Here is a 228,106-nt window from a genome sequence, read left to right as displayed (position 1 = left end):
AATAAAAGGTTCTTTAATTCCTCCTCACTTTCTGCCATCAAGGTTGTGTCATCTGCATATCTGAGGTTGTTGATATTTCTTCCGGCAATCTTAATTCCGGCTAGGGATTCATCCAGCCCAGCCTTTCGCATGATGAATTCTGCATATAAGTTAAATAAGCAGGGAGACAAAATGCAGCCTTGTCGTACTCCTTTCCCAATTTTGAACCAGTCAGTTGTTCCATATCCAGTTCTAACTGTAGCTTCTTGTCCCACATAGAGATTTCTCAGGAGACAGATGAGGTGATCAGGCACTCCCATTTCTTTAAGAACTTGCCATAGTTTGCCATGGTCGACACAGTCAAAGGCTTTTGCATAGTCAATGAAGCAGAAGTAAATGTCTTTCTGGAACTCTCTAGCTTTCTCCATAATCCAGCGCATGTTTGCAATTTGGTCTCTGGTTCCTCTGCCTCTTCTAAATCCAGTTTGCACTTCTGGGAGTTCTCGGTCCACATACTGCTTGAGCCTTCCATGTAGAATTTTAAGCATAACCTTGGTAGCGTGAGAAATTAGTGCAATTGTGCGATAGTTGGAGCATTCTTTGGCACTGCCCTTCTTTGGGATTGGGATGTAGACTGATCTTCTCCAATCCTCTGACCACTGCTGAGTTTTCCAGACTTGCTGGCATATTGAGTGTAGCACCTTAACAGCATCATCTTTTAAAATTTTAAATAGTTCAGCTGGAATACCATCACTTCCACTGGCCTTGTTATTTGCAGTGCTTTCTAAGGCCCATTTGACTTCACTCTCCAGGATGTCTGGCTCAAGGTCAGCAACCACACTACCTGGGGTATATGAGACATCCGTTTCTTTCTGGTATAATTCCTCTGTGTATTCTTGCCACCTCTTCTTGATGTCTTCTGCTTCTGTTAGGTCCTTTCCACTTTTGTCCTTTATTATGGAAATCTTTGTACGAAATGTTCCTTTCATATCTCCAATTTTCTTGAACAGATCTCTGGTTCTTCCCATTCTATTGCTTTCCTCTATTTCTTTGCATTGCTTGTTTAAGAAGGTCTTCTTGTCTCTCCTTGCTATTCTTTGGAAATCTGCATTCAGTTTCCTGTATGTTTCACGATCTCCCTTGCATTTTGCTTGCCTTCTCTCCCCCGCTATTTGTAAGGCCTCATTGGACAGCCACTTTGCTTTCTTGCATTTCCTTTTCATTGGGATGGTTTTCGTTGCTGCCTCCTGTATAATGTTACGAGCCTCCATCCATAGTTCTTCAGGCACTCTGTCCACCAAATCTAAATCCTTAAACCTGTTCCTCACTTCCACTGTGTATTCATAAGGGATTTGACTTAGATTGTATCTTACCGGCCCAGTGGTTTTTCCTACTTTCTTCAGTTTAAGCTTGAATTTTGCTATAAGAAGCTGATGATCTGAGCCACAGTCAGCTCCAGGTCTTGTTTTTGCTGACTGTATAGAGCTTCTCCATCTTTGGCTGCAGAGAATATAATCAATCTGATTTCGATGCTGCCCATCTGGTGATGTCCATGTGTAGAGTCGTCTCTTGTGTTGTTGGAAAAGCGTGTTTGTGATGACCAGCTTGTTCTCTTGACAGAACTCTATTAGCCTTTGCCCTGCTTCGTTTTGATCTCCAAGGCCAAACTTGCCAGTTGTTCCTTTTATCTCTTGACTCCCTACTTTAGCATTCCAATCCCCTATAATGAGAAGAACATCCTTCTTTGGTGTCACTTCTATAAGGTGTTGTAAGTCTTCATAGAATTGGTCAATTTCAGTTTCTTCAGCACCAGTAGTTGGTGCATAAACTTGGATTACTGTGATGTTAAAAGGTCTGCCTTGGATTCGTATCGAGATCATTCTATCATTTTTGAGATTGCATCCCAGTACAGCTTTTGCCACTCTTTTGTTGACTATGAGGGCCACTCCATTTCTTTTACGGGTTTCTTGCCCACAGTAGTAGATATGATGGTCATCCGAACTGAATTCACCCATTCCCGTCCATTTTAGTTCACTGATGCCCAGGATGTCAATATTTATTCTTGCCATCTCATTTTTGACCACCTCCAACTTACCTATGTTCATGGTTCTTACATTCCAGGTTCCTATGCAATATTTTTCTTTACAGCATTGGACTTTCCTTTCGCTTCTCGCTTCCAGGCATATCTGCAACTGAGCGTCCTTTCGGCTTTGCCCCAGCCGCTTCATCAGCTCTGGATCTACTTGTACTTGCCCTCCGCTCTTCCCCAGTAGCATGTTGGACGCCTTCCGACCTGAGGGGCTCATCTTCCAGCGTCATAACTTTTATATGTCTGTTGTCTTTGTCCATGGAGTTTTCTTGGCAGGGATACTGGAGTGGCTTGCCGGTTCCTCCTCCAGGTGGATCACGTTTGGTCAAAACTCTCCACTATGACCTGTTCATCTTGGGTGCCCTGCTCGGCATAGTTCATAGCTTCTCTGAGTTCTTCAAGCCCCTTCACCATGGCAAGGCAGTGATCCATGAAGGGGTCCGATGAAAATAGGGATGTCCTATTCCATATCATAACCACAACCATAATTTTATTATTTATATCCCTCATCTGATTGGGCTGTCCCAGCCACACTGGGCAGCTTCCAACATATATTAAAGCATACTCAAACATTAAAACCTTTTTTCCCAAAAAAGAAACCCTCCATATAGGGCTGTCTTCAGATGTCTTCTAAAAATTGTATACAGTGGTACCTCGGGTTAAGTACTTAATTCGTTCTGGAGGTCCGTACTTAACCTGAAACTGTTCTTAACCTGAAGACCACTTTAGCTAATGGGGCCTCCTGCTGCCGCTGCGCCACTGGAGCATGATTTCTGTTCTCATCCTGAAGCAAAGTTCTTAACCTGAAGCACTATTTCTGGGTTAGCGGAGTCTGTAACCTGAAGCATATGTAACCTGAGGTACCACTGCAGTTACTTTTCTCCTTGGCTCAAGGATCGCATAACTCCATACCATCCAACGTTTCTCCAGTGAAAATAGGGACGTCCTAAGGAAAAGCGGGACATTCTGGGATGAAATCAGAAACCAGGATGGCTTCTGTAAATCCGAGACTGTCCTTGGAAAATTGGGACACTTTGCAGGTTTGTCAGCATGCTTTTTAATTATGTTTTTATCACTGATGTTCCGCGATGTGTTTTTAATGTTGGAATATGTTTTTAATGGGCAGGGACTAAAGCTGGAGCTTCCATGTAGCTGTTGTGACATGTTCCTGTTTTCTAGCTTTGCCTCCTAGGAGGGCCCTGAAAAAATAGGGCACGTGCTCCCTGTGCCTCTTTTACTAACAGGGAAGCCATATTCAGTATGGAGCTCTATGGGGTAAGCATGAGCTTGGTCTCCCACTTCCTTTCAGACTGCTGTTAAAACCTTAAGAGGATGTGTCAGCTACATGGGCAAAGAAAAATCACTTTATATGCGTTGTTTATGCATTCTAACACTGTGACACCAGATGGCGCTGTGGAGTTCCGTTTTTGCCAACCTGGTTTCTCTTACAAATTTTGCAATACGAGTAACCTAAGGTGGCCAGACTTCCCCGTTTCCCAGGGACAGTCCTTGGATTTACAAATCAGTCCCCTGACAAAATCCATCTATTTATTAGGAAGTTGAAAAGTGTCCCCGGATTCATTGAAAAAAATCTGGTAACCTTAGATTAACTGAAACGCTTCTTTGATGTGTCTGGCATCCAGCCTGGGTTTATAAGAGCAGCAACCACCCTTCATAAGAGGAGATCTTGCGCATTGGGCCAGAACCCCATCTTGTTTCCCACGGCAGCAAACCAAAGCAAGAGCATAGCAGCTCTTTCCTCCTTTGGAGAATCCTGCACCTGCAGTCAAAGCAAGTGGGCTTGGGAGGGCAAGCCATTTTGTGCTCTGGAGGTCGAAACAAGCAGCGCTCATCTGTTTTCACGTCTTTTGTTCACATTAATCACTTGGCTTCCAAGCATCTGAGAGCAAGAGCTTAGCAGGCTTATGTCTTCGGAGTTCACGCAAGGGATTCAGCGCAATCCTGTCTGCAAAAGCCCTGCACTCTGCAAAAGGCTTGCAGGCATTTTTCTCTTGCTCCCACACACGTTGGTCCGCAGGGAGATAAAATACAGTTAATTATATTCCCCCACCTACCTAATAAAACCCACCATTAGCTTCAGCTGGAAATTTACCTGTTGGCTCTACTGCCTGTTGCGGCTGGCGGAAGCGGGTGGATAAGGTCAGGGAATAATAAGGTCATACCTGCATTTCTCTGGAGGTATGATATTGTCCTTCAGCATCCTGGCTCCATGTATGCTGAGGACTTCGGCACATCCTCATCTCTTCCACCCCAAGAGGGATGCTCCAAGGTTAATGGTTCATGTGCCAGCATCTTCTACAACAGGTGTGCAGAACTTTTTTCAGCCTGAGGACTGCATTCCTTTCTGATCAATCATCCATAGCAGCAATGGACTTTGCCAAAGGCAAAAATGGCACACATGTATATTTTACCTTTGGACAGTTGAATGGATGCTACATACTCCTCCCTATGCGCCATCCAGACAAGCCAGAGGAATGATCAGGGTTCAAGGATGTGCCGCAGCCAAGCAACAAAAATTGGGGGGGGGGGGGGGCTGGCAGGGCAGAGGTGGTTTAGGATCGGAGCTTTCCTTCTCCTAGATGGGCTCCCTTCCCAGGTGGACAAGCCCCATCTGCCCCTCATATTTATTTGGGGGCGGAGCCAAAGTTGTTCAGCTTTTCAGGGGGAGTTGTTGAACTTCTTTGGCGGAGATCATGTGCCTTGCGATGAGGAGGCTGTGTCAGGAGTGCATGCAGGAGGTGGGCCCTCGCAGGACTGGGGCTTTCCTAAGTTTGTTCTGAAGAGGCAAGGCGCGGCCACACAGGAGTGGCTGCTTGGTAACTCGCTGCACCTGGTGGCAAGAGCCGGGAAGGGATATAAGGTCAATGTTTCCCTTTGGCTCTTTGCCACAGCAGTATGTTCCCTGCCTTGCTGTATTTGACTCCTTGCTTCTTGATCCTTGGAGCCCGATCCCTGACTTTGTGACTCCTTGCTTCCTGGCCCTCGGACCCTTGACTCCTGGTTTCCTGACCCTTTGACCCTTGGCTTCTTGACTCCCGGCTCGCTGACCCTCGGGCTCTTGGCTTCCTGGCATCTGGACTCACCCCGCCATCTTGCCCCCAGTCCCGACGTCCTCCACCAGGACTTCGACTGCCTGTAAACTGGACCGTGACAGGATGCCTGCCAACCAAGAGCTGAGGGAGAGTTGGCAGGCTAACCGGTTTGACAGCAGGAAGGCTGTGCATGCTAAACCCACAGTGTCTCTTACAGACATTGACTGCCTCACAGCATTTTGCCACCCCCCTCAGAGGTGGCACCCAGGGAGGAGCACACCCATCCCACCCACCTTGCTCTAACCCTGCCCTCCCTTCCCTCTACAGCACATGCAGAAACTGCCTCTGTGACTGTTGGACCCACTCTGTCCCAGCTCCTGCCAAACTAGCAGTTCAAAAGCACGCCAGTGCAAGTAGATAAATAGGTACCACTGTGGCAGGAAGGTAAACGGTGTTCCCATGTGCTCTGGTTTCCTTCACAGTGCAATTGTGCCAGCAGCGGTTTAGTCCTGCTGGCCACATGACCCAGAAAGCTGTCTGCAGACAAATGCTGGCTCCCTCGGCCAGAAAACGAGATGAGCACCACAACCCCATAGTCTCCTTTGACTGGACTTTTTTACTATAATAATAATATATATTTTTATAATAATAATAATAATAAGTAGAAGAAGCAGCTAAAATGAATGCTCATGGCTTGCCCACTTTTGCCTCTGGAGCCACCCACTCCAGTGTGGCCCCTGTAAGATTACGTGGAAGGGAATGTGGCTATCAGACCAAAAAGCTCCCCCCATCCCGTGTATGGAATAGAAATTTCTGAGGGCACAGCCAGTTTTCATTGGCATATGCTTAGAAAAAGCAGACCAAAGTCAGCAAAGGTTTATGTCATGGGTAGGCAAACTAAGGCCCGGGGGCCGGATCTGGCCCAATCGCCTTCTCAATCTGGCCCATGGACGGTCCAGGAATCAGCGTGTTTTTACATGAGTAGAATGTGTCCTTTTATTTAAAATGCATCTCTGGGTGATTTGTGGGGCATAGGAATTCATTCATACTTTTTCCCAAAATATAGCCCGGCCCCCCACAAGGTCTGAGGGACAGTGGACTGGCCCCCTGCTGAGAAAGTTTGCTGACCCCTGGTTTAAAGGTAAAGGTACCCCTGCCCGTACGGGCCAGTCATGACCAACTCTAGGGTTGCACGCTCATCTCGCTCCAGAGGCCGGGAGCCGGCGCCGTCCGAAGACACTTCCGGGTCACGTGGCCAGCGTGACGAAGCTGCATCTGGCGAGCCAGCAACAGCGCTGCACACGGAAACGCCGTTTACCTTCCCACTATAAAGCGGTACCTATTTATCTACTTGCACTTAAGGGTGCTTTCGAACTGCTAGGTGGGCAGGAGCTGGGACTGAACGATGGGAGCTCACCCCGCCGCGGGGATTCGAACCGCCGACCTTACGATCAGCAAGTCCTAGGCACTGAGGTTTTACCCACAGCGCCACCCGCGTCCCATGACCCCTGGTTTATGTGGCGAAGGGGCTTGAAGAACTCAGAGAAGCTATGAACTATGCCGAGCAGGGCACCCAAGATGAACAGGTCATAGTGGAGAGTTTTGACCAAACGTGATCCACCTGGAGGAGGAACTGGCAAGCCACTCCAGTATCCCTGCCAAGAAAACTCCATGGACAAAGACAACAGGCATATAAAAGTTATGACGCTGGAAGATGAGCCCCTCAGGTCGGAAGGCGTCCAACATGCTACTGGGGAAGAGCGGAGGGCAAGTACAAGTAGATCCAGAGCTGATGAAGCGGCTGGGCCAAAGCCGAAACAACAAAATATGCTATTGAAAGGCCCACAAAACCTTTTCTTGTCCTTACTGATGTGTAAATCTAATGAATGAATAAAAGTTCCTGTTGTGGCATTGCACAGAGCAAGCCGCCTGAGGGCAGCATCTGTTTATACTGTGTTGTGTCTCTTATTTAAGAAGCTGTCTTCTTCAGTGCAAACGCATCTCACCGTTTTAGCTCCTTCTACTAAATCACGGCGAGCTCCCCAGGCCAACACATTTGCAGTCTCTTCTCCCTCAGCTACACGCTGCTGACCTTGTAAAAAACTAATCTGAATAAAAAGCCGTGTTTGAGCGTCTTTGCGCTGACCACCTCCATCGCAAGGATCCTTCATAAGGGAGTTGCTGCCAAGAGGGTAATGTGCAGGTGTATTTTGATGTGTTGAATAGAATGAAAGTTTATGAGTCATGGCGGAGCGGAGAACACCTGTACAAATTCTGCAGGGCTTTGTTTGTCTTGTTGCTATTTTGTTAATGTTGTTTCATAGATATGAATTCTGTCGTGCTTTGTGAATCCTACGAATTTTGGTGTAACTGTGATGTTTAGCTTATTTTTCAGTTGCTTTGTTAATAGTGTTACATAAATGGTAATTGTTTTATTTGGGATTTGGGATTGTTTTACCGATGATGTGTTAAGCATTCTATATGATTTGTGCTGTACAGTGGTACCTCTGGTTACGTACTTAATTCGTTCCCGAGGTCTGTTCTTAACCTGAAATTGTTCTTAACCTGAAGCACCACTTTAGCTAATGGGGCCTCCTGCTGCTGCCACAGCATGATTTCTGTTCTCATTCTGAAGCAAAGTTCTTAACCCGAGGTACTATTTCTGGGTTGGCAGAGTCTGTAACCTGAAGCGTATGTAACCTGAGGTACCACTGTGCAGTCATACCTCTGGTTAGAGACACTTCAGGCTGCGTTTTTTCAGGTTACAGACGCTCCGAAACCCGGAAGTGAACGTGTTACTTCCGGGTTTCGGAGGTTGCGCATGCGCAGAAGCACCAAATCGCAACCTGTGCATGTGCAGACGCGCATGGATCACGTTCGCGATCCGAGCGTCCACTGTATTTGTGGTGTTCCGTTATGTAATTTTTTTATCTTTTGTTTGTAAGCCGCTTTGGGATTTATCGGAATAAAAAGTGGCATAGAAATAGAATCGATCGATCGATTGCAGCTCGGATACTTCATGTTCGGTTGTAATAAACGACAGTCGAATGACAAGTGTCATATGGGAGGCATCTCTCGAGCATGTCTCGGGGAGTCCCTTTTATTGAATATTACAGCATTGCCACATATGTGCTTGTTGCTGATTGGTTAACACAAATACAATGCGAGGGTTGCATATAGGCATTAATCATCAATAGATTAAAGGTTGGGAAAGGGAACACAGAATTGGACAGGTATGAAAACCTCCTTATTAAACTATTACTAATGATTGATATAACAAGACTTAAAAGAACATAACTATCGCATTCCATAGATGTGGTTAACCATGCATTGAGAACAGGTCAGGGTACGATGTTTCATGAACTCAATGTGAACTAAACATTCTAGGGTGGGTGAGGAAGGAACGCTTCAGCTTAGAGCGGTTTGCCAGAGTCATGTGCAGAAGCAAAACTTCCCATCACTTCAAAAGGGGACGAGACGAATTTGTGGAGAACGCTCTCAATGCCTATTTGCCCGTGATGGTTAAGTTCTGCCTCCAAACAGAGGCACCATGCTTCTGAAGAACAGCTGCACAGGGGTGGAGATCTGCTTCTGCACTCAGGTCATGCCCGTGGGCTTCTCGTTGGGGCATCTGGTTGGCCACTGTGAGAACAGGGCTAGATGGGCCAGTGGTTGGATCCAGCAGGCCCATCTTCCCTTCTTATCCTACAAAAATGATGTTCTTGGAAGGTCCATTCCACATGATGCCAGAAATTGCCTTAACATTGCAGCACTTCCCTTCTGATGCAGTCAGGCCCTCTGTCTATTGCCTTTCCTTTTCCAACAAGCCTTTTAAGCAGAGGTGTTTTGTTTTGTTTTGTTTTATCCCCGCCGGTCTATTGGATTTGAAATGGTCCTCATATATGAAATTGTTCTATGCCAGTTAATAATAATACAGTGGTACCTCGGATTAAGTACTTAATTCGTTCCGGAGGTCTTTAGTTAACCTGAAGCACCACTTTAGCTAATGGGGCCTCCTGCTGCCGCCGCCGGAGCACGATTTCTGTTCTCACCCTGAAACAAAGTTCTTAACCTGAAGCACTATTTCTGGGTTAGCAGAGTCTGTAACCTGAAGCGTATGTAACCTGAAGCTGTATTGTTTTTAATACTTGATTGGGAGCCGCCCAGAGTGGCTGGGGAAACTCAGCCAGATGGGCAGGGTATAAATAATTAATTATTATTAGTATTATTATATAACCTGAAGCGTATGTAACCCGAGGTACCACTGTAATAATAATAATCATTTATTATTTGGCTGGTTTCCCCAGCCACTCTGGGCGGCTTCCAACAAAGTATTAAAATACAGTGGTCTGTTAAACATCCCTGTGGAATGCCCTCCCATCAGATGTCAAAGCAATAAACAACTACCTGACATTCAGAAGACATCTGAAGGCAGCCCTGTTCAGGGAAGTTTTTAATATGTGACATTTTAGTGTATTTTTCATCCTTGTTGGAAGCCGCCCAGAGTGGCTGGGGAAACCCAGCCAGATGGGCGGGGTACAAATAATAAATTATTATTATTATTATTATTATTATTATTATTAAAAGCTTCCCTAAACAGGGCTGCCTTCAGATGTCTTCTAAAAGTCTGGTAGTTGTTCTTCTCTTTGACATCTGCTGGAAGGGCGTTCCACAGGGCGGGCGCCACTACCGAGAAGGTCCTCTGTCTGGTTCCCTGTAACTTGGCTTCTCGCAGCGAGGGAACCACCAGAAGGCCCTCGGAGCTGGACCTCAGCGTCCGGGCAGAACGATGGGGGTGGAGACGCTCCTTCAAGTATACTGGGCCGAGACCGTTTAGGGCTTTAAAGGTCAGCACCAACACTTTGAATTGTGCTTGGAAACGTACTGGGAGACAATGTAGATCTTTCAAGACCAGAGTTATGTGGTCTCGGCGGCCACTCCCAGTCACCAGGTTTTCGATGTTGGTGAGTTTATTGTTCAATTGCTTTGAGGTGCTTCACAGGAAATGTTTTTTTTAAAAAAAATAATGGCACAATTTTTACGTGTAGCACCAAACACATCTGGAACAAGGCACAGTGAACACGCAAAAAGCCAGCTTTTTTTTTCTTGGTTACATTTATTTCTATAAATTTGTACAAAAATCTTTTGTTTTTTAATAATGTACAGTATTTCCACAAAATGCCCAAAGAATTGAGCATATTTGTCCTCTATACATGTTCAGGATCACAGGGGAACAAGAACTCAGGAACCGAAGCCCCCGTTTTCCACGTTACCCAAAGGCACATTTTAAGAGCTTCGATCGTTCTCAATGATTAAAACAAATGAAGGCGGCAGGTTACACATGCAATAGTGCAATACACTTAAATATATATATATATATTTAATATATATGTATGCAGACATTGGGCTCTGAATATATTTCTCTACGAAGCATCAGTCAACATCCATGTAAACATTTAAAAACAGTCAATACTTTGTGCATAAGAGCTACTTTATATACATTCATCACTGAATTGAATAATAACCATCACGTTCTTCAAAAGCCAGAGAAATCCTCAGAGTTTACAGGTGCGACGTTTTGCCAAAAACTGTTTCATCTTCGAGGGTTCCTGCTGGATTTAAACTCTTCTCTTTGCCGTTTCTGGGTCACCAACAGAATTCCTATGCTTTCAATGGGTGCACGGCTAGGGAGAAACTGCTTAAGTTATATACACACAGGCCCAACAATGTGAAAGGACCTTTGCAAAGGAACACGAGCCAAAGGAAAATGTTTTCTGCCTCAGAGAATTTTCCAAGTCCGCACATGGCTACCCTCAAAGAAACCTGGGAACTAGAGTTTGCTCAGCGTGCTGGAAATTGAGAAGGCTGTTGGGTCTGCTACTGTTTCCAGGATTCCCTGGGGGGGGGTGTAGAGCCGTAACTGTTAAAAGTGGCATAAATGTGCTTTAAATTGATATCTGGAAGAAGGTAAAAAACAAAAACCACAAGTAGTTAATTTGGGGGTTTGAGAACTTTCTGCTGTATATCTAGTTTTTGAATCTTACTCGTTTGATGACTGGCCCAACATTGGAAGTCATCTTTTGTAAATATGCATTTATCTCTCTCAAAAAGCACTTTTCTATCTTGGGGCAGTGGACCTTGGGGCAGTGGAGGAGACCCTAGGAAAAGAGGGAGGAGAAAGAGTGGGAGGCAGGGTGGGATGAGCAAATATATCTTTTTGTTTCAGCTGCGGAGGACTCTCCAAATCATGGGTAGGCAAACTAAGGCCCAGGGGCCGGATCCGGCCCAATCGCCTTCTAAATCTGGCCCATGGACACTCCGGGAATCAGCATGTTATTACACGAGTAGAATGTGTCCTTTTATTTAAAATGCATCTCTGGGTTATTTGTGGGGCATAGGAATTCGTTCATTTTTTTTCCTTTCCAAAATATAGTCTGGCCCCCCACAAGGTCTAAGGGACAGTGGACCGGCCCCCTGCTGAAAAAGTTTGCTGACCCCTGCTCCAAATGCTGCTGGACTGCAGTGCCCCCCCATCCCTGATTTTTGACAATGTTGGCTGGGGCCAATGAGAGATGAAGTCCAGCATTCAGGTCTCCCATCCCTGGTCTAAAGGATTCACAGAATAGGTGTGTTCTTGAGAGGGATTTTGAATGGGGTAGCCAGAGAGGAAGGGTGGAATAATTTAAGAGAGTAGAGAATCTTTGGGGAGTTGAGTCCTTGGAGGGGAAAGGAAAGCCTTTGGGTGATGAAATAAGGGTAGAAAGGACAGGGCGAGCTTGAAATCAGGGACTGGGGAACCTGTTTCACAGCCTGTGGAACTGGAGGGAGCTGCTCCCGTATTATGCCAGCGGTGGCCAGGGCCAGAGGCAACTGCAGACACAGCAACAAATCTGAATTTTACCTTTGCAGAGTAGGCTTGTTTCTAGACACACACACACACATTTCTCCATCCAGACAAGCAAGGGGTATTATCAGAGGTCAAGGATGTGGACTCCAGCCAGGCAACTGGAGGAGGGTGAAAGTAAGAGGTAGGGTTGCAGAGCAGCTACAGCTTGGGGGGAGTCTTAAGGGCCAAACAGAGGAGCCTTAATGGCCAAATGCACTTGACCCCTGGGATGGGGAACGGGCAAAGAGGTAGAAGGCGGATTTCCCCTTTTAGGCGCTCCAATAACAGGGAAAAGCTAAGCCTCGTGATTTTCTCCCACTCTTGCACCTGTTAAAACCACAGGAAGAAGAAGAGGTGTTTGGATTTGATATCCTGCTTTATCACTACCCGAATGAGTCTCAAAGCGGCTAACAATCTCCTTTCCCTTCCTCCCCCACAACAAACACTCTGTGAGGTGAGTGGGGCTGAGAGACTTCAGAGAAGCATGACTGGCCCAAGGTCACCCAGCAGCTGCAGGTGGAGGAGCGGAGACGCGAACCCGGATCCCCAGATTACGAGTCCCCTGCTCTTAACCTCTACACCATGCTGGCTCCCTGTAGCTTCACTGTAGAAAAGAAGTTCGCAACCCAGTTATTCTCTCATACACACATGCGCGCACACACACACACACACTAAGCGCAGCGTAATTGTGGCTCGTTACAAGCACAAAGGGACGCGGGTGGCGCTGTGGTCTAAATCACTGAGCCTCTTGGGCTTGCCAATCAGAAAGTCGGTGGTTCGAAGCCCCAAGATGGGGTGAGCTCCCGTTGCTCGGCCCCTACTCCTGCCAACCTAGCAGTTTGAAAGCACGTCAAAAAGTGCAAGTCGATAAATAGGTACCACTCTGGTGGGAAGGTAAACGGCGTTTCCGTGCGCTGCTCTGGTTTCGCCAGAAGCGGCTTAGTCATGCTGGCCACATGACCCGGAAAAACTGTTTGCAGACAAACGTCGGCTCCCTCTGCCAGTAAAGCGAAATGAGCGCTGCAACCCCAGAGTCGTTCGCGACTGGATTTAACTGTCAGGGGTCCCTTTACTTTTTTTACAAGCACAAAAGTTGCGCCTGCCAATTGCTGCTTCTTGATTTTGCTCGAAAATATCACTGGTTTTTCCAGCATTTCTTTGGGAGGCACACAAAGGAGTGTGCCCTCTTTAAAAAGGGCCAGATCTCCACAGAAAGACACCAGGAAAGTCAACACGAGAAGAGCCAAAGAGATGAGATTTGTGGGGACCAGCAAGGTCCTTTTTCAGAGAAGGTTTTTGGTTCCCAGCCTCATTTACACAACAAGGTATAAATGGAGGTGGGGGTGAAATGGGACGAAAGACTCAGAATTTGCATTGTTTGTGCTTTCAGGAGATGCATTTCTCAACCAGAAACCCCCTTGTGCTACAAAACATATGTTGAAAAAAAAGCAGTAATGTAGCAATAGTAGTTGCTACAGCACACGTGGCAAAGGGTACAAAAACCCAGTGTGGACAAAGAAATGAGTGTGATTTGCAGAACAAACAAATGTGGGCTATGGGGTTTACAAAACCGGGAATCAGAGGGAGCTGCCTATGCAATGTCCGTCTTTTCTATGGAATAATGAGGACTAGGCAACCTGCTTTCTCCAGCTGAAATAGCAAACCTTGCAATGGGCGAATCAGAATCCAGGAACGGCCCGTGCTTCCCAAAACACTCTTGCTCCCCCCCCCTTTGTTCCTACCCCCTTTGGTCCATCTTCCCGTCTGCTGTTAAAAATCAGCACGAAGGAAAAGATCGTGCAACGCACAGAGCTCCTTCGCGCTCCTGCTTTCCCCCAGGAGAAACCCTCCATTTACCACTGAATCAGGGCCAATCACTAGAGGGACGCGGGTGGCACTGTGGGTAAAACCTCAGCGCCTAGGACTTGCCGATCGCATGGTCGGCGGTTCAAATCCCCGCGGCGGGGTGAGCTCCCATCTTTCGGTCCCAGCTCCTGCCCACCTAGCAGTTCGAAAGCACCCTTAAGTGCAAGTAGATAAATAGGTACCGCTTTACAGCGGGAAGGTAAACGGCGTTTCCGTGTGCTGCGCTGGTGCTGGTTCGCCAGAACAGCTTCGTCACGCTGGCCACGTGACCCGGAAGTGTCTTCGGACAGCGCTGGCCCCCAGCCTCTTAAGCGAGATGAGCGCACAACCCTAGAGTCGGACACGACTGGCCCGTACAGGCAGCGGTACCTTTACCTTTACCTAAGGTCCAATGTCAACAATTTCTACAGATTACCGTTGGTTCTGATTCAGAGGCAAAGAAGGCTTTTCCAGGGGAAAGCCATGGGGCGAATGGAAAACGACTTGGGCCCACTTGCTTTCAACAGTGCAGCAGTTTGGACAAGCCCATCATCGGCTTGCACAAAATCACACACAGGGTGGGGGTTAAACGGGGGCACCGAGTCCTCGGCCTAGAGGGCCGATCTAGCTCCACAGACAACCCACATGGCTGCCGAAGGCAGCAATATTCTTTCAGCGTGCCAATGAGGCAGCGGTCAGTTCACACTTGCTACATTAGATGCGTAGCTCCGCTGGCAGCACATGAGTCTCTTAATCTCAAGGTCACGGGTTTGAGACCCCCATTGGGCAAAAGACTCTTGTGGTCCCAGCTCTACAGTTCTCTGATTCTTCTAATCCCCTGGGACGCTATACCTGCATTGTGCGGTGCCACCAGTAGGAGGCAGCGTTAGAATTCAGGGCCGGGGAAAACATCCACCCCAAAATAAGTGCTTTGCACCCGCCCTGTCTTTTGGTTTTGCGAGCAGCGAAACTTTGGAGGCAGCCAGGCTCTACAGCAGAGCACACACGCCTTGCTAACTCCTAACTTAAATCTCTGGTGATATGCAATTAATAAGGAATTCTCTGCCTTCAGAGACGTGTCAGCAAAGAGCAGTCGGGGCTGAGCTACATGGGCCCATAGCTTGAGTGGGGCAGCTTCCAATGTCCAAGTCTAACAAAAGGCAAAACAAGCGTCTTCCCTCGGGGGGAACTTAAAAACCGAGTCCCATTGCTGGAGCTGGGTGGATCTGTCCCAAAGAGAAAAATACAATGGTTTCTAGCGAGGTCTAAAGCTTCGATAGTTAGACAACTTTTTTTCCCCCTTTTATCCTTTTTAAAGCTCACGCGTGCATCCGCGCTCACCTCCCCGATTCGCAGACCAGAACACACACAGAAAACAACTTGGGCTCCGGCAGAGAATTGTCTTTTGAGGCCGCGTTTGCCAAGCGACTCGCTGCCAGAAAAAGAGCGCAGGAGCGAAAGCGCCCGGTTCCCTCCCCGTGGCGGTCAATTGACTTCCAAGATCTCTGTCTCCGGCAGGCCGAATTTCGTCTTGTACTTGTCAAAGAGTCTGATCAGAGAGCTGACGTAGAGGCTGTGATAAAAGTCTACTTCCTTCTGGCTCGGGTTATCGACTTTGGGGACGGTGATGGGCTCCCCGACTGAAATGGAAAAAGGGGAAACAAGATAAAGGTTAAGAAGCATTGTAAGGGGTTGAACTAGATCAGACTAATTTAGCCAGCTAGCACTGGTGATCATCTAATGTTTATTGGATGGATTTCCCCCCTAAATTGATTTTTGAATTCTGAATTTATTGTTATTATACTGTATTTTATGCTGTTTTTTGTTGCATCAGTTAAGAGTTTTAAATTTGTTGTTAGTCACCCTGAGTCTGGTTTTCTGAACCAGGAAGGGCGGGGTATAAATAAAAATTGCGTTGTGTACGTTTCCTTCCGTTGACTGCAATCCTTACCGACAGTGGTGATGGGCTTGGGATATGGCAGCAACCCCCAGCTGTTCGGGGAGAAAAGTCCTTGTCCGTGGAAAACGCAAGGGGCCACGCCAATGTACTTCTGGAATTTCTTCTGCACCCAGCGCCCCCACGATCCCTCCTCAAAGATCACCTGCTTGTAGACTTCGTTCTCGCCAAAGGAGTACACGGGAACCAAATCCGCTCTGGAAGAGAGGTGTGAAAATCAGGGTGGACTTGATTTAAATCAAACCGATTTAAATCACTAGTCAGTAAGACTTAATTTAATTTAATTTAATTTAATTTAATTTAATTTAATTTAATTTAATTTAATTTTTGTACAGAAAGACTCATTCCTCGCTGGTATAACCTTAATATTTACAAACCAGATGAAGGTTTCATTTTTGGAATAACAAATTTTCAGAGCAGTTTTCACAGTTATATCAAAAATTACTGATTTGGTTACACTGTTAGAAATACACAGAGACAGATAATTATGAAATTATGGTGAGGTTTAGTAAGTTAACTGTTTATTTTTGGACAACTTTTCTGCTGTTCTTTATTGGAAGGAGAAAAACAATCATTTCCTCAGTAACAATTTAAACAATTTACTTAACTAAAACAATAACATTATAGCATATGTATCCATGTTTGTTAACTGATGTGGTTAAACGATTAAAAAAAAATTAGACTGAGTTTCAGCACACATGAAAAACTTAAAACAAATCCTTATTTCCTGATGGATTGCCTTTGGAATATAATGTAACTTAAATAGAAAACTATCTTTAGAAAGATTTCCCCTCCAATAGCATTTTATTTTAAAAATCAAATTTAAATTTTAAAAATCCGATTTAAATTTTAAAACATCATTTAAAAAAAATATCATTGATTTTTATCCACCCTGGTGAAAATGAAATCCCTTTTTTGTTTTGTTTTTGCATGCTCTGTCAGCGGAATAAGCATTTCACGTCATTTCATTTCACTTTTAGTTTGCATACCTCCTTTCTATATTGCTATACTTGAGGTAAGCCGAAGAAACAGCAGAGATCGCACACCTTTTTAATAATCTGATCCAATACAAAAATGCCATAATAGGAACATAACTTTAAAACAAAGTACTGTTATAAGTTATCTAAGAGACCACTGTAAGCAGATGGAAACATTGGCAGGGTTTTGATTTCACATGTTGTTGTTGTTTAGTCGTTTAGTCGTGTCCGACTCTTTGTGACCCCCTGGACCAGAGCACACCAGGCACTCCTGTCTTCCACTGCCTCCCGCAGTTTGGTCAAACTCATGCTGGTAGCTTCAAGAACACTGTCCCACCATCTCGTCCTCTGTCGCCCCCTTCTCCTTGTGCCCTCCATCTTTCCCAGCATCAGGGTCTTTTCCAGGGAGTCTTCTCTTCTCATGAGGTGGCCAAAATACTGGAGCCTCAGCTTCAGGATCTGTCCTTCCAGTGAGCACTCAGGGCTGATTTCCTTCAGAATGGAGAGGTTTGATCTTCTTGCAGTCCATGGGACTCTCAAGAGTCTCCTCCAGACCAGAATTCAAAAGCATCAATTCTTTGGCGATCAGCCTTCTTTGAGGTCCAGCTCTCACTTCCATACATCACTACTGGGAAAACCATGGCTTTAACTATACGGACCTTTGTTGGCAAGGTGATGTCTCTGCTTGATTTCACATGTAGTGTAACAATTACCATGGATAATATGGACTGACATAAAAGTTAGAGTTTGGAAGAAGATGCAGTTTTAAATGCTTAAAATGGGACCCTATGGAGGGGGTGGGGGAAAGTCCTGATATTTGGAGAAATCTCTGTACGTATATGGATATATATTTGGATTTTTATAACTTTGTATTGGTAAGAGCAAATAAAAATGTTTTAAAAAAATAAATAAAAATAAAGTAATATTAAATAATCCATTCGGATATAATAGTACGCTTAAAACTTTAAGCCCTTTATTTATTTTTATTTAAGTGTCTATACGCTTATCACATTTATAAATTTTAAATTTATTGCTGTACATTGTTTTAAATGTTTGTTTTCCTTCTGGGATTGTATCCCCAAGTGTGTTTTATAAGCTGGTCTCCGACCATAATAAATTATCTCTATCTATAAGAGTACGCAATCAAATTCAATATTGGCAAATAATAATTAAATCCACTCTTCTAACAATTACAGTAAATGATTTCTAATCGATAAAAATAACAGGGCATAAAATAACACAATACGAATCGAGATCACAGTGAAAGATGAGGAAATGAAATCGGTAATGATACATTGGGCAAAAGACAGGCTGTAAAATTTATCCTTTCATTCCACAACCTTTCCCATTCTTCAAGCTGTATATTATATAGCCTGTAATGCTTTGAAAGAGAATATGATGAAAATGATGTATAGATTGTATATTACACCAGTGAAATTAGCTAAAATGTATAAGACAAATAATAAATGTTGGAAATGTAAAGAAAAAGAAGGAACATTTTATCATATGCGGTGGGAATGTAAAAAAAGTAAAGAACTTCTGGGAAATGATATATGATGAGATGAAAAAGATGTTGAAATATACATTTTTTAAAAAACCAGAAGCATTTTTACTTGGTATTCTAGGTCAGGACATTAATAGGCAAGATGTTAAATTGTTTTTATATGCAACAACTGCGGCAAGAGTTTTGTTATCCCAGAAATGGAAACAAGAAGAAATTCCGTTGAAAGAAGAATGGCAGACGAAATTAATGGACTATGCAGAATTGGACAAAATGACAGGAAGGATTCAAAACCTGCGGGACCAGAGATTTACAGAAGATTGGAAGAAGTATATGAATTATTTGAAGAGCAACTGTAATCAACAAATTACGCTAGTTTTGTAAGGAGAAATATACGAAGTGTTAAAAAGTAGAAAAAGAGAGAGATATTGGTTATGAGTTTGAAATGTAATAGGGAAGACAAGAAATGCATACTGAGAGATTAGACTGGAAAATTTCCAGACAGGATTGATGGAAGTCAAAAGTTTGAATAAGATGTAAAAGTATGTTTAACTACTGTTGAAAATGATATGTTAAAAAAAACTAATAAAAATTATATATGAAAGATTAAGATCGTTCTTTCTCCTGCTTACCCGTGGCGCAACGCCAGCTTCACAAAGCCCTTCCGATGCCTCAAGGTCACCGAGTTTTTGCCGGGGGCGCAGTTCAGGGACTCGGCAGCGCCCCCCACCACAATCACAATGGCGTTGCCACTCCCATTCTTGGAAAGGATGTAGTCTATGGTGTCCCGATTCACAGGGCAAATACCTGGACGTTCGGAGAGAGAAAAAAAATTCAGACAAATGGGAGAATCATAGAATTGTAGAATTGTAGAAGGGACCGTAGGGGTGGCGCTGTGGGTTAAACCACAGAGCCTAGGACTTGCCGATCAGAAGGTCGGCAGTTCGAATCCCCGTGACGGGGTGAGCTCCCGTTGCTCAGTCCCTGCTCCTGCCAACCTAGCAGTTCAAAAGCACATCAAAGTGCAAGTAGATAAATAGGTACCGCTCTGGTGGGAAGGTAAACGGCATTTTTACCTTACACTTCTATATACAGTGGTACCTCTGGTTACATACTTAATTCACTCTGGAGGTCTGTTCTTAACCTGAAACTGTTCTTAACCTGAAGCACCACTTTAGCTAATGGGGCTTCCCGCAGCCACCACGCCGCCGGAACACAATTTCTGTTCTCATCCTGAAGCAAAGTTCTTAATCTGAGGTACTATTTCTGAGTTAGCGGAGTCTGTAACCTGAAGCGTCTGTAACCCGAGGTACCACTGTAGCTTAACACTCCTCCTTCCACAAGGTTTATTTAACTTTTAACATTTTAATTGCCCCAAATGCTTCAGACCTACTCAAATAATTCAGTATCTTCTCAAACCAATCCTCCTCTCTCTCACTGACCAGACGGAGAAGCTCCTAAGGAGGTCTGTTTTTTGCTTGCTGGCTTTGCCTAGAGCAGTTGGCCGCTTGCTTAGGCCCTCGGCCTCTCCTCAAGCCACCAGATGGGGACCTTGGAGGACCCCTGGCCAGGATTAAGAAGCCTCTCGCCCACCCCCATTGCATGTTTCTTGCTTCCTCTCCCTCACCTTCGCTGGGGAGGCCAGTGGTGTGGAAAGATCTGGAGAATTGCCCAGTCTGTTTGCCCTTGGCTATTTGTATTAGCCAGGAAGGAAACTGACATTTTTTGGGGGGTGTTAGCATTAGGAAGCGTAGCAGCCTGCGGGACCTAAATATGCTGTCCAGATTAGCCACCCTCTCATAAAAACTGCTTCCTATTCCCCCAAACCGATGAAGTGACTTGGCTCGGTGAAAACCATTACAGTGGTACCTCTGGATGTGAACGGGATCCATTCCGGAGCCCTGTTCGCATCCTGAAACAAACGCAACCCACATCTGCGCGTGCACGGGTCGCAATTTGCCGCTTCCGCGCATGCGCATGACATCATTCTGAGCGTCTGTGCATGCGCAAGCGGCGAAACCCAGAAGTAATGCTCAACCCAAAGCTACTTTAACCGAGGTATGACTGTATTTACGGTTTTTAAATTTACCTGCTGCTTTTCTTTGGTTATTTTCTGTGGCGTTTTTGAACTGTTTCTATTGCATGTTGCACATCTCCTTTGGACGTGTGTGTGTGTAAGACAGTGGATAAATAGCGACAACGACCAACAATCTTGTTGCCGTTTCCTGCAACATCTGGATAGCTCAGTTGGTTAGAGCGTGGTGCCGATCAGTGCCAGATTTACTTAGAAGCTAAACAAGCTATAGCTTAGGACCCCACTCTCTTGGGGGGCCCCAAAACATTTAAAGGGGGATAAAACTTGATGTGCATTTCCAAAAATAAGATAAAAAACAAATAAAACCTACATACAGCAATAGTGTTTTGTGTTGTGTAGGCTCCTACGATGTAAGTCATGGGCCCCGCCTGCTAGCCTGCTCCCTCAAATATCACTGGTTTGCTCCTTCCTACATACAGGGTGCCCATATTCTGCATGGACAGGTTGCATGGTAACATGTGCAAATGGCTTTAGCTACCTATTAGGTCCAAAAATTACCATGTAGCATATATTCAGTGCAAAAAACAGCGAAAATTTGTTGTTGACAAAGGACAGCTGGACAAATAAAGGGCCCCTTCAGTAGCTTAGGGCAGGCATAGGCAAACTCGGCCCTCCAGCTGTTTTTGGCCTACAACTCCCGTGATCCCTAGCTAACAGGACCAGTGGTCAGGGATGATGGGAACTGTAGTCCCAAAAATATCTGGAGAGCCGAGTTTGGCCATGCCTGGCTTAGGGCCTTATTAAACCTAAATCTAGCCTTGGCCAGACTGTACAGCCTATTGAATTTGTACAGCCAGTATTTATGTGTAGGAGAGCATGAAAAGGCCTCTATGCACACCCTATGGAGGGGCTGCCATGTGGAAGCAGATCTGTCCCTTGCCCTCGGCTCTGTCATGTTCCTTTCTTCTGGGCTTCCAGTTTGGACACAGTGGTGTCCAAACTTTTTTCCAAGAGGGCCAGATTTGATGAAGTGAGGGCCAACCAAAGGGCTAGCCAGAGTTGTTTTTTGAGATTGAAGTAGTTGACCTTTTGTAGGATTTTACCCCAAAGTTGTTGAGCTTAATTTTTAGGGTTGAAATTCTTGTGCTTTTTTTAGGGTTGAAGTTGTTGAGGGTGGGGTTTTTTTAGGATTTTACCCCAGGAAATGAACTTCCACAGGCCGGATTAGACCCCCCAGAACAGACTTTGGACATACCTGACCTATTAGGTCCATAAATGACCATATAGCATATATTCAACACAAAAAAACAGCGACCATTTGTTGTTGACAAAGGATAGCTGGACATATAAAGGACCCCATTACCTTCAGTAGCTTATAAAGGTAAAGGGACCCCTGACTATTAGGTCCGGTCATGGCCCACTCTGGGGTTGCGGCGCTCATCTCGCTTTATTGGCCGAGGGAGCCAGCATACAGCTTCTGGGTCATGTGGCCAGCATGACTAAGCCGCTTCTGGCGAAACCAGAGCAGCGCACGGAAACGCCGTTTACCTTCCCGCCGGAGTGGTACCTATTTATCTACTTGCATTTTGATGTGCTTTCGAACTGCTAGGTTGGCAGGAGCAGGGACCGAGCAACGGGAGCTCGCTCCGTCACGGGGATTCGAACCGCCGACCTTCTGATTGGCAGGTCCTAGGCTCTGTGGTTTAACCCTCAGTGCCACCTGCATCCCATATAGAAGTGTACATATGCTTAATTTGAATATGTTATTATTGAATATTGTTGAATATATATATTATTGAAGCTTCCCTGTCTTACAGACACACACACACATCCAGCCCTCTTCTAAACCAGAAGGAGAAATACAAAACAACAACAACAGTGGCTTCAGTGCTCTTTTTCGCTGCAACCTGCTTGGATTATTTTTCCTTCTTTGGCCACATAGAAACGTTCTTATAAATAAATGTGTACACGTGAGCGGACCAATGTTTTATATATTGCTTTAAGCCACCCAGAGTGGCTGGAGAAACCCAGTCAGATAGGCAGGGTATAAATAATAAAGTGGTTGTTGTTGCTGCTGCTGCTTCTATTAACCCAGATAATGAGCATTTTCATTTAAATGTGCCAAGCAACAGGGATAAGAAGCTTGGGGTTCATCTACATCAATACTGTCTGCACTGACCGACAGCAGCTCTCCAGGGTTTCAGAGAGGGTACCCTCCCCAGCCCTATTGAACCTGGGACTTTTTGCATGCCAAGCAAATTGCTCTCCCACTGAGTCACATTCCATTGGTAAAAGGTAAAGGACCCCTCGATGGTTAAGTCCAGTCAAAGGTGACTATGGGGTTGCGGCACGCATCTCGCTTTCTGGCCAAGGGAGCCGGCGTTTGTCCGCAGACAGCTTTCTGGGCCATGTGGCCAGTAGGACTAAACCCCTTCCAGCGCAACGGAACACAGTGACAGAAACCAGAGCGCATGGAAACGCCGTTTACCTTCCCGCCGCAGTGGTACCTATTTATCTACTTGCACTAGTGTGCTTTCGAACTGCTAGGTTGGCAGAAGCTGGGACAGAGCAACAGAAGCTCACTCCGTCATGGGGATTCGAACCGCCGACCTTCCAATCGGCAAGCCCAAGAGGCTCAGGGGTTTAGACCACAGCGCCACCCGTGACTTATTGCCGTGTTGAAAATGCACCGTGTCGGCAGTTTTTCGAATCCTTACCCCCAGACATCAAGTAGTCCCTCAAAATGGGCATCCTGAAATTCCCGGCTAACGTCGCGAGGTACGGCCGAATCCCAGGAAACTTCTGGCTCACGCCCGTGGCTTCTGTGCTAAAGTTGCAGAAGGCGCCCAACCCCATGATGCCGTGCGGATGGTAACCGAAGATGTAATTCCTGTGCGTTGCCAAGTTGTGGGTTTTTACGAGCTGAGGAGGTAGGAGGAGAGACAGAGAGATAAAATGAATGTAAGATACTTCACCGGAACAGAAAAAATGCAAGCTACTTCCACTAAAATGGAGAGAAAAGTTGTTCCCTTGAGATGGAGGAGAGAGAGAGAGAGAGAGAGAGAGAGAGAGAGAGAGAGATATCTTGGCAGTTTGTCTAGCTCTGGAATGGCAACTTTATCTTGACCACAGCAGCTCAGTTTACGTGCCCTAAGAATTCATACGCCCCACGTTGCTGTTCCGTCTCCAGATAGCTAGGTAAGAACAAAAGCAGGAAAAAACCCGTCCGGTTGAACAGCCTTCTTTCCTTTGCTGTTGCATAAGAAAAACAAAAGGCTCTCCATCACAAGAAAAATACAATAAAGGTCTTCTCTCGCATTACAGGCTCAGAGACACACTCAAGACTGTTTCTTAAAAGGCGCAGCTGTTTGAAACCATACACACACGTGGGCATAGTTAGGGTCAGCTGTAGTTACCCGACAAGCAAAAACTGGGCAGCAGATTCATGTAATGCATGGGTAGGCCCAATCGCCTTCTAAATCTGGCCCGTGGACGGTCCAGGAATCAGCGTGTTTTTACATGAATGTGCCCTTTTATAATTATAATTATAAGTATTATTATTTATACCCCGCCCTCCCCAGCCAAGGCCGGGCTCAGGGCGGCTAACAAGCAATAATAAAAACAGGTTGAATGAATACAACTTAAAAACAAGATTAAAATACAACATTAAAAGATTGAAACATTAAAATGCAGCCTCATCACAGGAGGAAAAAGGGAAAAGAAAGAGGGGGAGGGAATCAAATTGGCTCCAAGCCAAAGGCCAGGTGGAACAACTCTGTCTTGCAGGCCCTGCAGAAAGAAATCAAATCCTGCAGGGCCCTGGTCTCATGAGACAGAGCATTCCACCAAGTCGGGGCCAGTACTGAAAAGGCCCTGGCCCTAGTTGAGACCAATCTAACCACCTTGCAACCTCCAAAGTGTTATTTGTGGACCTGAAGGTCCTCTGCGGGGCATACCAGGAGAGGCGGTCCCATAGGTACGAGGGTCCTAGGCCGCATAGGGTTTTAAAGGTCAAAACCAGCACCTTAAACCTGACCCTGTACTCCACCAGGAGCCGGTGCAGTTGGTAAAGCACTGGATGAATGTGATCCCGTGGCAAGGAAATGTTATCAGAGCCCCTTTTAGTGTGCATTTACAGGCAGAGAACGTGGGTCAGATGGTTTTACCGTGTCTGAAGAAAGCAAAAAAACCAGCCTGTCTTGTTCTGGGCCTTTTAACAGCCTTTTCTATCGAAATCGGCAAGTTAAGCGTAACACAACATAACTTGACGGATGCTCTGGTAACCTCGAGGTTAAATTATTGCAACACGTTAGGGCTGCCTCTAAAGGCTGTTTGGAAACTTCAGCTGGTGCAGAATTCTGAAGCCAAGCTTGGCAAGAAGGTTTGAGCATATTATAACCAATCCTGGCCTGACTGCACTGGCTGCCAATTAGTTTCCGGGTCCAATTCCAAATCAAATTACAGGAATTTGTGGAGACGACTCAATTGACTAGCAAACTCAGAGGAAACTCAAAGCAAAAATTTGCAGGAAAAATGGGATGGTTATAGAAGATATGTTCAAAAATACAATCATAGTTTTGACTATGTGCTAGCATTCTAGTGATAAAGGAATTAAAAGGAGGTGGACAACAATTAGGAATTTATTATGTTTTCAGAACGTATTGGAAAATATATATAGAAAGGTTTATTGTTTCGTGTTGTCAGGGACTCAGCGGGAGCGCAGGGAGGAGAGGAGATGGAAAGCGAGGGGGAGCAATCCGAGGGCAGCGTAGGAGAATATGACAGCAGCCCGATAGATTCCATGAGCCTCTCCAGCGAATCGGAAGATTCACAGAAGGGGGCGCCGATGGGCAGGGCAAGGGGCGACCCAAGGGGGACACCCCAGAAGCAAGGGGCCAGCGGGGACTCCCAGAGCAGCAGTTGCAAATCAGGACCAGCTTCCCCACCAGAGCGTAGTGGGGGGGAGGAGTCCCAGGTGTCAGAGCCCACATATGCACCACCAGCGAGAGAAGATGAGTCAGGGTGGACCACGCCTCCATCGGAGAGCGAGTTAACGGTTAAGAGGAAAGTTGCAGGCTGGGCGCGCGCGCCAAGTTCAAAGGTACAGGCGAGCGGCACAGAAGGTAGCCCGGATAGGGAACCAGGTCCTAAAGCCCGCCGGAAGGAGGGGCAAGAATCGTCAGGGTCAGCGTCAGAGGAGTCCAGGAAGGATGAGACCCTAGCGGGCAGGAGGGCCCAGAGGAGAAAGGAATTTAGGAAGAGGTGGAGCAAAGCGAGAGTCTTAAACTGGTGTGGAGGGGGAGGAGACTCAGACAGGACTTCGCCGGTCTAAGGTCGGGACGTAGAGCTGCACGCTGCGGCTTTAAAATGGAGACTGAATCTCAATAAAGACTTTTGTACATAACTACAGCCTAGCGTTGGTCCTCTGTGAGCTGGGACCTGGAGGCAGCTCTGACAGTAAGTCCTGTCACAAATTTCAAAGAACCTCGCAACGTGAGAGGACGCAGCGAGGGGCGAAGATTGGTGCTTCGCGAGCTCACAAAAGCAGCACAAGATGACTACAGAAGAACGACTGGCAGCTTTGCAAGAAGCCGTGGTACAACTTAACGCAGAAATACGAGCGGCAAGGAGGAGAGAAGAGGAATCAGATGCTGTCTGCAAGGATCTGCAAAACAGGTTGGAAATGTTGACTAAACAGGGGCCACCGGCAGCCAAATCAGAAGGGATCGGGCTCGGGAAGAGAGGGGGGAGCCTGGTGTCGCATTTCGATGGGAGTCTGCAGCAATATCCTAACTTCAGAGCAGACGTAGTTTTTGCGCTAAAGTTGCTGGAGAAGGACTTTAGAGATGAGCAGGAGAAAGTAGGCTTCATACTAACGCATCTCCATGGAGAAGCTAAAGCGTGGTTGCGCAATCTGTGGAGAGATAATGATCCAGCCCTCCAAAACGCAAAAGCCTTCATTAAGGCGATGGACGATTGTTTTTTATCGGAGATAGATGTGGATGTCGCTAGAAAAGAGATTCACGGTCTGAAACAAGGCAGAGCCACTGTAAGGCAATATCATTCCCGCTTTTTTGCATTGGTCAACGCGCTGGGATGGGAAAAGGACTCAGCGTCCGTCAGGGACCTGTTCTGGGAGGGGCTCAACGGGGCTGTGAAAGACGAAATCGCAAGGGGGGAGAGGCCACGGAGCACTCAAGAAGTGGTCCAGAAGGCGTTGACGATTGGTGTGCGGCTGGAAGAACGTCCCTGGAGCAAAGATGAAGGGCGTTGGGGACGCACGCCAGCAAGGGCACCTCCTTTCTTCCCCAGAGACTCAGCGCGCGCTCAATCCACGCCTCCACTGGGAGGGGGAGAGGAGCCGATGGAGATAGGTGGTGCCAAGGCTCAGTCAGCGACCAGAGCCCTCACACCAGGAGCAGCCAAGGTGAAGCCTCCTAGAGGGAACAGGAAGTGTTACATCTGCGAAAGTGCTCAGCATATGGCAAAAGAGTGCCCCCAGAGGCTCCACAAGCACAATGCAGCCTCAGCAAAAGTAACAGAAGCAGCTCAGCAGAGGGAACCGCAGCAGGGAAACGACGAAGTCTGGCTGGAAGCAGAGCCGCTGGGGCCCAGCCAGACGAATCAGTGAAGCAGTCCCCAGGAATCTTACAGCCCACAGACCCCTCCCGCCCAAACCAGTGGTGCAGCTCACCGCAACACTCCAGCTTCCCAATGGGCTCACCATGGAAGTGCCTATTACCATTGACTCTGGTAGCAATGCAGACTTTATGGGGGTGGATTTCATCAAGCAACATAGCATAGCGCTCCTGCCTGCCACGATGCCCCTGAAAGTAGTGACAGTCGATGGAAGAGAATTGCTGGGGGGACAGGTGGTACAGCAAACGCCGCCAATGGTGATGCGCATTGGAAATCACCGCGAAGTCATCAGCTTCAACGTCACCCAACTGTCAGACACGCCCATAGTGTTGGGCATGAGCTGGTTGGACAGGCACAGCCCGGCATTGGCATGGTACCAGCGTAAATTGACCTTCTGCTCCTCCTACTGCGCAGAACATTGCATCATGACTAACCAGGAGGACGAGGGGCAAGAGGATGACCCACAGCTACAACTGGGCATGCTGCAAGCTGTACCCGACAAATACAAGGCATTTTTGGAGGTCTTCTGCGAGAAGGAAGCGGACAAGCTGCCTCCCCACAGACCCTACGACTGCAAGATTGACCTCCTGCCGGGGGCAACGCTGCCGACCGGAAAACTGTACTCCATGTCTGAAGACGAACTGCAAGAGCTCAGGGAGTTCATAGATCACAATTTGAAGCGGGGATTCATCCGAGAATCCAAAGCAGTGGGGGGCAGTCCTGTGTTCTTTGTGAAGAAAAAAGACACGCCCCAGAAGAGGCTTGTAGTTGATTTCAGAATTTTAAATTCGAAAACCAAGCCCACGGCTTTCCCGATGCCCAAGATCGATGACTTGCTCGCGACTGTGAGGAAGGGACGCATCTTCACCAAGCTGGATCTACGAGGGGCGTACAATCTTATACGCATGCGAGAGGGCGATGAGTGGAAGACGGCCATGTTCACGCCCTTGGGCACCTATGAGTATAGGGTTATGCCTTTCGGTTTACAAAATGGCTCCCACTGCTTCCAAGCCTTCATGCATCACGTGTTAGCGGGGCTCCTCTACAAGAAGTGCGTCTGCTTCCTGGACGACATTCTGATCTTCTCGGAATCGCAGGAGGCTCACGAGAGAGATGTCAAGGAAGTCCTGCAAAGACTACGGGAGCACAGGCTTTACGCCAAGCTGGAGAAATGCCAGTTCGACATGACGGAGGTGGATTTCCTGGGCTACAAGCTGTCCGACAAGGGAATCGCCATGGACAGCGCCAAGGTACGATCAGTACTGGACTGGAAGAGCCCGCGCAATCGGAAGGAGGTCCAGAGGTTTGTCGGCTTTGCTAACTTTTATCGCAAGTTCATCAAGGGTTTCGCTATGCAGACGGCGGCCATCACGGACACCCTCAGCTCCAAGAAGAAGAAGTTCATCTGGACGGAGCAGGCGGAGCAGTCCTTTCAGAAACTCAAGCGTCTTTTCGCTTCCGAGGAACAACTGCTGCATGTGAACCCCAGCAAGCCCATGAGGGTGGAGACGGATGCCTCCGACAGAGCCGTGGGGGCAGTCCTGTTGCAGCGAGACCCGCAAGGGGATTGGAGGCCGTGTGCTTTCTACTCCAGGAAGCTCAGCAAGTCGGAGCAGAACTACACCATCTGGGACAGAGAGTTGCTGGCCATTCATGCAGCATTCAAGGCGTGGCGGCACTTCCTCATCGGAGCCAAACACACGGTGCAAGTTCGCACGGACCATAAGAACCTGGAGTACTGGCGCACTGCGCGGTTCCTGAACCAGAGACACATCCGCTGGGCGGAGTTCTTTGCGGATTTCGACTTCAGGATAGAATATATCCCCGGAGACAACAACGTCATGGCTGATGCGCTATCCAGGAAGCCGCAGTATCTGGAGGAAGCAGCACCGGTAGCGGCCAAACACATTTTCGCACCCAAGGCGTGGGCATGCGCTTCTGCCACAGTAGACCTGGAAGCGATACGGCGCGAGCTGCGAACAGATTCCTTCGCGCGCTCCAAGATGGAGGAGGTGCGCAGCGGCACGGCAAAGGATGACGAGTTCCAGATACGCGACGGACTGCTCCTCCGCAAGGGGGCCATCTACGTACCGGGAGATGAACTCCGCGCGACAGTACTGCAACAGCTACACGACGCACCCAGCGCCGGACATTTCGGCAAGGAAAAGACGGTGGAATTAGTAGCCAGAGACTTTTGGTGGCCCAAGATGCGGGGAGAAGTCGCGGAATACGTCACGAGGTGCGACACCTGCCAAAGGGCCAAGCCAGTACACAGACCGCCGGCGGGACTGTTAGAACCGCTACAGACCCCGTCCGAACCGTGGGAGAGGGTAGCCTTGGACTTTGTCACTGACCTGCCCAGCTCGAGGGGCAAAACAGCAGTACTCGTGGTAGTCGACATGTTCACCAAGATGGCGCACTTCATTCCTTGCGCGAAGGTGGCCACAGCGGAACAGACAGCCAAGCTGTTCATAGACCACGTGTTCAAGGTACACGGCCTGCCACGGTCTATCCTGTCCGACAGGGGGCGTCAGTTCATCTCGAGTTTCTGGCGGAAGCTGATGGGGATCCTGAACGTCAAGGTCAACCTAGCGTCGGCAAGACACCCGCAGACCAACGGACAAGCGGAGAGGTCAACGCCGTCATGCAGCAGTACCTGAGATGTTACGCCAACCAGCAGCCCTCGACCTGGGTGGACTATCTGCCCCTGGCCGAGTTTGCCTACAACAACACACAACACGTGTCCACGGGGGTGACACCGTTTTTTGCCAACCACGGGCGACATCCCAGGACCTTCCCGGGCTTAGAGAAGGAGGGGGAGGGGGAGCCACAGGGAGCAGAGGCATTGGCAGAGGAGTTACAGGAGGTCCATGAACAGCTCCGTAGACAGTTAGACCTAGCAAAACACGTATACAAGATGCAAGCAGACAAACACAGAAGAGTGGGGGAGGACATACGGGTAGGGGACTGGGTCTGGTTAGCGGCCCAGGCAGTGCCGGCCAGATCCTTAGCTAAGAAGAAGCTAGGACACAAGCAGTTGGGCCCTTACCTAGTCGAGGCACAGATCAACCCAGTGGCTTTCCGTTTGACACTACCGGAGGGTTCCAGAATGCACCTGGTCTTTCATAGATCGGTGCTAACGCCCTACAAGGCACCTCACAGGTTTCAGGAGCCAGGAACAGCTCCCAGTCCGCTTAGAGATGCACCCATGACAGGGGGGTCGCCGAGGGCGGGGCCACTCAACGAGGTGACGGAGATTTTGGACTCGAGATGGGGGGAAGAGGGAGTCGAATATCTCATCGCAAGGGAAGGTGCCCCGGCCAGCGCCAACAGCTGGGTGCCGTACTATGCGGTGGAGGAGCACTACCTCAAAGACGAGTTCCACGCACTCTTCCCACACAGGCCCATGCCGGAGGATTATTTTGACGAATATCTTTTCACCCCCACACTCTCAGCCAGTACGTTTCAGGGGTTCTCCTCGGCTGAGGAGACGGTTCCAGAGACTACCTCGCCGGAGGGGTCGGTCTCAGACTTGGGTGCGGAGCGCTCTTATTGGTGGGACACTCAACCCGAGGAGGAGTGGCGCAGGAGCCTGCTCAGAGGGCCCTGGCACGCAGACTACCCAGAGGAAATGGGGGAACAAGGGGGCATGGACGGGTTGGGGGAGGATCCTGGTTTCGAGCACGCCGGCAACGAGATGGAAGCGGAGGAGAGCGACGTCGATGTACCCGTCACGGACTGGCAGCATGCCAGGGGGGAAGACCGGTATCCGGCATGCACCCCCACAGCATTGGAGCACCCGGAACCCACGCCAGAAGAGGGGGAGGGGGGAAGGGGGGGCTTCAAGGGGGGGATGGATGTCAGGGACTCAGCGGGAGCGCAGGGAGGAGAGGAGATGGAAAGTGAGGGGGAGCAATCCGAGGGCAGCGTAGGAGAATATGACAGCAGCCCGATAGATTCCATGAGCCTCTCCAGCGAATCGGAAGATTCACAGAAGGGGGCGCCGATGGGCAGGGCAAGGGGCAACCCAAGGGGGACACCCCAGAAGCAAGGGGCCAGCGGGGACTCCCAGAGCAGCAGTTGCAAATCAGGACCAGCTTCCCCACCAGAGCGTAGTGGGGGGGAGGAGTCCCAGGTGTCAGAGCCCACATATGCACCACCAGCGAGAGAAGATGAGTCAGGGTGGACCACGCCTCCATCGGAGAGCGAGTTAACGGTTAAGAGGAAAGTTGCAGGCTGGGCGCGCGCGCCAAGTTCAAAGGTACAGGCGAGCGGCACAGAAGGTAGCCCGGATAGGGAACCAGGTCCTAAAGCCCGCCGGAAGGAGGGGCAAGAATCGTCAGGGTCAGCGTCAGAGGAGTCCAGGAAGGATGAGACCCTAGCGGGCAGGAGGGCCCAGAGGAGAAAGGAATTTAGGAAGAGGTGGAGCAAAGCGAGAGTCTTAAACTGGTGTGGAGGGGGAGGAGACTCAGACAGGACTTCGCCGGTCTAAGGTCGGGACGTAGAGCTGCACGCTGCGGCTTTAAAATGGAGACTGAATCTCAATAAAGACTTTTGTACATAACTACAGCCTAGCGTTGGTCCTCTGTGAGCTGGGACCTGGAGGCAGCTCTGACAGGTGTACATTCGATTGTAAGATAAAATAAACACAAAGGGACTTGATAGGAAGTCAAAGCTGAAGAAAAGATTTTGTAAAATAAAGGGGGGGGAATATTTACTTTCATTATTATCATTTTGTGTGTGTATGTCTGCACATATGTGTGTTTTTCTATGGAATATTTGGGAGGAAATAAGACGGTAAATAACAAATAAACTAAATATTGATGTCTGTAATTTTTATCTATCAATTATATTTAGTGGTAGTATGGTTGTAATGTTTTTTGTAACATAAAATCATTCAATAAAAATTATTTTTTAAAAAAAGAAAGAAAAAGTTTCCGGGTCCAATTCAATGTGCTGGTTCTGACCTATAAAATGGCTCAGGACCGCAATACCTTAAGGATCACCTCTCTCTATATGAACCTACCTGGACCCTGAGATTGTCATCTAAGACCCTTCTTCGTGCCTCCACCGCAAGAGGTTACACAAGAACAGGGGCTTCTCTGTGGTGGCTCCTCGTTTTTTTTTAATGCTCTCCCCCAGGCACCTTAGTTTCATATCTTCAGGCGCCAGACAAAAATTCTTCTCCTAGGCCTTTGGCTAATTAAACAATCTATAGCCTTTTATTTATTTATTTTTCATGGTAAATCTTTATTGGTTTAAAATACAGACGTAAATGATAATTTACAATGAAGGTTAGTATAGAAATATTCAGTACAGAAGCAAAAATATCACGACATAAGAATAAGAAAAAAAGTTAAAAAGACGAAAAAGAAAAGAAAAGACAAAGGAAAAAGGAAAAGGAACCCAAAAATATATACAAAATCATGTCCATCAAATAAAAATTTCTGCTTAAAATTTCCAATCATTCTCATTATACTATTTCTATTATCATGGTTTTGTCGCACAGCTTTGCGTTATATCCTTTTTCATATATTCCACTAAGGTATTCCACAATCGATGGCCTTTTAAACCAGGAGGGAATAATGTTTTCATTTGTTATTATGCTATGTGTTTTGGGGTTTTTTTAAAAAAATTGTAAACTGCCTTGTGATCCTCGGATGAAGGGTGCTCTAGAAATAATGTTGTTGTTGTTAATAAGATCTTTATTTCTTGCTTTTTGCAACATCAATGTTTAACTGGTTTTTAGTTGTATTTATCGGAAGCTCTTTCAGATGCTTTGCCCCGAAAATATTTTGAAATAAATTACATCACTTGGTACTTAGTTACTCATTTATAAGACATCTTGCCCTGTTCTTCACCTAAGCTGGAAGGGCAACTTACGGCAATATAATCACACAAGTAAAACCATTCCAAACAAGACTCCAAGGTTGCTGACTCAAGTTTACGAGAATATGGGAAATGGACCCATTTTTCAGACACCAGAAACAGCCCAATTTCTAGGGTAAAGTTTCAGGTTAACATTAGCAGCTGTCTGTCTTCTCTGTCGTTCATTTCCACACTCCAGGGTAAATTGATTCTACTTTTGTAAGCCATATCTCATTTTAGAAAGCAAAAGGCTTAGAGAACACAACCATTGGCTATTCCTCAGTGGCCCTTGTCAAAGCTACAGAACTCCAACTACGAAAGGCTGGCAACCAGGAGGAATCAAACTCACTCATTGCCTCATCCTCTTTTGAGATATTTTATCTGCACAACTTTTTCCCTCATTGCGAGAAGCAAAGCTACAGGGAACCAGGCAGAGGGCCTTCTTGGTGGTGGCACCCGCCCTGTGGAACGCCCTCCCATCAGATGTCAAAGAGATAAACAACTACCTGACATTCAGAAGACATCTTAAGGCAGCCCTGTTCAGGGAAGTTTTTAATGTATGACATATTAGTGTATTTTTGGTCTTTGTGGAAGCCGCCCAGAGTGGGCGGGGTACAAATAAATTATTATTATTATTATTATTGTTATTTTTTGGCTTTCCATCCAGCTCTTGCTGCAACTATGATACAAGGAGTTGCTGAACCCACACCTTTTAATTTCCTCAAAGCCACCCTGGGTGCATTTCACAAGATTATAACGCTCTGCATTATTCAGCCCAGACCCTGAGGTCCAGTTCCGAGGGCCTTCTGGCAGTTCCCTCACTGCAAGAAGCCAAGTTACAGGGAACCAGGCAGAGGGCCTTCTTGGTGGTGGTGCCCGCCCTGTGGAACACCTTCCCACCAGATATCAAGGAAATAAACAACTATCTGACTTTTAGAAGACATCTGAAGGTGGCCCTGTTTAGGGTTAGGGTTAGGGTTTTTAATGTCTGATTCTGTATTGTTTTTAATATTCAGTTGGAAGCCGCCCAGAGTGGTTGGGGAAACCCAGCCAGATGGGCGGGATATAAATAATAATAATAATTTATTATTCTTATTATTCTTATTATTATTCTCATTATATTTTATTTTATTTAAGTTATTTTTTTATTTTACTATTTTATTATTTTATTTAAGTTATTAAGTTATTATTATCATTTTATTTAAGAAGTGAGGGCAGAGGGCCTTCTTGGTGGTGGCGCCCGCCCTGTGGAACGCCCTCCCATCAGATGTCAAGGAAATAAACAACTATCTGACTTTTAGAAGACATCTGAAGGCAGCCCTGTTCAGGGAAGTTTTTAAAGGTTGATGTTTTTCTGTGGCTTTATATGTGCTATAAGTCTTCCAGAGTGCCTGAGGAAACCCAGGGTATAAACTATTATTATTATTATTATTATTATTATTATTATTATTATTATTAAGCACAGAGACGGAGGACCTCTGAGGCCTGAGATGTTAGGAACATCAGCCCCCTTCAGCCCCAGGGGAGAGGGGTTGTAGTCCTCCACAGCTAGAAGGCGCCAGTTTTCTATCCTGGCCTTAAGAGATGGCCAACAATGGCAAAACCACCACCCATCCACTAACGAACCCATAAAACAGGCTTTTCTGCAAGCCCAGCACGGCCAGAACGATAAGACAAGAAGCAACACAGACTGGCCTTTTCAAGGAAGGCTTCTTCCAATTAATTTATTTTTTAAAAAAAGGAAGCCAGAGAAAAACAGGTCGCAGCAGTACTTACTCGGATCGGGAAGTAGTCCCGGAAATATCTCCAGACAGCCCAGTTTCTGACCCACTGCGATCTTCTACCACCTTTTGGGATTAAAAATAATAATAATTAATGGAGCAGCTGTCAGTGGTTGATCAGAAAGAACTGATGAAAGAGACCAGGCATAGAATGTGCAGTTGTCAGTCCGGGTGGATGAAAAGGAAAGGTGGTGGGAAGCAGCTGGGGAACCCCCCATGGGAAGAAGACGCAGTGGGTTCTTTTAAAAAGAGACAAAAACCCAAGGAAGGCCCTGGATCACCTCCAGGGGTGCCAACTTAAATACTGGGGGGGGGGGGCAGGTAAGCCCCACCCCACAAAATCAATCACAAGACATGGCACACACAGACCATTGGAATGACATTGCCCATCAACTTTGGGGGCGCCCAGATCCCTGAAATATTTTATGGGACCTTGGACCCTATGATCGCCTCCATTTAAAGCAGGCATAGGCAAACTTGGCTCTCCAGATGTTCTGGGACTACAATTCCCATCATCCCTGACCCCTATCCCATTAGCTAGGGATGATGGGAGTTGTAGTCCCAAAACATCTGGACTACATCTGGAGTTTGCCTGTGCCTGGTTTAAAGATTTGCTGTAACCCTCCCTCCTTTTGAAGAAGGGTGGGTGATAAATAGAATATATAACTAACAATAACAATTCCCGCTGGTATCAACAGAGTATCAGCACAGCAAAAGAATGGGGTGAACTGGGGTTCAAATGGGTCCGTGCTCACTGTACTAAGCTCCTACTTGGAAAATGGGTGTGAATTCACCCACAGGGTTTCAACTTTGTTGTTGTTTAGTCGTGTCCGACTCTTTGTGACCCCCTGGACCAGAGCACGCCAGGCACTCCTGTCTTCCACTGCCTCCCGCAGTTTGGTCAAACTCATGCTGGGAGCTTCGAGAACACTGTCCCACCATCTTGCCCTCTGCCGTCCCCTTCTCCTTGTGCCCTCCATCTTTCCCAACATCAGGGTCTTTTCCAGGGAGTCTTCTCTTCTCATGAGGTGGCCAAAGTATTGGAGCCTCAGCTTCAGGATCTGTCCTTCCAGTGAGCACTCAGGGCTGATTTCCTTAGGAATGGATAGGTTTGATCTTCTGGCAGTCCATGGGACTCTCAAGAGTCTCCTCCAGCACCAGAATTCAAAAGCATCCATTCTTCGGCGATCAGCCTTCTTTATGGTCCAGCTCTCACTTCCATACATCACTACTGGGAAAACCATAGCTTTAACTATACGGACCTTTGTTGGCAAGGTGATGTCTCTGCTTTTTAAGATGCTTCAATGGCCCTCAAGCAGCTCATCACTGAACCCAGACCCTGGTCCATGCCCGATTCAGATGTTATGCAGAGCTAGAGCTGTGTGTCTTCAGCATACTGGAGACATTTTGCTTCAAATCCTCTAGTGCTGGCATGGCCAAACTTGGCCCTTCAGATGTTTTGGGACTACAACTCACATCATCCCTGACCACTGGTCCTTTTAGTTAGAGATGATGGGAGTTGTAGTCCCAAAACATCTGGAGGGCCGAGTTTGCCTATGCCTGGTTCAAAGGCTTGGAAAGCATGAAGATTTTCCCCTCTTAAAAAAATCTGCATGGATTTGGGATGAAGCAGGGATACGGACCATTGAGGCTGTTGCCTCCACCGCGATGCATAAAATCATAGAATTGTACAGTGGTAACTCTGGTTAAGAACTTAATTCGTTCTGGAGGTCCGTTCTTAACCTGAAACTGTTCTTATCCTGAGGTACCACTTTAGCTAATGGGGCCTCCTGCTGCTGCCGCGCCGCCAGAGCACGATTTCTGTTCTCATCCTGAAACAAAGTTCTTTACCCGAGGTAGTATTTCTGGGTTAGCAGAGTCAGTAACCTGAAGCGCCTGTATCCTGAAGCGTATGTAACCCAAGGTACCACTGTATTGTTGGAAGAGACCCTGAGGGCATAGCTGTCAACTTTCCCCTTTTCTTGCGAGGAATCCTATTCGGAATAAGGGGATTTCCCTTAAAAAAAGGGAGCTATGCCTGAGGGTCATCTAGTCCAACCCTCTACAATGCAGGAATCTTTTTGCCCAACGTGGGACTCGAACCCCCAGCCTTGCCGACTGAGCTATTCGCCTACCTTTCTTCGGAGTGTTCCAGTCAAACACGAGCCAGGCCAGGTACGCGGCTGCAATCAGCCAGCAGTCCGTACAGAGGATGTACATGAGGATAACAGTACAGGCCACACCTGGGGCAGAGATGAAGAGCAAGGAGAATTAACTCATTTTGCTAAGAAGGGATTAGTCCTGGCATACAAACACATACCCTCGCCTCTTGAACCCTTCTGCATCGCTCTTTGCCCGCCTCCCCTGCCCGGCCAAGCTAAATCGGATTGTGTTGTTTAAGGCTTAAGTGACATCACAGCCGACCGGCTAAGCCCTCTGCACAGATTCATCCAAAAAAAGCTTTCTCCAAAGCCACCTCAGGTTACTCCGAAGAGATATTACCAGCCGGCTTCAGAGTCTACCTGGGTCACATGCTCCCAGATGTTTTCAACTTTAGGATGTGCCAATATCGAATCAAATCAAATCAAATCCGTTTATTGTGAGGACCATGCCTGTGCACAAAAATCAACACTAAAATCAGTAGTTAAAAATATTAAAATTCATTACATACTATGCCAACAAAACCTTCTTCCCACAAAGTAGAAAAGGAGGGAAAACGAACAGCGAGTTAAACAGACGATGAAGGGGTCTTTACATTGTCGTTCATAAATCTTTCCCTGGCTTTCATGGCCTTCATCACAAAGACCGCTACCACATGGGTAATGCGTGGGTTTGCATCAACTAACAAAAATTTTACTCTATCTTCAGGACTGGTTATAGAGATGGGTATAATTTGCAGCAATGCGTCTCTAAAGCCCGAGTAAATGGGGCAATAGAGAAAATAATGTGTAAGATCCTCTTTAATTTTCATAAGGCAAGGACATAAACGATGTTCAACTGGGGTTTTTGTGTATCTACCGGTCAGATAAGCAGTTGGCAATGTTTGAAACCGTGCCAATATCAAATTCTTATGTTTCAATGCTTACATTTGTGCCAAGAATGTGCCAATGTCAGATTCTCATTTTTCAAAGCTTCAGTTTAATAATAATAATACAGTGGTACCTCAGGTTAAGTACTTAATTCGTTCCGGAGGTCCGTACTTAACCTGAAACTGTTCTTAACCTGAAGCACCACTTTAGCTAATGGGACCTCCTGCTGCCGCCACGCCGCCGGAGCACGATTTCTGTTCTCATCCTGAAGCAAAGTTCTTAACCCAAGGTAATATTTCTGGGTTAGCGGAGTCTGTAACCTGAAGCATATGTAACCTGAAGCATACGTAACCCAAGGTACCACTGTAATTATTATTATTAATTATTATTATTATATTATTATTATTTATACCCCGCCCATCTGGCTGGGTTTCCCCAGCCACTCTGGGCGGCTTCCAAATGAATATTAAAAACAATAGTCATACCTTGGGTTGAATGTGCTTTGGGTTGAGCGCGTATGAGTTGCGCTCTGTGGCAACCCGGAAGTAATGGAGCGTGTTACTTCCGGGTTTTGCTGCTTGCGCAGATGCAGCGAAAAGCGACGCGCATGTGCGCAGACATGCCATCACTAGTTACGTTTGCTTCTAGGTACGAACGGGGCTCCGGAACGGATCCCATTCGTATCCAGAGGTACCACTGTACAGCATCAGACATTCTTGTTTCAGAAAGTGGGACTTAGGTAGGCTTGCATTTGAATAAGAACCAATTTGAATTTCTCCGTCACCCCAAACTACAACTCCCAATCAGCCGCAGGAAGTGCAGCTCAGGCTAACAGGCTGGTGTGGAAACCATGTGCAGCCAACATACCAATTTCTCCAAGATCGCTGCTTCAAAAAATTCATTTGAGGTAGACACAAAGTAAAATCCATACTCACAATGTTAGAAACGCAGATATATAAGCTAATTGCCAAGTGGCACCTTAAACCCAGGTTATGGTCACCGCAATGGAATGACTAAGCGCCTTTTTTTCCTTTTCTTTTTTTTTTTAGCAATGAGGTTTTTTATACAGGACAATACCTCAAGGACCGCCTCTTTCCATATGAACCTACTCGGTCCCTGAGATTATCTTCTGAGGCCCTTCTATGTGTGCCTCCTCCTCGAGAGGTCCGGAGGGTGGCAACATGAGAACAGAGCCTTCTCTGCAGTGGCTCCCCGTCTGTGGAATGCTCTGCCCAGGGAACTGATTTACATCCTATGCCCTTTTAAAATGTGTGTTTTTTGGAGGAAGAGGGGGCTATTGAGGTGTTGTTTTTATTTTTATTATGTATTTTGTGGTTTTATATCTTGATTTTGTTCTGTGAACCGCCCTGAGACCCCTGGGTACAAGGCGGTATATAAATTAAATTAAAATAAATAAATATTAATTTCACTTTTATGCTGCTTTTAAAGGGGGGGGGGAATCTCAAAGTGGTTTACAACACATTGAAACATCGAATAAAACAATCCTGAATAAAACAAACTCAAGTTTCAAGGGAAATATTTCAGATCCTTCTCTAAGGGACATTTTGCTTTCCCCATATTTATTTACCAGCTTAATTTATAGAGCTCTCCACGTAGTTGCAATCGGACCCATGCCAGTTGCAAAACGTGCTTGGCTAATTTCTAACACTGACCAAGTCTGAGGGCTCATCCAGATTTCCTGTTGCACCATCTTTAAAGCTCCGTGTCCCAGGAAACCCCGCTCTTTAACGCTGTATCGGAACAAACAGCGGTTCGGATTTCCCACAGATTGCTGTTTGTTCCGACTCAGTGCTAAAGAGCGGGGTTTTACGGGGATAGCGCCGGGGCAAAAAGAAAACATAATGTTCAGACATGAAGCTTTAAACTGTGCCTAGAAACGCAGGACAAAAGGCAGTCTGGGTGAGCCCTGTTCTCTTGCACTTTGCACACTAATAAGAAAACAACAACATGTTTATATGCGAGAGGAGCAAGAGGGAGGGACCGGTGCCTGTGAGGAACGTTCAGCTCCTGCTATGCTCAAAACGCAAGTAAAGTGCCAACTGGGTACAGGTTGTTTTGCCCCACAGGGCAAAGTTCAGACGAACATAAGCACTCTGCTGGATCAAGCCAAAGGACCATTTACCGTATTTTTTACTCCACAGGGTGCACCGGACTACAGGGCGCACCTAGTTTTTAGGGGGGGGGGGGAAATAAAGAAAAAAAAATTTATTCTCCCCCCAGCCTCAAAGAGCAAAGAAGCCAAGATAGCGAGTGGGGGTCTGGGGCGGGGGAAGCCCGAGCTTCCCCCGACCCCAGCCCCCAAAACAGGTCCAGGAGCGGCAGTAAAATTGCGTGCAACCTCGCCGCCGCTCCCAGAGCTTGCAGGGCTGGGGGCGGGGGAAGCCCCCAGAACAGACTGCTATCTGCACTGCGCTCCCCGGGCTTCAGGCTGCAGGCTGCTATCTGCAAGCCTTCGGAGCGCTCCGAAGGCTTGTGGATAGCTGCCTGAAGCCTGGAGAGCGAGAGGGGTCGGTGCGCACCGACCCCTCTCGCTCTCCAGGCTTCAGCGAAAGCCTGCATTCACCCCATAGGACGCACACACATTTCCCCTTCCTCTTTGGAGGGGGAAAAGTGCGTCCTCTAGAGTGAAAAATACGGTAGTTCAACATCCTGTTTACCAAATGCCAGCAGGAAACTCACAAGCAGGATACGGCCACAAGAGTCTTCTCCTGTTGCTCTTCCAGAGCAAGTGTTCTGATCCCGGAGGCAGCCATTACCATTAGGACCCCAAGCCATCAATTGCTTCGTCTCCCATGAATCTGTGGCGGTGGTTGTTAAAATCTGCATACCACCCTATTCCCGCAGGCCTCGCAGCAGTTCGCAAGATAAAATCACAAAATACATAATAAAACAACCCAATTATCCACTCTCCCTAACACATTTTGAAAGGGCACCTGTCAGACTAAGGCCTGCTTAAAGAGGAACGTTTTTGCCTGATTCCTAAATGTGTATAGTGAAGGTGCCAGGTGGTTCTCCCTGGGGAGAACATTCCACAAGTGGAGAGCCACTGCAGAAAAGGCCCCGTTCTTGTGTTGCTACCCTCTGGACCTCACATGGAGGAGGCAAAGAAAGAAAGGCCTCAGAGGGTCCGGGGTCAGGAGAGAGACAATTATTGAGCTATTGTGGTCCTGTTCTGCCGTTCTCTACCTCAGGCATTACCCCATTCATACCTAAACCAATCACATTCAGCAATATGACAACCTACATAAAAAGGGCCATTTGCCAAGCATGCACTTATACGATACACTCCTAATATCTGGAGCGCTAATAACTTGACTCCTCCTTGGGCCATCTCCTGCTCCTCTCCCATCTCTAACCTGAGAGGGGCCCAGATCCATACGGCAGCGGGCTCTCACCCTCAAGGGTGCAGAACTACTTCCATCCACTCAGTTCTGCATAGGAAAACCATCCTCTGCAGAGTTGCTAAGCAACCACTGTCAGGATACAGCTTTTTTGCAACCACCTGCGAAAGGGATGCCTTAGCACCGGAGAGACGGTGGGGCAGCTGTTGCATTGCCCATGGTGGCAAAAACAAGAGCCATATTCCCCTCAAAGCCACAGGGCAGGGTTGGGTGGGGCCAGGAGCAGAGGTGGCCAGAGCAATGGGGGCAAATGTTGCCTTTGTACTGTAACCCAATTTCTACATGCCCGCAAACACACACACACTTCTTTCCATCGAGGCCAGGGGTCAGCAAACTTTTCAAGCAGGGGGCCGGTCCACTGTCCCTCAGACCTCGTGGGGGGCCGGACTATATTTTGAAGGGGGGGGGGATGAACGAATTCCTATGCCCCACAAATAACCCAGAGATGCCAAAAAATCCTCCGGAAAAATAATCTCTCAAAGGACCTGTTGATGGCATTTTACCATTGTACTGTGGAGAGTGTATTAACTTGTGGTCTGTGTGTGTGGTTTGGGAGCTGCACAGTCAGGGAAAAAACAATGCTGTCCAGGGTTGTAAAAACAATAAAAAAATTCCTTCCAGTAGCACCTTAAAGACCAACTAAGTTAGTTCTTGGTATGAGCTTTCGTGTGCATGCACACTTCTTCAGATACCTCTTCTTTCTTCAGATACTTCTTCTTTCGTGTGCATGCACACTTCTTTGGTATCATACCAAGAACTAACTTAGTTGGTCTTTAAGGTGCTACTGGAAGGAATTTTTTTATTTTGTTTTGACTATGGCAGACCAACACGGCTACCTATCTGTAACAGGGTTGTAAAGACTGCGGAGAGAATAATTGGGTGCACTCTTCCCACCTTGGATCAAATCTATGCTTCCAGGTGTCATAAGAAAGCTGCAGAGATAGCGCAGGATAGTGCGCACCCCGGAAATGATCTCTTTCAGCTTCTGCCTTCTGGAAGAAGGTACAGTGCTGCCTCGCAAGATGAAAAGAATCCGTTCCGCGAGTCTCTTCGTCTTGCGGTTTTTTCATCTTGCGAAGCACCCCTATTAGCGGCTTAGCGGCTATTAGCGGCTTAGCGGCTATTAGCGGCTATTAGCGGCTTAGCGGCTATTAGCGGCTTAGCGGCTTAGAAAAAGGAAGAAAAAAGCGAAAAAAATCGCAAGACTCGCAAGACGTTTTCGTCTTGCAAAGCAAGCCCATAGGGAAATTCGTCTAGCGAAGCGCCTTGAAAAACGGAAAACCCTTTTGTCTAGCGGGTTTTTCGTCTTGCGAGGCGTTCGTCTTGCGGGGCACCACTGTATAGGGTTATAAAGACCAGGACTAGCCGCCCGAGAAATAGTTTCTACGCAAATGCAATTCTGGTTCTAAATGCAGCATAAGGAGTCTCTATAGTATATTGTATTTTAAAATGGGGTTTCAGAGTTTTTAGGGGTTTTTGAATGTTTTATGTAGATTTTCAATTTCATTGTTCTGTATGGGACAATGACAATAAAGATATTGTATCATATATCATATATATCGTATATGCATTTTAAATAAAAGGACACATTCTACTCAGGTAAAAACACCAGGCAGGCCCTACAAATAACCTAGCGATGCATTTTAAATAAAAGGACACATTCTGCTCATATAAAAACATGCTCATTCCCAGACCGTCCGCGGGCTAGATTTAGGAGACGATTGTGCCGCATCCGGCCCCTGGGCCTTAGTTTGCCTACCCCTGATGTAGGCAAATAAGAAGCATCATCAGAGTTGAGGGACACAGTCCAACCAAGAAAAAACATTTGGGGCACAATGAGGGTCTGGCTTGAGAAGGGGGTGCATGGCTTGGGGAGATATCAGAGGGTCAGGTGAAGCTTGTGGGGGCTGCATTGTCCCCCCATACCTGAAATAGTGCAATAGGTGTTAGTGCAAATCTGTTTAGCTTCCACGTGCGCCATGTTAGAGAGAGCCAGTTCTCCACAACGACAAACCCCTCCTGGCTCAGAAAAGACGTCCACCTTTCTGTTTTTCGATAGCAATGACCCAAAGTTTCAGGCCACCCCCTGTTACCAATTTAACCATGGCGGACCCTCCCTTCATTCATTTATCTGCGCTAGGGACCCTTTAAGGAACGCGGGTGGCGCTGTGGGTTAAACCACAGAGCCTTGGGCTTGCCGATCAGAAGGTCGGCGGTTCGAATCCCCATGATGGGGTGAGCTCCCGTTGCTCTGTCCCTGCTCCTGCCAACCTAGCAGTTCGAAAGCACGCCAGTGCAAGTAGATAAATAGGTACCACTCCGGCGGGAAGGTAAATGGCGTTTCCGTGCGCTGCTCTGGTTCGCCAGAAGCGGCTTAGTCATGCTGGCCCCATGACCCGGAAGCTGTATGCCAGCTCCCTCGGCCAATAAAGCGAGATAAGCGCCGAAACCCGAGAGTCGGCCACGACTGGACCTAATGGTTGGGGTCCCTTTACCTTTACCTTTAGGGACCCTTTGAGGGAAGCCATAATCTTCTGTGAATCCCGAGTCTACCACGAATCAGGTCTGCTGGGGCTGCCTCACATTCTAAGAATATATGAAACGCCCATATTTGTCCTCTGATGTTTGAGGAACATCCTGTTATTTACTCAGCACTATCCGTTTAAGGCATGTTAGAACGCTTCCGAAAAACAGAGGAACATGAGCATCCCTGGGCACGCTCCGCCTCATGCCGCCCCGGCCCAAGAACACGGCACTCCAAAGCTTATCAGCAGGGAGACGGAGAACGAAATGTAACAAGAGGACTGCCAACAAATGCGGGCCACTTTTGGACATCATCTTGGCACTGGGTGTGTTTTCTTCACATGCAATATTCAGCATTCCGAAGGTCCTGGGAATGAGGATGCCATCGAACCACCATTTAACGCAGGGGTCGGCAAGGCTTACCAGGCACGGCACGGTGCGGGGACTCTCTTCCGCGGCTCCGGAAATGGCTTCTGTGCAGCGCAACGCAGGAAATCGCATCTGCGCATGTCTGTGGCGCCGGAAATCACTTCTGCGCATTCCCAGATGCTGAAAATCGCGCAGACGCAATTTCCGGCGTCTGGGCATGCACAGAAGCGATTTCCAGAGCCGTGGAGGAGAGTCCCCACGCCACTCTGTGCTGGTTTAGGGACAGCTCATGGGCCGGTTAAGCAACCCTCACGGGCTACTTCCGGCCCATGGGCCTTAGGTTGCTGACCTCTGATTTATCGCTTGCCACTTGAAGGAGGCTACATTTTGAAGTGAGGCCTGCAGCAATATGTCCCCATCACCCACATTCAGTTAGATTTTTTTTTTTATCCACCGAGCACTGGGCTGTTTTGGGGTTTGTGAAGGTCTCCCTAGCTTGTCAGCACTTCCAGGATTCCAGCAAAACCTGCTCCCTCTCATGCAAAGATGGTGTTGTTTTGGCAGTCGGGGAGCTGAAGAAGACTGGAAATATGAAACGGGGATGGTACTTAGATCTTGTTGCTGTTGAGGGTGAAAATTTGGCGACGGAGGTGTCTGGGTTCCCAGGAGTCTACCAGGAATTGGCTGCTTGGTTCAAACCAATGCAGAACTCACCCCTAGCTCCAACAAAATAAAAAAATTCCTTCCAGTAGCACCTTAGAGACCAACTAAGTTTGTTATTTGTATGAGCTTTCATGTGCATGCATAATGATAATGATAATTTATTATTTATACCCCACCCCAGCCACTTCTATCTGGCTAGAATGTGTCCTTCAACTCTTCTAAGGCTTCTCGGTTGGTCAGATGGAGTGAGAAGGGTGATTTGAGTGTGTCTAGAAACTAGCCTTCTGTACACAGGTAGAGTCATGGAATGGTAGAGTCAGAAGGAACCCCAAGGTTCATCTAGTCTAGCCCCCTCAGGGTCCCTTTCCAATTCTTCAGTCCTATGAGTCTACGATCCCCTTGGCTGGAGATGCACAGACTGTTAGAATTCCTGCTCCATGGTTGCAGTCATGGGATTGTTGTCTTTCACATGACAGTATATGTTTTGACTCCACAGAGTGGGAAGTGACGGAGACAGGATGTTTATGTTACTGTGTTCCATGAAGTGGGACTATTGTCCTTTGTTTTTTCTCTCTTTGCTGTCTGATGCTAGAGAGAGAGGGAGCCATGTTGCAGTGCTCCCTGGGTAAAGGTAAAGGTAAAGGGACCCCTGACCATTAGGTCCAGTCGTGGCCGACTCTGGGGTTGCGGCGCTCATCTCGCTTTATTGGCCGAGGGAGCCGGCGTACCGCTTCCGGGTCATGTGGCCAGCATGACTAAGCCGCTTCTGGCGAACCAGAGCAGCGCACGGAAACACCGTTTACCTTCCCGCCGGAGCGGTACCTATTTATCTACTTGCACTTTGATGTGCTTTCGAGCTGCTAGGTTGGCAGGAGCAGGGACCGAGCAACGGGAGCTCACCCCGTCGCGGGGATTCGAACCGCCGACCTTCTGATCGGCAAGTCCTAGGCTCTGTGGTTTAACCCACAGCTCCACCCATGTCCCGCTCCCTGTGTGTTTATATGTAAATAAAGTAGATTAGCGAAAATGCTGAGCTGCTGAGGTCTGTCACGCATGATGCACAAACTCGGCGGATCCCTAAGTGTGCCGGTGTCGGTTGGCATCAGTCGCTGGGATGTTTGGGCAGAAGAAAGCTTTTGAAGCTCCTGAACGATCGACCAGGAAGAAGGAATCATGCCAGTCTGGCATGTGTCTCTGCCAGGGTCCTACTCGAGTGTAGGCCAAGCTCCTGACACAGACATGGTTTAAAAACAGACCTGCCAACCAATCGCTGACAAAAAGCAGAAAGGCTTACCCATGATGAGGAAACTCAGCACCCATTGTAGTACTGAGATGATCTGCAGTTGCTTCTCTACTTTAGACTTAGACAGCCAGGACAGATCCTGAAATGCGGAGAGGATACCGGACCCCGTGCCTGGAGAGAGAAGGGGGGTGGAGAGAAAAGGAGAAGAACTTAGTCGGCAGGTCCTTAGCAGAAACAAAAAACAGAAAATTATGCAACAGAGTCTCAAAATTCCAGTTGTAGGAATTAACACATGTAAACCATGGTCCTATTTACTCGTTGGTCCTCTGCGTGAAAGGGAAACTGGGCTACACATCCTGGCATTAATAATAATAATAATGTATTATTTATACCTCGCCCATCTGGCTGGGCCTCCCCAGCCACTCTGGGCGGCTTCCAACAAAACACTAAAATGCAATAACCTATTAAACATTAAAAGCTTCCCTAAACAGGGCTGCCTTCAGATGTCTTCTAAAACTCTGGTAGTTGTTTTTCTCTTTGACATCTGCTGGGAGGGCATTCCACAAGGTGGGCGCCACCACAGAGAAGGCCCTCTGCCTGGTTTCCTGTAACTTGGCTTCTCACAGGGAGGGAACCACCAGAAGGCCCTCAGAGCTGGACCTCAGTGTCCGGGCAGAACAATTGGGATCCAAATGGTCCTCTTCTTTCAGGCGTGCTCATAAGCCCCACCCACCACCCCATAACCTCCAGAGAAGGAGGAAACTGACAAAGGATTTTATATGATGGTTAAAGCTAGGTAACTTCCCTAACTTCCCTGAGCTGCCAAGTCGAAAGGATATATTTATGCATAATATCTGTAACATTTAACAACTTTAAAGATGTGGCCCCTCCCGTAATTTCTGTAACAAGCTTTACACAAGAACAAGCTGCCATGTCTAAGCTTGGTCCCATGTGAGAAAGTCATACATATGGCAGACCGAGACGGGGGTGGTGCAGGAATCCCAGCAAGTAAGTAATTTGCAGAGGAGCCACAAGGACGCAATTCCATCGCTGTGGCATTCCTTGCCCATGTGGACAGGAGGCCTGCCAGTTATGGGGAGAAAACAGCAGCGCCAAAAGTCAACGACCTTTCAAATAGCCTTGGTCCCAAAGATCAGCAAAACAGAAGGCCTGAGATTGAGCCACGAGACCCCTGCCAGCTTTTTGTTTCCTTACATTGCAAAATCCCACAGGCGCTTGAACTTTTCGGCAGATGGACTATGGAAAGGGGAGGATTCGGCTAACACGCCCCCCTTCAAACCAAAACAAAACAACCCACGCTCCTTGTTTGCAAGCAGCTTCCGTCGATCCGCAAATGGGCACAGAGAAAGTTACACATTGATGGATCCCCGAGAGACAGGAAATCCCAAGATGGCTCTTAGAGACCAGAATTTGCTTTTCAGTTTAACCTTTCACAAAGCCAGGAACAAGGCAATTGTGACTATTTTCATCACCAGCTGGGGGGGGGGGGAGAGAGAGAGAGACTTGATTTACACAAACGTAACACAGCCATGGGGACGCAGGTGGCGCTGTGGGTTAAAGCCTCAGCGCCTAGGACTTGCCGATCGAAAGGTCGGCAGTTCGAATCCCTGCGGCGGGGTGCGCTCCCGCTGCTCGGTCCCAGCGCCTGCCAACCTAGCAGTTCGAAAGCACCTCCGGGTGCAAGTAGATAAATAGGGACCGCTTACCAGCGGGAAGGTAAACGGCGTTTCCGTGTGCGGCTCTGGCTCTGGCCAGAGCAGCGATGTCACGCTGGCCACGTGACCCGGAAGTGTCTCCGGACAGCGCTGGCCCCTGGCCTCTTGAGTGAGATGGGCGCACAACCCCAGAGTCTGTCAAGACTGGCCCGTACCGGCAGGGGTACCTTTACCTTTTTAACACAGCCATGTAAATTGAAAAATGTGTTTCAATGTTTTATTTCACAATATGCATTTTTTAAAAACAAGTTAACCTCACGTTTTTCAAAACGTAAACAAAAGCAGGGGTTTTTTTAATTGGAAATTTTATTTACAACATAAACACACACACCCAATAAAGTGGTACCTCGGGTTAAGTACTTAATTCGTTCTGGAGGCCCGTTCTTAACCTGAAACTGTTCTTACCCTGAAGCGCCACTTTAGCTAATGGGGCCTCCTGCTGCCACTGTGCCGCCAGAGCACGATTTCTGTTCTCATCCTGAAGCAAAGTTCTTAACCTGAAGCACTATTTCTGTAGCGGAGTCTGTAACCTGAAGCGTATGTAACCTGAAGCTTATGTAACCCGAGGTACCACTGTACAGAAATCCACTCTCATTAAACGTGAACATAACATATAATAAGCATAACATACAACAATACAAACAACCAAATAAAATACTTCCTTAATCCTGTATCTGGCCTCCTTATTTACTTCTTATAAGCCGTTTCTTTTATGAATAATTATTGAGATTTTTCTAATTACATCTTAAATATCCACAAAGTCTCTTGCAGACGTTAATCAAAACAAGTCCAGGTATGTGTTTTAGGGTACCGTTTTGTGAAGTATTCTCTGCATTTTCCCCATGCAGTTTTTTTTAAACATCTAACTTCATCGGTAATTTTAATGTGCATTTTACAGTGTTACTCAGAGGTTATAATTAAGCGATATAAAAACCCTGTTAAATAAATAAATGCACCAGGTTTCAAATGACAGGAGGTTCCTCTCTCTCTTGGCTTGCACCTGGAGATTTATTTTGGGGAGAATTTTGAGTCGGTAAGAACCCCTGGGCAAGAGGGATGATAATGTTCCCCATCTCCCTCTTCCCTCAACAGTGGTAAATTCTCCAAAGGCTGCTTTTACTGGGTTTGTCTCCTTAAGTCAGCATATCTGGATGCTTAAATGGCTTTTTCATTCATTTTTAATCGGTTTGTTTAGCGATATTGTAAGTCAAGCAGCAGGAGAGGGAACAAGGAAGCAGGCGCACAGATGGGCTTTTGATCTTCGGATGAAGGGTGGTATTATACAAAATTAATAATAATGTGCCACAAACATTATTATCCAAGAACGTAATTGCCCCCTCCATCTGTGCAAAAGACTTCAGCACCCTTCAATGGCTACATTTCAGAGCTTTGGTGTTTGTCTTGCTACTTAGATACCTTGATACCTAGAGCAGGTATCTAGATATCAATGTCCTGTCCTGGTTAAAGTGTCAGAATAAGGGCAGGGAGACTCAGCTTCATAATACACTCATCCCTAAATCTTACTGGATTACCTTGAGTTAGTCAGCATCTCTCAGCTTTACACGGGGTCATAGGAAAGCAGGGTGGATAAAAATCAATGGTGTTTTTATTTAAAAAAAATCAGTTTTTTTATATTTAAATTGGATTTTTAAAATAAGATGCTTTTGGAGGAAAAAATATTTCTAAAGATTTTCTCTTTAAGCTGTGGGATCCCACAGCTAATTCTCCCCTGGTCTCCTCGCTGGCCCAAATAGGACTAATTTAGCCAGCTAGCCCTGGTGATCATCTAATGTCTATTGGATGGATTTCCCCCCTAAATTGATTTTTGAATTCTGAATTTATTGTTATCTACGTTTTATACTGTATTTTATGCTGTTTTTTGTTGCATCAATTTTTTTAAATTTGTTGTTAGCCGTCCTGAGCCCAGTTTTCTGAACCGGGAAGGGCGGGGTATAAATAAAATATTATTATTATTATTATCATCATTATCCCATGGAAGGGACATTGGCAATAAAGAAGCCAGGAGGTAGATCTTCCTCGAGTGCCATAAAAATAACATTGTGCGCCAGTGTGGTGTAGTGGTTAAGAGCGGTAGTCTTGTAATCTGGTGAACCGGGTTCACGTCTCCGCTCCTCCACATGCAGCTGCTGGGTGACCTTGGGCCAGTCACACTTCTCTGAAGTCTCTCAGCCCCACTCACCTCACAGAGTGTTTGTTGTGGGGGAGGAAGGGAAAGGAGAATGTTAGCCGCTTTGAGACTCCTTAAAGGGAGTGAAAGGCGGGATATCAAATCCAAACTCTTCTTCTTCTTAGCTGCATTGCATTGGTGACAGCAGCCATGAAATTAAAAGGCGCCTGCTTCTTGGGAGAAAAGCAATGACAAACCTAGACAGCATCTTAAAACGTAGAGACATCACCTTGCCAACAAAGGTCCATATAGTAAAAGCTATGGTTTTCCCAGTAGTGATGTATGGAAGTGAGAGCTGGACCATAAAGAAGGTTGATTGCCAAAGAATGGATGCTTTTGAATTCTGGTGCTGGAGCAGACTCTTGAGAGTCCCATGGACTGCAAGAAGAACAAACCTATCCATTCTGAAGGAAATCAGCCCTGAGTGCTCACTGGAAGGACAGATCCTGAAGCTGAGGCTCCAATACTTTGGCCACCTCATGAGTAGAGAAGACTCCCTGGAAAAGACCCTGATGTTGGGAAAGATGGAGGGCCCAAGGAGAAGGGGACGACAGAGGACGAGATGGTGGGACAGTGTTCTTGAAGCTACCAGCATGAGTTTGACCAAACTGCGGGAGGCAGTGGAAGACAGAAGTGCCTGGCGTGCTCTGGTCCAGGGGGTCACGAAGAGTCGGACACGACTAAACGACAACAACAGCTGCATTGCATAAGCTCCTTTGAGCTTTTATATAAAAGGTGTAGGGTTCGGTGTTCAAAGGATTAAAATCCTTGGCACCTGATCACTGGTAGCCCAGCTTGGACCTGAGCTGAGCTCCCGTGGGGTCTGGGCTAGGTGGGACCAAAGTAGGATGTCCTGGACTTAGAGGGTTTGGAGGTCTGGATCATGTTCCATCAGGACACCAGCATCCAAATTGACTCTGAAGTCACATCAATAATTTCAGGGGGGACTTACTCCCAGGTGTACAGGTAAGCTTGAAGGCACAAGAAAGCAAACAAAAAAGGTGTACTTTTCTTCTTCTTCATAGAGCTCTTAATGGCAAAAGCAGCCACACCTGAAATAATACTCCAATCCCGCTTTAAAACATTCCTTTAAAATGATCAGAAGTGTCTTTCAATTCTTCTAGTATATTGGAGTTCCAATATATGTATTTTTTATCATAAAATTTATACACCGCTCGATTGTAAAAAAAACAAACACACATATACCTCAAAGTGGTTTACAAAAAGATAAAACAAGGAAATCAGGAAAAATTAAACGCACAGAAAGTTAACATACTAAAACAGATTAAAAATAGTAATTCCACACCAGCAATTCCTAAGCTTTCTAAGCCTCTGAGTATATTATTATTATTATTATGAATCTTATGACGTTTTTATATTTTATAATCTTTGTTGGTTGCTCTGAGATTTTTGGTTAAAAGTGATGATGACATGCAATAAATAATAAATAATAAAAACCATCAATATACCATACTTTTCTGTCTATAAGGCGCCCCCATGGATAAAACGCCCCCTATTTTGGGGGACTCAAATTTCAGAAAATGGGGGGAGATTACACAGGGTTGTTGAACTTTTTTTGGGGGGGGGGTTGCCGTAAATCACTCACCCGCATGCATCACAAAATCCGCCTCCTGTCTGTCCCCTCGCCGGCAGAAGCCGCCAATCGCGTGCCCAATAGCCACAGCGTCAGCCAATCAACACCACCCATTGGCGCAGCAACCAATAACACGCGCAATAGCCGCTGACAGCCATGACAGCAACCAATCAAACATCCACCCTAGGCACTACCCATGTATAAGACAACCCCAATTTTTTAGCATGGTTTTTCAAGAATAAATATAGCCTTATAGACGGAAAAGTACGGTAACTGCCTTCCCCCAGGATGGTGCCCTGCAGATGTTTTGAACCCCATGCCAGTTGGGCTAGAAATGGTCTGGAGATGATGTGGAGTGGGAGGCTGTAATTTCCATCCCCACACGCCCCCAAATGTGGCTGGCAGAAACCGCACAACCTGGGCAGAGGAGTCCACAACAGATGGATTACAAAGAGAATCCCTTTGTTTGGAGAACTTGTCACCTTTCATTTGCAGAGACCTGATAAAGATCCATTAGTCTGGATTCCAGGTCAGGTATGGCAACAACGGCTACATAAACCATGGGTAGGCAAACTAAGGCCCAGGGGCCGGATCCGGCCCAATTGCCTTCTAAATCCGGCCTGCGGACGGTCCGGGAATGAGCGTTTTTTTACATGAGTAGTATGTGTCCTTTTATTTAAAATGCATCTCTGGGTTATCTGTGAGGCATAGGAATTCATTCCTTCCTCCCCCCCCCCCCCAAAAAAATGGTACTTCAGGTTAAGTAATTAATTCGTTCCAGAGGTCTGTATTTAACCTGAAGCTGTTCTTAACCTGAAGATCACTTTAGCTAATGGGGCCTCCTGCTGCTGCCGCACCACCGTCGCGCGATTTCTGTTCTCATCCTGAAGCAAAGTTCTTAACCCGAGGTACTATTTCTGGGTTAGCAGAGTCTGTAACCTGAAGCGTTCTGTAACCCGAGGTACCACTGTACAGTAAAAGGTAAAGGTAAGGTAAAGGACACCTGGACAGTTAAGTCCAGTCAAAGGCAACTATGGGGTTGCGGCGCTCATCTCACTTTCAGGCTGAGGGAGCTGGCATTTGTCCACAGACAGCTTTCCAGGTCATGTGGCCAGCAGGACTAAACCACTTCTGGCGCAACGGGACTCTCTGATGGAAACCAGAGTGCACAGAAACACCATTTACCTTCCCACCACAGCAGTACCTATTTATCTACTTGCACTGGCGTGCTATCGAACTGCTAGGTTGGCAGGAGCTGGGACCAAGCAACAGGGGCTCACTCTGTTGCGGGGATTTGAACCGCTGACCTTCTGATCGTCAAGCTCAAGAGACTCAGTGGTTTTGACCAGTGTTTCCCAACCTTGGGCCTCCAGCTGTTTTTGGACTACAACTCCCATCATCCCTAGCTAGCAAGACCAGTGGTCAGGGATGATGGGAATTGTAGTTCAAAACAGCTGGAGGCCCAAGGTTGGGAAACACTGGTTTAGACCACAGCGCCACCCCTGTGGGACTGTTTTCTACCCAGAATAGGCTTATTCATCCATGCAAGTCACCACCTGGTTTCTATACAGTGGTACCTTGGGTTACAGACGCTTCAGGTTACAGACGCTTCAGGTTACAGACTCCGCTAACCCAGAAATAGTGCCTTGGGTTAAGAACTTCAGGATGAGAACAGAAATTGTGCAGCGGCGGCAGTGGGAGGCCCCATTAGCTAAAGTGGTGCTTCAGGTTAAGAACAGTTTTGGGTTAAGAACAGACCTCCAGAACGAATTAAGTTCTTAACCCGAGGTACCACTGTATAGCCAAGGAAAGAAATGACATACATTTGAGAACCGGCCCTGGACGGGTCACCTGTCCCTGTGGATAAGCAGCTAATTCTGCTCTTGCTGTCGCAACACTTTTTCTGGCACTCGCTAACAGCAGGTGGGGTGGCGGAGAATCAAAAATAGTCCAATCCAGAAGTCACCTTAAAAATGTTGGGAGCTCCTCTCGCCCCCGGAATGAAAGCCAAAGGAGTCGTGCATCTTCCACGCTCGGGCTGCTCCTGCGAATTGCCGCATTTAAAATAGGCAGCTGAATCCGATGGAAGAAACTCAGCATCTCCTCAAGGACACAGCAGGGCAATTAGGCTCATCCCATGCAAAGGATGCAGGACTGCTGTCAATGCCCATAGTTTTTGTGTGTCAAAGACGAAATCTCAGCAAAGATAGCTTCCTGGCCCTACACTTGCCAAAATCCTTGCCTTGACAACATTATTTAAAAGACGCAGAATACCTCTGTACCGAGTGCTACTGTGAGTTTAAGTAAGAATATCGGGAGCTTACGGTATTTCTCAAACTTGGGTCTGCAGCCATTTTCGGACTACAGTTCCCATCGTCCCTGGTCTTGCTAGCTAGGGATGATGGGAGTTGTAGTCCCAAAACAGCTGAGGACCCAAGTTTGGGAAACACTGGCAAGGTAAGGGCGCACGTGAAAGAGGTATGTCTGTTTATCCGCTTTTTTGGAAACATTTTTTCCCCCTCCTGTTCTATGAGACCTCCAGGAGAAGCAGCAGATTGGCGACCTCTGGCCAAGAGCGCAAGGCATGAAAATGTGATGCGTCCACCAGTTGGCAGGTGGCATGGAGTCTCGACCTCAGATGGAGACCAAAGCCCATAAAAAGGGCACACCACAGCCATCGCAACTGCCCAATGGCCCACAAGATGGGTGGAAGTCATTTGGGCAGAGCTGGCATTGCATGTCGCTGATGTCGCTAGAAGTTCCTTCCAATTCTATGATTCTATAATACTCCGTCAAAAGTAGACCGTCCATCAACCGACAAGCAGTTGATGCCCCCACCTGGGGCAAGGAAGGACACCATTAAAAACGACGCCACTTTTGGAAAACGAGCGAGGTCCCAACCAAAGAAGAACGGCAAATTTAAACTGATGGAATATGTGCAGCTTGCAGATTTAACATACAGAATAAGAGAACAAGAAGAACCAACGTTTAGAGAAGATTGCAAACATCTACTGAATAAATGGGAAATAACTGTTGGGTACAGCTGAAAACGCTGGCAGCATTAAGATAAATTCAACAGAGTAGATGAGTTTTGAGAGATGTAATAATGGAATACTGAACGGTTGAGCTTATGTAAAATATGTGGGGATTTGTGGTATGCAAACTGAACCACGGAAAGAGAAGAAGTGGATATTTAAGATGTAATTAGAAAAATCTCAATAATTATTCATAAAAGAAACGGCTTATAAGAAGTAAATAAGGAGGCCAGATACAGGATTAAGGAAGTATTTTATTTGGTTGTTTGTATAAGGGGAAGAAATGGAGGCAGTGAGAGATTTTACTTTCTTGGGCTCCATGATCACTGCAGATGGTGACAGCAGCCACAAAATTAAAAGACGCCTGCTTCTTGGGAGAAAAGCAATGACAAACCTAGACAGCATCTTAAAAAGCAGAGACATCACCTTGCCAACAAAGGTCCGTATAGTTGAAGCTCTGGTTTTCCCAGTAGTGATGTATGGAAGTGAGAGCTGGACCATCAAGAAGGCTGATCGCCGAAGAATGGATGCTTTTGAATTATGGTGCTGGAGGAGACTCTTGAGAGTCCCATGGACTGCAAGAAGATCCAACCTCTCCATTCTGAAGGAAATCAGCCCTGAGTGCTCACTGGAAGGACAGATCCTGAAGCTGAGGCTCCAGTACTTTGGCCACCTCATGAGAAGAGAAGACTCCCTGGAGAAGACCCTGATGCTGGGAAAGATGGAGGGCACAAGGAGAAGGGGACGACAGAGGACGAGATACTGGGACAGTGTTATCGAGGCTACCAGCATGAGATTGACCAAACTGCGGGAGGCAGTGGAAGACAGGAGTGCCTGGTGTGCTCTGGTTCAGGGGGTCACGAAGAGGCAGACACGACTAAACAACTAAACAACAACAAATATATGTTTAAAAAAACGATGGCAATCAACCAGCTGGCACGCACGCTAAAATACAACAGAGCAATCCAGCGTCACACAAGTAGGTCCCTAGCGCTTTAATAAACAGACCCAAGTGCGATGGCCAAAAGGCCATCAAGCACGTCACAGAACTTCTTCAAGTCTCTTGGCAAGACTCGCCTTTCATTTTCACAGCTGCACGACCCCTTAACGTGAACATTCGCGTTGCACAATTCCATCTTGTGGCTTTCAACGTCTTTCCCACCATCACGACCCCATTCGTCCCTGCGTCAACCTTTCTGCACAGTCCGTTCCAAGGCAGAACAAAAGCCACTAGATAGATGTTGCAAGGCAGCCACAAGGAAATCCATTCTCCAATTACTGGGATTTCTCAAGACGGTGACAAATTCCTTGCCGCAGGCACGTCAAGGAGGAAGAGAAGGAAGGAAAACATACTGGTAACAATAGAAAAGAACTTCACCTACAACGCAGCCAGATTACTTAAGAGTATTAAAAGGTGAGTACTCTTATCGCTGTACCAGAACAAACTTCTTAATGGCTAACTATTGCTGTTTGGTTTTACTTTGAGTTACTTCAAGCAGGCAAATGTAAGGGAGATCACAGTGGGCTGCCAAAAACTGCATGTGCTATTACAGTGGTACCTCGGGTTACATACGCTTCAGGTTACACACTCCGCTAACCCAGAAATAGTGCTTCAGGTTAAGAACTTTGCTTCAGGATGAGAACAGAAATCGTGCAGCGGCGGCACAGCGGCAGCAGGAGGCCCCATTAGCTAAAGTGGTGCTTCAGGTTAAGAACAGTTTCAGGTTAAGTACGGACTTCCGGAACAAATTAAGTACTTAACCCGAGGTACCACTGTATTTCTCCCGCAGCCGCACACCATCTTCGTAGGCCATAAAATGATTTTTAAAATGATTTTTAATTTTATACATTTCAATAATTTTACAGTCATCTTAACACCTGGAAACTCAACTTCCTTCCCCCTCTTTCTGCAGTTCCTTAAATTCATTTCTTTATATTTTCTGCATATTCCAAATTAACTTACTCATTTATTCATCTACTTTAAATATATACTCTTATAAAACTGCAGGTTATTACAATAACCCTGCCAATGTTCTTATCTATTTACAGTTTATTTGCAAATATTCAATAAACCACTTCTATTCTTTTATTAAAAGTTTGTTGTCTTGATTCCTTATTTTTCCAGTAAGTTTCGCCATTTCTGCATATTTTTGGATCCATTCTTCTTTCACTGGAACTTCTTTCCATTTTGGGGGCAAGTAACATTCTTGCCGCTGTAGCCGCATATGTGAATAAATTTCTATACAGCTCGGGTAGTTCTACCCCTATAATTCCCAAAAGGAAACTGAATTTTGAGACAAGAGTCTCAGGATGAAAACTAAGTGGCCTACTCGACTCTTCTAATCCACCTTTGCTTTTAGAAAAAGACTTATCTGAGAAAATGGCAGCTCAAGAAACCAACCCATGGTTAAGGCACCACACCATAGTTTAAACCAACTGCCCACCAACATGGTGCCCTTCAGATCTTTTGGCCCACAACCTCCCACCACGGCTGGAGCTTAAAGGAGTTGTAGACCCAAACATGTTGAGGGCACCACGTTGGGGAAGGCTACAATGCCCAAGTTGACCAAACCCAAATTCAGGAAATAGTGTTTGTTATAAATGCATCTCGGCACATTGTCTAGACCAGCCTTTCCCAACCTGTGGGTCCCCAGTTGTTGTTAAACTACCACACTCATCACCCCTAGCTAGCAAGGCCAGAGCTTAGGGATGATGGGAGTTGTAGTCCAACAACATCTGGGGACCCCCAGGTTGAGAACTGCTGGTCTAGACTGACCCACCTGGTCAGTTGGTATGATGAGGCTCATCATCTCAGGGTTGTGAGTTTGAGTACCACATTGGGAAAAAGATTCCTACATTGGCTTCATGGTCTCTTCCAGCTCTACAATTCTATGATTCTATGACCCAAAGAGAGATACACACTAACCTTTCATATGTGGTGGACTTGTAAAAGGGTACTGGGGAATGATCCATAATGAATTGAAAAAAATGTTTTAAAGTACAGTCAAACCTCATTTTACGTTTACTTCAGGTTGAGTGTTTTCAGGTTGCGTCCCACGGCGACCCAAAAGTACCGGAAAGGGTTACTTCCGGGTTTCACCGCTCGCACATGCGCAGACGCTCAAAATGACGTCATGCTCATGTGCAGAAGTGGTGAATTGCGACCCACGGAGACACGGGTTGCGTTCTGCTCATGTTGCGAACGGGGCTCCAGAACGGATCCCGTTCACAACCAAAGGTACCACTGTACTTTCCCAAAAACCCCAAAGTCCTTTCTGTTGGGGATAACTCAGACTGAAATTCCCAGAGGTCCGAAAAAGTTATTTATGTATTCCACTACTGTGGCCCATGTTTCATTAGCCCAAAAATGGAAAACGAGCAAGGTCCCAACTAACGAAGAATAGCAACTGAAACTGATGGGATACGCGCAGCTTGCAGACCTAACATATAGAATAAGAGAACAAAAAGAACATATGTTTAGAGAAGATTGGAAAACGTTAATTGAATATATGGGGGGTGTACACTTGAAAACGTTGGCAGCATTCAATTCAACAGTGTAAATAAGTTTTGATGGGTGTAATAATGGAATACTGAATGGGTAGCTCATGGGTAGGCAAAATAAGGCCCGGGGGCTGGATCCGGCCCAATCACCTTCTAAATCTGGTCAGCGGACGGTCCGGGAATCAGTGTGTTTTTACATGAGTAGAATGTGTCCTTTTATTTAAAATGCATCTCCGGGTTATTTGTGGGGCCTGCCTGGTGTTTTTACATGAGTAGAATGTGTCCTTTTATTTAAAATGCATCTCTGGGTCATTTGTGGGGCGTGCCTGGTGTTTTTACATGAGTAGAATGTGTCCTTTTATTTAAAATGCATCTCTGGGTCATTTGTGGGGCCTGCCTGGTGTTTTTACATGAGTAGAATGTGTCCTTTTATTTAAAATGCATCTCTGGGTTACTTGTGGGGCATAGGAATAATTCATTCATCCCCCCCCCCCCATATAGTCCAGCCCCCCACAAGGTCTGAGGGACAGTGGACCGGCCTCCTGCTGAAAAAGTTTGCTGACCCCTGGTTTAGCTTATCTAAAATAGGCAGGGATTTAAGGTATGCAAATGAACCATGGAAAGAGAAGAAAGGAAGTCATTGATATTTTAAGGATGTTTAAATGAGTATTCAAAAGGGTAAAAGAGAAAATTTAATAAAAATTATATACAGTGGTGCCTTGCAAGACGAAATTAATCCGTTCCGCGAGTCTCTTCGTCTAACGGTTTTTTCGTCTTGCGAAGCAAGCCCATTGACGGCTTAGCGGATTAGCGCTATTAGCGCTATTAGTGGCTTTTAGCAGCTTATTGGCTTAGCGGATAAGCAGATAAGCAGATAAGCGGCTTAGCGGCTTAGAAAAAGAGGGGGGAGGGGGGGAAAAACCGCAGGAACTTGCAAGACATTTTCATCTTGCGAAGCAAGCCCATAGGAAATTCGTTTTGCGAAGCACCTCCAAAACGTAAAACCCTTTCGTCTAGCGGGTTTTCCGTCTTGCGAGGCATTCGTCTTGCGGGGCACCACTGTACGCACTAACCCTGCAGATAGGCAGCACTCCTGTTGGACACAAAGGCCAGTTATGTTACTCAGTCGTTGCCTATAAAATACCAGATATGCTGGCACCACAATGTGTTTTTTTCTGCCCTACAGATTAGGCCCGACCTATTAGGAGCCCTCCATTAAGCAGGCAGCGCGCTTTGTTTCCAAGCCAACACTTCCAGCCCTGCGTTATCAACTTCCAAAGTGCAGAATTCATGCAGAGAAAAAGAGCGAAACGGCAAACGAAGCAGGAGCACTGAATCTGTGCTGGGACGGAGAGGGCAGGCGGAAAGCCATGAGATCTGCGGCATTTAAAACAACTTTCCAGTTTATCCAAAAAGTTAAAGAACAAACCAAGGAAAGATTTCATTTCAAAATGGGAAGTATTTAAAATATATTTGAAAATTAGTAATGCTGACCTAAAATTCGTAGCGGCATTTGAATAACTCCAGCAATATTGTTCACTTGTTATACAATTTAACAAATTTTGAACGTGATGTGAGATGACAGTAACAACAGGTATGGGCAGTAATTTGATTTATGGAGCAGATGGGAAGTGGGGTTTATAAAGAAGAGACCATGACAGTTTATTGATTATGAAACTTATATTAACTCTCTAGGTAAGGCGAGACTGATGGTACCTTCACTATGGTTCATTTTGTCTTTTTTTGTTGTGTGTTGAGCAAATAGAAACAAAACAAAACAACTTTCCAGTTCTATATACTGGGGAGAATACCCAGATACCCTGATGGGATGTGGTTCCTGGAAAGCTTAATAAGAGTTACCTGCAAAAGGAGGTTCAGCCCAGACATGGAGGTCCAGCTCCGAGGGCCTTCAGGCGGTTCCCTCCCTGCAAGAAGTGAGGTTACAGAGAACCAGGCAGAGGGCCTTCTCGGTGGTGGCGCCTGCCCTGTGGAACGCCCTCCCAGCAGTTGTCAAGGCAGTGAACAACTATTCTACTTTTAAAAGACAACCAAAGGCGCCCCTGTTTAGGGAGGTTTTTAATGTCTGATGCTGCATTGTTTTTAATATTTTGTTGGAAGCTGCCCAGAGTGGCTGGGGAAACCCAGCCAGATGGGCGGGGTATAAATAATAAATTATTATTATTACTTGGCTTGCTCCCTAATGAGTCTTCACATTCACACTCCTTCTAGACAGTTTGCTGAGTGAGGCTCTGGACTCCTGCCCTGCCCTGGGGCCAAGACCACTGACCCTCCAGCACTCCTAATGATCCCATTGCAACCCCATTATTTACACACACAAATCTCTTCACCTCGGGCCATTTACGACCCGTAAACACTCTTGTTCTGGAGAGCCAATATTTACTTTCTGCGGGAAGTTTTATTACTTCCCCATCCTTCCGTGCCTCCTTGCAGACAGGTCAGACGGCAGCATCTGGAAAGGATGGGCCATCGTGCCCTGGGATGGCCTCCAACCCAGACCCAAAGGCTTCCTCCCACCTCAAACGATTGCAAGACACTTGCATCACGTCAAACTCCAAGGTAGCTCTAAGCCCTGTGTCTGGGCTGGTACCACTCCAGATCCCTTGTGGTTGGAGGGAGGGTGGAATCTCCCTTGCATGCACAAAGCTAATATGTCTGGGAGCCAGGTAATAAATAATAATAATAATAATAATAATAATAATAATAATAATAATAATAATAATTTATTTATACCCCGCCCATGTGGTTGGGTTTCCCCAGCCACTCTGGGTGGCTCCCAACAGAGGACAAAAAACAGAATAAAACTTCAAACATTAAAAACTCTCCTAAACAGTGAATTAAACGGGTTTGCTAAACTATAGGATGCTGAACGAAATGAATTCATTTGTTGTTGTTGTTGTTTATACCCCAACACAACTGGCTGGGTTTTCCCAGCCACTCTGGGCAGCTCCCAACAGAATATTATCGATGATAATAATAATAAAGTGATAAAACATCAAACATTAAAAACTTCCCTGAACAGGGCTGCCTTCAGATGTCTTCTAAAAGTCAGGTAGTTGTTTATTTCCTTGACATCTGATGGGAGGGCGTTCCGCAGGGCGGGTGCCACCACCGAGAAGGCCCTCTGCCTGGTTCCCTGTAACCTCATTTCTCGCAGGCAGGGAACCGCCAGAAGGCCCTCAGTGCTGGACCTCAGTGTCCGGGCTGAACAATGGGGGTGGAGACACTCCTTCAGGCATCCTGGGCTGAGGCCATTTAGCACTTTAAAGGTCAGCACCAACACTTTGAATTGTGCTCGGAAACATACTGGGAACCAATGTTGCTTCGCTTTGCAACCTCTCGTTTCTAATTTGCAGGGGAATTTTTGTAGGGCGGGACATTCCATCCTAAGTAGGGATGGAAGTAGTGTCCCCGTTTCTCCCCATTTCTCATTTTTCCAATTGGCCATGTCCCCCACTGTTACTGTACAGTGGTACCTCAGGTTACAGACGCTTCAGGTTACAGACTCCACCAACCCAGAAATAGTACCTCGGCTTAAGAACTTTGCTGCAGGATGAGAACAGAAATCGTGCTCTGGCGGCGGCAGCTGGAGGGCCCATTAGCTAAAGTGGTGCTTCAGGTTAAGAACAGTTTCAGGTTAAGAACGGACCTCCGGAACAAATTAAGTACGTAACCAGAGGTACCACTGTATTGGCCATCCAGAGGGGGCACTCTTGCCCCGTGGCAGAACAAAAACAACAACTCTGGAACGTTTACGCTATAAAAAGCTGAAGGATTTCAGCAGGAAACTATGTGACAAGCATGGATCAAAAACAAAGCGGTACATCTGCCCCAAAACCTTTGCAGGTGCGAAAGGCAAAGAACCGAAATTGGGATTGTCATGAGCGCAAATCACGAATGCACGATAAAAGGGGCACTTTGAGGTTCCCCAAGTCGTATAAGCACAATCTGTGTGATTGTAAAAATGTGCTTACAAGGCACAGGGGTTAAGCCCAGGTTCCTTAGCTTGCAATTTCCATGCTTTTCAGCGCACAAGCGAGTTTGTAAGTGGCTTAGCTCCCCCCTCGTAAGCCAAAGGTTTAATATCAGGATAAAGAATTACCCAGCTGGAATAAAGAGCTAATTGTGCTTATCGTGCAATTCTACATTAGCATACTGGTCTTGCATTGCCTTATGTCTGTTACTGCAGGGGAGGGCGGACTTTCAGGGTTGAGGGTTTGGTAAATTTTAAAAAAAATATGGAACTCCTAGATCAATAAACTGAAGTCAGGTGCAAAAGAGATGCACTTAAATTAAGCCCGATGTAACCCCTAAAACATTATTATTATTATCATCATCATCATCATCATCATTATTATTATTATTTTGTACCCCACCCATCTGACAGGGTTGCCCCAGCCACTCTACTCCAGAGTAATCCCCATTCTATGCAGCAGGACTTACTTCTGAGTAACGCTGAGTAACTTGCACTGGTGTGCATTTGTGTAAAAGAGTCACCTGGTTTAGTAGCCAACATTACTTATTAATAATATTAATATGAACAATAATTAATCAGTATACGGCTCAATGCCAAACTAGACTTCTAAGGGCTCTCAAGCAATCTCCATCCACTGGAGAGACACCGTTTTTACACGCGGCCCAGAGGTGAAAGGAAGTCTTAGCCATTAAATCACCCTGCCCTGGATAAAGACCTATTTTTAAAACTTAATCTTTAAGATGTTCCTGTTTGGAGTGGGGAGGAGAGATAACGATATCAATCATTTTCTTGCCGATTCCTTCCCCTGGCACTAGGTGCTGAAGGTCATGTTTAACAACGGCGAAGTCAAGCTCGCTCGGCTGGTTTCTCCCAGTCAGTCGTGCGCGGCGGCGCAAAGAGCAAGAACCAGCGAACAGAGTTCTGCTTGTTCCCGGTTCCTTGAGGAGCTGTGGCGCCAGGCCAAGAAAAGCTTTCAAGTTTTAGAGCCGATTCGGTACACCAGCTTAGGCAGCGTGCATAGGTCTGAGCCGACCTTCTCTCGGAATCACTATTTTTACTTTATTTTTTAAATCATTTATACTTTTCAGATATATACATTTCACTGATTTTACATTCATTTTGATATTTTAAAACTTGACCTCCTTCCCCCTCTTTCTGCATTCCCTTTACAGTCATACCTCGGGTTACAGACGCTTCAAGTTGCGCGTTTTCGGGTTATGGATGCGCCGAATCCTGGAAGTATCGGAACGGGTTACTTCCGGGTTTTGGCGCTCGCGCATGTGCATAACTGCTAACTTGAGCTTTGCGCATGCGCAGAAGCACCAAATCGCAATCCACGCATGCGCAGACATGGCGCTGCGGGTTGCGGACGTGCCTCCCGCACGGATCACGTTCGCAACCCGAGCGTCCACTGTATTTTTACTATCTTCTGCATATCAAAATTACCGTACTTTTCTATGTACAGTGGTAACTCTGGATGAGAACGGGATCCGTTCCAGAGCCTCGTTCGCATCCTGAAGCAAACGTAAGACCTGACTGCACATCTGCGCATGTCGCGCTTTGCTGCTTCCGCGCATGCGCATGACGTCATTTTGAGCATCTGCGCATGCGGCGAAACCCGGAAGTAACGCGCTCCATTACTTCCGGGTTGCCACGAAGCGCAACCCGAAAATATTTAAGCTGAAGCGTATTCCTCCTGAGCTATGACTCTGTAAGACTAGGTTTTTCTTTTAAAATTATGCTAAAAAGTGGGGGTTCTGCCAGCAATGGTACAGACAAGGCGGATTGTTCGATTTTTGGCAACTCTCCCCCCCAAAAAAGCTCAACAACTCTGAGCAATCCTCCCCATTTTCTTAAATTTGAGTCCCCCCAAAATTTGAGTCCCCCGTCTTATACACGAAAAAGTACGATAACTTAACTTATTTACGGTGTTTCTCTGAGATTGTTTCTCAGAATCACTATTATGTAGCACTTCCTTTCCGGGAGACAAAGTTGGGGGAACTCACCACGAAGTTTGTTTGTTGTGGGCCCAGTCGCAGTGCCACAAACACACACACACCAGGCAGCGGCTAAATGTGATTAAAAAACTGAAGCAGACAATGATCTGGATTAGAAAGGGTCACAACTTTATTGATTACCTGTGGAATGATCTCCCGTCAGATGTCAAGGAGATGAGTAACTATATACCCTTCAGAAGATGCCTTAAGGTAGCCCTGTATCGGGATGTTTTTAATGTTTGGTGTTTTATGGTATCTAGGGACATGGGTGGCGCTGTGGGTTAAACCACAGAGCCTAGGGCTTGCCGATCAGAAGGTCGGTGGTTCGAATCCCCGCGACGGGGTAAGCTCCCGTTCCTCAGTCTGTCCTCCTGCCAACCTAGTGGTTCAAAAGCACACCAGTGCAAGTAGATAAATAGATACCACTCCAATGGGAAGGTAAACGGCGTTTCCGTGCGCTGCTCTGGTTTGCCAGAAGTGGCTTAGTCATGCTGGCCACATGACCCGGAAGCTGTACGCCGGCTCCCTCGGCCAGTAAAGCAAGATGAGGGCCGCAACCCCAGAGTCGGCCACGACTGGACCTAACGGACAGGGGTCCCTTTACCTTTACCTGTTAAAGATGCAATAGGGACAATGCTTCTCTAAAACATATGTGTGTTTTTCTTTGTCCTATATTGAATGATTTTCAGCAGAAGGTAACTGAAACCATCAGCAGAACTGCACGGAATGACCTTACATTTACAGAGCAAAAGATCGTCTTGAATTATATAGCCAGCACATGGAACCTTACAAAACGACATTACGGGTGAACTCTCTGTGCCCTGACCATGGCAAAAAGACTGATCCTGGTGAATTGGAAAAATAAAAACGTGGCTCCCTTCTATAATCGGATTGAAGACGTATACAAACATGCAACATATGAACTACTTGCATATAAACGAAGACTGTGCCATGGACAAATTCAATGATATTTGGAATCTGTTCTTACAAATACTGTAAAGGTTAAGATCTGGTGAAGGACAACAACCTCCTTGTATAATATACAGTTTTGGGTCGTCGTCCCCTTTGTTTTCCCTTCTGCGCAGGTTCTGTTTCTGTTTCTCTTTTTCTTGTTTGTGTCTCACCATGTCTAACTACACCACATAGTTATGCACTTTTTGAACTTTCAATAAAGATGTCAATTTAAACAAACAAACAAAATGTTTGGTGCTTTATTAGGTTTTTATGTGTGTTGGAAGCCGCCCAGAGTGGATGGGGCAGCCCAGCCAGATGGATGGAGTATAAATAATAAAATTATTTTATTATTATTATTATTATTATTATTATTATTATTAGGTGGAACCAGAGCTGATGACCAGCGGAGGCAGAGACAATGACAAGTAAAGCTCACAGATCCTCGCTTCAACCCCAGCCTCCTCTCTGCTGCGCTATGCAAGCAGAAAAGCTGAGATAACTATTTTACTTTTAAAAGACAACTGAAGGGAAGTTTAGGGAAGTTTTTAACGTCTGAAGCTGTATTGTTTTTAATATTCGGTTGGAAGCTGCCCAGAGTGGCTGGGGAAACCCAGCCAAATGGGCGGGGTAAAAATAATAAGTTATTATTGTTATTATTGTTGTTGTTATTATTATTATTACTACTACTACTACTGAGGAAGGAGCTGAATGCAAATAAGAAGGCAGAATGATGCTGGAGAGAAAGGGCATCATTTGCCCTAACAAACTGGCCTCCACTGGCTTGTAATGTCTCTGCCACCGACAGAGTATACCATAAGCGGAGCACGGTTAACAAGGAGTAGATAAAAAGGTAGCGGGACCTATTTATCTACTTGCACTTTGTGCTTTCGAACTGCTAGGTTGGCAGGAGCTGGGACCGAGCAACGGGAGCTCACCCTGTTGAAGGGATTCGAACTACCGACCTTCCGATCGGCAAGTCCTAGGCTCTGTGGTTTAACCCACAGCGCCACCTGCTAAATGCCAGTGTGTGCATCTCTACGGATTGGGTTTCCCAGGAAAGGTAAAGGCTAAGAAAAGCAGAAAGGGACACAGAATCTCAGGGTTGGAAGGGACCCTGAGGATTATCAGGTCCAACCCCCTGAAACGCTGAAATATGTTGGGAAACGATATATAATGAAGTGAAAAGGATGTTCAAAATAACTTTTGTAAAAAAACAACAACAAAAAACTACAATCCAGAAGCTTTTCTTTTGGGAAATTGATGGACAGAACTACCTAAATTGTATAGAAAGTTATTTATTTATACAGTGGTGCCTCGCAAGACGAAAAGAATCCGTTCCGCGAGTTTCTTCGTCTAGCGGTTTTTTCGTCTTGCGAAGCAAGCCCATTGATGGCTTAGCGGATTAGCGCTATTAACGGCTTGGCGGCTTAGAAAAAGGGGGGGGGGAAACCCACAGGAACTCGCAAGACATTTTCGTCTTGCGAAGCAAGCCCATAGGAAATTTGTTTTGCGAAGCACCTCCAAAACGGAAAACTCTTTCGTCTAGTGAGTTTTCTGTCTTGCGAGGCATTCGTCTTGCGGGGCACCACTGTACTACTACAGCAGCAAGAACGTTACTCGCCCAAAAGCGGAAAAAAGCAGAAGTCCCGGAAAAGGAAGAACAGATACAAAAACTCATGGGATATGCAGAAATGGGGAAACTCACCAGGAGAATAAGAAATCAAGAAAAAAACTTTTTATAAAAGAACAGAAATGGTTTATTGAATACTTACAGACAAATTGCAAACAGATAAAAACATTGGCAAGGTTGTTGTAATAACCTGCAGTTTTATAAGAGTATATGCTTAAAGTACATGAATAAATGAGCAAAAGATATTAAAAAATAAATTTAAGGAACTGAAGAAAGAGGGGGAAGGAAGTCAGACTTTGAAATGCTAAATTGATTGTAAAGCTAATGAAAGGTATAAACCTGAAAAGTACAAATAAAAAATTTTAAAAAAGAAAGAAAGAAAGACACGCAGGACGTTTATCTGCGTAGTTGCTTATCTGGTGGGAGGGTGTTCCATAGGACAGGTGCCACCACCGAGAAGGCCTTCTGCCTGGTTCCCTCACTTCTCGCAGGGAGGGAACTGCCAGAAGACCCTCGGAGCTGGATCTCAGTGTCTGGGCTGAACGATGGGGATGGAGACGCTACTTCAGGTCTACTGATCCGAGTCCATTTAGGGCTTTCAAGGTCAGCACCAACACTTTGAATTGTGCTCGGAAACGTACTGGGAGCCAATGTAGGTCATTCAAGACCGGTGTTATATGGTCCCAAAGACGTGTTGTGTAGCTATTGGAGAACAGCCTTTCCCAAAGGTGCCATGGGCTTTGAAGATACTCGAACTCAGGACGCAAGGGAGAAACGTGCTGAGAGGAAAGCACGCTTGGCAAATCCACACCGTGATCAACTCCTGCCCGGAAACCAATGTCCCCAGTGTGGAAGGACGTATGGATCCAGAATTGGCCTTCACAGTCACTTACAGACTCATTGTTAAAACCATGTTTATGGAAGACAATCTTACTCGGCTACGAGGGATTGCCAGAGAAGAAGAAGCAGGGATAGGGAAACTGCAGCTCGCTCGCTCTACATGTTGCTAGACTCTAACTCCCATCAGCCCCAGCCAGGGTGTGCAATGGTCATGGATGATGGGGTGGAAAGGGGGGGTGGAATATACACACTCAGCCGTCATGCGGGATGACCTGGAACGCAACCCCTGTGCAAGTGAGGGGTTCATAGAATTGCAAAGTTGGAAAAGACCCCGTGAGTTATCTAGTGCAACCCCCTGCAATGCGGGAATATGTAGGTGACCCATATGAGAATTGAACCCATGACATTATCAGCTCCAGGCTCTAACCAACTGAGCTACCAGGGAGAGCAGTTCAGGTTATTTCCAAAAAACGAATTTGAGGATGCAGACAGATGTCACTTATAAAATAGAATTGTAGAGTCAGAAGGTAAACTGTACCTAAGCAGTTTACAAATTATAAATACAGTAGGGCTTTATACCTGTGGCAAAAACATGTAAAAAATTAAGGGGGGCAGAAAGGGGGTGAATTTGCAGGGGGAAATGCCCAGGGCAATCCCACCCACCATTAAAGCAAACTATACGTGGTTTTGCCTTTTGGCACGACCCCTAGAACACAAGCCGTATGTTGCGGGCCTGTTGTGTGAAACTGAGAGACGACGACAACACAACAAAACAGTAAAGGAAACCTAACAAACGAAAAGGTAGTGGCACATTTTGAAACATCCTCCCAAGGATTTTTGCCCTTCTAACGCAGCTTTGCCTATTTTGCGCCAGCCTGCCAAGTGTGCATTTGGAACCCAATATAAATAATAAATATTATTATTATTATTATTTGTTGTTGTTGTTTAGTCGGTCACGAAGAGTCAGACATGACTAAACAACATCTAATAATTTAAATATAATATAATATAATGTAATATAACATAATATAATATAAATAATAATAATAGTAATAATAAAAATAATAAAAATAAATTATACCCTGCTCATCAGGCTGGGTTTCCCCAGCCACTCTGGGCGGCTCCCAACATAATATCAAAAACATGATAAAACATCAAACAGGTGGAGAAACAGCAGCCCAGATGTTCCTGGAATACAACTCCCATCGTATCTCAGCAATGGCCAACAGGATGGATGGGTGTTGGAGTCCGGCGACCTCTGCAGGGCCCCGCAGGTCCCCCGTCTCTAAGATCCTGAGTCCCGCATGAATGACACGCCATCGCAGAGGGAAGCCCAACATGACAGAGCCGAGGGCAAGGGACAGATCTGCTTCCACATGGCAGCCCCTCCATAGGGTGCGCATAGAGGCCTTTTCATGCCCTCCTACACATAAATACTGGCTGTACAAATTCAATAGGCTGTACAGTCTGGCCAAGGCTGGATTTAGGTTTGATGAGGCTCTAAGCCAGGCATGGCCAAACTTGGCTCTCCAGGTGTTTTGGGACTACAATTCCCATCATCCCTGACCACTGGACCTGTTAGCTAGGGATCATGGGAGTTGTAGTCCCAAAATATCTGGAGGGCCGAGTTTGCCTATGCCTGCCCTAAGCTACTGAAGGTCATGGGGCCCTTTATATGTCCAGCTTTCCTTTGTCAACAACATATTGTCGCTGTTTTTTGTGTTGAATATATGCTAAATGGTAATTTATGGACCTAATAGGTATCTGAAGCCATTTGCGCATAACAAAATAACCAGTCCATGCAGAATGTAGGAACCCTATATATAGAAATCATCAAACCAGTGATATTTTAGGGCACAGGCGGGGCCCATGACTTACATCTCAAGAGCCTACACAACACAAAACACTGTTGCTGCATGTAGGTTTTATTTTATTTGCTTTTTATCTTATATTTCGGAAATGTACATAAAGTCTTTTTCTTCCCTTTAAATTTTTTTGGGGGCCCCCAAGAGAGTGGGGCCCTAAGCTATAGCTTGTTTAGCTTATACGTAAATCTGGCACTGGGTCCGGCCATTTGCATGTGCTTCCCCACTAAGGCTAGCAAGAGGGATTCGGGGTTGGACTAAATGACCGCTGGAGTCCCTTTCCAACGCTACAATTCTATGATTTCCAGCGAGGGAAAAGGACTGGAGGAGGGCCAGGGAGGGGTGATGCCGGGGTGTGTGTGTGTGTGTGGAATGGCCTGGGGAGTGAGCGGTTGCCTTTAAAAGAGGATTAGGCAAATTCGTGGCGGTAAATGCTATCCGTGGCTAGCAGCCACGATGGATGTGCTCTACCTGCACGGTTGCCGGAAAGAATGGTCTTGCGTTCAAATCCTGCTTATAGGGTGGTCTGATCCAGCAGGCTCGTCTTACGTTCAGATGAAGAGGTCTAGAGCAGGGGTCAGCAAACTTTTTCAGCAGGGGGCTGGTCCACTGTCCCTCAGACCTTGTGGGGGGCCGGACTATATTTTGAAGGGAAAAAAATGAACCAATTCCTATGCCCCACAAATAACCCAGAGATGCATTTTAAATACAGTGGTACCTCGGGTTACGTACTTAATTCGTTCCGGAGGTCCGTTCTTAACCTGAAACTATTCTTAACCTGAAGCACCACTTTAGCCTCCTGCTGCCACTGTGCTGCCAGAGCATGATTTCTGTTCTCATCCTGAAGCAAAGTTCTTAACCTGAAGCACTATTTCTGGGTTAGCGGAGCCTGTAACCTGAAGCATATGTAACCCGAGGTACCACTGTAAAAGCACACATTCTACTCATGTAAAAACACCAGGCAGGCCCCACAAATAACCCAGAGATGCAGTTTAAATAAAAGGGCAAATTCTACACATGTAAAAACACGCTGATTCCCGGACCGTCCGCGGGCTGGATTTGCAAGGCGTTTGGGCCGGATCCAGCCCCCAGGCCTTAGTTTGCCTACCCATGGCCTAGAGGGTCCTATTTGGCCCTAAGCCTGAGGCTCTCCAATATAAGGACTTTACTTTGCACCAGTGTAGTTACTTGGCTTGTACATGCGACATACATTTAAAATACATTTCACACACATATACCCATCACCCAGGAATCCTGGGAGCTGTAGCTTGTTGGGAAATGATATATAATGTAATGAAAAGGCTTTTTAAAATAACCTTTGTAAAACAAAACAAAAAACAGAAGCTTTCCTTTTGGGAATTTTAGGGACAGAACTACCTAAAATATCAAGAAACCTATTCATGTATACGACCGCAGCAGGAAGAATGTTACTTGCCCAAAAATGGAAGGATGCAGAAGTCCCAGTGAAAGAAGAATGGATACAAAGACTTACGGAGTATGCAGAAATGGTGAAACTTACAAGAAGAATACGAAATCAAGATAACAATTTTTTAAATAAAAGAATAGAAATGGTTTATTGAATATTTACAGATAAATTGCAAACAGATAAGAACATTGGCAAGATTACTGTAATAACCTGCAGTTTTTATAAGAGTACATATTTAAAGAAGATGAATAAATGAGCAAATTAAGTTAATTTCGATATGCAGAAGATATTAGAAATAAATGTAAGGAACCGCAGAAAGAGGGGGAGGGAAGTCAAGTTTTTAAATGTCAAAATAATTGTAAAATTAGTGATATGTATAAAATTAGTGAAATGTGTGAACTTGAAAGGTACTAAATTAAAATACATGAAAGCCCCCCCCCCCCGCCCCCAAATCCTGGGAGCTGTACTGTGTTAAGTGTTCTGGGAAGTATATCTCTGCGCAGGATAAACTACAGTTCCCAAAATTCATTGGAGGCAGTTGTGAACTTTAAAATGCAGGGAGTTTATGCAGGTCAAGATGAGCTGCGAGGTCTCAGCTCTGCCGTCAACACACCAGGTGGCATTCAGCTGGGAGGCTAAAGCCCCAAACTTTGAGGATTAAATATTTTAATTCATTAAAAAAAAAAAACACACCCTCAAATTGTGTTTTGCACTCTTTCTATAATTATGTGTAACTCATTATGACTTTGGGGGTCTGGCCTTTTCATTCTGAATCGGGGCAAACCCCAAACAACTCTTTACACACACACCCCAAATGCACACCTTAATCCGCTATCTGGAGGTAATATTGACCAATCTCACAATGCTTGTTCCTATACTTAAAAGTGCTGTTAACTTTTTAAAAAATCCCTGAAGGAACTACAGACATCTATTCAATGAATGCAAGCATCTTATAAATGTGAAGTTACAGATCCTCCACAATTAAGCTGACCATTTTTTAAAAAAAAACCCACAAGAATAAAAAGTGGACTGGAAATACATAAATTTCAATACAGTGGTACCTTGGTTCTCAAACTTAATCCATTCTGGAAGTCTGTTCTAAAACCAAAGCATTCCAAAAGCAAGGCACGCTTTCCCATAGAAGTAACGCAAAACGGATTAATCCGTTCCAGACTTTTAAAAACAACCCCTAAAACAGCAATTTAACATGAGTTTTACCATCTAAGAAGACCACTGATCCATAAAATGAAAGCAATAAATGATGTACTGCAGTCACACAATCAATCAATCAGTAGCTGAACTGGGTTCCACACAGTCACAAAAACAAAACAAAAAGCCACAAAAATGCAAAATAAATAGCAAAACCAGACAGACCTCAGAGTAACACTCAAATCGGAAGTGTAACAGTCAAAACGGAGCACGTTTGGCTTCCGAAAAAAGTTCGCAAACCAGAACACTTACTTCTGGGTTTGCAATGTTTGGGTTCCAAGTTGTTTGAGTACCAAGGCGTTTGAGAACCAAGATAAAGGGGGAGGACCCCTGACCATTAGATCCAGTCGTGGACAACTCTGACGTGCTTTTGAACTGCTAGGTTGGCAGAAGCAGGGACCGAGCAATAGGAGCTCATCCCATTGCAGGGATTCGAACCGCCGACCTTCTGATCGGCAAGCTCTAGGCTCTTTGGCATTTGAGAACCAAGGTAAGGTAAAGGTAAAGATACCCCTGCCCGTACGGGCCAGTCTTGACAGACTCTGGGGTTGTGCGCCCATCTCACTCAAGAGGCCAGGGGCCAGCGCTGTCCGGAGACACTTCCGGGTCACGTGGCCAGCGTGACATCGCTGCTCTGGCCAGAGCCAGAGCCGCACACGGAAACGCCGTTTACCTTCCCGCTGGTAAGCGGTCCCTATTTATCTACTTGCACCCGGAGGTGCTTTCGAACTGCTAGGTTGGCAGGCGCTGGGACCGAGCAGCGGGAGCGCACCCCGCCGCAGGGATTCGAACCGCCGACCTTTCGATCGGCAAGCCCTAGGCGCTGAGGCTTTAACCCACAGCGCCACCTGCGTCCCGAGAACCAAGGTACCACTGTACTATTGTTTTCACACAGGCTCATAGCCAATGCTTTTAATGTACAGTGTTACCTCAGGTTACATACGCTTCAGGTTACATATGCTTCAGGTTACAGACACCGCTAACCCAGAAATAGTACCTCAGGTTAGGAACTTTGCTTTAGGATGAGAACAGAAATCGTGCTCTGGCGGTGAGGCGACAGCAGGAGGCCCCATTAGCTAAAGTGGTGCTTCAGGTTAAGAACAGTTTCAGATTAAGAACGGACCTCCAGAACGAATTAAGATCTTAACCCGAGGTACCACTGTACATGCTTTCTGAGCTAATACTTTAACAGGCAAAAGAAGCATTTCAAGAAAGGTCAGTCTTTGGTTTCCCCTAGGCTGTGATTTCCGTACACTTCCGTACACTTTTCTGGGAAGGAATCCCTCCTGAATTCGGTTAAGAGGGAGAGATCAGGTTGCAACAGCACAAACAGGGCAAGTCTTATAAGAAGCCAGGTCTTTAACAAAACTTACTCCCAGGAAAGTGGGGGGAATGGGACAGCGCAGCTCTGGAGAAAGCCCCCCAGACAAGGAGCCACCATGAAGCAGAAGGGCCACAGCAGTCCAGGTTGCATCCCAGAGAATTTCGGATCGGCAGAGAGCACCTGCAACACAGCCTTTCTCGCAAAAGGGCCAAAGAACGCTGGAATTGTTTGCATAATTTTCCCTGTTTGCTTTTGGTCCTGCCTATTCAATGGCGAGGCCGCGAATGGCCTTGAGCCCCCTCGCAGAAAGCCAACAGCACACAAGCCAAGTAAATAAGTAAAGATTGCCAATGTGGAAAGCCCTTTGATGAGCGCTACGAAGAATTCAGGCTATTGCTCCGAAACATGGAAGGTGCTTCCAGCCACATGCCAAGTCCACATGGAGCCCTGGCTGCAAGCAGAAGCTGCTCTGCTGCCGCAACATAGCACAGAACCATAGAATCTTAAAGTTGGAACCTCTATTGCAACCCCCTGAAATGCAGGATTCTCAACTAAAGCATCCAGGACCATCAAAACTCAGCTTAAACACAAAAACGTGTGCAGAAATGGCAAAACTCTCCGGAAGAATAAGAAATCAATGTAACAAACTTTTTATAAAAGAATGGAAATGGTTTATTGAATATTTACAGATAAATTGCAAACAGATAAGAACGTTGGCAGGATTATTGCAATAACCTGCAGTTTCGTAAGAGTATATACTTAAAGGAGATGAATAAAAGAGCAACATAAGTTAATTTGGATACGCAGAAGATATCAGAAATAAATTTAAGGAACCGCAGAAAGAGGGGGAAGGAAGTCAAGTTTTGAAGTGTTAAAATGACTGTAAAAATAGTGAAATGTATAAACATGAAAAACAACAACAACAACAACAACAACAACAACAATAATATCAGCTTAAACACCTCCAATGTAGGAGATTCCAGCATCTCCTTAGGGACTCTGTTCCACCATCAAACAACTCTTAAGGTCAGAAGGTTCTTCCTGATATCAGGCTGGTTAGCTCAGCTGCTTAAAGCATGGTTTTGATAGCGCCAAAGTTGCTGGTTCGAGCCCTGTATGGGACAGCTGTGTTTTCCTGCCTTCTGGGGGGGGGGGGAGTGGACTAGATGATGCTAGGGGTCCCTTCCAACTCTACAGTTCTATGATTCTATGCTTAGTCGGAGTCTCTTTTTCTGTAACTTGAATCCATCGGTTCGGGTGCTGACCTCCAGAGCAAGAGAAAATAAGCTTGCAAGAATGCTTAGTATACACCCAATACTTGCAGATCTCCAGATCTCTGTAGAAACCTTGTGGTTTTTATAGCAGCATTTTGATGGCTGCATCTGTGGTCGCCATTGCATTTACGGGTTTAGCGTTTCAAATGCTTACAGTCTCATTGGCCCATTCAGGCTTCACCTTACAGGATCAGGCCAAAAGTTCAAGTCTGCTTTTCTTCCATAGCGGCAAACCTGACTCCTCCGAGAAGCCTGACAGCCAAGAAGGGCACAAAGGAAACAGCTCTCCTCTGTTTGCCCACCAGCACCCAGTTTTCCAAGGTAGACTGCACCAGCAGATGGAAGTTCTATTCCACTCGTACAGACCCCTCCATGAATGGTTAACTTTCTGCTTTTTGTTTCGTATTTAAGCAGCTGTAATAACAACAGAGGAAAACTCCACACCAACCCCTTGTTGGACCTCACAGGTAAAATAGGTAAAGGTCCAGTCGCTGACGACTCTGGGGTTGCGGCGCTCATCTCGCTTTATTGGCCGAGGGAGCCAGCGTACAGCTTCCGAGGTCATGTGGCCAGCATGACTAAGCCACTTCTGGCGAACCAGAGCAGCACACGGAAACACCGTTTACCTTCCCACCGGAGCGGTACCTATTTATCTACTTGCACTTTGATGTGCTTTCGAACTGCTAGGTTGGCAGGAGCAGGGACCGAGCAACGGGAGCTCACCCCTTCGTGGGGATTCGAACCACCGACCTTCTGATCGGCAAGTCCTAGGCTCTGTGGTTTAACCCATAGCGCCACCCGCGTCCCCACAGGTAAAATACCTGGGGGTAAATAAACCTGAAGGGCCAACAGAGGCACGCAGTGTTAAAGAGCTATCAATGTGAGTTCTAGGGAACATAGGAAGAAAGGTGCATTGTACCATATGGCAACCGTAGAGCCAAAAAGTCCATCAAAAAGGGGTTCAGCTATTCCAGAATAAGAAGGTAGGAAAACAACTGAGAAGCAACTTGGAAGAGGCTACAGTAGTGGGGTGTTGATAAAATGGATCAGGCGGCATTGCTTACAGCAGGCAACGGTGCCCTCAGCAGTTAAGGTTGCCTTTTAAGACAGCTACAGACATTCCTGATCAGGATACTTTGACCACAGTTATCTGTGCATCAGTACCCGAACGGCTGGATTACTACAGTGTGCTCTTTCTGGGACTGCCCTTGGGGGTTGGTCTGATAGCTGCAACTGGTGCAGAAGAAAATGGCTAGGCTGCTCATTTGGGGGCAAAACCACGGCCAACATGCAAACACCTTGCTTGCAGTGTTTGCAATGGCTATGCATCTGCTGATGGGGCAAGGCATTTGCCGCCACAGATAACATGGGAAGACAGGCGAACTAATGCCAGTGTACTGGAAGAAGCAAAGATCACCCGTGTCGAAGCGATGATTCTTCAACATCAACTTCGTAGGACTGGTCATGCTGGCGGATGCCTGATGATCATCTGCCAAAGTAACTATTCATAACTTAAAAATGGAAAGCGTAATGCCGGTGGTCAACAAAAGAGGTTTAAAGACTCTCTCAAAAATACAGTATAAACACCGACAAATGGGAAACACTGGCCTGCAAGCGCTCCAGTTGGAGAACAGCCTTTACCAAAGGTGTCATGGGCTTTGAAGACACTCGAACTCCGGACAAAAGGGAGAAACATGCTAAAAGGAAGGCATGCTTGGCAAACCCACACCGTGATCAAACTCCTGCCCAGAAACCTGTGTCCCTACTGTGGAAGGACGTGTGGGTCCAGAATTGGCCTCCACAGGCACTTATGGACTCACTGCTAAAACCGTGTTTACGGAAGTCAATCTTACTTGGCTATGAGGGATCGCCAAAGAAGATCCTTGAAGGATCTTGAAGGCTGCCCCCGCTCTGTGGAACAGCATTCCTGTCCAGATACGAGAGGCACCCATTATCTGCACTTTCCACAAACAACCGAGGACACCTGCGGTCCGACTTGCCTTTTCCATGTCTCTTTGAAACAGTTTTAGCTTCTTTTGAAAGGCATGGCCGGCTTTTTCTTGCGGATCTTTCAATGTTTCAAACTTAGCTCCCCTTTTGCCACTGTTATGGCGCACCTCCTTGAGACACTAATAAGGAAGCTGCCTAAAAGATTGCAGATAACCGTTCTCCCTTCCCCTCTTGCACATGGGATCACACCTCAACCCAACAACATTCTTCCCGGCACCAAAGTGTGCACACACCCACACCTGGGGGCTTCCACCTTTGCAATCTGCCCCGCTGTATTTCATAGGAGCCAACTCCTAGGCACCGAGGCCCTTCAGTCTCCCCACAATAAAATATTCCCCCCCCCCAAGTTGATTGACATTGCCATTCATATGGCATATGTGTGTCATCTCTTCTGATATCAATTTTGTGGGACAGGGCTTACCTCCCCCCCATTTGTATAAAAGTTGGCACCCTTGCTGGACGCTATCCCTTGGCAAATTGTTACTTACTTCAGCTGCTTCCCCCCCCCCTTAAAACTGCAAGGTGGGGAGGGGCAGAAAGGCGGGAAACTGGAAATGCCATTTATGATATGATAGCCATCTTCACATATCTCAAGGGCTGTCAAACAGAAGATGGATCAAGCTTGCTTTCTCCTGCTCTGGGTGGTAGGACTCGAACCCATGGCTTCAGGTTACAATAATGGAGATTCTATGAAGGAGATGTGGGTGAGTGTGGGATAGAGATCCTGCCTGACATTCAGAGATTACATGCAGAGTATAGAATATAAAATTGAATATCCTTTCTTCCCATGGGTGTTGCCAGGATTTGGGGGGCAGTTAAATTTTTTTCTTTTTAGGAGATCACTCCCTAAAGTTGTCGAATCAGAAGAATCTTTATGTGCATCAGCCACGGGCCATAGCAATAAAAGAAAATGTACTGTAGAGGTAAAAACTTAACTATAGAAAATACATTGGGGGGAAGGGTTTGACATCAACATGCAAATAACAGATCTTACGCCAATCGCCCCAGCTACAAAAACCTTGCTGTTTTCAGTGGCACCTGATCATCTTGATCTGCCAAAAGGAAGGACGCAGTAAAAGTCGAGTTTATGGGGGGGGGATCACGGGTAAAAATACCCCCCAAAAAAGACATTATGGGGGGGCAGCCTTGCAGGATTCTACTGGGGGGGGTGAGCAAAACCTGCGTTCATTTCAATGCTTGTCAATAATTTTGGTGGATCTACGCCCATGCTTCTTCCCCCCCCCCAAAAAAAAATTCCTCCTCCGACCCCAACCATCCTTCTCCCCCTTCCTTGGGTACCACCACCCGTACCTCGCAAGACGCCGGAGTAGGCAGCGATGAGGGTCTTCATGGCTTCAGCGTTGCAACCTGAGCGGCCTCGGGCCCCGATCCATCCCTCGCCGGGAGGCAGCGGCACTCCTCCTGCTCGCGAGCCGGGGACAGCGCAGCTTCGCTCGGGGGGGACGCGCAGCAAAGCCAGCGGCGGCGGAGGCGGCTGCGTCTCCTTCTCCCGGCGGCAGCAGCAGCAGCAGCAGCAGCAGACGGACGAGGGCGCGCGGCGCGTCCTTTTATAGCACCTGGCCGGGGGCGGGGCCACGGGGGATTGTGACGAGGCGGGCCGGGACATTCACGGGGCTGGAAGGGGGGGGCGGGCGATGGAGTGGGGGGGCGGGGGCAGAGCCAAAGGGACGTCGCTTGTTGGAAATGGCCAATTGGAGAGGCGTCGCGAAGCCTCTCTCCAGCTCCCCCGCTTGCCATCAATTCTTCCCTTTCCACCTCCACGCCCCCCCCCCCGCACGGGGTGAAGGATGGAGCATTCCGGTGGGATGCTGATACAGTGGTACCTCAGGTTACAGACAGGGGACGCGGGTGGCGCTGTGGGTTAAAGCCTCAGCGCCTAGGACTTGCCGATCGAAAGGTCGGCGGTTCGAATCCCTGCGGCGGGGTGCGCTCCCGCTGCTCGGTCCCAGCGCCTGCCAACCTAGCAGTTCGAAAGCACCTCCGGGTGCAAGTAGATAAATAGGGACCGCTTACCAGCGGGAAGGTAAACGGCGTTTCCGTGTGCGGCTCTGGCTCGCCAGAGCAGCGATGTCACGCTGGCCACGTGACCCGGAAGTGTCTCCGGACAGCGCTGGCCCCTGGCCTCTTAAGTGAGATGGGCGCACAACCCCAGAGTCTGTCAAGACTGGCCCGTACGGGCAGGGGTACCTTTACCTTTACCTTTACCAGGTTACAGACGCTTCAGATTAAAGACTCCCCTAACCAGTGACGTAGCGTGGGGGTGCAGGGGGGGCCGGCCGCACCGGGCGCAACATCTGGGGGTTAGGGTTAAAGGTAAAGGTAAAGGTACCCCTGCCCGTACGGGCCAGTCTTGACAGACTCTGGGGTTGTGCGCCCATCTCACTTAAGAGGCCAGGGGCCAGCGCTGTCCGGAGACACTTCCGGGTCACGTGGCCAGCGTGACATCGCTGCTCTGGCCAGAGCCAGAGCCAGAGCCGCACATGGAAACGCCGTTTACCTTCCCGCTGGTAAGCGGTCCCTATTTATCTACTTGCACCCGGAGGTGCTTTCGAACTGCTAGGTTGGCAGGCGCTGGGACCGAGCAGCGGGAGTGCACCCCGCCGCAGGGATTCGAACCGCCGACCTTTCGATCGGCAAGCCCTAGGCGCTGAGGCTTTAACCCACAGCGCCACCTGCGTCCCTGGGGTTAGGGTTAGGGGGCGCAAATCCACGGGTTAGGGGGCACAAATTACTTGCCTTGCCCCGGGTGCTGACAACCCACGCTACGCCACTGCCCCTAACCCAGAAATAGTATCTCAGGTTAAGAACTTTGCTTCAGGATGAGAAGGGAAATTGCACAGTGGCGGTGCAGCTGCAGCAGGAGACCCCCATTAGCTAAAATGGTGCTTCATGCTAAGAACAGTTTCAGGTTAAGAACGGACCTCCAGAATGAATTCTTAACCCAAGGTACCATAGAATCATAGAATCATAGAGATGGAAGAGACCACAAGGGCCATCGAGTCCAACCTCCTGCCAAGCAGGAAACTGTAATTATAATTATAATTTTATATATATACTTTATTTATACCCCACCCATCTGGCTGGGCTTCCCCCAGCCACTCTGGGCAGCTTCCAACAAAATATTAAAATACAGTAATGCATCAAACATTAAAAAATACAGTAATGCATCAAACATTAAAAGCTTCCCTAAACAGGGCTGCCTTCGGATGATGATGATTACAACAATAATTGATTTATACCCTGCCTATCTGGCTGGGTTTCCCCAGCCACGCTGGGCAGCTCCCAACAGGATATTAAAAATACAATAAAACATCAAACATCAAAATCTTCCCTAAACAGGGCTGCCTTCAGGTTTCTGGATGAAACATCGGCTCTGGATCCATTCCAGTCCGGCTTCCGCGCTGGTCATGGGACCGAGACGGCTCTGGTCGCCCTAACAGATGATCTCCGCAGGCAGCTGGATCGAGGCAGGTCGGGGCTGCTGATTCTTCTAGACCTGTCAGCAGCCTTCGACATGGTCGATCACGAACTCCTGGACCCCCGCCTTGCCGACGTGGGGATCCAGGGCACAGTCCTTCAATGGCTGCGCTCGTTTCTCTCTGGTCGGGGACAGAGGGTGGCGCTTGGGGGGGAATTGTCATCCCGCCACTCCTTGGTGTGTGGTGTGCCCCAGGGTGCAATACTCTCCCCGATGCTTTTTAACATCTTTATGCGCCCCCTCGCCCAGCTTGTCCGGAGTTTTGGGCTGGGCTGCCATCAGTATGCTGATGACACCCAACTCTATCTGTTGATGGACGGCCACCCTGACTTGGCCCCAGACACACTGATCAGATGCTTGGAGGCTGTGGCTGGATGGTTACGTGGGAGCCGGTTGAAGTTAAATCCTTCGAAGACAGAGATCCTCTGGCTGGGACGGGACGACATGGGACTGAGGGGGCAACTCCCATCTCTTGCGGGGGTGCAATTAGTGCCAGCACCGTCCGTTAAGAGTTTGGGTGTAATCTTCGATACCTCCCTCTCCATGGAGGCGCAGATTGCAGCTATAACAAAGGCGGCATTTTTTCATCTCTGCCAAGCTAAGCAGTTGGCTCCTTACCTCTCTCGCCCTGACCTAGCCACTGTGATCCACGCGACGGTCACCTCCAGACTGGATTATTGTAACTTGCTCTACGTGGGGCTGCCCTTGAGACTGACCCAGAAACTCCAGCGGGTGCAGAATGCCGCAGCGAGACTCCTTACGGGGTCTTCGCTTAGAGATCACATTCATCCGGTGCTATACCAGCTGCACTGGCTCCCGGTGGAGTACAGGATCAGGTTTAAGGTGCTGGTTTTAACCTTCAAAGCCCTATACGGCCTAGGGCCCTCGTACCTACGGGACCGCCTCTCCTGGTATGCCCCACAGAGGAACTTACGGTCTTCAAATAAAAACACCTTGAAGGTCCCAGGCCACAGAGAGGTTAGGCTGGCCTCAACTAGAGCCAGGGCTTTTTCAGCTGCGGCTCCAACCTGGTGGAACGCTCTGTCACAAGAGACAAGGGCCCTGCAGGACTTGACATCTTTCCGCAGGGCCTGCAAGACAGAGCTGTTCCACCTGGCCTTTGGTCAGGGCGCAGCCTGACCCCCTCCTTTGGCAATCTTTACAAAACTTTAGTTTATGGTTGCCATCAATTTTGATTTTAATTAATTTTTATAATGTTTTTATAATGTTGTACTGTTTTAGTGTTGTTAGCCGCCCTGAGCCCGGCTTCGGCTGGGGAGGGCGGGATATAAATAAAATTTATTATTATTCTTATTATTATTATTCAGATGTCTTCTAAAAGTCATGTAGTTGTCCTTGACATCTGCTGGGAGGGCGTTCCACAGGGCGGGCGCCACCACCGAGAAGGCCCTCTGCCTGGTTCCCTGTAACTTTGCTTGAGGGAACCACCAGAAGGCCCTCGGTGCTGGACCTCAGTGTCCGGGCAGAACAATGGGGGTGGAGATGCTCCTTCAGGTCTACTGGGCTGAGAGCATTTAGGGCTTTCAAGGTCAGCACCAACACTTTGAATTGTGCCCAGAAACGTACTGAGAGCCAATGTAGGTCTTTCAGGACCGGTGTTATGTAGTTTCGGCAGCCGCTCCCAGTCACCAGTCTAGCTGCCGCATTCTGGATTAGTTTCCAGGTCACCTTCAAGTTAGCCCCACAGAGACTGCATTGCAGTAGTGTTATGTGGTCTTGGCTTGACTAGCTTTTAACACTTGCCGGATCCAGGGCTCAGAAGGGTATGGCACACAGTTGAACACCCAAAACTCACAGCAATACTGCGCCACCATCTCTGTCATATGTCACATGTCTTATGACGTCAAGTGGCCTTGTTTGTCAATGGGTAATAAAAAGATGTGTGTCTTCGCTATACATGGCAAATATGTGTGTCCCTTTGGAAAGGCGAGTCGTATCCTGCAATACTGCATGTCATTGATGCAATAATAATGCAATACCGGTGAATTTATAACCATGTTCTTCTGCTTTATTAGCTGTTCTGCAATGCTTGCCCAAACATTGACGCTGTCTGGAGGGGGCACTTGCAGTCCATTACAACAATATTTTTTGGGGGGTGCACTGATAATAATAATAATAATAATAATAATAATACCTTTATTGTCATTGTACAACCTTTGTTGTACAAAGGGACGCAGGTGGCGCTGTGAGTTAAACCACAGTGCCTAGGACTTGCCGATCAGAATGTCGGCGGTTCGAATCCCTGCAATGGGGTGAGCTCCCGTTGCTCAGTCCCTGCTCCTGCCAACCTAGCAGTTCGAAAGTGCAAGTAGATAAATAGGTACCGCTCCGGCGGGAAGGTAAACGGCGTTTCCATGCGCTGCTCTGGTTCGCCAGAAGCGGCTTAGTCATGCTGGCCACATGACCCGGAAGCTGTACGCCAGCTCCCTCGGCCAATAAAGCAAGATGAGTGCCACAACCCCAGAGTAGGTCACGATTGGACCTAATGGTCAGGGGTCCCTTTACCTTTACAACCTGTGTACAATGAAATTAAACGAGCCTCCTCTCCCAAAAAAACCACTCAATCTCTTATTGAACAACACACCACCTCGCAAGTCAGTTTTGCTATGTTACTAGGGTTATAACTTTTCTACAACCTCATGTTCCTGTAGCTTAGTTAGATGAACTTTTGCCTAATAACAAAGAAATGAACTGTCATTTCCAAATCTTTTGAAAAAAGGTCACCCCAAAATCAATATATCGATTTTTGTATATGTAACTGTATAATGTATTACGTAATATGCATAGCATAAACAGAGCTTGCAGTTTTTTCCTAACACTTGTATAATGTTTTGTACAATGTACATCACTTCTTATGGCTTTGAATAAATTGGGTTTGCAGATTGTCTTTGTTTCTGCTGCAATAAATTTCCCGCATCACTTCAATTCTGTGTTCTTTGTATATAGACCAATATTTGGATTCTTCTAGAATGCTCCGCGCAGATTAGGAAGTTCCAGACAGCTGCAAAAGTTCTAAACAGTTCCCTAAAGTTTTTTTTAAGTGCTAATACTTACGAGTAGTAGCATTACGTACACGGTGATTCCAATTTTTCATTTTGGGGTGACCTTTGTTCACAACTCAGAAGAATAGAACCCTTTTTCAGTGCATCTAAGCAAAAGTGCATGGCTTTATGATACTGGAAATCGGTTTTTTTGTGGGAGGGAAGGAAGTCAAAAAGTTATAGCGCTAGTGTGCGCACATGGGAACATTTGCAGTATGACGTTGCAAGATTTGGGCAGGAAACTTGATACACGCGCTGGTTGGAAATAAAACAGCAGGGTACCGCTGAATAGCCTCTCCAGTGCCAATCTGCAAACTGACCAGTGCAGATCGTTGTAGCAGCCCAATCCTATCCACATAGGGCAGAGGTCAGCAAACTATTCCAGCAGGGGGCCGGTCGACTGTCCCTCAGACCTTGTGGGGGGCCGGACTAAAAGGTAAAGGTAAAGGTAAAGGTACCCCTGCCCGTACGGGCCAGTCTTGACAGACTCTGGGGTTGTGCGCCCATCTCACTTAAGAGGCCAGGGGCCAGCGCTGTCCGGAGACACTTCCGGGTCACGTGGCCAGCGTGACATCGCTGCTCTGGCCAGAGCCAGAGCCAGAGCCGCACACGGAAACGCCGTTTACCTTCCCTCTGGTAAGCGGTCCCTATTTATCTACTTGCACCCGGAGGTGCTTTCGAACTGCTAGGTTGGCAGGCGCTGGGACCGAGCAGCGGGAGCGCACCCCGCCGCAGGGATTCGAACCGCCGACCTTTCGATCGGCAAGCCCTAGGCGCTGAGGCTTTAACCCACAGCGCCACCTGCGTCCCCATGGGGGGCCGGACTAGGATGAACAAATTCCTATGCCCCACAAATAACCCAGAGATGCATTTTAAATAAAAGCACACATTCTACTCATGTAAAAACGCGCTGATTCCTGGACCATCTGCAGGCCAGATTTAGAAGACGATTGGGCCGGATCTGGCCCCTGGGCCTTAATTTGCCTACCCATGATGTAGGGTTTGGCTTCAAGAGAAAGCTCCTCCAGATAGGATTGCAATGCTGGATATCTGTATCGCAGCCACCACAATCTTTACATCCGTCAATGGCCTTAGGGCAGGCACCCCCAAACTCGGCCCTTCAGCTGTTTTGGGACTACAACTCCCATCATCCTTGACCACCTGGTCCTGTTAGCTAGGGATAATGGGGGTTGTAGTCCCAAACAGCTGGAGGACTGAGTTTGGGGGTGCCTGCCTTAGGGAAATGCATTTGGGACCTTTGCAGGGTGATCAAGGTCTGATCCAAGTTTGGAAACTCCCCCCCCCCATTTTGTTTTTTTAACTTTAGAAAGTATTTGTTGTACCTTTTTCGAAATAAGTTTCCTGGCATCGACCCAACTGCAAGCAGACTGGCTCCAGGTCAAAGTACCATTCCCGGCTGCCTTGTTGTCTATGAAATATTACACACACACACACACACACACACATATATATATATATATATATATATATTTCCAGACAGCCTCTGTGCCGATGGGGGAATGGCTGAAGCCACAGTTTTAGAAGTCCACATGCACACAAATGCTTTTTTTAAAAAATAATAATTATTATTTGATTTTACAAGCGTAGAGTACCCCTGCCCGTACGGGCCAGTCGTGTCCGACTCTAGGGTTGTGCGCTCATCTCACTTAAGAGGCCGGGGTACAGCGCTGTCCAGAGACACTTCCGGGTCACGTGGCCAGCGTGACGAAGCTGCTCTGGAGAGCCGGCACCAGCGCAGCACACGGAAACGCCATTTACCTTCCCGCTGTAAAGCGGTACCTATTTATCTACTTGCACTTAGGGGTGCTTTCGAACTGCTAGCTGGGCAGGAGCTGGGACCGAAAGACGGGAGTTCACCCCGCCGCGGGGATTCGAACCGCCGACCATACGATCGGCAAGTCCTAGGCACTGAGGTTTTACCCACAGCGCCACCCGCGTCCCGTTAAAACAATACCAAGCAAATATCCACATTTAGAGATTTCTCTGATTCTCTAGACTTATTGTCAACATTTTCAACTGCATATTATTTCATGATCCATATTTCATATCTGTCCATATTGTCCATAATAATAATTGTTACATTACAAGTGTTATTCAAATCCTGCTAATGTTTTCATCGGCTTACAGTGGTCTCCGAAATAAATTATAAATTTCTCCCATCCTTTCTTAAAAGTTTTTGTCTTCTTGGTTCCTGAGCTTCCCGGTCAGTTTTGCCATTTCGGCATAGTCCATCAGCTTGGTTTGCCATTCCTCTCTTTCCATCTCTGGGCTAGCAGCATCCGTGCGGCTGTTGTCACATAGACACATGCACACAAATGAGACTGACAGGTAGGTGGTGTATTGCAGGATAAAAAGCAATTCATAGATAAACTGAAACAGAGTCTTCTCCCTGTCACCCATTTTGCCCACCCCAACCCTGGTGACCTTCACACCATGTGAGAACACTTGACACAGGCTCCTCTCATTCATGGATTGAAATATACTCAGAGTCGCAAAGTGATTTCATGCTCTTTATTCAGCTCATAGTGGTGAGGAGGAATGAATGAAAGTCCCCTCAAGGTATCTGCTTTATATACATTATTTACACAATGGGCTGCACATGATTGGCTAATTCCGGAATTCTACTGTAAGCCAATCAGGTTGTGGATTCACTTCTATCTGGAGCATGATTGGGTAGTTCCTGCCAACCAATCATACTGCTGCATTGTTCTAGGACCAGTCAGACTGCTGCATTCTGAATCCTATTGTTCTAGGACCAATCAGGCTGCTGCCTTTTGGATCCTATTGTTCTAGGGCCAATCAGACTGCTGCAGTTTGGATCCTATTCAACCCAGTACATAACATGGATCGAAGCCCGTTGACCATACTGTGATGACTGCATGGAAACCAAATTCTGTGAGGAATGGCTGAAGGAGAGTCCGTAAGGTAAAGGACCCCTGGACAGTTAAGTCCAGTCAAAGGCAACTGTGGGGTTGCAGTGCTCAACTTGCTTTCAGGCTGAGGGAGCCAATGTTTGTCCACAGATAGTTTTCCGGGTCATGTGGCCAGCAGGACTAAACCGCTTCTGGCACAACGGGACACCGTGACAGAAACCAGAGTGCACAAAAACGCTGTTTACCTTCCCGCCACAGTGATACCTATTTGTCTACTTGCACTGGCGTGCTTTGGAACTGCTGGGTTGGCAGGAGCTGGGACAGAGCAATGGGAGCTCACCCCGTCGCGAGGATTCGAACCGCCAACCTTCTGATCAGCAAGCCCAAGAGGCTCAGTGGTTTCGACCACAGTGCCACCTGCAAGACAAAGAGAAGATGGTCTGAAGGTACTGACTGTCCATGCTGTAGAGGGGCAGATGTGGGGCAGATGGAGCTCTCAAGCTGGGTTGGCAGATGGAGCTCTCCTTCCAGCAACTCTGGCAGTGAAGCTGGTGCCAAACGTCTTGTTATGCTTTCCTTTTGACCACGTCAGTGAGGCCGAGAAGGGGGTCTTGTCGTCTGGGTAGCCCAGGACCTCCAGACACACTGCCCAGGCTTGCACTCCAGAGAGGTCACTTTGGTGCTGCTTCGACTTCACCCCTAGAGGTGCACTCCATTGTCTTTTGTGACAGAGACATGCCAACAACCTGACTGTTTCAGAAGGTAGAATTAAAATTCTTTGGTTTTCCGAAAGCAGATTTTGTGCTTCTTCATTAAATGTAGGTTGACTGAGCTAAACGTTGCCCTATCGCAAAAATAATAGCAGATTTGAATTCTTCACACCCCAAAAAAACCTATTTTTAATACTTCCTCACTGAAGAAACGTGCAAAAAATTAAGTTTCGCTCCCTAAAATGGCACACCCTATTACTGTAAAAAGGTAAAGGTAAAGGTACCCCTGCCCGTACGGGCCAGTCTTGACAGACTCTGGGGTTGTGCGCCCATCTCACTTAAGAGGCCAGGGGCCAGCGCTGTCCAGAGACACTTCCGGGTCACGTGGCCAGCGTGACATTGCTGCTCTGGCGAGCCAGAGCCGCACACGGAAACGCCGTTTACCTTCCCGCTGGTAAGCGGTCCCTATTTATCTACTTGCACCCGGAGGTGCTTTCGAACTGCTAGGTTGGCAGGCGCTGGGACCGAGCAGCGGGAGCGCACCCCGCCGCAGGGATTCGAACCGCCGACCTTTCGATCGGCAAGCCCTAGGCGCTGAGGCTTTAACCCACAGCGCCACCTGCGTCCTATTACTGTAGCATTGCTTAAATGCCTCTAATATCTTTACAATGGAGAAGAAGGAGGGGAGGGAGAACAAAGTGGTCCCACTGAACCTTGGCCCCCCCACCAGCTTTGGCAGTTACCAGCCATAACTGAGGATGACTCCTGGCGTAGTTTTCACAATGGTGTGTACGTGTCACGGAAGCGCATCATGCACGGGTGCCCGCTGCCCCAATTTTCGGCATCTTACATCATGTCATTGCGTGACTCCTGCCACAGAATTGGCCCCAGGAGACACGGTTGCAATCTGTTGCTTCAGCAAAGAGCCCTGGAGAGCCCTGCCCCACTTTTGGAATGTGGTTAAATCCAGCCCTGGAAAGGGAGAGCAAAGGCAGGCTGCTTTTTTCATCCTAAGTCCCTGCCAGTGCTCAGAATCTGTGATTTTCCCCCAAAGGGTCAGCAAAGAGTCAGCAAAGGTAAAGGTAAAGGGACCCCTGACCATTAGGTCCAGTCGTGGCCGACTCTGGGGTTGCGGCGCTCATCTCGCTTTATTGGCTGAGCTTCCGGGTCATGTGGCCAGCATGACAAAGCCGCTTCTAGCGAACCAGAGCAGTGCACGGAAATGCCATTTACCTTCCCGCCGGAGTGGTACCTATTTATCTACTTGCATTTTGACGTGCTTTCGAACTGCTAGGTTGGCAGGAGCAGGGACCGAGCAACGGGAGCTCACCCCATCACGGGGATTCGAACCGCCAACCTTCTGATTGGCAGGTCCTAGGCTCTGTGGTTTAACCCACAGTGCCACCTGTGTCCCAAAGATCAACACAGTTTGAGCTTATTACATGGTCTGCTGTATTCTTTTCTTTCTTTTTTTGCAGTGGCTCATTTCTCCACTGTACAAACTTAACGTGGCACAAAAAACGGGGTTTGCACCAAAATCTGGAGTGCGGCTCTGTTGCAATGCATACAAAAGGCCAAAGTTACAAAAGGATGTTGAAGAGAGTTTGATTTGTTGCCAGTTCAGTTTTAAATGCTGGGGGAGTTCAACGAGGGACAGTGTCCCCCAGACTTCAGGGAACTAATGAATCTGAAACTTACATCACTCTTCCCACCTGAAAAAAAGTTTAATTTGCAGAGTGCAGGAGTGCAATCGCTTGTTTGGGAATGCAATCTTCACGGGAGGGAGGAAGACAAGTCCATAGCAATTTGGGCCATCTCCCATGAAATCGGTTAAGTTTGCTGCATAGCTGCACTGGAAGCAAGTTATCCAAACACAGTTGGAACAGCATTGCGGCATGAGGGACACTTCAGAGCTGTCCCAGAATTGTCTACAATTCTACGATTCTGTAAAAAGCATATGGGGATAACAACAACTCAGATCCCTTTTACCTCTGAGCTGTTTACATGTCAGAGGTAAGAGGGAGGGAGAGGAGACTCATGGCAATATCCTATATCCCAGTGCCGGTTTTCCATATAAATCAAACAAGCTATAGCTTAGGATTCCACTCTCTTGGGGGGCCCCCCAAAACAATTAAAGGGGGGAAAACTGGATGTACATTTTCAAAATATAAGATAAAAAACAAATAAAATAAAACTTACGCACAGCAACAGTGTTTTGTGTTGTATCAGCTCCTACAACATAAGAAATGGGCCCCCAATCATTTTAAAAGGTAAAGGTAAAGGTACCCCTGCCCGTACGGGCCAGTCTTGACAGACTCTGGGGTTGTGCGCCCATCTCACTTAAGAGGCCAGGGGCCAGCGCTGTCCGGAGACACTTCCAGGTCACGTGGCCAGCGTGACATCGCTGCTCTGGCGAGCCAGAGCCGCACACGGAAACGCCGTTTACCTTCCCGCTGGTAAGCGGTCCCTATTTATCTACTTGCACCCAGAGGTGCTTTCGAACTGCTAGGTTGGCAGGCGCTGGGACCGAGCAGCGGGAGCGCACCCCGCCGCAGGGATTCGAACCGCCGACCTTTCGATCGGCAAGCCCTAGGCGCTGAGGCTTTAACCCACAGCGCCACCTGCGTCCCCCCAATCATTTTAAGTTAGAGCTTAATAATTATTTCACTATTAATATGTTGTTATTGTTTGTTGTTGTTGTTGTTTAGTCGTTTAGTCGTGTCTGACTCTTCGTGACCCCATGGAACAGAGCATGCCAGGCACTCCTGTCTATTTATTATTATTATTATTAGCTTTTTAAAAAGTCTCATAGGGAAAATTGAGGGTGGACAGTGGACTTTTTTTGTCTCCAGGCCTTTATTTCACTGCTGGAAGATGAGTCTACAATCAAGTACAGTTCCATTAGTGACGATAAAATAAAACATTAGGTTGACAACTGCTGGTTTCAAAAGTGCCATTCCACAGGTTCCTATATGCCTCGGGTAGTTTATGCGCATGTTCTTTGCAAGTGAAATAAAAGTGGACCGTGTTTTGACAAAGTTTTGCAGATTTGAATCATAGAATTGTAGAATCATGGAAGGGACCCCAGGGGTCATCTAGTCCAGCCCCTTGCAAAGCAGGAATCTCAACTAAAGCATCCATGACAGATGGCCATCCAACCTCTGCCGAAAAACCTCCAAGGAAGGTTATGTTTTCCACTTTCTCGTACCTTTTCCGTCCTGATGAATTTCCTTGAGAATTCTCTTTTGAACAACAACGATCACAACACAGTCTGGAAAAATGAGAAACAGAAAGAAATCCAAAAGGACAGGCTTACCCATGCCTACCTCCAGCTGTTTTGGGCTACAACTCCCATCAGACCCAGCAACATTTGGCGATGCTGGCTGAGGCTGATGGGAACTGTAGTCCAAAAGGTTGGTGTAAGGCTTTCAAAGGCCTTGAAAATCATGACAGGATCTGCTTTCCATGGCCGGTGGTCACAAAGTGAGGCGGGAGCCCATAATTCACATAGCACAACTTAGACGGCCTTCAGATCCAGCTCAGTTTTGTGAATTATTATTTTTTAATGCCAATTATCCACTGCCTTGCTGAGCCTTTGAATTGCCTCATACTCGCCAGCAGTTACATAACATGACACAGATAAGATGAAGGAGACAGAAGTGGGGAATGGGAATGAAGGCCGGGGCCTGTGAAGCCTTTTCTGTTGCCATGGAGACAGAGAGGAGAAAGGGTCCTGAGGCAGCTCTTGGAAGATGCTCTTTTTTCCTCCTGTCCAGCCGACATCTGTGTGTTGATTTTGTAGGAAATGGAGGGAGGGAACAGAGATCTGGCTTGCTAGAGAAGCAGGGCCCTAGCCACTCATTTTGGGGGGATGGTGGGGACCTCAGGGTGTGGGCGATAACGCGAAGAGCAACTGCAAGTTTGTGCAGCCACCAAGCTGGAGGCATCAGTCATGGATGTTTTAGCTGAGATTCCTGCACTGCAGGGGGTTGGACTAGATGACCCTGGGGTACCTTCCAGATCTACAATTCTATGATTCCAACATCCATAGCCTTTAACTATCTGTGGCCTTCTAGAAGTGGGTGGTATGTTTTTAAGGTATTCCCCCTTGGTTTTTCCTCAAACTATTCCATCAACGGTGTCTCCGAAAAATGTTACACGTCACTTGAGAAGACAGGCGAACTAATGCCAGTGTACTGGAAGAAGCAAAGATCACTAGTGTCAAAGCAATGATTTGTCAACTTTGTTGGACTGGTCATGTTGTTCGGATGCCTGATGATCGTCTTCCAAAGCAACTACTCTATTCCAAACTTAAAAATGGAAAGTGTAATGCTGGTGGTCAACAAAAGTGGTTCAAAGACTGTCTCAAGGCAAATCTAAAAAAAAATGTAGTATAAACACCGACAACTGGGAAACACTGGATTGTGAGCGCTCCAGTTGGAGAACAGCCTTTATACCAAAGGTGTCCTGGGCTTTGAAGACACTCGAACTTGGGACACAAGGGAGAAATGTGCTAGGAGGAAGGCACGCTTGGCAAATCCTCGCCGTGATCAACTTCCGCCCGGAAATCAAGCTAATCCAAATTATGTTGAGGAAAGCTGGGTTCTGCTGTGTACAAAGCATAATGGAATGTTTGTAACTAGGAATTAGCCCCAGAGTTTGCTCTCCCCAATTCCTCCTTGCCCCCAATTCCACGGTGCCAATGAAACCACCTTGGCCCCCTGTGCCTGCTGGCATAGTCCTAAGGAGGCATTGAGCATATCATGTAGTTTGGCTCACAAACAGGAGGTGCCAAAGTGCAAAGTTTTGGGCCAGGTTGGTATGGGGCAAGACAAACCCGCCATGTCTAGACATGCTGGCTTTCAGGGTCAGTAGTTGGTCTCTTGCAGTGTTTTTGCTGCAAGACTTTGACTGAAAGACTGGTGTAGAAATAGTTCGCGTTCTGCCACTGCTTCTATTTTTATCCGAAAAGGAAAACGGTGGAATGTTGCCAGGGGAGGGAGGGAGATACTTCTGTGTCGCAAAGCACAATGAACATTTTTCAGCTGCTCCCCAGAGGTGCTCTTTGTTAATGGAATCAAAGGTCCTACTGGCAACCCCCTTAAGAAATGAACCAAGGGCAAGATTTGTGCAAGCTCCAGGTTTGGCTTTGATATCTCCCAGAACAGCCTGCAGGATCAGGCCAAAGGCTGTTCTCACAGTGGCCAACCAGATACCGTACCTCCAGATACCTGGAAGGTGTGCAGAAGAGGGCAACCAAGATGATCAAGGATCTGGAAACGAAGCCTTATGAGGAATGGTTGAAGGAGCAGAACATGTTTAGCCTGGGGCAGAGGAGACTGGGAGGAGATAGGATGTTTTGTTTGGTTGGTTGTTTAGTCGTGTCCGACTCTTCGTGACCTCACGGACCAGAGCACACCAGGCACTCCTGTCTTCCACTGCCTCCCACAGTTTGGTCAAACTCACACTGGTAGCTTCGAGAACACTGCCCAACCATCTCATCCTCTGTTGTCCCCTTCTCCTTGTGCCCTCCATCTTTCCCAACACCAGGGTTTTTTAAAGGAAGTCTTCTGATGAGGTAGCCAAAGTACTGGAACCTCAGCTTCAGGATCTGTCCTTCCAGTGAGCACTCAGGGCTGATTTCCTTCAGAATGGATAGTTTGATCTTCTTGCAGCCCATGGGACTCTCACGAGTCTCCTCCAGCACCTTAATCCGAAAGTATCAATTCTTTGGCGATCAGCCTTCTTTATGGTCCAGCTCTCACTTCCATACATCACTACTGGGAAAACCATAGCTTTAACGATACGGACCTTTGTCGGCAAGGTGATGTCTGCTTTTTAAGATGCTGTCTAGGGTAAAGGTAAAGGTAAAGGGACCCCTGACCATTAGGTCCAGTCACGGACGACTCTGCGGTTGTGGCGCTCATCTCGCTTTGGTGGCTGAGGGAGCCAACATACAGCTTCTGGGTCATGTGGCCAGCATGACTAACCAGAGCAGTGCATGGAAACACTGTTTACCTTCCCGCCAGAGCAGTACCTATTTATCTACTTGTACTTTGACGTACTTTCGAACTGCTAGGTTGGCAGGAGCAGGGACCGAGCAACGGGAGCTCACCCCGTTGCAGGGATTCGAACCGCCGACCTTCTGATCAGCAAGCCCTAGACTCTGTGGTATAACCCACAGCGCCACCTGAAGCCATCTTCAACTATCTCAAGGGCTGTCCCATGGAAGAGGGACCAAACGTGTTTTCTCCTGCTCTAGTGAGGGTAGGACTCGAACCCATGGCTTCCAGTTAGAAGAAAGGAGATTCCGACGAAACATCAGGAAGAACCTTCTGACAGTCAGAGCTTTTCCACAGTAGAACGGATTCCATTGGGAGGTGGTGGACTTTCCTTCCTTGGAGGTTTTTAAGCAGAGGTTGGATGGCCATCTGTCATGGATGCTTTAGCTGAGATTCCTGAATTGCAAAGGGTTGGACTAGATGATCCTTGGGTAGGGTTGGCATATTTCGAGCAGTGAAAATCCAGACAGAAAAGTGGTTGTCATGAATGATCCAGCTCCCAGGGAAGGTTTACAGCCAGCTCCCAGGGAAGGGTTGCTGCCAACTGAAGAAAGCCTTGGACCCTTGGAGTCCCTCCCACCTGTATGCTTCTGTGAGTCTTCTGGGAACCCCACAAGCAGCACAAGCACAAGAACACTCTTCCCTTCTGTGGTTTTTAGAGCCCGGCATTCGGGAGCATTGCTGTCCCCAATGGTGGAGGCAAAGCATAGCCATTGTGACTAGTAGAAACTGATAGCCCACTGCTCCATGAATTTGTCCAATCCTCTTTTAAAGCCACCCATGTTTAGGGAAGCTTTTAATATTTGATGCATTACTGAATTTTAATATTTTGTTGGAAGCCGCACAGAGTGGCTGGGGAAGCCCAGCCAGATGGGCGGGGTATAAATAATATATTATTATTATTATTATTATTATTATTATTATTATTATTATTCAGTACTTTGGCCACCTCATGAGAAGAGAAGACTCCCTGGAAAAGACCCTGATGTTGGGAAAGATGGAGGGCACAAGGAGAAGGGGACGGCAGAGGACGAGATGGTTGGACAGTGTTCTCGAAGCTACCAGCATGAGTTTGACCAAACTGCGGGAGGCAGTGGAAGACAGGAGTGCCTGGTGTGCTCTGGTCCAGGGGGTCATGAAGAGTCGGACACGACTAAACGACTAAACAACAACAACATTATTATTATTATTACAGTGGTACCTCTGGTTGCGAACAGGATCCATTCCAGAGCCCCGTTCGCAACCTGAGCAGAACGCAACCCGCATCTGTGCGCGTGCGCGCGGGTCGCTATTCACTGCTTCTGCGCATGCGCAAGCAGCAAAACCCAGAAATAACCCTTTCCGATACTTCCAGGTCACTGTGGGACACAACCTGAAAACACACTCAACCTAAAGCAAACGCAACACGAGGTATGACTGTATTATTATTATTATTATTATTATTATTATTATTATTATTATTATCATCCAAGTTAGCGGCCCTCACCACCTCCTGTGGCAGTGTGTTCCATAGTATAACTATGGTAGTTTTCTTTTCTTTTCTTTTCCCTGTCCTGAATCTTCTCTTATCATCATATGCAAGATAACAAGTTGTTACCCTCTCTGCAAGAAATGGTCTAACAGCAGCACGTCAGAGAAGACCGTTCTGTATTCCAAGCCCAGAGCCCAGGCCATGCATGCAGATGTCCCCAGTGAAACGCAGGAGATCCAAATTGTACCTGTTACCTGTTTTGCTCTATAGGGCAAAGAGCAACTTTGGCGGACGAGGATTCCAATCAGGAAAAGGGTATTAGGCAAAGGGTCACAACCCAGCTTTTTCATACACAAGACACTGCTTTGGTCTTTTGAAGCATACACACGATCCTGCGCCCCCTGTCTAGACATCTGCCTGACATCCCAAAGAGCCTCTGTGATCGATTGAAGCCGACAGCTAGACAACCAGCTTGATCAGTGGTCTGATTCTGCGTAATGCGATTCCACCTGAAGGATTTCCATAGACCAGCGTCCGTTTGCTGTTTCACTGTGGCTCAGAGATCCATCAACAGTTTCAAGAAAAACTGTAACCATCACTGACATCGCTGTTACTTTAAGAAATGTAACCGTAAGGACTTGGACTTGCTTTCTCCTCTACCCTCCCATTCCTGTTTTCCTCGTGTGTCGTGTCTTTGTAGGTGGTGAGACCGAGGGCAAGGAGCTGTGTTAATGCAGTAGTACCTCAGGTTACAGATGCTTTAGGTTACAGACACTGCTAACCCAGAAATAGTACCTCAGGTTAAGAACTTTGCTTCAGGATGAGAACAGAAATCGCGAGGCGGCGGCGGGAGGCCCCATTAGCTAAAAGGGTACCTCAGCTTAAGAACATTCAGGTTAAGAACAGACCTCCAGAACGAATTAAGTTCTTAACCTGAGGTACCACTGTACTGATATTTGTAAGCTGCTCCGAGGTCCTTTTTTCGGCTAGAACTTATGTAAATAAATTTTACTCTCTGGCTGCTACCTTCCTACATTTCAAGTAGATAACAACACAGGTTCCTTTCACAAAGCATCCGATTGCTTTGACTACTGGAGGAAAGGACAGGAAATAGATAGATATCCATCCCAGAGCTGCCATATGGAAGTCTTGCCCAAATGAGGGAAGAGCCAAAGGAAAGCTCTCTGCTTAAACAAATGTCGGATGGCTATCAGTCAGAGATTTTTTAGCTGTGATTCCTGTTACCTCAGGGGTTCGGACCAAATGACCTTCGAGGTCCCTTCCAGCTCAACAAATCTCTTCCCTCTACAGTGGTACCTCAGGTTAAGTACTTAATTCGTTCCGGATGTCCGTTCTTAACCTGAAACTGTTCTTAACCTGAAGCACCACTTTAGCTAATGGGGCCTCCCGCTGCCACCGAGCCGCCAGAGCACGATTTCTGTTCTCATCCTGAAGCAAATTTCTTAACCCGAGGTACTATTTCTGGGTTAGTGGAGTCTGTAACCTGAAGCGTATGTAACCCGAGGTACCACTGTATTGTGAGGAGGATGTTTCTTAGTGTATTTTAATGAACCGGATGTGTTTCTATATGAATGTGTTCCTGCGTAATTGTGCTTACGTTACAAAGTAACTTTTAAATTACTTATGTTTTAAACGTCTTGTAAGTTGCTTGGAAAACCTTTTGTGCAATGAGCAACTGGCTTGTAATTTGTTAATTTTTTAAATCTGTATCATTGCCATCTTCATCATCATTGAGAGAGGGAGCAACCATCAGTCCTTGCTTTGCAGACATGGCCAGTCACCCTCTGCCTCCTATAACACTTCTCTCGCCATCTGCCATCTGGCCCCTGCTTATCTCTTGGGAGAATGGAAGCTTCTTATGCAAAGTTTCGGCTGCCAACTGTGTTGAAATTGAGAGTTGTAACATATTGCTCCGATGGGCTGGCAGTGGTTTAATGCTAGTTTAACTCTGTGTGCAGAGTGACCCCTTTCCCCCATGTGAACCTTGTAGGAAAGAAGGGGAGACTTTTCATCAAGGCCAGATTATTGCAATTCAAGACTTCTCGTCTTTTTGTACCTACCTCTCTCTCTCTCTCTCTCTCTCTCTCTCTCTCACACACACACACACACACACACCCCACCTGGAGTTGCCACCCCTTCACCTAGAAAAAAGAACTGGGCAACCCCGAAGACAAACAGCCACACTATGTGCTTCAGTAGGCTTTGAGGCCGTCTAATTAACCCCAAAACAATTCCTCTTCCGAGCAAATGTTGCCTTCTTCAAAGGAATATAATTTAGCCATGGATTCCATCCATTCTATTTGCAGCCAGCACAGTAGATACTGACATAGATGCCAATTCTATGGGATGGTAAGTAAGTTGGGACAGGGCTGAGCTGCCCAATCTTGAGGGGCCGGGCCTCTCTGGGCCTCCCCGCAATGGCAGCTGGCCTCACCAGACCTCGTGAAGGCGGGCGTTGTTGGGTCTCGTGGGCTCCTCCTGATCTGTGTGATGTGAGGTGCATATCGTACGCATGATTTTACACACATGTGATGTGCTCCCCACCCCCAGCGTTGGGCAGAACATGGTATGCCTGGATACTGACAAGAGCAAATTTACTGATTTTGGATACAGATAGTGTCTTCTTCTTCTTCTTCTTCTTCTTCTTCTTCTTCTTCTTCTTCTTCTTCGGACAAGATACTGGAGCCTGTGGTGGCATCAATACCAGCATCCATTGTGTCCTTACTGGGATAGTCCCTTCCAACTCTACAATTCAATATTCTAATGCTTCATTGTTTTTCAATGATTGGTTTCTTTCTACATTAATGGTTCTTGTGTTTACCGGTAAGCTGCCTTGAGTCCCATCAAGAGAATAGGTGGGGTATAATATATTATAATAATATATTATAATCTATCATCTATCTATCTATCATCTATCTATCTATCATCTATCTATCTATCTATCATCTATCTATCTATCTATCTATCTATCTATCTATCTATCTATCATCTATCTATCTATCTATCTATCTATCTATCTATCTATCTATCATCTATCTATCTATCTGTCTGTCTGTCTATCATCTATTTATCTATCTATCTATTGTCTATCTATCTATCTATCTATCTATCTATCTATCTATCTATCATCTATCATCTATCTATCATCTATGTATATATCTATATCTATCTATCTATCTATCTATCTATCTATCTATCTAGGGATGCAGGTGGCGCTGTGGGTTAAACCACAGAGCCTAGGACTTGCCGATCAGAAGGTCAGCGGTTCGAATCCCCGCGACGGGGTGAGCTCCTATTGCTCGGTCCAAGCTCCTGCCAACCTAGCAGTTCGAAAGCACGTCAAAGTGCAAGTAGATAAATAGGTACCGCTCCGGCGGGAAGGTAAACGGTGTTTCTGTTCGCTGCTCTGGTTTGCCAGAAGCGGCTTAGTCATGCTGGCCACATGACCCAGAAGCTGTACGCCGGCTCCTTCGGCCAGTAAAGCGAGATGAGCGCCGCAACCCCAGAGTCATCCGCAACTGGACCTAATTGTCAGGGGTCCCTTTACCTTTTATTTATTTATCCATCTAATATAATATTTAATAATAATAAATCCTATAACCCAAGAATAGAGAATCTACGGCCCTCCAGTTGTTTCCAGACTACAACTCCCATCAGCCCTTGCAGGCCAGGGCTGAAGGAAATCCATCATCATCTGCAGGGGGTCACAGATTCCCCATCCCTGCTCTGACTCAGCCCTGTGGTGCACAGCACTGGTCTGCAATGAATGCACAAGGGCTATCTAAAATTACATGAGTTTCTTTTTTCCCCGATGCTAGATTTCATGCTCTGTTTTTAAAATAACCACCGCCCTGTACAGCTGCTGCTTGTGAAACAAGACCTTCCTTTGTGCAGCCATCAGCTGGACTCCCCCAGTCATGTTCAGACCACTTTGATGGACATTCTGGGTGTCCATATTGGTTTCAAGAATGTTGCCTGGACATGCCGAACCTCTTGCTTGAAGGTTCTTTTCTCCGCGGCTGCGGCTGTGTGAAATCCTTCAAAGGAGCCCCAGACATTTTCTCAAGAGCTGTACAAAGCTGGGTCTTCTTCTTCTAACCCAAACAGAGTCAAATGAATTGAACCAGCGTTGTGGAGTGCCCAGAACACAAAATGTGGCCTTTTGCTAAGGCTTTTTCTGCACTGTACAGTGGTACCTCAGGTTACATATGCTTCAGGTTACATACGCTTCAGGTTACATACTCTTCAGGTTACAGACTCCGCTAACCCATAAATAGTGCTTCAGGTTAAGAACTTTGCTTCAGGATGAGAACAGAAATCGTGCTCGGCGGCGCGGCGACAGCAGGAGGCCCCATTAGCTAAAGTGGTGCTTCAGGTTAAGAACAGTTTCAGGTTAAAGGAGGCTGGAATGAAGTTATGTGGCTTTAGCGGAAATATTATAAAGGATTAAGTAAAAATAGATTGTTAATGGATGAAAGGAGGAAAGGTAAAGTTACATTATATTAAGATAAATTATAGGATAAAAATTGGGAAAGATGGAAAGGATTTGCTGAAATAGCTAACCGAACTAGAATACAAAAAAAAGGGAGGTGTGAGGAGGTCAAGGAAACAAGTAAATGAAAGATAAGTTATGGGAAGGTTCGCTGTGTTTTTTAAGAAGTTTCTATTTTTCTGTTTTTCTGTTTTTTATAAAAAAAATTCTTTCTTTTTTCCTTTTTTTTCTATTCTCTTCTTTCTTTATTGTGATGTGTTGTTAAGTTTTTGTTTAACTTGGAATTATCTATTTTTCTTTTTGTAACATTTAAAACTTTAATAAATATTATTAAAAAAAAAAAAAGAACAGTTTCAGGTTAAGAACGGACCTCCGGAACGAATTACCGGTAAGCACTTAACCCGAGGTACCACTGTACATATAAAACACCCTCACACCACTTTCAACCGTTGTGGCTTCCCAGCAAAAGATCCTGGAAACTGTAGTTCGTAAAGGGTGTTGAAAGTTGTTAGAAGGACCTCCTTCCCCCTGTCCCACTATTCCCCTCACAGAGCTGCAATACCCAGAGTTATTGCGTATGGTGTCTCCGAAAAAATTTCACATCACTTGGGAAGACAGGCGAACTAAAGCCAGTGTACTGGAAGAAGCAAAGATCCCCAGTGTCAAAGCAAAGATTCTTCAACACCAACTTCGTAGGACTGGTCATGTTGTGTGGATGCCTGATTATCGTCTTCCAAAGCAACCCTCTCTTCCGAACTTAGAAATGGAAAGCGTAATGCTGGTGGTCAACAAAAGAGTTAAACCTGTCTCAAGGCAAATTTTAAAAAATTGATATAAACAACAACAACTGGGAAACACTGGCCTGTGAGCGCTCCAGTTGGAGAACAGCCTTTACCAAAGGTGTCATGGGCTTTGAAGACATTCGAACTCAAGACGAAAGGGAGAAATGTGCTAAGAGGAAGGCATGCTTGGCAAATCCACCCCGTAATCAACTCCTGCCCAGAAACCTATGTCCCCACTGTGGAAGGACGTGTGGATCCAGAATTGGCCTCCACAGGCACTTACGGACTCATTGTTAATACCGTGTTTATGGAAGACAATCTTACTCGGCTACGAGGGATCACCACACTGAGAGCCAGTGTGGTGTAGTGGTTAAGAGTGGTAGTCTCGTAATCTGGGGAACCGGGTTCGCTTCCCCGCTCCTCCACATGCAGCTGCTGGGTGACCTTGGGCCAGTCACACTTCTCTGAAGTCTCTCAGCCTCACTCACCTCACAGAGTGTTTGTTGTGGGGGAGGAAGGGAAAGGAGATTGGTAGCCGCTTTGAGACTCCTTCGGGTAGTGATAAAGCGGGATATCAAATCCAAACTCTTCTTCTTCTTCTTCTTCAAAGAAGAAGAATCAATATTGTGTTGCATGAAGCAACTGGACGCATAAAAGCTGGCTCCTTTGGGAATAAAAATTGTCCAACCCCATCATGATGATTCAAAGCTTTACTAACCACAACCTCTTCAGAAAAGGTGCAAAAAAACATCCTGATACATCAAGATAATTCCACAAAGCATGTGCTTATATAAGCACAGGTTCTTCTTCTTAAATATATGACATCATTATGGGCAGCTGAATCTTACTTCAATGCTGCTGATGGGATGGTATCCTGCCCCACACCTGAGACTGCAGGCCAAGTTTGGGGTCCCAGAAGAGGCCACGTGGCACCATAGGAGGGTGGCTGGGGGTTAGGAAGACAGGGGGTGCTGTTCTTGCATATCTGCCGTCTGAGGCCATTACTTCACTCTACCTAGGGCTGCTCCTGGCCAAAGGTAAAGGTAAAGGTAAAGGTAAAGGGACCCCTGACCATTAGGTCCAGTCGTGGCTGACTCTGGGGGTTGCGGCGCTCATCTCACTTTATTGGCCGAGGGAGCCGGCGTACAGCTTCTGGGTCATGTGGCCAGCATGACTAAGCCACTTCTGGTGAACCAGAGCAGCGCATGGAAATGCCGTTTACCTTCCCGCTGGATAGGTACCTATTTATCTACTTGCACTTTGATGTGCTTTCGAACTGCTAGGTTGGCAGGAGCAGGGACTGAGCAATGGGAGCTCACCCCGTTGCAGGGATTCGAACCACCGACCTTCTGATCGGCAAGCCCTAGGCTCTGTGGTTTAACCCACAGTGCCACCCGCACCCCCCCTGGCCAAAGGACCCAATGCCAAAAGATTTAAGTGAGTGGAACAGAAGCCACTTGTACCGCACTGTTTCAACAACCAGAGAACATCCAAAACGCCCTGCAGAGGCAGCCCAAATGTGGTCCGTCTTCTGTTGTTCTCAAGAGCTCTGGAGCCAGCCAGCCCCTGAAGATGGTGGATTTCTTCCTTTTTCTCCTCCCCCCACTCCCGCAATAAATCTGCTTGCTTGCTTTAAGCACCTCCCAGTCTTATTTAATTTAAAGCTCAAGCCACACAGCTAATAATAGCTGCCCAGCAAAGAGTGATGCTCTGCCATGCTGCGTTCGGTGGGATTACGGCTAAGACGACTCAAGGAATGTGTCGAAGTGTTTGTGACATTCCATGGGATCCTCTTTGCCATTCTGAAAAGGGGGAATCACTTCTGTTGGGAAACGGATCCTAGGCAGGCCAAATCACTGGATCTCTTTCGACCCCTGCTGAAAACCTTTCTGTTTCAGTAGCTCTCTCAAGTCCAGGCTCGTGGTTTAGTTTCTTACATTTCTTTTGCAAAGCTTTGGTTGGTTTTATCTCTGCTTTTTAATTACGAAGATGTTATGCATATTAGTTTTTAATTGGTTTGGTTTATTTAGCTGGGTTTTTATCTATGCTTTTATTCGCACCCTCTTTGGAGAAGTGTGTGATCGAGCAGCTTACAGATTTTCTAAATAAAATAAGCCCCATTAGCTAAAGTGGTGCTTCAGGTTAAGAACTGTTTCAGGTTAAGAACAGACCTCCAGAACAAATTAAGTACTTGACCCGAGGTACCACTGTACTTATCCTAGCATGTCACAAATCCTCAGGGCAACGGGTTTGCAAAACAGTGTCAGTGGCTGCTTTCTACTTCTTTGGAGGCGACCCAAAATGTTGGTAAGGGAATGGGTGTGGGATGTGATACATAGATAGCAGTCAAGTACAACATTCCTTGTTTTCCTAGAGTGGACTTGTGCAAGGGGATGTTTGCTCCAGCCAGTCGGAACTTCCTGTTTCCTCCTGGGCTGGGACATACTTCCTCTTGCATGTGACTAGAGGTGGGCGTGAACTTACCTGTCCAGGTAACGAAAAGGACAAGGCACGCAGCCATCTCTCTTCGACTTCCTCCTTCGTAGGACCAGCAGTTTTATCATAATAAATTTTATTTATACCCTGTCCTTCCCAGTTTAAAAACCGGGCTCACGGAGGCTAACAGCAAATGTAAAACTTTGGTTAAAATGCGACTTAAAAACAGCATAAAATACAACATAAATGCAGCATCAGTGTCAATATACTTCAAAAATTCAGAGGTCATTTGGGGGGGGGGACTCCAGGGCTAACTGGCCAAGTTGGTCCTACAAGGGCCAGCAAGGAGACCAGGGAAGAGTTTAAATGTGGGGTCCCAGAAAGGGTTTATTCATAGAAAAGGAAAGGGAACAGGGGATAGAGGATCAGGCTAATTTGATCAATTTGAAGGCCAGGTGGAATAGCTCTGTCTTACAGGCCCTGCGGAAAGAGATCAAGTCCTGCAGGGCCCTAGTCTCGTGGGACAGAGCATTCCACCAGGTTGGAGCCATAACTAAAAAGGCCCTGGCCCTGGTAAGAATAGTCTGGCTTCTTTAGGGCCCGGGATCTTTAAGCTATTATTATTCATGGACCTTAGGGTCCTCTGCAGGACATACCAGGAGAGGCGGTCTCCTAAGTACGAGGGTCCTTTGTTTAGCTAGAGATGCTCTGTTGGCTTCCAGCCAGCAGAGGACAAAGGAACTATCTCCATATGGGATAGATTCCACATGTCTATACTTTTGTAACTAAGTCTGCCTTCAGGGATCCATCTGTGAACTGAATGTGTGAGTAAACTTCTTTTATTGACTTTAAATAAGATTGTCATGTGCTTATTCTTTTAAGAGGGGTATCAGGGAACTTACCACGAACCTAATATTAAGAGGCTGAAGCAAGCTTGCAACCGACTACCCGCTGTGTGACCAGGTTGATGGACTAGATAGAATGGACAGTAAGGACTGACATAACCCGAGACCAGGAAGAAGAGACGCTGGAGTAAGATTGGGAGAATTTTTTTTTAAAAAAAAAATATTTTGGGAATTAGTGTAAAATTAATGAGCATTAGGAAAAATGTTGGAATGAAAATATTTGGCTTTAGTAATGATATAAGGAATTATGTACAAATAAATATTAAGTTTTAAGCTTTAAGGTATTTTATGGTAAGATAAGGTTAAAATAAATTTAAGGTAAATTGAATGACAGAATATAGCGAAAGATGGAAAGGATTTGCTGAGTTAACTGATAGGTTAGACTGTTAAGACAAATTACTCAATAAAAATTGAGAAAGATGGAAAGAATTTGCTGAAACAAATAACTAAACTAGAATACAAAAAGGGAGGTGTGAGGAGGTCGATGAAACAAGTAAATGAAGGATGGAGATATGGAATATTGGATGTGTGGTTTTTTTTATTGTTATTGGTGTATTGGTTTTTATGTGGCTTTTTTTCTTTTTCTTTCTTCCTTTTCTGATGTACTGTTATGTATGTTTTGTTAATTTTTTGTTGCTCTTTCTTTTGTTTTTCCTGTAATTTTTGAAACTTCTAATAAATATCATTAAAAAAAACAAAACTACCCGCTGTGTGTTTAAAAAGAAATGTGAAAACTCTGCTAAGTTATGGAACTTGCTAGCACAAGTTAGGAAGGATATTATTAAACAGTATATCCTCTCCTGCCTCCCTGAACATTCCCACAATGCTTAGAAAAGAATGGAAATGGTTTATTGAATATTGACTGATAAATTGTAAACAGATAAGAACTTTGGCATGATTACTGTAATAACCTGCAGTTTTATAAGAGTACAGTGGTACCTTGGTTTATGAACTTAATCCATTCCGGAAGTCCGTTCTTAAACCAAAACTGTTCTTAAACTGAGGCGCGCTTTCCCTAATGAGGCCTCCCGCCGCCGGTGCCCTTCCACCGTTCAAATTCCGTTCTTAGACTGAGGTAAAGTTCTCAAACCAAGACACTATTTCTGGTTTTGTGGAGTTTGCAAACCAAACCGTTCTTAAACCGGACTGTTCTTAAACCAAGGTACCCCTGTATATATTTAAAGTAGATAAATACATGAGCAAATGAAGTTACAGTGGTGCCCCGCAAGACGAATGCCTCGCAAGACAGAAAACCCGCTAGACGAAAGAGTTTTCCGTTTTGGAAGTGCTTCACAAAACGAATTTCCTATGGGCTTGCTTCGCAAGATGAAAATGTCTTGCGAGTTCCTGCGGGTTTCCCCCCCCTTTCCCCCCCTTTTTCTAAGCCGCTAAGCCGCTTATCCGCTAAGCCGCTAAGCCGCTAAGCCGCTAAAAGCCGCTAAGCCGCTAATAGCGCTAATCCGCTAATGGGCTTGCTTCGCAAGACGAAAAAACCGCTAGACGAAGAGAATCGCGGAACGGATTAATTTCGTCTTGCGAGGCACCGCTGTAATTTGGATATGCAGAAGATATTAAAAATAAGGAATCGCAGAAAGAGGGGGAAGGAAGTCAAGTTTTGAAACCTTAAAACGACTGTGAAATTAATGAAATGTATAAACCTGAAAAGCATAAATATTTTATTTTTATTTATTTTTTTAAACGTGGGCAAGGGAATGGGAAGGGCGGCTTCCTTGTTTCAAATGAAAGAAAGGTGCTTATCCTCTGGGACGCCGTACTTCAACTTGTGCTCTTCAAAGAGCTTGCAGAGTTCCTCCATGTAGACCTCGTGCAACTTATCCACGTCCTCTTGGCTGGGGTTGGGGCACTTCTCAACTGGGATGGGTTTTCCAACTGTGGGCGAGTGGGGAGGGAAAGACAGCAAAGCGTGGTTAAGAAAACTCAGGCGATAAGGTAAAAAAGGAATGGGGTTGCTTTAAAAACTACCTGACAAAATATGGTTCCAAAAAATAATACTGGGTTGTGCTTAGATTAATTTCACTGATATAATGGGGGGAAACGGATACTATTAAATGAATGCAGTATATTTGTCACTTAAGAGAAGTGTTGAAGCCGCAAAGAGATAGAGGGAAATCAACTAATATAATAATAATAATAATAATAATAATAATAATAATAATTTATTTACACCCTGCCCTTCCCGGTTCAAAAACTGGGCTCAGAGCGGCTAACAACAAATTTAAAACACTTTAAAACACTTAATTATAAAAGCAGCATAAAATACAGTATAAAAACATGAATAACAATAAAAATTCAAAAATCAATTAGATAATCCCCAGGGCTAGCTGGCTGAATTGGTCCTACTTGGGCCAGCGAGGAGGCCAGGGGAGAATTAGCTGTGGGGTTTCAGAGCGGGTGATCTTTATAAAATGGGAGCGGGAGGGAAGAGAAGGGAAATAAAAGATCAGGCTGAATTCAAATAATATAGCAGGGATTCAGACTACTTTTCCGGATCAGAAAGAAAGTGACTGGAAAGAAAGAAAGAAAGAAAGAAAGAAAGAAAGAAAGAAAGAAAGAAAGAAAGAAAAGGAGGATTACAAATGTATTTCTTTCGTAGAACCTGGCGTATAGAATATTCAAAGTACTGTTTGTATCCTGTGAATGATTTTGTGCACTTGACTAATTATTTTTCGTGTTTTATTATTTATCATTTTCTTTTTTTCTTTTCCTTTCTTTCTTCTCCTCTCTTTTCTTTTTATTTTCTTTTTATATATTTTCCTTTTATGTATTTCTTCTTCCTATTTTTGAATATTTTGATGTAATGTTTAATTTATACTTTTTGGTATTTTTATTTAAATGCAGTAAAGATAATCAGCCAGAGCTGTTGAGCTTTTTTGAGGGGAGGATGAGCCAAAGTTGTCTGGGTTTGGGGTTTGGCCCCAGGAAGTGGCGCAGCTGGGAATCCAGCAGTGACCTGCCTGCCTTCCCTCTGAAAGGCTGTGCTAATTGTGTTTGTCAGACAACAATGGGCTAACGCGGTATCCGACCAACATCCCATTAAGTGTCTCCTCCGATGCCGAAATGGCGAAAGTCCGTCTAACCACGGAGAAGGTCCAAACAAGCTGTCAAACAATTATGGGCAACCACTGCCTGTCAAATCCTATCAGAGAGGATGGTGTTACCTGTACAAAACTGTCTTTTTGAATTAACTTGATGTTATTGTGGCCGGCTCCGGCAATAATTACCGCGCCACGGTGAATTCAGTCCTAGAAACATTCTCTCGGTGTTTGGCATCAGGCAGGAGAATCATTACTAGTATTAAACGACCTTGTGCTTGGTTGCTGTAATGGTATAGTGTGGTTACTGGTGCGTAAACTGCCTCCACTTCAATTAGATGGTTTGCTCAAACATGTTTAGGGTTAGAGCTCGCCCTCCGTGACCTGTTAGTCACTTGCAGAATCTGCCAGTGGGCGTTTCTAGAATCTCTTCCAGCATAAAAGCTGCTTGACCCCAAGTCTCCGCCTATGTTCCCTGCGCGGAACGCGTCTGCGCAAGTAAGGGGATGGCAAGGGCGTGCCAGTGCTCTCTCCACTGGTTTCGGTTGAAGGGTCTTGGAGCCCTGACACCGATTCCTCCATCTCCTCTCTATTGGTGTCACGCTGAATTCCTTCCCCCCGACTGGTTCCCTCTCCGGCATCGCTCTGGAGCCCTGCCTCCGCTTTTCGCTCTGATGTCAGTTCCCTGACAGTTGCAGAAGTAGGATCCCCAATTGTTGGAGAACATAGCTGTCAACCGTCCCTTATTTGGCGGGATACTCCCTTATCCCAGCGCCGTGTCCTGCTGCTGTCCCTTATTGATGATGTCCCTTAAATTTCCCAGGTTTCAAAGGAATCACTACTCTTCCTCCCTCCCTGCCGGCCAGGGAGGAGGGAGGCTCCAACTGTGTTGCTTGGCTGTGTTGCTCACCCAATAAGGAGTCTAAGAATGACTGGGGGGGTGGAGCTTGCATGCCTTGTGCTGATCAAATTAGCCACGTTGCCTGGGGACTCGCCTTTGCTCAGCGCTTCCCAGCAGAGAGGTGACAGTGGTTTTCCTCGAGGCTTCATTTGGCTGCTGGCTGGGCTTTCTGCCTTTGGCTCAGAGGGGCTCAGAAGTTGAACATACCTGTGCTGAGTGCTCAGATCAGAATCGGATGGATACGTCATTGACGGCCCACTCACCCTTGCCGGGGAAAAGGTCTGTCTGGAGCGGTGGCACATGGTGGGGGAAAAGGAAAGGAGATCTCGTGGGAGGGAGGGAGGCTGTGTGTGTGTGGCTAGTTAATGCAAGCTGAGAGGGGTTTTGAATGCTGGACGCCATTTTGTTGCATGTGTTGCTGCAAACTTTGCAGTGCAAAGCCAGGCCGGGGAGCCATCTTAAGTTGAGGCTGCATAGGCCTTGTGGTGCATGTGATTCAGATTCTATTCAGTTGAACCTCTGGTTACAAAGTTGGCTGGACAGTGTTCTCGAAGCTACCCAGCATGAGTTTGACCAGACTGCAGGAGGACAGGAAGACTGGAGTGCCTGGAACAGGTGAGGCTGCAGGTCCCTTATTTTGGCTGCTGATCCCTTATTTTCAAGGCTGTTGGTCCCCTGTTTTCAAATCTGTAAGTTGACAGCTATGGTTGGAAAAGGGGGTCTTTAAGCTAATGAATGCTTTCGTCTCTCACTTTTCCAATCTTAAGTTTCGCACATTCCGCTATTTTCATTTAATGTCCTCGTGAAAATTCAGCATTTTGGTGCAAATTACTCCAAATATACTATACACACTTTTCTTTAGGTAATTTTGCCCAATGCACATGTTTTTGCAAAGCCAATGCCTTTATATCAGGCATAGGCAAACTCGGCCCTCCTGATGTTTTGGGACTATAATTCCCATCATCCCTGACCACTGGTCCTGTTAGCTAGGGATGATGGGAGTTGTAGTCCCAAAACATCTGGAGGGCTGAGTTTGCCTATGCCTGCTTTATATAATGCATTTTGTCTGCTATTTTCATAAATATCTACATTTCTACTTGCATTTATTGTGCACATTACTTGGCTGAAGAACTGCACAGAAAAAAATGGAGGTGTGTGGATTTTGAAGAATGGCCGTTTTGGTTTGCCCATTGTTTTGGAAAGTGTGACTTGGGTAAACACCTTTTGCACACTTCCTCTCGTCTTGAGGCTCTTGCCCACGGAAAACTGCTTTCTAGTGCTCAATCAGAGCAAATGGCGATTGGGGTTTTTACCGGATTGACATTTGCTCCAATGTAACACTAAAAAAAGCAGAGACATCACTTGGCCAACAAAGGTCCGTCTAGTTAAAGCCATGGTTTTCCCAGTAGTGATGTATGGAAGTGAGAGCTGGACCATCAAGAAGGCTGATCGCCAAAGAATGGATGCTTTTGAATTCTGGTGCTGGAGGAGACTCTGGAGAGTCCCATGGACTGCAAGAAGAACAAACCTATCCATTCTGAAGGAAATCAGCCCTGAGTGCTCACTGGAAGGACAGATCCTGAAGCTGAGGCTCCAAGACTTTGGCCACCTCAGGAGAAGAGAAGACTCCCTGGAAAAGACCCTGATGTTGGCAAAGATGGAGGGCACAAGGAGAAGGAGACGACAGAGGATGAGATGGTTGGATAGTATTCTCGAAGCTACCAGCATGAGTTTGACCAAACTGCAGGAGGCAGTGGAAGACAGGAGTGCCTGGTGTGCTCTGGTCCAGGGGGTCATGAAGAGTTGGAAACGACTAAACGGCTAAACAACAACAACAACAACAACAACACTAAAGAGCGAGTTTTCCCTAGGGAAGGAACGAGGCAAGGGGAAAACACTTAGAAAGTGTGGGTGAAGTGGAAAACCGCTCAGACCCAGGCTTTCTAGGCATGAACAGACTTTGCTTAAGTGGTTTTAATTTACTGAAATTGAGAATGCTTAAATCCCTTGTTGTGTGTTTCATCCTGGAATGTTCCCCAGTAACTCTCATGAGATTGGTTAACTCTGGTCACATGAGAGGTGTCTTATTACATTCTCCATTTGGCTTTGTGTGAGTGACTTCATGGCTGCATCTCCATGAACACTGAAGAAGAGGCCGTGTTAGATTGCTCTCTCTCTCTAAACGCAATAAAGGAGAGGTCTGACAATGTTTCTGTGCGAATGTATGTGACGGAAAGAAGGGCAGAAGTTGATGTTCTCCCAAAGAAGCAGTAAGGAGAGGTTGGCTGGAAGGAGAAAGTGGAAACATCACAGAAGGAACTGCATGGCTAAGCTGGATATTCCTCAGAAGGCTGAGTGGAAAGAGAGAAAGAAACAGTTTGGTTGAATGTTTACAGAAGAATCAGTAATCTAGGGCTTCCATATGTCCTGAATTTCTTGGACATATCTGGGATTCGTCCGTCGGAAATAGCATTTTGGGCGGAAATTCCGAACATCGTTTAAAATGTCTGTGGAAACCTGGGCAGCCCATGTTGGACGTGTTGATTTTTTGGCGAATTTCCCCCAAAACAGCTCAAAAGCTTTTTCTTCTTTTTTGAAAAATTGCATAAAAAACCCTCATCAACTGGCCCCTCCCTATCCAAAAAAGCTCAACAGTTTTTGTGTCTGGATTTTCACTTTTTGAAATATGGGAACCCTATGTAATCTTCAACTAAGAAAAACTAGCCCCATGCTTGAATAACTATGTGAATGTAAATACTTTGCATACGTTCTTCTTTCTCTATATGTTCTGCAAGCGAAAGCTTTTTTGAATATTTTAACAAGTGTTTGAATCAGGGGTTAGCTAACTTTTTAAGCAGGGGGCCGGTCCACTGTCCCTCAGACCTTGTGGGGGGCCGGACTATATTTTGAAGAAAAAGAATGAACAAATTCCTATGCCCCACAAATAACCCAGAATGCATTTTAAATAAAAGGACACATTCTACTCATGTGAAAACATGCTGATTCCCAGACAGCCGGATTTCGAAGAGGATTGGGATGGATCCGGCCCCCAGGCCTTAGTTTGCCTACCCATGGTTTGGACACTGCTTTAATTTCCAGAAAATAGTAATCCTCGCACAGGATTTGGCTTCCCAGCTGCAGTTTAGCTACTCTCCCAACCAGACTTACCCACAGTGTGGATCGGTCGCCGATACGGAATGAGCCCAAAACTGTACTGAAAGATCCCGCGGGCATGGAAGAGGGGGAGAGAGATCCCCATGATCTTTTGCAAACGCTCTTGGATCCACCGCAGCCAGCCGCCCTTGGGGTTTTCGACTTGATCAAAGAGCTCGTTCTCACCGAAGGAAAACACGGGGACAAGAGGGGTGCTGGGGGAGGGGGCAGAGGAATGGAAAAGAAAGTGTTGCATCATCATCATCATAATGCCAGAAGCACACCCAGTGTTTATACAAGGGGTAAGGAGCCCCACCCCGACTTGAACCACAGTCTAGGAGTGGATCTTGGATTTGATGCAGCCCCACTATGGGTTAAACCACAGAGCCTAGGACTCGCCGATAAGAAGGTCAGCGGTTCGAATCCCCGCGACGGGGTGAGCTCCTGTTGCTCGGTCCCTGCTCCTGCCAACCTAGCAGTGCAAGTAGATAAATAGGTACCACTCCGGCGGGAAGGTAAACGGCGTTTCCATGAGCTGCTCTGGTTTGCCAGAAGCGGCTTAGTCATGCTGGCCACATGACCCGGAAGCTGTACGCCGGCTCCCTCGGCCAGTAAAGCGAGATGAGCGCCGCAACTCCAGAGTCGGCCACGACTGGACCTAACAGTCAGGGGTCCCTTTAGCTTTACCTATAAGCCCCAAAAAGCAAGGTCCAATGTCAGCACTGCTTTTGCAATCCAAGGCAGTAAGCAAAAGCAGGAGATTTTCCTGGATCCCTGATGAGCTGTGCTTGACCTGATGGCTCACCGGTTGTATAAAGTTACAGAGCATAGGCATCACGAATAGGAGCCATCAATAGCTCTCTCCTCCTCTGTGAATTTCTCTCGCCCTCTTTCAAAGCCCTCCAAGTTGGGGGCCATCACTGCCTCCTGCACTTGCAGGTAGCCGTGCCACCAGAGTTAGTATTTTGTACGGGATTTGCACAACGCGGTCCTTCGCCCGAGAGCGCGCCACGACTCACCCATGATGTATAGCTAGCCGAACAAACCCCTTCCGGTTTGCCAACAACAGAGTAAAAGCCCCTGGACGGGCGTCCAGAGCTTCTTGGGCTCCTCCCACAGCGATGATGAGGACATTCCCTCCTCCTGACCTCCGTAGGACGTTGGCAGCCGTTTCCTTGTCAGATGGGACTAAACCTGGGTATGAAATGCAGGAGATGTGAGGGTAAGCTCCCTGAAAACCATCAGCAGTGTTATTAATAATACTATTATTTTGCCACTGCCCGCTGCCTTGTGGGACATCAGGAGAGGAAGAGGCTAAAGACTACACAAACCTAGAGTTGGGACCTGTCAGGAATGAGCCAGCTCCAAGCAAAGGTTTGCAGCCAACTGCAGAAAGCAGCCAAGAGCAAAGAGGCTTTGATGTTAGTTAGGCAGGGGAGAGCCGGCAGCTGCAGACTTCGGCCCTTCCTGGCCTTGACGGGCAGGCTGATAAGGCAGTAGCTGAGAGCAGGCTAGAATACAGCTAAAGCTCACAGGAAGCAGAAAAGGGCGCGAATGAACTCAGAGACAGCGTCTCAGAATAGGAAGAGGTTGGAGCGGATCCACTAAGTCTGAAGAGTTGGCAAATGGGAGGGCTGCTAGAAGCAAAACAAGAGATGTAAGGCTTGGAAGTTCATACCTTCTGTTGACGCCGGAAGGAGTCTTCAGAAGGGTCATCTTGAGTAATGACAAAGGAGGCTTTGTCACAGCCTTCTGGAGCTATCTGTTTGTTTTTGCAATAAATCCTCCTTTTTAATTATCTACGCTTACAGTTATCAAGCTGGGAACCTGGACTCCTGACAGGGCCATTAGATGGTTGGATGGCGTCTTGTATGCCTCCTTCCGGCAACTCCTGCAGCCAAGCTGCTGCCAAACATCTTGCTCTGCTTTCCTTTGGGCAATATCAGTGAGACCACGAGGGGGCTCTTGTCATCTGAGCAGCCCAGGATCTCCAGACACACTGCCCAGGCTTGCACCCCAGGGTAGGCACTTCAGTGCTGCATACACAGCACTTCATCGCTGGAAACACACTCCATTGTCTCTCAAGGCAGATGGATGCCAACACTCTTTTGCAAAACGCTTTGTGCGTTAAACGTGTAAGGCCTTGTGGTGCCTTAGTTTACCAAATGGAAAGCCTCCAGATACTGGTGGACTACAGTTCCCATCTTTGCTGGTTGGAGCTTGGGGATGATGGGAGTTGGAGTCCAATGACAACTCATAATAATAATAATAATAATAATAATAATAATAATAATAATATTTATACCCCACCCATCTGGCTGAGTTTCCACAGCCACTCTGGGCTGCTCCCAATCAAGTGTTAAAAACAATACAGCATTAAATAGTAAAAACTTCCCTAAACAGGGCTGCCTTCAGATGTCTTTTAAATATAAGATAGCTGCTTATTTCCTTCAGATCTGATGGAAGGGCTTTCCACGGGGCGGGCGCCCCTACTGAGAAGGCCCTCTGTCTGGTTCTCTGTAACCTCACTTCTCACAGGGAGGGAACCGCCAGAAGGCCCTTGGAGCTGGACCTCAGTGTCCGGGCAGAACAATGGAGGTGGAGACGCTCCTTCAGGTATACAGGACCAAGGCCCTTTAGGGCTTTCAAGGTCAGCACCAATACTTCAAATTGTGCTTCGAAACGTACTGGGAGCCAATGTAGGTCTTTCAGGACTGGTGTTATGTGGTCTTGGTGGCCACTCCCAGTCACCTGTCTAGCTGTTGCATTCTGGATTAGTTGTAGTTTCCGAGTCACCTTCAAACGTAGCCCCACGTAGAGCGCATTGCAGTAGTCCGAGTGGGAGATAACCAGAGCATGCACCAGTCTGGTGAGACAGTCTGTGGGCAGGTAGGGTCTCAGCCTCCATACCAGATGGAGCTGGTAGACAGTTGTCCCGCACACAGAATTAACCTGCGCCTCCATGGACAGCTGTTATCAAACCTTTTATTGGCATCACATACAAACACCAATGACATCTGAAAGGCATCTGTGTTTTACTGGGTACAGGGAGCTTACAAAAGCACAGACTCTTTTTATTATTATTATTATTTGCACCAGCCAGTATCAGCCACCCTGTGCACCACAGCTCTTCTTACCTCCACTCATCAGATAGTCGCGGAAAAAGGGGAATCTGAACCAGAGGTTCAGCATCATCAAATGAGGGGTCAGTCCTGGAAAGATCTTGGAAAACCCAGTTGCCTCTGTGCAGAAATTGAGGAAGGCCCCAGCCACCAGAACTCCATGGGGATGGAAGCCAAAGATGTAGTTCTTGGTGGGGTCCAGTTCCACTGTCTTCACCAGCTGTAAGAAGACCAAAGTCATTTAGGGCTCCTGCAGGACTCACCTTCTGAACTGGGAGAATGAGAGAATGGAGCAAGAATATTTACCGTATTTTCTTTTTCTTTTTTCTCAGTAAAAGCACATTACTTCCCCAAACGCATCATGGGAACTGTAGTTTCCCTCACACAGAGCTATAATTCTCAGCAACAAACTGCAGTTCCTAGGATTCTTTGTGGTGTGTCATGTGAGAGATACATACATACATACATATATGTATATATATATATGTTCTAATCCACATTTCAAAATATTCATTTAAACAACTTTAAATCAATGACATCCCTTCTTCTCTTTCCATGGTTCATTTTGCACGCCATACAACCCTGCATATTTTACATGAACTAAACCATTCAGTATTCCATTGTTACGTCCCATCAAAACTTATTTACACTGCTGAATTCATCTTAATGCTACTAGCATTTTTAAATGAACACAATTTTCACCCATATATTCAGTAAACATTTCCCAGCCTTCTTTAAACGTACATTCTTCTTGTTCTCTTATTCTATACGTTAAATCTGCAAGCTGCACATATTCCGTCAGCTTAAGTTGCCATTCTTCTTCTTTTTTTCGCCGTGTGCTGCTCTGGTTCGCCAGAAGCGGCTTAGTCCTGCTGGCCACATGACCCGGAAGCTGTACGCCAGCTCCCTCGGCCAGTAAAGCGAAATGAGCGCCGCACTCCAGAGCCGGCCATGGCTGGACCTAATGGTCAGGGGTCCCTTTACCTTTACCTTTTAAATATGCTCACACAACTTCTCCTGCTACTTCTGTTGTGTAGCATTTACTCTGCTAAGTAGTGTGCCCCAGCTTCTGAAGCTCGGGTCGCAGATGTTGCACCGAGGACTGGAGATCGCCCGGCACACCGGCCGGTGGGCTGGAGCCAGCTGGGGGCCTGCCAATTGCCCCCGTTTCCTTGGTTGCATGCCCACACAACCATCTGGTTAATAGCCAATGCACTGCCCCATTGTGCCACAACCGCCATTCAGAGAACTCACCCCGGAGATTGTTTAATGGTGTTTCTCTGTTTTCTGGTCGTAGGGGGACAGCTCCTCTCCGCCCCAAATTAAAATCAGATGCACACTTTGCTCTAACCACAGAAAAGGTTGGTGTTTAGATAGTGTGGGAGTTTGAGCTGCCCGCTTGCTGTAAGAAAACTTCCTTTTCCTGGAAAGAAAGGGGACCATTGGCTTCCGAGCCAGAAACGAAAAGGATGCTTAAAATAACCTTTGTAGACATCAGAAAGGACTTGTTGACTTGCCATTTATAAACTCTATTTTTGGAATGAAGCCCAGTGCCTTTAATGAGAACTTGACGAACAAAGGAGAGATAAGAGGATGAATTATATCCAATTATATCCAATATAATTGGATAGAATATATAAAAAATAGAAAATTGTCCAGTAGCACCTTAAAGGTAAAGGTAAAGGGACCCCTGACCATTAGGTCCAGTCGTGGCCGACTCTGGGGTTGTGGCGCTCATCTCGCTTTATTGGCTGAGGGAGCCAGCATACAGCTTCCAGGTCATGTGGCCAGCAGGACAAAGCCGCTTCTGGCGAACCAGAGCAGCGCACGGAAACACCGTTTACCTTCCCACTGGAGCGGTACCTATTGATCTACTTGCATTTTGACATGCTTTCGAACTGCTAGGTTGGCAGGAGCAGGGACTGAGCAACGGGAGCTCACCCCGTTGCAGGGATTCGAACCACCAACCTTCTGATCGGCAAGCCCTAGGCTCTGTGGTTCAACCCACAGCACCACCCGCGTCCGCGTAGCACCTTAGAGACCAACTAGGTTTCTTCAGATTTTTTAAATATATTTCGACTGTGTCAGACCAACACGGCTACCTACCAGACAGACAATATGGGGGGATGGGACGCCTCCTGTGTGTTAACAATATAAAAACTTTGCTACAGAAGATGTGAGCCACAGAAACAACGACTGATCAGTCTGAGAATAAGGATGGATAATATTAGTTTTGAATTGGAAAAATAGCCAAAAATGCAGAGACATGAATGAGGATGATCATCTCTAGACATCCGGAACATGGGAAGTCCCTCCCAAAAATCTTTATTATTGGAATATACAATTGGTGGTATTGTTATTATTGTAATTTGGACTGATTTAATTTGTCATTAATTGGAAGATTGTTAAAACAAAAAAAATTCCTTCCAGTAGCACCTTAAAGACCAACTAAGTTAGTTCTTGGTATGAGCTTTCGTGTGCATGCACACTTCTTCAGATGCATGCACACGAAAGCTCATACCAAGAACTAACTTAGTTGGTCTTTAAGGTGCTACTGGAAGGAATTTTTTTTGTTTTGACTATGGCAGACCAACACGGCTACCTATCTGTAACTGGAAGATTGTTGTTGAAAATGAATAAAATTTTAACAAAAAAATAACCTTTGTAAAACAACAACACCATCTATCATAAAGACACTGCAGTCTCCCTTGTGCCTCATTCCTGAAAGTAAACATGGACCCTGGGCAAGCGTCAGGAACCCCAGAATTCTCGCACCGCTCAAAAATTGGGGTGGCAATAGGAGACGGCCTTTTACCCAGTCAAACTATTGGATCTTTTGTGCTCAGTCAAGACTTATTGGCAATGGCTCTCCAGGGTTTCAGAGCAGGATCAGAATCTTGCTGATCCGTTGCAAACCACCCTGAGATCTGCTCAGGGATCGCATTCCCCCATCTATGCTCGCTCAATCTCTTCCATCTATAGAACTGGCATTGTGACAGATGCCACCGTTCCACAACCGTGTTGTTGTTGTTGTTTAGTTGTTTAGTTGTGTCTGACTCTTTGTGACCCCCTGGGCCAGAGCACGCCAGGCACTCCTGTCTTCCACTGCCTACCGCAGTTTGGTCAGACTCATGTTCGTAACTTCGAGAACACTGTCCAACCACCTCGTCCTCTGTCGCCCCCTTCTCCTTGTGCCCTCCATCTTTCCCAACATCAGGGTCTTTTCCAGGGAGTCTTCTCTTCTTATGAGGTGGCCAAAGTACTGGAGCCTCAGCTTCAGGATCTGTCCTTCCAGTGAGCACTCAGGGCTGATTTCTTTCAGAATGGATCGGTTTGATCTTTTTGCAGTCCATGGGACTCTCAAGAGTCTCCTCCAGCACCATAATTCAAAAGCATCAATTCTTCGGCGACCAGCCTTCTTTATGGTCCAGCTCTCACTTCCAATACATCACTAATGGGAAAACCATGGCTTTAACTATACGGACCTTTGTTGGCAAGGTGATGTCTCTGCTTTTTAAGATGCTGTCCAGGTTTGCCATCGCCTTTCTCCCAAGGAGCAGGCGTCTTTTAATTTCGTGACTGCTGTCACCATCTGCAGTGATCCACAACGGTAGGAAACAAATCTTTTAGCATTGCAGCGGCTAAACTTTGGAACTCCCTGCCTTTTGAAATCAAGCAGGTATAATCTTCCTGTTGCGAGCTAAAAACATTTTGGCTTAAGCAAGCCTGACCACACATGTAGCAGTTGCAGGTGTTGCTAATTCGTTTTTAGTTTATTGTAATTGTAACGTTTTCAACTGTGTTTTATTGACAATTCCCAAGTTTTGCTTTGCAAAACCGCTCCGGGGTTTTATGACAACTGAGCAGTGTATAAATGTTGTTGAATCAATCAACTTTAAAACCAATAAATGTCATCGTGTCCTGACTTACATTTTGCCCAACTCCAGGGTTAGATGGAGAGACTCTCCTTTATTTCCCATTAAGACATTTCCCTTTAGGGCACTGATTTCTTGGAACAAGCTAGTGGGGAGGGTGGCCGAGTTAGATAACCTAACAACCTCCCCTTGTCTCATTTCTAAGAATCTCCCTCTGCCTGGAGCTCATTTATCCGCAACAACATCAGGCGCTCTCAGATCTCAGTGGCTGATGACTGGCTTCCCTTGCCCATCTTCCTGATTAATGGGACTTTTACAGATCAATGAGACTTTTACAGAGCCCAGGCTGTGAGCCTTCGTGCCTCAGCCATCACCACGGCTGTTTGCTTTTCCTTACAGAGTCATTTCAGTGAGAGCAGGATATGGAGGGAATTTTCTCTGGTTTTGCAATGTCCCCAGCCTGGAACATCTGGTTTCATGGCTTGGATTCCCTTCCTGTCCACCAATGTCTCCAGTGGAGTCTGGTCCAGTCAGCAAATGGGACTCAGCCTTCCCTCCACCAACTGAATTGTATAATTGTTGAGTCGGATGGGAACCCCAAGCGTCATCCAGCCCAACCCCCCACACAGTGCAGGAGTCCCAGCTAAGGAATCCCCTGAGCATCTAACCTCTGTTCAGAAAGCTGCAAGGAAGGAGAACCATAGCTGTCAACCGTCCCTTATTTGGCGGGAAAGTCCCTTATCCCAGCACTGTGTCCCGCTGCTGTCCCTTATTGATGATGTCCCTTAAATTTCCCAGGTTTCAAAGGAAGCAGCTCCTCTCCCTCCCTCCCTGCCGGCCAGGGAGGAGGGAGGCTCCAGCTGTGTTGCTTGGCTGCGTTGCTCACCCAATAAGGAGTCTAAGAACGACTGGGGGCTGGAGCTTGCATGCCTTGTGCTGATCAAATCGGCCACGTTGTCTGGGGACTCGCCTTTGCTCAGCGCTTCCCAGCGGAGAGGTGATGGTGGTTTTCCTTGCTGCATCCCCTTTGCCGGGTTGCTGTGCTGTGGGAACCACCGCTTGAGGCTTCGTTTGGCTGCTGGCTGGGCTTTCTGCCTTTGGCTCGGAGGGGCTCAGAAGTTGAACATACCGGTGCCCGGAAAATCCCTTATTTTGGCTGCTGATCCCTTGTTTTTGAGGCTGCTGGTCCCTTATTTTCAAACCTGTAAGTTGACAGCTATGAGGAGAACCCATCACTTAGGCTAAAGGGCTGGAAAAATCAACAACTAAATCACCTGAAAAGAACACTCCCAGTACAGAGGCAGATGGGGAACGAGAACTACTTAAGAGACCGGTTGGAAGAGGAAGGCTTTCATCAGGCCCCAAAAAGAAAACACACAGATGGCACCTGCCTAATATTCATGGGGAGGGGAGGTCCAAAGGGTAGATGCCACTGTCAGGAGCTCAGCCTACACTCGAGTAGGACCCTGGCAGAGACACATGCCCGACTGGGATGTTCCCTCCCTCCTGGTCGATTGTTCGGGAGCTTCAAAAGCTTTCTTCAGCCCGAACATCACAGCGACCGATGCCAACAGACACCGGCACACTTAGGGATCCGCAGAGTCTGTGCTGTTCGCGTGACAGAACTCAGCATTTTGGCTAATCTACTTTATTCACATATAAACAAACACGGAACACTGCAACATGGCTCCCTCTCTCTCTAGCATCAGACAGCAAAGAGAAAGGACAAAGAACAGTAGTCCCACTTCACGGAGCACAGTAACACAAACATCCTGTCTCCGTCACTTCCCACTCTGTGGAGTCAAAACATATACCGTCATGTGAAAGACAACAATCCCATGACTGCAACCATGGAGCAGGAATTCTAACAGCCACTACACCAAAGGCCTGGTTCCTATATTGTGTGGAACTAGGGCTGGGTTAACCATTAACCATTCAGCAAAATAAGGACGTGCTTAGGGCATCAAGGGAAGGGGGGCATCACAAAAAAAAAATCCATTTCCAGATTTACCATGGACCACAAAAGCAAGCATTATTACAGCCCTTATAGAAGAAAGAAGCCTCCACCAAAGAAGTAAACAAGATTGGTGAAATATATTATTGAACTATGCAGCATAATTCAGTTATTTGAAACCCAAGAAAGAAAGAGCACTTTTGTTTTAATGAAACAGGGGAAAATGTTAAAAATGTTAAAAAACCAGAAGCTTTTCTATTAGGAATTATAGGTAACGACATTCCAAAGGAACAGAAGAGACTTGTTATGTATGCGACAACAGCTGCACGGATGCTACTAGCCCAGAGATGGAAATAAGAAAGAGTCCATACCAGGAAGGAATGGCAAGTGAATCTGATGGACTAGGCTGAAATGGCAAAGCTGACTGGAAACCTCAGAAATCAAGAGGACAATTTTTTAAAAAAAGAATGGGAAAATTTATAACCTACTTAGGAGACCACTGCAAGCTGATAAAAACATTAGCAGGATTTTAATCACACTTGTAACAAATACCGTGGATGATATAGATGGGTACACAATATAGATTATGGAATAATGTTGTTGTTGTTTTTGTTGTTTAATCGTTTAGTCGTGTCTGACTCTTCATGACCCCATGGACCAGAGCACGCCAGGCACTCCTGTCTTCCACTGCTTCCCGCAGTTTGGTCAGACTCATGCTGGTAGCTTCAAGAACACTGTCCCACCATCTCGTCCTCTGTCGTCCCCTTCTCCTTGTGCCCTCCATCTTTCCCAACATCAGGGTCTTTTCCAGGGAGTCTTCTCTTCTCCTGAGGTGGCCAAAGTCTTGGAGCCTCAGCTTCAGGATCTGTCCTTCCAGTGAGCACTCAGGGCTGATTTCCTTCAGAATGGAGAGGCTTGATCTTCTTGCAGTCCATGGGACTCTCAAGAGTCTCCTCCAGCACCTTTGTTGGGAAGGTGATGTCTCTGCTTTTGAAGATGCTGTCTAGGTTTGTCATTGCTTTTCTCCCAAGAAGCAGGCGTCTTTTAATTTTGTGTCTGCTGTCACCATCTGCAGTGATCATGGAGCGAAGAAAGTAAAATCTCTCACTGCCTCCATTTCTTCCCCTTCTATTTGCCAGGAGGTGATGGGACCGGTGGCCATTATCTTCGTTTTTTTTTATGTTGAGCTTCAGACCATATTTTGCGCTCTCCTCCTTCACCCTCATTAAAAGGTTCTTTAATTCCTCCTCACTTTCTGCCATCACTGGAATAATACACAGTTGTAAATGTTGACCATAGGACCCACGGAGCGGATGGTGGGAAGTCTTGAGATTTGGAGAAATCTGAATTTGGGTTGTTATAAATTGATATTTGTAAAATCAAATAAAAACGATTTCTTTAAAAAAGAACGTCAGTTGTTGGAAACCACAGAAGGGGAGGGTGCGCTTGTGTTTGAATCCTGCTTGGCGTCTTCCCAAAGGCATCTGGTCATTAACCTGATCCAACAGGGATCTTCATGTTCTACTTGGGAGTAGGCCTTCCCAACACAAACAACAACTGTGGAGTAAGCATCATCGCAGGAGCACATCCATTAAACAGTGGACGTTTCTCTTTAATGATTAGCCTGCCCTGTTTACCCTCCTTTGCCAGAGAGGAGGTCTCCCATCCCACTCCCAACTCCTGGTTGCCATGGTACCGGCCCTCGCATCCTAAGAAGAGCCTGGAGGCCTTACATAATGCTCTCCAGGTTGTTATACAAGGTAATCTTGCTTAATGGCTATTCGGAGTGTGTTGTTTGACTAAGGCAACAGGGCACTGGAGGTGAGAAGGCAGCAGGATCCCGGGCATTGGACAGCAAGTTTGTTTGTATGCCGCCCCCCTCTGCTGTTGGCCAGAGGTTACTCTTGAGCCACTGAAATTGGGAAAGTGCACCGACACCTGAGGTCCCTCTAACTGTAACTATTTTCCAGGGACAGTCCTGGATTTAGAATCATAGAATCATAGAATCATAGAGTTGGAAGAGACCACAAGGGCCATCGAGTCCAACCCCCTGCCAAGCAGGAAACACCATCAGAGCACTCCTGACATATGGTTGTCAAGCCTCTGCTTAAAGACCTCCAAAGAAGGAGACTCCACCACACTCCTTGGCGGCAAATTCCACTGTCGAACAGCTCTTACTATCAGGAAGTTCTTCCTAATGTTTAGGTGGAATCTTCTTTCTTGTACTTTGGATCCATTGCTCCGTGTCCGCTTCTCTGGAGCAGCAGAAAACAGCCTTTCTCCCTCCTCTATGTGACATCCTTTTATATATTTGAACATGGCTATCATATCACCCCTTAACCTCCTCTTCTCCAGGCTAAACATGCCCAGCTCCCTTAGCCATTCCTCATAAGGCATCGTTTCCAGGCCTTTGACCATTTTGGTTGCCCTCCTCTGGACACGTTCCAGTTTGTCAGTGTCCTTCTTGAACTGTGGTGCCCAGAACTGGACACAGTACTCCAGGTGAGGTCTGACCAGAGCAGAATACAGTGGCACTATTACTATTTACTATTTACAGAAACCGTGCTGGTTTCTGATTTGATCCCCAAATGTCCTGCTTTTCCTGAGGACAGTGGTTTTGAACCAGTGTGCCATGGGACCCTGAGGAGTCTTGAAGGATGGTCAGGGGTGCCGTGGGCAAGTCTGGCCCATAGCTGTCAACTTACAGATTTGAAAATAAGGGACCAGCAGCCTCGAAAACAAGGGATCAGCAGCCAAAATAAGGGATTTTCCAAGCACAGGTATGTTCAACTTCTGAGCCCCTCTGAGTCAAAGGCAGAAAGCCCAGCCAGCAGCCAAATGAAGCTTCAAGCGGTGGTTCCCACAGCGCAGCAACCCGGCAAAGGGGATGCAGCAAGGGAAACCACCGTCACCTCTCCGCTGGGAAGCGCTGAGCAAAGGCGAGTCCCCAGGCAACGCGCCCGATTTGATCAGCACAAGGCATGCAAGCTCCACCCCCCAGTCGTTCTCAGACTCCTTATTGGGTGAGCAACGCAACCAAGCAACACAGTTGGAGTCTCCCTCCTACCTGGCTGGCAGCGAGGGAGGGAGGGAGAGGAGCTGCTTCCTTGGAAACCCAGGAAATTTAAGGGGCATCATCAATAAGGGACGGCAGCGGGACACAGCGCTGGGATAAGGGAGCTTCCCGCCAAATAAGGGACGGTTGACAGCTATGGTCTGGCCTCTATCCCTCTTTCCTTCCCTCCCTCCTCTGATGCCCTCTCGCCTTCTCTGTCTCCCAAAGGCTTGTGCAGTTGTTTCTTGCAGAAGCTGGCCAGGGGATGCTGGTTGCCAGGAGCTGAAGTGGCTTCAGGGTAAGCAAGCAAGTGGGTGAAGGAGCCCAGCTCTTGCTGTTGGGAATGGATGGGCAAGGGGGACGCCAGGCAGGCAGGCAGGTATCACACTGGGCTTTCTTGTGCTTGCTGTGTGCAATGCCTGCCTGGGAGTTGAGTGTCTGGCACCAAAGGGGAGCCCTTCCACCATGCAAGGCCGCCACTGCTGCCTCCCAAGGTGAATAAGGTGCTAGCTTCATATTCACCTTTGGCCAGTCTCCGCCGGGTCACTGAGGCTGGGGGCATCTTCTCAGGCCCCTGTGGGGTGGCGTGAGGAGGCACCTCTTTGGAGCATGGGGGGGCTCAGAGACCAGGGGCAGCAGCTGCCCAGAGGACTCCCAAGGAAAGGGGAGAGGAAGGGCTGAGGGAACACTCCACAGGGGAGGTTGCTTGAAAAGGGGTGAGGGGCTGCCGGCTCTGCAGGCAAGGGGTGACATAGCTGGGTTTTTGAGGCTCGGAGGGCATTTCTCCACAGAAAGAATATAGTTGGTCAAGGGAGCCTTGGACTCAAGAAGGTTGAAAATCTCTGAGTACACGATATGAGAGCCCTGCCTTTTTTAGTGCATTTCCTTAATCCGACTTAATCCCCCAGAATGTCTGCTTTATATACATTATTTACACGATGGGCCCCATGTGATTGGCTAATTCTGGGATTCTCCTGTAGGCCAATCAGGTTGCGGATTCACTTCCACCTGGAGCTGGATTGGGTGGCTCCTGTGAACCAATCAGACTGCTGCATTCTGGACCCTATTGCTGGACCAGGCAGTCGGAACTTCCTGTTTCCTCCTGGGCTGGGAGAGACTTCCTCTGCATGTGACCAGAGGTGGGCGTGGCCTCACCTGTGCAGGTAACTAAATAGCACAGAGGAAGCAACCATCTCTCTCTTTGACTCCATTCCTCAAAGAAGCAACATCTGCTTAGCCTATATATACAATGGTACCTCGGGTTACAGACGCTTCAGGTTACAGACTCCTCTAACCCAGAAATAGTGCTTCAGGTTAAGAACTTTGCTTTAGGATGAGAACAGAAATCATGCTCCGGCGGCGCGGCAGCAGCAGGAGGCCCCATTAGCTAAAGTGGTGCTTCAGGTTAAGAACAGTTTCAGATTAAGAACGGACCTCCGGAACGAATTAAGTACTTAACCTGAGGTACCACTGTATATATATCTTTATATATCAATTCTTCTTTTCTTCCAATTGACTTCCTTCATCCTCAACACGGTTCTCTTTTCATCTTTGGTAAACTATCTCCTTCTTAGTTCCTTATCACCCCATTTTCTTTCTGTTTTTAGCTTTTGGACCATAATTAATCAAAACAAGTCCAAGTATGAATTTGAGGGCACTGCTTTTTAAGGTATTCTCTATATTTTCCATATTCTTTTTCTTTTCTTTTTTGAAATTTTTGCTTGGGCTGACCCTTAATGGCTTCTGTCAATTTGGAAATTCAGTATACAGTGGTACCTCGGGTTACATACGCTTCAGGTTACAGACGCTTCAGGTTACAGACTCCGCTAACCCAGAAATAGTACCTCAGGTTTAGAACTTTGCTTCAGGATGAGAACAGAAATTGTGCTCCGGCGGCGTGGCAGCAGCAGGAGGCCCCATTAGCTAAAGTGGTGCTTCAGGTTAAGAACAGTTTCAGGTTAAGAACGGACCTCCGGAACGAATTAAGTACTTAACCCGAGGTACCACTGTAGTAAAATAATTTATCTCGCCACTCTCTTTTTGACAGTATTGTTTCTCCCCCCACCCCCCCATTTTTTGGCAATTAGTGTTCTCACAGCCCCTGTAGCATAAAGGAATATTTTCTTATTTTCTCTGGCTATAAACAGTCGTCATATCTCTTTTTTTATTTTTAAAAATAATATTTATTCAGCTTTTAAAGATTACAAAGAGAAAAAACAAAAAAGAAAAAAAGAAAAACAAGAAAATACAGAAAAAATGCAAGCAATTAACAATAAAAAACACAGATCAAACCTTTACATAACTTTCTTTCCTTTGCTTATTTCCTTGACCTCCTCACACCTCCCTTTTTTGTATTCTAGTTCAATTAGATATTTCAGCAAATCCTTTCCAGCTTTGTTTTTATCCTATTAATTTATCTTAATATACTGTAATTTTACATTCTCGTCTTTCACCAATTAACAAATCCATTTTTACCTAATCCTTTATATCATTTCTGCTAAAAGCACATTACTTCATTCCAACATCCTTCTAACATTCCTTAATTTTGCAATGTTTCTGTAGATAAACTTTGAATTTTTTCCAATCTTCTTCCACCGACTCTTCACCTTGGTCTCGGATTCTGCCAGTCATTTCCGCCAGTTCCATATAGTCCACGTCGTATCTCAATCCATTGGTGCTTCCCTCCAGAGCTGCAGAAAACCATCTGGCTCCATCTTCTGTGTGACAGTCCTTCAGATATCCCATCTCCTTTGTGTGCCTCTTCTTTCTCTCTGCCCTCTCTCTGTCTTGGAGCGCCACTTTCTGGATTAATGCTGGCAAAGAGTGGGTGGGCAGGGTGCCCACATCCCATCATCACTTCACCTCTTTATCCCCAGACACACTCCCTCGTTTGTGCCACAGAGATATTATGGGATGATTAGAGGGCTGTGGTTAATGTCTCAGGAGTGACTAATCCTCAGGCAAGAAACCTTCAACACACAGCTCCACACCGGGAGGGTGGCAAGGAAATCCAGCTCTCGCCTCTGGAACTGGCAAGCACCTGATTGGCGCGTTGAGAGCCGATGGAAGAACCGCACGTCCAAAAGACCAGTCTGGGAAAATGACAGCTCCGGGTTCAAAGATACTCGGAGTCGAGAGCGGATTTCATGCTCTATAATCAGCTCATAGTGGTGAGGAGGAATGGAAGTTCCCCCAGAATGTCTGCTTTATATACATTATTTACACAATGGGCCCCACGTGATTGGCTAATTCCAGGATTCGCCTGTAGCCCAATCCGGCTGCTGATTCACTTCCACCTGGAGCTGGATTGGGTGGCTCCTGCGGACCAATCAGACTGCTGCATTCTGGATCCTGTTGTTCTACAAATGCTAGAACATTAGCAGTGGCAAAGTTTTTATCGGTGGTTGTAAGAACAAATGATCCCTAAGTCTGACCAGCATTTGGTTTGGACTCAGTCTGACCCTTATGTTTCCCTCCCCTTATGGTCTTGATTTATCAGCTACTTTAAAATGAAGCAAATTTTAAATTGCATTTTAACCTGTATTTTAAATTGGTTTCCCGCCACCTATTATGCTTTTATTGTGATTTTATTGGGTGTTCGCCGCCCTGAGCCCGGCTCTGGCTGGGGAGGGCGGGGTATAAATAAAATCTATTATTATTATTATTATTATTATTATTATTATTATTAAGACAAAATAAAAAAATTCCTTCCAGTAGCACCTTAAAGACCAACTAAGTTAGTTCTAGGTATGAGCTTTCGTGTGCATGCACACTTCTTCAGATACACACGAAAGCTCATACCTAGAACTAACTTAGTTGGTCTTTAAGGTGCTACTGGAAGGAATTTTTTTATTTTGTCTTGACTATGGCAGACCAACACGGCTACCTATCTGTAACTATTATTATTATTATTATTATTAATCATGCTCTTATCAGCTGAGCTGGTCAGCTGATTCCCAGCTCAGTTCCACTCTGGCTAACCTAACTGTGCCTCCGATATCTCCCAATCTACTACACAGTGAGGGGGGAAAGTATTTGATCCCCTGGTAAATTTGCCCGTTTGCACTCTGACGAAGAAATGTCCAGTCCATAATTTTAATGATAGGTTTGTTGTAGCTGTGAGAGACAGAATACAACAGGAAAACCCCCAGAAACCCAGGAGATCCCCCACGGGTTGCAGGCTCCCGCAAATATTGTGTAGTTTAATAGTAATCTCTAGAGAACTTTGCACCCTTCCCTGCTGCTGTGATCCTTCTCAAAGCTCCCTTATTAACAGCTCTCCATCCTTTTCCATCCTTTTACAGGGGAAATGTCTTTGGCATGGACGTTCCTTGGAGCCAAGACTGGTTGTGGGGCGCCACCTGCTGGACAAGTGTCACATGGCAGGTTTCATGCAGGCTCAATATTAAGGGAGGGGGAAATGGGGGGAGCTGTCACTTTTCCAGATGTTGGATTCCAGTCCCGCCACCAGCCAGCATGCCCAATGGTCAGGGATGGTGAGAGTTGCAGTCCAACATCAACTAGGGGATAACAGCCTCTCCAACAATCACAGAGGGCCAGACCAGTTGCAATAGCTCACTTGGAAGAGCGTGAGATTCTTTATCTCGAGGTTGTGGGTTCGAGCCCCACGTTGGACAAAAGATTCCTGCATTGCAGGGGTTGGACTAGATGACCCTCGTGGTCCCCTCCAATCCTATGAAATACATTTTTTGTTGAATGTGCAGTTTATCTCATATATGTACATTTTGTAGCAGGAAACACCCCCCCCAATCATTCAGTTTGTACAAACTTCACACACACACACACACTCACACACTACATACGCTACGCTTCTGTTATAAATTCATAGAAAATCAACCGTACATCGGATTTGCACTGTTCCACTTTTATTTTACTCCATGAAGGAAGGACTACAAAATGGGGAAGGTTTGATACAGGGCAGCCATAATCCCTTGAGCATACCAGCACATCCACAGGAGCCCTGCCCAGTTGCTATGCCAACCCTGATGGTCCTAGACAGAAGACCATCAAGATCACAAAGAACTTGCATATGGGAGTGGATTCAGCACAGACTGGAACAAAGGACAATAATCAGCTCTTCCCTCTGGGGGCAGGAAACTGCAAACTCCCCTCTGTCACCTGGAAAGTACTCATGGGGAGGGGGAAAGGGGGAACCAGCCAGGTGACAGGACACTCAGGCTACCACCACAACTCTTCCCTCAACCCCTCCCTTCTGTGATGTATGTATGATGTTTCTGGGGGTGGTCTTGATCTACAGGGTGGCAATTTCAAAAGTCTTTATAAGACCTTGCACACCATTTTTCTGGGTCCTTCCTCTCTCCTGTGGGTGAGGGGAGCACCCTGTTGCAACAGTTCAATAAAGGCCAAGCCTACAGGCTGCTGTTTTGCTCCAAGTTATCCTGGTTGGTGTCTTTGTTTTTGTCCAAGAGAGCCCTCGGATTTTTCCGTTAACATTTGAAAGACAAGAGTGTCTGGCGTGCTCTGGTCCACTGGGTCACGAAGAGTCGGACACAACTAAACGACTAAACAACAACAACAACAACAATGGAAAGAGATTGAACCATTTCACCCTCTGCAATTTTTCTAAGGACTGAGGGCTGTCGGAAGGGAGGAGGGGCAAAGAGATCTCCCCCTCCTCGTAACCTGAAAAACGCAACCTTAAGCATCTGTAACCCGACGTATGATTGTAATTCCCCAAAGGAAAGCTTCTGGTTTCTTTACAAAGGTTATTTTAAACACCCTCCACAAAATCTTCCACACTTACCGTGGCAGGGAAATACTCCTTCATGTATCTCCAGGCTGCCCAGTTCCGAATGAAGTGGATTCTCCTCCCGCCTTTGGTTGGCGTGTCCCAATCACAGGCCCACCAGGCCGCGTACAGAGCGCTGATCAGCCAGAAGCGGGTGAAGAGGAGGCCGACGAAGATCGCGATGCAGCATTGCGCTACGAAAGGAAAGCACGTTGGTCAGGAGGAGGAAAGGGTGTCCTCAGAACGGGGCCCAGGCAGGAGGGCGTTTACCCCAGGAAGATGCGGGCAGTTATATTCAGCAGGGATTTTCCATACATCCCAATAATACAGTGGTTCCTCTGGTTACGTACTTAATTCGTTCCAAAAGTCCGTTCTTAACCTGAAACTGTTTTTAACCTGAAGTACCAGTTTAGCTAATGGGGCCTCCGGCTGCCGCCGCGCGATTTCTGTTCTCATCTTGAAGCAAAGTTCTTAATCCGAGGTACTATTTCTGGGTTAGCAGAGTCTGTAACCTGAAGCATAAGTAACCTGAAGTGCATGTAACCCGAGGTACCACTGTAATAATAATAATAATAATAATAATAATAATAATAATAATAATAATAATTTATTATTTATACCCCTCCCATCTGGCTGGGTTTCCCCAGCCACTCCGGGTGGCTCCCAACAAAATTAAAAACACAATCAAACATCAAACATTAAAAACTTCCCCGAACAGGGCTGCCTTCAGATGTCTTCTAAAAGTTTGGTAGTTATTTTTCTCTTTGACATCTGCTGGGCGGGCGTTCCACAGGGTGGGTGCCACCACCGAGAAGGCCCTCTGCCTGGTTCCCTGTAACCTCACTTCTCGCAGTGAGGGAACCCCCAGAAGGCCCTCGGAGCTGGATATGTGTCCGGGCAGAACGATGCAGGTGTAGATGCTCCTTCAGGTCTACTGAGCCTTTGAGGCCGTTTAGGGCTTTAAAGGTCAGCACCAACACCAAAATCATGGGGAGTCAAAGTGGGAAACTCCTTGCAAGCAAAGGAACTAGCTTTGAACAGGGAAGTTTGGTGCTCCTTCCTAGTTGGCAAATGCGGATGGTCATTGTCCAAGAAATAAAGTTGTCTTTTTGTGGTAATTGGTTTGTTTCCCATCCTGATTTTTGAGCAGGTATAGTATAGTCCTGGAAGCTTGTTGCCCCTGGTGGTTGGGGAAAAAATAATGGCATATTTCTGAACTTTTCAACAAGCATATCGACTTGATGTTGTTGTAGTAGCCGTTTTCGTTGTAACTGATAACTTGCCAGGTGCAATGCTTCTTGCAGATTTGTTCTATGGCTTGGAAGTAAATTCTTGCTATACTATAATATTTCCTGCATTGCAGCCTCCCAAGCAAATCTGTTTTAATTTGTATGAAGGTAAGTAGAACTTAAAAAGCAGAGACATCACCTTGCCAACAAAGGTCCGTATAGTTAAAGCTATGGCTTTCCCAGTAGTGATGTATGGAAGTGAGAGCTGGACCCTAAAGAAGGCTGATCGCCGAAGAATGGATGCTTTTGAATTATGGCGCTGGAGGAGACTCTTGAGAGTCCCATGGACTGCAAGAAGATCAAACCGATCCATTCTGAAGGAAATCAGCCCTGAGTGCTCACTGGAAGGACAGATCCTGAAACTGAGGCTTCAATACTTTGGCCACCTCATGAGAAGAGAAGACTCCCTGGAAAAGACCCTGATGTTGGGAAAGATGGAGGGCACAAGGAGAAGGGGACAACAGAGGACGAGACGGTTGGACAGTGTTCTCGAAGCTACCAGCATGAGTCTGACCAAACTGTGGGAGGCAGTGGAAGACAGGAGTGCCTGGCGTGCCTTGGTCCATGGGGTCATGAAGAGTCGGACATGACTAAACAACTAAACAACAACAACAAATGTAGAACTATCCAACTGTGATAAGATAAGATTGCTGATCTGTGAAAAGGAAACATGAAAACCTGTGCTGTTGTATGAATTTGTTCTGAGAACTTAATTGTACTGGAACAGTGGTTAAAATATATGGTACCTGAACCAACAAAAAGAAGAAGAAGAAGAAGAAGAAGAAGAAGAAGAAGAAGAAGAAGAAGAAGAAGGAAAGAAATAAAGTTGTCTGAGCTCCTGCAAACAATCTGCAACATCCTGGGGGAAGGAGCTTCACCACCTTGCGAAACCTGGGTGCATCCTTTCAAAACTCCTGATTCTGCTGTTGGAAATGATGTTGGTGCTGATGATTTGTTAAATTTGTACACTGTCCTCTAGCCCTACATCTCAGGTTGGCTCGTAACATAAAAATTATGATATACAACTATGGCTTCTCCTATCTACTCTCTCCCAGATCATGCAATATATTAGGGGAAACCCCTGCAAAAGTGTGTACATTAGACAAAACTGCCTACAAAAGGCATGCACGAAAACGCTGGCACCTTTTCATGGAGTTTTTTCTTTAAAGAATGAAATCACAAACTGCGGCATAAATGTGGAAAACTCAGTTTAAGACAGGAGAAATGGGTGACTGATGTTGACAAGGCTCAGCCATCCCTACTTAATGTTGAGGTGAGCATTACATTTTGAATTTTGGTTGAGATTCCTGCATCTAGTTGGACTAGATGACCCTCGGATCCCTTCCAACTCTACAATTTTTGATTCTATGAATTTGCTGCCTGTTGTGTTCATGACACAGGAGCTGACCAGCTGCAGGACAATTCGTTAATTTAATTTTTTTAAAGATTAGTCTGTTGCAAAATGCCGCCTTCTGTAAGCTGCCTCGTTTTATGACTTTTCAGAGCCCAAAGTACAAGTTGGGAAGAGATACCATGTCCTTGCCCTCGGCCCGGCTGACTGATAATTAATCGGGATCCACTGATTCTTGCCAGCCCTTCTGATGCTTGCGAGAATTGTTAGGCAAGACGGGGGTCAGATTTCCTCCATGGGGCAAGAAGCAGCCATGCCTTCCAGCTTGCAAAACTCGGCCCTAACTTGACCCGCTGTTTCCCAGAAGTTTTGAGGGCAGAGCCTCCTCTAAGTACGCGAGAAGAGCTCTCCGCTGGTTCAGATCATCAAGTGAAGAAGACATGAGTGAAACCACTCTCCCGTTCTTGTTCTCCACTCCTCAGACCTTTGGTCTCCTCCAGATTTCTTGAGCTGGCACCCAACAGATGTTTTGTACTACAGCTCCATGGCTGGGGCTTGTGGGAACTTTGGTCCAAAACATCTGGAGGGCTTTTTCAGACTACTTAAATAATAATAATAAAATAATTTATTATTTGTACCCCGCCCATCTGGCTGGGTTTCCCCAGCCACTCTGGGCGGCTTCCACAAATACCAAAAATACACTAAAATGTCACACATTAAAAACTTCCCTGAACAGTTACAGATAGGTAGCCGTGTTGGTCTGCCATAGTCAAAACAAAATAAAAAAATTCCTTCCAGTAGCACCTTAAAGACCAACTAACTTAGTTCTTGGTATGAGCTTTCGTGTGCATGCACACTTCTTCAGATACTTCTTCAGATACTTATCTGAAGAAGTGTGCATGCACACGAAAGCTCATACCAAGAACTAACTTAGTTGGTCTTTAAGGTGCTACTGGAAGGAATTTTTTTATTTTGTTTTCCCTGAACAGGGCTGCTTTAAGATGTCTTCTGAATGTCAGGTAGTTGTTTATCTCTTTGACATCTGATGGGAGGGCGTTCCACAGGGTGGGCGCCACTACCAAGAAGGCCCTCTGCCTGGTTCCCTGTAGCTTTGCTTCTCGCAATGAGGGAACCACCAGAAGGCCCTCGGCGCTGGATCTCAGCATCCGGGCAGAACGATGGGGGTGGAGACACTCCTTCAGGTATAACGCTTCTTCAAGTATACTTAAAGAAATACTCTAGCGCAGGCTTCCTCAAACTCAGCCCTCCATATGTTTTGAGACCACAATTCCCATCATCCCTGGCTACTGGTCTTGCTAGCTAGGGATCATGGGAGTTGTAGGCCGAAAACATCTGGAGGGCCGAGTTTGAGGAAGCCGGCTATACTGCAATGACCTCGCAAGCAGGATTTGAGCTTATGAGCAACAGAAGCAATCAGATTATAATATTGAGGTTATGATTGGATGGAAAATCGGGTGCAGGAGAAGGGGAGAAACAGCAACGTTACGGAAAACAGTTTGCGAAGGCGACAAAAATTAATCCGTGGCCTTTCTAAACCGTGGGGGATATTGTTTTGTTTGTAATCATGGTGCGTATTTTGGTGTTTTTGTGTTGTAAACCACCCAGTGCTCCCTGGATGAAACTGAATAAATAAAAACAAAATGCCTCCTTTGTCCTTCCAACAAAAGGGACACGCATCATCCTTTTTCCATTTCATTTCATTTTGCACCGACGCCGGTCCCTTTCGAGAACATGCTGTTTTGGAATCGCTGTCCTCCTTCGAAAAGGACCACACAGGAGAGGTTGAGGGTAGCGGCCGCTGGTTTTCGTGCCAGCGAGGGGCACCCCGTGCTTGCCTCACCCAGCGAAGCCTCCTGCGCTTCCCTCGTGTAACCACAGCAACGGCCGAGAGCGGCAGAGCCGAGCGGCTGCCACCAAGCCCATCTGCTAACGGGCAGAACGGCTGGCATCAGCCGTGCTGTGGAGAGAGAGAGAAAGAGAGAAAGAGAGAAACTGCAGCATCCAGACAAACAGATCAATTTTCCCAAAGCAGGCAGACAAAGAGGATGTCCCAAGGGAACGAGGCCACATTCAGACACACACACACACACACACACACACACACACACACACACACACACACCGCACTCACTTCTATTTAACACAGGGCTGGGGAACATTTTTGGAGGTCCGCATTCCTTTCCGAACTACATCCCAAAGCGATAAACAACTACCTGACATTCAGAAGACATCTTAAGGCAGCCCTGTTCAGGGAAGTTTTTAACGTGTGATTTTACTGTATTTTTGGCTTCTATGGAAGCCGCCCAGAGTGGCTGGGGAGGCCCAGCCAGATGGGCGGGGTATAAATAATAAATTATTATTATTATTATTATTATTATTATTATTATTATTATTATTATTATTATTATTATTCCAAGAGCCATATGCCATTGGAGGGCAGAGCCTCAAATGTAATTTTATTATTACAGTCGTAGCTTGGATCTCCATAATCCAGCGCATGTTTGCAATTTGGTCTCTGGTTCCTCTGCCCCTTCGAAATCCAGCTTGCACTTCTGGGAGTTCTCGGTCCACATACTGCTTGAGCCTGCCTTGTAGAATTTTAAGCATAACCTTGCTAGCGTGTGAAATGAGTGCAATTGTGCGGTAGTTGGAGCATTCTTTGGCAGTAGTGATGTATGGAAGTGAGAGCTGGACCATAAAGAAGGCTTATCGCCGAAGAATGGATGCTTTTGAATTATGGTGCTGGAGGAGACTCTTGAGAGTCCCATGGACTGCAAGAAGATCAAACCTCTCCATTCTGAAGGAAATCGGCCCTGAGTGCTCACTGGAAGGACAGATGAGGCTCCAATACTTTGGCCACCTCATGAGAAGAGAAGACTCCCTGGAAAAGACCCTGATGCTGGGAAAGATGGAGGGCACAAGGAGAAGGGGACGACAGAGGAGGACGAGATGGTTGGATAGTGTTCTCAAAGCTACCAGCATGAGTTTGACCAAACTGCGGGAGGCAGTGGAAGACAGGAGTGCCTGGCGTGCTCTGGTCCAGGGGGTCACGAAGAGTCGGACACGACTAAACGACTAAGCAACAACAACAACAACCTTGGATCTCAAACGCCTTGGCTCCTGAACAAATCGGCTCCCAAACAATGGAAACCCAGAAGTGAGTGTCCCAGTTCTCGAACGTTCTTGTGGAAGCCGAATGTCTGATGGGGCTTCCGCGGCTTCCAATTGGCTTGCAGGAGCTTCCTGCAGCCAATCAGAAGCTGCACCTGGGTTTCCGAACGTTTTGGAAGTTGAACGGACTTCCGGAACGGATTCCGTTCAACTTCCAGGGTACAACTGTATTATTATTTTACTTGTGTAGAATAGGCTAGACTGCAGAGACATTTGTCAAACCCTCTCTCTATCCAGGCATGCAAGAAACATTTCCAGATTTCGAGGACACAGTCCAGACATGTGAAATTCATGGAGGAGAGAGCTAGCAATGGTGGCCAGCCATGATGGTTAGAGATGGCGCCTGAGGGACGCGGGTGGCGCTTTGGTCTAAACCACTGAGCCTCTTGGGCTTGCCGATTGGAAGGTCAATGGTTCAAATCCCCACAACGGAGTGAGCTCCCGTTGCTCTGTCCTAGCTCCTGCCAACCTAGCAGTTCAAAAGCTCACCAGTGCAAGTAGATAAATAGGTACCACTGCGGTGGGAAGGTTAACAACGTTTCCGTGCGCTCTGGTTTCCGTCATGGTGTTCAATTGCGTCAGAAACGGTTTAGTCCTGCTGGCCACATGACCCGGAAAGCCGGCTGTGGACAAACGCCGGCTCCCTAGGCCTGAAAGCAAGATGAGCGCCACAACCCCATAGTCAACTTTGACTGGACTTAACCATCCAGGGGTCCTTTATCTTTTACCTAGATGGCACCTGTCTAATATTCAAGGGGAGGGGAGTTCCAAAGGGCAGGCCACCACACTAAAAGCCTGATTCCTACATTGTGTGGAACGCACCTCCTAATAGGCTGGCATCCGCAGGAGGTCCTCACCTGCAGAGCGCTTGGTTTGGGCATATAGGGGGTGAGACAACCTTCTAAGCATCCTGATCCCAAGCTGTTTGGCGCAGCTGGGCTGAATGGGGTTTGCAAGCCCCAAGCATCAACCGATCGTGCAAGCAAAAAATGTGTTGCCCGGTGTCGTCATGACATCCAGGGATGGGCATGGGGTGGGACTATCCACCTCTTAAATGTGGCCTGCAAAGGGAAGAGAAAGAATGATTGGGCCCACAACTGGTTTCCACATCCCTAGACATGAACCTCATCACTTGCTTGGGTCGAATATTGCATGGGAGGCATAATGCCATCATTGGGACCTGTTCGCAGGCTTTCTAGCAGACCCATACATGGGATCACATCGCTGGGCTAGATCCACCTGACCCCATCCATTGTTTTCTTTGTTTTCTCCTCTGCTGCCTCATTCCGTTTCCTCCGGAAAACACTTCGTACTCCTACGAGCTTCCTAAGCCACTACTTTCCTCTCCCTAACTTGTCGCCTTGGAAACTGCAAGCATCTCCTCTCCCCACCACTCAATATTGGCCAGCGTGAAACATTTCTGTTGTACCACAATGAATGATCTTCCTCTACAACGAGGCATCAGATTCTTAAATTCCAACTGTCTGAGCTCACAGTCAAAAAGTGGTCTGCTGGCCACATAGGACTGTCATTTTTCAGACGGGGCGGAGTTCACCTTTAGCAGGTGCTCAGTATGTAGGATTTAAGCAAACGAAACCTGCCCTCGCTCAGTGGAGGGCAGTCCATTTGGACCACAAGACACAGCCCTATGAACCTCAGTCTGTTTCCACCTGCCTACTTAGTTTTAACCTGCACAGGAGATGGCCCTTCCTCCTCCATCATCTCCTCCTCCATCTCTGTCATAATGCCATGGTAGAGAAGAACATCAGAGAGGGCTGCTCAATCAGACTGTCTCGCCAGAGTGGTGCATGCTCTGGTTATCTCTCGCTTGGACTACTGCCATGCGCTCTACGTGGGGCTACCTTTGAAGGTGATCCGGAAACTACAACTAATCCAGAATGCAGCAGCTAGACTGGTGACTGGGAGTGGCCGCTGGGACCATATAACACTGGTCCCGAAAGACCTATGTTGGCTCCCAGTACGTTTCCGAGCACAATTCAAAGTGTTGGTGCTGACCTTGAAAGCCCTAAACGGCCTCGGTCCAGTATATCTGAAGGAGCATCTCCACCCCCATCATTCTGCCCAGACACTGAGGTCCAGCTCTGAGGGCCTTCTGGTGGTTCCCTCCCTATGAGAAGAGAGGCTACAGGGAACCAGGCAGAGGGACTTCTCGGTAGTGGCGCCCTCCCTGTGGAACCCCCTCCCATCAGATGTCAAGGAAATAAACAACTATCTGTCTTTTAGAAGACATCTGAAGGCAGCCCTGTTTAGAGAAGTTTTTAATGTTTGATGTTTTATCGTTTTATTATTATCATCATCAATAATATTCTGTTGGGAGCTGCCCAGAATGGCTGGGGAAACCCAGCCAGATGGGTGGGGTATAAACAACAACAACAACAACAACAACAACAACAACAACAACATACCGGTAATTCATTTCGTTCAGCATCCTATAGTTGAGCAAACCCGTTTATAGCACTACAGCAGGGGTTTAAGGGAGGGTGGAGGTCCTTAATACGGAGGTTTCGCAAACCGCTGTGTGAAGCACCGTCACCTTCTTTTAAAAGGGGTGGGGACTTGGGGTGTGAGTGGGAGGAGCCTGAAGCAAAAAGGGGCAGGGTGAGCTGCGGGGGGGGGAATAACCGAGGGGGTGGGCGAGGTGTAAAGGAGAGGGGGTTCTGTATGTGTCAACAGCAGTCAGAATATTGTATGCACAGAAACGGAAAGAAGAGCAGGTTGCAACGAAGGAGGAGTGTGGCTTTTGAAAGCAATGGGCAATGCAGAAATGGCACAGCTGACAGCGAAACTGAGAGATCAAAAATGGGGAACTTTTTAGTAGAAGGATGGAGACCTTTCATGGACCATTAAAAAACAACAACACCACTATAGTCAAATGAAATTGCGGGCAGGATTCGAGATGAAAGCGGCGGAAGAAAAACGAAAGAATAACGGTAATAGAGAAACCTTTTTGTAAGAGATATAATGCAGTGAGGAAGGTTCGAGTAAAAACACTGCAGAGAAGTCCATTTATCAAACTCTGTAATGATATGAAGATCCTTGTGAAAATGTTTGGGAAAAAATAATAAAAAATTGTACTGGGAAAAGGGGTAGCGGTGGGGAAGGAGAAAGGGGTAGCTGGGGTTGGAGACCGGAACAAGCTGGCGTGGTGGCCCCTAGTTCAGAGCTTTCTGTGTGTCACAACACATTAGTGTGTCGGCGTGTCCTCACGAAACCCACGGGGCTAGATAGGGGTTTAGTCATGTTGTTCCGATGTCTGATTATTGTCTTCCAAAGCAACTACTCTATTCCAAACTTAAAAATGGAAAGTGTAATGCTGGTGGTCAACAAAAGAAGTTTCAAGACTCAAGGCAAATCTTTAAAAATGTAGCATAAACACCAACAACTGGGAAACAGTGGCCTGCGAGCGCTGCAGTTGGAGAACAGCCTTTACCAAAGGTGTCATGAGCTTTGAAGACACTCGAACTCAGGACGCAAGGGAGAAACGTGCTAAGAGGAAGGCATGCTTGGCAAATCCACACCGTGATCAACTCCTACCCGGAAATCAATGTCCCCACTGTGGAAGGACGTATGGATCCAGAATTGGCCTCCACAGTCACTTGTGGACTCACTGTTAAACCTGTGTTTATGGAAGACAATCTTACTTGACTACGAGTGATTGCCAAAGAAGAAGTTTAACCACCGGTTTGCTATTACAGTGGTACCTCAGGTTACATATGCTTCAGGTTACATACGCTTCAGGTTACAGACTAACCCAGAAATAGTACCTCGGGTTAAGAACTTTGCTTCAGGATGAGAACAGAAATCGTGCTCCGGTGGCGCGGCAGCAGCAGGAGGCCCCATTAGCTAAAGTGGTGCTTCAGGTTAAGAACAGTTTCAGGTTAAGAACGGACCTCCGGAACGAATTAAGTACCGTATTTTTCGCTCTATAACACACACCCGACCATAACACACACGTAGTTTTTAGAGGAGGAAAATCCGTAGGCATGCCACCCGTAGGCATTCCCTCCATAACACGCACAGACATTTCCCCTTACTTTTTAGGAGGAAAAAAATGAGTGTTATGGTTCAAAAAATACGGTACTTAACCTGAGGTACCACTGTACTGTGTCGCAAAATGATACATGTCTAAAAAAGTGTGTCACTGACATGAGAAGTTTGGAAATCTCTGTCCTAGTTAGAGAAGAAAACCAACTTTGCTTAGGGTGTCTTAGTGCACTGCAAAATACGGTGCTAATCTTGCCAGGAGCAAAGGCGTGATGTAAACAAATATATATTAAGAACAGTGTTACCACAGGCACGCACCACTCTGATCTTCCTGAGGCATCTGTAAATACAGATTAGCACCTAGAAATGCAATAAAAATATGTGCCCTGCCTACTAATTCTCTTCGTGTTGGGGGATTTCTCAAGGAGTGAGACCAGTAACAAACCTACAGATCTTGCTGTTTGCGTACGGCGGCACAGAAAGGCTGCCATGCAAACCGTTGTTGCTAAGTCAGGAATACGAACCTCTCCATCTCCTATGGGTGAAAAGAAGTTCATTTAGATAACTTCATGAGACTCTTTCCAACAAGATCACTGTCTTGTTCCCACCTGCTGTTGTGATCTAGTTAAGAAAAACGGCTACGGCTGCAGTCCTAAGCCCACTTCCCTAGGCAAAACCCACTGAATTCAAGTAGGACTGACTTCTGAGTAGATGTGGTTAGGATCAAACTGGCAGTGTCTCAGAAATATTTAGTAGTTGAAATAAATCAAAGCAATTCTTTAAGAAGATAGTTAAAAAGACTCTTCTTAAAAACTCCATTAAAAGAATCAAGTCTTCAAAAAAGTTGTATGATCTAAGAAAGTCCTTAAAAGAATCCTTCCAAAAGAATTTAAAAATTATAATGTAGCACCAACTGAGTACAGTAGTTTTAGGTATAAGCTTTCGTGTACATGCAGATACTTTCAGATGTGGGTATCTGATGAGAAACAAAACTATGAAGTAGAATGAGTACAGTTGCATGTGGGTTAGAATAACAAAGTCCAAGTAAAGACTGTGTTATCTACATAAATTAAAAAATTGTCCAGTAGCTCTTTAGAGACTAACTAATTTTTTTCTGGGTATAAGTTTCCATGTGCTTGCACACTTCTTCAAATACCTCAGATACGTGTCTAAAAAAGTGTGCATGCACAACAAAAGCTTAAACCTAGAACTACTCAGTTGGTCTCTAAGCTGCTACATTATAATTTTTAAATTCTTTTGGAAAGTTTTCTTTTAAAGACTTTCTTAGATCATATAACTTTTTTGAAGACTTGATTCTTTTAAGGGAGTTTTTAAGAAGAGTCTTTTAAACTATCTTCTTAAAGAATTGTTTTAATTTATTTCGACTACAGCAGACCAACACAGCTACCTGCTTGAATCAAATATTTAGTTTTGTTTTACCTAGACCCAGGAAACTGAAGACCCACTGGAGAACGGAAGCCGTCTGAAGCCTCCTTTCTAAAGGGATCGAGCGGGGAGCAAATTCGACCTTCATTGCGGCGCGTGGCTTCAAACTGGATGGGAAAGGAATTTCCACGGACGAGCGAAGGAAACGGGAAAGAGCAAAGTCTCTGCTGACGCAGAATCAAAGGAGTGGTTTGCAGGGAGCAATTAACGTGGGAGTGGATTACGCCTAACCCATGGAATGGATCAAGTGTTCCTGTGTGCATTAGGAAACTTTGATTTAAGAAAGGTAGCCAAGCCCAATGCGTCTTAGGCACAGGTCAGCAAACTTTTTCAGCAGGGGGTCAGTCCACTGTCTCTCGGAGCTTGTGGGGGGCAGGACTAAATTTTTTGGGGGGAAATGAACGCATTCCTATGCCCCACAAATAACCCAGAGATGCATTTTAAATAAAAGGACACATTCTACTCATGTAAAAACACCAGGCAGGCCCCACAAATAACCCAGAGATGCATTTTAAATAAAAGGACACATTCTACTCATGTAAAAACATGCTGATTCCCGGACTGTCCATGGGCCAGATTTAGAAGGCGATTGGGCCAGATCCGGCCCCCAGGCCTTAGTTTGCCTACCCATGCTTTTGGGCTTGCCGATCAGAAGACCAACCAACCGCCTTAGGGACTTAGCTCTGGATCTGTGTAGGGTTGACTTCTTTGCCTTGTCTTCTCTTGAAGATATCCCTTGAGGCACCAGGTATATTTAGAAGCAGAGTGGGACACGGGTGGCGCTGTGGGTTAAACCACAGAGCCTAGGGCTTGCTGATCAGAAGGTCGGCGGTTCGAATCACCGCGACGGGGTGAGCTCCCGTAAATAGGTACCACTCCGGCGGGAAGGTAAATGGCGTTTCTGTGTGTTGCTCTGGTTCGCCAGAAGCGGCTTAGTCATGCTGGCCACATGACCCGGAAGCTGTACGCCGGCTCCCTCGGCCAATAAAGCAAGATGAGCACCGGAACACCAAATTCAGCCATGACTGGACCTAATGGTCAGGGGTCCCTTTACCTTTACCTTTAAACTTCCCTAAACATGTTGCAAGAGTTGCCATGTCTTCCAGCCATTAATGAAAGGAGGGGCATAGATTTTCTTTCCAGTGGATCAATATCAGTGGTATTAGATAAGCATGTGTAGGATTATGGTGTGGTGTGATGTGTGTGTGTGTGTGTGTGTGTGTGTATTTGTACACTTTTATTTATTTTTCCGTTTGTTTTTCACTTTCTTTTGTTTGAAATGTTTTCAATTAAAAAAAATGTTATTGGAAAGATTTTGCATCTGAATCCGCTAGGTTTTGCCCTGGCGAAGTGCTCATATTTTCTCAAACGTAAAATCCACTGGGCTCTGTGGGACTTGCTTCAGAGGAGGCATAATGCAGAACAGGAGAGATGCCTCCTTCTAGGAGACATTGCTCCATCCTCCCCGCCAGTCTGTTCAGGGAGTTGTTTGTGGCCCTAACAATCGTCTGAGGCATCTGCGAGGCTTCTATTTTCCCTTAATACAGAACCAACAAGTACCAACAGGCCTTTTGTTTGTCTGTCCAACAGAAGAGCCTCTTGTACCCGCAGACGGCAGGAGGGTAAAAAAGACTCGCACAAGACACATCTCCCAGCAAACAGGGCTTTGTCCAGCTGAAACTCCATCTCTATCAAGGAACAGGAGGAGAAGGTAATGCAGTGCTGTGACCGGGGATGCTGAGGGTGTCTTCTCCCATGTGTGCAGGGTTGCCAACTTCTCAGCTGGCCCTTGCAGCTCTGCAGAATGCTGCGGCACGCTTGCTGACAGGTGTGAGGCATTGTCTGCATACAACACCTGTGCTCAGAGACCTGCACGGGTTGCCGATTTTCTACCATGCCAAGTTCAAGGTGTTACCACCAGTTTGATGTGGGTGGCGCTGTGGTCTAAACCATTGAGCCTCTCGGGCTTGCCGATCAGAAGCTTGGTGGTTCGAATCTGCACAATGGGGTGAGCTCCCATTGCTCTGTCCCAGCTCCTGCCAACCTAGCAGTTTGAAAGCATGCCAGTGCGAGTAGATAAATAGGTACCACTGCGGCGGGAAAGTAAACAGCGTTTCTGTGCATTTTGGTTTCTGTCACAGTGTCCTGTTGTGCCAGAAGTGGTTTACTCCTGCTGACCACACAACCCGGAAAGCTGTCTGTGGACAAACGCCGGCTCCCTCGGCCTGAAAGCGAGATGAGCGCCACAGTGGCTATATGCTGCCTTCAGGATCAGCCATAGCTTGCTTCTGAATACAGTGGTACCTTGGTTCTCAAACGCCTTGGTACTCAAACAACTTGGAACCCAAGCACTGCAAACCCGGAAGGAAGTGTTCCGGTTTGCAAACTCTTTTCGGAAGCCCTGGGGGTGCAGTGCAACAGGAGGAGGGGGGGCAAGAGGCAGTGTGGTGTAGTGGTTAAGAGCGGTAGTCTCGTAATCAGGGGATCCGGGTTCGCGTCTCCGCTCCTCCACATGCAGCTGCTGGGTGACCTTGGGCCAGTCATACTTCTTTGAAGTCTCTCAGCCCCACTCACCTCACAGAGTGTTTGTTGTGGGGGAGGAAGGGAAAGGAGAATGTTAGCCGCTTTGAGACTCCTTAAAGGGAGTGAAAGGCGGGATATCAAATCCAAACTCTTCTTCTTCTTCTTCTTCTTCTTCACCTCTGCTCCCTGCCTTGCACACACACACACACACACACACACACACACACACATCCATGGCAAAGCCTCGCTGCTGCAAGGGCAAGGCCACATGATATAAGGGCAGCTCTTATCTGCTTAGTAGTGCATGCAGCTCACACACTCATGTGCCGTTTAACCACCTAATGCCTTTGCCACCTTTGATGGTCAAAGGCTGGTCGCACCCGGTCTGGTGCTAAGTCCCTGCTGCCGGGCTTCCTGATAAGATTACGCCTTATCACAAAGTCTGAAGGTTTGCCGATCCATTGGGTGCCATTCCGCAATGTTCCCTTGGCAGCACGCCCATCACGGGGGCAGGAGAGGTCGTCCCCCCCCAGCCGGAGGACCGCATCCCTTTGTAGGGAGCATTGTGGGGGCCACATGCAAGTGGCAGCCAGGGCCAGAAGCAAAATTGGGAGCATCCCCTTCATTCAATAATGAAGAGGCATTGCCCCAGTTCAAGGGCACATTCCAGCTAGGCAAAAACACCCAAGGAGGGTTCAGAGCGGCTAACAGTAAAATACACAACATTTTAAAATCATTTCATTATAAAATCAGCTCAAATCAGATTAATGGCAACCATTGGGCTAGAGCTCTGTGAGGATTGCCAAAGGAGGGGGGTCAGACTGTGCCTTGGCCAAAGGCCTGGTGGAATAGCTCCGTCTTGCAGGCCCTGCAGAAAGATGTCAAGTCCCGCAGGGCCCTAGTCTCTTGTGACAGAGCGTTCCACCAGATTGGGGCCACGGCCGAAAAAGCCCTGGCTCTGGTTGAGGCCAGCCTAACCTCCCTGTGGCCCGGGATCTCCAAGATGTTTTTATTTGAAGACCGTAAGGTCCTCCGTGGGACATACCAGGAGAGGCGGTCCCGTAGGTACGAGGGTCCTAGGCCGTATAGGGCTTTAAAGGTTAAAACCAGCACCTTGAACCTGATCCTGTACTCCACGGGGAGCCAGTGCAGCTGGTATAGCACCGGGTGAATGTGATCCCATGGTGAGGATCCCGTAAGGAGTCTCGCTGCGGCATTCTGCACCCACTGGAGTTTCTGGGTCAGTCTCAAGGGCAGCCCCACGTAGAACGAGTTACAATAATCCAGTCTGGAGGTGACCGTCGCGTGGATTACAGTGGCTAGGTCAGGGCGAGAGAGGTAAGGAGCCAACTGCTTAGCTTGGCGGAGATGAAAAAATGCCGCCTTTGTTATAGCTGCAATCTGCACCTCCATAGAGAGGGAGGTATCGAAGATTACACCCAAACTCTTAACGGACAGTGCTGGCACTAATTGCACCCCCGCAAGAGATGGGAGTTGCCCCCCCAATCCCATATCATCCGTACTCAGTCAAAGGACCTCTGTCTTTGAAGGATTTCACTTCAGCCGGCTCCCGCGTAACCATTCCAAACATCTGATCAGTGTGTCTGGGGCCAAGTCAGGATGGCCATCCATCAACGGATAGAGTTGGGTCAGGTGGTACCAGGTGCAGAAAATTTCTTGTCAACCCCCCCCCCACAAAGTTGTTGAGCTTTCCTGCCGGCTATCGCGTGCCTTGCACCTAGGAGTCTGCCTGCCACCCTACAGCTGAGGGGCAGTCGGCGGACGGACCATTTTGTCAGTGGGAAGCCAGCGCATGCAAAACCAGCAGCATCTCTCACAGACCTTGAGTGCCGCACAGCAATTTGTCACACACCCCCCCTTGGAGGTGACACCCAGGGCAGACCGCCCCCCCCGCCCCCACCTTGCTCCGCCACTGCTGACATAGCACACATGGGCTCTAGGAATTCAGCACACATTTTGTCTCTCGGGATCTGAGTAAGGGGCTGAGATTTTAAGAATGGCAATTTTCTCTGTTTGAGTGTCTCCGAGTGATAACGCACAGGCAGGTTCAGCTAGGGACTTGAGTCAGAAAACAGAGTCTCTCTCTCTCCCTGGTAAATTGGGAGAGCCGGAACATATGGCATGCGTGTGTCCTTTAATCTGAAAAGCAGCGAAAGTTGTGCTGCCTGTGGCTGGTGGAAGTTGCAGGCTGTGTACAAACCCTGCGTTTAAAGCCCGTTCTGTACCTCTGCAAAGAATCTCAGCAACTGAATTTTGTTAAGGGGGCTGGGGATCGCAGTTAAATGACAGTTCTCAGGATTCTTTGGGGGGCCGTATGATTTATACGTGTGTGGTTTTTAAAGCTTTGATTAAAGTGGTCAATCAAACAATACAAATCAATTCAATAAAAATAATAGCAGCAGAGCTGCCTATTTGGAAAAGACTCAATATTGGGTAGCTTAAGACTATGAGACCTTCCAGTATAGGGCGGTATAGAAATTAAATATAATAATAATAATAATAATAATAATATAATAATAATAATAATAATAGGAAAGCATTGCATTGTGAAAAAGGGAATCCTTGGTGTCTGTATTCATTGTACATAAGATAAAATCCCTTGCCAACAAAGGTCCGTATAGTTAAAGCTATGGTTTTCCCAGTAGTGATGTATGGAAGTGAGAGCTGGACCATAAAGAAGACAGATCGCCGAAGAATGGATGCTTTTGAATTCTGGTGCTGGAGGAGATTTTTGAGAGTCCCATGGACTGCAAGAAGATAAAACCCCTCCATTCTGAAGAAAATCAGCCCTGTGTGCTCACTGGAAGGACAGATCGTGAAGCTGAGGCTCCAAGACTTTGGCCACCTCATGGGAAGAGAAGACTCCCTGACCCTGAAGTTGGGAAAGATGGAGGGCACATGGAGAAGGGGACGACAGAGGACGAGATGGTTGGACAGTGTTCTCAAAGCTACCAGCATGAGTTTGACCAAACTGCAGCAGGCAGTGGAAGACAGGAGTGCCTGGCGTGCTCTGGACTGAAGAGTTGGACCTGACTAAACGACTCAACAACAACAACAACAACAACAACAACAACAATAAAATCCCACCAAACAGCACAGAATTTTTCAGGGGCCTCTGAGCCTTTGGCAACACATAATTTATGTGTTTTTGTCAGCTACATGTCGACTCCACGTATTTTTATACCAAAGCAAAACTCTCAAGTCTTGTCAGGTTTTCTGTTTGGGGGCAGTTGAGGTTGTGGCAGCCACCAGCATCGGTATCAAGAGCTCCTGAGACCTGAAACCTTTGCCTTGACCATCCCATAGATTTAGCAGGCAAATTTGTAGTGTCGCTGGAGTATTGTGGTCATTTCCTGACCAAACCATTTTCCAGAATTTGCATTTATTTATTATTAAAACACATGCATTCAAAAGTTACAACACAGCTTTGCTCACTGCCATAATATTGCAGAATGATCACTCCTATCCTCAATTACTGTCATGTTGGAACCCAACTAACAATCTGATTTACTAGAAAGCCATTTCCTCCTGGGAGGAGAGGGGGTTGCGGGCTAAACCCTCCACCCACACACGCGGGGGCGGGATCTTGCCCCCGCGTGGACAGGGAATCCCCGGGCGTGCCTTCCACCCCGTCCGCCAATCGGCGGGCTGGGGAGGCGGGGCCCAGCCCATTTAAGGCCAGGCACGCCCGGGGACTGCCCTCTTTTCCCTTTCCCAGCCGAGCGGTTTTCCCATCCCACCCACCCTTTAGGATTAGCTCGCTTTGACCTTGCTATGGACTTCGGTTGGTCGCCGCAAGGGGCCTGGTAGGAATTTGTCCAAGTTGGCACACTTCAAGCCTTTTGGTTTTTTCGCCTACCTCGTAGCAAACGTCACAACTTCCACGGTATTGGCGGTTAGGCATTGGCAGGGGTTAATTGTTATGCAAATGAATGGGGGGAAGGAAGCGCCATCACCTTCCCCAATGGAAAGGGTAGTTCGGTAGAGGACTCCGGGGGGCGTTGCCTTGTCCGAAACCTAGGGAGGTAAGGGCCCCCGGCACTCCCCTGAGCGGTGACACCCGTGGGATCCTAGTTGGCGTACTTCAACAGGACTCCCACGGCTTGTGGACAACCCTTCCCGGTCTCCATGCCGGGTAGACGATAGGAGCCAATGCCTAAGGCCAATATCTTTCAATTCTGTAATCAATAAAGTTGTGGCCTTTTTATGCCCATTAACCTTAAATAATGTGTCCAGTGTCTTCATTTCTCATGGGGGGAGGGGACTTGCCACGCAAGGAAACTTCTAATATGACAATAGAGGCTGGGGTTAATAAAATCTGGAGCGTTGCTCTATCAGAACACCTCACATACCATTCTTCTTCTTCTTCTTCGGCGGCGAATACTCGTAGCTGAGTAAGATTGTCTTCCATAAACACGGTTTTAACAGTGAGTCCGTAAGTGACTGTGGAGGCCAAATCTGGATCCACACATCCTTCCACAGTGGGGACATAGGTTTCCGGGCAGGAGTTGATCACAGTGAGGGTTTGCCAAGCATGCCTTCCTCTTAGCACATTTCTCCCTTTTGTCCTGAGTTCGAGTGTCTTCAAAGCCCATGACTTCTTTGGTAAAGGCTGTTCTCCAACTGGAGTGCTCACAGGCCAGTGTTTCCCAGTTGTCAGGGTTTATACTACATTTTTAAAGATTTGCCTTGAGACAGTCTTTAAATCTCTTTCGTTGACCACCAGCATTATGAGAAATTAGGAACCGCATAGAGGTAGAAGGAAGTCATCAAATAAATGAGGGAATGAAACCGAAGATTAGGTACAGATAAGAAAGTGAGAGTTGCGGGTAGAAAAAGATACGGTCAAGATAAAAGGCTGTCTTACTGGAATTATGTGTTTAGAATATCATCAATGATGGTTTGTATTTCTTAGGTAGCTGTGTTTTTGACAATATTTTTCGTTTTTTATTTTTGTTTATTTTTTCTTTTCTTTTTTCTTTTTGTGTAGATCTTCTTTTATATAATAGAATAGCAAGTTTCATTCTGTGCAACATTTAATAAAGTTTAATAACAACTTTTTTAAAAAAAAATAAAATCATAAATAAATAAATAAACCCAGTCAACCACTCAACTCATATTCCCCTTAACACAGACAGCACAAAGAGCGTGGGTGCTTTAAATCTTTGGCGGATGATGGTAAAAGATCTGGTGATCTGCCTTCCTTCTCCACTAGACTAACAAGGGCTTAAAACAGAAAGGAAACAGCTACTCTTTCTTTCTAATGACTGCTGTGTCTCAGCAGGGGAGAAGGGGCCTAGCTGAGAGAAACTGATGATGTCTTCTCAGAATAAGGTGTCTCCCAGCTGTCAGTATTTTGCAAAAGCGAGTCAGCTGCATAGCTCCGCTTTTGGTTTGCTTGCTTAAAATGGGTTAAAGGACTCAAATGTCCTAGTAAGGCAAATTCCATTAAAAAATAAAATATGGGACTTCTTCTGGTTTGGAAAGCGATGAGGAAAGGCATCAGACAGTGTAGGATGAACGAATGATTATCATACTTTTCTGTTATAAGACTATCCCCCCCCCCCTTTAAAAATCATCCTAAAACGTGGAGGTTGTCTTATAAATGGGGAGGGCAAATGGTGGACGTTTGATCAGTTGCTGCCACGGCTGTCAGCGGCTATTGTGCGTGTTGAACACAGTGAAATTTTGAGACTTTGTAATCTGAAAATAAATATCAGGTATGTACCGTATTTTTCGCCCTATAGGGAGTTCCCGCAGGGCTGTCTAGGCTGCGGATAGCAGCCTGCCACCCGGCGTGAGGGGCACCCTGAAGCAGAGCGCCCCTTGTGCCGGGCAGACATCCACAGTGTGGGGAGCCCTGCAGGAGTTCCCCACAGGGCTCCCCTCGCTGCGGATAGCAGCCTGCCGCCCGGTGGGCAAGGCGCGCTGAAGCAGAGCGCCCGACGCGCCGGGCAGACATCGGCCAGCCCCACAAGCTCGGGGGACAGCAGGGAGGCGCAGTGCCACCATCCCGCTGTTCCTCGACCTGGTTCGGTTTCCCGACTTGGTTTTGGGGGGGAAATACAGGAAAAAATTTTTTCCTGTATTTCCCCCCAAAAAAACTAGGTGCGTCCTATGGGACGGAGCATCCTATGGGACGAAAAATACGGTACTTTTATAGCCCAAGAAAATCTTTAAGAAAAAGAAAAGAAAAAAATGTTTTTTTTTAAAAAAAAACCCCAATGTTAATCACCACCCACAAACCTTAAACATTTAATACACACATGCAATTTCAACCCATTGGTTGTTTCTTCTGTATCTTTTCATATTCTGCAATTTGGGGAAGGATCATAGCTCAGGGGTGGGGTGTTTGCCTTGCAAGCAAAAGTTCCCATGATCAGACTCAGTATAGGGCAGCCTCCTATGTCCTTAATATCATTCTTAAGATGCCATTATAAATGTGGCTGCTCTTAATGGCGAAGCTGCTGCCTATTTCAGCCATCAGTTAGGAGCGACTGGCTCATAACTCCTGGTGGCCTTTTGCATTTCCCCCAGACAGATCTCTCCAATTTCTGGTTGGTTCTCCATTTCCTATGAGTGGGTGTAAGACTTGGGATTCGAGGGAGCACGTACTACTCTAGGTCAATTCTGTGTCCAGGGCAGCTGTTTATCAGCTCCATCTGCTACACAGGCTGAGACCCTTCCTGCCCGCGGACTGTCTCGCCAGAGTGGTGCATGCTCTGGTTATCTCCCGCTTGGACTACTGCAATGCGCTCTACGTGGGGCTACCTTTGAAGGTGACCCAGAAACTACAACTAATCCAGAATGTGGCAGCTAGACTGGCGACTGGGAGCGGCCACCGAGACCACATAACACTGGTCTTAAAAGACCTACATTGGCTCCCAGTACGTTTCCGAGCACAATTCAAAGTGTTGGTGTTGACCTTTAAAGCCCTAAACGGCCCAGTAGAGCTGAAGGAGCGTCTCCACCCCCATCGTTCTGCCCAGACACTGAGGTCCAGCACCGAGGGCCTTCTGGCAGTTCCCTCACTGCGAGAAGCCAAGTTACAGGAAACCAGGCAGAGGACCTTCTCGGTAGTGGCGCCCACCCTGTGGAACACCCTCCCACCAGATGTCAAAGAGAACAACAACCACCAGACTTTTAGAAGACATCTGAAGGCAGCCCTGTTTAGGGAAGCTTTTAATGTTTGATGGATTACTGTATTTTAATATTTTAATATAGGCGGCTACCTAGAGTGGCTAGGGAAGCCCAGCCAGATGTGTGGGGTATAAATAAATTATTATTATTATTATTATTATTATTATTATTATTATGTCAGCAATAAGTAGTTAAGGCAGTGCTGGATCCTTGATATCTTTCCTTCCTTCCCCTGTTGTGGGAAAAGCCTGCAAAGGTTTTAAATCCCACGTCCAGGAATAGAATTCCACCCTCCCTCCACAAACACACAGCTCTAGAGACTTTGGGATTCTATTTATTTTAAATGCCCCCTGGCACTCCCATAGCCTATGATCCGCCTTTCAGATTTCTAAATGGGCACGCCATGGTAGATTAAAGAGGGGGATTAATTCATTATTCGCCGCTCCTTCGCTCCCTCTGAACTTTCCCTCGCTCTTTCATTTGAGATCTTTTTAAAGGGTGGGTTGCCTGGGGATCTGTCCAAAGATTTTTAGTACTGAAAATTCCTGTCTGGGAAAGAGAATGGCAGGGATTCTGGAGTGCTGTCCAGCACCTTTGCAAGAGAGAGAGAGAGAGAGAGAGAGAGAGAGATATGCTTGTGTGTTTGTGTGTTTTCAGTTGCCTCTGAAAATGAGAAACCGTGTGCTTCCAAGAGACATTTTGGCAAGTGCATGTGAAGTCTGAGAGTGCAGAAATGGGGCTGGGGAACATAATAAGAACCCTCCTGGCAAGAACCCTCCTGGCCCAAAGATGGAAATCACAAGACATACCAACCATCCAGGAGTGGCAGGTGAAGTTGATAGAATACACAGAACTTGCCAAATTGTCAGGGAGGATCCGGGATACCAAAATAATTGGAGTAAATTTATTGAATATTTAAAGAAGAATTGTAAAGAGGTTAAGACACTAGCATGATTGACATAATACCTCCAATGTATAACAGTATTATTGTGAGAATGATGTGCGTGATAGAAAGGGGTTAAATATACCAATTGTAGGGAGGGAGGGGAGTCGCGACTCGGCAGAGTCAAAGGGAATGTAAGGTATTATTATGGTTTGTTGGAAAAGAATATGTAAGGAAAACAATAAAAATTCATTTTTTTAAAAAAAAGAGTGCAGAAATGGGAACAAACACTGGATGGAAAGTGTAATGCTGGTGGTCAACAAAAGAAGTTTCAAGACTCTCTCAAGGCAAATCTATAAAAAAAGTAGTATAAACACCGACAACTGGGAAACACTGGCCTGCGAGCGCTCCAGTTGGAGAACAGCCTTTACCAAAGGTGTCATGGGCTTTGAAGACACTCGAACTCAGGACGCAAGGGAGAAACATGCTAAGAGGAAGGCATGCTTGGCAAATCCACACCGTGATCAACTTCTGCCCAGAAACCAATGTCCCCACTGTGGAAGGATGTGTGGATCCAGAATTGGCCTCCACTATCACTTACGGACTCACTGTTAAACCTGTGTTTATGGAAGACAGTCTTACTCGGCTACAATTGATCGCCAAAAAGAGAGAAAGAGAAAAGATTCTGAATGTAGTCTGCAGGTTCAATCCCCAGCAGGCCCCTCCAATAATAATAATGGTAATAATAATAATAGTAATAGCAATAATTTTATTATTTATACCCCGCCCATCTGACTGGGTTGCCTGATCTGGGCAGCTTCCAATACATATAAAAACATAATCAAACATGGAAAACCTCCTGATACAATGCTGCTTTCAGATATCCAAGTAAGGTTTGGAGAGACCCTGTCTGAAATCTTGGAGACCCAACTGCCAATCAGTGCAGACAACACTGAGCTACATGGAACCAATGGTCTGATTCGTTATAAGGCTGCTTCCTGTGTTCCTGGAGTCAGGGGGCGGGGCTTTCTTAACAAGTGGATGGCTTGTTCAATGTGCAAGAAATGGGAGTCAGCATGTGTGCACATTCAGCTTGCGCATGACCTCAGCCGGAATTTGGCCTACAAGCCCCAGTTTTGGGTGACTTACCAAGCAAGGAGATGATACCAGATAAATTGATACCAGTCCTGTTTAGGGAAGTTTTTAATGTTTGGTGTTTTATCGTGTTTTTAATATTCTGTTGGGAGGCACCCAGAGTGGCTGGGGAAACCCAGCCAGATGAGTGAGATATAAATAATAACTTTCATTATTATTATTATTATTATTATTATTATTAATAATAATAATAATAATAATAATTTTTATTTGTATCCCGTCCTCCCCGGCCAAGGCCGGGCTCAGAGCAGCTAACATCATCTTATTATTATTATTATTATTATTATTATTATTATTATTATCTGGTTGCTCTGGTTGATTTATGGAGTGTATATGAGATGCCCACACTGTGTGCGTAAGAGAGAGTTTGGGGACAGTGACCATCTTAGAAACAAAAAATATGGTTCCGGAACTGGAATATTAATAGATAACGTGTAAGACGTGCAGGGGTAAGCAAGGAAATAATAAAAGAGTCAATTGAATAATTATTAAAGTACAACACAACAAGATGGAAGAAGTTACAAAAAAATGTTGAGATCACACATGGGTGAAGGGGAGTGGAGGCTATAGAGGAAATTATAAAAATTTATAATATAATATTTCTAATTGTGTTGCATTTATATATAGCAAAGGGAAGTCTATAGCAATTAGGTATATTTTAATCTAGTCAACCATGTATGTTACAAAACGAATATGGATTTTGAATTTGATGTTTGTAATTCTTTTTCGGTTTTGGAATAGTTTTTTTTTTATTAAAAAAAGACCTTCTTAGAAGCATTGGTGCGTGGAAAAGAGACAGTAGACAAAGTGGGTGGGTTTGCTGGTGGAACTGGTCTCTGTGAAGCTCAGGGCAGATAAAGTTATTACATAGTGATGCAGAAGGTAGTGATGGCCACCAAGCTATGTGGATTTAACAGAGGATTGGACAAATCCATGGAGAATAGGACTATTGACCATTATTACTATGTTCTTTTCTCCATAGTTGAAGGCAGGCAAACCAGTTGCTGGGAACCACAGGAGGGAAGAGTCATAAAATCCTAGAATTCTATTTTATTTTTTTTTAAATTCTTTTTATTAATTTTCACATTAGATCACCAAAAAGAAAAACAAATCAACGGTTACAACAGTTGTAAAAAACCCCAACACACACACAAAAGAAAACTAAATAAATATCAATACATAACGTATAAACAATGTCGATTTCCATTACGCTTCTTTGTCTTCTCATTTATATCTTTATATCTTTAAGTATTTTAATCATTCTTCTACACACCTATTGACTTCCTAGAATTCTAAAGTTGGAAGGGACCCTGAGGGTCATCTAGTCCAACCCCCCCCCCCCAATTCTCAACCACCGTGGAACTTGAACCCACCACCCTGAGATTGAGAGTCTCATTGTGCCCGGGTCCCTCATGCCGGTTTCTCACTGAAGCATCTGCAGAGGCCACTGAGAATGAACAGAACAAGGAGGGCAAGGGGGGCCCTGATCTACCAGGAGCCTCTTTCTAGGTTCCTAACACTGAAGAGTTTTCTTGGCAGGGATACCGGAGTGGCTTGCCGGTTCCTGCTCCAGGCTCAACATCAAAAAAACGAAGATCATGGCCACTGGTCCCATCACCTCCTGGCAAACAGAAGGGGAAGAAATGGAGGCAGTGAGAGATTTTACTTTCTTGGGCTCCATGATCACTGCAGATGGTGACAGCAGTCATGAAATTAAAAGACGCCTGCTTCTTGGGAGAAAAGCAATGACAAACCTAGACAGCATCTTAAAAAGCAGAGACATCACCTTGCCGACAAAGGTCCGTATAGTTAAAGCTATGGTTTTCCCAGTAGTGATGTATGGAAGTGAGAGCTGGACCATGAAGAAGGCTGATCACCAAAGAACTGATGCTTTTGAATTATGGTGCTGGAGGAGACTTTTCAGAGTCCCACTGACTGCAAGAAGATCAAACCTCTCCATTCTGAAGGAAATCAGCCCTGAGTGCTCACTGGAAGGACAGAGCCTGAAGCTGAGGCTCCAAGACTTTGGCCACCTCATGAGTAGAGAAGACTCCCTGGAAAAGACCCTGATGCTGGGAAAGACGGAGGGCACAAGGAGAAGGGGGCGACAGAGGACGAGATGGTTGGACAGTGTTCTCGAAGCTACCAGCATGAGTTTGACCAAACTGCGGGAGGCAGTGGAAGACAGGAATGCCTGGCATGCTCTGGTCCAGGGGGTCACGAAGAGTCGGACACGACTAAACAACAACAACAACGCTGAAGAACCCAAGGGCCAGCCTTGCTCAGGCCATTGTCTGGCGCAGCGCTTTGGAGACGTGGAGCGCTTTTTACGCATCTTGCCAAGCGCCTTGCTTCCTTGGGAAGAACGCACGCCTCCCACCCTTGGGGAACGACTCCCTCTTCTGTCCGGGCCGGGAAGGGTTAAGGGCTGCTTCCTCCCTCCTCCTCCTCCTCCTCCCCCACCTCCCCCTCCCTCCCCGGCGTGCAGTGCGTGCTGACGGAGGCAGGTGATCCGACCGCATCGTCTCCCTCCAGCATCCTTCTCCGCCAGGGCGCGCGACTGGGTGCGGTCCTCTCTTCTCTCTGCCGCAGCCGCAACCAGCGCGGCCGTCCTTGCGCCGCTGCCGTCGGATGGCGATGGCCGGAGCCCCGAGGCGCGCGGCTCTTTCTGAAGCCTGACTTGGTGTCTGCAAGCAGTTGAGCCGGAGAGAGAGAGAGAAAGACAGGAGACAGACAGACGGAGCGAAAGAAAAGAGGTGGGGCTGCAAGGCCGGATCTCTCCCCGCGCCATCCATCACCCACCGTCCCCTCTCTTAGCCATGAGGCTCCGAAGGACCCCCCTTTCTCCTCCTCGGGTGGGCGATGCCCTTTGAAAGCAAGCGGGTCTCCAGTCTCCCTTTTGGGGCTTGCCGGCGCCCTCTGCTTTGGATATTGGCAAATCGGATATAGGACAATTTCCTCCCCATCCCTGATCATCCTTCTCTTGGGATCTCCGGACTCTTCAACCCCCTGCCAAAGGGAGAGGTTCGAATTTGTTTGACCCTCTTTTCTGAATGACTCTAGATATTTATTATTATTAATTGCTGGGTGTTTGTTTGTCTTACTTAAGTGCGGTTCCGCCTCTGATCAAGCTTGGGTGCTTTTGCCAACCGCACTTTTATTTTTTTGTGCAAAATCACGCCTGTAACATAAGGGGAGAGAGAGAGTTGGGTCGCCACTGAGCTGGTGGCTCCCATTGTCTGTCTGTGTGTGTATCTATCTATCTATATCTGGGGAGGGGGAGGGAGGTGAGCAGGTGTTCCCCAAACGTGGAGGGAGGAGTGGAACTGGACCAGGCTGCCAAGATGGCCTGGCCTTGCATCAGCCGGGCCTGCTGCATCGCCCGCTTCTGGAACCAGCTGGACAAAGCCGACATCGCCGTGCCTTTGGTCTTCACCAAATACTCGGAAGCCACCGAGATCCCGGGGACCCATGTTGTGGTGCAGCAGCAGCAACAGCAGCAGCAGCACCACCTGCCACGCCCATCCTCGGCCATCGAGACCCAGCCCTCTGCCCTTGGCGGGGGTGACCTGGATGCGGTTGCCAGGGCGACCTCTGCAGCTGTGGACCACGCGGCCCCGGGAGGCCATCACAAGCCTGGGCAGCAGCCGAAAGACCCGTCGGCCGACTCGGTGATGCGCCAGGACTACAAGGCTTGGAAGGTGCAGAGACCCGAGCCCAGCTGCAAGCCGAAGAGCGAGTACCAGCCATCGGACACGCCCTTCGAGAAGGAAAGCCAGTACCAGAAGGATTTCCGCGCCTGGCCCATCCCCAAGAGAGGTGACCATCCCTGGATCCCCAAACCTATGCCCATTCCTGCTGTGGATCTGGACAAAGGCTCCAAGGAGAGGCCCGGGAGCCTGGAGAGGAGGAGGAAGACCCACGTGGCTCCAGAGAAGGAGGAGAGAGGGAAGGAAGAGGAGGCCAACCCCACCAGGCCTGAAGAAGGGAGGGTCAAGAAGACCAAGAAGAAGGTCCTTGTATCTGAGGGCGACCCGATACAGCAGCAACAGCAGGTGGCGGCCGGGTACTCCACGTCGCTCGACACCAGCAAAGGAAGGGCGGCCGTGGATGCGCTCAACCGGCAGATCAAGGAGGAGGTCACAGCCCGGGTGAGCACCTCCTCCTACAGGTAAGAAGCCCAGCAGGTTGACCCGTACCTGGTAGGACTTCCTACTTGGTCCATTCCCGTGGTCGGAGGTGGGCCTGACCGCCAGGCGGAGGGAGGGGGCTGGCCGAATGTGTGGGAGATGCTTTGTCGCTGGGAATAATAATAATAATTTATTTGTACCCCACCCATCTGGCTGGGTTTCCCCAGCCACCCTGGGCGGCTTCCAACAAGGATTAAAAATACAGTGGTACCTCGGGTTACATACGCTTCAGGTTACAGACTCCGCTAACCCAGAAATAGTGCTTCAGGTTAAGAACTTTGCTTCAGGATGAGAACAGAAATCGTGCTCTGGCGGCGCGGCGGCAGCAGGAGGCCCCATTAGCTAAAGTGGTGCTTCAGGTTAAGAACAGTTTCAGGTTAAGAACGGACCTCCAGAACGAATTAAGTACTTAACCCAAGGTACCACTGTACATCAAAATGTCACACATTAAAAGCTTCCCTAAAGAGGGCTGCCTTCAGATGTCTTCTAAAAGTCCGGTAGTTATTTTTCTCTTTGACATCTGATGGGAGGGCGTTCCACAGGGCGGGTGCCACTACCGAGAAGGCCCTCTGCCTGGTTCCCTGCAGCTTTGCTTCTCACGGTAAGGGAACCGCCAGAAGGCCCTCGGTGCTGGACCTCAGCGTCCGGGCAGAACGATGGGGGTGGAGACGCTCCTTCAGGTATACTGGGCACAAACCACAAGGCGGTTCTCCTCCATAAACCACGTTGACATGAGGAACATCAGAATCTGCCTTATATACTACTGCTCCATCTAGCTCCCTATTGCCTACACTGACCGGCATCAGTTCTGCAGGGTTTCAGGCAAGGGAGAATCTCCCAACCCTACCTGGAGGCTGAAGAGAAGCTGGGCCTTCTGCAAGCAAAGCAGATGTTCTGCACCCCAGCTGCTGCCATCACCAAAGGAGGTCGTTGGTAGGACCTGTGCTGTGCATGCAGAATCTCCCAGGATCCATCCCTGACATTTCCCATTGAGAAGATGCTTGACTACGGGGCTAGGAATGTTCTCCTGGGTACCCGAAGAGCCTCTGCCATTCAGAGTAGACAATATGGAGGCAGGTGGGTCAGTGGTTGGCATATACATGTTTGTATGAATGGTTCTCTCCTTTTACAGTTTGCATTCAGATTAGTGAAAACCACGCAGGAGAAGTCCCTAGGGGATTGTTTCCCAGATCAATAACTCCGGGGGCACATTATATACAGTGGTACCTTGGGTTAAGTACTTAATTCGTTCCGGAGGTCCATTCTTAACCTGAAACTGTTCTTAACCTGAAGCACCACTTTAGCTAATGGAGCCTCCTGCTGCCGCCACACCGCTGGAGCCTGATTTCTGTTCTCATCCTGAAGCAAAGTTCTTATCCTGAAGCACTATTTCTGGATTAGCGGAGTCTGTAACCTGAAGCATATGTAACCTGAAGCGTATGTAACCCAAGGTACCACTGTATATATTTTGCCCTGGGAGTCAAAATATTTTGTGCCAATGTTGCATGCTGCGGGAGATAAACTTATTTCCTTTTTTCTTCCTCTAACTTCAAATGCAACAGATTTCATGGTTTTAGAAATAACAAGTGTCGACTCTAGTTGTGCCTCCAGAGCTGACAATGAAATTCTGTAAGAGGCTCTGAAATTTTGCCATCCTTGAATTCTCACATTGACGGTACAAAATTTCACACCCGGAACTGAATTTTTGCACCCAGAACTTTGACATTTACTAAGAGAATTCTGTTGGGTGTTCCTAATTCTGCCATCTATAAATCTCCCTCCCCCCCAAAAAAAAATTATATGAGGGTACATATATGAACTTGCAGAATTTTATATATATTTATATTTCTGTGCCTTTTAAAACTTCTGATTGCTGTCATCCATTCAGTTCCTTTCACAGGATTCATATATATTTTAAATCATCATAACCTCTAAGTAGTTTACATGAAACAGAAAACATACTTTAAAATGACTGATAAGCTCAGATGTTAAAAACAAAATGAAACCAGCAGATTTTTTTAAAAAATAAAAATATAAGCTAAAATTACACATGAAAATACATGTTGAACTGACATGTCTGGGTAGGCATGCTTCAACAACAAAAACGGTATTAGCAGGTCCTGAAAGGCACACTGGCCTAATATCACTGGGCAGGGAGTTCCAAAGCATATGCCGTAATACAGAAGGCTTGATTCCTTGCAAGGCCAGAAAGAAGATTATGTAGCCTTTGTGAAACTACATGTGGTTGGAGAGAGAAAGGGCTGGCAGGCGCAGAAGAACTGAGGCTTTAGGGTTATATCTTTAGCCAAGGGTAGCAGGGTAGCTCTCTGAATCTTGATCTATTACAGTTCCCATCATTCCTGACCATAGGCCAAGGCTGATGGGAGTTGTAGTCCAGCCTCTTCTGGAGGCTGCCCCTGTTTTAAGACACTTGTCTAAGACGGTCGCCCCACCATATGCTTACCTGGGAGGAACTTGCCTTGAACCAAAGGGCGGTTCCTTGGGAGGAGACCTGCATAGCGTTGCAAATCAGCAGTCAACAGCTGGCTGTTTTCGGTTATGACCATAGCTGTCAACCTTCCCTTTTTTTGCGGGAAATCCCCTTATTCCAGCGCTGTTTCCCGCTGCTTCCTGCTGCTATCCCTGATTGTTAGATATCCCGTAGACTGTCCCCGGGACAGGGGAGGCTGCTGGTCCGTTATTTTCGAGGCTGCTGGTCCCTTATTTTCAAATCTGAAAGTTGACAGCTATGGTTGTGACCCAGCCGTGCCTTAATCTTTGAATGCTAGTGGAATAGTAAGTCTCGGGCGTGGCATTCTCAGTTCCTGGGGGCTGAGCAGGGAATGAATGGGGTGCAAACAGCAGGTCGAGGGAACTTACCGTATTTTTCGCTCTATAAGACGCACCAGACCACAAGACGCACCTAGTTTTTGGAGGAAGAAAACAAGAAAAAAATATTCTGAATCTCAGAAGCCAGAACAGCAAGAGGGATCGCTGCGCAGCGAAAGCAGCAATCCCTCTTGCTGTTCTGGCTTCTGGGATAGCTGCGCAGCGTGCATTCGCTCCATAAGACGCACACACATTTCCCCTTACTTTTTAGGAGGGAAAAAGTGAGTATTATAGAGCAAAAAATATGGTATTTCTTGTGTACGATGCTGTTATACAGGCAGCTTCCCATTTAAAGAGGAGTTATATTCCAAGGCATCGTGCATTTAAATGAAATAATAATAATAATAATAATAATAATAATAATAATAATAATAATTTATTTATATCCCGCCCTCCCCAGCCGAAGCCGGGCTCAGGGCGGCTAACAACAATAAAACAGTACAAAAGTACAGCACAACACAACACTCTAAAATCATTCATTATAAAATTAATTAAATTCAAGCCACTGGCCACCATTGGGCCAGAGCTCCGTGAAGATTGCCAAAGGAGGGAGTCAGGCTGTGCCTTGGCCAAAGGCCTGGTGGAACAGCTCTGACTTGCAGGCCCTGCAGAAAGATGTCAAGTCCTGCAGGGCCCTTGTCTCTTGTGACAGAGTGTTCCACCAGGTCGGAGCCACAGCCGAAAAAGCCCTGGCTCTAGTTGAGGCCAGCCTAACTTCTCTGTGGCCTGGGACCTTCAAGATGTTTTTATTTGAAGACTGTAAGTTCCTCTGTGGGGCATACCAGGAGAGGCGGTCCCGTAGGTACGAGGGTCCTAGGCCGTATAGGGCTTTAAAGGTCTGTGTCTGTCCATCTATATTGATATCTAATCTCTCTATCGATCTATATGTGTTTTTTTATTAAAGGATAGCTCACAAGGGTACATACAACACCTCTGTTTTCAACAACAACAACAACAATAATGATAACAACAACAACAACAATTATTATTATTATTATTATTATTATTATTATTATTATTAATACCCCGCCCATCTGGCTAGGTTTCCCCAGCTCTGGGTGGCTTCCAGCAAAATATTAAAATACAATAATTCATCAAATATTAAAAGCTTCCCTAAACAAGGCTGCCTTCAGACATCTTCTAAAAGTCAGACAGTTGTTCGCAGTGGACACTCGGGTTGTAAATGTGATCCGTGCGGGATTTACGTTTGCAACTCGCAGCATTCACAACCCGCAGCAGCGCATCTGCGCATGCATGGGTTGTGATTCAGCACTTCTGCGCATGCGCAAAGCATGATTTAGCACTTCTGTGCATGTGTGACCGCCGAAACCCGTAAGTAACCCGTTCCAGTACTTCCGGTTTCCGGTGGTCCATAACCAAAAAAAAAGCAACCTGAAGCGGCTGTAACCCGAGGTATGACTGTATTTCCTTGACATCTGATGGGAGGGCATTCCACAGGGCGGGCGCCACCACTGAGAAGGCCCTCTGCCTGGTTCCCTGTATGCACAGAGTCCTTTCTCCAGTTACATTCTCTGTGTGTCACTGCTTTCATGGACATTGTGAGGTTGGGGGGCAGTGTTTGATACTCGGGGGTGGGGGGGACTCGGTGCCAAATGGCTCCTTAAACTAAGGTTAAAAGGTAACGGTAAAGGGACCCCTGACCATTAGGTCCAGTCATGGCCAACTCTGGGGTTTTGGCGCTCATCTCGCTTTATTGGTCGAGGGAGCCGGCGTACAGTCATGTGGCCAGCATGACTAAACCGCTTCTGGCAAACCAGAGCAGCGCATGGAAATGCCATTTACCTTCCCGCCGGAGCAGTACCTATTTATCTACTTGCATGTTGATGTGCTTTTGAACGGCTAGGTTGGTAGGAGCAGGGACCGAGCAACGGGAGCTCACCCCATCGCGGGGATTCGAACCGCCGACCTTCTGATCGGCAAGTCCTAGGCTCTGTGGATTAACCCACAGCGCCACCTGCGTCCAGTCTGGTTGCCATTTTGGAGGCAAGATGGCTCTAAAGCCTCATTTTTCAAACGATGAACTGACTGTGATCAGGACCTGATTTAGGTTTGATGAGGCTCTAAGCTACTCAAGGTAATGGGGCCCTTTATATGTCCAGCTGTCCTTTGTCAACAACAAATTGTTGCAGTTTTTGTTGTTGAACATATGCTATATGACAATTTTTGGACCTAATAGGTATCTCAAGCCATTTGCACATGTTGCCGTGCAACCAGTCCATGCAGAATATAGGCACCCTGTACATAGAAAAGAGCAAACCAGTGATATTTTAGGGAGCAGGATAGCAGGTGGGGCCCATGACTTACATCATAGGAGTCTACACAACACAAAACACTGTTGCTGTATGTAGGTTTTATTTTATTTGTTTTTTTATCTTATATTTTAGAAATATGCACCCAGTGGTTTTTTCCTTTAAATTTTTTTGGGGTCCCCAAGAGAGTGGGGCCCTAAACTATAGCTTGTTTAGCTTATATGCAAATCTGGCACTGACTGTGATTGATTCTCAGATGAACATACCCCCAAAATTTGTTCGTAATACCCCCAAAAAAGGGGTTGTAATCCAAAAATAGTCTGCAAACCGGGACACGCACTTCCGGTCTTGACGTGTTTGTAATCCAAAACGTATGCAAACCTGACTGTTTTTAAACCAAGGTACCACTGTACTATTAGAAATATATAGAGGCAGATAGTTATGAAATGATTGTGAGGTTTTGTAAGTTAACTGTTTATATTTGGACTTTTCTGCTGTACTTTATTGGAAGGAGAAAAATAAGCATTTCCTTAATAACAATTTAAACAATTTGGTTAACTAAAACAATAACATTATAGCATACGTATCCACGTTTGTTAACTGATGTGGTTAAGCAATTAAAAAAACACACACACACACCTTAGACTGAGTTTTGGCACACAGGAAAAACTTAAAACTTATGTAACTCACTCTTCTTCAAAAACAAGTATCTGTGATAATATCTTGTCATTAGAAAAATAACTGCTCCACATAATCTTACAGAAACCTCTGAAAGAGCATGACTTTGTGAATGGATTAATGGAAAAATTTAAACATTGCATATAAAGCCTCATGCTACGTAATTAAAAACAAATCCACATTTCCTGGTGAATAGCCTTTGGACTATAATGTAACTTAAATAGAAAACTATCTTTAGAAAGATTGCAACCCCCCCCCCAAAAAAAAAAGCATTTTTAAAAAAACTGATTTAAATTTTTAAAAAAATCTAATTTAATTTTTTAAAAAACAAATCTGATTTTTATTATTGATTTTTTTAAAAAATCATTGATTTTTATCCACCCTGGCCAGTTTCCAGGCATACCTGCTGCTTGCCAAGAGGGGGAGATGCAAAGCGAGGGGTGGTCGTGGCTGTGTAGACCAGGGGTCAGCAAACTTTTTCAGCAGGGGGTCGGTCCACCGTCCCTCAGACTTCGTGGGGAGCCGGACTATATTTTGGGAAAAAAATAATGAATGAATTCCTATGCCTCACAAATAACCCAGAGATGCATTTTAAATAAAAGCACACATTCTATTCATGTAAAAACACCAGGCAGACCCCACAAATAACCCAGAGATGCATTTTAAATAAAAGGACACATTCTACTCATATAAAAAGACCAGGCAGGCCCCACAAATAACCCAGAGATGCATTTTAAATAAAAGCACACATTCTACTCATGTAAAAACACCAGGTAAGCTCCACAAATAACCCAGAGATGCATTTTAAATAAAAGGACACATTCTACTCATGTAAAAACACACTGATTCCCAGACTGTCCGTGGGCTGGATTTAGAAGGCGATTGAGCCGGATCCGGACCCCGGGCCTTAGTTTGCCTACCCATGGTGTAGATGCACTGGCAAAGCCGATCAGGTACTCCCACCACCCAAACGTAGTTGCTCCTCAGCCCTTCCTTTCACCATTTCTTGTTTCTCTCGCCCTTCTCCTGTGTGTGAGGACCGGTTATCATTTAGCAGAGGACCTCGCAAATTTTCTCCCTGCCCTCGTCGGTCAGCACAATGCCATCCCTGAAAAGCTGGGAAGGCCGTCAAGTCTGGAAAACAGGAATAGAATCGTAGGTCTTCCAGATGCAGTTATATTTAATTAAAAGGGACGCCGTGAATCATCTTCTCGTTTTCTAAAAAGGCACTCTAGAGCACTCCTCCCATTTCAATTAGCCACGACTGTGTGCAGAGAGCCTTTCGGCATCCCTGTTTCCTAAAAAGCACCCACACACCCGCCAGTGAAAACCAGGGCTGATTTTCTGCTGTGTGTGTGTGGGGGGGGGTTTGGAGAAATTTCCTTTGGTTTTTCCAAATGGTTTTGCTACATATCTTTAAGAAGTGACGGTACGGTGTGTTTGATGTGTGTATGAGAGAGAAAAAAAGATCTTGCTTCTCGTTTTCTTAAAATAATCAAGGATAACCAAAACTGTGTGACAGTGTTGGTGCAGGCAGCGCAGTGTTCAGAATGCTTTGCTGTTCTTAGTTTCAGTGAATGGAATCCACATGTAAAAATTAAGTACAGTAATTCTTGTCTGGAAAGGTGGTTGGTCGACCGTGGCTGTAGGAGCAAACATGGCAATGGCTTATTATTTCCCAGTACAGTGGTGCCTCACAAGACGAAAAGAATCCGTTCCGCGAGTCTCTTCATCTAGCGGTATTTTCGTCTTGTGAAGCAACCCTATTAGCGGCTTAGCAGATTAGCGCTATTAGCGGCTTAGCGGCTATTAGCAGCTTAGCAGCTTAGAAAAAGGGAGAAAAAAGCGAAAAAAATTGCAAGACTTGCAAGACGTTTTCGGCTTGCAAAGCAAGCCCATAGGGAAATTCGTCTTGCGAAGCGCCTCAAAAACGGAAAACCCTTTCGTCTAGCGGGTTTTCCGTCTTGCGAGGCATTCGTCTTGCGGGGCACCACGGTATTGTTAATGCATTAAACAATGCGTAGGCAAACTAAGGCCCAGGGGCCGGATCCGGCCCAATCGCCTTCTCAATCCGGCCCGCGGATGGTCCGGGAATCCACGTGTTTTTACATGAGTAGAATGTGTCCTTTTATCTAAAATGCATCTCTGGGTTATTTGTGGGGCCTGCCTGGGGTTTTTACATGAGTAGAATGTGTGCTCTTATTTATAATGCATCTCTGGGTTATTTGTGGGGCATAGGAATACATGCATTCCCCCCCCCAAAAAAAAATATAGTCCAGCCCCCCACAAGGTCTGAGGGACAGTGGACCGGTCCCCTGCTGAAAAAGTTTGCTGACCCCTGCATGATAAAACAGACAAGATCTATGGGTCAATACGCACATTAACCTCCATTTTTTAAGGCTTTGAGTTGGTGAAAGTACTGGGGGGCGCTAGGTTGAGGAATGCTGTTTTTAAGCGCATCCTAAAAACAGACAACGGAGACAAATGTTTTTGCAAATGCATGCATCACAACTACGGCCGCAATGTTTGCTTGAATGCTTAGTCAATCGGTAGAGCGTGTGACTTAATCTCAGGATTGTGGGTCCTAGGTGCCTATTGGGCAGAAAATTCCTGCACTGCAGGGGGTTGGACTAGGTGACCCACGGGGTCCCTTCTAACTCTGCAGTTCTATGATTCTAATTAGAATGATTTGATTAGATAAGATTGATTGATATTGATTGATTGATTAGATCTGGTTTGTTTGTTTGTTTGGTTAGATGAATTGATCTATTACAGTGGTGCCCCGCAAGACGAATGCCTCGCAAGACGGAAAACCCGCTAGACGAAAGGGTTTTCCGTTTTTCAAGGCGCTTCGCAAGACGAATTTCCCTATGGGCTTGCTTCGCAAGACGAAAACGTCCTGCGAGTCTTGTGAGTTTTTTCCCTCCCCCCCCTTTTTCTAAGCCACTAAGCCGCTAATAGCGCTAATCCGCTAATAGGGATGCTTCGCAAGACGAAAAAACCGCTAGACGAAGAGACTCGCGGAACGGATTACCGTATTTTTTGCTCTATAAGACCACAAGACACACCTAGTTTTTGGAGGAGAAAAACAAGAAAAAAAATATTCTGAATCTCAGAAGTCAGAACAACAAGAGGGATCACTGTGCAGTGAAAGCAGCAATCCCTCTTGCTGTTCTGGCTTCTGGGATAGCTGCGCAGCCTGCATTCGCTCCATAAGACGCACACACATTTCCCCTTACTTTTTAGGAGGGAAAAAGTGAGTCTTATAGAGCAAAAAATACGGTATTTTCATCTTGCGAGGCACCACTGTAGATGAATTAATCAACTGTCAATTGGTCAACAGGCTAATATTATTGTTATTTTTTAAAAAGTTTTTATTTATACTCTTCAAATGTATACATTTCATTAATTTTACAATCATTTGAACATTTCAAGGTTTGACTTCCTTTTGGTTTTTTTTAGCAAGCCCTGAAATTGTACAGTGAAGGCATCTGCCTGATGTCAATAGGGAATCCCACAATGTAGGTGCTGCCACACTAAAATATCAATTTCTTAAGAATGCAAAATGGGTATTATGTGGCACCTATAAATAACGATTTGCTTGGATAAGACTTACTTGGGTTTGCTCCTTTGCTTCTCAGCTATAAAGGCTGCAAACCAGCCAAGCTGCAAAACTCGCTGATCTTGAGACCTGGGAGAGATAGGTGGGAGTGGCCACCTGGCTCAGTCTAAGGCGGCTTCACGTGTGTGGAAGGGTAATGGGTGGGAAAGGCAGGTGAAAGCATTTGTGCTGTAAAATGGGCAACCTGTAAAACAATATCGTTTGCATTTAAGCGTTTATGCTTTACACAACGAAAAGGCCAGAGGGATTTCAGGTCTGATGCAATAAAACTGCTGGTGCGGATGGTGACCAAAAAAAGGGACAGTTAAACACAGTGGATAATATTTTTAAATACACACACACACACACACACACACACACACAAATCAAATCCCTGTTTAGGGAAGCTTTTAATGTCTGATGCATTACTGTATTTTAATATTTTGTTGGAAGCCTCCCAGAGTGGGGAGGCTTTAATAATATTATTATTATTAAAGACAGTCCTTGTGGTTTCAGTGGATGTTATGTCCAAGTTTGGATGCTATATCCTGTTCTCACTATGTGAATGGACCTGTTGGATGTGACCATTTAGATCAGGAACGCCCAGACTCTGTGCTGGTGTCAGATCAGGGTGCCAAGAACAGGTCAAGTAAGGACTCACATGGGGTCATTGTAGTTAACTATTTATGCACAGAAACAAGCAGCTCAGGAGGCCAGACCTTAGGAGCACAACTCTGTCCGGTAGATCTTGCCTTGATGCCACAGTTCCCTAAGTCTCCTTCTCCCCTGGATCCTTCCCAAGCAATCTGAGACTTTGCGTGTCTCTGCTCCATCCTCTTCATACCACTTCTGGTCCTAGGAGACCGGTGTCAGGAATCAAGCCTTATCAGGAGAAACTGGCAACTCTCCCAGGCACCCGGCTTGATTCCCTGTTGACCTCCCTGGCTGCATTCCCCAGCAAGATCCAGGCGAGGTCTCGATAGGCGATCCTTCTCAGCGTGAGAAGAACACACCCCTCTTTCCTGTCTCCCCCCCCCCCCCGGCAGGGGAAAGAGATAGACAGAAACGTATTTACATGCCTTTATTTCTGTCTTTGCAGCATTACAAAAACGTGACTGCTCTCTTCAAGCTCTAGCAGTCTAGTGACAAACACTTCCTGGATAGGAATAAACGGAAGAGCTCATATTACACTCTGAGCTAATTCCGGTGCTTCGCACTGTGAATAGACTGTCCCTCTGATTCCCACGGGTAGTCCCAACATTCCCATTATGTTTACTTTTCAAGCTAGCACTTTGCATCCATATCGTAACAACCGGGGGGGAGGGGGGCTGGTTGCAGCAGGAGGGGGAGACCCCAGCTTCTTCTCCACCCTGCTTCTTGGTCTCCCTCCTCTCCTCTCCTGCCTCTGATTCTGCACTGCTCTCTGCCACAGTTTCTTCCTGCTCACTAAACCCTGTTACTTCTTCAGCTTCCAACACCTTCTGCTCCCAGTCTTCTCCCTCTGACCACTCATAGTTGTCCCACCACCAATCCCCGGGCTCTGAGCCTTCTTCCCTTGGGGGTTCCCCAGCTGGTTCTTCCCATCATTCTCCAGCCAGTCCATGACAGCTGGGGGTCACAAGCAGGCCCAGACAGAGGGGGGGGCATATGGGCCACTTGGCCCAGGCCTCCAATTCCAAAGGGGGCCTCGGTCAGCGTATTTATCTATAGTTTCCATTTTGTCTTTATATGCAGATGCGGTTCAAGCCTTGAAATAGAATTATTTGTCAGCATAACTTTTGTGAAAATTATTTATATACTTACTTATTTATAAGACCATTTATCCCCAGGGTAAAAAAAAAGAGGGGGGCACATTATCTACCTGGCCCAGGCCTCTGCCTGGCTCTGCAAGGCCCTGGTCACAAGAGACCTGGCTATGATGCTTGGACACATAAAAGAATGAAATAGTGAAAGGTTTTGGGGAACCCAATGTCCCCGGCAACAGCAGACGCCTCTTGTTATGTCTCTGTATGCTCTGTGGCCTCCCCCCCTTCCATTCAGCTGGAGATGAGTCTCTCTCCAACCAGTGTAATCCAATTCAGTGATGTAGCAGAATTAGGTAAAGGGAGCCCTGACCATTAGATCCAGTCGTGACCGACTCTGGGGTTGCGGCGCTCATCTCACTTTACTGGCCGAGGGAGCTGGCATACAGCTTCCGGGTCATGTGGCCAGCAGGACTAAGCCGCTTCTGGCGAAGCAGAGCAGTGCATGGAAACTCCGTTTACCTTCCTGCTGGAGTGGTACCTATTTATCTACTTGCACTTTTTTTGCATGCTTTCGAACTGCTGGGTTGGCAGGAGCAGGGACTGAGCAACGGGAACTCACCCCGTTGCGGGGATTCGAACCACCGACCTTCTGATCAGCAAGTTCTAGGTTCTGTGGTTTAATCCACAGTGCCACCTGCGTCTCATAGCAGAATTAAGGTAAAGGGACCCCTGACCATTAGGTCCAGTCATGGCCGACTAGAGTTGCGATGCTCATCTCGCTTTATTGGCCGAGGGAGCTGGCGTACAGCTTCTGGGTCATGTGGCCAGCATGACTAAGCTGCTTCTGGTGAACCAGAGCAGCGCATGGAAACGCCGTTTACCTTCCCGCCGCAGCTATACCTATTTATCTACTTGCTCTGATGTGCTTTCAAACTGCTAGGTTGGCAGGAGCAGGGACCAAGCAACGGGAGCTCACCCCATCACGGGGATTCGAACCGCCGACCTTCTGATCAGCATGTCCTAGGCTCTGTGGTTTAACCCACAGCGCCACCCGCGTCCCGTAGCAGAATTAGCTTCCCTTTAAAAAAAGTTTTCCACTGTATATCTGTGTCAGTTCCTCCTGTGGGCTTTCTGAAGAGGCACACCCAGATCGGCAACTCACACAGAGAGAATGGAGTTGGACTCCTCACTTTTACACACTCAGGTACACTCCTGTTTTAATTCAGGGAAAAAAGAGTGTGCCTCAGTATCGGAAAAGGTGCTTCACAGATAGTGAGAGATTTGAACCTGCATTTTCTAGTTGGTTTCGTTAACCACTGAATTTGCTCTTTAGATGTCATGCTGATTAAAAGAGTAGAATGTTCGTTTTTATTCCACGCTGCAACCTTTGCAGCTGTCTGGTTTTCGAAATTCCTGCTGCTTGATGAATAATACCCAAGTCCTGCTCACTTTCATTAATAATAGCATTGTCCGGCTAATCTCTGGATAAACATCTTAGCTCTTCTTCGGATACTATTTTGAGGATCCAAGTACCCGCCTGATATCCTGGCAGCTGAGCTTTGCTGGACATCAATGACCACAAGCCAACAGAAGAGCTTTTAGACATACAACAATTATAGCCCATGCTTAAAGCTTAATGCTCCTGCTAAATCTTTGACAAGGTTTGCCTCTTCTCTCCCTCACCACCGTGGCCAGTGCAAAAAACTCTTCTTGCATATGCTTAATAATAATAATAATCATTTATATCCCACCCATCTGGCTGAGTTTCCCCAGCCACTCTGGGCAGCTCCCAACAGAATATTAAAAACACAATAAAACATCAAACATTAAAAGCTTCCCTAAACAGGGCTGCCTTCAGATGTCTTCTAAAAGTCAGATAGCTGTTTATTTCCTTGACATCTGGTGGGAGGGCATTCCACAGGGCGGGCACCACTACTGAGAAGGCCCTCTGCCTGGTTCCCTGTAACTTGGCTTCTCTCAGTGAGGGAACCGCCAGAAGGCCCTCGGAGCTGGACCTCAGTGTCCAGGTAGAACAATGGGGGTGGAGACGCTCCTTCAGATATACTGGCCTCAGGCTGTTTAGGGCTTTCAAGGTCAGCACCAATACTTTGAATTGTACTTGGAAATGTTTTGGGAGCTAATGTAAGTCTCTCAGGACTGGTGTTATGTGGTCTTGGCGGCCGTACATTGCAGGATTTATATATAAGCTAAACAAGCTGTAGTTTAGGGCCCCACTCTCGTAGGGCCCCCCAAAATATTTAAAGGAAAAAAACAACTGGATGTACATTTCCAAAATATAAAATGAAAAACAAATAAAATAAAACCTACATCATTTTTTTTTAAAAAAAAGGTAAAGGACCCCTGACAGTTAAGTCCAGTTATGAACGACTCTGGGGTTGTGCCGTTCATCTCGCTTTACTGGCTGAGGGAGGTGACATTTGTCCGCAGACAGTTTTTCCGGGTCATTTGGCCAGCATGATTAAGCCGCTTCTGGCGAAACCAGAGCAGCGCACGGAAACGCCATTTACCTTCCTGCCGGAGCGATACCTATTTATCTATAGTGGTACCTCAGGTTACATATGCTTCAGGTTACAGACTCCGCTAACCCAGAAATAGTGCTTCAGGTCAAGAACTTTGCTTCAGGATGAGAACAGAAATCGTGCTGTGGCGGCGCAGTGGCAGCAGGAGGCCCCATTAGCTAAAGTGGTGCTTCAGGTTAAGAACAGTTTCAGGTTAAGAAAAGACCTCCGGAACGAATTAAGTTCTTAACTCAAGGTACCACTGTACTTGCACTTTTTGTGTACTTTCAAACTGCTAGGTTGGCAGGAGCTGGGACAGAGCAACGCGAACTCACCCTGTCACGAGGATTCGAACCGCCGATCTTCCCATCGGCAAGCCCAAGAGGCTCAGTGGTTTAGACCACAGCGCCACCCAAATCCCTACATCAGTTTAAAGTTAGAGCTTAATATTTATTTTACCATTAATATACCATATTTTCCAGAGTATAAGACGACTGGGCGTATAAGATGACCCCTCCCCAACTTTTCCAGTTAAAATATAGAGTTTGGAATATACTCGCCGTATAAGACTACCCCTCTTCCAACGCACACCAAATAAAAATTTAAAAAACCAGTCTCCAGTCCAGCTCGGAAATCTGCTGCACTTCCCAGTGGCTGGGGGCTCCTGGGGCCAATTTTCAAGCATATTTCTGCTTCATCTAGAGAGCTTGGTGTCCTCTGATTTAATTTGCTGTCGTTTTATCCTTTGGTGGGGAGTTGCTGCAGGAGGTGCTGCCGTAGCCGGCATATAAGACGACCCCCGACTTTTGAGAAGATTTTCCTGGGTTAAAAAGTAGTCTTCTACGCCAGAAAATACAGTACTTCTTCTTAATTGTATTTCACTATTAATATACTTCTTTATTTCATTTCAGTTCAACAATTACTTTGATAAAATACATATTTTGTTTTGCACAAGTGGCTTAAGATGCCTATTAGGTCCATAAACTACCATAGAGCATATATTCAATACAAAAAGCAATGACCATTTGTTGTTGACAAAGGACAGCTAGACATATAAAGGGCCCCATTACCTTCAGTAGCTTAGGGCCTCATCAAACCTAAATCTGGCCGTGTGTGTGTGTGTGTGTGTGTGTAGGGTTAGGGAACCTGCTGAGTCCACACCCATTCATGCACCGCAAATTTATTGCCAGGTAATTACTTGTCTGCTCCAGTTACTGCGATGTGATGCAGTTGGGGAAGAAGAGGAGGACGTGTGCAGGCTTGCATTATATCACGGACGCTCCCCTCCCCTAAAGTGCTTTGCTGGCAAGCACTCTGGGCTCAGGTGTGCAGAGGTCAGCAGAGTAGCTCAGAAAGGGAGGGGGGAAATGGATTGAGCCCCTCGCTACAAGCCAAATGAGAGAATGTCAAGCACAGCTTTTGAAGCGTCCAACCTCTGCGTTGTTAATGTAAGTATAACATAATATATAGCTGGAAAAGGAGATGGTGTTGGACTTTCGGAGGAAGAGAGGAGAACTAGCCCCGCTGTACATCGGAGAGGGCTGTGTAGAGAGAGTCTCTTCCTTTAAATTCCTAGGAGTTTATCTCAGTAAAGACCTTACTTGGAAGATCAATACAACCCAGGTGGTTAAGAAATCCCAACAGAGACTCCATCTCCTTAGAGTATTGCAGAAGAATGATGTCAATCAACATTTGATGATCTCCTTCTACTGGTCCACAATAGAAAGTGTCCCTTCATACTGCATCACGGTGTTGTACGCTGGTTTGACATCAACTGATAGGAAGTGCCTACAGAGGGTGGTGAATACACCACAAGATATTATGGGCTGTTCCATGAATCCACTGGATGACATCGTGGAGGAACGTTGCCTCAGGAGAGTGAGGAAAATTCTCAGGGATGATTCACACCCTGGCCAGCCCTTTCTTGATCTCCTGCCCTCGGGCAGAAGATATAGAAGCAGGATTAGTCGCACCAACAGGGTAAAGAACAGCTTCTATCCTGGGCTGTTAGGCTGCTGAATGAAAAGATAACAACAGGGCAATTGACTTTTGGGTTTGGTGGGTGTGCGTCAGTAAACGAGGGGAATTAAGACCAAGAGAGCTGAGTGGGGGGTGCTCCTGTAATCTCACTGTATACAAGTTGTACAAGTGACAATAAAGGATTTCAATTCAATCACATAATATATAGCTGGAAAAGATAACGAATGGATTCAGAGGGCCCTTTTCAGGTAGAATGATAGAATTGTAGAGTTGGTAGGGACCCTGAGACAGAGTGGCCCGGGTGCCACACTGGTGTGTGTGGCCCCTGCCTCCCCCCAGCTGTAGAGCGGCCGAGGACGCGCAGTTAGTATGTGCACCGCTCGCATAGCATGTGTATAAGCTGCCGCGCAGGCGCACTCTGTACGGGATGTCATACATGCACACTCCGTATGGACATCGCGCGGGCGCCACTGGGCGGTTCGCCCCTCCCCTCGGCGTCCCGTCCTAGGTGCCAGAGAGGGTTCCTCGGCCACTGCCCTGAGAGTCATCTAGTCCAACCCCCTGAAATGTAGGCGCTGTATTGTTTTCTAGCCCCGGTCCAAAGGACCTAAAAACACCTCCTGCCACATTCCTCTCTAAACATCATTTATGCAACAGATACAGATCGAACATACCCTGTTTTCTGGCGTATTAGACGACTGGGCATATAAGACGACCCCCAACTTTTCCTGTTAAAATGTAGAGTTTGGGATATACTCACCGTATAATACTACCCCTGCCTGCAGCCAACTAGAGGCAGCCCCCCAACCTAAAGCCCACCAAGCGCTGCCAGGGGCAGAGCGCGCACCCCTCCGCTGCCTCTGCCATCGCAACAGCAGCAGCCTGAGGCGAGACGAGGTGAGGTGAGGCGAGAAAGCCCCGATCAGCCATCCAGCAAAGCAGCGGGCTGCACTCACCAGCTGGTAGTTCTGGCAGTTGTGGGGATGCCCAGCTCCTTGGCGCCCCGGCCAAAGCCGCGCACCACCTCGCCACGGGAAGGGGAGGCTGCCGCGGTTACTGCTGCTTCAGGAGGTGGCCAGGGATGGAGTGGGGGGGGCAGCTCTTACTATCCTTCTGCCCGTCGCTGTTCCAAGCCAGCTGCCACCACCACCTGCCACAACCATACCCGGCGTATAAGATGACCCCCGACTTTGGAGAAGATTTTCCGGGGTTCAAAAGCCGTCTTATACACCAGAACATACGGTATTCCATTTCTTATCATTCCACTTCCTGCCTTTCTATAGCTTTCTTTTGCATCAGTTACTGGGTTGTATTCATTTTCGTTCTTATTATGTATCTTGTGCTTTTATATAGGGGTTTTATGTTGTAATGGCCCTGAGACCAGCAGGTATAGTGCAGTATACAAATTTAATTAATTTGTTGTTGTTGTTGTTGTTGTTGTTGTTGTTGTTGTTGTTGTTGTTATTCCTTGGCTACTGAACATGCTCAGTCTTCAGTGAGCTGTTTGGAAAACAGTGATTCTCCCTCTGGTTTTATTTTTTTTAAACTTTCCAATCATTGGGGTTCCCAGTGCTGAGACCTCCTCCTTGCATCTCAGTGGCCCCGGGGGGGGGGGGGAGGAGGGATGGTCCATTGGGGCAGCTCTGACCCACTAACCTCATTCTCCGTTCGCCAGCCTTTGCCTGCCTGCCTGCCTTCCTCCTATCTACCTATCAGCTTCCTCCTCCATAGGCTCACCTTAGCCTTTATAGAAGGAAGAGGATGGGGACAACGCTAGAATTAGTTGCCTCTGCCAGTCATTGGCTCTGGCTCGGCTTATAGAATTATGGAACTGCAGAGTTGGAAGGGGGTCCCAGGGTCATCTAGTCCAACCCCTGCAATGCATGAACGTCAACTAGAGCTTCCAGGACAGATGGCCACCCAACCTCTGCTTAAAAACCTCCAAGGAAGGAGAACCCACAACCTCTCTTGGGAGTTTGTTCCATGGTCAAACAGCTCTTACCAGCTCTACCCCCATGCCAAGGTCTTGTTTGTTTGTTTATTTTTCACTTCTATGCCGCCTTTCTTCCAAGGAGCTCAAGGTGGTGTGCATAGCTCTTCTCCTCCCCTTGTCGTCCCCACAACAACCCTGTGAGGTAGTCTAGAAAGTTATTCCTGATGTTGAGTCGGAATCTCCTTTCTTGTAACTCGAAGCCGTGGGTTCGAGTCCTACCCTCACTAGAGCAGGAGAAAACAAGCTTGCTCCTCCTTCTATGGGACAGCCCTTAAGATGTTTGAGGATGGCTGCCACGTCTTCTGTCCGTCTCCTCTTCCCCAGGCTAAACATGCCCTGCTCCTTCAACCATTCCTTATCAGGCTTGGTTTCCAGACCCTCGAACATCTTGGTTGCTCCTTGCCATCTGTTCTACCAATCACAGCGGTGATCAGCCACTGCTGGCTACAATCTCTAGGCTCTTTTTGTCAGCCCTCACCACTCATGCTCACAGCTGTTCACCAAGATAGCTGCTACTTGAACCCTCCGTCATTTTCCTTCGGATTCATTCCAGTTAACAAATCCGCAAGCAGAGTAAGATCTCAGGCATGGAGGAGGAAGGATGAATAATAGTTTTGGTGCGGTGTGCGGGGGTGAAAATTACTTTTCGGAGGCTTGCAGAACATGCAAACAAATAAACATACACTCCTAAGGAATGGGTGTAATTAAAAGCTTATTGAATGCCAAATCAGGCCAAATCTCATGTCCTGTTACTTGCAGATCACAGCTGCTTCACAAACTCTCACAAAAACCAGTCACTTGCTGGCACTCACTTTTGTGAATGAGTTTGGCACACCCTGCTTTCCCCAGACCTGTGAAACTCATTCTTGTGAATGGGCTAGTCACATGGCCCAGTGTTTCCAGGCTTGTTGCGTTCTTGCATTTTGAATATGGCTTTATTGAATGCTACTACCTATTGCCTTCCCCATCCCAGGAAGCCTGCATTTTCTTAAATCTGGCAACAAAGACCTCCCAAAGGACGTCATGTGAGCTTTTTCAGGAGCTGCTCAGATCATGGCAAATCTGTGTAGTCAACATGCAAACTTTTGCAAAATTCCTGCCTGCAAACTGTAGCTCATATCTAGAGTCTTGCAAGAGGACATTGCAATGTTTTAGAGAAGAGCTGTCCAGACCAGGGGTCAGCAACCTTTTTCAGCCATGGGCCGGTCCACCGTCCCTCAGACCATGTGGTGGGCCGGGCTATATTTTTTTTGGGGGGGGGGGAATGAACAAATTCCTATGTTGCAGATGACACCACCATAATGGGTTTAATAACAGGTGGAGACGAATCAGCGTATAGAGGAGAGGTCAAAAAAAATCTACATGGTGCCTAGGGAACAACTTGCACCTTAATATCAGCAAGACAAAGGAGATGGTGTTGGACTTTCGGAGGAAGAGAGGAGAACTAGCCCCGCTGTACATCAGGGAGGGCTGTGTGGAAAGAGTCTCTTCCTTTAAATTCCTAGGAGTTTATCTCAGTGAAGACCTTACTTGGAAAATAAATACAACCCAGGGGGTTAAGAAAGCCCAACAGAGACTCCATCTCCTCAGAGTATTGCAGAAGAACGATGTCAATCAACATTTGATGATCTCCTTCTACCGGTCCACAATAGAAAGTGTCCCTTCATACTGCATCACGGTGTGGTACGCTGGTTTGACATCAACTGATAGGAAGTGCCTACAGAGGGTGATGAATACAGCACAAGATATTATGGGCTGTCCCGTGAATCCGCTGGATGAAATAGTGGAAGAACGTTGCCTCAGGAGAGTGAGGAAAATTCTCAGGAATGATTCACACCCTGGCTGGCACTTTCTTGATCTCCTGCCCTCGGGCAGAAGATAATAGAAGCAGGATTAGGTGCACCAACAGGGTAAAGAACAGCTTCTATCCGTGGGCTGTTAGGCTGCTGAGTGAAAAGATAACAACAGGGCAACTGACTTTTGGGTTTGGTGTGTGTGTGTGTGTGTCAGTAAATGAGGGGAATTAAGACTAAGAGAGCTGAGTGGGGGGTGCTCGTGTAATCTCACTGTATGCAAGTTGTACAAGTGAACAATAAAGTATTTCAATTTCAATTCAAAATAACCCAAAGATGCATTTCAAATAAAAGCACACATTCTACTCGTGTAAAAACACGCTGATTCATGGACTGTCTGCAGGCCGGATTGAGAAGGTGATTGGGCCCACGGGCCTTAAGTTGCCTACCCATGGGCCAGACTCTCGGGAGCAGTAAGAGCTTTAGATTTAGCGCTTTTTTGCGCTATGGCAAGGTCCTCACAACATAACTCCTGATACAAAGTTCTTATCACAGAATCATAGATTTGTAGAGTTGGAAGGGACCCTTGTCCAACTCCCTACATTGCAGGAACATGCAGCTGTCCCATACAGGGATTGAACCTGCAACCTTGGCATTATCAGCACCATCCTCTAACCCAGTGTTTCCCAACCTTGGGTTTACAGCCGTTTTGGGACTACAATTCCCATCACCTCTAGCTAGGAAGACCAGTGGCCAGGGATGATGGGAATTGTGGTCCAAAAGCTGCCCGAGACCAAAGGTTGGGAAACACTGCTCTAACCAACTGAACTATGTCCAAGGTTGCTTGCAGCTTAACTCTCTCATTCATTTGCTCCAGGTGGACCTGTGGTCCTTCAGATGGACTCTGACTCTCATCACCTGTCCCCACCCACCAAAGCCATTGCCCAGGAAGAAGATGAGTTGTAGCCTAGCTTCTTCTCCTTTGGTGATCACTCGTAGCCGAGTAAAATTGTCTTCCATAAACACAGTTTTAACAGTGAGTCTGTAAGTGATTGCGGAGGCCAGTTCTGGATCCACACGTCCTTCTACAGTGGGGACATAGGTTTCCAGACGGGAGTTGATCACGGTGTGGATTTGCCAAGCATGCCTTCCTCCTAGCACGTTTCTCCCTTTTGTCCTGAGTTCGAGTGTCTTCAAAGCCCATGACACCTTTGGTAAAGGCTGTTCTCCAACTGGAGCACTCTTAGGCCAGTGTTTCCCAATTGTTGGTGTTTATACTACTGCATTTTCTGGCATATAAGACTACTTTTTAACCCAGGAAAATCTTCTCAAAAGTCGGGGGTTGTCTTATACACTGGCTACAGCAGCACCTCCTGCAGCAACTCCCCACCAAAGGACAAAACGAGAGCAAATTAAATCAGAGGACACCAAGCTCTCTAGATGAAGCAGAAATACACTTGAAAATTGGCCCCAGAAGCCCCCAGCCACTGGGAAGTGGAGCGGATTTCCGAGTCGGACTGGAGACTGGTTTTTTAAATTTTTATTTGGTGTGCGTTGGAAGAGGGGTAGTCTTATACGGCAAGTATATCCCAAACTCTATATTTTAACTGGAAAAGTTGGGGTGTCGTCTTATACGCCCAGTCGTCTTATACGCCGGAAAATACGGTACATTGTTTAAGATTTGCCTTGTGAGAGTCTTTAAGTCTTTAAACCTCTTTTGTTGACCACCAGCATTATGCTTTCCATTTTTAAGTTTGGAATAGAGCAGTTGCTTTTGAAGATGATAATCAGGATCTGAAAGGGTCTGAGTCCCCATGCCAAATTTGTTCCTACACGGCTGAGACTTCATGCACAAAAATTGGGTAGCCTGATATGTCAACCTTAGAACCACTGAAGGTAAAGGACTGAGCCCAGAGCACCCTGGCATGCACCAGGGATCCCGATTATTCTTATATTAATCTCTCCTTTTATCTCTGGGTGCTTCCCACCCAGTCTATCAGATTACATGTGAGCAAGTTGGACTAAGCTCATTCAGGTTTGCACCATTGTTATCCTTGGATGAGTGCAACCTGGTGATGAAGGAGCCCTCCCATTTTAACAGGCTGTCTGGTTGATTTCCTGTCAGCCTTGACCTTGAGATCCCTTGCATCTTTTCCCATGCTCCCTGGAGGTTCGGAGCAGCATCTAGCAAATTATAATTGTAATAGAAAGTGCCTGGTGATGGATGGAAGGTCCATAAGGATTCAAATTATCCTGATGGCTTTTCTTGATCCATAATTTGCACTGCTTTTCTCTCTGTCTCTCGCTTGCTCCACTCCTCCCCACATCAATAAATATTATGGGAGTAACTCAGCAGGTTATCTGCTGACTTCAGCTTCTTCCTCTGTGGCGATCCCTCGTAGCTGAGTAAGATTGTCTTCCATGAACACGGTCTTCGCAGTGAGCCCATAGGGGACTGTGGAGGCCAATTCTGGATCCACATGTCCTTCCACAGTGGGGACACAGGTTTCCAGGTGGGAGTTGATCATAGTGAGGGTTTGCCAAGCATGCCTTCCTCTTGGCACATTTCTCCCTTGTGTCCTGAGTTAGAGCGTCTTCAGAGCCCATGACACCTTTGGGAAAGGCTGTTCTCCAATTGGAACACTCACAGACCAGTGTTTCCCAGTTGTCAGTGTTGAAACTACATTTTTTTAGATTTGCCTTGAGAGTGTCTTGAAGCCTCTTTTGTTGACCACCAGCATTACGCTTTCCATTTTTAAGTTCCAAATACAGTACAGTGATAAAAAGGTAAAGGTACCCCTGCCCGTACGGGCCAGTCTTGACAGACTCTGGAGTTGTGCGCCCATCTCACTTAAGAGGCCAGGGGCCAGCGCTGTCCGGAGACACTTCCGGGTCACGTGGCCAGCGTGACATCGCTGCTCTGGCCAGAGCCAGAGCCGCACACGGAAACGCCGTTTACCTTCCCGCTGGTAAGCGGTCCCTATTTATCTACTTGCACCCGGAGGTGCTTTCGAACTGCTAGGTTGGCAAGCGCTGGGACCGAGCAGCGGGAGCGCACCCCGCCGCAGGGATTCGAACCGCCGACCTTTTGATCGGCAAGCCCTAGGCGCTGAGGCTTTAACCCACAGCGCCACCTGCGTCCCATTACAGTACAGTGATACCTCGGGTTAAGAACTTACCATATTTTTGCTCTATAAGACTCAATTTTTCTCTCCTAAAAAGTAAGGGGAAATGTGTGTGCATCTTATGGAGCGAATGCAAGCTGCGCAGCTATCCCAGAAGCCAGAACAGCAAGAGGGATTGCTGCTTTCATTGCGCAGCGATCCCTCTTGCTGTTCTGGCTTCTGAGATTCAGAATATTTTGTTTCTTGTTTTCCTCCTCCAAAAACTATGTGCGTCATGTGGTCTGGCGCGTCTTATCGAGTCTTATCACGTCTTATCGGGTCCATTCTTAACCTGAAACTGTTCTTAACCTGAGGCACCACTTTAGCTAATGGGGCCTCCCGCTGCCGCTGTGTGATTTCTGTTCTCATCCTGAAGCAAAGTTCTTAACCCAAGGTAATATTTCTGGGTTAGCGGAGTCTGTAACCTGAAGCGTCTGTAACCTGAAGCGTCTATAACCCAAGGTACCACTGTAGTTGCTTTGAAAGACGATCATCAGGCATCTGCACAACATGACCAGTCCAACAAAGTTGATGTTGAAGAATCATTGCTTCCACACGGGTGATCTTTGCTTCTGTCAGCACCTCCATGGCAGACCACATCAGCTACAGACCACCATCCAGAAGTGAGCTGACACAGGGTGTTTTACCACCCAGTGCAATAAGAACACAGGAAGCTGTCTTATACAGAATCAGAACATTGGTCCATCTAGCCCAATAGTGTCTGCACTGACTGGCAGCAGCTCTCTCAGGTTTTTTGGGCAGGAGACATTCCTAGTCCTACCTGGGACCTTCTGCATTCAAAGCATATGCTCAACCACCCTCCAACTGTCCAAGAGGTTTGCCTTCGTTCGAACTCTTGCAAACTTATTTCCTTTATTTTGTTTTCAGTTTAGAACATTTGTAGGCCAATGCCCAGGGACGCGGGTGGCGCTGTGGGTTAAACCACAGAGCCTAGGACTTGCCGATCAGAAGGTCGGTGATTTGAATCCCCACGACAGGGTGAGCTCCTGTTGCTCGGTCCCTGCTCCTGCCAACCTAGCAGTTCGAAAGCACGTCAGAGTACAAATAGATAAATAGGTACCGCTCCGGTGGGAAGGTAAACGGCGTTTCCGTGTGCTGCTCTGGTTCGCCAGAAGCGGCTTAGTCATGCTGGCCACATGACCCGGAAGCTGTACGCCGGCTCCCTCGGCCATTAAAGCGAGATGAGTGCCACAATCCCAGAGTCGTCCGCGACTGGATCTAATGGTCAGGGGTCCCTTTACCTTTAGGCCAATGCCCATTTTTTCTCTTACACTTGTTCTCCAGGGCTAGCAAATAAAATAAAATAAAATAAAATAAAATAAAATAAAATAAAATAAAATAAAATAAAATAAAATAAAGAGACAGCTGCCTCAAGCAGGGACAGCAAGGTGTTGGGAGTTTTGGAGGCCGTTATCATTATTATCATCATTATTATTTTTTTCAGCTGGAACTCAGTTCTGTCACCACTTAGGTGGGCGCCATTGCCATTCTAAAAGAACGAGGGAGGTGTTCATGGTGAATTCTGGCACCCCTTTCCCTAGAAAAATAGCACTGGTTATTATTTATTTTATACCCCGCCTTCTTCCCTGACAAGGGCAGCATACAGATAAAAACAAGAACCGCTAGAAACATAGAAAAAGTAATAATTGAAAAACAACTGATAGAATTAAAGCTATTTAATTTATTGGGATGCGGGTGGTGCTGTGGTCTAAATCACTGAGCCTCTTGGGCCTGCCGGTCAGAAGGTTGGTGGTTCGAATCCCCGCGACGGGGTGAGCTCCCGTTGCTCAGTCCCAGCTCCTGCCAACCTAGCAGTTCGAAAGCACGTCAAAGTGCAAGTAGATAAATAGGTACCGCTCCGGCAGGAAGGTAAACGCCGTTTCCGTGCGCTGCTCTGGTTCGCCAGAAGCGGCTTAGTCATGCTGGCCACATGACCCGGAAGCTGTACGCCGGCTCACTCGGCCAGTAAAGTGAGATGAGCGCCGCAACCCCAGAGTCAGTCACGACTGGACTTAACTGTCAGGGGTCCTTTACCTTTACCATTTTATCTAATCTATTAAAACCATACAAATAATTGCAATGACAGTGGGACAGAACCATCTCTTTCATGAAAGGCAGTCAGTTCCCTAAAGCCTGTTGGAACAAAGGTCTTCACATGCCGGCAGAAAGGAGGAACTTCTCCAGAGAGGGAGTTCGAAAGTTGCCTGAGGGCTGCCACCACATAGAAGACCCTCTCCTGCATTCCCACCAACCGTGGCTGTGAGGGTGGTGATACAGAGAAAAGGGTCATTGTGTCTTCCCCCTGTTACCTGCATTAATCTACCTCCCGCAGGAGGGTGCTGTCCAGTGCTGAAATAGCATTCCGCTGCCAGTCAACTTCTCTGAGTTGAATGATGGGAACATCTTCACCTTTGCTTCAACCAGAAGCATATCTTGGACTGGTCAACTCCTGCAGCAGACGGCAACGGGGAAATTCCTGCGTACCTGTGGAACTCCCTGCCACAAGATGTGGTGATGGCCGCTAGCTCCAAGTGGCCCTTTTATCAGGGGATGTTTATGGCAGGAATGTATGGCCAAGGAGGAATGCAGCTCTTGGGCTGAAGAAAGGGCTAGTCGCTTCTGGTTTAAGCTACGGGTGTTTCTTCCTTTCTTGCACTGCAATTCATAGGAACCTAGGCTAGCTGTCTTACAGTGAATCAGGCCACTAGTCCATCTAGATCAGTGTTGTCAACACTGACTGCCAGCAGCTCTTTAGGGATTTCAAGTTATATCTGTAGATCCTGGGGCTCAAACCTGGGACTTCGTGCATACAAGGCAGTTGTTCTGCCACTGAGCCTCTTCCCCAGATTAGGAATCATATAGATAACAGAGGGAGCTGCCATAGAATCACAGAATTGTAGAGTTGGGGGGGAACCCAGGGGTCATCTACTCCAACCCTCAGTGTAGGAATCTCAACTAGATCATACTTGATAGATGGCCATCCAACAAAAGTCCATTCCACCTTCCAAGGGAGTCCAATGTCAAACTGTTCTCGCTCTCAGAAGGTTATTCCTGATGTTTAGTCAGAATCTCCTTTCTGGTAGCTTGAAGATGTTGGTTTGGTTCCTACTCTCCAGAGCAGGAGAAAGCAATCATCATCATCATCATAGTAATTTATTATTTATACCCCGCCCATCTGGCTGGGTTTCCCCAGCCACTCTGGGTGACTCCCAACAGAATATTAAAAAAACGATAAAGCATCACACATTAAAACCTTCCCTAAACAGGGCTGCCTTCAGATGTCTTCTAAAAGTCCAATAGTTGTTTATTTCCTTGACATCTGATGGGATGGCATTCCACAGGGAGGGCACCACCACCGAAAAGGCCCTCTGCCTGGTTCCCTGTAACCTCACTTCTCGCAGGGAGGGAACCGCCAGAAGGCCCTCAGAGCTGGACCTCAGTGTCCGGGCAGAACGATGGGGGTGGAGATGCTCCTTCAGGTCTACTGGGCCGAGGCCATTTAGGGCTTTAAAGGTCAGCACCAACACTTTGAATTGTGCTCAGAAACGAACTGGGAGCCAATGTAGGTCTTTCAAGACCGGTGTTATGTGGTCTTGGCGGCTGCTCCCAGTCACCAGTCTAGCTGCTGCATTCTGGATTAGTTGCAGTTTCCGGGTCACCTTCAAAGGTAGCCCCACGTAGAGTGCATTGCAGTAGTCCAAGTGAGAGATAACAAGAGCATGCACCAGTCTGGTGAGAGAGTCTGCGGGCAGGGAGGGTCTCATCCTGCATACCAGATGGAGCTAATAAACAGCTGCCCTGGACACAGAATTGACCTACGCCTCCATGGACAGCTGTGAGTCCAGAATGACTCCCAGGCTGTTTAATGACTGTTCATCTTGCGTGTTCTCCCCATCTCCATCCCCTAAATCTGTTCTGGGGGTTCTCCTATTCCTCCAGAGCAGAGCTGTGGGGCACATTCAGGTGGAGGAAAGAGGGGAAACTTTTGCTGTGCCTACTAACAGCATTGAGTGCATTGGATGCCCCCCATAGTGTTATGAACGGGGAAACTGATAAGGACTTGTGCATATTCAGGAGACATGCAAAGGCTGTTTCTCCCCCTGGGATGGGAGAGGATCAAACAGAAATAAAGGGAGTGTTAGTTTGGACTAAGCCGCAAGGACTAAACCTTGGCACGCATTAAATTTTAAGCAGAGTGTCTGCAAAGCTTCGTTGCACATTATCTAGAATGTGATGGTTGACACTGATTTTTTCCCCTCCCTCTCTTTTAATGACGGCTTTCCCACAAACACCACCTGTGACACAGCAAAAGCCTGTCAACTGCTGCCTCCACTTCAGTCCTTTTATAGTGGATGGCTAATTAAACAAAGAAAAGATGACTGTCAATCTCGCCATCTGCTTCGAGGCTCTCTGCCTGCCTTGCAGACTCCCCCGAGACCTTTGGGGGCGGCCCTGATGTTTGCAGAGATACTTGACATGGGTAGAAGCAGGGCTAAATTAGTAGTCTGAAAAACTGGGCTCCGGGATTTGTTTTTTATTTTTTGCAAAAGCGGTCACCCGTTTGTAGAAAATGGTGTTGAAACGACAGAGAGTTCCTAGTTTGCTTTCCTGAGACACTGCTGCAGCGAAGCCTACTCTGTGCATGTACATTATTTTTTTCTTTTCTTTTCAAAGAGATCAGATTTTACATCACATCCCAGCTCCTGCCACCAGAATAATTTCAGAAAGCGTGCTCATAGCGATTTGTTTCATTAAAAATTATATACCATGCAGAGATTTCAGGACAATTGGAGTAAATTTATTGAATATTTAAAGGACAGCTGTAAAAACTTTAAAATACTAGCAGGATGGAAGTAATTCCTACAATGTAAAATAGATAAGATGTGATGATAAAATATGCGAAAAGAATTTGATGAGGGATACCAACTGAAGGGATGGAGGGAGGTCACAAGCTAACCAGGCAAAAAGGTTTATATATTGATAAATATATGGTATGAAAGAATATGTAATGTAAAGAAAATTTTAAAAAATTATTGGAAGGAAAAAAATTATATACCACCCATTGACAAAAAGAATAGAACAATGGAATTATCCGTTAAAAACAATTTCAGACGTTTGGGTCTGAAGATTGGGGAAATATTGCTTAACAGAAAGTAGAATAGCTGGATGTCATCCTAGAGGGAATGTACTGAATAATTTCTTTTATTTAACTGACAGATGGAAAAGGAAAAGTCCTTCCTTCCTTCCTTCCTTCCTTCCTTCCTTCCTTCCTTCCTTCCTTCCTTCCTTCCTGTCTTCTGTTATTTCCTTCTGTTTATCTCCTTTCTTCTTTCTCTTCTCTTTTGTTTTCCTTTGGTGTTCTCTGCTCTGGCCTGTTATTGGGGTCCAAGGATTACATACACATGCAGGTGGTATAAGGACTCTGAGAGGCAGGGAAGGGAAGACCCCCCCTCCCCCAGGGTGAGAGACTGGGAGAAGGAGGAAAAGCTCCCAGGTGAGAGCTGAGAGGGGCCACCACTTTTTGTGCAAGACAGAAAGGATGAAACAATGAAATTATTGGCTTAAAACAACCCACTTACAAACAACTAACTTAAGACATTCGAAAAGAATCCAAATCTGCAATTAGCTAAAAATCATTAAAAGACATGGCAGCATAGTTGGATAGGCCTTCCTAAATGAGAATGCTTTTGTTGTTGTTGTTTAGTCGTTTAGTCATGTCCAACTCTTCGTGACCCCCTGGACCAGAGCACGCCAGGCACTTCTGTCTTCCACCGCCTCACGCAGTTTGGTGAAACTCATGCTGGTAGCTTTGAGAACACTGTCCAACCATCTCGTCCTCCTCTGTCGTCCCCTTCTCCTTGTGCCCTCCATCTTTCCCAACATCAGGGGGGTCTTTTCCAGGGAGTCTTCTCTTCTCCTGAGGTAGCCAAAGTATTGGAGCCTCAGCTTCAGGATCTGTGTTTCCAGTGAGCACTCAGGGCTGATTTCCTTCAGAATGGAGAGGTTTGATCTTCTTGCAGTCCACGGGACTCTCAAGAGTCTCCTCCAGCACCATAATTCAAAAGCATCAATTCTTCGGCGATCAGCCTTCTTTATGGTCCAGCTCTCACTTCCATACATCACTACTGGGAAAACCAGAGCTTTAACTATATGGACCTTTGTCGGCAAGGTGATGTCTCTGCTTTTTAAGATGCTGTCTAGGTTTGTCATTGCTTTTCTCCCAAGAAGCAGGCGGAGAATGCTTTTAGCAGGCACCAAAAAAAAAGTACAGTGAAGGTTTCTGCCTGACATCAAGAGGCAGGGAGTTCCAAGTGTGGCTGCTACCACAAGGAAAGATTAATTTCTTTCAAATCTTGAATGGGTGTTCTGCAATGGTTCTGCAGATGGAAGCGGTTGAGTGAACAGATTGGCAAGCAAACAGGTAGTTGCTTTGCAGAAGTTACCGTATTTTTCGCTCTATAAGACACACCAGACCACAAGACGCACCTAGTTTTTGGAGGAGGAAAACAAGGAAAAAAAATATTCTGAATCTCAGAAGACAGAACAGCAAGAGGGATTGCTGCGCAGCGAAAGCAGCAATCCCTCTTGCTGTTCTGGCTTCTGGGATAGCTGTGCAGCCTACATTCGCTCCATAAGACGCACACACATTTCCCCTTACTTTTTAGGAGGGAAAAAGTGAGTCTTATAGAGCAAAAAATATGGTATTTCATCCACACGATTGTAGTTTTCAAATACAAACATGTGGGCAGGTGCATCCCTACATCCATGCGTTTGACTTGCGTGAGACCTCAGCGATATGCGTGGTGCCAGGAAATAATTAACTAAATCGGTTCAAACTGGAAAAAGGCCCAAAACTGGCCCAAAACCAGTGGGGAAACTGCAAAAATGGCGCAGAAGGAACACAAAAACGGCTGGTAAACCCAGGAGCCTTTGCACCAACCTTTGAGTTTTGGGGAGAGTTGGAATTTGAGAAAGAAAATCTGGAGGGAGCCGTTGTGGTAGAGTTTGCTGGACTTTTTGGTTTGGTGGAGATTCATTTAGCTGAAAATGTGCATCTTGCAGATGGAACATATCAAACATATATTATTCTTAGTGGAATTTGCATCACATCTTTCTTCTCTGACTGAAATCAAGGGGGTATACATGGTGAGGGTCCCAGGCAATCTCAAATTCAGGGACCAGGAATCCCAGGGTTGCTTTCCTTCAGCAAGACAGCCGTAAGTCGTGCTTTCGGATTTTTCAGCCATCCACGCATCTTAGACTCTGCATGTGCCAATGTCCAGCTTTCTAAGTGGTCTGGAATGAGCCAAACTATTTGGGATGCATTTCTCGCCCTTCGTTTCCAGGGAGAGACTTGACAAACATACCAGATTTTCATAGCAACCAGAGTTTTTTTTGGGGGGGGGGGCACAGCTGCCAATTTTTTTTACCTTTCCTGGTGTTCAGGGGCTTTCACCCAACCCAGCTGTTTTGGACAACAATTCCCATCAGCCACAGCCGGGGAAGCCACTAGGTTGGGGAAAGAAAGAAAGAAAGAAAGAAAGAAAGAGAGAGAGAGGACATGACAGAAGTTTGTAAATTTATGCATGGAATGGAGGAAGCAGACAGAGAAACATTTCTCTCCCTCTTTCAAACCACTAGAACTTGTGGACATCCAAAGAAACAGAACGTTGGAAGGTTCAGTACCGATAAAATAAAGTGCTTCTTCGTTCGCAACATAGTTAAACATAGGTAAACTATGGAACTCCCTGCCACAGTAGGCAAGGATGGCTACCGATGTAGATGGTTTTAAAAGAGGGTTGGACAAATTCACGGTGGAGGAGAGGGCCTTCGAGGGCTACTACAGAGGATGCTGTGGCAATGGCTTTACGTGCTTTACATGCTCTACTGACTCATTTGGAGAAGCAAGGGAACTCTGTGCTCCCAAATACCCCAGTAATAAGATCATTAAGTTTGCAGATGATACAATGGTGGTTGGTTTAATCACGGCTGGAGAGGGAGAGGCTGCCTACAGGAAGGAAGCTGAGCAGAGAATAATTGGGCGCACTCTTCCCACCTTGGATCAAATCTACGCTTCCAGGTGCCATAAGAAAGCTGCAGAGATAGCACAGGATAGTGCACACCCCAGAAATGATCTCTTTCAGCTTCTGCCTTCTGGAAGAAGGTACAGGGTTATAAAGACTAGGACTAGCCGCCTGAGAAACAGTTTCTATCCAAATGCGATTTTGGTTTTCAACACAGTGTAAGGTAGTCTCTATGGGAGTAAAGGTAAAGGGACCCCAGACCGTTAGGTCCAGTCATGGCCGACTCTGGGGTTGCGGCGCTCATCTCGCTTTATTGGCCGAGGGAGCCGGTGTACAGCTTCCGGGTCATGTGGCCAGCATGACTAAGCCGCTTCTGGCGAACCAGAGCAGCGCACGGAAACGTTGTTTACCTTCCCGCTGCAGTGGTACCTATTTATCTACTTGCACTTTGACGTGCTTTCAAACTGCTAGGTTGGCAGGAGCAGGGACTGAGCAATGGGAGCTCACCCCGTCACGGGGATTCAAACCTCTGACCTTCTGATCGGCAGGTCCTAGGCTCTGTGGTTTAACCCACAGCGCCACCCGCGTCCCAATAGAATCATAGCATCATAGCATTGCAGAGCTGGGGTGCACCCAAGGGTCATCTAGCCCAACCGCCATGTCCACAACCGTCCTTGGGTGGGTCTGAACCACCAGCCACTGAACCACCACTGACCCATTTCTCTTAAAGGCTTCAGGATCTGAGTCTGCCAAGAGAGCAGGTGTGGGCATCTTGGGTTCTTCAGGTGTTGCTGAACTACAACTTCCAGCAAGCATGGCCAATGACCAGGGGTGATGGGAGTTGTGGCTCAGACACATCTGGAGGGCCAAAGAGTTCCCCACACCTGGCCCAGAGGATACAGACTCAGTGAGCATGCGCAGGGGGGACGGTCGCTGCATGCAATGCTGGCCTCTGCGCCTCCAGCGAACATGCTTGCTGCAGGTATATCATCCGGGTTCTGCTACTGTGGGCAAGGCTGCCTTCGGCAATGCTGTCAATCTCCCTTAATTTCACTACAGCGAAACAGAAAAGAAATGGATGTACCGTGCTATATTAGAAGCAAAAAAAAACACCATTGTTTTGCTGAATTGGAAGAGCCGCAAAAAGATTCAATTGAGCACACGGATTGATAATATGGACAGATTAGCTACATACGAACGAATTGCATGTCGCCGCAAATTAAGAATGGATACATATGAAGAAATCTGGAATAAATATTTAAGCAATAAAGCGGACAGTGGGGGGAGGAGAGAGAGGTGGGGAAATATTGTTTAAAAGATGTAGTCATAGGTATATCAGTGTATTCAAATCTGAATTGTCAAATTGTGTTATTATGGTTTTTGTTGTATGTGTCTTTTGCGGTTATTGTTTGTATCAAAAACATGATTAAATAAATTTAAAAGAAAAACTACAGTGAAACGAGACTCGCGTGCCGGTCCCCACACCAGTTGTAGAACTCCGTATGGCTTGCGCTTATTCTTAGCTCCTGCACGTTACATTATTCATGTGCCTTTTGTCTCGGTGATGCGCACGAGGCAGAGCTTTTTAATGAAGGCGCACTCGGCGGCGTGTCTCTTTCCGTGCCTGCCTGGAACTCCCCCTCCTCATCTTTGCATTAGGGCTAGGGAAGTAGGGAAAGTGGGCTAATGGACTTGTGGAGGGAGTCGTTTCAAGGAAGAACCCATTCAGAATTGCCTTCCACTCTCAGACTAAAAAGTTCAGTGTTCTGCTACCAAAGGAACATCAATCGATGGCTCTGGCTTCCTGCAAGAAGATGAAACGAGCCCACTGGATTGAGCCAATGGCCCATCTAGTCCGGCATCCTGAATGCATCTCGTCCAGAATGTTGGAAGATTTGGGACAGAGAGAAAAAGCAGCACGTAGTTGCACTACGGAACTCCCTGCCACAGGAGAGATGGCCGCCAACCTACATAGCTTTGAAAGAGGATTAGACAAATTCATGAATGAGGTGAGGGCTATCGATGGCTGTCAGCCATGAAGGTGACGCTCTTGCCTTTGTGGTTGAAGACCACAATGCTTGGATGAACTGGATAGCTCAGTCCATTAGAGCGCAAGGCTGTTAATCTCAGGGTTGTGGGTTTGAGGCTCACATTGGGCAAAAGTTTCCTGCATTGCAGGGGTTTGGACTAGATGATCCTGGTGGTGTCAGGAGTTCAGCCTACACTCGAGTAGGTCCCTGGCAGAGAGACATGTCCTACTGGCATGTTCTCTCCTTCCTGGTCTTTCGTTCGGGAGCTTCAAAAGCTTTCTTCAGCCCGACCATCACAGCGACCGATGTCAACCGACACCAGCACACTTAGGGAGTTCGTGTGACAGATCTCAGCAACTCAGCATTTTGGCTAATCTACTTTATTTACATATAAACACACAGGGAGCACTGCAACATGGCTCCCTCTCTCTCTCTAGCATCAGACAGCAAAGAGAAAGAACAAAGGACAGTAGTCCCACTTCACGGAGCACAGTAACACAAACATCCTGTCTCCGTCACTTCCCACTCTGTGGAGTCAAAACATACACCGTCATGTGAAAGACAACAATCCCATGACTGCAACCACGGAGCAGGAATTCTAACAGGTGGTCCCTTCCAATGATTCTGAACACCAGTTGCTGGAAACCACTTGAGGGGAGTGTTGCTCCTGGTTCTGCCTGTGGGCTTCATCACAAGCATCCAGTTGGCCGCCGTCAGAACTTCTGATGCTCTTAGGATGGTAGGAGTTACAGCTAGAGGGTTTCAGTCTCGGAAGGGTCAACTAGATGGCCGTGGGAAATCTGCAAGCCCGGTTCAAACCCATGAGCCCTCTCTCCTCTTCCTGTTGCCGGCAACTGATGTTCAGAAGCATCTCTGCCTCCCACTGTGCCAGATTACGTACAGTGCTACCTCTGGTTAAGAACTTAATTTGTTCCAGAGGTCCGTTCTTAACCTGAAACTGTTCTTAGCCTGAGGTACCTCCCGCTGTTGCCACTCCGTTGGAGCACAATTTCTGTTCTCATCTTGAAGCAAAGTTCTTAAGCCGAGGTACTATTTCTGGGTTAACGGGGTCTGTAACCTGAAGCGTCTGTAACCTGAAGCATCTGTAACCCGAGGTACCACTGTATAAGCTAAACAAGCTATAGCTTAGGGCCCCACTCTTTTGGGGGCCTCCCAAAAAATTAGAGGGGGGGAAACCTGGATGTACAGTTCCAAAATATAAGATAAAAAACAAATAAAATAAAACCTACAAGCAGCAACAGTGTTTTGTGTTGTGTAGGGTGAAAGAGGAGAGTGCAAAATATGGTCTGAAGCTCAACATCAAAAAAACGAAGATCATGGCTACTGGTACCATCACCTCCTGGCAAATAGAAGGGGAAGAAATGGAGGCAGTGAGAGATTTTACTTTCTTGGGCTCCATGATCACTGCAGATGGTGGCAGCAGCCACGAAATTAAAAGACGCCTGCTTCTTGGGAGAAGGGCAATGACAGGCCTAGACAGCATCTTGAGAAGTAGAGACATCACCTTGCCAACAAAGGTCCGTATAGTTAAAGCTATGGTTTTCCCAGTAGTGATGTATGGAAGTGAGAGCTGGACCATAAAGAAGGCTGATCGCCGAAGAATTGATGCTTTTGAATTATGGTGCTGGAGGAGACTCTTGAGAGTCCCATGGACTGCAAGAAGATCAAACCTCTCCATTCTGAAGGAAATCAGCCCTGAGTGCTCACTGGAAGGACAGATTGTGAAGCTGAGGCTCCAATACTTTGGCCACCTCATGAGATGAGAAGACTCCCTGGAGAAGACCCTGATGTTGGGAAAGATGGAGGGCACAAGGAGAAGGGGGCGACAGAGGACGAGATGGTTGGATAGTGTTTTCGAGGTTACCAGCATGAGTCTGACCAAGCTGCGGGGGGCAGTGGAGGACAGGAGTGCCTGGCGTTCTCTGGTCCATGGGGTCACGAAGAGTCGGACACGACTAAACGACTAAACAACAACAAAGGCTCCTAGGATGTAAGTCATGGGCCCCGCCTGCTATCCTGCTCCCGAAAATATCACTGGTTTGCTCATTTCTATATATAGGGTGCCTGCATTCTGCATGGACGGGTTGTATGGCAACATGTGCAAATGGGTTTCTGTACCTGTTAGTTCCATAAATTACCATATAGCATATAATCAACACTAAAAAGAGCAACAATTTGTAGTTGACAAAGGACGGCTGGACATATAAAGGGCCCCATTGCCTTCAGTAGCTTAGGGCCTCATCAAACCTAAATCCGGCCCTGCAAGTAGCCATCAATAGCCATAATAATAATAAGATAGTGGTACTTCGGTTCTCAAACGTAATCCGTTCCAGAAGACCATTTGAGTTCTGAAATGTTTGAAAAGTGAGGCGCAAAGTTTGTTTTCAGCGTTTGGGTTCTGAAACATTCGTCAATGGAGATGTTTGAGAACCGAGGTACCACTGTAGTAGTAAAGTAATAATAATAATAATAATAATAATAATAATAATATCTGACTGGGTTGCCCCAGTCACTCTGGGCGACTCCCAACAAAAAATAATAAAAGCACAATACAACACCACACACTAAAAACTTCCCTGGTGTCTTTTAAGAATCATATAGTTGTATATCTGTTTAACATCTGATGGGAGGGCATTCCACAAACTGGGTGCCACTACCAAGAAGGCCCTCTGCCTGGTTCCCTGTAACCTCACTTCTCACAAGGAGGGAGCCGCCAGAAGGCCCTCGGAGCCAGACCTCAGTGTCTGCACTGAACAACAGGGGTGGAGATGCTCCTTCAGATTGGTCCCAGCCAGCAAAGCCATCTGGAGGCACCAAGCTGAGGAAGGCTGGTCTGGACCAAAGTTCCTTGTTAGAAACGACCTGTTGGGCACGCAGATCTCAATCCACTGAGTGGAGCCCTGATCTACATGCAAATCTCCCTTCTGAAATGCCGTTAATGCAAGGGGGAAAATCATATGTGTGCAGACACACACTGGCAGCTTGTGGTGTTTGCGGTGTGGTCTTTGCAAGCAGTTTGCCGCTAGCCTGGAGTGTGCACTGAATATTAACAACCAGCTAGGTTTTAATTAATGGGTGTGTTTCTACCCTGGAGGAAGGACGCAGCATCCCGGCCTGCTGTCACTCAAATGGATTGCAAAGTGGATTGATCATCCTGAAAAGGGGGAAGGGAATAAAGCAGACCTTATTGGTCAGTCCACCATCAACTCTCATTGATTATTTTCCATTGAGGATGGTGGAAAATCAGAGATGTTTGACAGCAACACACCCTACCTCTCATTGCTATTTTAGAACAGGGGTTCCTAAACTTATTTGGCCTACCACCCTACTTTTCAGGGGGGAAAGATTTACTCAGAAACACCCCCCCCCCACACACACATCTACCTTCTTTAAGTGAAACAACAAAGATGCAGAGATAAATTTGCATTCTTTTGTGTGTCTATCTTTCTACCTCTGTCCTGAAACATAGTAAAGAAATCTGCTGTTGTAAATGAGACACCTTGAAGCTTGAAATCAGAAAATGATTTATTAAAATCAACCATAGTGATACAGTCATACCTCATGTTACGTTTGCTTCATGTTATGTTCTTTCAGGTTGCGTCCCGCGGCGACCCGGAAGTACCGGAAAGGGTTACTTCTGGGTTTCGCCACTTGCGCATGCGCAGAAGCACAAAATGACATCATATATATAATTTTTTATTAGTTTTTTAACATATCATTTTCAACAGTAATTAAACATACTTTTACATCTTATTCAAATTTTTGACTTCCGTCAATTCTGTCTGAAAATTTTCCAATCTAATCTCTCAGTATGCATTACTTATCTTCCCTATTACATTTCGAACTCATAACCAATATCTCTATCTTTTTCTACTTTGTAACACTTCGTATATTTCTCCTTACAAAACTTCTTGTAGTCCTACTAGCGTAATTTGTTGATTACAGTTGCTCTTCAAATAATTCATAAACTTATTCCAATCTTCTGTAAATCTCTGGTCCCGCAGGTTTCAAATCCTTCCTGTCATTTTGTCCAATTCTGCAAAGTCTATTAATTTCGTCTGCCATTCTTCTTTCGTCGGAATTTCTTCTTGTTTCCATTTCTGGGCTAACAATACTCTTGCCGCAGTTGTTGCATATAAAAACAATTTAACATCTTGCCTATTAATGTCCTGACCTATAGTTCCAAGTAAAAATGCTTCTGTTTTTTTTTTAAAAAAATGTATATTTCAACATCTTTTTCATCTCATTATATATCATTTCCCAGAAGTTCTTTACTTTTTTACATTCCCACCACATATGATAAAATGTTCCTTCTTTTTCTTTACATTTCCAACATTTATTATTTGTCTTATACATTTTAGCTAATTTCAAAATTTTCTTCTCTTCTTTATGCTTCCAATGCCCCTTATTTTTATTCAACACCCCCCTGCCCAATCACACCCAAGGCTAGTGCCCCCCCCTTTCCTGCTGCCCAGGAGGACTCCCCTGAGTGAGTGCTTGAGGGCCCTGCTCTTGCCACTTACCATCTGGCCTGGGGCGGGGCCTGAAGCCTCACAAGGACTGCTTGCTGCTTGCTGCCTGCTGCCCAGGAGGACTCCCCTGAGTGAGTGCTTGAGGGCCCTGCTCTTGCCACTTACCATCTGGCCTGGGGCGGGGCCTGAAGCCTCACAAGGACTGCTTGCTGCTTGCTGCCTGCTGCCCAGGAGGACTCCCCTGAGTGAGTGCTTGAGGGCCCTGCTCTTGCCACTTACCATCTGGCCTGGGGCGGGGCCTGAAGCCTCACAAGGACTGCTTGCTGCTTGCTGCCTGCTGCCCAGGAGGACTCCCCTGAGTGCCTGAGGGTCCTGCTCCTTCCTGCCACTTACCACCTGGCCCAGGGCGGGGCCTGACAAGCCTCACTAGGACAGTTGTTGTTACTGCCGGAGGGGCAGAGTGTTTTTAAAATGTTTTAAAATGTTTTTAAAACATTTTTTATATGTGGGGGGTGGGGGTGGGATGGATGTTTGGTTGGGTTTGGGGATTATTATTTTTTAATTATTTTTTTGATGTTTTGTAATTTCTACATTTTTTGTTTGTATTGTTTTATTGGTTTTGTTTGTTTAAGGTGTTATTTTGTTCTTAGGGGGAGGGTTCAGGGCTGCCGGGGAGTGGGCCCCAGCCCACAAAATGGCTGGGGCATGTTCCACAGGGGGGGATGCACTGGGACAACCGATCTCAGTGATCACGGGTAGGAGGAGGAGTTACGCTAAGACCAGACCATGTCATTACAGAGGAGGCAGGTTTAGTCGTTGTCTGAGGACTATCCCTGCCTCCGGGTCTGGTCCTGACCGGATGGATACTAGAATCAGCAAGGGATACCCACATGACCTGAAGGTGCTGCTGTGCAATGCCAGGTCAATGATTCATAAGACTACTGCCATCCATGACTTGATCATGGATGGAGGACTTGACCTGGCATGTGTAACAGAGACTTGGTTGGATGAAGCAGATGGGCCTGTCCTTGCTGCTGCTTGTCCACCAGGTTTCTCTTACGCACAGCAACCCAGGTCATGTGGGCGGGGAGGGGGGGTTGCAGTGATTTTTAGGAAGTCATTAGTTTGCACCAGGCGTCCTATTGGGAAGACCCAGTTTTCCGAGTGCATGTTCTGGAAGTTGGGCAATAGGGGCAGTACAGGATTCCTTTTGGTGTACCGACCTCCCCGCTGCACCAAGGATTCCCTGCCCGAGCTGCTTCAGGTCGTGGCGGATGTTCTCCTGGAGACACCTAGCCTGGTCGTCCTAGGGGATTTTAACATCCATGCCGACATGACCTTACAAGGGGCGGCTCGGGACTTCGTGGAAAGCATGGCCTCCATGGGGCTGTCCCTGAATAAGTCTGGCCCAACCCATAGCCGCGGACATGCCTTGGACCTGGTGTTTACCTCTATGGATGTTGGTGATCTGACACTAAGTAAAAGCGAAACGAAAGAAGTGCCATGGTCAGATCACTTCCTGGTGCAACTGGACTTCTCTGCGACCCATCCCCTCTGCAGGGAGGTGGGACCAATTCGGATGGTCCGCCCCCACCACTTAATGGATCCAAATGGTTTCCAGAGAGTGGTAGGGGATGCTTTATCCCATGTTGATGGCCTTTCAGCCGATTCCCTGGTGGCCCGCTGGAATGTGGAGTTAACCAGGGCTATTGACTGTTTGGCTCCGAAGCGCCCTCTCCGATTGCATGGAGCCCGGACAGCCCCGTGGTTTTCCACGGATCTGAGGGCAATGAAACAATCGTTGAGACGGCTAGAGCGCCGGTGGCGGATAACTCATTCCGAATCTGACCGGACACAGGTTAGAGCTCAACGTCGAGCCTACCAAGTGGCGATAGCGACGGCGAAGAAGAATTTCTTCACCGCCTCTATTGCATCTGCAGAAAACAGCAGCAGGAGACTTTTTCAGGTGGTTCACAATTTAGTGGAACCACCTGCAACATCGGGGCCCAGTACGGGCCACATGTTCTCCTGCAATGATTTTGCAAAGTTTTTTGCAGATAAAATCGCTCAGATTCGGGAAGAAGTAGACTCCACCGTGGGAGCAGGGCCGGGGCTGGAGAGTGCTAGAGTTCTGTCTAGTCAAGTTGAGTGGGATCAATTCCAATCTGTTACCTCCGAGGATGTGGACAGGCTGCTTGGACGAGTGAAGCCAACCACCTGTCTCCTGGATCCTTGCCCATCCTGGCTTATAAAAGCTAGCCGGGAAGGACTGGGCGATGGGCTTCGTGGGGTGGTGAATGCTTCCCTCCGTGAGGGAGCCTTCCCAGACCCGCTGAAAGAGGCGGTTATTAAACCGCTTCTTAAAAAACCATCTTTAGATGCGGCCACAATGGCCAACTATCGCCCAGTTTCAAATCTTCCATTCTTGGGCAAGGTGATTGAGCGAGCGGTGGCCGAACAACTCCAGGCACGCCTGGAAGAAGCGGACCATTTGGATCCCTTCCAGTCGGGATTCAGGCCTCATCATGGGACTGAAACTGCCTTGGTCGCACTGGTTGATGATCTTCGGCGGGCTAGGGACAAAGGTGAGAGCTGTTTCCTAGTTCTGCTGGATCTCTCAGCGGCGTTTGATACCATCGACCATAACATCCTTCTGGACCGTCTTGAGGGGCTGGGAGCTAGGGGCACTATCATACAGTGGTTCCGCTCCTTCCTCCTGGGCCGTGTTCAGAAAGTGGTGGTGGGGGATGAGTGTTCAGACCCCTGGGCTCTCACTTGTGGGGTGCCTCAGGGTTCTGTCCTCTCCCCCATGCTTTTCAACATTTACATGCAGCCGCTGGGAGAGATCATCAGGAGGTTTGGGCTGGGTGTTCATCAGTATGCGGATGATACCCAGCTCTACCTCTCCTTTAAATCAGAACCAGTGAAGGCGGTGGAGGTCCTGTGTGAGTGTCTGGAGGCGGTTGGAGGATGGATGGCGGCTAACAGATTGAGGTTGAATCCTGACAAGACAGAAGTGCTGTTTTTGGGGGACAGGAGGCGGGCAGGTGTGGAGAATTCCCTGGTCCTGAATGGGGTAACTGTGCCCCTGAAGGACCAGGTGCGCAGCCTGGGAGTCATTTTGGACTCACAGCTGTCCATGGAGGCACAGATCAAATCTGTGTCCAGGGCAGCTGTTTACCAGCTCCATCTGGTACGTAGGCTGAGACCCTATCTGCCTGTGGACTGTCTCGCCAGAGTGGTGCATGCTCTGGTTATCTCCCGCTTGGACTACTGCAATGCACTCTACGTGGGGCTACCTTTGAAGGTGACTCGGAAACTACAACTAATCCAGAATGCGGCAGCTAGACTGGTGACTGGGAGCGGCCGCCGAGACCATATAACACCGGTCTTGAAAGACCTACATTGGCTCCCAGTACGTTTCCGAGCACAATTCAAAGTGTTGGTGCTGACCTTTAAAGCCCTAAACGGCCTCGGTCCAGTATACCTGAAGGAGCGTCTCCACCCCCATCATTCTGCCCGGACGCTGAGGTCTAGCGCCGAGGGCCTTCTGGCGGTTCCCTCACTGCGAGAAGTAAAGCTACAGGGAACCAGGCAGAGGGCCTTCTCGGTAGTGGCGCCCGCCCTGTGGAACGCCCTTCCAGCAGATGTCAAAGCGATTAACAACTACCTGACATTCAGAAGACATCTTAAGGCAGCCCTGTTCAGGGAAGTTTTTAACGTGTGATATTTTATTGTATTTTTGCTTTCTATGGAAGCCGCCCAGAGTGGCTGGGGAGGCCCAGCCAGATGGGCGGGGTATAAATAATAAATTATTATTATTATTATTATTATTATCGCCCACTTGGAAAATTTCTTTTTTGACCTTAAAAATCTTTTTTGACCTTAGGGAAACGTCTTAAGAACAAGTACAGATATTTAGGCTTGGACGAGAGTTAAGATTGGATAAAGTAAAAGTGGTTTTTAAAAACATTGTAAAATTAAGGATTTTGTTAGAAAGATGTTTGAAAAAGAAAATTATGTGGTTTTGGCAGAAATGACATAAAGGATCAAGTAAAAATGAATTGATGAAAGAGAGAATGTAAAATCACAGTATTTTAAAACAAACTAATTAAGATAAAAACAAGGTTGGAAGGATTTGCTGAATTAACAATTTGAATTAGAATACAAAAATGGGAGGTGTGAGGAGGTCAAGGAAATAAGTTAAAGAAAAATATGTAAAGGTTTGATTTGTTCTTTTTTATCTTTTTTTAAATGATTTTTTTGTCTTTCTTTTTCTTTTTTTTCTTTTTTCTTTTTATAACCTTTAAAATTCTGAATAAATATTATTTTTTAAAAAATAGAAGGATGGGGAGACATAAAGAACAGGAAGCCAGCTTTCCCTGAACTATGCTCCTGAGCTATAACTGTTAGTAACAGTAGAGCTGTGCAGCTGTTTATATGGAGCCCATCACCTGTCAGAATCCGGGTACCAGTTCCTGGAAGCTGCAGGAGAGAAGAGGGGTCTTGTGTTCAAATCCTGTTGGTATTTTAATATCGCAAGAGACTCGGGAATGGGTGAAGGGAATGGATATCTGTCAGGGACTCAGCGGGAGCGCAGGGAGGGGAGGAGATGGAGAGCGAGGGGGAGCAATCCGAGGGCAGCGTAGGAGAGGATGACAGCAGCCCGATAGATTCCGTGAGCCTCTCCAGCGAATCGGAAGATTCACAGAAGGGGGCGCCGATGGGCAAGGCAAGGGGGGACCCAAGGGGGACACCCCAGAAACAAGGGGCCAGCGGGGACTCCCAGAGCAGCAGTTGGAAATCAGGACCAGCTTCCCCACCAGAGCGTAGTGGGGGGGAGGAGTCCCAGGTATCAGAGCCCACATATTCACCACCAGCGAGAGAAGATGAGTCAGGGTTGGCCACGCCTCCATCGGAGAGCGAGGGAACGGTCAAGAGGAAAGTTGCAGGCTGGGCGCGCGCGCCAAGTTCAAATGTACAGGCGAGCAGCACAGAAGGTAGCCCGGATAGGGAACCAGGTCCTAAAGCCCGCCGGAAGGAGGGGGAAGAATCATCAGGGTCAGCGTCAGAGGAGTCCAGGAAGGATGAAACCCTAGCGGGCAGGAGGGCCCAGAGGAGAAAGGAACTTAGGAAGAGGTGGAGCAAAGCAAGAGTCTTAAACTGGTGTGGAAGGGGCGGAGACTCAGACGGGACTTCGCCGGTCTAGGCTTTAAGATGTAGAGCTGCGCGCTGCGGCTTTGAAATGGAAACTAAACCTCAATAAAGACTTTTGTACATAACGACAGCCTGGCGTTGGTCCTCTGTGAGCTGGGACCTAGAGGCAGCTCTGACAATATCGGAATGATTAAGATCACTGACCATGCCCCTATATCTGCCATCCTTCAAATAGGTCATATTAATAGATCCTATTCTTGGAGGTTTAACCCTTGGTTGGTAGCTGATGAACGGAGTAAGGTTAAAATACAAATAGCGTTAAAAAGGTATTTTGAGGAAAATAAAGACCCAGATCTCCCATTAACAACAAAATGGGAAGCAATGAAAGCAGTCATTAGGGGAGAATGTATTCAGAGCTTGTCAGTGTTGAAAAAGGGGGAAAGATAGAAGGATTAGGGAGGTAGAAGAGGAGGTCAGGATATTGGAGGAGAAATTTAGGATGTCTAAGCAAAAGAAGGATAAGGAGCAATTAAACCAAAAGAGAGAAGAGTTGAAAGTTTTAGATATAAATAGAACTACATTAAAGTTATGGTACAGTAAACAAAAATATTATGAATTTGAAGGGATATGTGAGAACAGGATGATGGACTAGATGGGCCATTGGCCTGATCCAGGCCATAGCTGTCAACTTTTCCCTTTTCTTGCAAGGAATCCTATTCGGAATAAGGGAATTTCCCTTAAAAAAAGGAAAACGTTGGCAGCTATGATCCAGGCGGCTCATATGAAGTTTATGGGTGTTTATTTTCTTCTTCAGAAAGCTCACCTTAAAAAAATAATAATTCCTCTAAGCTGGCATACTACCACTACTACTAATGTTGATGATTATGATGATTATGTAAAAGCCGTATGAACCCTGAAATTACAAAACAGACAACAACAATGCTAATACAGTGGTACCTCAGGTTAAGTACTTAATTCGTTCCGGAGGTCCATTCTTAACCTGAAACTGTTCTTAATCTGAAGCACCACTTTAGCTAATGGGGTCTCCCGCTACTGACAGGCCACTGCTGCGCGATTTCTGTTCTCATCCTGAAGCAAAGTTCTTAACCTGAAGCACTATTTCTGGGTTAGCGGAGTCTGTAACCTGAAGCGTATGTAACCCAAGGTACCACTGTACGCAAAAAACAGTAAAATAGGAATACATGCCTCCTTCATTACAGTAGCAGGAACCAAAGTGTTTGGGGAATGGGTGCATGGAGGACAACATTTTAGGGGAACACCAGCAAAGAATATTTTAATGTTCCATTATTTTAATGTTGTATTTTATTTTTGTTTTTAAGTTTGTAATCATTCATCTTGTTTTTATTATTGCTTGTAAGCCGCTCTGAGCCCGGCCTTGGCTGGGGAGGGCGGGGTATAAATAAAAAAATATTATTATTATTATTATTATTATTATTAAAGAATGGAACCACGGACAGCAGCCATTTTGAGCTCAGCTGTAGTGTTTTTGTGTGTGTTTTTTTTTAATATTCTTTTTTATTAACTTTCATTTATCACACACACACAAAAAGAAAACATGACCATTTAAAACAACAACTAATACAGAAAAAGAAAGAATTACATTAAATCCAATACTTATTAAATTAAATAACAGAAAAAAACAAAAAAAAAACCCACCAAAGCAATGAAAATAAAAATAAACTAATACATAACACAAACTAGCTGACTTCCTTCCCTCCTGATTTCGGGTTCTTAATTTTAAGAGTTTCATTTTTACAGCTGATGTTGGTTAATTGATCTATCTATACATCGAAAGTTTCATAACAAGCCTGCTATATTTGGTAGGTTACTATAGTTACCTTCAATATATGTCATAAATTTAATCCAATTGTTATTTAACTTTGTATTCTTTTGGTTTCTAATTCTCTGCGTCATTTTAGCTAGTTCGACGAAGTTATATAGTTTTGTTTGCCATTCCCTCATCGTTGGTATATTTCTATTTTTCCAATTTTGGGCAATTAACATTCTGGCCGCTGCTGTTGAGTATTGAAATAAGACTCTATCTTCTTTCTTAATTTCTTCTCCGATGATACCTAATAAGAAGGCCTCTGGCTTTTTCGGGAATGTATATCTTAATATTTTTTTTAATTCATTATATATCGTATTATATATCGTAGCTGTAGTGTTGAATCAAGTCTCCTTGTTCCACATTTCAGTCTACAGTGACTTCATTTTATCCATATCACATTATGTCGGTGGATTCTTCTCCCTGCCCCACAAGGACGAGGATGGGAATATTTCCCAGCATCCCCTATATTTCTGGCCAGCTTACTGGTTCTGGCTGTTATAAACTTGTGAAATAAGTGACTGTTCGGAGTATGGATACCAAGGGCACACAGCCCTTGAGCGTGTTGGGGGGCTGCGGAAATGCTGGCTGAACTTGTGGGGTCTTCTGAGGATGTGGTCATAGACACCAGTCACAAAATGGCTCCTATGGGGGCCAAAATGGCTGTCAACGGGTCATGACATAACACAAAATGTCTGCCCTAGAGGTGTGGCATAGCACAAGATGGCTGCATCTAAAAGAACAGGGGGAAACAATAGGCCTGTGACATTCCCAAGCTTGGGAAATCTCAATTTTTATTTAAAAAAAAACCAGCTGTTTGAAACATATGAAAAGCAAAACGCATTCCGCTGTAGATTGGAACTAGGATGCACAGAAAATCCAATTCAGAGATTATTACTGAACTCTCTTATTCCACAGGGGGGCATTCAGAACCACAAACAAAAACATGTATGGAATGGTGGCTAATCATCATACATTTATTCATTTAAATGACTTTAAACTCCCCCCCCCAAGGGGGGTGGCTTCCAGAGAGGCTGCACAAATCACTAAAACAAACAAAAGTCCCCCAAACAGAAGGGGAAAACTTATACAGTGGAACCTCGGTTGTCAAACGTAATCCGTTCCGTTCCGGAAGACCGTTTGACTTCCGAAACGTTCGACAACTAAGGCGCAATGGGCGCCTGGCAAAATCCATTGGAAAAAATGGAGAAATGCACCTCGGAAGCCATTGGACTTCTGAGGTGCGTTAAAAAAACCTGAAGAATTTGCTTCCGGGTTGTCGGTGTTCGAAAGTTGAAACGTTTGACTTCTGAAGCGTTCGACCACCGAGGTTCCACTGTCAGTGGCCTCAAAGTTTGACAGTGCCACTGAACCCCACAAGCCTGAGACAGACATACTGACTGGAGATGGGGAAACACCTTCTTTTTGTGCAGAAGGTTGTCAAGTTTCATCTCAGCATCTCCTCTGCCTGAAATCCTGGAGAGCGGCTGCCAGTCAGTGCCGACATCACTGAGGTAAATAGGCCAATGGTCAGACTCAGTACAAGGCAACTTCCTGTCTTCCAGTTTCAGTGATCTGCCCTTGATCTAACAGATCTAAACCAGGATCTTCTTTTGGACCTGCCCAGTACCACCTTATTCCCCTACCAAGTGATACTAAGCTCCAGCCCTTGATCACTCTGTACCCTCCAGCTCTGGCTCTTGAGTTTTGAAAGACCAGGCAACCTGACATGGCAACAGCCTCTTCCCCCAAACCCTTGGGTAGAGGGTGGGGGAGCCCTCTGTGTCTATCGCAGATATTAATATTGCTCAGCGTGAAGTCACTGGATGCATAAAGACTTGCTCCTTTTAGAGTGAAACATTGTCTAGACCAGCGGTTCTCAACCTGTGGGTCCCCAGATGTTGTTGGACTACAACTCCCATCATCCCTGACCACTGGTCATGCTGGCTAGGAATGATGGGAGTTGTAGTCCAACAACATCTGGGGACCCACAGGTTGAGAAAGGCTGGTCTAGACCCATTAGATTGTTGAAACTTTACTTGCAGATCTTTCTTCAAAAACAGAATGAAAGAATCAAAGATACGTCCAAATAATTCCACACAATATCTTTTTGTGTGTGCCAATTAATTTTTTATTGGTTTTCCATAATTCCATCTTGTGCAAGTCAAACACAGGCCCGTCTTCTTAGAAATAAAAGAAACTTACAATCAGAGCTGACTAACATAGCTCTCTCTCACACGGACTCCATTTTGCCTGCATTTCAGCCCCTTAGGCTGTGCAGCATCTTAGGTTATGGGTAGCATCTCACTCCCGCAGAGCCTGAGAGCAACGACTTAGCCAGCACCCTTCCAAGATAGCACATTTGCAACCAAATACCTTTGCCACCTCATCTAAAGTTAAACACTCACATGTTAGCTAGCAGGCAACAGTTAATTATCAACTCAGAGACCACTTAGTATACTCCAGTGGAATTTCCCCACATTAAAACCTTCGGTGTCAATTAAACAACCGACACTGTTCAGCATAACGGTGTGTACAAATAGAAAGCTACTGAAGCCATTCTATTTCTTAGCCGTTCTTTTGATTTCCCGCTTCTCACTCAAGCTCTCCCCCTTCCCCTCAGAAATGAATTCCAACCCTGGACAGACGTCAAGCCGGTGAAAGCTATTAAGGTCAAGCCCCAGTACAAGTTTCCGGAGGGGAAGATGAACCACAAAACGAGCTACAGCACCCAGTTCACTGTCGAAGGGGCAAAGCCCGGCCCTTCGGATAACAAATTCCTCGAGCATCGGAGGATACGGAGCCTGTACAGCGAGCCCTACAAGGAAATCACAAAGGTAAGGGAGACGAGAGACGGGCAGTACGGCTCCTCTGTGGGATACTTCCCCGACGAAACAAAACATTTATTTCATACTTTTGTATGCTGCTTCCTCGCACGCTGGCTGGGGCTGATGGGAGTTGGAGTCCAGTGTCATCTGGAGGGGGGAGGTTCTCCCTCCCTGCTCTGTGGCAAATTTGGGGAGGGGGGAGTCTCTGCGGGGTCAGCAGAATACACCACTCCCTCGAGCATCCCACTAACATCCCGTCGAACTGGTTGGCTAGTTCTGAACTGGTTGGCTAGTTCCGTCCAGTTGGTTGCCTAGTTCTCACCTCCATGGACTGCTCTATGATTTGACTTCAGTTTCATTTTGGCCCACAAGCCAGATTCGACAGAGACTAGGAACCATCAGATCAGTCTCCCGCTGTTGCAAAAGCTACAGGGCTTGGGGTTTTTGTTTTGTTTTGTTTTCAGGGCCTATAATAACCCCTAATATCTCTGTGTGCCCTCGTTTGTTCACTACAAATCTGTACATGATCTGATGTAAGCCAGGGTCCGCCAACCTGTGGCCCATGGGCCAGAAGCAACCCACAGAGGCCATTTAACTGGCCCCCGAGCCGCCCCCAAACCAAGCTGCCCTCTTGGCAAGTCCTAGCGCGCTGCACTAAACCGGCACAGCGCGGCGTGGGGACTCACTTCTGCTGCTCTGGAAATCGCTTCTTCTGCGCATGCCCAGATACCGGAAATCGCGTCTGCGCATGTCCGCAGCACCGAAAATTGCTTCTGCGCATGCCCAGACACTGAAGATCGCTTCTGCGCAGATGCAGTTTTCGGCATCTGGGCATGTGCAGAACTGATATCCGGCACCGCAGACATAAAGGTAAAGAGACCCCTGATCATTAGGTCCAGTCGTGGCTGACTCTAGGGTTGTGGCGCTCATCTCGCTTTACTGGCCGAGGGAGCCGGCGTACAGCTTCCGGGTCATGTGGCCAGCATGACTAAGCCGCTTCTGGTGAACCAGAGCAGCGCACAGAAACGCCGTTTACCTTCCCGCTGGAGTGGTACCTATTTATCTACTTGCACTTTGACGTGCTTTTGAACTGCTAGGTTGGCAGGAGCAGGAACCGAGCAACGGGAGCTCACCACGTCGCGGGGATTTGAACTGCCGACCTTCTGATCAGCAAGTCCTAGGCTCTGTGGTTTAACCCACAGTGCTATCCGTGTCCTTAAGTGGATTAAGCCTGCTCAAAAAATTGCAGCCAGATATATCCAGGGAGTTTTGTGCAGGGCCCTTCTAAAACCTTGGGCAGTAAAGGCTGAGAGACCCCTACCCAGGACCCTGAAGAGATGCCCCGATCTCTGCCCCTCACATCACCATCCCCGAGAGGACAGACAATGTCTGAGGAGGCCCAATGTGTGGTGGTGAAGGCAGCGGCCCGCATCCTGCGGCACAAGGGAAGCTGAGAGCCATGCTACACGAGTGCTCTGCAGATCCAGGAAATTAATCTGCTCACATCAGGGGTCAGCAAGGCTTGCTGGGAATGGGCCGGATCACTCCCGCGGAGATACTCTGTGGGCCAGGCCAGCACAGCGCGACGCCGGAAATTGTGTCTGCGCATGTCAGGAACGCAGGTGGCACTGTGGGTTAAACCTCCTGAGCCTAGGACTTGCCAATCAGAAGGTTGGCAGTTCGAAGCCCCACGATGGGGTGAGCTCCCGTTGCCAAGGCCGTCTAGGGCTTTAAAGGTCAGCACCAACACTTTGAATCATGCTCGGAAACGTACTGGGAGCCAATGCAGATGTCCAACTGGTTGACCACGACCGACTGGTTGATCCCCAGGAAGGTTCCAGGGGGTAGATCTCTGTTTTTCTATTCTTTTTTTTTTTAAAAAAAAACAACTCCTTAGCTTAACCACCATCACCCTAAGGAATCCACAACCTTTAAAACTGCCCTGGGTCCATTTTTCTTCTTGAATTTCTGCCAGCTGGGGACAGAAGTCTAATTCACCATAGTGGGAGCGTTGCATCAGCCTTTTCCCAGCTAAACAGGGGGTTTCAAATACCCAGCTCAAGCTGGGAATAAATCCGTTCCCTTTCTCTCCTGCCACACAGTGGTACCTTGGTTCTCAAACTTGCCGTATTTTTCGCGCCATAGGACGCACTTTTTCCCTCCTAAAAAGCAAGGGGAAATGTGTGTGCGTCCTATGGAGCGAATGCAGGGGGGGAGGCAGGCGGGAAAAGCCTGCAAGAGCTGCACACAAGCTCTGTGCGCTCTTGTGGGCTTTTCCACAGGAGGGATAAGGGACTGACAGGCCAGGAGAAGCCGCGATCTCTTTAAAGGGGTTGCGCGGCTTCTGCGGGCTTTTGCGAGAGGTGAGGGAATTCCCCCACCTCCCTCAAAAGCAGGAAGAAGGTCTGGGAGAATCGCACAGGCTGCAGGCTCATAGCTGGGGGGGGGGTCATATTTTTTTCCTTGATTTCCCCCTCTGAAAACTAGGTGTGCCCTATGGTCAGGAGCGCCCTATGGTGCGAAAAATACGGTAATCCGTTCCGGAAGTCCGTTCCAAAACCAAAGCGTTCCAAAACCAAGGTGCGCTTTCCCATAGAAAATAATGCAAAATGGATTAATTTGTGCCGGACTTTTAAAAACAACCCCTGAAACAGCAATTTGACATGGATTTTACTCTCTAACGAGACCACTGACCCATAAAATGACAGCAATAAACAATGTACCTCATCCACACAATCAATCGGTAGCTTAAGTTGCAAAAACAAAAACGCTGACTTTTTCTGTTTCCTCCTAAAGAAGGCTCAACATTTTTACCTGCCCCTCTGAAAAAGGTCAACAACTTTGACTTTCCTCCCTAAAGAAAGCTCAACAACTTTGACCCGATTGCCAGTTTTTTATTCTGTGAGTAAATCACAATTTCATGGGAGCTGGACGTCTCTGCTCTACGGAATGTGCAGAAACCACATTCTGGATTATTGGACCCAGTCTTGGTCTCGTCCACTCAATCTGCCAGAGTTTGTCTTCACATGCAGGGGGAACCCCTAACTCCCTAAGGGTTTGAGACCCCATCAGCTTCCCTCACCTGGTTTAGCTGGCCACAGTGGCATAGCGTGGGTTGTCAGCACCCGGGGCAAGGCAAGTAATTTGCACCCCCTAACCCGTGGATTTGCGCCCCCTAACCCTAACCCCCAGATGTTGCGCCCGGAGCGCCCGGCCCCCCCTGCACCCCCCACGCTACGCCACTGGCTGGCCAGTCAAAGCCATTCCTAGGGTGTGGCCGCTGTTGCCTCCTGACGGCATAATAATAATAATAATAATAATAATAATAATAATAATAATAATAATAATAAACTTTATTTATACCCCACCCTCCCCAGCCAGAGCTTGGCTCATGGCAGCTAACACCAATAAAATCACAGTAAAAACATAATAGGGGGGTTATGTACTGAGTTGAATAGGATCCAAAAGGCAGCAGTCTGATTGGTCCTAGAACAATAGGATCCAGAATGCAGCAGTCTGATTGGTCCACAGGAGCCACCCAATCTAGCTCCAGGTGGAAGTGAATCCGCAACCTGATTGGCCTACAGGTGAATCCCGGAATTAGCCAATCACGTGGGGCCCATTGTGTAAATAATGTATATAAAGCAGACATCCTGGGGGAACTTCCATTCCTCCTCACCACTATGAGCTGAATAAAAAGCATGAAATCCACTCTTGACTCCAAATATATTTCAAGGGGGAAAGAGAGGGGGTAGGAAAACCAATTTAAAATGCAGCCTCATTTTAAAGTAGCCGATAAATCAAGACCATAAGGGGAGGGAAACATAAGGGTCAGACTGAGTCCAAACCAAAGACCAGGCAGAACAGCTCTGTCTTGCAGGCCCTGCGGAAAGATGTGACAGAGCATTCCACCGAGTCGGGGCCAGTACTGAAAAGGCCCTGGCCCTAGTTGAGACCAACCTAACCACCTTGCGACCTGGAACCTCCAAAATGTTGTCATTTGTGGACCTTAAGGTCCTCCGCGGAGCCACAGGTGAGAGATGAATGCTGAGTGGCCACCAAAGCTGGACAAACTACCCCAGAAGGAGCACAACATGTCCCTGCCAGAGATACTAACTGTCCCCTAATTCTCCATACAGTGGTACCTTGGTTTATGAACTTAATCCATTCCGGAAGTCCGTTCTTAAACCAAAGCATTCTTAAACCAAGGCGTGCTTTCCCATAGCACTGGGGGACTCAATTTACACTCAACAGGAAGCGGGACATGTTCTGCTTCCAAGGCAAAGTTCACAAACCAAAACACCTGCTTGCGGGTTTACTGCGTTCTTCATCCAAGTTGTTCATCAACTAAGCTGTTCTTAAACCAAGGTACTGCTGTATATCAGATAGAGCTGCGAGGCAAATCTTGCGGCCCACAATCTCGATGGTGGTGCATACACAAAGAGGGTTTAATGCTTCTAAGGACAAGTTAGTTCACCAGTCAGCTTAAAGCAGGCATAGGCCAACTCGGCCCTCCAGATGTTTTGGGACTACAACTCCCATCATCCGTGGCTAACAGGACCGGTGGTCAGGGATGATGGGAGTTGTAGTCCCTAAACATCTGGAGGGCCGAGTTGGCCTGTGGCTGGCTTAAAGGCCTTGATGCTGCCCTTTCGATGAAACCTTTGCCACCGTTCGGCAACGCCTCTCTAAATTCGCTTTTCTCCTCCCTCCCCCTCACCTCTCCTTGTGTGTTGTGTGTGTTGTTTCTCTTTTGTGCCGGCGGCGGCTTGCCGGTTGCACCTGCCCAGGTGGAGAAGCCGAGCCCTCAGCCTTCTAAGCCAAAAAAGACGACCACAAGCCATAAACCCCTGAAAAAGGCCAAAGATAAGCAGATGGTTTCGAGCCGGTCGTCTAAGAAAAAGAGCGCCGAGGGGCCCAGCACAACAAACGCCGAGGAAAAGGAGAAGAGTAAAGAGATGAACAATAAATTGGCCGAGGCGAAAGAGTAAATTTCACTGCTCTTACTTGCTTTCTCTTTCTCTCTCTCTCTCTTTCTCTCGTTTTCTATCCCCCCTCCTTTTATTTTCTTTATTTTTTTCTTTTTTAAAAATAAAGGCCACAAAATTAATTAGAGGCTTCTAATCTGCCTGTGTTCCAATTGTATTAGAAGCTTTTTATCTTTGATTTCAAAGGCGGATTAGAAAACCTCCTTTTTGCAAGGGGGGGGGTTGTTTGGCTGCCTAGCGTAATAGGAGGCAGGGAAAGGCACAGCAGATTAGTTTTCAATCTGTGTACATCAGAGATTTAGGGGGGAGATAGAATAAGAGAGTGGCTGGAAGACAGGTCTTCTCATCCAGCTTTCGCCCCGGAGAAACAGGTTGGCTTGGTTTCTGGGGGCATCAAAAATCCTGCCAAACCTGTTGCACCCAGGGGCAAGAATGAGGCAAAGGGAATGTGTGTGGATTCACGCATTGAAAGCAGAAACCCATTTGACCACTTCCAGCTCCCTTAAAAACAAATACTAGTCTCTGCCCGAGTGCCCCTTTCTTATGCCTTAGCCTATAGAGGAAGAAAATAACCTCAATTCATACCACTAAGAGAGGGTGTAAAATAAATATTGGTTCATGTGTAAAAAATAGTCTATCTGGTAGCCCTCCCGAACCTCCTTGCGGTGTTTTTTTAAAGTCAAAGTAATGTACATTTCTGTGGGGGTGAATGGGACTGCCTTGTCACTCCTAAGCAATTTGGAAAGGGGGCAGAATCAGCCCCTTCATCTTTGAGGACAGATGCAAAACCCGTGACCTGGAATTTGAGGGCCCACACTTTCCCACCCACAATGCCTTAGGAGAACGTGGGGCGCATGCTGTGATGTCACTGCGTCCCGTATTTCCTAGCCCCGCCTCGGCCAACCAGGGTGGAGAGAGTCTCCTGTTGTGATGTCACTAGGAGAAAGTTCTACTAAGCATGACAGAAGGAAAGAGGGGGGAGGAACCGTGCAATTCCCATTAACCTAGTTTCTTTGGACATCTGCAGCCTGCACCGTGCGAGGTTTCGAAAATTGTAATGGCGACGTTAAACGTCTCCCAGAGGAAATGCTCTTTTTCAGCTTTCAAGTCCATGTAGCTCTGAGGTTCATAGGTAGAAAACCTTGCAGAAGTAGACCAAAAACCAGAAAATAAAAAGGGAACTGTTTAGTTTCTAGAATATAAAAAAAGACCCAGGGATTTCTGTGATCAGTCTGAACGGTATTGCCAGAACCCTGCTGATTTCAGATTATGGCACAGGTTTCAGAGGTCTCTCCTAGCCCTACCTGAGCTCGCATGTTGGGACCGGTTGTCCTCAGCAGAGGTTGGTTTCATACATTGCCAACAGCAGAGAGCTCTCCTCATTTCCACCCCATGCTGAAAATAACATGAAATTTCAAGATCTCCACTTGGCAGCCATGTGTACTGACGTCCTGATTTGCCCAACATTTTCGCCTGCGAAAAAGGGCAGATCGAACGTTGTGTGTGTCACATGTGTGCTATGTCAGATATCCACACAGGTGTGATGTGAGAGACTGTATAAACCTGGAGTCTGCTGAGGACAGCCGACGCCAGCAGATGACCTCATGATGATGTCACGCAACTGACGATGGCGTCATGCAAGTGTCAGCTGATCGCTGCTGAACCACCATCACAAATTTGAAGAATACTAGTTAGTATCTCTCCAGGTGAGTTCCGGAAATACAGGGTAGGTTCATCAAAGGCCCCGGGTGCTTTCTCATGTCAAAGACAAAACAGTTTTTAGTTTGTTTTTCTGGTTCCTCCAATGTACAAGTAAGAACATCACCGCAAGCGACTGGAAAAATAATAATTCACTGCCCAGAGAAGCAGCCGTTGGGTTTAATTGCTCTTTGGCCCTAAATTGCCAATTAGTTTTTAAAAGAACGTGAACAAAACAGGAAGGGCGATTGGGATGGATCAAAAGGGCAAATTTCCAGGTCCACAGTTGCTATGGAGATGTTCAAGAAAAGCTTCCACCCCCCACCCTACCCCATGAATCTTTCTTAGTATTATTATTTATAGAGCGCAAGATTTGCAGAATGTAAATTTTTGAGGTAGTTGAGAAAGAAGCAGAAATACTGTCTTTGCCGCAGAACCAGGTTAGAGGGAAAACGGATCTCGGGCTGCAGACCTAATCATGTCTACCCAGAAATAAGGCCTATTGAATTCAGCCGGGCTTACTCCCGTGTAAGTGGAGGTTTTAGGATTGCAGCCTCAGAGGCTGGGGTGGGGTCGGGGAGAGGGTGGGGTGAGCTGTATGATAACTGGGTAGCAAATGTTTGTGGGCTTGGCTTTGACTACTGAAATGAATGCAAAAACCGTACTGTATTTGTGTGTGACGTGTTCTATTAAGGCTTGCTCCCGAATGCTTTCGGCTATAGAGTATGTGTAACCAAATTCTGTGGTGTATCTCCAAGTGTAGCTATATTAGAACTTGTAAAGTATGAAGTGTAGCCAGGTTTGTGTGTTGTGGGTTGTTGGGTGGGGGGTTCGGGTCGGTCATCGGTCGGGGGCAACTTCTTATACCTCCAGTGCTTTGGAGAAATGCAGGAATATCCATCAGGAAGCGTAGAAATATAATTGCAAATGTGTGGTGCATTAAAAAGGAAAAAAAAAATCTCAACAAAGATACATGCATTGTGGAGAGCTTCATTGATTGATCCATAATGCTCATTTGCTATTCAGAATGCTTTTTAAAAAGGGAAAGGGGGGGGGACCATCTGCATGGACATTGCTTGATTATACAAATTTGCAGCTCTGAAAAGATGCTACTTCATTCTGCGATAGCATCTCATCTACATGCTCCATGAAAGCCCTGCAGCACAAAGTTGGGCCATGATCCAGGGGGTAGATCTCTGTTTTTCTAAAGAGTTTTTTTTTTAACTCCTTCGCTTAACCACCATCACCCTAAGGAATCCGCAACCTTTAAAACTGGCCTGGGTCCATTTTTCTTCTTGAATTTCTGCCAGCTGGGGACAGCAGTCTAATTCACCCTAGTGGGAGCGTTGCATCAGCCTTTTCCCAGCTCAACAGGGGGTTTCAAATACCCAGCTCAAACAGGGGATAAATCTGTTCCCTTTCTCTTCTGCCATACAGTGGTGCCTTGGTTCTCAAACTTAATCCGTTCTGGAAGTCCGTTCCAAAACCAAAAGCGTTCCAAAACCAAGGCTCGCTTTCCCATCGAAAATAATGCAAAATGGATTTATTTGTGTGCCGGACTTTTAAAAACAATCCCTAAAGCAGCAATTTGACATAGATTTTACTATCTAATGAGACCATTGACCCATAAAATGAAAGTAATCAACAATGTACTGCAGTCACACAATCAATCAGTAGCTGAACTGGGTTCCACAGAGTCACAAAAACAAAACAAAGAAGCCGCAAAAACAAAAATGCAAAATAAATAGCAGAAACAGACCTCAGCATAGCACTCAAAACGGAAGGGTGGCACTCAAATCGGAGCACGTTCGGCTTCTGAAAAAAGTTCGCAACCCGAACATCTACTTCTGTCTTTGCAGCGTTTGGGTTCCAAGTTGTTTGAGGACCAAGGCGTTTGAGAACCAAGGCACCACTGTATTTGGAAATTTGGGGTGACAGATATTTATTTGGGTGGACGGGAACAGGGAATGGATTTGCAAAGTGGAGGGAGAAGGCGCTGTATTTGATCTTTGAAGCACTGTCCGTTGATACACAGAGCAAAGGGTAGCCGTAGAGAAATGTTATACTACCATTATGCTACCTCCAGCCCTGTGCAGAACTGGGATATGATTCAGCTTGGCTCAGGCAGCCGATCGAGGCAGGAGACCAGGAGCTTCCTTCGCAGGCTGAATAGCATCTTAGGTGTGCGTGCGTGTGCACTTTTCACCAGGACAGCAGTGCAGGAGGAAAAACGTGGCCCCACCTCTCCCTGTGCAGTCCAAATCCTGACCTCCCCTCCTCACTGAGATGGCTGTTTAAAGAACAAAAACCACACACACTTAAATAAGGAAAAATCACATACCTCATGCTAGATGCTAGAGCTGATTTGAGAACTGTCATCTGAACAGCTCCAGGTTAGCAAAGGTTGATCTAATTCAGCGTTTCCTGCCGGTTTCGGACTACAATTCCCATCATCCCTTGCTAGCTAGGGGTGATGGGAGTTGTAGTCCGGAAAACAGCTGGAGACCCAAGTTTGGGAAAGACTGATCTGATGCAAGTGTGCAGAACCGTGGACCTGCCAGATGTCTCCAAACTGCTACTCCCATCAGCTTTAGCAAGCATAGCCAATGACCAGGGGTGGTGGGAGTTGTAGTTCGACAACATCTGGAGGGACAAAGGTTGGCCAAATCTGAACTAATGCATTTTTCTTTGACCCAAAGCCCCATTATGCATAACTGCGCAGCTTAGATGCTCACCTGTCCTCGTAGAGGAAGCTAAGATGCCCCATGGGGAGACTCCAGTCTAATGAAACAAGGAGGTGTGTTTTGTTTTGTTTTCGTATTTAAAAAATCCTCGTGGGTCATGGAGGGTGCAAGAGGCCTTTAGTGACTTATCTTTTCTCTGGTTAACACCCAAGTGTCTCTTTTAAGACCGACATATTGCAGCAGCAGCACCTGAAATCTCCTGTGGTCTTGGATGCAAAACACGATTTAGTTTCATTCAGCCATTCAGGTTTTCCTTCCGAACTGTGTCTCGGCAAACTTCTGTAACTCCCTCATTCTTTGCATTCCTTGTTCAAATATTTGCTTGCTGGCTTCCCTTCCTGTTTTCCCCACCTTCCTTTTGAATATTCCTGCGCTTTCTCGTCTGCTTGTTTGATCACCTCCTTCCTTGTACTGTTATATCCTCTTTTTTGCGTGAGATGGTGCTTAAAGTCCTCTTCGCGGCTTGTTGACACCCCCACTCACCTTGGCTTTGCAAAAAAAACAAAACCTGAAATAAATTTCACAACCACTCGCTTTGCTCATCTGCGGTGTTTCTGTTGGGGGGTATTGTGTGGTCTTTTCACAAGCGCATCCATGCTCATGATTCTGCGAGACAAGTTGTCTTAAGAGATATTTTGTGGTCTTGATTCTGCTGCATTATCACCAAGAGGGGGAAGGAAATTGTCTCCCTAAACTGTGCTAAGAGTTCACTGTCTCAGTGCTTCCTTCAGTTTTGCTGTTAGTATAATCACAGCCAGACCGATATTAATGTATAGCCAATAGATTGTGGTGTGTTTGTTCAAATAGAGGGTCACTTTTTTCTTCTTCTTCTTCCTGGACAACGATAAATAAATGCTGAACACAAACGCCCACTTCCTTGATTTTTTTGTTTTTACCCTCCGAATTGAGTAAGCCAAAGAGGTTTCTTTTTTTGACGGTAAGTCCCGCAAGAGACCTTAGTTTCATCCGGGAGAAATCGTTAAAACAATGCTCTGCAAAGTTTGGTTCTCTTTCAAGCTTGAGCTGATTGATTGATTAGGAATAATAATAATAATAATAATAATAATAATAATAATAATAATAATAATAATTGGAGGAGGGGGAAAGTAAGGATGGAGGCAAAGGTTTGCCTCAGTTTGCATTTAAAAATGAGCCTACGTAATTCACACTTTGCAAAACTGCACAGCCACTTTTTCAATCATGCGCTTCTCTGAATGTTGCAGTACATTTCTCTAGTCAGGTAATGTGCACAAACAGGCAAATATTACTAGGGTAAAGAAGGTGGTGTGAATTAAAACATATGTATTAGTGACAATAGCACACCAAAAAAGCACTCTGTTAGGAGAAACTGTTTTGCAAAAATGTGAATATTAGGCAAAATTGCATATAAAAATGTGTTTGATGCACTAAAATGCTGGTGAATTTTCATGAAGGCATATATATATATATATATATATATATATATATATATATATAATTGCAAACGTAACGTGAAAATGTGGAGAACTGAATTTTCAGACTGGGGAAATGAGGTACCAAGATGGACATATCCACTCTCCCCTAGCTGCAAGTTAAACGCATTTCTTCTCCATTGTTTTGGCAGCCTTTGGTTCTGGTGTGTTCTTTTGCAGTGAGGAACGAGCAAGGGAACTTGCAAGAAAATTGTCCTTAGGCCTAACCCTGCATGGCAGGTTTGCTTTATTACAATATTATGCCTCCTACGGATCTCAAAAAGGCGCCCATGCTGAGGTCTAGTGGCACATGAACTTATTGATTCAGCCACAAAATTGACAGTTGCATCTTAAACACACATTTTATTGGCCGGAGAAGTATAGCAGGTTATTGGTGCAAATCCCAGCAGCTATGCCGCAAATCATGGGAAACTATTTTAATTGCATTGATGAACTGGCTGGTGGCTTTTACTGTTCGATATAGGTTTTCAAAGGCATAAAACAATCAAATCCACACATATAAATGAAAAACATAAGCCCTCAGTGTCAGCAAACAGGCTTTAGTGCTTTCTTGAAAGGGTTCATCATTCAGCTACTGCAGTAGGTGTCTCTTTACTGACAGCAGCGAGACTCGAACTCGGAACCTTTTTGTCTAGGAACAAGCAAAGGTGCCTGGGATCACGGCCTTTTGAGTTTGCCTTGGTGCTTGTGGATGTTGCGCTTCACAAAACCTCTTCTTCATTTCCTTGAATGGAAGGAAACCGAGATGGCACATAATATTACGTAGGGTAAGGCAGCCTCTCTCATAGGCCATCTTGTAATGAAAGCAGTCGTCACAGGAACAGCTTGTCCAACTAAACCCAACCGTTAAAGGTAAAGGGACCCCTGACCATTAGGTCTAGTCGTGGCCAACTCTGGGATTGCGCGCTCATCTTGCTTTATCGGCCGAGGGAGCTGGCGTACAGCTTCCGGGTCATGTGGCCAGTATGACTAAGCCACTTCTGGCGAACCAGAGCAGCGCACAGAAATGCCGTTTACCTTCCCACCAGAGCGATACCTATTTATCTATTTGCACTTTTGACGTGCTTTCGAACTGCTAGGTCAGCAGGAGCAGGGACCGAGCAACGGGAGCTCACCCTGTCGCGGGGATTTGAACCACCGACCTTCTGATTGGCAAGTCCTAGGCTCTGTGGTTTAACTGACAGCGCCACCCGCATCCCTAACCCAACCCTTAGGAAGCAGTTAATGTGAACAGCAGGATAAACTCTTGAATGCATTTTCTGAGAAATCTTTGCTTATGGGAACATTACCCGACGAAGTCCCTGCCACACGCTTTCACCAGAGACAAAGGGAGAAAATGGCGGATGTTTGATTGGGATTCCACCCGACGCGATCGCGTGGGAAGAAATTTCTTTGTGTTGCGACTTTGCCCCACCACAAAAGCTGCTCTTAAAAGCACCTGACAACTGTTTTTTTGATGTTACACATGTGACAAGAAGCTCCCGTTTTGTGTGGAGGCTCAAACAATCCTTTTTCAAATGTGGGTGCATTTTGTGACCATCGGAAGATGGTTTTATTAAACGTTTTGCTCAACGGTGTGGCTGTCAAGGGCATAGCAACGTAATGTGCTGGGTTTCAAAGTCTTGGGCTGAACCCTGGAGTCTTCTTCTTTCAAATTCCGTCCGCAAACACATGAAAAGATGCCAAACTCTAATACCTCCACTCAGTGGAACACAGGGGTATGCATATCCCTAAACATTTTGTGAATCTTTGTACTTTTGTCCATTTACTGTATTTATTTTCCCCGATTTGAAGTATAAAATGGTGATTTTCTTGAGTCAAAATGAGAGTACCCCTAAACATTTTTTAAGAGAAAACAAAGCATTGCCTCAACTCAACATTGAAAATCCTCTAATAATTTCAGATTGGACAATCTATCTTTTTACATTCCAAACTAATGTTTGGACTTCGATTATGTGGCTTTGCACAACTGAAGTATTTTAAGACATTTCCCCACTCCTCTCCTCCCAAATCCATTTTTATTGGACCCAATTCTACTCAGCCTATAAGACAGTATAGTTTTCCAGCACTGTTGCTGGGTAGATCTCCCCTCACGGGCCATTCCCCTTTCTAGAAACATGGGGCAGTGTGTCCTTCTAGGACCGAGGAGGTGCGGGTTCAAATCCCCTCTCAACTAGGGAGAGTTTCTTAGGCAAGATGTATATTGCCCTACATCACAGGGTTGTTGTGATGTTGAGGTGGGAAATGGCAAGAACCGTGTGGGCTGCTTGGAGTTCATTGGAGGACAATTGGGTTGTAAACAAAATGAAACAAGATAAATGCCGTTGTGCCAACCTAAAAAATCAGCTAAGGCCCAGTTCACACATTGTGTAAGGCCCGTGTACCCTCTGCCTGCATTGAGCATACTTGCACTGTCTGGTGTGCGAAAAGGGGTATCGGTGGGCGCTGCAATGTGTGAGACTTCAGGTTCACATCCCATCTCAGCTTTAACCTTAGGGACGTCTCAGAGGCTTGCCATACATTTCTGGTGTAAAAAATGGCATCGGGGGGGAATGGATTTTGGCGAAGCAGCAAAATGTCAGGAGAAACTTGGATGCGTGGCAACACAATGGCTCAAATCACTATTTTGGGGATAGGTTTCCTGAGGGAAGCAGAAAGCTCGACAATTTGTTTCCCCCAAAATTTGGGTGGGTTTCCTTAGAAAAAAACTCAACAACTTCTTTGCGGGTGTCAGGAATTTTACCTTTTGAAATATGACAACTCGAGCCTCTCAACTTTGTCCTGGAACAAGGCTAAAATAATAATAATAATAAGAATAATAATAATAATTTATTTATACCCTGCCCTTCCCGGTTCAAAAACCGGGTTCAGGGCGGCTAACAATAAATTTAAAACACTTTAAAATAATTATGAAAGCAGCACAAAATACAGTATAAAGAGTCTGGTGTGAGGTGCTTGAATGAAGGGTGAGATACATGGGGACAAGAAGGGGGTATTGGGTTGCTGTTTTTATTTTTATTAGGCATTTTGAGGTTTTATATCTTGATTTTATTCTATGAGCCACCCTGAGACCCCCGGGTATAGGGCCATCTATAAATTAAATCAATCAGTCAGTCAATCAATAAATAAAAATAAAGGATGGACCTTGCCATTAGTGGAATTGGGCGCCTCAGGCAACAGATACTGGAGAGCAGAGAGCAATTGCAAGTTGTTGCTGAACAGAGAAGGGCCCTAGGCCACATTGACACCATTACATTTAAAGCACCAGATTAAACTGGCCTAGCTTCCTCCAAAGAATTCTGGGAGCTGTAGTTTGTTAAGGGAGCTGAGAGTGGTTAGGACACCTCCCCATTCCACTTGCAGAACTACAGTTCCCAGAATTCCCTGTGAAACGGGACTGATCATTGAACCACCCTGGGAAGGGAATGGGGTCGCCTTACAACTTAATGAACTACTGCTCCCAGAATTCACTGGGGGGGAACCCTGACGATTGAAAGTGGTAGTTGGTAGAGCATGAGTCTCTGAATCTCAGGGTTGTGGGTTTGAGCCCCACATTGGGCAAAAGATTCCTGCTTTGCAGGGGGTTGGATGATATTGTGGGAATGTTCAGGGAGGCAGGAGAGGATATATTGTTTAGTGATACCCTTCCTAACTTGCGTTAGCAAGTTCTGCATCTTAGCAGACTTTAAACATTCCCCGTTAAATGCACAGTGGTTTGTTTGTTGCAGGCTCGTCTGAGCCTCCCTATCTAAGATTCCTGGGAAGATCCCTTCTTGGCCCTCTTAATAAGAATAGGCACGACAATCTTACTAAAGTCTATATAAAAGTAATTTACTCACATTCATTCAGTTCACAGGTGGATCCCTGAAGGCAGACTTAGGTTACAAAAGTATATGTACATGTGGAACTATTCCATAAGGGAGTTAGTTCCAAGTGACAGTCACTTCTGCTACCATGTAGAAAAACAAAATGGAGAAGAAGAGCAAAAGACAAACGTGTGCTCCCCTACCCTAAGGTTACCAGATTTTTTTTCAGTGAATCCGGAGACACTTTTCAACTTCCTACTAAATTGATGGATTTTGTCAGGGGACTGATTTGTAAATCCGGGGACTGTCCCCAGGAAACGGGGACGTCTGGTAACCTTACCCTACCCAGATTAGGCCATGCCCACATCTAGTCACATGCAGAGGAAGTTTGTCCCAGCTCAGGAGGAAACTGGAAGTTTTCTCCTGGCTGGTACAAAGCATCCCCTAGCATGTCCATTCTAGGAATGTTGTACAGTGGTACCTCAGGTTACAGACGCTTCAGGTTACAGACGCTTCAGGTTACAGACTCCGCTAACCCAGAAATAGTACCTCGGGTGAAGAACTTTGCTTCAGGATGAGAACAGAAATTGGGGGGGCGGCGGCAGCAGGAGGCCCCATTAGCTAAAGTGGTACCTCAGGTTAAGAACAGTTTCAGGTTAAGAACGGACCTCCAGAACGAATTAAGTTCTTAACCCGAGGTACCACTGTACTTGACTGCTATGTGTTTCACATCCCACAGATATGACCCTCTTGTTCCCTTACGACTCTAAGACTCTACGACTCATTTAAATGTACAGTGTGAATAATAATAATAATAATAATAATAATAATAATAATAATAATTTATACCCTGCCCATATGGCTGGGTTTCCCCAGCCACTCTGGGTGACTCCCAACAGAATATTAAAAACATGATAAAGCAATACACATTAAAAACTTCCCTAAACAGGGCTGCCTTCAGATGTCTTCTAAAAGTCAGATAGTTGTTTATTTCCTTGACATCTGATGGGAGGGCATTCCACAGGGAGGGCGCCACCACCGAAAAGGCCCTCTGCCTGGTTCCCTGGAACCTCACTTCTTGCATTGAGGAAACCGCCAGAAGGCCCTCGGAGCTGGACCTCAGTGTCCAGGCTGAACAATGGGGATGGAGATGCTCCTTCAGGTATACTGGACCAAGACCGTTTAGGGCTTTCAAGGTCAGCACCAACACTTTGAATTGTGCTCAGAAACGTACTGGGAGCCAATGTAGGTCTTTCAAGACCGGTGTTTTGTGGTCTCGGCGGCCGCTCCCAGTCACCAGTCAAGCTGCCACATTCTGGATTAGTTGTAGTTTCCGCCTGCTGCCCACAGACAGACACGGTCCCATTCCCAGTGTTGAAATAAGATTCAGCTGTCAACCAGCCCAGCTCCTGCACATGAAATGGGCTAGTTTAGCCATTTTGTTCTTTGCCTCAGGTCGCAAAACATCTTCTAGCCTGTCACTGGAGACGAAAGCATCTCAACTATCCTGGACAAAGCCTGATTTCGACAAACACCATAAAATGTTTGAAGGAAAAGCTCAAATGAAACGAGCAAATGGAATAAATCCATGCTTCATGAGGGCTCGCTTTTATTTAGAGGAAGGCCGGAAACAATTTTGGTTCTGAGTGCTGAACTAAAAGCAGGGGAAAGAAGTAACCTGAGCTATTGGGGGGAAATCTCCACTTGCACTGTATTTGGAAAAACTGCAAAAGGAGTTTTTTTGTCACCACAGCAGTCAGCAAGGATGGGGAAGAGATTTGGTTTGGGTTGCATTTCGATGCATACTTACCTAATCCATACTTCCTGAAACAGTTAGCAAACTTTAACACAGGTCGCCGTTGACATCCACACTTCTCTGAATTTTGCAATGCAGTTCAGCAACCAAAAAGTGTGCACAAAAAATGTTAGGGGGAATTAAGTGGGAAAATGCATATATGAGACAAAATTGCATACAAAAATGCATATATTGGGATAAAGAGGAATTAACATGCTGCTGAATATTCACAAGGAGTTGTTCCTTTAATTGCGAACTTAAGCAGAATTATTGTGGACTGAGAAAATGAGAAGTGAAGAAACCATAATTAACAAATTCACCCACCTCTAGCAGTCAGCCAGCTGTTATAGGAAGCTCAGAGACAGGACCTAGTGTTGATCATCCGCTCTCTTTCTTACCTGGTCCCTAAGAATAAGTGGCATTCTCTACATTAAATTCCCATAAAATAAATGCCTCGCACACCCAGATATTCTCTTTGTCTCTCACGCCTATGCAAGCACACAACATAATAAATGTTTTCACGTTCAAGATGCTCTCAAGAACTTAACCCGGTCTCGCCAAGAATTGGCTTCCACAAAATGTCCAACTTGGCTTTGGAAATTGCCACTTAGAGTGCTGTACAGATACTTAAGAAACAAAAGAAAATGCTCCAATCGAAAATAAGAGTTAAGACGACCGATCGCAAGGCTCGTGCAATTTGCTTGGATTGTGACCACTGGATCTTTCCGCTTAATGGATGCTGCAAATCTGCTTAGCAAATCCACTAAACCCCAACAGCATTGGGGATGTTCAAAAATACCATATTATGGGCTTTTGCAAGAAGACGGGTGACAGCAGCTCCTGCTGGTTATTTTCCTTCATCTTTTAAGATGGAGACCATGGCACATTGTGGGGGGGGGGGGCTAACCCTTCCCTCCCACACAGATTTCCCACCCAATTCACATGGTAAACATCTCTAAAACAGGTCCCGGGAGATTAAGATGCCATAAAGACATGCAAAAGCATGATAACAACTAACACACACACACACATTATTTGTGACATGCAGATGTGAACCAAGTGGATCATTTTGGGGAAAGCTTTCCAAGCGAGGGAGAGTCAAAGTATCTGGCCATCTCTGGTCTTTTCTCTCTCTGCAGTCAAGGCTTCACTGTGACCTATCAGAATTTTCCGTACACTATAGCACATCCTGGCGAATTCATTCTTCATAGATAGCAAAGGGGTTCTTATTTGCTAGCCTCTACCTTTTGGGGGACGCGGGTGGCGCTGTGGGTTAAACCACAGAGCCTAGGACTTGCCGATCAGAAGATCGGCAGTTCGAATCCCCACAACGGGGTGAGCTCCCGTTTCTCGGTCCCTGCTCCTGCCAACCTAGCAGTTCAAAAGCACGTCAAAGTGCAAGTAGATAAATAGGTACCGCTCTGGCGGGAAGGTAAACAGCGTTTCCGTGCGCTGCTCTGGTTCGCCAGAAGCGGCTTAGTCATGCTGGCCCATGACCTGGAAGCCGTACGCCGGCTCCCTCAGCCAATAAAGCGAGATGAGCGCCACGACCCCAGAGTCGGCCATGACTGGACCTAATGGTCAGGGGTTCCTTTACCCTTTACCTTTTGCTTTAAAGGGAAGCAAATGGCCTGAGTGTCATTTTGGATAAACTCCAAAATATGTGGTTGAAATTTCAACATGAGGATGTCGAGGTGCGGCTTGCAAAAGCAGATTAGAAATTTTCCCCGCTTAGGGACTGATTATCTCTCATCTACAACAGGGGCCAGGCCTCAGACTAGAATATACGTCATCATCCGTTGGATATTGGGCTGTTTAGGAGCCGTATTATCTGAGTTTAAAAAGAAAATGTCCCAAAGAAAAACAACTCTCTCTCTCTCTCTCTCTTTTTGGCTCTTCAATTATTGTCCACCTTTCGGCTACAGCCCCGTAACGAAATAAACACTATCACAAAGCATTATTCATATATAAAATGTGAATCTTCTTCCATATTGTAAGCCTTCAGGGTGCGATATCAAAAGCCAGTTTCAACATGACTCCATTACACAAAGCTGTTAACAGGAGCATAGTTCTAATTTTCTCATTAAGTAGACAGTTTGGGGAGTTGTTTTGCTTTCTATGCAAGTAATAATAATTGGCAAATCCATTAAATAGCCAATATTGGATGGGGGAGGTATTGAACTCACAGAGGGCTCAACATGCCATAAAACCAGCCTAGTAGCTCAGGTTTAGGCCAACGTTTGAGAGCAGAAACACCCCATGATAGGGTTGCCACATTTCAAGAAGTAAAAATAAATTTTAAAAAGATTGTTGAGTTTTGGGGAAAAGTTTCGAAAATCCAGACATTTCCCAATTTCCCAAAATTCATTATTGGAATCCCGGACATGTCCAGGAAAATCTGGATGTATGGCAACCCTATCCAATGCATTGTTTTTATCCAACGAAGCCATGCTCAGAGTAGACCCATTGGAGTAATGGACTACAGACTGTGATGTTTATTGATTTCGGTAGCTAGTGCTTCTTTTTTAAAATAATCTTTATTAGTTTTTCAATTAGATACTCCACATACACATACAGTGGTGCCCCGCAAGACGAATGCCTCGCAAGACAGAAAACTCGCTAGACGAAAGAGTTTTCCGTTTTGGAGGTGCTTCGCAAAACGAATTTCCTATGGGCTTGCTTCACAAGACGAAAATGTCTTGCGAGTTCCTGCGGGTTTTTTCCCTCCCCCCCCCCTTTTCTAAGCCACTTATCCGATAAGCCGATAAGCCGATAAAAGCCGCTAATAGCACTAATCCGCTAAGCCGTCACTGGGCTTGCTTCGCAAGACGAAAAAACCGCTAGACGAAGAGACTCGCGGAACGGATTAATTTCGTCTTGCGAGGCACCACTGTATTGTATTACATTTTACATTCATACTTGCTCTTCAGAGATGACTTCCTTCCTTCTTCTGGTTTTTTATATCACATATAATTTTATCGCATTATTTTCTTCCATTTTATCTATTGTTATTCATTTTCCATATTTGTCCATAGTGTACCCATAAACAAATAAGTCCTCATGTTTATACAATTCTTTTTGTCTGTCTGTATTCATTTACCACTACTGTTAGTTATAATAGTTTCCTTATACATTTTGCTTCCTATTATTTTCATTATCCATCACTTGTCTTACATCTTTCCCGTTATGAGGTTTGTTTCCAATTCTACTGGTTTTACTATTTCATCTTATCTTTCCTATATACAACATAAATTTTTCCCATTCTTTTTGAAATGTTTTCTTGACCTGTTGTCGACTTTTCCCCATTAGTTTGGCTATTTCTACATATTCCATTACCTACTGCTAGCCCAGGTTTGGACATAGCTGTCAACTTACAGATTTGAAAATAAGGGACCAGCAGCCTCGAAAATAAGGGATCAGCAGCCAAAATAAGGGATCAACAATTACTTTGATAAAATACATATTTTGTTGCGTGCAAATGGCTTCAGATACCTATTAGGTCCATAAATTGCCATATAGCATATATTCAACACAAGAAAACAGCAACAATTTGTTGTTGACAAAGGACAGCTGGACATAGAAAGGGCCCCATTGCCTTCAGTAGCTTATTAAAGGGACATCATCAATAAGGGACAGCAGCGGGACATGGCGCTGGGATAAGGGACTGTCCCGCCAAATAAGGGACGCATGACAGCTATGGGTTTGGAAACAGCAGCAATTACCAACAGTAGAAGAATGGCGACAGATTTCGGTAGCTTTTTAGCTGGCTGCAACCCGATGACACCTTAGTTGGCTGCCTATGGACCACATCCTACAGTTCCACGCTACGCAAATGATTGCAAGTTCTGCTGCTTTTATGTGTGACAGAACAGGCTTTCGGTCAGTCTTGTGGCATGATGACTTCTTTCTCTTTTTTTGCTTTCAGTGCCTCCATTAAAACAACCGGTGCTACAGACAAGGAACCCATTTCCTTAGGACGGGACCAGCTGGTCGAGGTTAAGCCCCTGCCTTCCATTCCTGAGTAAGCAGACGGGACAAGCATGTAGCCTGCATGAAACATATAAAAGACTTATTTGAATAATAGTACAAAAAATAATAATAATTTGAAAATCAATAAAGTGGTGCTAGATCCTCTGTTGTCTCTGGAATCATTTGCAGAATTGTGTCCGGATTCATTCCGTCAAGTTGCTTCCCCAGATGAGAATGGCGAGGGTTGGATTTTGACAACATCTGGAGAGCAAAAAGTAATACAGTGGTACCTTGGGTTACATACGCTTCAGGTTACATACACTTCAGGTTACACACTCCGCTAACCCAGAAATAGTGCTTCAGGTTAAGAACTTTGCTTCAGGATAAGAACAGAAATCGTGCTCCGGCGGCGCGGCAGCAGCAGGAGGACCCATTAGCTAAAGTGGTGCTTCAGGTTAAGAACGGACCTCCGGAACGAATTAAGTGCTTAACCTGAGGTACCACTGTAGTAATAGTAATAGTAATTTATTATTTGTACCCCGCCCATCTGGCTGGGTTTCTCCAGCCACTCTGGGCGGTTTCCAACAAAGATTAAAAATACATTAAAATGTCACACATCAAAAACTTCCCTAAAGAGGGCTGCCTTCAGATGTCTTCTAAAAGTCTAGTAGTTGTTCTTCTCTTTGACATCTGGTGGGAGGGAGTTCCACAGGGCCGGCGCCACCCCAAGAAGGCCCTCTGCCTGGTTCCCTGTAACTTGGCTTCTCACAGTGAGGGAACTGCCAGAAGGCCTTTGGCACTGGACCTCAGTGTCTGGGCAGAATGATGGGGGTGGAGATGCTCCTTCAGGTACACAGGGCCGAGGCCATTTAGGGCTTTAAAGGTCAACACCAAGACTTTGAATTGTGCTCAGAAACGTACTGGGAGCCAATGTAGGGCTTTCAGGACCAGTGTTATATGGTCTCGGCAGCCGCTCCCAGTCTGCCGTGCTTGTTTTAAAGAGTAAAGCTCCATATCTCTGCTGCTGGAGGGTCTGTGCCTTTACAGGCCAATTACTAGGGATGCCTAGTGGGCTGAGCACTGTAGATCTTGTTTCCATTTGTTTGAAAGGGGAGAAAAATATTTTAGTGGTAAAAGGATAGCTCTCTGGATGCCTAGATCCTGGTTCAGGGCAAGTACTTTTCATGAGAGAACCCCAACAGATTTAAAATCGCAAAATATGCAGCAAAGTGGAAAGTGGGAATGTAACCTGTTAGACCTTTAAAATATCCCCTTCTATGTTGTAGCATTCCCAAAACAAGGAAAGATTGGACTCTGATTAATAGAATACACACGAGGCTTGACCAGCAAGACTCTGGGAGTAGGTGCCCATAATAATCCTCTCCACCCCTCGTCCCAGGTCGTTTTATTCACAAAAGAACTTTTTACACAGTGTTTGTAAGAACCAATCAGATTTCCTCTGAACATTTCAAAAAAAAAAAAAACCCACGTGGGACAAAGTCAGATCAGAAGAAATCCTGTTAACTACAAAGACTACTCTGAGCATGCATACATAAAGGTAAAGGGTAAAGGGACCCCTGACCGTTAGGTCCAGTCACGGCCGATTCTGGGGTTGCAGCGCTCATCTCGCTTTATTGGCCGAGGGAGCCGGCGTACAGCTTCCAGGTCATGGGCCAGCATGACTAAGCCGCTGATTTACTTACAAATTCTTCAAAGGTCAGATTCATGTGCTTTTTCACACAGCAGCAAGACAGACAACTTAGTTTCAAAAATGGTTTCTAAATTATCTGTACAGAAGCAGAGAGATGGCTTGCTAAAGCCACACAGCCTGGGATTGGAGCAACATAGCTCAGACGCCCTTATTGGAAGGGTTCACATGGTGGAAGAGAAAGAACAAAGAGTCTGGTAGCCCTTCCTCCCAATGTGAGTGGGTGTGACCTAGCTAAGCCTGGCAGGACAGCTTACTCTATGGTCTTAACCCCTTCATGCATTAATTAGAGTTAAGTATGTTGGTTATATGAGACTGGATATATCCCACAGTTCTCAGGTCCTCCTGGAGGGGTTTCCCAAATGGGACATCTGGTTTGCCACTGTGAGAACAGGAAGCCTTTGGCCTGATTCAGCAAGGATCTTTCTTTCTTTCTTCCCTTCTTTCTTTATTTCTTTCCTTCTTTCTTTCTTTCGCCAACTTATTTTCCCCAAGGCGGCATACATGATTCAGATTTCTCCGTTGGACTAGATGAGCCTCGAGGTCCCTTCTGACTTTACAGTTCTACAATTCCATGGCTGAGTGGGAATTTGAACCCCGGTCTTCAGACCCAACACTCTAACCCAGCCTTTCTCAACCTTGGGTCCCTAGATGCTGTTGGTTTGCAACTCCTATCATCCACGACCACTGGTCCTGCTAGCTAGGGATGCTGGGGATTTGTAGCCCAACAACATCTGGGGAGCCAAGGTCGAGAAAGGCTCCTCTAACCATTACATCACACTGAATCTCAAGTCTTGGGCTGCCATTTCCCATCTTCCCTGACAAGTGGCCATGCTGGTCAGAGCTGATGGAGTCCCACCAACATCACCTGCATTTTTGTGTTAAAAAACAAGAGTCTCTAAGCCAGGCTTCCTCAAACTCAGCCCTCCAGATGTTTTTGGCCTACAACTCCCATGATCCCTAGCTAGCAGGACCAGTGGCCAGGGATGATGGGAATTGTAGTCTCAAAACATCTGGAGGGCCGAGTTTGAGGAAGCCTGCTGTAAGCACTGACAACCAGGATATTAAAGAGACCCATATTTATTAAAACACACAAACACACACAAGTCTACGCTGATGTCCTTGCTTGGATGGGAGTCTCCTTCTCTTTGTCTCGTTTTCCATTCCTTTGTGTCCCTGCCTTCATGTCAGCTTCATCCTTTCCCCCTCTCTCTCCTTAACTATGCAATAGTCACATATGTATCCCAGATCTCCATTATTATTTAAGCTGGGCAAAGATTTCCCATTCAGTAACCACCAACCATCAACCCTTGTGACATTTCTGGGTCACAATCAGGGTTCCTCCATCTCAGAATAATAGGTATTATAGTGTTCCATTTTTAATGAGCGATCCATTATTTAGGCAGAGGCATTAATGATGTATAACCAAGTCAGGACCTCGGAGTTAAACGTCTTTCTGTGTCATGTTGCGGAAGTGAAATGGGAGGGGGGCAACTTTCTCTATCCAGATCTACATCTGTAACGTAAGTAACATGTTGGGATTATGCAGGAACCTCACAGACATAATATCAAGGTTGTGGGTTTGTGTCGCACGTGGGGCGAAAGATTCCAGGCTTGCACAGGGTTGGGCTAGATGAGCCTCATGGTCCTTTCCGATTACGATTCTATAATCTTCCTTTCCACTACTTTTCAACACCTCAGGGGTGGGGGAGATTTGATGTATTTTCTGACCGTGCCGTAAAAGCAGGAAAGTTGGCACTGGGCACTGAACTCCGCCTCAAGAATCCCAATTCTCCATTAAAAAAAGAAGGCAGGTTTCTAATAATAGTTTTCCCAGTAGTGATGTATGGAAGTGAAGGCTGATCGCCGAAGAATAGATGCTTTTGAATTATGGTGTTGGAGGAGACTCTTGAGAGTCCCATGGACTGCAAGAAGACCAAACCTGTCCATTCTGAAGGAAATCAGCCCTGAGTGCTCACTGGAAGGACAGATCCTGAAGCTGAGGCTCCAATACTTTAGCCACCTCATGAGAAGAGAAGACTCCCTGGAAAAGACCCTGATGTTGGGAAAGATGGAGGGCACAAGGAGAAGGGGACAACAGAGGACGAGATGGTTGGACAGTGTTCTCGAAGCTACCAGCATGAGTTTGACCAAACTGCGGGAGGCAGTGGAAGACAGGAGGGCCTGGCGTGCTCTGGTTCAGGAAGTCACGAAGAGTCGGACACGACTAAATGACTAAACAACAACAAATAATAATTTATTATTTGTACCCCACCCATCTGGCCAGGCCTCCCCAGCCACTCTGGGCGGCTTCCAACAAAGATTAAAAATACATTAAAATGTCACACATTAAAAACTTCCCAGAACAGGGCTGCCTTCAGATGTCTTCTAAAAGTCAGGTAGTTGTTTATCTCTTTGACATCTGATGGGAGGGTGTTCCACAGGGCGAGTGCCACTACCGAGAAAGCCCTCTGCCTCGTTCCCTGTAGCTTTGCTTCTCACAGTGAGGGAACCGCCAGAAGGCCCCCGGCGCTGCACCTCAGTGTCCGGGCTTCACAATGGGGGTGGCGACGCTCCTTCAGGTATACTGGGCCTTTGAGGCCGTTTAGGGCTTTAAAGGTCAACACTAACACTTTGAATTATGCCTGGAAATGTACTGGAGCTAATGTAGGTCTTTCAAGACCGTGTTATGTGGTCTCAGCTGCCGCTCCCAGTCACCAGTCTAGCTGCCGCATTCTGGATTAGTTGTAGTTTCCAGGTCACCTTCAAAGGTAGCCCCACGTAGAGCGCGTTGCAGTAGTCCAAGCGGGAGATAACCAGAGCATGCACCACTCTGGCAAGACAGGCTGCGGGCAGGGAGGGTCTCATCCTGCGTACCAGATGGAGCTGATAAACAGCTGCCCTGGACACAGAACTGACCTGCGCCTCCATGGACAGCTGTGAGTCCAAAATGACTCCCAGGCTGCACACCTGGTCCTTCAGGGGCACAGTTATCCCATTCAGGACCAGGGAGTCCTCCACACCCACCCGCCCCCTGTCCCCCAAGAACAGTACTTCTGTCTTGTCAGGATTCAACCTCAATCCATTAGCTGCCATCCATCCTCCAACTGCCTCCAGGCACTCGCACAGGACCTTCACTGCCTTCTAGTCCCTGTGAAGTTTGGATGGATATTACTAATGAGCGATGACTCCGTCCCAGACTGCAGCCTGTTTCCTTTGTCTAACAGAACTGAGCAGAAGTCGCTGTGAGCTAGCCCATATCTACATGATGGTGTGTGCATTTGTTTCACGAAAAATTGAAAAGCTGAACTGAAAGGAGTCCATTCGTTTCGGTTTTTATTTGTTACAAAACCAATGCCTTGGCTGATGAATGGTTTGAGTGATTTTTTTTTTTTTTAATGATGCTTTTTATTGTTCGCATGCTTTGGGACGTTTGCTGGAAGACACTCAGGAAATAAATAAATGTATACCATGAATGTCTGCAGGGAGAGAGAGCTTATGCATTTAATTACATGCATGGCTCCCTCTCTCCCTTCCCTACAGACATTAATGCAATATGCAGATATGTCAGCGAATCAGCTTGTGATGTTGTAGTGTAGCTTTCCTGCTTCCATGTTCATCAACACAGGAATCCTATGATTCTATAGGGATAAGGGTGGCGCTGTGGTCTAAACCACTGAGCCTCTTGGGCTTGCCGATCTGAGGGTCAGTGGTTCGAATCCCCATGACAGAGTGAGCTCCCATTGCTCAGTCCCAGCGCCTGCCAACCTAGCAGTTTGAAAGCATGCCAGTGCAAGTAGATAAATAGGTACCACTGTGGCGGGAAGGTAAATGGCATTTCCGTGCACTCTGGTTTCCGTCACAGTGTCCCGTTGTGACAGAAGCGGTTTAGTCCTGCTGGCTACATGACCCAGAAAGCTGTCTGTGGACAAACGCTGGCTCCCTTGGCCTGAAAGCGAGATGAGCGCCACAACCCCATAGTCGCCTTTGACTGGACTTAACCGACCAGGGGTCCTTTACCTTTACCTATGATTTTATGGTCAGCTA

General features: G+C 46.5%; 3 protein-coding genes and 1 long non-coding RNA gene across 4 annotated transcripts; 1 reads left to right on the top strand and 3 right to left on the bottom strand.

The window, feature by feature from the left end:
- Positions 1 to 10,217: 10,217 nt before the first annotated feature.
- Positions 10,218 to 77,961, bottom strand: DGAT2 (diacylglycerol O-acyltransferase 2). Its single transcript, XM_079974019.1, has 8 exons — positions 77,748 to 77,961; positions 45,911 to 46,030; positions 36,746 to 36,853; positions 34,606 to 34,676; positions 23,040 to 23,244; positions 18,920 to 19,094; positions 15,804 to 16,006; positions 10,218 to 15,492 (listed from the first exon to the last, which is right to left on the bottom strand). Exons 1-8 carry the CDS (start codon positions 77,785 to 77,787, stop codon positions 15,338 to 15,340), a joined length of 1,077 nt encoding a protein of 358 aa, XP_079830145.1. The 5' UTR covers positions 77,788 to 77,961; the 3' UTR covers positions 10,218 to 15,337.
- Positions 77,962 to 104,423: 26,462 nt separating this feature from the next.
- Positions 104,424 to 139,070, bottom strand: MOGAT2 (monoacylglycerol O-acyltransferase 2). Its single transcript, XM_079974049.1, has 6 exons — positions 138,931 to 139,070; positions 127,669 to 127,847; positions 113,015 to 113,219; positions 110,897 to 111,071; positions 109,893 to 110,092; positions 104,424 to 104,660 (listed from the first exon to the last, which is right to left on the bottom strand). The coding sequence occupies exons 1-6, from the start codon at positions 139,022 to 139,024 to the stop codon at positions 104,506 to 104,508; spliced, it is 1,008 nt and encodes a 335-aa protein (XP_079830175.1). The 5' UTR covers positions 139,025 to 139,070; the 3' UTR covers positions 104,424 to 104,505.
- Positions 139,071 to 153,146: 14,076 nt separating this feature from the next.
- MAP6 (microtubule associated protein 6) lies at positions 153,147 to 222,516 on the top strand. Its single transcript, XM_079973936.1, has 4 exons — positions 153,147 to 154,829; positions 201,675 to 201,888; positions 206,670 to 206,866; positions 222,308 to 222,516. Exons 1-4 carry the CDS (start codon positions 154,003 to 154,005, stop codon positions 222,405 to 222,407), a joined length of 1,338 nt encoding a protein of 445 aa, XP_079830062.1. The 5' UTR covers positions 153,147 to 154,002; the 3' UTR covers positions 222,408 to 222,516.
- LOC307215187 lies at positions 203,762 to 204,603 on the bottom strand. Its single transcript, XR_013838361.1, has 2 exons — positions 204,409 to 204,603; positions 203,762 to 204,000 (listed from the first exon to the last, which is right to left on the bottom strand). It is a non-coding gene; the product is annotated as an uncharacterized lncRNA (long non-coding RNA).
- Positions 222,517 to 228,106: the final 5,590 nt, after the last annotated feature.

This window comes from Podarcis cretensis (assembly GCF_951804945.1).
Source record: "Podarcis cretensis genome assembly, chromosome: 4".
In the NCBI taxonomy this organism is placed as follows: domain Eukaryota; kingdom Metazoa; phylum Chordata; class Lepidosauria; order Squamata; family Lacertidae; genus Podarcis; species Podarcis cretensis.
This window is presented reverse-complemented; position numbering and strand designations above follow the sequence as displayed.

Excerpts from the sequence above, each read along its gene's own strand:
- MAP6 (XM_079973936.1), top strand. The coding sequence starts at position 154,003 with ATGGCCTGGCCTTGCATCAGCCGGGCCTGCTGCATCGCCCGCTTCTGG. Across the intron at positions 201,889-206,669 it reads CCTACAAGGAAATCACAAAG|GTGGAGAAGCCGAGCCCTCA; the intron begins GTAAGGGAGACG and ends GCACCTGCCCAG. Across the intron at positions 206,867-222,307 it reads AAATTGGCCGAGGCGAAAGA|TGCCTCCATTAAAACAACCG; the intron begins GTAAATTTCACT and ends TTTTGCTTTCAG.
- MOGAT2 (XM_079974049.1), bottom strand. The coding sequence starts at position 139,024 with ATGAAGGTCGAATTTGCTCCCCGCTCGATCCCTTTAGAAAGGAGGCTT. Across the intron at positions 127,848-138,930 it reads CTTCAGTTTCCTGGGTCTAG|CGCAATGCTGCATCGCGATC; the intron begins GTAAAACAAAAC and ends TTCCTTTCGTAG. Across the intron at positions 111,072-113,014 it reads CGACTATCTGATGAGTGGAG|GTTTAGTCCCATCTGACAAG; the intron begins GTAAGAAGAGCT and ends TTTCATACCCAG.
- DGAT2 (XM_079974019.1), bottom strand. The coding sequence starts at position 77,787 with ATGAAGACCCTCATCGCTGCCTACTCCGGCGTCTTGCGAG. Across the intron at positions 34,677-36,745 it reads CTGGAACACTCCGAAGAAAG|GTGGTAGAAGATCGCAGTGG; the intron begins GTAGGCGAATAG and ends TAATCCCAAAAG. Across the intron at positions 15,493-15,803 it reads CAAGCCCATCACCACTGTCG|TCGGGGAGCCCATCACCGTC; the intron begins GTAAGGATTGCA and ends TTTCCATTTCAG.